The 281,371-nt window shown below is 48.7% G+C and overlaps 15 protein-coding genes across 31 annotated transcripts in view; 6 read left to right on the top strand and 9 right to left on the bottom strand.

Annotated features, from left to right (window-relative positions):
* LOC128421703 (zinc finger protein 665-like) overlaps positions 1-26,063 on the bottom strand; it is a 136,964-nt gene extending 110,901 nt beyond the window's left edge. The window contains exons 1-6 of one of the 2 annotated variants that reach the window (XR_008332366.1): positions 25,966-26,063; positions 23,077-23,581; positions 22,795-22,876; positions 22,467-22,549; positions 21,602-21,728; positions 17,868-20,295 (exon numbers count right to left, since the gene is read on the bottom strand). Coding sequence is in view for 1 of the 2 variants with exons in the window: in XM_053404828.1 (XP_053260803.1) it covers positions 18,143-20,295; positions 21,602-21,728; positions 22,467-22,549; positions 22,795-22,876; positions 23,077-23,490 (2,859 nt within the window). In the remaining variant the exon portion in view is untranslated. Of the gene's footprint in view, positions 1-16,663; positions 20,296-21,601; positions 21,729-22,466; positions 22,550-22,794; positions 22,877-23,076; positions 23,582-25,965 lie in introns of those variants that run through there. The other variant, XM_053404828.1, reaches the window with a different exon arrangement.
* Positions 1-38,695, top strand: part of LOC128421742 (zinc finger protein 665-like) — a 168,821-nt gene extending 130,126 nt beyond the window's left edge. For 5 of the 10 annotated variants that reach the window (XM_053404918.1, XM_053404914.1, XM_053404920.1 and 2 more), the window contains 2 exons: positions 35,539-35,682; positions 36,223-38,695. In XM_053404918.1, coding sequence (XP_053260893.1) covers positions 36,407-37,744 — 1,338 coding nt within the window. In that variant the 5' untranslated portion in view covers positions 35,539-35,682; positions 36,223-36,406 and the 3' untranslated portion in view covers positions 37,745-38,695. Of the gene's footprint in view, positions 1-4,252; positions 4,576-27,504; positions 27,843-28,707; positions 28,886-35,538; positions 35,683-36,222 lie in introns of those variants that run through there. The other 5 variants (XM_053404913.1, XM_053404916.1, XM_053404919.1 and 2 more) reach the window with 5 other exon arrangements.
* Positions 3,708-9,131, top strand: LOC128422901 (gastrula zinc finger protein XlCGF71.1-like; the record flags this gene model as incomplete). Its single annotated transcript, XM_053407521.1, has 2 exons — positions 3,708-3,735; positions 8,554-9,131. Coding segments are annotated over exons 1-2 (606 nt in total), but the record flags the coding sequence as incomplete, so codon positions are not given.
* A 3,315-nt stretch (positions 38,696-42,010) lies between the features above and the next one.
* On the top strand, positions 42,011-47,364 carry LOC128421748 (protein SCO2 homolog, mitochondrial). 2 transcript variants are annotated; one of them, XM_053404932.1, is made up of 2 exons: positions 42,011-42,125; positions 46,223-47,364. In XM_053404932.1, the coding sequence occupies exons 1-2, from the start codon at positions 42,070-42,072 to the stop codon at positions 47,217-47,219; spliced, it is 1,053 nt and encodes a 350-aa protein (XP_053260907.1). In that variant the 5' UTR covers positions 42,011-42,069; the 3' UTR covers positions 47,220-47,364. The 2 variants fall into 2 exon arrangements, with proteins under 2 accessions (XP_053260907.1, XP_053260906.1); XM_053404931.1 differs by lacking the exon at positions 42,011-42,125 and having other exon boundaries at positions 46,177-47,364.
* Positions 47,365-50,587: 3,223 nt separating this feature from the next.
* Positions 50,588-83,217, bottom strand: NCAPH2 (non-SMC condensin II complex subunit H2). Of its 3 annotated transcripts, none has more exons than XM_053404844.1 (21): positions 83,108-83,217; positions 79,338-79,539; positions 78,434-78,535; positions 78,259-78,314; positions 76,907-76,988; positions 75,031-75,102; positions 72,474-72,553; positions 71,750-71,886; positions 71,501-71,593; positions 68,480-68,604; positions 68,325-68,390; positions 67,081-67,147; positions 65,075-65,182; positions 62,491-62,544; positions 60,885-60,958; positions 59,142-59,247; positions 58,788-58,856; positions 57,045-57,100; positions 54,293-54,394; positions 53,263-53,412; positions 50,588-50,863 (listed from the first exon to the last, which is right to left on the bottom strand). In XM_053404844.1, the coding sequence occupies exons 2-21, from the start codon at positions 79,458-79,460 to the stop codon at positions 50,723-50,725; spliced, it is 1,863 nt and encodes a 620-aa protein (XP_053260819.1). In that variant the 5' UTR covers positions 79,461-79,539; positions 83,108-83,217; the 3' UTR covers positions 50,588-50,722. The 3 variants fall into 3 exon arrangements, with proteins under 3 accessions (XP_053260819.1, XP_053260821.1, XP_053260820.1); XM_053404846.1 differs by having other exon boundaries at positions 68,480-68,601; XM_053404845.1 differs by having other exon boundaries at positions 79,338-79,536; positions 83,108-83,212.
* A 148-nt stretch (positions 83,218-83,365) lies between these two features.
* LMF2 (lipase maturation factor 2) lies at positions 83,366-119,180 on the top strand. The gene is made up of 14 exons (XM_053404838.1): positions 83,366-83,537; positions 89,457-89,710; positions 96,649-96,677; positions 99,313-99,509; positions 100,905-101,083; positions 102,403-102,541; positions 104,588-104,722; positions 106,622-106,727; positions 108,027-108,123; positions 110,229-110,411; positions 112,567-112,735; positions 113,972-114,083; positions 116,113-116,221; positions 117,810-119,180. Exons 1-14 carry the CDS (start codon positions 83,438-83,440, stop codon positions 118,170-118,172), a joined length of 2,172 nt encoding a protein of 723 aa, XP_053260813.1. The 5' UTR covers positions 83,366-83,437; the 3' UTR covers positions 118,173-119,180.
* Positions 119,181-120,373: 1,193 nt separating this feature from the next.
* MIOX (myo-inositol oxygenase) lies at positions 120,374-137,685 on the bottom strand. The gene is made up of 10 exons (XM_053404942.1): positions 137,560-137,685; positions 133,202-133,282; positions 131,545-131,625; positions 130,400-130,562; positions 129,707-129,774; positions 128,147-128,256; positions 127,885-127,952; positions 126,586-126,635; positions 122,251-122,363; positions 120,374-120,713 (listed from the first exon to the last, which is right to left on the bottom strand). The coding sequence occupies exons 1-10, from the start codon at positions 137,575-137,577 to the stop codon at positions 120,605-120,607; spliced, it is 861 nt and encodes a 286-aa protein (XP_053260917.1). The 5' UTR covers positions 137,578-137,685; the 3' UTR covers positions 120,374-120,604.
* Positions 137,686-146,447: 8,762 nt separating this feature from the next.
* Positions 146,448-159,827, bottom strand: LOC128421777 (guanylyl cyclase-activating protein 1-like). Its single transcript, XM_053404962.1, has 4 exons — positions 158,763-159,827; positions 154,516-154,665; positions 151,035-151,125; positions 146,448-146,893 (listed from the first exon to the last, which is right to left on the bottom strand). Exons 1-4 carry the CDS (start codon positions 158,958-158,960, stop codon positions 146,763-146,765), a joined length of 570 nt encoding a protein of 189 aa, XP_053260937.1. The 5' UTR covers positions 158,961-159,827; the 3' UTR covers positions 146,448-146,762.
* Positions 159,828-163,845: 4,018 nt separating this feature from the next.
* GOLGB1 (golgin B1) lies at positions 163,846-206,588 on the top strand. Of its 2 annotated transcripts, none has more exons than XM_053404825.1 (23): positions 163,846-164,004; positions 168,521-168,625; positions 170,212-170,364; positions 170,567-170,710; positions 171,571-171,690; positions 173,091-173,213; positions 173,398-173,511; positions 175,505-175,901; positions 177,299-177,396; positions 177,560-177,650; positions 180,629-180,702; positions 183,689-183,782; positions 184,142-184,215; positions 186,527-191,346; positions 192,928-194,836; positions 197,866-198,023; positions 199,235-199,370; positions 200,631-200,780; positions 201,531-201,689; positions 201,962-202,059; positions 202,302-202,436; positions 204,623-204,728; positions 206,022-206,588. In XM_053404825.1, exons 2-23 carry the CDS (start codon positions 168,536-168,538, stop codon positions 206,154-206,156), a joined length of 9,378 nt encoding a protein of 3,125 aa, XP_053260800.1. In that variant the 5' UTR covers positions 163,846-164,004; positions 168,521-168,535; the 3' UTR covers positions 206,157-206,588. The 2 variants fall into 2 exon arrangements, with proteins under 2 accessions (XP_053260800.1, XP_053260799.1); XM_053404824.1 differs by having other exon boundaries at positions 163,910-164,004; positions 183,692-183,782.
* Positions 206,589-209,641: 3,053 nt separating this feature from the next.
* On the top strand, positions 209,642-247,846 carry LOC128421719 (hematopoietic lineage cell-specific protein-like). 3 transcript variants are annotated; one of them, XM_053404854.1, is made up of 16 exons: positions 209,643-209,812; positions 224,915-224,998; positions 226,501-226,574; positions 230,868-230,997; positions 231,863-231,973; positions 232,920-232,974; positions 236,681-236,791; positions 237,891-238,001; positions 238,176-238,231; positions 238,453-238,522; positions 239,899-240,080; positions 240,993-241,118; positions 241,528-241,888; positions 242,496-242,546; positions 244,674-245,712; positions 246,850-247,846. In XM_053404854.1, exons 2-15 carry the CDS (start codon positions 224,915-224,917, stop codon positions 244,808-244,810), a joined length of 1,659 nt encoding a protein of 552 aa, XP_053260829.1. In that variant the 5' UTR covers positions 209,643-209,812; the 3' UTR covers positions 244,811-245,712; positions 246,850-247,846. The 3 variants fall into 3 exon arrangements, with proteins under 3 accessions (XP_053260831.1, XP_053260829.1, XP_053260830.1); XM_053404856.1 differs by lacking the exon at positions 236,681-236,791 and having other exon boundaries at positions 209,642-209,812; XM_053404855.1 differs by lacking the exon at positions 237,891-238,001.
* Positions 247,847-248,740: 894 nt separating this feature from the next.
* On the bottom strand, positions 248,741-249,770 carry LOC128422900 (olfactory receptor 5V1-like). The gene has a single exon (XM_053407520.1). It carries the CDS (start codon positions 249,768-249,770, stop codon positions 248,814-248,816), a length of 957 nt encoding a protein of 318 aa, XP_053263495.1. The 3' UTR covers positions 248,741-248,813.
* A 3,705-nt stretch (positions 249,771-253,475) lies between these two features.
* On the bottom strand, positions 253,476-254,438 carry LOC128422899 (olfactory receptor 1102-like). The gene has a single exon (XM_053407519.1). It carries the CDS (start codon positions 254,436-254,438, stop codon positions 253,476-253,478), a length of 963 nt encoding a protein of 320 aa, XP_053263494.1.
* A 4,735-nt stretch (positions 254,439-259,173) lies between these two features.
* On the bottom strand, positions 259,174-260,127 carry LOC128422898 (olfactory receptor 1086-like). The gene has a single exon (XM_053407518.1). It carries the CDS (start codon positions 260,125-260,127, stop codon positions 259,174-259,176), a length of 954 nt encoding a protein of 317 aa, XP_053263493.1.
* An 8,128-nt stretch (positions 260,128-268,255) lies between these two features.
* LOC128422897 (olfactory receptor 1020-like) lies at positions 268,256-269,218 on the bottom strand. The gene has a single exon (XM_053407517.1). It carries the CDS (start codon positions 269,216-269,218, stop codon positions 268,256-268,258), a length of 963 nt encoding a protein of 320 aa, XP_053263492.1.
* Positions 269,219-276,245: 7,027 nt separating this feature from the next.
* Positions 276,246-277,151, bottom strand: LOC128421758 (olfactory receptor 5V1-like). Its single transcript, XM_053404941.1, has one exon. The coding sequence runs from the start codon at positions 277,149-277,151 to the stop codon at positions 276,246-276,248; it is 906 nt and encodes a 301-aa protein (XP_053260916.1).
* Positions 277,152-281,371: the final 4,220 nt, after the last annotated feature.

Below are 281,371 nucleotides of genomic sequence, written 5' to 3'. Positions count from 1 at the left end.
CATGGCTCAAAAACGTGGTTTTCAAGCACGGATCCTCATGGATCCTCACGCTTTTTGCATTGGGCCAACCCAAACTCACCGTCAAATCACACATCATGTCCAGGGGCACAGCATCCACCACAAAAAACTGAGATCCACGGTTATCTGGCAGTGGCATGGCCCAAAAACGTGGTTTTCAAGCACGGATCCTCATGGATCCTCATGCTTTTTGCATTGGGCCAACCCAAACCCACTGTCAAATCACATATCATAGCCAGGGGCACAGCCTACACCACAAAAAACTCGGATCCACGCCTGCCGGGCCATACCGTGGCTCAAAAACGTGGTTTTGAAGCATGGATCCTCATGGATCCTCATGATTTTTGCACAAGATCAGCCCAAAGCCATCATCAGATCAAACATCATGGCCATGGGCACAGCATCCACCACAAAAATCACGGATCCATGGCTTCCTGGCCATACCGTGGCCCAAAAACGTGGTTTTGAAGCACGGATCCTCATGGATCCTCACGCTTTTTGCATTGGGCCAACCCAAACCCACTGTCAAATCACATATCATAGCCAGGGGCACAGCCTACACCACAAAAAACTCGGATCCACGCCTGCCGGGCCATACCGTGGCTCAAAAATGTGGTTTTGAAGCATGGATCCTCATGGATCCTCATGATTTTTGCACAAGACCAGCCCAAAGTCATCATCAGATCAAACATCATGGCCATGGGCACAGCATCCACCACAAAAATCACGGATCCATGGCTTCCTGGCCATACCATGGCCCAAAAATGTGGTTCTGAACCACGGATCCTCATGGATCCTCATGATTTTTGCACAAGACCAGCCCAAAGTCACCATCAGATCAATCATCATGGCCAGGGGCACAGCATCCACCACAAAAATCACGGATCCATGGCTTCCTGGCCATACCGTGGCCCAAAATCGTGGTTTTGAAGCACGGATCCTCATGGATCCTCACGCTTTTTCCATTGGGCCAACCTAAACCCACTGTCAAATCACATATCATAGCCAGGGGCACAGCCTACACCACAAAAAACTCGGATCCACGCCTGCCTGGCCATACCGTGGCCCAAAAATGTGGTTCCGAAGCATGGACCCTCATGGATCCTCATGATTTTTGCACAAGACCAGCCCAAAGTCACCATCAGATCAAACATCATGGCCGGGGGCACAGCATCCACCACAAGTATCACGGATCCATGGCTTCCTGGCCATACCGTGGCCCAAAAACGTGGTTTTGAAGCATGGATCCTCATGGATCCTCATTATTTTTGCACTAGATCAGCCCAAAGTCACCATCAGATCAAACATCATGGCCAGGGGCACAACATCCACCACAAAAATCACGGATCCACGGCTTCCTGGTCATACCACGGCCCAAAAACGTGGTTTCGAAGCACGGATCCTCACGGATCCTCATGATTTTTGCATTGGGCCAACCCAAACTCACTGTCAAATCACACATCATGGCCATGGGCACAGCCTGCACCACGAAAAACTCGGATCCATGGCTTCCTGGCAACACCAGGGCCCAAAAACATGGTTTTGAAGGACGGATCCTCATGGATCCTAACGCATTTTGCACTGGGCCACCCCAAACTCACCATCAAATCACACATCATGGCCAGGGGTACAGTCTGCACCACAAAAGACTAGGATCCACGGTTATCTGGCAACGCCATGGCCAAAAAACGTGTTTTTGAAGGTCGGATCCTCATGGATCCTCACGCTTTTTTCATTGGGCCAACCAAAACTCAACGGCAAATCACATATCATAGCTAGGGGCACAGCCTACACAACAAAAAACTCGGCTCCACGGTTATCTGGCAACGCCATGGACCAAAAACATGGTTTCGAAGCACGGATTCTCATGGATCCTCTTGATTTTCGCACTAGATCAGCCCAAAGTCACCATCAGATCAAACATCATGGCCAGGGGCACAACATCCACCACAAAAATCACGGATCCACGGCTTCCTGGCCACACCGTGGCCCAAAAACGTGGTTTTGAAGCACGGATGCTCTTGGATCCTCATGCTTTTTGCTTTGGGCCAACCCAAACTCACTGTCAAATCACACATCATGTCAAGGGGCACAGCCTGCACAACAAAAAACTCAGATCCACGGCTTCCTGGCCATATCGTGGACCAAAAAAGGTGGTTTTGAAGCACGGATCCTCATGGATCCTCACGCTTTTTGCACTAGATCAGCCCAAACTCACCATCAAATCACACATCATGGCCAGGGGCACAGCCTGCACCACAAAAATCACGGATCCATGGCTTCCTGGCCACTCCATGGGTCAAAAACATGGTTTTGAAGCACGGATCCTCATGGATCATCACACTTTTTGCATTGGGGAACCCCAAATTCACCCTTTATTCACATATCTTGTACATAACCACAGATCTGACCACAAACATCATGGATCTACTGCTTCATGGCCCTGGCCAGATGCTGGCCAATTTTTAGGTGGGTGTGCTGGGATGGAGGAAACGTAGTCGGCTGAATCTCTATCCTTTAAAGATGGGCGTCCAATGGCTGGGCCAGAATAATTTCAGTTTGGTTTGCCAGCTCCCAGCTCTTCATGGGGCGCAATAGTCACCTGTAGCTGCCATCAGGAGTCCCTGTGTGATCCTGGATGCTTCTGTCTCTATGGAGGCATTGGTCACAAATGTAGCCAAACTGGAATTTTCGAATCTATGTCAGGTTAGGCAATCGGTACCGTACCTGTCCCTTTCCAACCTAGCCATGGTGATCCATGCAGTAGTCACCTGCATACAGTGGTACCTCGCAAGACGAATGCCTCGCAAGACGGAAAACTCGGAAGATGAAAGGGTTTTTGTTTTTTTGAGCTGCTTCGCAAGACAATTTTCCCTATGGGCTTGCTTCACAAGACGGAAACGTCTTGCATGTTTGTTTCCTTTTTCTTAACACCGTTAATACAGTTGCGACTTGACTTCGAGGAGCAACTCGTAGCACGCGGTGTGGTAGCCTTTTTTGAGGTTTTTGAAGACTTTGGTGATTTTTGAAGCTTTTCCAAAACTTTTCCGACACCGTGCTTCGCAAGACGAAAAAAATCGCAAGACAACAAAACTCGCGGAACAAATTAATTTCATCTTGTGAGGCACCACTCTACTAGACTACTTTAACTTGCTGTCGCGGGGGGGGAGGGGGGAGAAAAGGACCCAGAGACCCCTCCAGCTCCCCCAAGCGCCTTCCGTGGGGCCTGGATCCCGGCACGCATGCTGCGAAGAGGCGGAGATGGGGCGCGCATCCACGAGGACTCCCTGGGGCGCGGAGAAGCGGGCCAGGAAAGTGTTAAGGGGTGCAGGAAGCCCCCTGTCCCTCTCCGGCTCGTCTTGGGGGGGCAATAGGGACGGAGAGATGGGGGGCGCACGGCAAGGGGTGAGCCTCTGGGTGCAGAGGAGACTCCAGGAGAGAGGAAAGGGGCCTAGGGTGGGGAGAGGAGGAGACGAGGACCCAGAGACCCCTCCAGCTCCCCCAAGCGCCTTCCGTCGGGCCTGGATCCCGCCACGTGTGCTGCGAAGGGGGCTTTCCTCGCAGGGCGGACCCCTCGCCCGGTTTCCCCTGGCTCCGCACATCCCATGAAAAGCTTAAGGGGCGCGAGAGACGCCTGGATAGAGACCCCCCTGTCCCTCCCTTGCTCCTGTCGGGGAGGGGGCCCTAGGATGGAGAGATGGGGGCGCAGGACGTGGGGTGAGTGGTGCCAAGGAAGCCTCTGGGTGCAGGGGAGACTCCGGGAGAAAGAGAGGGGGTCATGGAAGTGGGCGGAGAAGGGAGGGGGCGTCCCCTAGGCAGGGAAGCGCAGCATTGGCAGGGTGGGTGGGGAGATAGGAAGACCAGTCTTTGGGGAGACATCTCCATCATGACGCCCACGATGAATCTCCGGAGGGGCCGCCTTGGCTTCTCCCTCCCGCCAAGCAATCGACCCCCCCCTTCAAGGCGACCAGAGAGGGATCCCTGGAAAGTGGGGGTCCTGTCCCCCCCCACCCTTCCATCCTGCAGTCTCCATCCTCTTCCCACCCCATAAGCCCCCATAATCCCCTGTCCTGTCTAGACACAGCGCTTCTGCCCAGTCCAACCATTGGTCCCCTGGAGAGGAGAGGAAATCCCGAGAGGAAGAAGGGAGGGGGGAGGCCTTCTCGGAAGCGGCACGTGGTTTCCGCAATCCCACCCAGGAAGCAGCCAGAAACCTTTTCCTCTCTCTCAGGCTTCCATCTTTATTGTCTTTTCCGCTGAGGATGAGGATAATGTACACCTGTCATCAGAAACAGGGGTGCAGAGTCCATGGAATGGCTCTCAGGATCGATACAGAAGTTGCACCTCAAAAGCATTTCTGTTCCTCTTATTCTTTGTAGGCAATGTCAGAGTGACTGACAAGCTGAGATACAATCCTTCAGCATCCGATGACAGTGACTGCATGAATCTTCCCAGTCAAAGGACCCATTTTCATGATAGACAGTGCCTGGGGCTGGAGGCTCTACACACCGGGTGTGCCTGTGCAGGCCAAAGACTGCCAGTATCACCACAGGTGAGGTGTGTGACATCCCCAAATTTATAGACTGTATGTGAATGAGTGTTCCTGGGTGGGATTATCGTTTATGGCAACCCTGTGATTTTCTCCACCCATAACATTTCATGAGCTGATATTGCAGTACGAATTCCAAAATAACTACAAAAAACCACAAGATAATAATAATAGTACAGTGGTACCTCAGGTTAAGAACTGAATTCGTTCTGCAGCTCCGTTCTTAATCTGAAACTGTTCTTAACTTGAAGCACCACTTTACCTAATGGGGCCTCCTGCTGCCGCCGCGCCACCAGTGAAGTGAAGGCCCAAGACAGGTGTTGATAATCATGTGAGCTACGCACAGGTGGGCTGAAGCGAGCTACTGCCATTCCTGTGGAGCCTCCTTTTATTGACACAAATACATTTTTGGGCTGTGACCTTTACACATCTTCCGTCCCAAAATCGTGGGGTGGTACAAAGTTATTTTGGCACCTGTTCCACAGCGTCATTTTCCCCTTGCTCAATGTATGACGAATGGAGACAAACGTCTCATGGAAAAGGGTTACAGACAGGACACCGCAAACTGCTGAGATCGCGAAAGGTCAGGCAGAGGTGGAACGATGTACAGACAGCTGTGGCTTGTCTGGCGGGGGAGTTGCCCTGCACCCCAAGGTCACGCGTGCAGGCTGACCGTGGCTGCCTGCTGGTGGGGAAGTCTGCTCCCTCCAGACCCCACTCCCCACTCCACGATATCCCTACACACCAGAGCAGGATTTCTGTTCTCATCCTGAAGCAAAGTACTTAACAAAAGGTACTATTTCTGGGTTAACAGAGTCTGTAACCTGAAGCGCCTGTAACCCGAGGTACCACTCTAGACGTTATACTATTAGTATCTTCCCCCCAACCACTCTGGGCAGCTTACAGTACATATAGGTAAAGGTAAAGGGACCCCTGACCGGAAGGTCCAGTTGCGGCCAACTCTGGGGTTGCGGCACTCATCTCGCTTTATTGGCCGAGGAAGCCGGTGTACAGCTTCCGGGTCGTGTGGCCAGCATGACTAAGCTGCTTCTGGCGAACCAGAGCAGCGCACGGAAACGCCATTCACCTTCCTGCCGGAGTGGTACCTATTTATCTATTTGCTCTTTGATGTGCTTTCGAACTGCTAGGTTGGCAGGAGCAGGGACCGAGCAATGGGAACTCATCCTGTTGCGGGGATTCGAACCGCCGACCTTCTGATCAGCAAGTCCTAAGCTCTGAGGTGTAACCCACAACACCACCCGCGTCCCTACAGTACATATACAAGACAGTAAAACATCCAAAAATTAAAAACCTCCTGATACAGCTGTCTTCGAAATGTCAGATAGTTGCATGTTTCCTTGCCCTCTGAAGGGAGGGCATTCCATGGGGCAGGAGGCCCTCTGCCTGGTTCCCTGGAACTTCACTTCTAACAGCAAGGGAACCAGCAGAAGACCCTCGGAGGCGGACCTCCCTGTCCGGACTGAACGATGGGGGTGAAGATGCTCCTTCAGGTCCACAGGGCCGAGGCTGATGAGGGCTTTAGGTTGCAGGTCTTGCTCCTCCATAATGATCGATGTATAGTTAGCAGAGTAGGAGAAAACACTCAGAGGCAGGGGGGGGAAATCAGCTGAAAAATTTATTACTGAAAACAGAGAAGCATAACAGGATCCAAAAAAATAGGAAAAATGTAACTCACAGTAAAACCCTGACTTAGCATACCAAAACAGCACTCAAGTAAGAAACAGCCAAGCAGAGTAGAGTAATAGCAGAATATGAAGTGGGAGCAGGCGCATTTCAATACTGTAATTTATATACAATTCAATGTCAGAGTAACCCTGGGACTAGATAACAAGCCTCCAGGTGGACGTGCCCCACCTGCCCTTCACTTTCCTCTTCCGCACGGGCAGAATCTGCCTTCTGGACTGTGGGATTCACAGTTGTTCTCCTCCTCTCCATCCACCAGGGCTTGACTTCAGGTGCAGCAGAATTCCCCAGCCCCCCAAGGATTTGAGACCCATCAGCTTTCCTCACCTGGTTTAGCCGGCCGGGTGAAGCCGTTGCTTGAACCCCTGTTGCATGCTGACAGCTTCTGGAAGCCACAGGTGAGAGCTGAGTGCAGGGTGGGGACCAAGGGTGGAAAAATGACCCCAGGAGGTGCAGGACATGTCCCCCACCAAAGGAACTACTGCTCCCCAACACCCCAGGACATCTAGATTCAGGTAGGTAGCTGTGTTGGTTGGACATATTTGAAATACAAAATTTAAAAATAGTCCCGTAGCACCTTGGAGACCAACTATGATTGTTCTAGATATAAGCTTTGGTCTGCATGCACACTTCTTCAGATACACTGACACAGATGTCACCAGAGCCTTGTATATCGTGGGAGGGTGGGGTGGGGGTTTTTCTCAGAAAGGTACTCCTACTACCATCTCACACTACCCTTCACTATATGAAGAAGTGTGCATGCACACAAAAGCTTATACCTAGAAGTTGATCCCTAAGGTGCTACTGGACTATTTTTTTATTTTTTTACTTCAGCTGTGTCAGACTAATATGGCCACCTACCATTAAGTACAGTTATCTCCTTGCCTTGAATATCCTGCTTTTCAGTGCCAGATTAGGATAGTCCTCTGTCAGAAGACAAGCAGAGGATCAGGCAGCACATCATCATTATAAAGAACCATTGGGGTGGGTGTTTCCGCCTGGGATTCCCATTTGCCATCTGCTTTCCTTCTGCTTCTCCTGCTCTCTCCATGCAATGTGAGGCATGTAGACAGAGGTCCATCTCCAAGAACAGGAGCTTCCCTGAGCACCCATTCAGCTGACCCCAAGCACCAAGCCTTGTCACTAGTTCTCTGACTGACCCAGACCACAGTCCCTGGAAGAGATGAAGGCCTGGGTCTCCCAAAATGGTCCATATGGACCTCCTGAGGTCAGTGGGACTGTGGAAGTGATTCATGAAGATCTAGAGGTGGAAATGGGGGCAGCCACTTGATTTGAAAGGCAGTCTCAGAGGACAACGGTATTACAAGATCATGCTGTGTTATTAAAGATTATTGAGGATTATGAAAGGTTGCTGATGCATTGCTACCATTTGACACCTTACCATTTTCATTTCCTAAAAATTGGGAACATGGGGAGGACATGGGAGAATGTAGGAGATGTTGAAATAAGAGAAGGTGCTAATGGCGGTTGATGTGCCCCTTTTCCCCTGTGTTCTCTTTCCTGAAACCCAAACAGGATTTGCTTTCTGCCCACTCTGAAAAAGGTGATGGAGAAGACAGAATTGCAGGGGACAGGGCACCGTTCATTTCATTAGGAATAGCCATTAAAATGTGTGAAATGTGGAATATGCTTCACTGAATAAGAACATAGTTCACATCAACGAACACAAAAAAGAAAGAACCCATTTAAAGGTATGGAGTGCAGAAAGAGCTTCTTTTTCAATGCAAAACTTAGAACACACCAGCGGACTCACAGAGAGAGAAAACGTTTTAAGTGCAGGGAGTGTGGGAAGAACTTCAGTCAGAGTGGAAACCTTAAATTGCACAAAGGGACTCACACAGGGGTGAAACCATATAAATGTATGGAGTGTGAAAAGAGCTTCAGTCAGAATGCAGACCTTAAAAAACATCAACGGATTCACACAGGGGAGAAACCATTTAAATGCATGGAGTGTGGAAAGAGCTTTAGTGATAGTGGAAGCCTTAGAAGACATCAACGGACTCACACAGGGGAGAAACCATATAAATGTATCGAGTGTGGAAAGAGCTTTAGTGATAATGGAAACTTTAGAAGACATCAGCGGACTCACACAGGGGAGAAACCATTTCAATGTATGGAGTGTGAGAAGAGTTTTAGTAATAGTGGATGCCTTAGGAAACATCAACGGACTCACACAAGGGAGAAACCATTTAAATGCATGGAGTGTGAAAAGAGCTTTAGTTATAGTGGAAGCCTTAGACAACATCAATGGACTCACACAGGTGAGAAACTGTTTCAGTGCACGGAGTGTGAAAAGAGTTTTAGTGGTAGTGGAAGCCTTAGAACACATCAACAGACTCACACAGGGGTGAAACCATATAAATGTATGGAGTGTGAAAAGAGCTTCAGTCAGAATGCAGACCTTAAAAAACATCAACGGACTCACACAGGGGATAAACCATTTAAATGCATGGAGTGTGGAAAGAGCTTTAGTGATAGTGGAAGCCTTAGAAGACATCAACGGACTCACACAGGGGAGAAACCATATAAATGTATCGAGTGTGGAAAGAGCTTTAGTGATAATGGAAACTTTAGAAAACATCAGCAGACTCACACAGGGGAGAAACCATTTCAATGTATGGAGTGTGAGAAGAGTTTTAGTAATAGTGGATACCTTAGGAAACATCAACGGACTCACACAAGGGAGAAACCATTTAAATGCATGGAGTGTGAAAAGAGCTTTAGTTATAGTGGAAGCCTTAGACAACATCAACGGACTCACACAGGTGAGAAACCGTTTCAGTGTACGGAGTGTGAAAAGAGTTTTAGTGGTAGTGGAAGCCTTAGAAGACGTCAACAGACTCACACAGGGGTGATACCATATAAATGTATGGAGTGTGAAAAGAGCTTTAGTTATAGTGGAAGCCTTAGACAACATCAACGGATTCACACAGGGGAGAAACCGTTTAAATGCATGGAGTGTGGAAAGAGCTTTAATGATAGTGGAAGCCTTAGGAAACATCAACGGACTCACACAGGGGAGAAACCATATAAATGTATCGAGTGTGGAAAGAGCTTTAGTGATAATGGAAACTTTAGAAAACATCAGCGGACTCACACAGGGGAGAAACCATTTCAATGTATGGAGTGTGAGAAGAGTTTTAGTAATAGTGGATGCCTTAGGAAACATCAACGGACTCACACAAGGGAGAAACCATTTAAATGTATGGAGTGTGGAAAGAGCTTCAGTCGGAGTGGACAGTTCAATATCCATCAATGGACTCACACAGGGGAGAAACCATTTAAATGTATGGAGTGCGGAAAGACCTTTGGTGATAATGGAAAGCTTAGAACACATCAACGGACACACACAGGGGAGAAACCATTTCAATGTATGGAGTGTGAAAAGAGTTTTAGTAATAGTGGATGTCTTAGGAAACATCAACAGACTCACAGACTCAACAGACTCACACAGGGGAGAAAGCATTTTAATGTATGGAGTACAGTAAATCACTCAGAGTAGAAATCTTAGAAAACATCAGCAGATACACAGGGGAGAAACCATTTAAAGGTATGGACTGTGGAAGGAGCTTCAGTCAGAGTGGAACCCTTGATTTTTGTCAACAAACTCACACAAAAGACAAACCATCTAAATATCAGGAAAGTAGAAAGAGGTTCACTCTTAGTGGAAGTTCAGAATCAACAGACTTATGGACAGGAAGAACTTTAAGAGTTGAAATCCTTCAAACCATCAACAAACTCAGAGAGGAGAAGCAGTTTAAATGAAAAGATTGCAAAAAGTGCTTTATTTATAATAGAGTGATCAAGGAACATCCCAGGACTCTCACATGGGAGAACCCATTTAGATGTATGGAGTGTGGGGCGTCTTCCTCTCAGAGTCCACTCTGAGCAATGAACTCAGCAGGAAATCATTCCTAAAAGCATGAGGTATATGTGAAGTTCTGGTGTTTGCATGTAAAACATTATAATAATGAAATAAGGCAACACCTCACAATTGTGAGTATAATTTTAGATGAAAGTACCTTTGGTTTTTGCACCAAACTCCGGTCCCCCCCCCCCCACCGCATGATCTCCCAGCACTGCTTCTTCACCAGAACTACTTTGCTGCCTCCTACCCTGCACGTTCTGAAGAAACTTGAAATACTGAAATTGAATGGGAGATTTCCCCCCAAGCCTAATTTCAAGAGAGAGAAGGAGGGGTGCAGGTACTAGGGAAGTCTCCTGGGGGCCCCACGTTCACTCATGTACCCCAGGACAATTTACTGCCATCAGCAAACTTTGCCCCTCCCTGCTCCCTCCTAAGTCTAGATCATTTATGAACAAGTTGAAAAGCCACAGGTCCCAATACTGAGCTTGAGGGGACTCCGCTTTCTGCTTCTCTCCATTCAGAGACTGTCCGTTTACTCTCTTGGTGCTTCAGAAGGAGGGCTGCCTCAGACAGAGGGGGCACATTTCTTCTAGGGGCGCATTTCTGGGGTCCCCACGGTGCCCCCCAGCCTGGCTCCACTTGGCCAGGGCAGCTGCATTTTGTTTCGCTGCAAGTGAGGCTGCCCCCTGCAACTTGGGGTCTTAAAGGAACTTCATGGGGGGGGGGGGGAAATCAGCGAGAAGGAGCTTCTGGATCCTGTGCAGCCCCCCCCCCGCCTGCTCCCTTCAGAGTTCCTGAGCCCCTCCCTTTTTCATTTCAAGGATTGGGGGTCCCGCACAGCCCTCAGGGCACCTAAGCATCGGGGGGGGAGCTATTTTGTTTGCTGAGGGCAGGAGTCACAATCCTGGCACACTGCAGGATGTCTGGGTTTTAGGTATGGGGGTGAGGCTCAGGTGGAAAAGAGCTGATAGGGGAAATATCCTGGGATGTGGATTTTTTTTTTTAATCATTTTTATTGATTTTTCAAAAAAACACCTGAGTGCTCACTGGAAGGACAGATCGTGAAGCTGAGGCTCCAAGACTTTGGCCACCTCATGAGAAGAGAAGACTCCCTGGAAAAGACCCTGATGTTGGGAAAGATGGAGGGCACAAGGAGAAGGGGACAACAGAGGACGAGATGGTGGGACAGTGTTCTCGAAGCTACCAGCATGAGTTTGACCAAACTGCGGGAGGCAGTGGAAGACAGGAGTGCCTGGTGTGCTCTGGTCCAGGGGGTCACAAACAGTCAGACACGACTAAACGACTAAACAACAAATATCGAGATGTGGAAAAATGGAAACAAAATGTGGGAAACATGGAAACAACAAGGAGAAGCAGGACTAAGATGTGGAGATCTGCTCCAGAGATCCAGACCGTGGGGAGGCTCAAGAAATTAATAGATACAATTTGGACTATAATTTGATCTTTTTTATTCTGGTTTTTTATTTTTTAATTGAAGTATTATGATTGGGTATTTAATTGGGGTGTGGGTATTTAATTGAGGCGAACCAAAGCGGTGGCGGTGGGGGCAGGCTGCCCCAGTGCCCACGCTTTGCCACCTCGCTCTCGGCTGGAGGAGGCGGGCAGGGAAGAGGACGGGGCGGAACGGAGGCAGGCGAGCCAAGAAGTGAGGGGGCAGAGTTGGCTGCTGGGGGGGTGCACTTGAGCTGCTGCCTCTTGAGTTGCTCTGTCTGTCAGGTTGCCCTCCTGTGCCCCCCCCCTCCCAAGCAGGGCTCCTGTGCCTTGTTTGTCGTAATTGAAAGCAGGAGCTGAAGATTTCGCAAGCGGTAAACGATAAGATAAATTAAGAAACTCCTAGAAGTAACAGATGAGGCTAAGAGATAGAGAAAGATCAATAATAATGATTATTATGGATTACAATTGGAAGTAAGGATAAGAAGTTTGTAATGAAAGAGGATATTGATGCTAAATATGTGTTATGATGGGAACTGCTAAATATGTGTTATGATGAAATTCAGATTGGAAGGTGTTGAGGAAGTCTTCTAGCAATGTAAATATACTAGGGAATAAGAAGGGGGGAAATATTCTTTTATCTTTTGCATTTTTATTGTTGTTCAGTTTTTATGTTGTGTTAAATGTAATCTTCTTTTCTGTGTTTATGTTTATGTATCATAAGAGCCTGGCGTGCTCTGGTCCATGGAGTCACGAAAAGTTGGACACGACTAAACGACTAAACAACAACAAAATTACAAGAGAAAACTAATAAATATTTTTTTGGGGGGGGGGAACCAGCACCTTCTAGCTTCCTCAGGGCAAGCATCTTGTTAGGTGGGCGTGAGCTCCGTCTTCCTTGAGGCAAGTGTGCTTTGTGGCAGCTTTGCTTCATGAGAAGTCAAGCAGCAATTTGGAGCTCAATACGCCAAGGAGCGAACCAAAATTCTTGGCGTCCTTAGTTTAGGGTTAAACTACTGAAGACCCTGCAATAAAACCCTGCATATGTTTGCCCAGAAATATGCCAGATGGACGCTAGTGTAACTTTCCCCCCGCAAGTGTGCTTAGTGAACTCTGCAGTTCTGCAGCCGAATCCCAACGCATAAATAATGTTGCAGTCCTGACCCCTGACTCCACTTCCCTGGGTGTGTTCTGCACAGGACTGAGCAGACGAGGGGAAGATGGCACTCCAAGTGTACCTAGGATTGACCCTTAAACATCTTCCATCCTGTTCTCTGTCATCTTTCTACTTTTCCTTTAAATGCTGACAGTTATCTGGTCTGGATAAAAGAGAACATGTTCCCGACAAGTGTGTGCGCATAAGTGCATGTGTAGGCTGGAATTTGAACTGCTGAGGCTGGGAGGTTTGCAAAAGAAAACAAGGTGCAGGATGTCCAATGCATAGCTGGCCAAGGGGATTGCTTGCAACTGAGACAGGAGGGTGCTTGGGCATGAAGGTATCGCTGGACATGACTTAATAAGGGGATTTGAAATTCTGTGAAGAAGCTTGCTGATACAATTCATGAGAAGAAACCAACTTCGTATGAAACGTGAATAGGGCGCTGTCTTTGCTCTGTAATCTTTTGACTCAGGCATGGTTCCACGCCACTCTCCCCCAAAACAATGATTTCTTTCTGAGGTCTCAGGTGATCCTAACTGGAGATGAGAATGTTGTGTGAGATGCACATGAGGAAGTTTCTCTGGTGATGCTTCAATCTAAGGGGTTTTGTTTTTCAAGCGCAGAATCTTAACTACTGAGCCTTGGAAGAAGTACGCTTGGAAATGATTATTGGGTAGTGAAGGTGTGGGGTGTGAAATTGTATTGCAGTCAAATGCAACATTCCTGCAATGCACATGCTGGGGAATGCTTGTGTCACTCAGGAGAAGACTTGCTAGTTCCTCCTGAGCTGGGACAGACTTCCTCTGCATGGCACTTCATGTAGGTATGGCCTGTTCTTGGACAGAGGAGCACACGGCCTCCATGTTCCGCTCTTCTTCTTCTCCTTTTTGTGTTCCTACAAGTTAGGAAGAAGTGACTGCTCAGTTGCAGTCACTTGAGATTATTTCCCTTATGGGATTCTTCATGTTGATATATAGAGTTATGTAACTTAAGTCTGCCTTCAGGGATCTTATTGTGAACTGGATGATTGTAAGTAAACTAGTTTTATGTTAACTTTAATCAGATAGTCGTGTCTATTCTTTTAGGAGGGATAGAAAAAGGGATCTTACCAGGAATCCTAAATAGTGAGGCTCACACGAGCCTGCAACTAGCTAACTGCTGTGTAATTTGAAAGAGGGATTGTTTAACAACTCTGCTAAGTTATAGAACTTGCCAACGCAAGTTAGGAAGGATGTCATAAAAGAATTTATCCTCTCCTGCCTCCCTAAACATTCCCACAGAAAGAGCCTGGGGTAGGGTGTCACCTCCCCTTGGAGCGAGCGACCAGCAGGGATGCCTCTGAGCTGCCTCCGTGTGTTATGCTCAGCCCACGGTTCCCCATACAGACATCTCTGGCAATGGTTGCTGACGAGGGCTTACTGCCCATGCTGCCTTGTTTTGAATAGGATGGGGGGCAGTCCTCTGACAACTCACAGAGCTGTTTTCAGGATCTGGAGGGCAAGGACTGATGTAGTGTAACAGTCAAAGTGTGAGATGTGAGTCAAACTCCTCTTCCTGCAACCTCAACTCTTCGTATGCATGGGGATTATAACACTGGACAGCCTTGCAGGGCCGTTGTTTAGATTACTGAGATAATATGTGTTATATTTTGTAATGCTTTAAATGTGCTACATAAATGCTAAAGTATTCTTAAGTAAAGCTGAGTATTGGTTGGTACAAAGTGAAAGGGCCGAGAGGCAGAGCCAATAGAAGAAGACGAAATCCAACGAGTAATAAAAGAATCAAAAACCCAGGACAAGGATGGATTTTCGGCAAAATATTATCCAAAAACTAAATCAAACCCTGATTGCACCCTTGAAAGAAGTACTGAACAGCATTTTAAGGAGGGGAGAAGTACCTGGCAGGTCAGACTCAGAGGGAGGAGAGGAGGGGGCCAGGAGACCCAGAGGAGGCCGGCTGCTGAAGCATCCACAGAGACCCCCCCTCCTGCTGTGACCAGCTCCCCCTCCCCTGGTCTCCTAGAGCACACAGGGAAACCCTGTTCAGACCCCATGAGCCTGTACATGATATTAACAGGTGTTGTTTTTTGTCCCAACATGCATCACTTTGATCTCATTGACAACGAACTGTAATTACTGCCCATCCACCCCGTTTGGAGAGCTCTTTTTGGAGCTCTGTTTGAACTGTGGGGTGTGAAACACAGAGCAGTCAAATACAACATTCCTAGAGTGGACATAAAAGGGGATGTCTGGACCAGCCAGTCAGAACTTCCTGTTTCCTCCTGGGCTGGGACAAACTTCCTCTACATGTGACCAGAGGTGGGTGTGACCTCACCTGTGCAGGTAACAACATAGCACAGGGGAGGCAGCCATCTCTCTCTCTCTGACTCCATTCCTCGACGAAGCAACATCTCCTTAGCCTGAGATGCTCTCTTGGCTTCAAGAGAGGACAAAGGAACTATTTCCTTATGGGATAGATTCCAGGTGTATATATTTTGTAACCTAAGTCTGCCTTCTGGGATCCTTCTGTGAACAGAATGGGAGTAAACTATTTTATATACTTTTATTTTTTAAAAAATATTTTTATTAGCAATTCAACAACATATCCAAACATATCATATTATTTAACGCCTTCCTACCCCTCAACCCCCCCTCCCCTCCCCCAAAGACTTCCCTCAGCTCAGCTTCCAATTATCAGCACAGGTTCTAATAAGTGTCCACCCACCGTGAGGCAGAACTTCATTAGTGCTCCACAAGCTTCCTGCGCTTTAAGTTTTGCAGCCTCCAGGTGCCCCTTCCAGAAAAGTGTCTCAGTGAAAGGGACTCCCAGGGATCCGAAGGAGTGTATTGAACCAGGTTATTCATTGCTCCAAACTTTGGACTTCTGTCTGTCCGCTGGGAGAGGCTGGCCTGCCCCTTTTTCAGGGCAACTTCCTTCCCTCTGCTCCAGTATGAGGGCAGCATACATAGCTCACAGCCCCCTCTTAAATCCCGTCAACTATAAAAAAAGCAACCACTATCAAATACTTGACAATCCTAGACAGCATCTTAAAAAGCAGAGACCTCACCTTGCCAACAAAGGCTTGTATAGTTAAAGCTACGGTTTTCCCACTAGTGATGTATGGAAGTGAGATCTGGACCATAAAGAAGGCTGATTGCCAAAGAATGGATGCTTTTGAATTCTGGTGCTGGAGGAGACTCTTGAGAGTCCCATGGACTGCGAGAAGATCAAACGTATCCATTCTGAAGGAAATCAGCCCTGAGTGCTCACTGGAAGGACAGATCGTGAAGCTGAGGCTCCAAGACTTTGGCCACCTCATGAAAAGAGAAGACTCCCTGGAAAAGACCCTGATGTTGGGAAAGATGGAGGGCACAAGGAGAAGGGAATGACAGAGGCAAGATGGTTGGACAGTGTTCTCGAAGCTACCAGCATGAATTTGACCAAACTGTGGGAGGCAGTGGAAGACAGGAGTGCCTGGCGTGCTCTGGTCCAGGGGGTCACGAAGAGTCGGACACAGCTAAACGACTAAACAACAACATCAAGTACTTTAAAAATCAGCACCTAGACTGTTTCAGTAAATGCCTGGGGGCCTAAAACAGATGTGAATGGGCAACGCAAATCAGAGCGCATTGTGTGTGTGCAACTTGCAAGAGGGCAGAGGGACAGAGTCTCTGCTTCACGCCCCTCTCTGCTCTCCTCCTCCTCTCTTTGACTTCCCACATTTATGTGGAAATGCTACAGGTCCACCTCATAGGGAGGTTGTAAAAACAGCAGAGTTGGTTTTTATGAAGCACTTTGAACTCTCCGAGTGCCCTCTAGTTTATCTCCCCACGTTGAGCCCCCACCTCCTTTGCTCAGAGGGGCTCTGGCCCTGCCCCCCATCCCTGGGCCACCTTCCCTTTTCATTCAAGGTGCACGGCTAGGAGATGGATCTTCTGCCAAACTCCCCTTTATTCCTGTTGCCACCACAGAGAACTCTTCAACACTTCACCCCAAACATAACAAAGGAGGAAGTGTGCATCGATTCATTAAACTGATTTATTTAAAAAATAGACATAAACATGTGGTTTCAAATGTTCTCTTTTCTTTTCTTTTCCTTTTGAAACTTTGCTACAGCTGCAACAACGGGGATTATAATGCTGTTTCTCTACTACAGGTCTAACCAACCCTGCTCCACAATTGCCACCACTGTCCCATTCCATTCCACCCTCCAATGGTTGCAGCCAACCATCTTGGCTGCAAGTCCCAGAAGACGGGCTCTCTCCTTAGAGACCTTTTCCACCTAGCCTGGGAGGGCAGAGCCTGGATTGACTCCAGCTGCAAAAGCTGAGGCTGCTGAACAGACTCTTGAATTTGGGGGTTTTTGGGGGGGTTGTTGCTGTTGGTGTTTTGTTTTTATATTTTAGATCTTGTGATTTATGTGGAAATTTTTCAGTTCAATTGCTCAATCCCAGCATTCCAAACTCCAAACTACCCCTATCACCATCTAGCATTTCCTAAAATTTACTCTTCTACTGTAATTACCATTATTATATTAATGTCATTGATACATGCGTATAAAACTTTAACTACAAACACCAAGACATTGCACTGAAACTTTCGGTAAATGTGCATGCATGGACTTTCCAAGAGTCTCATTCGAGAGCCAGTGGGGTGCAGTGCTTAAGAGTTTTGGACTAGGAACTGGGAGACCTGGGTTCCAATCTCCACTCAGTCACTGGGTGATGGCTTCACAGCCCAACCTACCTCACAGGGTTGTTGTCAGGATTAAACGATGAGGGGGAGAATGACTTAAGACCACACTGAGCTTCTTGAAGAAACAGGTGGTATATAAAGGCATCCAATAAATTTCACTAAGCAGAAAGGTAAGATTCTGCTCTTAGGCAAGACGAATCAGGTGCACAAATATAAGATGGGACATACCAGGCTTGTCAGTAGTACATATGGAAAAGACCTGGGGTCTTAGTGGACCACAAGACTAACATGAGTCAACATCAGCGAAATAGGCTGTTATTCTAGGCTGCGTCCAAAGAAGTCAAGTGTCCAGATCAAGAAAAGTAATAGTCCCACTTTCTTCTGCCTTGTTCAGACCACACCTGGAGTCCTGTGTCCAGTTCTGGGTGCCCCAATTTAAGAAGGATTTTGACAAGCTGGAAGGTGTGCAGAGGGGGGTGAGCAAGACAATTAAGCGTTGGGAAACCAAGCCTTCTGAGGAACAGGAAGGACTATCACGTGGAAGATTGAACAAGCTTGTTTTCACCAGCTCTGGAGGCTGGGACCCAAATCAATGGCTTCAAATTAGAGATGCCCTTGGAAGGTTGTGGACTCTCCTGCCTTGGAGGTTTGTAAGGAGAAGTTTGAAGGCAGTATGTCATAGAAGCTTTAGTTGAGAGTCCTGCAGTGGACTAGACGACCCAGAAGTCTCCTGCAGGTCTAAAATTCTATGATTCTCCCCTGTATGAACTCTTTGATGGGCCATGAGCTTGGTCCTCTTACCGAAGCTCTTTCCACATTCCAAGCACTGATATGGTTTCTCACCACTGTGAATTCTTTGGTGGGAAGTGAGGTTGTCCTTCCGGGTGAAGCTCTTCCCACATTCCAAGCACTGATAGGGTTTCTCCCCAGTGTGGATTCTTTGATGGGCCATGAGGTTGGTCCTCTTACTGAAGCTCTTTCCACATTCCAAGCACTGATATGGTTTCTCACCACTGTGAATTCTTTGGTGGGAAGTGAGGTTGGTCCTCTTACTGAAGCTCTTCCCACATTCCAAGCACTGACATGGTTTCTCCCCTGTGTGAATTCTTTGGTGGGAAGTGAGACTTTGCTTCTGGTTGAAGCTCTTCCCACATTCCAAGCAGTGATATGGTTTCTCCCCTGTGTGAATTCTTTCATGGCAAGTTAGATTGGCCCTTTGGCTGAAACTCTTTCCACAATCCAAGCATTGATAGGGTTTCTCACCACTGTGAGTTCGTCCATGGGCCATGAGCTTGGTCCTCTTACCAAAGCCCTTTCCACATTCCAAGCACTGATAAGGTTTCTCACCACTGTGAATTCTTTGATGGGAAGGGAGACTTTGCTTATGACTGAAGCTCTTTCCACATTCCAAGCACTTATAGGGTTTCTCCCCTGTGTGAATTCTTTGGTGGGAAGTGAGGTTGACTTTCTGGTGGAAACTCTTCCCACATTCCAAGCACTGATATGGTTTCTCCCCTGTGTGAATTCTTTGGTGGGAAGTGAGATCGGCTCTCTGGCAGAAACTCTTTCCACAATCCAAGCATCGATAGGGTTTCTCCCCGGTATGAATGCTTTGATGGGAAGGGAGACTTTGCTTATGACTGAAGCTCTTCCCACATTCCAAGCACTGATAGGGTTTCTCCCCTGTGTGAATTCTTTGGTGGGAAGTGAGACTTTGCTTCAGACTGAAGCTCTTCCCACATTCCAAGCACTGATATGGTTTCTCCCCTGTGTGAATTCTTTGGTGAGAAGTGAGATCGGCTCTCTGTAGGAAACTCTTTCCACAATCCAAGCATCGATAGGGTTTCTTCCTGGTATGAATGCTTTGATGGGTAGTGAGATGGGCCCTGAGACTGAAGTTCTTTCCACATTCCCAGCACTGATAGGGTTTTTCACCTGTGTGAATTCTTTGGTGGGAACTGAGATTGGCTCTCTGGGAGAAACTCTTTCCACATTCCGAGCACTGATAGGGTTTCTCACCACTGTGAATTCTTTGGTGGGAAGTGAGACTTTGCTTCCGACTGAAGCTCTTCCCACATTCCATGCATTGATAAGGTTTTTCACCACTGTGAATTCTTTGATGGGAAGTGAGACTTGCCTTTTGGGTGAAGCCCTTTCCACAATTCACACACTGATATGGTTTCTCCCCGGTATGAATTCTTTGGTGGGAAGTGAGATGGGAGCTCACAGTGAAACTCTTCCCACATTCTGAGCACTGATAGGGTTTCTCACCACTGTGAATCCTTTGATGGACCGTGAGAGTCGTCCTGTGATTGAAGCTCCGCCCACATTCCGAGCACTGATAGGGTTTCTCACCTGTATGAATTATTTGATGGGCTGTGAGATGGGTTCTCTGACTGAAGCTCTTTCCACACTCTCGGCATTCAAATGGCTTCTCCCTCCTGTGAATTCTCTGGTGTTTACGGAAGGTTTTGCTTGTATTAAAGCTTTTCCTACATTCCAAGCACTGATAGGGTTTCTTGCCTGTATGAATTATTTGATGCGAAATGAGATGTGCACTCTTACTGAAGCTCTTTCCACATTCCAAGCATTTCAGTGGGTCTTCCCCTGTGGGAATTATTTCTTGTGAAGTGAGGCTTTCATTCCAACAGAAAGTTTTCCCCCATTCAGAGAACTGAGAGGGTTTCTTCCCAATAGCATTTCTTTGGTGGGTAGTCGAATGGGAGCTGTGACTGAAGCTCTCTCCACACTCCAAGAGTGGCAATGGCTTCTCCACTGTGTGCATTCTGTCATGGGCGTCCTCGCTCTCAATTTCCAAATCATCACCACCTGCAATGAAGAAATGGATTAGAGCTGCAGGAAGAAATGGAGTGCCACTGCATTGAATATTGATCACTAACCTTGTGATAGAGGAAGAATTCCATGCATCAACATTGGTGACCACACACTAGAGGTGGTCAGTGTTAGAAACAGAGATAGGACAGCTAGAACATAAAGAGGACCTTAAACCTAGGTTATGGGCTCAAAAATGGAATGTCCATATGCACTCTCTTATGACAAAAATACAAAGCTGAAAAGGAATGAACAGCAGCTAAAATAATATGTTCATTTTTCACATGGTCTAGTCCTTCCCCTGCCCACCCCTCTGAGTTTTTAAGAAGGTCTCTCCTTCAGTCTTCAGAGAGTAGCTGGAACTGGGGAGGCAGAAAAAGGTCCTCCTTTCCTTCCACTCTGCAGTTTTAATCCGAAATCTTAGGTTGTGCGATCAGAGCTCGGAAACTGCTCGTGTCTATGACATTCCCTGTTGCAAAATGCGCCTAGCACCATGCGAGTTTCAGACACTGGAGGTGGTGGATGATTGTGTCTACCTAAGAAACCAACAACCTCTTCATTGATGCTGACCTGGACAAGTATACTGGCGAGGCAGTTCCGGCAACGGCTCACCTCTCCAAAAGAGTACAGTGGTACCTCTGGTTAAGAACTTAATTCGTTCTGGGGGTCTGTTCTTAACCTGAAACTGTTCTTAACCTGAGGTATCACTTTAGCTAATGAGGCCTCCCGTTGACGCCGTGCCGCTGCTGCATGATTTCTGTTCTCATCCTGAAGCAAAGTTCTTAACCCGAGGTACTATTTCTGGGTCAGCGTAGTCTGTAACCTGAAGCGTCTGTAACCTGAAGCGTCTGGAACCCAAGGGACCACTGTATGGGAGAATGGGATGCTAACCATTCAATACCAAGATGAAGGTCTACTAGGACTGCGTGTTGAGCAAGCTGCTTTGTGAAGTGAATTGTGAACAATTACAACCATCAGCAAAACCCCTCAATGCCTTCCACAAGCTCTGTGTCAGGAAGATTTTGGGCAATACAAGGCAGGACAGTGTCAAACAAAGATGTGCTTTCCTAACCTCAAATTCCCAGCATGTTCCCACTCCATTCTCAGCAAGGTCTATGCTGGCTTCATCCAGTCCAAGGTCAAAACAGTCGATAGACCTCCATTTAAAGTGAGTTTAAGGGGTATTATAATCCCAGGTGCTGCAAGTGGCCCTGTAGAGCTCCCTCAAAACCAGGGAGGCTTATCACAGAGAGAGATGCATGGAATTTCCGAAGAGATATTATGATGCACAAGGGAGCCTTACTGAGAGAGGCCACTATCCCACAACTCTCCTTCATGACTTCCTTATGCAGAGCTCTCTGGTCAGGATCCAGCAACGCCCATTCCTCATCTGTGAAATGAACAGTGACATCTTCAAAGCACACTGGACCCTAAGAGAGAAAGGGAAAGATCCTCTTTAGACAGCACTAAGGTTGTCTGCTACACATTGCTCTGTTTCTTTCTGCTCATTAAATGGTGTTTTGTTTCAATGGGATCGTCCTGCTGCACGTTTTAATTGTGGGTGCTGCTTTTAATGACTTAATGGAATTCTTTTCTTGTGTGATTTAGTGATGGACATTAATCTTAGTGTAAATGGGTAGAATCCTACATTGTGTTCTTAAAATCCTTCTGTCTGTGCCAGATGGAAGGATCCCCTCTCTGCTCCCCATGTGATGTTCTTGGGGGGGGGGAGACCCTTCTGATGCCCTAAAAGACAACTTCAAGAAGTGCATGGGGGGAGGAGAAGGGGGGAAAGCCCCATTGTGCAACTGATGTGACAGGATAGGTGAATCCTGGGAACTGTTTTTTAGGCCTGGCGAACTAACTACTTAGAAGCCTATTTTAGCATTCAATGATAACTCTAGAAATAAAATGACAATGACTTATGAATGATCTTATTGACCTTCAGAAGGTGAGTTAAGGCAAGGTGGCTGTTCCTTATTCTCAGCCCATTAAGCTTCTCGAATGGCATTCCCAGCCTCTTGGCTTCTGTCCAGGCTGCCCTTGACAAAGATGCCTTCAGAGAAGCTTGGACAGAAGCCAAGAGGAGGAGAGAGATTCCTTGGGGGCCAGAGGCACCCTGGCTGCCCCCCCTCAGCCCCCTTCCCCACAGGGCTCCCTCCCTCTACCTGAGCTGCTTCCACAGCCGTTGCTTCTCCTTCCCCACCAGGAATAGATGGAAGAAGAGGTCTTACTGGCATCATCTGGTCACCTGCAAGAGACAAAAGTAAGTGGGAAGCCAGGAGTGCAGCTGCTCTCCAAAAAGTCTCACCTTCTGAGTGCATCTGGACATTTGGACCCATTTCATAATTTAGTTGGGTTTAAAAATACATCTCCCTCCTTGGTGCTCCTGGCCCCAAGTGTTTTTCCCCCCTCTAAAAAAAGATGACAAGAACCCATGGATTCGTTTTGATATCCACAGAAAGGGACTAAACGGAGAACAGACTCCTTCCTTACCCAGCAGCCTTTCTCTGGTGTTCAACGGAGTCCTTTTGGTCTCAGAGGAATCTGGGCCCATTTCTGCAAACAGATCCTGTCTCTGAAATAGCAACAAATATTCAAAACAGAAACTATGAAGAAGAGTTAGAAAAGGAATGACAGAGGCAAAAACCTAAGGGCAATCTGATAGCATTCAATGGCTGCTTTCCAAAAAAGGTTGGTATATTAATAGAGACTTTTCAGATATTGTCACTCACGTTCGGAGCCCCTTTGGAGTATCTAGAGGAAAGTCTCTCTCACCTGCTGCTCTGCCTGCTTTCTCTCCTCTGCCTGACTCAGGAGGAAACCTTCGGCCAGCGCCACTGCCTGGGAACTGGTCTCCGCTCCGCATTCCCTCACCCAGATCTCCATCTCCGGTGGAAGGACAGCCAGGAACTGCTCCAAGATCACCAGGTCCAGCATCTCAGCTTTCGTGTGCCTTTCTGGCTTCAGCCATTGATGGTAAAGGTTGTAGAGTCGGCTGCAAACCTCTCGAGGTCCTTGGGCCTCCTGGAAGCAGAACTGCCTGAACTGCTGGCTCTGCGCCTCTGAGCGGAGAGTGTCCTCCTCACCCAGGATCTTCTGCACAGTTTTCTCCCAGAATCCCCCACTGCTCCCAGTTCTGATGGCATGGCCTCTTCCTGCTTCAGGGCCAGCTGAGTTTTTCTCATCCATCTGTGCTCTCAGAAAGCCTCCAAGAGAGATGAAGGAATCCCTTGATCTTCTGCCAAGTTCTGTCTGTCTGAATTAGAGATCCTTGCAAATTCTACAAAGCAAATACATCGTTCTGTTACAAAACTGACATATTGCCTGGAAGAGAAAAATGTTCCCTGAGGAAGCATGTATGAGTCTTGAAAGAGCCAGCTCTGGACTGCGCCACAACCCAGACTCTTGAGGTTTCTTTAGAAAGGAGAAGGAAAACGTATTTTTCCCTCCATAAAATGCACCTGAGCATAAGGCGCACCTAGTTTTTAGAAGGGGATGCAAGAAAAAAATATTCTTTAAAGGGAGCTCTGCGCAGAGCCTGTATGCATCCCAGGCTCTGCTCAGCGCTCCCTTTCACGAGCCGTGTGGAGCGTGTGTGTGGCGCTTGCAGGCTTTTCCCCAGGAGGGAGAAGCCCCCAAGAACCGCACACATTCTCCACGCGGCTAGTGAAAGGGAGTGTGGCTCTTGGGGGCTTTTCTGGGAGGTGGGGGAAGGGACTGAGGGGCTGCCCTCTGTCCCTTCCCCCACCTCCCACAAAAGCCAGCAAGAGCCGCAAGCTCTTTAAACGGTGCACAGCTCCTGTGGGCTTTTCTACGAGGAGGGAGAAGAGACTGACTGGCCACGTCAGTCCCTCCTCCCTCCTCGGGGAAAAGCCTGCAAGAGCCGCGCGGAGTGACCATGCAAAATGTGCAGGGAACTGCTGGTCTTTCTGAGAGATGAATCAGCCTGGTTGCTGCTGCCTTTCAGAGTTTTCAGTCAAGGAATGAAGTCAGAACTGTGATTGACAAGTGACTCATTTGTACTGAGTGTTATCTGAGCATTGGGTTATAGTGGGGGTCCTAACCCAGGGTTCCTCAAGAGTTGTCTCCTGCCCAGCCCCATTCAGAGCACATTTATTCCCTTATCTGGCTAACTCCTGAGGGCCAAATGACATGTGGGTGGGGTCAAAGGACAGCACTCAAAAGCAAATGAAGTGGGACTCGCCTTTCTAAGCGTGTAATGTGTTTTCAACTGTTCTTATTGCAGTTTTTTTTTATTTTGTAATCAGCTCTTGGAAATTCAGCTGATGGGCAGGGAACTAACAGTAATGATGATGATGTTACATTGCTTAACATGCCCCCTCCCCAGTCATGAATACTTGAGGGCACTCCTGGGTCCATCATGGTCGCTTGAGGCCCATGTCCAGCTCAGGCTACTTCCCCACCCCACAGACCTTTTGGAACAGAGAGGACATGGCCCTGGTCCTCCCTGCTCTGCACCAGATGGGATGGTTGCAACGCTCTCTGTGTGGAACTGCCTTGAAGGCGACTCTGGGAACTGGCCCAAAATGAGGCAGCCAGATGATTGGCTGGGCTGCCTCTCTTTATGAAGGGCATTTCTCTCCCACCTCCTTGTCCAAGGAGATCAAGGTGGCATCCAGGGGTCTACCCCTCCCCACTGAGTCCCCCCACAACTAACACATTGGATTCCTGTTTTAAAACAGTTGCACTGGTTGTTTCCTTTCCAGCAGGACCTCTCCTGCTCTAAATGCCTTGGCTTGTGAGACCTCCAGTGGTGCTTTCATAGAACTGTAGAAGTGGATGGCACCCCAAGGATCATCTAGCTCAACCCCAAGCAATCTCAGAGAACACACTTGCATCTGGACACACACTAAGCACTGGAGGAGAAAATGAGCACTGCAGGATCAGGCCATAGGGCTGCCCCATAGAGCAGAGGAACCCCCCCCATCGCCCTCTCCTCCTCCTCCACGGATTGGTCTCCTCCTCTTTTAGCGACACCTTGATTGGTGGCCTCCCTGGCTCTTGTGGGAGGGAGTTCCACAGGTTTTACTCTCCCCTGCAAGAGGAAGCGCTTTCTCTTCTCTGCCTTCCTTCCTTCCTTCTCCTTGCACAGGTGAGGTTTTAGGGACCAGGGTATATTTCATGTCCGAATGTTTCCATCCGCCTGTTGTTTTGTTGTTTAGTCGTGTCCGACTCTTCGTGACCCCATGGACCAGAGCACGCCAGGCACCTCTGTCCTCCACTACCTCCCGCAGTTTGGTCAGACTCATGCTGGTAACCTCGAAAACACTATCCAACCATCTTGTCATCTGTCACCCCCTTCTCCTTGTGCCCTCCATCTTTCCCAACATCAGGGTCTTCTCCAGGGAGTCTTCTCTTCTCATGAGGTGGCCAAAGTACTGGAGCCTCAGCTTCACAATCTGTCCTTCCAGTGAGCACTCAGGCCTCCCTAAAAGGGGACTGATCCATACATCTGAATGAGGTTTCTCTGCATGCATTTCCCCACTCTTGGACCCAAAGGGCCAGCAGCGCATCCATGCAAAGGAAGAGCAGAGCTGCCGCCCCCCTGCGACCCTCCGCGCCCTGACTTGCCCCCCTCTCGCCATGCAGCGCTGGGACCCCCGCTCTCCCCATGGGCCCTATCCTGGGAGAGAGGAGACTCACCGGATCCCATCAGGCGCCCCCAGGCAGCCTCTGCAGAGCCGAACCAACGGGACCCCCACACGCCCGACTTCTTGCAGGAAAGGGAGGGGTTGGGCTTTCGCTCTGGAGGACCTGCCCCCCCCCCCGACTTGCTTTCCTCTCTAGGAATCTAGCTCGTTTCCGTTTAACCCTTGGCAAGCCGAGCGCACCCAACTCACGCCTCTCCCTCTCCCGAGAGCAGGAGCATCGCGCACCAATGGCATCCCGAGAAGGCGGAGGAGGAGAGGTTTATGGATTACTTCCGGCAAGGGATCCCTCAGTTTTGGACAGCAGCTGAACGGCCCCCTAACAGCTGGCCCCTGAAGACGGGTCCTAAGAAATCTTCACTGGCTCCCGGTCCGTTTCCGAGCACCATTCAAAGTGCTGGCGCTGACCTTGAAAGCCCCAAATGGTCTCAGCCCAGTAGAAGGGGAGGAGCGTCTCCACGTCCATCGCTCAGCCCGGACACTGAGGTCCAGCTCCGAGGGTCTTCTGGCAGGTCCCTCATTGCGAGAAGTGAGGTTACAGGGGGCCTTTTCGGTTGTCGTGACTGCCCTGTGGAACGCCCTCCCACCAGATGTCAAGGAGACAAACCTCCATAGACGCCTAAAAGCAGCTCCGTATCGGGAAGCTTTTAATATTTCATGTTGGGTCATGCTTTCTTCTATTCTTTTGGAAGCTGCCCAGAGACAATGTTCTTGTTCTTGTTGTACATGTTGTTGTCGTTGGACATCCAGCTTTTCATAGCCAACAACACAGAGATAAAGGGCTGCTTCGTTCTGTGCTTTTGGACTCCTGTGTGGGCTTATGGTTCTGGTGCTTGTGGATCTCATGGGATTTCATGTCTTGCCATTATAAATGCACGGGGATAAGTGCATTTACACAGACACATTTTCGGAAAAAGACCCAAACTCCGGCATGTAGCCGCAGGTGATACAATAGGAGCCTTTCTGCAAATGGCCTTTGCAACACAACTCACTGGGTGGTAACAAAGTAGACACATTTGCCTCTTTGCAATGTAGCCCCGTTTCCTCAATGAATCCACCCATTTCTTGATGAAATGTAACTTCTGCCAGGAAAACCTGAGCTGAAATAGTAAGGAGAGCAAAACAGCAGCCCTGTCTGACCCCAGTCACGTGGCAGAAGATTCTTCCTGAGCCCCCCCCCCCACGTGAGATGGGTATCACATCATGGATGATCCATTGATGATCCATACGATCCATTGGTGATCCCCATGATGCAAGCAGACTGGGCCAAAGAGCAGATCTCTATGCCTGAATGAAAAGGGTCTGCGGTGATGGATTCTGGAGTCAAGAAATCCGCCCTTTCCAATGATCTCTCAGGCTGGCCAGGAAAAGGCAGGGAGCAGGAATCGCCAGGCATCCCGATGGACAGACTTGTAACGTTGCCAAAACATGGAGTCTGATCTGATTTCCATGCAGAACTCATTTTGTGACTTCGCTGTTGGATTGTCGGGATCAGCGCCTCCTCCGCTCTCCTGATCCCAGAAGGAAGACGGGGGGGGGGGATTTCCTCTCCTCCTTCCCCCCCACCCGCTCAACACTTTCCCTCCCCTCCCGGCACATCCTCCTCTCACCCCGCCCCCGCCATCCCAAATCCCTCCCCCAATACATTGCTCCTCCTCCTCCTCAAATCCAGCTTCTGCTCCAGGAATGTGTGTGGGGGGGTGAGCCCCCTCCCACCCTGCCTGCTTTTCCCGGAAGTGGAGCTTCCACTCCGAATTGCTGCTCTGCCCCGTAGCTCGGGGGGGGGCGCTTTCGGAAAGAGGAGGGAGGAGGCAGGGGACCCCTCCCCCGTGGATGTTGCAGGAAAGGAGAATCGGGAGCGAGGACAAAGAGGTAAAGGGGTCGCGGGGGGGGGGAGAGGGGGAGAAAAGGACCCAGAGACCCCTCCAGCTCCCCCAAGCGCCTTCCGTGGGGCCTGGATCCCGGCACGCGTGCAGCGAAGGGGGCTTTCCTCGCAGGGCGGACCCCTCCCCCCGTTTCCCAGGCTCCGCGCGTCCCATGAAAGGGTTAAGGGGCGCGAGAGACGCCTGGATAGAGACCCCCCAGTCCCTCCCTTGCTCCTGTTCTTGGGGGGGCCCTAGGATGGAGAGATGGGGGCGCAGGGCGAGGTGTCAGTCGCGGTAGAGTGCAGGGGAAACTGCGGGAGAGGGAGGGGGAAGGGAAGAGGAGCACTGGGGGGGGAGATAGGAAGGCCATTTTGGGGGGGGGGCGTCTCAATCGTGGCTTCCTTGGGCAATCTTCGAAGAGGCCGCCTTGGCTTCTCCCTCCCGCCCAGGAATGCCCCCCTTTAAGGCGACCAGAGAGGGATCTCTGGAAAGTGGGGGGTCCAGTTCCCCCACCCCTTCCTTCCTGCAATCTCCATCCTCTTACTGCCCCATAAGCCCCTGCCCTGTCGAGACGCAGCGCTTCTGCCCAGTCCAACCATTGGTCCCCCTGGAGAGGAGAGGAAATCCCCAGAGGAAGAGGGGAGGGGGGAGGCCTTCTCAGAAGCGGCTCTTGGTTTCGCAGTCCCACCCAGGAAGCAGCCAGAAACCTTTTCCTCTCTCTCAGGCTTCCATCTTTAATGTCTTTTCTGCTGAGGATGAGGATAATGTACACCTGTCATCAGAAACAGGGGTGCAGAGTCCATGGAATGGCTCTCAGGATTGATACAGAAGTTGCACCTCAAAAGCATTTCTGTTCCTCTTATTCTTTGTAGGCAATGTCAGAGTGACTGACAAGCTGAGATACAATCCTTCAGCATCTGATGACAGCCATTGGACAAATCTTCCCAGTCAAAGGACCCATTTTCATGATAGACAGTGCTTGGGGCTGGAGGCTCTGCACACCGGGTGTGCCTGTACAGGCCAAAGACTGCCAGTATTAGCACAGGTGAGGTGTGTGACCTCCCCAAATTTATACACTATATGTGAATGAGAGTTTGTGGGTGGGATTATCGTTTACGGCAACCCTGTGATTTTCTCCACCCATAACATTTCATGAGCTGATATTGCAGTACAAATTCCAAAATAACTAGAAAAAATCACAATGTAATAAGAATGATTGTAGTATTTATATCCTGTCCATCTGGTTTGGTTTCCCCAGCTACTCTGGGCAGCTTCCAGTACAGTGGTACCTCAGATTATGTACTTACCGTATTTTTCGCACTATAGGATGCACCGGTTCATAGGACGCACCTAGATTTTTTTTGGGGGGGGGGGAATAAAGGGGAAAAATTTTATTTTTCCCCCCCCCCCAGGCGCGGGGCTGGGGCGGGGGAAGCCCGAGCTTCCCCCTCCCCCAGAACGGGACCCAGAGCCATGCCAAAGCTGCACGCAGCTTTGGCATCGGTCTGGGAGCTTGCGGGGCTGGGGGAGGAGGAAGCCCTCTACCAGCCTCCAAACCATGTCGGGAGACAGCGGGATGGCGCGCTGCGCCTCTCCCGCTGTCCCCCGAATTTGCGGGGCTGGCGACGGGGAGGAGCAGGCTTCTCCCCCGCCGCCAGCCTTCTAACCAAGTCGGGGGACAGTGGGAAAGGCGCGCTGCGCCTCTCCCGCTGTCCCCCGAGTTTGCAGGGCTGGCGACGGGGAGGAGCAGGCTTCTCCCCCCGCCAGCCTTCTAACCAAGTCGGGGGACAGTGGGATGGCGGCGTTCCGCCTCCCCGCTGTCCCCCGAGCTTGTGGGGCTGGCAGTGGGGCTCTCCTGAAGCCTGGAGAGCGAGAGGGATCGGGGCGCACCGACCCCTCTTGCTCTCCAGGCTTCAGCGAAAGCCTGCATTCGCACCATAGGACGCACACACATTTCTCCTTCATTTTTGGAGGGGGAAAAGTGCGTCCTATAGTGCGAAAAATACGGTAATTTGTTCTGGAGGTCCGTACTTAACCTGAAACTGTTCTTAACCTGAAGCACCACTTTAGCTAATGGGGCCTCCTGCTGCTGCTGCTGCTGCACCGCCGGAGCACAATTTCTGTTCTCATCCTGAAGCAAAGTTCTTAACCTGAAGCACTGTTTCTGGTTTAGCGGAGTCTGTAACCTGAAGCGTATGTAATCTGAGGTACCACTGTACACATAAAAGACAGTAAAACATCAAACATTAAAAACCTCCTGACACAGGGCTGCCTTCTGCTGTCTTCTAAATGTCAGATAGTTGTTCATTTCCTTGACCTCTGAAGGGAGGGCATTCCACAGGGTGGGTACCACCACCGAGAAGGCATTCTGCCTGGTTCCCTGTACCCTCACTTCTTGCAGGGAGGGAACCAGCAGAAGACCCTCAGAGGAGTCGCTCCTTCAGGACTACAGCGCCAAGGCTGTTTAGGGCTTTAGGTCACAGATCTTGCTCCTCCATAATGATCTCCAAGACTGACATATAGTTAGCAGAGTAGGAAAAAACACTCAGAGGCAGCAAAAAATTCATTCAGCAGATAAATTAAGTAATGAATCCAAAAAATCACAAAAACGTAACTTACAGTAAAACCCTAACTTAGTATATCAAAACAGCACTCAAGTAAGAAACACACAAGCAGAGTAGAGAATTGCAGAATACGAAGTGCGACCAGGCGCCTTTCAATACTGTAATTTATAAACAATTCAATGTCAGAGGAACCTTGAGACTGAATAACAAGCTTGGCTCACTCCAGTTTAAGCCAGCATCTTCTGGTACCCAAAACAAGGAAGGTTCAGCATAATCTCATTACAACTTATTCCACCACCTGCTCTCAGCAGAAAGGAAACTCCCTTATCAGCTAAAATGTTCCAGCTAGAGAAAACATCAGCTTTGACTCACACAGAGTAAAACCAGCAGAACCTTCTTGAACCAATAGACGAGGAATGATCTCTATACATTAGATCAACAATTTTCTTTTCCTGAAAAATGCAGCCATGACACTTACAGGTCAACACCAACAGTTTGAATTGCGCTTGGAGATGCACTGGGAGCCAGGGAAGATCCTTTAGGACCAGTGATATGTGGTCTAGGCGGCTGCTCCCAGTTACTAGTCCAGCTGTCACATTCTGAATTAGTTGCTGTTTCTGTTTCACCTTCAAAGGTAGCTCCATGTAGAGCGCATTGCAGTAGACCAAGCAGGAGGTAACCAGAGCATTGACCACTCTAGTGAGACAGTCTGCAGGCTGGTAGGATCTGCCTGCCACCTGTTCCCCAGGGACAGTGCTTCTGTCTTGTCAGGATTCAACCTCAATCTGTTAGCCGCCATTTATCCGCAAACCACCAAGGCCACCAACACAGGGCATTCACCACCTTCACTGGTTCCAATTTAAATGAGAAGAAGAGCTGGGTATCACCCACATACTGGTGAACACCCAACCCAAACCCCTGATGATCTCTCCCACCAGCTTCATATAGATATTAAAAAGCATGGGGGAGAGGACGGAGCCCTGAGGCACCCCACAAGTGAGAGCCCAGGGGTCTGAACACCCATGCCCCAACATCAATTTCTGGACATGGCCCAGGAGGAAGGAGCGGAACCACTGCATAACCATTTCCCCAGCTCTCCTCGAGGGTCCAGAAGGACACCATGGCCAAAGGTCTCCAAAGCCACCGAGAGATCTAGCAGAACCAGGAAATAGCTTTCCCCTCAGACTCTAGCGCATCCGAGATTATCAACGAGCACAACCAGGGCAGTTTCTGTTGCATGATGTGGCCTAAATCCCAATTGGAAAGATAATGGTGGCAGAAGCTTTCCTGGTCCTGCACCCCCAAAAGCTCCAGGCACAGGACTTTCATTAGCTTTGAAGGGGCCATCGGTAAAAAGGAAGGAAATTAGTAAAAACTTTGCTAATTTTTTTGGAAAACTATATAAAGAAGGTCCAGAGACTCTAGAAAAAATAATTGATTATTTGGGCAAAAATAAACTACCAGTAATACCTAAGGAAAAAACTGAAATCTTGAACTCACCAATAACAGCTATGGAGGTGCAACAAGCTATACAGAGATCAAAATTAGGAAAGACACTGGGCCCAGATGGTCTTCCAGCTAATTACTATAAAAAGTTAGAACAAGCATTATTTCTTCCCATGAAAGACCTAATGAATAATATTCTGGCAAATGGAAAACTTCCGAAAACCTGGAAGGACAGCTTTATTACCCTTATCCATAAACAGGGAACAGATGCCTCAAACATGGCCAATTACAGACCCATTGCACTGCTAAATAACGATTACAAGATATTCGCAGACATTCTTGCAAATAGATAAAAATGGTGCTGAAAGAGATAATTCATAAAGACCAAACCGGATTTCTTCCCGGACGATTTATGCAATCCAATATTAGATGTGTGATTAATGTATTAGAATATTTGGATATTAAAATTTATAAACCAGCAGCTATTATGTTGGTAGACGCTGAAAAAGCTTTTGATAACGTGTCCTGGAAGTTTATGAAAAAAATTAATGGAAGAAATCGGACTGGGAGAAAATATTTGTAAAGGAATAAATGCCATCTATTCGGAACAATATGCAAAATTGATCATCAATGGAAGAATTACTGAGGAGTGCAAAATAAACAAGGGAACCAGACAGGGCTGCCCACTGTCTCCACTGATATTTATCTTGGTGATGGAAGTCTTGAACAATCAGATAAGACGGGATCAGCTTGTTAAAGGCACCACTCTGGGAAATAAAACATATAAAATTAAAGCTTTCGCGGACGATCTACTTGTTATGACTGAAAACCCTAAGGAAAGCCTGAAAAGAGTGCTGGAACTGATTAAAGAATTTGGAGAAGTGGCAGGCTTTAAGCTGAATATAACAAAAACAAAAATGCTTGTTAAAAATGTATCCACAGAAGAAAAGGACGACTTAGAAAAAATATTGCGCCTGAAAATCTCTTCAAAAGCGAAATACTTGGGTATTTGGATCACCCCCAAGAACATAAACTTATTTCAGGATAATTACACCAAAACTTGGCTAGAGATTAGAAAAAACTTGGTAACCTGGAGTAAACTAAAATTAACATTTCTGGGTAGGATTTCCATTATAAAGTTGAATGTGCTTCCAAAATTAATCTTTTTATTTCAAATGATTCCGATACTGGGTGAAGCAGGTTGTCTCAAGATATGGCAAAGAGAAATTTCTAAATTTCTGTGGGAAGGGAAGAAACCTAGGATTAAACACCTGATCTTAATAGACATAAAAGGGACGCGGGTGGCGCTGTGGGTAAAAGCCTCAGCGCCTAGGGCTTGCCGATCGAAAGGTCGGCGGTTCGAATCCCCGCGGTGGGGTGCGCTCCCGCTGCTCAGTCCCAGCGCCTGCCAACCTAGCAGTTCGAAAGCACTTACAGGTGCAAGTAGATAAATAGGGACCGCTTACTGGCGGGAAGGTAAACAGCGTTTCCGTGTGCTGCGCTGGCTTGCCAGATGCAGCTTTTTCACGCTGGCCACGTGACCCGGAAGTGTCTCTGGACAGCGCTGGCCCCCGGCCTCTAGAGTGAGATGGGCGCACAACCCCAGAGTCTGTCAAGACTGGCCCATACGGGCAGGGGTACCTTTACCTTTACCTTAATAGACATAAAAGAGGGAGGAGGCTTTTCCCTACCCGACTTAAAACTTTACTACAAGGCAGCCTGTTTCACCTGGCTAAAAGATTGGTGCACGTTGCAGGATCCGGACCTCCTGGATCTGGAAGGTTTTGACAACCATTGGGGATGGCACGCCTACCTAATATATGGAAAAGTGAAAATTCATAAAAAATTTACCAACCATATAATAAGAAAGTCACTCTTTGCTGTATGGGAAAAATATAAAGACCTGATGGAGCCTAAAGTCCCGTGGTGGACTTCTCCAGTAGAAGCCATAGCAGTAAAACGGAAAAATATGCAGGAAAGCTGGCCAACATATAAAATACTTCTAAAAAATGAAGATAACCAAATAAAATTTAAAAAATTTGAGGAAATAAGAGAACACATTTCAGACTGGTTCCAATACCATCAGTTATTTGAAAAATTTAAATCTGACAAACAAAAGGGGTTCTCAGTAGAAACTTCCCGATTCGAATCTGATCTTGTAAATTCTAAAAGAAAAACTCTTTCCAAAACTTACCAACTCCTCCTTGACTGGACAGTCAAGGAGGAGGAGGTAACAGTGGCAATGGTGAGGTGGTCCCAGGATTTTGGTCATTCAATAACCATGGCCCAATGGGAAAATTTATGGAAGATCAATTGGAAATTCACAAACTGTTACATGATTAGAGAGAACTTTCAAAAAATGCAACATCGATGGTATTTAACACCATGGAAACTTTCAAAAATGTATAAAAATGTGTCAAGTAATTGTTGGAGATGTGGAGACTCAGGAACATTCTACCATATGTGGTGGACATGTAGGAAAATACAGGTATTCTGGGAGAGTATACATGCAGAACTGCAAAAAATGCTAAAGATCTCTTTCAATAAAAAATCAGAGGCCTACCTCCTGGGAATAACAGATTTGGATATTCCACAAAAGAGGAAGGGTATCTTTTTATATGCGACAGCGGCAGCAAGAGTTTTGATCACAGCAAAATGGAAGAGTAATGAAATCCCCTGTATACAAGATTGGATCCAAAAGCTGACAGAATATGCCGAATTAGATGGTTTATCAGAAAAAATAAAGAATAAATCAAAACAGGAATTTGTTTCTAAATGGGAGGTTTTCAAAGAATATCTGAAAAATAAATATAGTAGTTTAAATTCTGTTGCAGCATTCGAGGAACTTCAGTAATAGTTGCTAGGTAGATAGAAGAAATTAGATTTATTGAGAACAAGTTTAATTATGAAAAAATGTGTATTGGCAATAAGTAATATGAATTTGAAATATGGAATAGACGGGAAGTTGGGTCTTTAGTGTTAAGACCAACAGATGTTTTATTGCTTGCCAAGAAAACTATGTGTTTATGGTTATTTTTGTAATTTGTGTGTAATTTGGTTTTTGTGTTTTTTGTGTTTTTTTTCTTGTTGTATAAATAAATATTTAAAAAAAGAAGAAGGGGCCATCGGATACTTGGTGATCTTTTCTTCAAAAGACAAATATTCTGAATAATTTTTATTTGATGTATGATATAAGCAGCACTTCTATTTTACATATTCCACATTGGAGAGATTTTGATACACAGGTCTGAGTTCATCGCTCCCCCTGAAACTGCTGTGTTAGCAGTCCTGCCAGCCTGGACAGTGTGTTTGGGGGTTCAGGGCTGCCTACACAACAAGACCCCCTTCTCAGCCTGGCTTATATGGTCCCAAGGAAAGCAGAGCAGTATGTTAGGCACCAGCTTGGCTACAGGAGTGAGTGGAAGGAGGTGTGCAGGACACCATCCAACCGCCTTAGAGACTCCACTCTGGATTTGTGTAGGTTTTCCTCCCTAGCTTTTTCTTCTCCTGAAGATAACTCAAGAGGAAGCGAAGGAGTGCACCAAAGTATTACGACTAGAGTTTTCCTTCTTGATGGGCTCCCTTCCCAGGTTGACGAGCCCCATCTGCCCTTCATTTTCCTCTGCAGAGTGGGCAGAATCTGCCTTCTTGACTGTGGGATTCACTGTTGTTCTCATCCTCTCCATCCACCAGGGCCTGCCTTCACCTCAACAGAATTCCCTAATACACCAAGGATTTGAGACCCATCAGCTATCCTCACCTGGTTAAGCCAGCCAGTTGAAGCCGTTCCTGGGATTGTGGCCCCTATTCCATCCTGATAGCTTCTGGAAGAAACAGGTGAGAGCTGAGTGCAGGGTGGGGACCAATGGTGGATAAATTACCCCATAAGGTGCATGACATTTCCCCCACCAAAGGTACTACCGCTCCCCTAACACCCCATGACATCGTATGATTATGATCTTTAAGACAGAACAGGAATAAACTCATGTCCCCAGAAATAACACAACTTCAGGCCATTAGTGAATCAATACTACATTTCCAAGGTACTGCATATTCCACTAAGTACAGTTTATCATTTTGCCTTGAATATCCTGCTTTTCAGTGTCATTTTAGGATAGTCCTGCGTCAAAAGAGAGGCACGAGATCAGACAGCACATCGTTCTTTAAAAAATCAAGCTGCTTTATGAACATTGGTTGAGGATTAGGAAAGGTTGCTGATGCATTACTATCATTTGACATAATTGCATATTCATTTCCTGAAAGTTGGGAACATGGGTAGGAGGTGAGGGAATGTAGGAGACGTTGAAATAGGAGAAGGTGCTAATGGAGCTTGATGTGTTCTCTTTCCCTTTGTTCTCTTCCTTGAAACCAAAACAGGATTCCCTTTCCTCCCACTCTGAAGAAGGAGATGGAGAAGGCAGTCAGAACTCCAGGGGGTGGGTCACCTCCCCCCCCCATTAGGAATAGAAATTAAAATGTGTGAAATGCGGACTATGTTCATTGAATGAGCACACATAGTTCACATCAATGACCTCCAACAGGGGAGAAACCATTTAAAGGTATGGAGTGTGGGAAACGTTTCACTGATATTGGAAAACTTAGAACACATCAACGGACTCACACAGGGGAGAAACCATTTAAATGTATAGAGTGCGGAAAGGGCTTTAGTGATAATGGAAACCTTAGAAGACATCAACGGACTCACACAGGAGAGAAACCATTTAAATGTATAGAGTGCGGAAAGGGCTTCAGTCAGAATGGAAGCCTTAGAACACATCAACGGACTCACACAGGGGAGAAACCATTTAAATGCCTGGAGTGCGGAAAGAGCTTCAGTCAGAATGGAGACCTTAAATTACACCAGCGGATTCACACAGGGGAGAAACCATATAAATGTATAGAGTGCGGAATGAGCTTTAGTGATAATGGACACCTTAGAAGACATCAACGGACTCACACAGGGGAGAAACCATATAAATGTATAGAGTGCGGAAAGGGATTTAGTGATAATGGACACCTTAGAAGACATCAACGGACTCACACAGGAGAGAAACAATTTAAATGTATAGAGTGCGGAAAGGGCTTTAGTGATAATGGAAGCCTTAGAAGACATCAACGGACTCACACAGGAGAGAAACAATTTAAATGCCTGGAGTGCGGAACGTGCTTCAGTCAGAATGGAGACCTTAAATTACACCAGCGGACTCACACAGGGGAGAAACCATATAAATGCATGGAGTGCGGAATGAGCTTTAGTCATAATGGAAGCCTTAGAAGACATCAACGGACTCACACAGGAGAGAAACCATTTAAATGTATAGAGTGTGGAAAGTGCTTCAGTCAGAGTGGACCCCTCAATATACATCTACAGACTCACACAGGAGAAAAACCATATAAATGCATAGAGTGCGGAAAGAGCTTTAGTGATAATGGAAGCCTTAGAAGACATCAACGGACTCACACAGGAGAGAAACAATTTAAATGCCTGGAGTGCGGAAAGTGCTTCAGTCAGAATGCAGACCTTAAATTACACCAGCGGACTCACACAGGGGAGAAACCATATAAATGTATGGAGTGCGGAAAGGGCTTTAGTCATAATGGAAGCCTTAGAAGACATCAACCGACTCACACAGGAGAGAAACCATTTAAATGTATAGAGTGTGGAAAGTGCTTCAGTCAGAGTGGACACCTCAATATACATCTACAGACTCACACAGGAGAAAAACCATATAAATGCATAGAGTGCGGAAAGAGCTTTAGTGATAATGGAAGCCTTAGAAGACATCAACGGACTCACACAGGAGAGAAACCATATAAATGTATGGAGTGCGGAAAGAGCTTCAGTCGGAGTGGACACCTTAGAAAACATTGGCAGACACATGACGGAGAAACTGTTTAAATGTATGGCGTGTGGTAGGAGCTTCAGTCAGAGTGGAACCCTTGATTTATGTCAACAAACTCACACAAAAGACAAACATTATAAATATCAGGAACGTAGATAGAGGTTCAGTCCTAGTGGAAGTTCTAAATCAACAGACTCACGGACAGGAAGAACTTTAGGAGTTGAAACCCTACAAACCATCAACAAACTCAAAGAGGAGAAGCAATTTAAATGAAAAGATTGCAAAAAGTGCTTTATTTACAACGGAGTGTTTAAGGAACATCCAGGGACTCTCACATGGAAGAACCCATTTTGATGTCTGGAGTGCAGGATGTCTTCCTCTCAGAGTCCACTCTTTTCTTCACAGAAATGAACTCAGGAGGAAATCAGTCTTTAACACATGTTGTGTATGTGAAGTTCTGGAATTTATGTGTAAAACTGTATAGTAATGAAATATTGAAGGCAATGTCAAACAATGTGATTATGATCTAAGATATAAAGTACCTTTCGATAGAGAAGGGGTGAGGGTTTATCTGGATTTCTGGTGGTCAGTGAGGATTAGGGCTGGGCGATATATTTTTCCATATTGGTTTCTAGACCACATCATGATAACCTTTCAAAAACAATTGATATGGCAACACACCACAGATCACAGTGTCTGGGATGCTCATTTGCCTGGAAGCAGCCAGCAGAAAGCTTTGCTTCGTGAAGCCCCTGCAGATGCCGAGTTCCTGACTTCCCTCCAAAACCACAGGAAGTGAAACACACCTCCATTGCCCTGTGTCCTTCCAGCCTCTTTCCTCCCTTGCTCCCTTCTGCCGGTTTGTGTGCCTGACTTAGATATCCTGTGTAGTGTATTTCTTTACAGCTGAAACTGGATTTGCTCTCAGAAGCAAAGTTTTGTGTATCACTGGGGCCCAGGGAGAACTGTATGCTTTGAAAACTCAGTTAACTATTACTGAAGAAGTCCTTCATCCTCTGTGTGTGTTTTTGACCTCAGTGTGGGACTTGCTCTACACATGGCCCCTACCCTGCCAATACTTGGCTCAGGCCTTGGAGTTGCTGTACTCAAGCATGCGAGACGGGTGCATCTGTGTGTGACTGGTTTTTGCACCAAACTCTCTCACCCCCCCCCCCACCACATGATCTCCGAATGCTGCTTCTTCACTAGAACTTCTCCCTGCCTCCTACGTGTTCTGAAGAAAACATAATTACTGTAATTTAATGGGAGATTTCCCCCAAGCCTTATTGCAAGAGGGGGAAGGATGGGTTGCAGGTACCAGGGAAGTTTCCTGGGGGGCCCGTCTTCACTCATGAACCCCATGGCGCAACCCCAGAGCTCCTGCTTATTCTGGGGTTTGGGGAAGATAGTATTTTTCCATAGTCCCAGAAGTTATCATTCTTCCTGCCAGAGGACCAGTGTGCATATTATTATCATACTTATTTTACTGATGTTGCTGCTGTTGCTGTCATGGACTGGCTGGGTGAAAGGGGGGGAGGCACCAGCTGGCAGACCCACAAGGGAAGAAGGCTCGGAGTCCGGGTGTTGTATGCCCCCAAAAGGCTATCAAATCTCCTAGGTCTGACCAATAAAAGGTTAATTTGGTGTTGGGGGGGGGGAATCCAGGTGCGAGGCTGCTCAGCCACCCAGCTCATCAGGCAGAGCCCGTGGGTCCCTGCAGAATAAAGGAAGGAGTCCGGCCACCAACCGGAGCAAATAGCTGTAGATCAAAGTTTATTGCGCAACAGGTTGAAAGAGGAATTGAACCCCGAGGATGGGGTGACAAGGACTTTTAAAAGTTTCTATCTTATCCCAGCATACAGTTCGTGGAGCATCATTGCTACATCAGAAAAGGGGAGCATCACGACATCATTGCTACATCATCACAACATCAGAAAAGGGGAGGGTAATACATGATTCATATGCCTGTTGTCTTTGTCCATGGAGTTTTCTTGGCAGGGATACTGGAGTGGCTTGCCGGTACCTCCTCTAGGTGGATCACATTTGGTCAAAACTCTCCACTATGACCTGTCCATCTTGGGTGGCCCTGCACGGCATAGCTCATAGCTTCTCTGAGTTATTCAAGCCCCTTCGCCACGGCAAGGCAGTGATCCATGAAGGGGCAGTGATCCATAAAGCCATGGTTTTCCCAGTAGTAATGTATGGAAGTGAGAGCTGGACCATAAGAAGGCTGATCACCGAAGAATTGATGCTTTTGAATTATTGTGCTGGAGGAGACGCTTGAGAGTCCCATGGACTGTAAGAAGATCAAACGCATCCATTCATAGAATCATAGAGTTGGAATAGACCACAAGGGCCATCGAGTCCAACCCCCTGCCAAGCAGGAATCAGAGCACTCCTGACATATGGTTGTCAAGCCTCTGCTTAAAGACCTCCAAAGAAGGAGACTCCACCACACTCCTTGGCAGCAAATTCCACTGTCAAACAGCTCTTACTGTCAGGAAGTTCTTCCTAATGTTTAGGTGGAATCTTCTTTCTTGTAGTTTGGATCCATTGCTCCGTGTCCGCTTCTCTGGAGCAGCAGAAAACAACCTTTCTCCCTCCTCCATATGACATCCTTTTATATATTTGAACATGGCTATCATATCACCCCTTAACCTCCTCTTCTCCAGGCTAAACATGCCCAGCTCCCTTAGCCATTCCTCATAAGGCATCGTTTCCAGGCCTTTGACCATTTTGGTTGCCCTCCTCTGGACACGTTCCAGTTTGTCAGTGTCCTTCTTGAACTGTGGTGCCCAGAACTGGACACAGTACTCCAGGTGAGGTCTGACCAGAGCAGAATACAGTGGCACTATTACTTCCCTTGATCTAGATGCTATACTCCTATTGATGCAGCCCAGAATTGCATTGGCTTTTTTAGCTGCCGCGTCACACTGTTGGCTGCATGGCATTTAAGGACCAGGGAGTCCACACCTGCCCACCTCCTGTCCCCGAAGAACAGTACTTCTGTCTTGTCAGGATTCAACCTCAAATTGTTAGCCACCATCCATCCTCCAACAGCCTCCAGACACTCACACAGGACCTTCACCGCCTTCATAGGTTCTGATTTGAAAGAGAGGTAGAGCTGGGTATCATCTGCATATTGATGAACACTCAGCCCAAACCCCCTGATGATCTCTCCCAGCAGCTTCATGTAGATGTTAAAAAGCATGGGGGAGAGGACAGAACCCTGAGGCACCCCACAAGTGAGAGCCCAGGGTCTGAACACTCATCCCCCAACACCACTTTCTGAACACGGCCCAGGAGGAAGGAGCGGAACCACCGTATAACAGTGCTCCCAGCTCCCAGCCCCTCTAGACGGTCCAGAAGGCTCTGTGGTTTAACCCACAGCGCCACCAACATCCCTATACCCAGCCAGATAGGCGGGGTATTATTATTATTATTATTATTATTATTATTATTATTATTACCCACTCCCAGACATCACCTGCAAGGTCTCCCATCGCTCCTTTGCAAACCTGTCCACGGGGAAAAGCCTTTTTCCCCTTCGCATTCTGTTTGGCCCAAGGGTTGAATCGACCAGGGCTTGTGCAAAACTAGACAAGGAAGGGGGTTGTTGTTGTTTAGTTTGTGTCCGCCTCTTCGTGACCCCCTGGACAAGAGCACGCCAGGCCCTCCTGTCTTCCACTGCCTCCCGCAGTTTGGTCAAACTCAGGCTGGTAGCTTTGAGAACACTGTCCAGCCATCTCGTCCTCTGTCGTCCCCTTCTCCTTGTGCCCTCCATCTTTCCCAACATCAGGGTCTTTTCCAGGGAGTCTTCTCTTCTCATGAGGTGGCCAAAGTATTGGAGTCTCAGCTTCAGGATCTGTCCTTCCAGTGAGCACTCAGGGCTGATTTCCTTCAGAATGGAGAGGTTTGATCTTCTTGCAGTCCATGGGACTCTCAAGAGTCTCCTCCAGCACCAGAATTCAAAAGCATCCATTCTTTCGCGATCAGCCCAGCCTCCCATAATTAGTTGTTGTTGTTGCAGATTGGCTGTTGTTAAGGAGTTGCTGCACGCTTCCACAGTATTATTTACTTATTGCATTTGCACCGCACCGCCTTTTCTCTCTCAAGGTGAAATTATGCAAGGAAGGGGGAGAAACGGTGCAAGTGCAATAAGTAAATAATACTTTGGAAGCGTGCAACAACTCCTTAACAACAGCCAATCTGCAATAATAACAATAATAAAAACTAATTCTGGGGGGAAAGAAAAAGCCAGCCCATTCCCCCCCGCCTCGTGCGGCGCTGGAGCTCCCTCCGCTGGCCGCTCCGGGGAACAGGCAAGGCAGGGAGAAGGGGAGGGCCGAGGAGGTGGAGCCGGCGGGACACCCAAGCACGCATGCGCAGAATCGGCGAGGTCGAGCCCAAGGTGTCCGCCGGCAGGAGAACCCGGAAGTAAGGAGGAAGCACGTGGCTGGAGGGAGCAGATGCGGGGGAGGGGAGGGGGTGCATTGGGGGAGGGGAGGGGTGCATTGGGGGAGGGGAGGGGTGCATTGGGGGAGGGGAGAGGTGCATTGGGGGAGGGGATGCATTGGGGGAGGGGAGAGGTGCATTGGGGGAGGGGATGCATTGGGGGAGGGCTGCATTGGGAGAGGGGAGGGGGTGCATTGGGGAGGGGGATGCATTGTGTGGGGGAGGGGGACGCATTGCGTGGGGAGAGGGGGTGCATGGGGGAGCGGGATGCATTGGGGGAGGGGATGCATTGGGGGAGGGGAGGGGATGCATTGGGGGAGGGGAGGGGTGCATTAGGGAGGGGGGTGCATTGTGTGGGGGAGGGGATGCATTGCGTGGGGGGGAATTGGGAGCCTGCAGGGGGTCCGAGCCCTGCTTGGTTCAGGGGGGGGGAGGAGATCAGAGGGGAACCCCCCCCCAGGTTTGAGTTGGGAAAAGGAGGGAGTGGATCTGAGGAAAAGGAGAGCAGGGTTCTGGTTACAGGTAGGTAGCCGTGTTGGTCTGCCGTAATCGAAACAAAATAAAATAAATTAAGAAATAAAATAAATTCCTCCCAGTCATACCCATCTGGAGAAGTGTGCATGCACACAGAAGCTCATACCAGTATCTAACTTAGTTGGTCTCTAAGTTGCTACTGGACAGGTGGTGGGGGGGTGGAACTGGGCTAAATTTTCTTTCCCTGGTGCAGAAATGACTTCAAAGCGATCCATGGCGAGGGTCAATCCCCACCTGCTGAATTTCTGCCTGCCAGAAGGTTGACAGGTGGAGAAACCCAGCCGGAAAGGTGAAAGAGAGCAACAACTTCCGCTTCTCTTCCTCGCAGACCTTTGCCTGCCAACATCCTCGCAGGGATCGCATGATCTTTGCCTCTTTCTCCTCAAAGCGTCCCAGGGAAGGGGTTAAATTGGGGGGGGGCATTTTCACATTGCACCCCGTTCCTTCCTCCAGCAGGATCTGCTCCCCCTCCCAGTTCCCGAAAGACCTTTGAGGCTTGCCAGGGTTTTTTGAGTTAGGACCCTGTTTGAAGAGGGGGAGGGGGAGGGTCGCCCCAGAAGGGGGCCTTAGGAAAGCAGAATTATACAAATTTAAATCCTCCTTCTCGCTGGATCAGGCTAATGGCCCACCTGCTCCAGCAGGATCTGAACACGAGTGATTCTCTCCTCCTGCAGTTTCCAGCAACAGGGATCCAGCAGCAGTGCTGCCTCCAACTGCAGTGGACAGAGAACGGCCTCTGTGGAAAGGAAAGGGTGGGTTTGGGGACTGTGCCTTGGTGGTCTTGAAGCCGCCCGGAGTGACTGCCCTGAGCTGCAAAAGTGGAGATAGGAGGCCAAGAAATTAGACTTTCTGAATCCACAGCAGAAGGGAGAAGAGCGCTAGAGTGCTCCTTCTCAGTGGTTTCACATTCCATATTCCCAGATGAATGGTAATCATCATCATCATCATCATCATATAATCATATAAATAATTTATTATTTATACCCTGCCCATAAGCACCCCGGAAACGGCTGCAGGGGTCAGAGGCGAGAATCCCTTGCAGACGACCACAGTGCCTGGAGACAGGCATAATAATAATAATAATAATAATAATAATAATAATAATAATTTATACCCCACCCATCTGGCTGGGTTTCCCCAGCTACTCTGGGCACTGACTGGCAGCTGCTCCCCAGGTAGGGAGTCTCCCACTTGGAGATTAAATCTGGGGCCTTTGGGGTTCAAAATAGGTGCTCTGGATCATCATCATCACCATAATTTATTATCTATACCCAGCCCATCTGGCTGGGTTTCCCCAGTCACTCTGGGCGGCTTCCAACAAAATATTAAAATGCAGTAATGCATCAAACATTCAAAGCTTCCCTAAGGAGGGCTGCCTCCAGATGTCTTCTAAATGTCATATAGTTGTTGTTCTCTTTGACATCTGGTGGGAGGGCATTCCACAGGGCGGGTGCCACTACCGAGAAGGCCCTCTGCTTGGTTCCCGGTAGCTTTGCTTCTCGCAGGGAGGGAACCGCCAGAAGGCCCTCAGAGCTGGACCTCAGTGTCCGGGCAGAACGATGGGGAGGAGACGCTCCTTCAGGTATACAGGACCGAGGCCGTTTAGGGCTTTCAAGGTCAGCACCAACACTTTGAATTGTGCTCGGAAACGTACTGGGATCCAAAGGTAGGATCCTTGTACCCCTACTTCCCTTAACAGAAGGCTTCTTGTTAATTATTGCTATTAATTGTATTTATGGCCCACCATTTTGCGAGGAGGTAGGTTGGCTGAGAGGCAGCGGCTCCCCTGGGGACCTTCCCTGGTAAGGGGAGATTCCATAAAAGCTCCTGTTAGCATTTCCAGTCTAACATCGCTCCACTGCTCAGACGCTCTCCAATTCTTCCTTGCCTTTTTTGGAACTACCTAGCTTGAGGAAGAACCTGGTGTTTCACAAAAGCTTGCACACTGCGCCGGTGTGAGCTCCTGGGGGTTTGCTGGGGGACCGGGGACCAGTTGCTGTGGCTCTGTGCAACCTGAAACATAGGCTGGTTGAGGAGAAAACGTGGGCAGGGGGAAACCTCTGTGTGCCACACAGATAAAGGTAAAGGTAAAGGTACCCCTGCCCGTACGGGCCAGTCGTGTCCGACTCTAGGGTTGCGCGCCCATCTCACTTAAGAGGCCGGGGGCCAGCGCTGTCCGCAGACACTTCCGGGTCACGTGGCCAGCGTGACAAGCTGCATCTGGCGAGCCAGCGCAGCACACGGAAACGCCGTTTACCTTTCCGCTAGAAAGCGGTCCCTATTTATCTACTTGCACCCGGGGGTGCTTTCAAACTGCTAGGTTGGCAGGCGCTGGGACCGAGCAACGGTAGCGCACCCCGCCGCGGGGATTCGAACCGCCGACCTGACGATCGGCAAGTCCTAGGCGCTGAGGTTTTACCCACAGCGCACCCCGCGTCCCTGTGTGCCACACAGATGCAAGGGCATAAATTGAAGTGGATCAAGGCGGGTTGGGACTGCTGATTCTCTTAGATTTGTCAGCAGCCTTTGACATGGTTGATCATGATCTTTTGGACCACCGCCTCGCTGACCTGGGGATACAGGGCATAGCCCCTAAATGGCTGTGCTCTTTTATCTCTGGTCGGGGACAGAGGGTGGCCCTCAGGAGGGAGATATCGTCGCACCACTCCTTGGTGTGTGGAGTGCCGCAGGGCGCAACCTTCTCCCCGATGCTTTTTAACATCTTTATGTGTCCCCTTGCCCAGATTTTCCGGAGCTTTGGGCTGGGCTGTCACCAGTATGCTGATGACACTCAGCTCTATCTACTGATGGATGGCTATCCCGCCCTGATCTGGCCACAGTGATCCATGCGACAGTCACCTCCAGGCTTGATTATTGTAACTCGCTCTATGCGGGGCTGCCCTTGAAGCTGTCCCAGAAACTCCAGCGGGTGCAGAATGCCGTGGCGAGGCTCCTTACGGGGTCCTTGCCGCGGGATCACATTCATTCAGTGCTTTACCAACTGCACTGGCTCCCAGTGGAGTACAGGGTCAGATTTAAGGTGCTGCTTTTGACCTTTCAAGCCCTTCACGGCCTAGGACCCTCGTATCTATGGGACCGCCTCTCCTGGTATGCCCCACGGAGAGCCTCAAGGTCCATAAATAGCAACACCCTAGAGGTCCCGGGCCCTAAGGAAGTTAGATTAGCCTCAACCAGAGCCAGGGCCTTCTCAGCACTGGCCCCGGCCTGGTGGAACGCTCTGTCTCTTGAGACCAGGGCCCTGCGGGATCTGATATCTTTCCGCAGGGCCTGTAAGACAGAGTTGTTCCGCCTGGCCTTTGGCTTAGAATTAGTTTGATTCCCTCCCTCTCTTTCTTTTTCCTTTCTCCTCCTATGAAGAGATTGCACCCTAATGTTTTAATGTTGTATCTTAATCTTTTAAATTGTATTTTAATCAACTTTTTATTATTATTAGTTGTTAGCTGCCCTGAGCCTGGTCTTGGCTGGGGAGGGCAGGGTATAAATAAAAAATTATTATTATTATTATTATTAATTAAGCACATAAGGTTTTCTCCTTCCAGATTTGTCCGGATGCTTCGGTCCTTTGTCAGCCCGAGCCTCTGGCATGTGGTGCCAGGCCAGACCTCCCACCTTTGGGGGAGAAGAAGATGCCCGTTTCTCTGCAAACAAGCCAGGTGCCGCTTCCAGGCAGCCTGGCACAGCCGGCTTCCATCTTTGGTTGGTGGCACAGGTTGGCAGGCATCTCTGCTGAATCCCTTGGAAAAGGGCGCTTCTGACTCCGCAGCCCAGGGCGCTTGTCTGGGAGTGAGAGGGGCTTCGCACCCCAGCAGGACACAGCGGCACACGGCCGGCTGGAGGTCTTTCTCCCAGGGGACCCCGCAGAGCCCCTCGTCCGGCCCCCGCCTCCCGTTCAAGACTCGACTACTCATCACAGTCCTCTTTGGCGGCGGTATCCTGGCCGGCTGGCTGTACCTGCGGAAAGAGAAACTCCGGCAGGAGAAACTGAGGCGCATTGAGGAGCTGCGGAAGCTGGCCCTCGGGCAGGGGGATTTCCGGCTGCTGGACCACACGGGGCGGCCCCGCTCCAAGGCCGACCTGCGGGGCAGCTGGGTCCTGCTCTACTTTGGCTTCACCCACTGCCCGGACATCTGCCCCGAGGAGCTGGAGAAGATGAGCCGCGTGGTGGAACTGCTGGACGGCAAATCTCACCTGCCCAGAGTCCAGCCCGTCTTCATCACGGTCGACCCCGAGAGGGACGACGTGCCGGCGATGGCCAAGTACGTCCGAGATTTCCACCCACGCCTCCTGGGGTTGACGGGCACCCCAGAGCAGGTGCGGGAAGTGGGACGGGCCTTCCGGGTCTACGCCAGCGCCGGCCCCAGAGACGAGGATGGCGACTACATTGTGGACCACACCGTGATCATCTACCTGCTCAGCCCAGACGGGCTCTTCCTGGACTATTACAACCGGAACAAGACGGAGGCGCAGATCGCCAAGAGTGTGCAGGGACACATGGACACCTACCAGAGCCTCTTTGGCTGAGAGGGAGGCCTGGCAGGCGGCTCTCTCAACGCTGCTCTTTTGGGGGGGGGGTTGCTGTTTCAAGTTACAAGCTTCTGTCTTGGCACCTTGTGGTGGTGAGTTCCAGAGGCTATGTCAAGGGAGAAATTACATTGCTACTCACTGATATTCCGTGTGTTCATTTACTGGGTTACCTGGGGGAGAAGAGAGGTTTGCTTTGCTTCCTACAAAATATTTTGGGGTGCTTTTTAACAAACGCAAACATACTTCTTTGTCTGTCCGCTGTGGTTTCCAAGAGCTGCAGCAAAAGCTTTCAAGATTGCTTTCCAAAGAGCTACTGTTTGTGGATGGGCACCCCTGCTGCTCCGATTCTTTCCCTCTGAAGCACAAAGCTCCCAGGTTAAGCGCAGATGCTCCCCACTATAAAATGGGCGTCTCTGCTTGCAGCAGTTTGGTTAATCTGGGGTTCATTCGAGGGGTGAGGACCTGCTGTTCCCTCCCAGGGATGCTGGTTCCTCCCCTCTCCTGCAGTCTGACAGACAGCCACAGCAGCTGCTAATTTTGACCAATCTTGCCTTCCATTAAGTTTTAAAATATCTTTTAAGATCATCCGAGTTGGGGACCATCACATTTTGCAACAGTGAAATCTGGTTTAAATATGCTGTTGTCTGGCCTGAATCTCACCCCCCCCCCCATCTGAGCTGCAGTCTGAGAAAGAGAAACATCTCTGTCCCTTCTCCATACATGCATTTTATATCCTCCCCTTTTCTCTCCCCCCTGCCAAACTGAGAAGTCCCAAACATCTTTGCTCTTGGCACTGCTGCAGCCCTTTGATCAGCGCCAGCGTTTGAAATTCACCTGGGCGCATTTTGCACCTGGTGGGTGGCGCTGTGGGTTAAACCACTGAGCCTAGGACTTGCCGATCAGAAGGTCGGCGGTTCGAATCCCCGCAACGGGGTAAGCTCCTGTTGCTCTGTCCCAGTTCCTGCCAACCTAGCAGTTGGAAAGCACCTCAAAGTGCAAGTAGATAAATAGGTACCACTCCGGCAGGAAGGTAAACGGCGTTTCTGTGCGCTGCTCTGGTTCGCCAGAAGCGGCTTAGTCATGCTGGCCACATGACCCGGAAGCTGTATGCCGGCTCCCTCGGCCAATAAAGCGAGATGAGCGCCGCAACCCCTGAGTCGGCCACGACTGGACCTAAAGGTCAGGGGTCCCTTTACCTGCCACTTGCGGCCAAGTGAAGATGCCCGGGCACCAGGATGCCACCTGATGTCTTGACCACCTGGAGATGTATTTCTGGGGATCCATGGATCTTGACTGTTTTCACACCCTAGCAACGTATTCTGCAGAATTCTAGTGGATATATATGTTACCTCCACACATTTAGAATGAATTTCAGGGACCAAAATGTTCTGTTTTTCAAGCCGCCTGGCCCCCAAATGGCAACGAGGCGTTCTGTTTTGGCGACGGTAGCCCTGGGGTAAGGAGCCATTTGGCGCCTAGCTGATATATCTGAGTTTCTAACACTTGAATGTCTTCCCAGTGTTTCTGGACTTTGACTTGATTTCCCACCAGCCCCAGCCTAGCGGCCAGAGATGATGAGTTGCTGTCCAGCCACGGCCAGAATGTCACAGAGAGCCTACTCTCTGGGCATCATTTCGACTGCCTTCTCTGGTGGCACGCATTGTGGAAGCCTCTCCGCAGTGGTTTGCTGGGTACATGCAGACCTCCTTTTATTTGTATGCCAGCTTTCCACAGCTCAAACTGCGCTCATGGCAGCTTACAACATGGAACTCCCCCCCCCCCCCCACATAACTACAACAAGAGTAGTCAAACAGTAAGCAAAATATAACAGTAATACCTTGGGTTACAGACGCTTCAGGTTGCGTTTTTTCAGGTTACGGACCGCTGAAACCAGAAGTACCGGAACAGGTTACTTCTGGGATTTGGCGGTTGCACATGCACAGAAGCGCTAAATCGTGCTTTGTGCATGTGCATAAGCGCCCAATTAACAACGCACATGTGCGCAGACGCGCTGCTGCGGGTTGCGAACACTGGGTTGCGAACGTGCACCCCGCACAGATAATGTTCGCAACTGGAGCATCCACTGTACAGTGGTACGAACGCTTCAGGTTACGAACTCCGCTAACCTGGAAGCAGGTGCTTCTGGTTGTGAACTTTGCCCCGGGATGTGAATGGAAGTTGCACACCTGAGGCGCGTAGGCAGCGGGAAACCCCATTAGTGAAAGCACGCCTCAAGATAAGAACGGTTTCAGCTTAAGAACGGACCTCCGGAACGAATTAAGTTCGTAAACGAAGATACAAAAAACCAACAGCAGCTCTCCAGCCCAATAGTCTGTTCAGCAACCTCTGCTTTTGCAGCTGGAGTCAGGCCAGGTAAGGAAAGGCCTTCCTGGACTCACAGCCAGGTTGGGGGGCGCCCCTTACCGCTAGTCAGCCTTGCGATTTAGTAGCTTTGGGGTTCTTTTTGTATTTCCTTTTTAATTATTTCTGTAGGCTTCCCTGCCAGTAGTCATACCTCGAGATAAATACACTTCAGGATAAGTATTTTCGGGTTGTGCTCCGTGGCGACCTGGAAGTAACGAAGCATGTTACTTCCGGGTTTCACCGCTCGCGCATGCACAGACGCTCAAAATGATGTCATGCGCATGCGCGGAAGTGGCAAAACACGACCCGCGCACACGTGTCTTACGTTCTGTTCAGGATGCGAACGGGGCTCTGGAACAGATCCTGCTCGCACCCCAAGGTACCACTGTATAATAATAGATTCCTGGTACACCTGGTGTCTTGTGGGAAGCATGTGTAATTCTGTAGCCTCGAGTTTACGGCTGAAATGGTTGTAACTCTGGGAGTGTTGCCTGCTCTTTGCATTTCCAAGAGCAGCACCTATGTGTCTGGCTGGTTGTGGCTTCTGGGAATGCAGAGGCAATCCTGGAGCATGAACCCTCGAAGGGCGGTAGCTTTCCTAGTGACCAAATGCTGCTGCTGCTTCCGTGGCCAGAAGATACTATACAGCAGACAACCTCCTGTGCGGACAAACACTTCGGCTGCACAGAAGCCTTTAATCTCATGTGCAGTAAAGCTTAACCACTGCAGAGCTGTGCTTCCTCAAACTGCGCTGCAGGGAACAAAACCAGCGTCACACAAACTCAATGAGTGCAGCTCCTGTTCCAGCCGGACTCCAGGTTCCAAACAGCCTCTTTGCCGCCAGCAGAGGAAGGTTAGGCCTAAAGGCCGCAGGGACCAGACAGAGCAAGACCCCTCGGCTTCCACCCCATGTTCCCAACGGAAACAAAATCCCGGAAGGGACAGATCCCAAGTTTTGTCCTTGCGGTCGGTGCCCGGCGCTCAGAAAGGAAACCCAGGAATGACTCCAGCGCACGAGTTTATTGTGGCAAAGAGAAGAGGGTCTAAGCGGAGTGGGGAAAGGAGGGTGCAGAAGCTGTACAGAGATATATACACATATATACACACAAACATGCATGTGCGCAGGAGGAGAGGCGTCAGTGCTGGCCGAGCGAGGGAGCCGTGTAGGTGCGGAAACGGTCGTGTGCCTTGTTTTGGGTCAGCAGGCGCAGAGCCATGGTGTCCATACCCTCCTCCAGGCCAGGCTTCTGGGAGATTTCCACTGTGTAGTCGTTGGCCTAGAGGAAGACGTGGAATCAGAGAATTGTAGAGTGGGAAGGGAGCCCCGAAGGTCCCAGGACGTTTCTGAGCACAATTCAAAAGTGTTGGTGCTGACCTTGAAAGGCCTAAACGGCCTCGGCCCTGTAGACCTGAAGGAGCGTCTCCACCCCCATCATTCTGCCTGGACACTGAGGTCCGAGGGCCTTCTGGCGGTTCCCTCCCTGCGAGAAGCCAAGTTACAGGGAACCAGGCAGAGGGCCTTCTCGGTGGTGGCACCCGCCCTGTGGAGCAGCCTCCCATCGGACGTCAAGGAAATTAACCACTACAGTGGTACCTAAGGTTACATACGCTTCAGGTTACAGACTCAGCTAACCCAGAAATAGTGCTTCAGGTTAAGAACTTTGCTTCAGGATGAGAACAGAAATCGTGCGGTGGCAGCGCGGTGGCAGCAGGAGGCCCCATTAGCTAAAGTGGTGCTTCAGGTTAAGAACAGTTTCAGATTAAGAACGGACCTCCAGAATGAATTAAGTACTTAACCCGAGGTACCACTGTATCTGACTTTTAGAAGACATCTGAAGGCAGCCCTGTTTGGGGAAGTTTTTAATGACTGATGTTTTCATGTATTTTTAACCTCCTGTTGGAAGCCACCCAGTGTGGCTGTGGAAACCCAGCCAGATAGGTGGGGTATAAATAATATATTATTATTGTTGTTGTTGTTGTTGTTGTTGTTATTCCCAAGGCAGTTAACAATAAAAAAGTAAGAACCTGTTCACCTTTTCCTATATCCCTACATCACTACAGAGAGATGATCCACAATTCCTGTGGAAATCCCTCCCATCAGATGTCAAGGAAATAAACAACTATCTGACTTTTAGAAGACATCTGAAAGCAGTTCTGCTTAGGGAAGTTTTTAATGCCTGAAGTTTTATTCTGTTTTTAATGTTCTGTTGGGAGCCGCCAAGAGTGGCTGGGGACACCCGGCCAGATGGGTGGGAGATAAGTAATAAATAAATCATCACCATCATCCAGTCCAATCCCCTGCAATGCGGGAATTCATTTGCCCAGCGTGGGGCTCAAACCCGCGACGCTGAGATTTAAGAGTCCCGTGCTCTACCAGCTGAGCTAACCCACAGGCTACAATGTGGAACCAGGGAAGCTGCCTTACACCATGCGAGTCCCTGGGGTCCGCCTAGCTCAGTATTGGCCACACGGGCTGGCAGCAACACTCTTGGGGATCCCAGATGTCTCGCTCCCTGCCCTACCTGGAGATGTCACCGGGGAATGAATCACAGAGTTGGAAGGGGCCCCTAAGGGTCATCCAGCCCAACCCCCGGCATTGCAGGAATCCCAGCGAAGATATCCCTGGCAGGTGGCCATCCAACCTCTGCTTAAAGCCCTTTATGGCTTAGGGCCCTCGTATTTATGGGACCGCCTCTCCTGGTCTGCCCCACAGAGGACCTTAAGGTCCATGAACAACCATAGTTTAGAGGTCCCAGGCCCTAAGGAAGTCAGACTATCCTCCCCCAGGGCCAGGGCCTTCTCAGTGATGGCTCCGACCTGGTGGAATGCTCTGTCCCATGAGACCAGGGCCCTGCAGGATTTAACCTCCTTCCGCAGGGCCTGTAAGACAGAGCTATTCCGCCTGGCTTTCAATTTGAACTTAGCCTGATCTTTTATTCCCTTTCCTTCCCTCCCCCTCCCCTTTTATAAAGATCACCCGCTCTGAGACCCCACAGCTAATTCTCCCCTGGCCTCCTGGCTAGCCCAAGTGGGACTAATTTAGCCAGCTAGCCCTGGTGATAATCTAATGTTTATTGGATGGAGTTTCCACCTAAACTGATTTTTTATTTTATTGTTATTCACATTTTATGCTGCATTTTATGCTGTTTTTGTATCACAATTAAGTGTTTTAAATTTATTGTTAGCCGCCCTGAGCCCGGTTTTCTGAACCGGGAAGGGCGGGGTATAAATAAAAATTTATTACAGTGGTACCTCGGGTTAAGTACTTAATTCGTTCCAGAGGTCTGTACTTAACCTGAAACTGTTCTCAACCTGAGGTAGCACTTTAGCTAATGGGGCCTCCTGCTGCCACCGCGCCGTCACGCGATCTCATCCTGAAGCAAAGTTCTTAACCTGAGGTACTATTTCTGGGTTGGTGAGTCTGTAACCCGAAGCGTCTGTAACCTGAAGCATATGTAACCCGAGGTACCACTATATTATTATTATTAAATACCTCCAATGGTCCTGGGACCTTTGACCTCTACCCACCAAGCTGCAGCCCTTCCCCCCAAGGCTGGAAGACAACCTGGCTACGATAGGAGAAGGGGAAAGGGGTGGGTGGCACGCCCAGGTGGACCCCGTAACCCCCACCCACAAAAGGGCCCCCACCCTCTGGCCTTTGGCACGTCGTACTCACCAGCTGCAGGGAGGCCAGCAAGCAGCGGCAGACTTCAAAAGGCGGCTGCCCCGTCACCAGGCTGGCGAAGGAGTGCCACTCGCCCACGGTGCCCAGTTTGGACACCAGCATGTCCCCATAGCTGTGGATGTCCAAGGCTTCGTGCGATTCCTAGGTGGAGAGGGGGAAGCAGGTTAGGGAAGTAGGATAGTGTGCACCCCGGAAATGATCTCTTTCAGCTTCTGCCTTCTGGAAGAAGGTACAGGGTCATAAAAACTAGGACTAGCCGCCTGAGAAACAGTTTCTATCCAAATGCAATTTTGGTTTTAAACACAGTGTAAGGTAGTCTTAAGCGACAAGGGTGGCGCTGTGGGTTAAACCACTGAGCTTCTTGGGCTTGCCGATCAGGTCGGCGGTTCAAATCCCCACGATGGTTTGAGCTCCCGTTGCTCAACCAGAGCAGCGCACGGAAACGCCGTTTATCTTCCTGCTGGAGCGGTACCTATTTATCTACTTGCACTTTTACGTGCTTTCGAACTGCTAGGTTGGCAGAAGAAGGGACCGAACAACGGGAGCTCACCCCGTCATTGCTGGGATTCGAACCACCGACCTTCCAATCCGCAAGCCCTAGGCTCAGTGGTTTAACCCACAGCGCCACCCGCATTAATAATTGCAGAAGGCAAACACACATACATTAAGTATATAAACCACATGTCTAGAGCAGTGCACGGAAACGCCGTTTACCTTCCCGCCGGAGTGGTACCTATTTATCTACTTGCACTTTGACGTGCTTTCGAACTGCTAGGTTGGCAGAAGAAGGGACCGAACAATGGGAGCTCAACCCGTCACGGGGATTTGAACCGCCGACCTTCTGATCAGCAAGCCCAAGAGGCTCGGTGGTTTAACCCGCAGCGCCACCCGCGTCCCGACTCCTGCCTTACAGCTTCACAAAATCACTTGAGGGTGTTGTTGGCGGGAGATGGCTTAAGGTGTGGGACCTGGGAAATAGGCGGAGTCAGACACAGTTGCTGCCCCCCCAGCTGAGCCTCACCTGCTCCTCCAGCTTTGGGACCACCATCTCCTCCCAGTCCCGAACGCGCCGGGACAGAACAGTCTCTCGGGCGTATTTCTGGGAGTGCGAGATGAACACTTCCTGGGGAGAGAAAAATAATAATAATAATAAATAATAACTTTTATTTATACCCCGCCCTCCCCAGCCAAGACCCGTCTCAAGGCGGCTAACACCAGGTATAAAAACAATGGATTAAAATACAACTTAAAAACAAGATTAAAATGCGGTCTCATTTCAGTAGAAACTCAAATCAAAAAAAATGTTGGGGATGAAAACATCAAATCAAACTTTTTGGGGATGAAAACATCAAATCAAACCAAGTGTCTTGTGCTCAAGATCCGCAGAAGGTGGGGTTCCGATCCTGCTCTGAAGGAACGCTCTGGTCGCAAAGGCCAGAACTGGGGGGCTAGTGCAAAGCAGCCGTTTTTTATCCAACCACTCTGATTTTTTTTTAATCCCAAACTGCTACTGCATAATAAGCCAGCAGAACACAACCTGCTTAGTAAACCCTCTCTTCTTCCTGGAGAGGCAAAGTAAATGGGAGGCAGAAAGTGGGGCTGCATCACCCCCCCAAAAAGAGGCTGTTTCCAGATACTGCTTTCCATACACTTTGTCCTGTCCTCAGGGGTAGACTGCATCTGAACATGGAGGGCTCATTAAACAAAGGTTACCAGAATTTTTTCAATGAATCCGGTGACACTTCAAATAAATAAATACTACATGTTCAGGACGTTGATGCTGCAGCCATGGCGGTGGCAGAGGGGCGGCTGCCACCTTGACCTCAACCACCATGCTTCCCCTTCCTCCAAGGCTTCTATCTCCTTTCTCCCTGAGCCTGGGCAGCCCTGAGTTGTTGGTTCTTTGGTGGTGGGGAAGCGGTGCGTGGTGGGTCAGGCATGGAAGGCCAAGAAGAAGGGCTGAGAGCAACGGCGGCAGCAAGGCTCAGGCAGCGTGATGCCTCCCTTCCCATCGGAGCAGCCCCAATCCCGTTCCCACTTTCGTGCAAGCAGGAGGGGGCAGGGATCGCTCAGGCAGCGCAATGCCTCCCTTCCCATTGGAGCAGCCCCAATCCCATTCCTACTTTTGTGCAAGCAGGAGGGGCTGGGATTCCTCAGCTGGGAAGGGAGGCTTCCCGTTGCCTAACTGAGAGGTTCCTGCCCCCTCCTGCTTGCACACAAGCTCTGATAGGCAGCGTGAAGCCTCCCTTCACAGCTTAGTTGCTGGCGTCAGGGAAGGTGGAGGCAGCCCGGAAGCTGCATCTTGGAGCCCCTGCACCACCATCATATGGGGACTTCTCAGCAGCTCCTGAAGCCAGCCAGAGGCAACTGCTCCAGGCTGCTGAGACTGCCAGTGCTGCGTTTCCCGGGGACATTAGATGAAATCCGGGGATGGAATTTGCCCGCAGGCTTATTCGCAAATCTGGGGACTGTTCCCAGTAAATGGGGACGTTTGGTAACCCTACATTAAACTATCGTGGCCAATGGCCACTGCTAGGCCCTCTCATCCAAGATTATCTTGGGCAATAGCTGGCCCCTGGATGGCTGGGGCTCTGGCTGCCTGTCTCAAGGGGTCCCCAGCGTGGGAGACTGAAATAAGGCTTTCTGCAACACCAGCAGCTAGGATTTTACTAGCCCAGAAATGGAAAGATGAGAAGACACTGACCAAAGAAGAATGGCAAGAAAAACTGATGGAATATGCTGAACTGGCCAAGCTAACAGCGGAACTCAGAGAGACACGGACAACAGAGATGTCAAAAAAGACTGGGAACCTGCTGCTAAGATTATAATAGCTAAAAGTGTGTGTTTGGGGGGGGGGAAGAACATATATCCTACTATTTCTAAATAAACTGAGAAAATCAGGTCCGTAGTAACCATGATTAAGCTAACTCATTACAAAAGAATACATATAAACCAGCCTAACATATTTATGGAAAAACAGGCTTTTTTGTAATGTTTTGGAACAGTACATTTAATTATATTGTTCAACCTTATGCTGCTTTCAACCTGCTGTAACGTTCCGAGTATTTACTCAAATTCTTTATCTTTGCTTTACAGTGGTACCTCAGGTTACATACGCTTTAGGTTGCACGCGCTCCAGGTTACAGACTCCGATAACCCAGAAATAGTGCTTCAGGTTAAGAACTTTGCTTCAGGATGAGAACAGAAATCGTGCTCCGGCGGTGCAGCAGCAGCAGCAGCAGCAGCAGCAGGAGGCCCCATTAGCTAAAGTGGTGCTTAACAGTTTCAGGTTAAGTACGGACCTCCGGAACGAATTAAGTACTTAACCCGAGGTACCACTGTATTTTATTAAGAAGTAAATTTTGAATTAAAAAAAAAACCCCAGGGGAAGCAATAAGACGCGCTAGTGTGGCACGGCTAGAGTCTAGGACTAGGGCCTGACACCGTGGCTCAAATCTCAAGTCAGCTATGAAGTTCACTGGGTGACTTGGGCCAGCCATAATCTCTCACGGCCTGGCCTACCTCACAGGATTGTTGTACAGTTAAAATGGAGAAAGGGAGAACCACGAACAGGAAAAGGTGGGATATAAATTCAGTAACAAGTGGTGGGAGACACAGTGAGGCCGAGCGGCCACAGGGCATGGCTCTGAAATCAGGCAAGACCATCACCTCACTAAGAAAGATAATCAGGTGTGAGTCTGGCCAGTGTTTTGATGGGTGGCTGCCTGGGACCCACCTAAATGCCACATGACCAACACACACATGATACGCACCACATTTCTTTGCACGTATTCCTCGTAGTTGATGGCAGGGGTGATGTCACCAAGATCTGTAAGCAAATGCAGAAATTAAGAGGTTCTCCTAAACGTCTCAGATTAGCTGTGGGCAACTGCCCTGCTTACATCCCACAACACCAAAAGCACCCCAGAAACAGCTGCAGGGGGCAGAGGCAGGAATCCCTTGCAGACGATCACAGTGCCTGGAGACAGGCATAACAATAATAACAATAATAATTTATACCCCACCCATCTGGCTGGGTTTCCCCAGCTACTCTGGGCACTGACTGGCAGCTGCTCCCCAGGTAGGGAGTCTCCCACTTGGAGATTAAATCTGTGACCTTTGAGGTTCAAAATAGGTGCTCTGGATCATCATCATCAGCAGCATAATTTATTATCTATACCCAGCCCATCTGGCTGGGTTTCCCCAGCCACTCTGCGCAGCTTCCAACCAAATATTAAAAACACAATAAAATGTCAGACACCAAAAACGTCCCTAAACAGGGCTGCCTTCAGATGTCTTCTAAAACTCAGATAGTTGTTTATCTCCTTGACATCTGACGGGAGGGTGTTCCACAGGGCGGGTGCCACCACCGAGAAGGCCCTCTGCCTGGTTCCCTGCAACTCTGCTTCTCAGAGGGAGGGAACCGCCAGAAGGCCCTCGGAGCTGGACCTCCGTGTCCAGGCTGAATGATGCAGGTGGAGATGCTCCTTCAAGTATGCTGAAGGCGGACAAGTTGTGCGTTCATAGCCGTGACCAGAGGAGGAATGATGGCTGGGAGGAGCTCAGAGAGAAGAAACAGCATGGTGCATCTGCAGCAGAACAACCGGACGCCTTCACCTGCCCCAGCTGCAACAAAACATGTCTCTCCTGCACCCCCAAGGTGCATTCCTCCATTGCCTCCAGACAACCACAGGTCAGAGCCTTCTCTTGATGGGGCCACTCACTCACTGCACCCCCAACACACTTCGAAGCCTAGGCTTCCCTGGTCACCACTTGGTGCAGGATAAATATTCATTAGGCATCTTTCTCAACCCGCAGCTGTGAGTTTTGCAAAGCAGCCAAATTATTCGGCTATGCCCCACAGGGCTCTTTGGCACAAATAACACAAATAACTCCCCTGCGTGAGTGCCTAAGGGCCCCGCTCCTGCAACTCACCACCTGGCCCAGGGCGGGGCTGGACAGGCCTCAGAAGGATGGTTGCCATTGCTGCTGTTGCTGCCCAGGAGGACTCGGAGCGGCACAGAGTTCTTTTTAAAATGTTCTTTTTTCCCTTTCGATTTTTTGTGGGGGGGTGGGTGGGTGGGATGGATGTTTGGTTGGGTTCGGGGATTTGTTTGATTTTGATGTGTTTGTAATTTTCATAGTTCTTTGTTTGTAGAAAAATAACTACCAAACTTTTAGAAGACATCTGAAGGCAGCCCTGTTTAGGGAAGCTTTTAGTGTTTAAAAGGTTATTGTATTTTAGTGTTTTGTCGGAAGCTGCCCAGAGTGGCTGGGGAAACCCAGGCAGATGGATGGGGTATGTATGTATGTATGTATGTATGTATGTATGTATGTATGAATGAATACATACATACATACATACATAATAATAATAATTATCAGCTGCACAGTGCTAAACCCAAGATTTGCCCCCCCCCATTGCTCCTGGGGTGCAGGCTTAACTGAGCAGCTTCCAGCTATTCTTACAGGCCCAGCCCCCGGCCCAGCTAACAATGCCGCCTGCCAATTGTTACCTATCAGGCCAACTGGTGCCTCCTCTGCGGCTTCCCCCTGGGGGGCATCTTCGTGCTCCAGAAAGTCATCTGTGGACAGAGAAAGGTGGCGGTCGAGGCAAGTGCGATGGGGGGAGCGTTTGGGGAAAGGCTTGAGCACAACGGCTGCGGGCAAATGGGCAGCGAGATTGGATGAACTGGCGTCCAGAAATGTGGCTCTTTTGTCCCGCTGGTTGCTTTAAACCAGGGGTGGGGGATCTGTGTGGAAGGAGCCCCCCATTGCAACGGCCAATTCTGGGCTGTAAATAGAAGCCCTGGTTTTGGGGGAGAGGCCCGAGAGATTCCCAGGGCTCAGCCCAGAAACTGTGGACAGACCTGCCCCTCCGACATCCATATCGCCCATGGCATCATTGACGTCCTGCTCCTCTTCCTCCTCCAGGGCTTCGGGCTCCTCTAACCGATTGGCCAGCTGCGCATCTTGCTTCAGGGGGAAAGATAAAAACAAAAACCAGGCCTGTTTTTGCCTTCCTGTTCTCGCTCAGGGTCAGTCACTTTTCATGAGGTTTTGAGCAAAGCTTGCCTTCCCAGGTGGGAGCAGCCTTATTCTACTCATTCATTTGTTGCAGTTACCGTATTTTTTGCTCTATAAGACACACATTTTATCTCCTAAAAAGTAAGGGGAAATGTGTGTGCGTCTTATGCAGGCTGCGCAGCTATCCAGAAGCCAGAACAGCAAGAGGGATCGCTGCTTTCGCTGCACAGAGATCCCTCTTGCTGTTCTGGCTTCTGGGATTCAGAATATTTTTTTTCTTGTTTTCCTCCTCCAAAAACTAGGTGCGTCTTATGGTCTGGTGCGTCTTATAGAGCGAAAAATACAGTATATCTGATTTTTTTCCTTCAAGGTGGCACAGACAGTTCTCTCCCCCCCCCCCATTTAATCCCCAACAAGAACCCTGTGAGGTAAGTTAGGCTGATAGAGCCAGTGATTAGTCCAAAATCACCTAGTGGGTTTCATGGCTGAGTTGAGTATTTGAACCCAGGTCTCCTGGGTCCTGAGGGACGCGGGTGGCGCTGTGGGTTAAACCAAAGAGCCTAGGGCTTGCCGATCAGAAGGTCGCGGTTCGAATCCCCGCGACGGGGTGAGCTCCCGTTGCTCAGTCCCTGCTCCTGCCAACCTAGCAGTTCGAAAACACATCAAAGTGCAAGTAGATAAATAGGTACCGCTCCGGCAGGAAGGTAAACGGCGTTTCCGTGCGCTGCTCTGGTTCGCCAGAAGCGGCTTAGTCCTGCTGGCCACATGACCCGGAAGCTGTACACTGGCTCCCTTGGCCAGTAAAGGGAGATGAGCGCTGCAACCCCAGCGTCGGCCATGACTGGACCTAATGGTCAGGGGCCCCTTTACCTTACTCTTGGGTCCTAGCCTGACACACTAACCATTCCACCAGCACTGGAAATGAACTGATTGCTCCCAAATGTTAGACAAGGGACAGTAGCTCCTCTTCTCAGCCTGGGCCTTAGAGGGCTCTAGCGAGCCTCACAAGCGTCTCCAAAACCTGGGATGAGGGGCAGGAGGGCACTGGGCAGAGATTCCTTTTGCCAGAGCAAGAGGACTCCTCTTGCAAGAAGAGCACCAAGTTTCTTGCATCAAATTTATGCACTACAGCAGCAGTGGTGTAGTGGTTAGTGTCAGGCTGGGACCTGGGTTCAAATCCCTGTCACTGTCTTCTCTCAGCCTAACCTACCTGACAGGGTTGTTGTGGGGACTGAATATTGTATTATTTATATGATGTTAGCTGCTCTGAGCCTGGCTCTGGCCGGGGTACAAATAAAAATTTATTATTATTAAATGAGGAGGGCAGGAATAATGCGTGTCCCACCTTGAGGAAAAATGCACTAGATGATCATGCAGAGATGCTAGCAAACTGGACCACTTTTATGGGGATCAGAGGGGGCTCCCAAGACAGACAACGCTCCCAGCAGCCACCTTTTTCTCCTTGCAAGTCGTGTGCCTATTAGATTGTGTTTCATCAGATTGCAAACTGCCTTGTCTGCATTGGCAGGAAATCAGGGGCAGCGAAGTTCAGCAAAAGCGAGTGAATGGAAGGTCTCTCTCCTTACCAGCCTCATCCTCTGCAACTTCTTCTGGGCAGCCAAGCGCTCCTTCGCATGATTCAAGTAGAGGACTTCGAGATCTGTCCAGAAATGACAGGATCAGGAACAGGGTCTTCTACAAACCCCCCAGCTACAGCTTCTCTCCCCCTCCCCAAATCCCCTTGTCCTGCTCCCAGGCTCTGGGAAGCAGCTTTGCAAGGAGCAGCAAAAAGCCACTCTCCGCCCAGCCCTTCTTCTACGGAACTTGCATTGCTGCTCCCCAGCTCCCTGCCCCAGATTCTTACGTGGTTGACTCCGAAATCCCTTCTTAAATCCTCCCCAACCCAGCTTGGCCTCAGCTTAGCTCTCTTCTCAACTGTCTATACCAGGGGTCAGCAACCTTTTTCAGCCGTGGGCCGGTCCACTGTCCCTCAGACCTTGTGGGGGGGCCCCGAACTATATTTTAGGGGGGGGAAAGAACAAATTCCTATGCCCCACAAATAACCCAGAGATGCATTTTAAATAAAAGCACACAATCTACTCATGTAAAAGCACCAGGCAGGCCCCACAAAAAACCCAGAGATGCATTTGAAATAAAAACACACATTCTACTCATGTAAAAACACACTGATTCCCAGACTGTCCGCGGGCTGGATTTAGAAGGCAATTGGGCCGGATCCGGCCCCCGGGCCTTAGGTTGCCTACCCCTGGTCTATACCCCCAACACCCAACCATCTCCCACTGCCCTCGACAGAGAAACGGCGATTCCTGTCCAGATGTTGTGGGACTCCAACTCCCAGCAGGCTGTATGGCCAAGGGTCAAGGATGATGAAATCTGTAGTCACATCTATTTTCAAGCTCTCTGGAGAGGGGCTCCATTGCTGCTTCTACATTTTGTGCACATTTTGGTGCCGAAAAGATGCTCAGTGGCTGTGGCAGGGTCCCGACATGTGGGAACATGTGCAGGTTTTATTAGTATGAATGGGCAGTTGGGTGTCCCACAGGCTGCAAGGCAACATCTGGGATCCGACTAACCCTCAGATACCATGTGTGTGCGTGCAAGGAAATTTTGCACCCACCCTAAGGAGAGTTTAATACTGAGGTCGCATGAGAGCTACAGAGGGGAGCACCCAAACCAATGGAGTCACATGACAAGAAACCAATGGAGTCACATGACAAGAAACTTTAGGAAGAATCTTCTGATGGTGAGAGCCATTTGACAGAGGAATGGAAAACCTCTGACAGTGGTGGACTCTCCTTTGTGGGAGGTTTTTAAGCAGAGGTCGGGTGGCCACCTGTCAGGGATCCTTTAGCTGCGATTCCTGCGTTGCAGGGGGGTTGGACTAGATGACCCCTGTGGGTCCCTTCCAACCCTAGGATTGTATGAGAGCAACGCCCAAAGACCGTAAATTGGACTGCCTGAAGGAGAGGAGTCTGGAAGATGCCCAGAGTGGGGCCCAAAGAAATGCAGAGAATGCTTTGGTATTTCTAACTTGCTCCCTGCAGCTTTGCTTGTTTCTTTTTAAACGCAAAGTCAAGCATAAGCAAACTAATGAAGAGGAGAAGGCAAACCGACGAAGGACCCAGGACAGTGACCTTCCCAACCACCCACCCATGAGTTGCACCCACTCACCAGGGAACACTGGACCTTTCTTCCTGCTTCTCTGGTTGCCAGCTCTGTGGTGCTCTGGGGAGAGAAGAAGAACATGCTCAGAGGGAGACGGCAGAGGTTCTCTGGCTCAGTGGCCCTCCCTGCTCCCTCCCTCCTCAAGGTGGCACAGAGGGCCTTCCAAGGCCAGGCAATGCGTCAGGTCAAAGGGAAGACGATGCTATGCAAGAACCTGGCATTTTTCCACCTTCGCCGTGCTAAGCAGCTGGTCCCTTGCCTTTCCCGCCCTGATCTGGCCACAGTGATCCATGCAACGGTCACCTCCAGGTTTGATTATTGTAACTCGCTCTATGCGGGGCTGCCCTTGAAGCTGACCCAGAAACTCCAGCGGGTGCAGAATGCCACGGTGAGACTCCTTACGGGGTCCTTGCCGCGGGATCACATTCATCCAGTGCTTTACCAACTGCACTGGCTCCCGGTGGAGTACAGGGTCAGGTTTAAGGTGCTGGTTTTGACCTTTAAAGCCCTAGGCGGCCTAGGACCCTCGTACCTACGGGACCGCCTCTCCTGGTATGCCCCGTGGAGGACCTTAAGGTCCACAAATGACAACACTTTGGAGGTCCCAAGTTGCAAGGTGGTTAGATTGGTCTCAGCTAGGGCCAGGGCCTTTTCAGTACTGGCCCCGACATGGTGGAACGCTCTCCCACAAAAGACTAGGGCCCTGCGGGACTTGACATCTTTCCGCAGGGCTTGCAAGACAGAGCTGTTCCACCTGGCCTTTGGTTTGGACTCAGTCTGACCCTTATGTTTCCCTCCCCTTGTGGTTTTGATCTATGGGCTACTATTAAAATGAGGTTGCATTTTAAATTGTATTTTAACCCGTATTTTAAATTGGTTTCCGCCCCCCCCCCCGCCCCCCATTATGTTTTTATTGTGATTTTACTGATGTTAGCCGCCCTGAGCCCAGCTCTGGCTGGGGAGGGCAGGGTATAAATAACATTTTGTTAATATTATTATTTAATAGAATCCGTATGTTGCTCAGTTGTGATGAAACTTCCAAGTAGTTACACCAAGTCCAACCCTTGGTCCACCTCTCTTGGTGTTGTTGACACTGGCAGTGGCTCTTTGGGGCTTCAGGAAAGGAGTTCCTCCTAGTCCTACCTGGGAATTGAACCTGAGATGCTGTGCTTGCAAAGCGACGGCCCTTTCCTTATGAGCTGCAAGAGTGAATACTAAGACAGGCGAACTAACACCAGTGTACTGGAAGAAGCAAAGATCACCCGTGTTGAAGAAGAAGAGAAGAAGAGCTTGGATTTGATATCCCGCTTTATCACTACCCTAAGGAGTCTCAAAGCGGCTAACAATCTCCTTTCCCTTCCTCCCCCACAACAAACACTCTGTGAGGTGAGTGGGGCTGAAAGTCTTCAGAGAAGTGTGACTGGCACAAGGTCACTCAGCAGCTGCAGGAGGAGGAGCGGGGAATCGAACCCGGTTCCCCAGATTACGAGTCTATCGCTCTTAACCACTACACCACACTGGCTCTTCAACATCAACCTCGTTGGACTGGTCATGTTGTGTGGATGCCTGATGATTGTCTGCCGAAGCAACTACTCTATTCCGAACTTAAAAATGGAAAGCGTAATGCTGGTGGTCAACAAAAGAGGTTTAAAGACTCTCTCAAGGCAAATCTAAAAAAAAGGAGTATAAATACTGACAACTGGGAAACACTGGCCTGCAAGTGCTCCAGTTGGAGAACAGCCTTGACCAAAGGTGTCATGGGCTTTGAAGACGCTAGAACTCAGGACGCAAGGGAGAAAGGTGCTAAGAGGAAGGCATGCTTGGCAAATCCACACCGTGATCAACTCCCACCTGGGAACCAACGTCCCCACTGTGGAAGGACGTGTGGATCCAGAATTGGCCTCCACAGTCACTTGCGGACTCCCTGTTAAAACCGTGTTTGTGGAAGACAATCTTACTCGGCTGCGAGGGATGGCCAAAGAAGACGACTTAGAAGAGCTAGAACAGGATGTGACTAAATACCCGTTGCTGGAAGCCACGCGAGAGAGCTCTTGTGCTCAGGTTCTGTTTGCAGATTTCCCCCAGGTGCCTGGTTGGCCACTGTGAGAACAAGAAGCTGGGATGATCTAGCAAGCTCCTCTTCGGTTCTTAGGCCTTACCAAAAGCAGCACCTCTGACCTACCATATTTTTTGCTCTATAAGACTCACTTTTTCCCTCCTAAAAAGTAAGGGGAAATGTGCGTGCATCTTATGGAGCGAATGCAGGTTGCGCAGCTATCCCAGAAGACAGAACAGCAAGAGGGATGGCTGCTTTCACTGCGCAGTGATTCCTCTTGCTGTTCTGGCTTCTGAGATTCAGAATCTTTTTTTTCTTAGTTTCCTCCTCCAAAAACTAGGTGCATCTTATGGTCCGATGTGTCTTATTGAGCGAAAAATAAGGTACGTGGTGGGGGGCACAGGGGCAGAACAAGCACATCCACAACAGAGGACAAGCTGCGTTCATGAAACAGAGACTTCTTGGATACAGCAAGCCTGAGGTGGCAAGGTCAAGTCCCACAGCAGCCCCACGCTCGCGCCCCATTGTACTCACCTGTGGCTGAAAACCAGGCCGTGAACTCCTGCAGCTTGCTGGGCAGCCTCCTCTTCCGCTTGGTGCCAGGCAGGTTCTCCAGGGCATGTGGCACCGTGAACGGCTTGCCTAAAGAGAGAGAAGTGGAAGGGGCTTGCCCTCCTACATCGGGTCACGGGGGCAGAAACAGAGGCCCTCCCAGTCCCACCAAAAACCCCCAGCAGTCAACAGCCAAGACTCCCCTCTTACTGTTACGTTTCACACTTTATAGGCTTCTAACACAGGCTTCCTCAACCCCGGCCCTCCAGGTGTTTTTGGACTACAACTCCCATGATCCCTAGCTAGCAGGACCAGTGGTCAGGGATGATGGGAATGGTAGTCTCAAAACATCTGGAGGGCCGAGGTTGAGGAAGCCTGTTCTAACACCTTCCCAGTTTTCCCTCCCTTTCCAGTATCTGCTGCGTCCCACAAAGGGACCAAGATAATGGCCAAAGGCTGTCATGTGCCACCAGCGCTCAAAATTTGCCAGGAACATTTTGCACCCAGCTGTTGGCCTTTGGGACCAAGTGAAGATGCCCGGGGGCCAGGACGGTGCCTGACGTCTCCACCATCTGGAGGTGTGTGCCTGGGGATCCTTGGATCTGGACATTTTCACACACTAATACCACATCCTCTCAAATGCTATCCGTTATATTTTATCTGCACAATCAGTACGAATTTCAGGAACCAAAAAGTCGTGTTGAAAAATGGACTTTTGAGCTGTCTGGCCCCCAAATGGCAACGAGGCATTCTGTTTTGGCGACGGTAACCCTGGTTTAAGGAGCCATTTGGAGCATACAGTGGTACCTTGGTTTGCAAACGCCTTGGGAGTCGAGTGTTTTGGCTCCTGAACGATCAAAAACCGGAAGTGATTGTTCTGGTTTTCAAACATTCTTTGGCACCCAAACATCCGATGCAACTTCTGCAGCTTCTGATTGGCTGCAGGAGCTTCCTGCAGCCAATCGGAAGCCATGCCTTGGTTCCCAAACGTTTTGGAAGTCGAACAGACTTCCGGAACGGATTCCGTTCGACTTCCAAGGTGCCACTGTATATCTGAGTTTCTAACACTTCCTGCCACAAACGGTGGACTCTCCTTCATTGAAGGTTTTTAAGCAGCAGTTAGATGGCCCTCTGTCAGGGATTCTTGAGTTGCAACTCCTGCATTGCAGGGGGTCAGACTAGAAGATCCCTGGGGTTCCTCCCAACTCGGTGATTCTATGGAATAAGTTTTCTTAAGGAAACCTCAGGGGGCAAATCTCTCCTCACAGCCCATACAGGGTCTAACTGATGGTTTTTCGGGAGGTGGGTTACCAGGGAGGGTTCTGCAGCAGCCAGCCGGGGTGGATAAAAATCAACTATTTTAAAATAAAAAAATAATTAAAATTGTAATTTTTTATTTAACTTGTATTTTTAAAATAAAATGCTTTTGGAGGAAAAAGCTTTTAAACAGAAAACTATTTTTAGAGTTACATTATAGTCCAAAGGCTATAATCAGGAAATAATAATTTGTTTTAAGTTTTTCATGTGTGCTAAAACTCAGCCTAAGTTTTATTTAAAAAATTGTTTAACCACATCAGCTAACAAACATGAATGCATATGCTACAATGTTACTGTTTTAGTTAAATAAATTGTTTTAATTGTTATTAAGGGAATGATTATTTTTCTCCTTCCAATGAACTGCAGCAGAAAAGTTGTCCAAATATAAACAATAATTTCATAATTATCTGTCTATGTGTTTCTAATAGTATAACCAAATCAGTAATTTTTGATATAACTGTAAAAACTACTCTGAAAATTTATTGTTCCAAAAACAAATCCTTCATCTGGTTGTCAATATTAAGATGATACCAGCAAGAATGAGACTTTCTGTAAAAATAAATAAATGATTTAAATCAAGTCTTACTGACTAGTGGTTTAAATCGTGATTTAAATCAAATCCACCCTGCAGCCAGCCAACCCACCCAGCACCCCTCCCTCTCTCCAGATACCTTTCCTCAGGGGTTTGTCATCGGAGGAGCTGAAGGGGTCCAGGCTGCGCCAGGGGTCCAGCATCTCCTGGAAGAGAAACAGAGGCACAGAAACTCCAGCGGGTGCAGAATGCCACTGCGATGCTCCTTACGGGGTCCTTGCCACGGGACCACATTCATCCAGTGCTTTACCAACTGCACTGGCTCCCGGTGGAGTACAGGGTCAGGTTTAAGGTGCTGGTTTTGACCTTTAAAGCCCTAGGCGGCCTAGGACCCTCGTACCTACAGGACCGCCTCTCCTGGTATGCCCTGTGGAGGACCTTAAGGTCTACAAATAACATTTTGGAGGTCCCAAGTTGCAAGGTGGTTAGACTGGTCTCAACTAGGGCGAGGGCCTTTTCAGTACTGGCCCCGACTTGGTGGAATGCTGTCCCAAGAGACCAGGGCCCTGCGGGACTTGACATCTTTCCGCAGGGCCTACAAGACAGAGTTGTTCCGCCTGGCCTTTGGGTTTGGACTCGGTCTGACCCTTATGTTTCCCTCCCCTTATGGTCTTGATTTATCAGCTACTTTAAAATGAGGCTGCATTTTAAATTGCATTTTAACCTGTATTTAAAATTGCCCCCCCTCTCTTTCTCCCCTATTATGCTTTTGCTGTGATTTTATTGGTGTTAGCCATCCTGAGCCCGGCTCTGGCCAAAGTGGCGTCAAAGCCCTCGCAATGTTTGTGCAATGCCGGCAAGCACAAAACAATTGTGGCTACGATTTCCTCTGGCACATGCAAGACATTGGACAAATTTTCAACGTACGAGAGAACCCAGCTAAAAAGACATCTGAAGGCAGCCCTCTTTAGGGAAGCTTTTAATGTTTGATGCATTACTATATTTTAATATTTTGTTGGAAGCCACCCAGAGTGCCTGGGGAAGCCCAGCCAGATGGGCGGGGTATAAATAATAAAATAATAATAATAATAATAATTGCTGATGGGTTTGCTGAAAGACAGCCCTCTGCCCAAGTTTGTTTGCTTATATTATTGCATTTCCATCCCCACCGTGTCTCAAGGAGCTCAAGGCAGCACACAGGGTTCTCCCCATTTTATCCTCACAACCACCCTGTGAGGTAGGCTGGCCTGAGAGTCAGCGACCGGCCCAAGGTCACCCACACGGGGACTAGAACTCTGGTCTCCCAGGCCGTAGGCGAACGCTGTAGCCACAACCCCACAGTGGCTCTCATGACGCGAGGCTGGGGCATTTTGTTCCCCTGACCTTGACGCAGGCATCCGGGGCAGGGCTTCTCTCTCGCAGCATGTAGCCTTTCCTCTGAGGGATGCTCTAGAAGGCAGAGGAACAAGACTGTTAAGGGTTTGTCACTACGCCTAGGCAGCCTCCTGCTCTCCTCCTCCCCTCGTCCTGCCAAATACCATCTGATGTTCAACATGGACCTCCTCCTCCCCAGCTGGGGAGCCATCCAGGACGTCTTCGGGAAGCGCTGGCAGGAAGTTGTCGCAGTCGTCGTTATCGTCACAGATGGGCGCTGCTGCACCTGCTTCAGGGAGAAAGGAAGAGGAGGGAGGTGATCTTCCGGCCCTGCAAAACAGCAGCGGCCGTGGAATGGGCTGCACTCTCGCCGCGAAGCTCCCTATACCGACTGCTTTCCTTGGGAAAGGAAGTTAAACGGTGGAACTCCTTCCCCCATGACAGCCAATAACCTGGATGGTTTCAAAAGAGGACTGGAGAAATTCATGGAGGGGGAGAGGGCTATGCATGGCATAGGGCCCTCGTATTTACGGACCGCCTCTCCTGGTCTGCCCCGCAGAGGACCTTAAGGTCCATGGATAATCATAGGTTAGAGGTCCCGGGCCCTAAGGAAATCAGATTATCTTCCACCAGGGCCAGGGCCTTCTCAGTAGTGGCTCCGACCTGGTGGAATGCTCTGTCCCATGAGACCAGAGCCCTGCAGGATTTCACTTCCTTCTGCAGGGCCTGTAAGACAGAGCTATTCTGTCTGGCTTTCAATTTGAACTTAGCCTGATCTTTTATTCCCCTTCCTTCCCTCCCTCTCCCCTTTTTATGAAGATTCCCCGCTCTGGGATCCCACAGCTAATTCTCCCCTGGTCTCCTTGCTGGCCCAAGTAGGACTAATTTAGCCAGCTAGCCCTGGTGATCACCCAATGTTTACTGGATGGATTTCCCCCCTAAATTGATTTTTTATTTTATTGTTATTCACATTTTATACTCTATTTTATGCTGTTTTTTGTTGCATCAATTAAGTGTTTTAAATTTGTTGTTAGCTGCCTGAGACTGGTTTTTTGAACCGGGAAGGGCAGGGTATACCGTATTTTTCCCTCTATAACACGCAGATTTTTTCTCCTAAAAAGGAAGGGGAAATGTCTGTGTGTGTTATTGAGCGAATGTGTGGTCCCTGGAGCCGAAAAATCAGGCAAAAATCAAATCGCGCTTCACGGAGAAGGGAAACCTGAAAAGAGGAAGCGGCTGCTTTCCTGCATTCTGCCTCAGGGTCTTACTGCCCACCCTGTTCTGTTTCGTTGCTGTGTTTGCTGAAACGGAACAAAGAGCAGGCAAAGCCCCTCCCCTCCAGGCAAGCAGAGGGGAAAGCAGAGTGTCGTTCCTTCTAATTCCTCTCTGTGCTCCGGTGCTGCTGGGTGAGAGGGAGAGAGAGAGGGGGAGTGAGAGATGGCTGGCTTGGGTGGGGGGAAACTTTTGCCTTTCTTTCCTCCCTCCCGTGAAATCCCTCTCCTGCATTCTTAGCCAGCTGCTTCTCTGCACACCCCTCTCATGTCCCTTCTTTGTTTTTCCTTCGCTCCCCACTTAAAATGTGGTTACAAAGCATAGATCCACATGGATCCTCAGGATCTTTGCATTGGGTCACCCCAAATTCACCATCAGATCACATAGCATGTCCATGGCTACAGCCTGCACCAGAAAAATCACGCACCCACTGTTGCCTGGGGCTGCAATGGTGCAAAAACGTGGTTACAAAGCATGGATCCACAGGAATTCTCAGGATTTTTGCATTGGGTCACCCCAAATTCACCATCAGATCACATGTCTGTGGCCACAGCATGAAGCACAAAAATGATACATCCAGTTTCATTCAGAATGTTTTTTCCCTTGTTTTCCTCCTCTAAAAACGATGTGCGTGTTATGGTCAGGTGCGTGTTATAGAGCGAAAAATACGGTAAATAAATTATTATTATTATTATTATTATTATTAGCCATTTATGGCTATGCTCTGCCCTCACAACCAGAGGCAGCGATGCTTCTGAATTCCAGTTGGTGGAAGGCACAGGAGGGGAGAGGACTCTTGCGCTTGGGTCTCCTTGCAGGTTTTCCTTGGGGGCACCCGGTTTGCCACTGTGAGAACAGGATGCTGAATGAGGTCATTGGCCTGACCAGCAGGTGCTGGAGAAAATAATAATTTCATAAAATTGCATTTTGATTGTTCCGTTTTGAGTCTATGGCCTAGCTAAACTGAAAAGGCCTGTAGCTGCTTTTAGGTACCTATGAAAGAGTAAACTGTAAGAATCCATCGTGGCCATTGTATATGCATGAAAAGAGAATCAGCTAGGCATGGCAATTGCAATCGATTTTCAATTGTTTTGTAGACAGATGAAAGGGGACATTGGAAGACTTAACGAACAGAAAAGTCAGTCAAAGTCTTAATAAGGAAAGACAGCAGAAAATGGTTATACGTAATGACATGATATTATGATGAGGGCTGATCTGAAAAGCCAAACAGTTTAGATTGGTTCAGGATGATGACTTTGGGTTGCAACTAATAAGATTGCTGTGATTCTTTGATTGGGGAAAGGAAATGACGTCTGTAATCTGGAAGTGTACAAAAAACATGGCTTTGGATGCGGAACCCTGCAGCCTCCTCCTCATTTCTGAGGCTGTCCCTTTGAGCATTTATTTTTCAATGAAGGCCTCTCACTTGGAGACTGCGTCCTTTTCTTTTGGGTTTCTGGGAGGGATAGCTCCAGTCTGGGAACCTCTTTTTAAGTGTCTCCAATACGGGCTCTTATTTTTCAGATGCCCTCAGTCGTCTCCAGAAAGCCAGCCGCAACTCCACCCCCCCCCCCGCCCCATTCTTTATAATCACACTTTCATTCAGGCACTTCAAATAACTTACAAAAAAACCACTCAGTCGCAAGTCTAACAATAACCTGCATCAAAATCATCCTCCTATTAGTTATGCCTAACAGTATATACTTTTGTCCCTACTCATTTATCCTAACTTTCCCCCCTTCCTCCCTCCCCTTTGAACCCTTCCCCCCCCCAAATTGTTTTCTCTTCTAACCATGTGCACAGATTATTCAAATTTGGATGCTTGGGTTGGCTTCCCCCCATGCTATCCAATTCCTGTAACTTGTCCATTTATTCAAAATCTTTTGACATCTGTCTTGCCAGGCGCAACTCACCGCTTTCTTCGGAGAAGTTCAGCGCAGCGACAGGCGTCCGGAACCCGCAGACGTCCATGGGCGTGGAGCCTGCTGGAAGAAGGCCCTGCACACCTATAGGGAAGGAGAGGGGACTGAGAGGGCCACCCTAGAGCATGGCAGCAACATCCCCCTAACGACCCCAAAGCATGTGGCCCCTTCTTACGCACTTAACATCCCCCCTCCAGTGGAGCAAGAGGGGAGAGAGAAGCACCATGCGCTGGCCCCTACCTATAGAGCCGATCCCCCGGTCCCAGTTCCTGTCCTGTATCGGCGAGAGCCCCACCAGCTCCAGCCTGCCGGTGATTTGAGGAGTGCAGATGTTCATGTGAAAATCCTTCCGGCTCGCCAACTTTTCCCCCTTCTGGCTGCAAGGAAACACAGTGACCTCTTCAGTCTGTAGGCCAGCCCTTTTAGAATCCCTGCTCCACGTTTGCAGTCATGGGATTGTTGTCTTTCACATGACGGTGTATGTTTTGACTCCACAGAGTGGGATGTGATGGAGACAGAGTGTTTGTGTTACTGTGTTCCATGAAGTGGGACTATTGTCCTTTGTTCTTTTTCTCTTCGCTGTCCGATGCTAGAGAGAGAGGGAGCCATGTTGCAGTGCTCCGTGTGTGTTTATATGTAAATAAAGCCGATTAGCCAAAATGCTGAGTTGCTGAGCTCTGTTACACAACTTACACAAACTCTGTGGATCCCTAAGTGTGCCGATGTCTGTGGGCATCAGTCGCTGTGATGTTCAGGCTGAAGAAAGATTGTGAAGCTCCCGAACGATTGACCAGGAGGGAGGGAACATGCCAGCCGGGCAGGTGTCTCTACCAGGATCCTACTTGTGTGTAGGCTGAACTCCTGACAAGCCCTAGAGAGCTGGGCAGCATGAGAAGGCACGCCTCCCCCAGAGCGCATTTCCCTCTGACTAGGAAAATTAAAGGTTGGGGCAGGGGATCCTTACCTGAAGAGGGGATTGTCCGTCTTTTCTGCGTCATCTGGTGGAACCAGGGCCATTGGAGTCAAGGGGACAATGTCGTTCGCCTGGAAAGATAAGGAAGCGAGTTCCAACGTGTCTAGGGAGAGGGGCGGTGGGGGTCGTCATCTGGGGCAGGAGGGGTGCTGAGCACCTATGGCCTCCTGGAGACTCAGCCATCTCAGGCTAGAGAGCGGATGAGCTTCCCTTCAGCCGAGTGCTCTTCTTCAGCTGCTGGCAGTGCCCTATTTTTCTAGCTGGGAGTTGTGGCAAAGGGATCACAGGAAGCAGCCTTGCGTTGTGCTAGATCATTGGGGCCCATCTAGTGCAGTTTTGCTCACACTGGCTGGAAGCAGCAATACAGTGGGTACCTTGGTTCTCAAACGGCTTAGTACTCAAACAGCGAAAACACAGAAGTAAGTGTTCCGGTTTTCGAACGCTTTTCGGAAGCCCAACTTCTGATGCGGCTGCCGGCTATTGTTTCCGGGGCACCTGCACCAATCAGAAGCTGCGCCTTGGTTTTTGAACATTTCGGAAGTCAAACGGAGTTCCGGAACAGATTAAGTTTGGCGCTTCTGTTTTTGCTATTTCTTTTGCATTTTTGTTTTTGAGGCTTTTCCGGTTAATTTATTTTTGTGACAGTGTGGAGCCCAGTTCAGCTACTGATTGATAGATTGTGTGACTGCGGAAATGGATAAAAGCCCCCCATCCAAACAACGTTCATCATCAGTGCAGGTAAGAAAAAAATAATTTCAATTTTTATCATCTAGAATACTGTCTTATTTATTTTATAGTAGAAAACATTGATTATTGCTTTCATTTTATGGATCAATGGTCTTGTTAGTAAAATTCATGTTAAACTGCTGTTTTAGGGGTCGTTTTAAAAATCTGAAACGGATTAAAATGTTTTGCATTACTTTCTATGGGAAAGTGTATCTTGGTTTTGGAACGCTTTGGTTTTGGAACGGACTTCTGGAATGGATTGAGAACTAAGGTACCACTGTACAGAGTTTCAGTCTTACCCCGCCCTACTAGCAAAATAGATGCTCTGCTGTTTTTTTAAATAACCCTTTCCATTAAAAGTTTTCAACATAGAGTACAATAAAAGCAAAACAGAGCGAGAAGATAGAAATAGAAGAGCATAAAAAAAGGAATAAAATGAAGAAAGTATAAAACCCTCTATCTCTAAGTTATATCTTTACCCTTAATCCACATAAAAGAGATGTTCTGCTATTGAGCCACAGCCCTTCTCATGCAGTGGAAGGTGGGAGAAGAAGATGCAGCCCTGCTGGAGACCTTCCAGGAAAGGGGAAATTGGATGGGTCTGCTTGCCGATTAAAGGAGGCATAAACAAGCAGGGCCTTCTGGCTTAGGGGAACAGGAGTGTGACAGAAAGATGACAAAGCTGGACTCGGAAGGTCGAAAGCACAAGAACGTAGGAAGAATGCTGTTTCCGGCTGACCTGATGTCTTGTGCCAGCCACGAAGCAACAGTTCTCAGTCTGGAACTCACAGCAATGTGATATTTCAATGGCCACAAACATCTATGAGCAAGGGACTTGGGAGGGAAGGCTGTAGGCCATGCCTTGCATGCAACAGCTCCTCCAAGCAATCTACAGCATCTCCAAGCAAGGCCGGGAATGTTCCTGGTCTGAACCCTGGAGGATCACTATCTGTCAGCGTAGACAAAATCTCCCTTAAATGCACCCAAGGCCTGACTCAGTATAAGCTAGCTTCCCATTGCTTCAGTTTCATCACCTTGGCTGGGAGCCCTGGAAGATCTGCTCCCTGCCCTGCAAGCTTCCTCCCATCTGGCCTGGGAGGGTGGGGCCCGGACTGACTCCAGCTACAATAAGTCAATGCTGCTGAAGAGGCCAGAGACCATCTTGGCTGCCTCTTGGAGAAGACTCAGGTCATTGAATCTGAGCTTCCACAGCTGCCCCTGGCCATGAACCACCATTGGCAGAACTGGCGGCGACAGCAGCAGTTATGCTCTATGCTTATAATATTTTATCCTCTTGATAATTATGCCATTTGAAATGTGCACTTAGTATTTGACCTTTTTTTAGTATTTTTTTTTTTGAAATATTCAAGGCAATTATTTTTTTAACTTTGCTGCGCTCAAAGTGCATTCTGTAGCTCACCTTCTTTGCAACACTTTACTTTGAAACCTTTTAAGATAATATTATAATTTCCTGTTAATTACTTTGCTTTGGATATCTACATCTAACTTTCTTCAGTAATGTTTTGTTCTGGATTGTTTTATTTGATGTTTGAACGTGTGGTAAATAGCTTTGAGATTTTTTTCTCAAAGCTGGCTTTAAGAGGGGATGTTGCAATACCCAAATCACAGTTCTCCATGTTAAACTTAGATGTGTTATGACACACACCGCGCTACTTGTGGCCGAATTCACAATTTCAGCAGTGGGGCAGAGGAGGGGGGGGTCAAACTTGTATGAAGCTCAACATACCCCCCTTGAATTCCTGACCCCTCCCATTCCATTCATCTTCAGACATCAAAAATGGGAACAGCAGAGGCTACTCACACTGTGTTTCTGGTTTCCCCTCATGTCATTGCTTGCTCTGCTGGTATCGCGGATGTCGTCCAAAGAGAGGAACTACAGAGAAACAGAGAAACTCCATCAATGGTGCACATCGCCTAGGCAAGCAGGGAGTGGGAGGGCAGAAGAAGAAAAGGGAGCCTGCCCAAAGCTACATACTAAATTGCTTTTAATGGGAGGTACCATGGCTGCCATTTAAAAATAAAGATAAAAATCTAGCCTGCCCCATCCCTAGTCCTCAAGGCAGGCTACAATTTTGAAGTGACATTAAGTGTATCTAGGCAACATAAAAAGATACATGCACCTGACAAAGTAGACTTTCATCTATATAACCTTATAATTAATAATAATAATAATAATAATAATAATAATAATAACCCGCCCTTCCTGGTTCAAAAACCGGGCTCAGGAAAGCTAACAACAAATTTAAAACACTTAATTGTAAAAGCAGCATAAAATACAGTATAAAAACATGAATAACAATGAAATTCAAAATTCAGAAATCAGTTTAGGGGAAATAAGCATTAGATAATCACCAGGGCTAGCTGGCTGAATTGGTCCTACTTGGGCAGGCGAGGAGGCCAGGGGAGAATTAGCTGTGGGGTCTCAGAGCGGGTGATCTTCATAAAAGGGGAGGGAGAGGGAAGGAAGGGGAATAAAAGATCAGGCTAAGTTCAAATTAAAGCCAGGCAGAATAGCTCTGTCTTACAGGCCCGACGGAAGGAGGTTAAATCCTGCAGGGCCCTAGTCTCATGGGACAGAGCATTCCACCCGGTCGGAGCCATCACTGAAAAGGCCCTGGCCCTGGTGGAGGATAGTCTGACTTCCTTAGGGCCCGGGACCTCTAAACTAGGGTTATTCATGGTCCTCTGTGGGGCATACCAGGAGAGGCGGTTGCGTAAATGAGGGCCCTAAGCTGCTTTATGTCATAAAGCATTCATTAGGTCAGCAGTGCTTGAAACTCAATCTCAAGGTCAAGAATCCTGCATTGCAGGGGGTTGGACTACATGATCCTTGTGGTCCCTTCCAACTCTAAAAATTATTATTATTATATTATTATTATTATTATTTCTCCCCCACCCATCTGGCTGGGTTTTCCCAGCCCCTCTGGGCGGCTTCCAACAAAAGATTAAAAATACATTAAACCATCAGTCATTAAAAACTTCGCTAAACAGGGCTGACTTCAGGTGTCTTCTAAATGTCATATAGTTGTTTATTTCTTTGACATCTGAAGAGAGGGTGTTCCACAGGGCGGGTGCCACTACCGAGAAGGCCCTCTGCCTGGTTCCCTGCAACCTCACTTCTCGCAGGGAGGGAATCGCCAGAAGGCCCTCGGCACTGGACCTCATTGTCCGTGCTGAACAATTGGGGTGGAGACGCTCCTTCAGGTATACCGGACCGAAACCGAATCTACAATTCTATGATGTTTGAAGGAGCTGCAGGACTCCAATGTTGCTTCTGCTAGAGCAGGCAAGCCCAGCCACCCCTCTGGAATTTATACAAAGAGATTGCTGGCAGCATTTTCCTGTACGTTTCTGCAACTAGAAGAAGCCTACAGTCATCGCCAAGAGCAAAAATTAAAGCTTTTGCCAACCTGGTGCCCCCCAGTTAAACTAGGACATCCTCTCAGCTGATGGGAGGCTGTAGCCCAGCATCTGAAGGCTGGCAGGTTGGCAAAGGCTGTTCTACAGATGGATGAAGCAGAACGGCCACAGGCAAGAGCTGCTTTGGCGCTGCTCAGACAGAATCCATCTGCAGCCAGTTTCTGTTGCTGCCTTTGGCCCCGTCAAAAGAACAGCTTTGCCTGCAGAGGGAGAGAGAATATGGACACATTCTCTTGCACAATGGCAATGGGCCTCACCTTTTCCTCTTCTGCTGCTGGTCCATTGCTGACATCTCTGTCAACTCCATCTTCTCCTACTGATGCAGCCTGCTTCTCACGCCTAATTGGTGGGAGTTGAAAGAGTGACGAGAAAAGGAAAATCAGAGCAAATTGTTGTTTTTTAAATTTTAATCCCTCTCTTTTTCAAGCCAATGAAAGTCCCCCCGAAGGGTGCAGAATCCAGGTTACCAGGCAATACTACAGTCAAGGTTCAGGATGAAGGCGCCAGGCAAACTTTCCTGGGGAGAGCATTCTACAGAGCGGGAGCCACTGCAGAAAAGGCCCTGTTCTTGTTGCCACCGTCCGGACCTCTCAAGGAGGAGGCACACGAAGGAGGGCCTCAGATGATCTCCGGGACCCGGAAGGTTCATATGGGAAGAGGCGGTCCTTGAGGTATTGCGGTCCCGAGTCTTTGGTACCACAGAACTTTCTGCCTACTTACAGCTATAGGAATGACTGGTTGGATGCAGTCAGAAAAATAAGCCAGTGTAAAATTCTTTGCACTGATCATTTCTATCTACAAATGGTGGGGGTGGTTTCAAAGTACTGTACATAGACAAATGTGGTTTTATGTCAAAACAACAACACGTCTCCTTGCTAGCAAGGAAGCTAGCACGTCAGCGGAGCTGTGTTTCTGGAATTGTTCTTATAATAAAACACATGGAGAGGAATGGTGGAAACACCTAGCCCCACGGTCATAACACGAGGCAGCAGGAAACGAGCAAGTGAAAGACATGCCAACTTAAGACAAATGAAGCAAACATTTGGAAGCAGAAAACAAAATTGCTCCTTCACGATATGAGGACATAAACCTAGAGCACTCTCAATGCCAGAAAACTTCCAGAAAAGGAAGCTATTCAGCTCCACTAACCAAATTTTTGCTGTCAATATTAGAAAAAAGTACACCTGACAACTTAAAAGATTTGTGTAAAGTAAAAAAAACAATGGAGAGAGACAAAGCTATCTTGGCAATACAATCAAATCTTGGATCGCGAACATCTCCGTTTTGGAACGTTTCGGCTCCCGAACGTCAAAAACCTGGAAGTAAATGTTCCGGTTTTCGAACGTTTTTCAGAAGCCGAATGTCTGATGCAGCTTCCGCATGAGTGCAGGAAGCTCCTGCAACCAATCAGAAGCTGCGCCTCGGTTGTCAAACGTTTTGGAAGCCGAACAGGCTTCTGGAACGGATTACAACCGAGGTTTGACTGTAACTAAGTCAAAGGCAGCACAATGGGCAGAGGAAGGTGAGGGATTCAAGGACAAAAATATGAAGAGCTCTAGCCACTCCGGAAGTGAAAATCTTCCCTCCCCTCAAAAAAAGTTCAACTAACTTCTTATTGGAAATGAAATCAAGTGCCTGGAAGACCAGTGAGTAGAGAGATTCCACCTGAAAAAAGAGAAAAAAGGCAACAGGTTTAGAGGCAAGAATGGAGGTTTGCTAAGCCAATCAATTTTGTTGCAGTTCCATGGTCCATCTAGTTTGAGCATTCTTGATAGCCACCTCACCTTCTTACTGTAGATGCAGGCAGAACCTTGGATGAGCATTGCTGCTTCTGTAAAGTTCATGGTGGTTCTGCCATTATCAAATGAAATGCAGATCTGCGCCAGCTGCAGGATCAAATAAATAAATAAATACATGAGGTGACAAGAGAATACAGGAATAATATTCTGTTTCGGCAAACTAATTCTAATAGACAGCAAGAGCTTTGTTTGATTTTGTTCTTCAATCATATCAGCATCGAAAAGCAACTAAGGGTAGTGCTTATATCCCAATTTAACAGGGAACAAACGGAGACATGTTGGATCTCCCATAGCTTGCTTCCCTGAAACTTTGCTTCTCGCAGTGAGGGAACTGTCAGAAGGCCCTCGGTGCTGGACCTCAGTGTCGGGTAGAACGAAGGGGGTGGAGACGCTCCTTCAGGTATACTGGACCAAGGCCGCTTAGGGCTTTAAAGGTCAGCACCAACACTTTGAATTGTGCTCGGAAACGTACTGGGAGCCAATGTAGGTCTTTCAGGACTGGTGTTATGTGGTCTTGGCGGCCACTCCCAGTCCCCAGTCTAGCTGCCACATTCTGGATTAGTTGCAGTTTCTGGGTCACCTTCAAAGGGAGCCCCACGTAGAGCGCGTTGCAGTAGTCCAAGCGGGAGATAACCAGAGCATGCACCACTCTGGCGAGACAGTTCTGTGGGCAGGGAGGGTCTCAGCCTGCGTACCAGATGGAGCTGGCAGACAGCTGCCCTGGACACAGAAGACAGGTGCTACTCCTCCTTTAAAGCCCCGCCCGCAGCTAGAAGGAGACTTTCACTCTGCAGGGGCAGAGACACCATCGGTAGAATGAGATTCCCGTGCCAAAGCAGCTCCCTGCCCACACGCTTCCCTCAAAGCAGGAGCAAATGGAGGCACTTACCTCCTCCAGGTACTCTCCCAGCTGAGCTGCCACGTCCACAGCCCAGTTCGCAGTGAGGTCCCTTATCGGCTTGAGGAAGTGCACGAAACGAGACTCCACGTCCTCCATGGCAGCAAATCCCATCCAGAACAGACCCACACTCCAGGGGTTTAATGCATTTTAGGCATGAAGGTTCAGGTTCCGCCCGCTGTTCAAAGACCTGCTGTTCAGATAACAAATAACCAAAATAAAGAAGAGAGTGACTTGCATAATCCCACCCATTAAGAACTGGAGCCAGTGTGGTACAGTGGTTAGAGCAGAGCTTTCCAAACATCCCACGTTGGCGACATGCTTTTTAGATATGCGTCATTTCACAACAAAGTACAGTGGTGCCCCGCAAGACGAAATTAATCCGTTCTGCGGGTGTCTTCGTCTTGCAGGGATTTTCGTCTTGCGGAGCACCACTATCAGCGGATCAGCTGATAAGCGGTAATTGACAGATAAGCGGCTTAGCGGCTTTTAGCGGCTTAGCGGCAATTTGCAGATAAGCGGCTTAGCGGCTTTCAGAAAAGGGGGAAAAAACGGAAGATCCCGAAAAAATTTTCGTTTTGCAAGACAACCCCATAGAAAAATTCATCTTGCGAAGTGGAAAAAATATCGGAAAGCCCTTTCGTCTTGCGCGTTTTTCATTTAGCGGGGCATTCGTCTAGCGGGGTACCACTGTAATTCGGTTTTACTAGTGAACCAGAGTTTGAGCTAACCCCTTTCCAGTTACGGAAGGAGTGGCAGGGAGTGTTTGAGCAACACACCTGCACACTAACACACAGTTTGGAAAGCTCTGGGTTAGAGTGTAGGGACTCTGACCTCCTGGAAGACCAGGGTTCAAACCCACCCTCAGCTATGAAACCCACTGGGTACCCTTGGGCCAGTCACTGCCTAACCTACCCCACAGTGAGGACTGAATGAGGGAGAGAACCAGTTCTGCCACCTTGAGCTCCTTGGAGAAAAAGGCGGTGTTTAAATGCAATAAATAGACCACCAATTCTCCAATATAGGAGGGTGTAACACAGCCTACCTTCTCCCTCTCCACCGTGATGTTGCCTAGACAGGGGGTTGGTGCAAAAGGTCTGGGTCCCAACTCAGGAGACTTAGCAGATTTTGAGTCAGAGATACCATAAGATTATTAAATCCAGCATCTCAATTGAGCTAAATGCATTAGTGGGTATGTCGGCAATCTGCCCCTGCAAGACACCCACTAAATTTGCAGATCTCAGAGGGCAAAGAGGTGTGGGGGGGGGGAGTCAGGGCTCCACACCTTGGCAAAACCAAGCAGCCTGGCTTCAGAACCTTCGGTCTTGTTTTCTACCCCATGCCAAAGACTCCCTCTTTACCCATTTATCATCAATTTACATATCAACTTTTACATGTGTCCCAAGGCGATTTGCAAACATGCTACATAAACACCTGAAATAATGTTTTAAAAAAATATTTCTGTCCTAGAATGGGAACACACTACTTAAAAAGACAAGAAAATGAATTGGACTCCTTGGCAGGTTTTGAATAAACATACACAAATTTCTTGATTGTTAACATAGTAGATAGATAATATAAGGATTTATACAATTTTACAGTATGCAGGGAACAATATGAGTTGAGAAATCAGAGAGGAGCTGAGGGAAGTCTCTGGGGAGGAGGGAGGGTTTGATGGGGAGGTGGGGGGGGAAATGGGGGGGGAATAATGAATATGCGATGTTTTGATATTTTGTTATGTTGAAATTGTTAATAATTTTTTTTAAAAAAAATCTTTCTGTCCTGCTGGACAAGCTTGCAGAATCTACTATCACTTATCAATTCATGCACCACACTTGACAACCATATGTCAGGAGTGCTCTGATGGTGTTTCCTGCTTGGCAGGGGGTTGGACTCGATGGTCCTTGTGGTCTCTTCCAACTCTATAATTCTATAATTCTATGATTCTATGTGTCTCAAGGCAATTTCCAAACACACCACAGGAAAAGCATGTATTTTAAGGGCACGCCCCTTTCTTCCAGTCGTAAACCATTTCTGTTCTCTCCCCCCCAAACATCTTTATTGACAGTTAAAAAGTACATAATTATATGTGCACTAAACATGGTGAGACGTAAATAAGAGAAATAGAAAAAGAGAAACAGCCCCCGTGTAGAAGGGGGAAGGGGAGGAGAAAAAACATACCAAACTTTTACAGAGTTGCTATCCTGTTCTTTGCATGCGCTTCACGTGGGCCTCTTAGAAATTCTGATTATCAGGCAGTACATAAATGCCTGAAATAAAGCAACTGTTTTCACTCCAGTCTCCACCCCGTATTTTTACACTGATGCCAAATGCATCCTACTGTTATTATGGTTATTGTTAATTATCTGCTTTTCCTCTGGGCAGGTGGCCACAATTAAAACACGGTATATTAAAAGTACAGCTTCAATTAGAGTCACGGGAATAAGGCGGGCTGGGAGGGGAGCAGTTAGGGAGTCCTAACAGCTCCTCTGAAGAGCATGTGCACTAGAGGCGCCAAATGAAGGGAATCAATCAACCAATCAATTAAAGGAACAAATCTTTTGGAGTTGGGAGGGTCATTTCCTTTTGGTTTTAATGCTATATCTAGGTGGTTTTGGGGGGTGTTGCTTTAGGTTGCCCTGGGCAAAATAAAAGCAGGTCACAAATTCAACGAATGAATAATTCATTGGTGGATTGGTGGACTGAACGACCGAATGCATGAAGGGAAGTGACAATCGAACGAATTAGTAAAGGGAATGAAAACGCCGAGTAATTTTATGGGTTTTTTCCCTAATACCGAGAACCACCCCATGATCCTAGGATGAAGGGGCGGTGTCAGTGCCGGATTTATGTATAAGCTAAACAAGCTTAGGGCCCCACTCTCTTGGGGGCCCCCAAAAAAATTAAAGGGGAAAAAACCCTGGATGTACATTTCCAAAATATAAGATAAAAAAACAAATAAAATAAAACCTACATACAACAACAGTATTCTGTGTTTTGCAGGCTCCTATGATGTAAGTCATGGGCCCCGCCTGCTCCCTAAAATATCACTGGTTTGCTCATTTCTATATAGAGGGTGCCTACATTCTGCATGGACTGAGTGCATGGCCACATGTGCAAATGGCTTGAGATACCTATGAGGTCCATCAATGACCATATAGCATATATTCCACACAAAAAACAGTGGCAATTTGTTGTTGACAAAGGACAGCTGGACATATCAAGGGCCACATTACCTTCAGCAGCTGAGGGCCTCATCAAACCTAAGCTCTGGGCGGTGTGAAAATTTAACACCTCCTACAACAACGACTGAATGAATGAACAAATTAATTTCATTCTGAACCGCCATTAATTTGATTCTGAATTGATTTTCGAATGTATTTCAATTGACTGTGATTTTATGTAAATGGTGCTGTTTTTACTCTTGCTAGCCGCTCTGAGCCCGGCTTTGGCTGGGGAGGGCGGGATATAAAAAATATTTAATTATTATTATTATTATTGTTCGATAACTAAGTAAAAAAAGCTAATAAACACACCTATGAATAAAGGAAGGGAATAAATGAAGAAACAAATGAGACCCGCGAATAAATAAACGAAGGGGGTAAACGGAGAAAAAGTGAGCGGCGGCGTCTCCTGAGCATGTGCAGAGTGCAATTGGCCTCAGCGCCGCCCCCCGCCCTGGGAGGGGGTGTTCCTACCTGCGCGGTTGCTATGGAGACCGGGGGACGACCCCCGACCCCCCTTCCCTCCCCCGGACTCACCCGTCGCTCCCTCGCGCGCCGCTCCCAACGCTCCGCGAATTCGTCTTTCCCGCCCGTCGCGGCGCAGTGACGCCCTCGAAGCCGCGCCGCTGTGACGCGATCCCTCCGCGCCGCCTTCTCCTTCTTAAGCGCAGGCCCCGCCCTCCTCCTCCTCCTCCTCCTCCCCCCCCCCGCGCCCCGCCTGGGCGCTGGCGTTCTAACCGCGCCCCCTCGCGGCGCCTGAGCCAATCAGCTCGGCGGCCCGGGCGTTCTGAGCCCGCCCCCTGGCGAAGTTGGCTACATTGTAGCGAGCCGCGAGCGCAGGCTGCTTCTTTCGCCGCCGCCGCCGCCATGGGAGCCGAGCCGCCCCGCCTGGCCCGCCAGCTGTTCCTGCGGGGCTTGGCCGCCGTCTACGTCGCCGCCTTCGCCTCGCTCTACGTCCAGGTCCCCGGTGAGCGCGGCGCCGAGAAGGGTCTCCCTTCCCCGGGACTCGGGCCCTTTCTGCTGCCGCTGCTGCGCAAGGCTCGTCTCCGTCCCGGGGGCCGGTGAGGGCCCCGCGGGCCGGGGAGAGGGAGGAGGCCGCCGGGGAAGGGGTGGGAAGAGGGCCAGGGTTTGTGCTAAGGGCCGCGAGGGAGAAGCGGGAAGCGTTGAGCCGAGCCATTGCACTCTGCAGGCGCTCAGGTGCCCTCTTGCTCTCCTGCACGGGAAGCGGCGTTTTGAGGCTCCTTGCGGGGGGGGGGAGTTTCGCTGGGTCTGCACGAAATGTGGGTAGCAGCTCTCGGGGGGCGAGCGCGTGGCGTGTGGGTTCGGGTGTCCTCGGAAACCTGGCCTCGCTGCATTGCAGCGGGTCGGACTGGATGACCTTTGGAGGTCCCTTTGGACTCTTAGCATTTTGTGATGCTGGGGATTCTAGGCATTGCAAGCTGGGGGCTGCAGGTGAGGCCGGAGGGAAGCATGCACGGAACGCCGCGTGTGTGAGAGAGAGGGAGACGTGGCTGTCGGCTTGGGCCTGGAAGGACCGGGACAGATGCTGGCAACTTCGGAGGAGCGGGCCCGGGCAGCGGAGTCGGGTCTGTGCAGGGCGCCCTTCTGGCTCGGCAGGTGGAGCCAGGATGAAACCGCCAGCTCCGCTTCCCTGGGAGCAGCTTGGTACAAAGCAGGGGTCTCCAACCTGGTGCCCTCCAGATGTTGAAGACTGCAGTTTCCCCCATACCTGACTCTTAACTGTATTGACAGGGGTGAACTTTGGTGATGTGGTAAAACAGCTGGAATTGTAGTCCAAAACAGCTGGAAGGCACTGGGTGAACCCATTATTCATGTTTGTCCTGTTATTCCTCCTGTAGGAGCACAATGTGATTATGCAATACCGTGGAAATATACCCTGACATTGCTAACAGCTTTATTCAGGGCAGGGGTGGGAAACTTTGGACTCTCCAGATGTTGCTGATGGGAGCTGGAGGAGAACAACATCTGGAGTGCCACAGGTTCCCCATCCCTGGCCTAGAATTCTGGTCTTGATCCAAGGTGTTTGGCCCCTGTGCAAGTACGTGGTGACAGATTAAGGGGTCCCCAAATCCGTATTTGGGTAAAAAGGGGGTCTTGAGTCTGCAAAGGTGGGAGGCGGCTGATCTGAGTCCTCTTCAGCTAAAGGGGTCCATGGCCCGGCCCCCTTCCCCCTGTTGCTGGAAACCATGCCAGAGGAGAGGGTCAAATCCTGCTTGCGGGTTTCCTGTCGGGGAACCTGGGCTCGGTGGGCCAATGGCCTGATCCAGCAGCCAGACTCCTCTGATGGAACCTCCAGGGCCAGCGGCAGTCTATCTAGCTTCCTAGGCTCCGTGGGGCATTTGGCCGCTATGGGATGCCGGGGTAGACGGACTGTCGGCCTAATCCTGCAGGCCTCCTCTCACGGTCCCATCCGCCCTAAAGAGCCCACCCCTTACTTTCTCCCCCACCCAAATCCTGCCTCTTCTTAGGAAGTCTCGGCTGTGGAACGGAGCCCACTGCCCTCAAACACCCCCTTTCTCCAGGGCCGGATATCCTATGGAACTTTCCCCTCCCTCCCCTTTCCACATAACACGTGGCATCCACATTGCAATAGTGCAAACTGGGTGCAGGATTTTTTTTTTGGGGGGGTGAAGTTGTCAGTGCATGCGGCTTGCAGTCACTCTTGCACGCCTTTTATTTTTGCCGGGCAATGCCTCCCGCCTCGCCCAGACTGTCCTGCCTGCAGCTACTGTCGGAGCTGAACCCCCCCCCCTCCTGGTTTCTCTTCCCCTTTTCTGCAAGTTTCCTGCCAGCCTTTCCTTCCCCTCTGGCTTCTGGGCCCTGCGCCAAGGGCCTCTCGTGCTTCCAAAATCCAGCTCTTAATCTCCTTATGGCTGGAGGCTGTGCCGAAAATCAAGCCCAGGGCCCTGTTCAGCTGGGGGAAGTTTCCCCCGCGCAGCCCAAAGCTGTCCTTTTGCTTTCCTTGCCCCCTTGCAAACTCAGGAAAATCTCCCAGTTGTCTCTGGGGCCCACTGGTGAGTTGGGGTCTTCTCTGCAGGTGGTGGGTTGAGTGGATGAGACCCAGAATGGGTCCACGGTCAAGAAGGCAGTTTTTGCAGAAGGAAGTGAGGGGCAGGTGGGGCTCAAGCACCTGGGGTGGGAGCCCATTGAGGAGAAGGAGAATTCAGATCCTAAGCCTCTGTTGCCTTGCAGGACATTGTTAGGAGAAAATAATAATGATAATAATAAATAATAATATTTTTTATTTATACCTCGCCCCTCCTGCTTCAAAAACCGGGCTCAGGGCAGCTAACAACAAATTTAAAACAGTGGTGCCTCGCAAGACGAACGCCTCGCAAAAAGAAAAACTCGCAAGACGAAAGAGTTTTCCGTTTTTGAGTCGTTCCACAAGACGAATTTCCCTATGGGCTTGCTTCGCAAGAAGAAAGCCCATAGGGAAATCTCCGGGGACCTCTTTTAAATGCTGGCGGTGGGGAGCAAAGCCTTTTGCCCCCCTCCGGCCTTCAGAAGAGGTCCAGGAAGGCCGGTGGGGGCCAAAAGGCTTTGCTCCCCACCGCCAGCATTTTAAAAGCGGTCCGGGATAGCAGGGAAGCGCGCTGCGCTTTCCCGCTATCCCGGACCGCTTTTAAAAAGCTGGTCATCGGGAGCAAAGACTTTCGCCCACCGCCGGCCTTCAGAAGAGGTCCTGGACCTCTTCTGAAGGCCGGCGGGGGGCAAAAGTCTTTGCTCCCCCCCCCATCTGCCTTCCCGGGATAGCGTAGAAGCGCAGCGCGTTTCTCCGCTATCCCGACAGCTTTTGAAGGCAGGCGGGGGGGAGCAAAGAGTTTGGCCCCCCGACGGCCTTCAGAAGAGGTCCTGGACCTCTTCTGAAGGCCGGCGGGGGGCAAAAGTCTTTGCTCCCCCCCGCCTGCCTTCCCGGGACAGCGGAGACTTCTCCGCTGTCCCGGGGCGATCTTAAAATGCTTCGCTGCCGCCCGCCAGCATTTTAAAATCTCCCCGGGACAGCGGAGAAGTCTCCGCTGTCCTGGGGGCTTTTAAAATGCTGGTGGTCGGGAGGAAAGCCCTCCTGTCCCCGGAGCTTGCGGGGTGGGAGGTGGGGAGAAGGGCTTTTCTTCCCACCGCCAGCCTTCAGAACAGCCTTCTGAAGGCTGGTGGTGGGAAGAAAAGCCCTTGTCCCCCCCCCAGCCTTCAGAAGAGGTCGGGGGACAGACTGTCCCCAGACCTGGTCTGAAGGCGGTTTCCATAGGAACGCATTGATTGATTTTCAATGCATTCCTATGGGAAACCGTGCTTCGCAAGACGAAAAACTCGCAAGAAGAAAAAACTTGCGGAACGAATTAATTTCGTCTTGCGAGGCACCACTGTAATTGTAAAAGCAGCATAAAATACAATAGAAAAACAAGGATAACAATGAAATTCAAAAACCAATTAGAAAAGGGTCATGCGCAAAGCCTACACAAATTCGGAGTCCCTGAGACTGTTGGATGGTGCCTTGTACACCTCCTTACAGCATCTTCTGCGGCCAAGCTGGAGCCAGACCTATCACTCTCCTTTCCTTTGGACCCCGTCAGCCAGGTCCAGGGGGGGCTTCTTTTCCTTTGGGCAGCCCCAGACCTCCAGGCACACAGCCCAGGCTTGCGTCCAGGGAGGTGGGTCACTTTGGTGCTTCTAACACAACAGTTTGGCTCCACCCTCGGAGGTGCACTCCATTGTCTTTTGAGACGACAACAACTGTCCTTCACAGGGAGGTGGGCTCCTCCACACATACTTTTTGGGGCATGGGACCATTGCAGCAGGGGAAGGGTTGTAGCTCAGGGGGTGGGACAGTTGCTTCAGATCCTGTATCCCTGAAGGGGCGTCTCCACCCCTCATTGTTCAGCCTGGACACTGAGGTCCAGTGCCGAGGGCCTTCTGGTAGTTCCCTCCCTGCGAGAAGCAAGGTTGCAGGGAACCAGGCAGAGGGCCTTCTCGGTGGTGGCGCCCGCCCTGTGGAACGCCCTCCCATCAAATTCCAAGGAAATAAACAACTACAGTGGTGCCCCGCAAGACGAACGCCTCGCAAGATGAAAAACCCGCTAGACGAAAGGGTTTTCCGTTTTGGAGGCGCTTCGCAAAACGAATTTCCCTATGGGCTTCATTCGCAAGACGAAAGCCCATAGGGAAATCTCCGGGGAAGCGCAGCGCGTCTTCCCCACTGTCCTCAGACCTCCTCCGAAGGCTGGCGGTGAGGCGGAGAGACCTTCTCCCCGCGCCAGCCTTCGGATGGCTGTCCTGAAGACTTGCGGTGGGAGGAGGGTTTTCCTTCCCACCGCCAACATTCAGAATGCTGTTCTGAATGTTGGCGGTGGGGAGGAAAAACCCTCCTCCCACCGCAAGCCCCGGAAACAGAGGAGAAGCGCTGCGCGCCTTCCCCTCTGTTCCCGTACCTGTCCTGAAGGCTTGCGGTGGGGAGAAAAGCCCTTCTCCGCACCGCCAGCCTGGCAAGCGGTCTCCATAGGAACGCATTAATTGATTTTCAATGCATTCCTATGGGAAACCGTGCTTCGCAAGACGAAAAACTCGCAAGATGAAAAAACTTGCGGAACGAATTAATTTCGTCTTGCGAGGCACCACTGTATCTGACTTTTAGAAGACATCTGACGGGAGCCCTGCTTAGGGCAGTTTATGTTTGATGTTTTTCATCTCCACCAAGCTAAGCAGCTGGTCCCTTACCTCTCTCGCCCTGATCTAGCCACAGTGATCCATGCGATGGTCACCTCCAGACTGGATTATTGTAACTCGCTCTATGCGGGGCTGCCCTTGAGACTGACCCAGAAACTCCAGTGGGTGCAGAATTCCGCGGTGAGACTCCTTACAGGGTCCTTGCTGTGAGATCACATTCACCCAGTGCTATACCAGCTGCACTGGCTCCCGGTGGGGTACAGGGTCAGGTTCAAGGTGCTGGTTTAAACTTTTAATGCCCTATACGGCCTAGGACCCTCGTACCTACGGGACCGCCTCTCCTGGTATGTCCCACGGAGGACCTTACGGTCTGCAAACAAAAACATCTTGGAGATCCCGGGCCACAGGGAGGTTACACTGGCCTCAACCAGAGCCAGGGCTTTTTCGGCCGTGGCCCCGATCTGGTGGAACGCTCTGTCCCAAGAGACTAGGGCCCTGTGGGAATTGACATCTTTCCGCAGGGCCTGCAAGACAGAGCTGTTCCACCAGGCCTTTGGCCAGGGCACAGTCTGACCCCCCCTTCAGTAAAACTCACAGAACTCTAACCCAATGGTTGCCATTGATTTGATTCTGCATTGATTTTAGAATGAATTGATTTAGAATGCATTTCAATTCGTTGATTGTGATTTTATGTAAACTGTGTTGCTTTTATTGTTGTTGGCTGATTTGAGCCCGGCTTCGGCTGGGGAGGGCGGAATATAAATAAAATTGTATTATTATTATTATTATTATTATTATTATTATTATTATTATTATTATTAATTGTCCTGTGGCTGTGGCAACCCAGTCAGATGGGCGGCATGTATATAATAAATTATTATTTGCCGAAACACCTGGGTTCAGTCCCTAATGGCTTCTTCAGCTGGGAGAGCCCCCCGCCTCTGAACCCGCAGAGTGTTGCTGCCAGTCCGTGCCAGCAACTCTGAGTTAAATGGACCAATGATGTTAGGCCTGACAGGCTAGTTAGTGTTTTGCAGGGATGGGCATCGTAGTTCAAAGCTTCATGAGGGCGCCGAATTGGGGAAGGCTGGAGCGGGGGGAGCTATGGGGTCGGAGGTGCCGTGCCACCCATAAAGGGGTGGGCGGGACGAGGTCTTGCCTGTGACCGCTGCCGCCAACTCCTCCTGCTTCGACCTCCTTGCAGGCCTCTACGGAAAGGATGGCATCCTGCCCGCCCGGAAGGTGCTTCGCTTCAGCGGCAAGGGCTTCTGGGAGCAGCTGCGCGACTCGCCCACCCTGCTGTGGCTGGGGCCACGCCTGGGACTGGACACGGAGCAGGGCCTGGAACTGCTCTGCCTGCTGGGGACGCTGCTCTCCTTTGGGGCCCTGATCCTGGAGCCTCTGCGAGACAGCCTGGTCTTCCTGGCCCTATGGGCGTTCTACCTCTCCGTTTATCAGGTATGATGGGGCGGCAAGCGGCGCGTGGCCTTGGGGTGTGTGTGGCGGCAGTAGGGGGCAGTCGGTGCCTCCTTGCTGGTGCTTTGCGGGGGGGGGTGTCCTTGGAAGCCCAAATATAAACCGTAAAAGAGCCAAGGTGACTTGGATACCTTTCAGAGGCAGTTTTATTCACTCACCAGCTCTTTAAAAACCCACCAGCCTCTTGTCAGCCAAGCTGCGTTAATGCGCCCCCCCCCCCAGCAGCGGAGCCTTTTCTTCCATGACTCCTCATGTGCAAACCCTCGCCCCGGGAGCTCAGAGGGGCCACTGCATACTTTGGGGGTAATTAGGCCCTCGAAGAGCAAATCTCTTCCTTGCTGGGGGTGTCTTTGTATTGGAAATAAATGCCTCTGTATTCTTAATTGCTGCGCATCATTTCGCTCGGCTCATGCCTATATTTTCTGCCCAAGAACTCAAGGCAGTTGGCAGTGTGCAGCACTGAAAAAAACTAAAAGGGCCAAGGCGAAACCCGTTGCCTGCCGTTCTGTGCTGTTGGCAAATGCAATTTAGGCTGACTGGACAGAGCCCACTTGAGTGTAAAATCTTGATTCTCAGCAGCCTTTAGGGTCTCTTGGGTGGGAAGATGGGGTGTTAAATGGTTTAAGCCAGCAGCTGTCAAAAATCCCCGTGTTGCATAAACTCTGCCCCAGTGCCCCCCTCCCCTAAGAAAAGCATTATTCAGGATAGCAGGTCGCAGGGCCCACATGATAGCCCAGTAAAATTTCATTCCTATCAGGGGAAGGTGAGGTATTAATACACATAACAGTAATCAGTAAAATTCAAAACAATTGCACATTTATTCAAAATCCATTTAAAATTATGTAGCTTAAATCAATGCAATGGGTGAAGTTGATCCAGTGATATAAGCTTTTCAAAGCCAGATAGCCATTTACACCTCCACTGCCCCCTTCTCGCCCCCTAGCACTTAGCCCCCCACCCCCGGACAGGTAATCTCACTGCCCCCCCCCCCCGTGGGTTGTACCACCCACAATGGGTACCACCGCTTTAAGTAAGCAGAATAACACAGTTAAGGGAGCCCCCGCAATATTTTGTGTGGGGTTTGAATTGTTCCAACTTGGCTGTGTCGTGAAATGTGCTCCCTTTGCCTTCTGTGTCGTGTGTCCCCGTCCCCCCGCAACTAGGTCATCTGGCAAACCTTTTGCCAGCTGACACAGAAGAAAAAAACAGAGCGAGAATTTCTTAGTGCATTGTTCCAAGATTGGGGTGACTTGGAACGAAGGAGGGAGGCCGACAGAGACCCTCAAACAGAAGGGTCGGGGCTTCAGATGAGGAGCAAGCCCTGAGTCACCGTTCATCCAGAGTTTTGGGTACCACTTCAGATGTTCCTGCGTTCTTCCCTAAGGTCAGGGGAGTCACAGCGTGGAGAGGGATTCCCTTGCTTTTAGAGCATCTCAGAGTGACATTCCAGTCTCCTCCGCCAGGCTCTCTTCTCCCTCCTTCCTTTTAAGGCTGTGTTTGAGCGCAGAGGATTCCAGCGGACAGACAAAACTCTGAGCTAGATCTGGGGAGGGGTGGGTCGTTTCAGGAATCCTCCCGCGACCAGAATTGGCGCTTGTCGTCGCATCTCCCTCTGGGCACAGACTCTCCGTTCTGTGCTGTGCCCTGTTGATCCAGCCCCCCGCCCCAGATGTGTTCCACGTCCCGGTTGATGGGAGAATCTCTGCCAGGGGGGTGGGAGAGCTTTGGAGAGGTTGAGAATTTAGAAGGTTTGGAAAAGGGCCGTCAGAATTATCAAAGGGATGAGGCAGTTTGGGGGGGGGGTTATCTTTTTTTTTAAAAAAAATTATATTTATTGAGGTTTTAACAATAAACTCAACAATAACAACAACAAAAACCACTACACACTACACAAATACAAAAAAGAAAAAATACGGGACAAGAAAGAAAGATGAACAATCAAACACGTAAAAGAAAAAAAAAACAGCACATAAAATTAAACTTTCCAAAATGTCCTTTCATTAACTTGCTCCTTTGAATTCCTCTCGCCTCGCTTTTTGCATTCTGTTTTAATTTGTTATTTTAGCAAATCCTTCTGATTTAACATTACCTGCTTTTTCATAATAATATATTACACACAATCTTAAAAACCACTTTTGCAAAAATCAAATTGTTTAATACCAGTCTCTTTCTAACTTCTTTAATTTTGCCGTATTTCTGTAAATAGTCTTTAAATTTCTTCCAATCTTCTTCCACCTTCTCTTCTCCCTGGTCTCGAATTCTGCTGATCATTTCTGCCATTTCCATGTAGTCGATCATCTTCATCTGCCAATCTTCCCGGGTGGGTAGATCTTGTGTCTTCCAATGTTTTGCAATAAGTATTCTTGCTGCTGTCGTAGCATACATAAAGAAAGTTCTATCCTTCTTTGGCACCAATTGGCCGACCATGCCCAGGAGAAAGGCCTCTGGTTTTTTCAGAAAGGTATACTTAAATACCCTTTTAATTTCATTATAGATCATTTCCCAAAAGGCCTTGATCTTTGGGCATGTCCACCAAAGGTGAAAGAATGTACCTTCAGCCTCTTTACATTTCCAACATTTATTATCAGACAAGTGGTAAATTTTTGCCAGCTTGACTGGTGTCATGTACCATCTGTAAACCATTTTCATAATGTTCTCTCTTAAGGCATTGCATGCCGTAAATTTAATACCAGTGGTCCATAACTGTTCCCAGTCAGCCGCCATAATATTATGTCCAACATCCTGAGCCCACTTAATCATAGCTGATTTCACCGTCTCATCTTGAGTATTCCATTTCAACAGCAAGTTATACATTTTTGACAAATTTTTACTTTTGGAATCTAATAGCTGTGTTTCCAATTTTGATTTTTCCATCTGAAAACCAATTTTTTTATCCAAATTATAAACCTCCATTATTTGATAATAATGGAGCCAATCACGCACCTTACTCTTTAACTTTTCAAAACTCTGCAATTTCAACTTATCTCCTTCCTGTTCTAAAATTTCCCAATACTTCGGCCAATTGGCCTCCATATTGAGTTTTTTCAAAGCTTTTGCTTCCATTGGAGACAGCCACCTTGGGGTTTTGTTTTCCAATAAGTCCTTATATCTTATCCAGATTGAAAAGGGATTTTCTAACAATATGATTCTTGAATGCTCTGTGTACTTTGACCTTATCTTAAAGGCGATGGGATAGAAAGCTTATAAAATTATTCTGGGGGTGGAGAAAGTGGATAGACAAAGGCTTTTTCTCATCCATAACACTGGAACTCATGAATATCCAAAAAAGTGGAAGATCCAGGTCAGACAAAAGAAAGTTCCTCTTAGTTACACTGTGGAACTCCCTGCCACAAGAGGCATCAACGGCCATCAACGCGGATGGCTTTAAAAGAGATTGAGACATATTCATGGAGGAGGAGACGGCTGTCAGTGGCTGATAGACAGGATGGCCCATGCTCTGGTCTCCGCAGTCGGAGGCAGCAGTGCTCCCGAATGCCATTTCTTGGGAAACACAGGAGAGGAGTGTGGTTTCATGCTTGAATCCTGCTTCTGGGTTTCCCCGCAGGAACCTGGCCGGCCAGTGTGAGCAGTGCCGGATTTACATATAAGCTAAGCAAGCTATAGCTTAGGGCCCCTCTCTCTTGGGGGCCCCAAAAAAAATTAAAAGGAAAAAACAACTGGATGTACATTTCCAAAATATAAGATAAAAAAAACCCCAATAAAACAAAACCTACCTGCAGCAACCGTGTTTTGTGTTGTCAGCTCCTAAGATGTAAGTCATGGGCCCCGCCTGCTAGCCTGCTCCCTAAAATATCCCTGGTTTGCTCCTTTCTATATATAGGGTGCCTACATTTTGCTCTTTATCACTATTAGTAGTGCAAGTAGATAAATATATCAGTGCCAGATTTATGTATAAGCTAAACAAGCTACAGCTTAGGGCCCCTCTCTCTTGGGGGCCCCCAAAAAAATTTAAAGGAAAAAAAACCTGGATGTACATTTCCAAAATATAAGATAAACAAATAAAATAAAAGCTACATACAGCAACCGTGTTTTGTGTTGTGTAGGCTCCTATGGCGTAAGTCATGGGCCCTGCCTGCTAGCCTGCTCCCTCAAATATCCCTGGTTTGCTCCTTTCTTTATATAGGGTGTCTACGTTCTGTATGGACTGGTTGCATGGCCACATGTGCAAATGGCTTGAGATACCTATGAGGTCCATCAATGACCATATAGCATCTATTCAACACAAAAAGCAGCAACCATTTGTTGTTGACAAAGGAGAGCTGGACGTATCAAGGGCCCCATGACCTTCAGTAGCTGAGTGTGAGAGCAGGATTCTGGGCTAGATGGGCCATTGGCCTGATCCTGCAGGTTCTCCTCCTGCTTCCATTGCTATTCCCCAAATTGCAAATCCTTGGCCCAAAGGTGGCAGCTGCTGGGTTGATACCGAGAGCTTGACGTCCTCTGAAAAAGGGGCCAGGCCTGCGCTCTCCCTCCTTCCTCCCGGGTTCCTCTTCCCACGCCATTGTGCTGTCACGAGTTGACAGCCCCCAGGACCTCCTGGCGGGTTCGGGAGGCAGGCGGTGGAGCGGCTCTGGAGCCGAGCCCCATGGCAAGGGAGCTGGGTTCAGCGCCAGCAATCTGCAGCCGGCCCTCATCCTTCTCCTCCGTCTTGGCTCCCTCCCTGCGTGGGGGCGGGCGAGGCGCAGGTCCAGTTGGCGGGCCGTGCAGCCCTCTGCGGGAAGATCTTGGTGGAGATTTCACCGGTGGGGGGGGGGAGTTGCATGCAGCATCGGGGGAAACCCAAACCTGCACTGTTCCGCAGGGAGCGGGCATGCGCAACGCGCTTGCCACTTGAATCCCTTTTATTATTATTATTATTAATTCTCAGTTGGATCTATTGCCCACCCTTCACCCTAAGGTCTCAGGGAGGGTCAAAACAATCTATTGCAGTGGTTTCCAAAGTGGGAATTGGTGCCCCCAAGAGGGGGCAATGGGATTATTGGGGGGGGTGCTAGGGGGCAGCAGAGGAGCTCAGGAGTATTATTTATGAAATTTGTATACTCCCCTAAATTAAATTAAATTTGTATGCTGCCCTAATTTTTGTATGCTGTATCCTAAATTTGTATGCTGCTAAAATCAAAATAGGGACGCGGGTGGCGCGGTGGGTTAAACCACAGAGCCTAGGGCTTGCTGATCAGAAGGTCGGCGGTTCAAATCCCTGCAACGGGGTGAGCTCCCGTTGCTCGGTCCCTGCTCCTGCCAACCTAGCAGTTCGAAAGCACGTCAAAGTGCAAGTAGATAAATAGGTACCGCTCTGGTGGGAAGGTAAACGGCGTTTCCGTGCGCTGCTCTGGTTCGCCAGAAGCGGCTTAGTCATGCTGGCCACATGACCCGGAAGCTGTACGCCGGCTCCCTAGGCCAGTAAAGCGAGATGAGCTCCGCAACCCCAGAGTTGTCCGCGACTGGACCTAATGGTCAGGGGTCCCCTTACCTTTACCTTTAAAATCACAATACACAAAGTACATAATAAAAACGGCAACCCAATAATACCCCTCCCCACCATATTTTTAAAGGGCGTTGGGAGTAAAGGACTGTTAGACTTTGAAAAGCAGGAATCGCCAGATTGAATGCGTCAGATTGGCTGAATTAATTAAACCAGACCGTTTTTAGCTGGGTTTCGAAGAAAGGTGCAACTCGCTGTTCCTGCTTTGAATTTCATGGTGCTATTTTTTGAAGCTGAAACGGACGACAGAACCACGAGGCTGGTGTAAAATACGCAAACAAAAGTTTCATTACCACTATAGAAAACTACAAACGCAAAGCGTGTGGGTGTTCTCTTTCTGCAGGCAAATTTGAACTGCAACTTCTTCTTCCTTTATACATATTAACATCTGTGCCTAATCAGCCTAGAAAACCACACCCAGAACTCACAGAAAAAGTTCTTTGCACCCTTTTACTGTTTCTTAACGAATGATACCTAACACTATTACCATCCTAGGTGGGTCGTGCAAATCGCTCTTCTGAATGATGCCTTTTAAAAAAAAAATTAAAAATAGGGCAGGGGGATCTGGGGATGAGTTTAGGGAACCAAGGGGTCAGTAGCCCCAAATGGGTTTGGGAAACACCAATTTAAAATAGAACCAGTATAACAGATTGCAGTCTCAAGAATAGGAATATTCAGAAGTACCATATTTTTCGCTCTATAAGACGCACCACACCAGAAGACGCACCTAGTTTTTGGAGGAGGAAAACAAGGGGAAAAAATATTTTGAATCTCAGAAGCCAGAACAGCAAGAGGGATCGCTGCGCAGTGAAAGCAGCAACCCCTCTTGCTGTTCTGGCTTCTGAGATAGCTGCACAGCCTGCATTCGCTCCATAAGACGCACACACACATTTCCCCTTACTTTTTAGGAGGGAAAAAGTGAGTCTTATAGAGCAAAAAATACGGTATTCAACTCGGGTTGTCTACGGGCAGGGTAAACTGGCGCATCTTTGGCAGTTGTTGAAAAGTGCTTAGTGACAGTTCTTCTGTGGGGAGGGAGTCCCACCGCAGAGGCACCCTCTGGGCTGCCTCCACCCAAACCTCTGCGGACGGGAGGTGGGGGGGGGGTCCACCAAGAGGGTCCCCTTTGCCGATTTCGCCACTGACAAGGGTCTGCAGGGAAGCAGGCGAAGCTTCAGATATTTGGAGCGTCCCGTGCCTCTTAGGGGCATTGCGCTAGTGGGGGAGCCAGAGGCAAGCTGGCCACCAAAATCTGCAAGCGGCTGTATCTGAAAACCGTGAGATTTGCCAGGGTGGTTTTTTGCCAGCGGTGCTACAGCCGGGAGGTGGGTGCAAAGAAAATAATTAGTCGAAATGGAGTGGACGGTGTGGGTCTGAACCCCGTTTGATGTGTGCTCTCCTCTTTCTCTCCCTGCAGGTCGGACAGGTCTTCCTGTATTTCCAGTGGTAAGTGGCACATTACATAATAATAATAAAGGTAAAGGGTAAAGGGACCCCTGACCATTAGGTCCAGTCGCGGCCGACGCTGGGGTTGCGGCGCTCATCTCGCTTTATTGGCCGAGGGAGCCGGCATACAGCTTCCGGGTCATGTGGCCAGCAGGACTAAGCCGCTTCTGGAGAACCAGAGCAGCGCACGGAAACGCTGTTTACCTTCCCGCCGGAGCGGTACCTATTGATCTACTTGCACTTCAACGTAATTTCGAACTGCTAGGTTGGCAGGAGCAGGGACCGAGCAACAGGAGCTCACCCTGTTGCAGTGAATCAAACCGCCGACCTTCTGATCAGCAAGCCCTAGGCTCTGTGGTTTAACCCACAGCGCCACCCGCATCCCTTGAATAATTATTATTATTATTATTATTATTATTATTATTATTATTATTATACCCTGACCATCTGGCTGCATTTCCACTCTGGGCAGCTCACAACAGAATATTAAAAACACAATAAAACATTAAACATCCAGGCTTGGGTGTGGCGCTTCCTTCTTTCTCTGACCTACTGGGGACGGCAGGCTGCAAATGACATCCAGGCTGTGGCGTGTGTGTGTGGCATGTCCTCTGCTCTTAGCCTTCCGTTAAAAAAAAGAGGGGATTAAAGAGAACAGAGAATTCATGCAGTGCCCCTTAACTTCAGGCACAATTGTTGACTGCCTAAACTGGGGGACGGAACGTGCACATCCAATCCTTGAGACAAAGAATGGCTAAAATCTGGGACGGGGTGCTGGTTAAGCTTTCCTACATGTTGAGGAGCAAAGAGGGCAGGCAGCTTTGCAAAGTGGGCCGTGGCGTTGCTGTGCGTCAGGAGCTGAGCGGCAGGATGTAGCCCCTGGGCTCTGCGCCTCCCTGCTTCATCCTGCAAGCTTGCCGTCATTTGTTTGGAAGCAGAATCTGGCACTTTGGTGGTGAGGAGGACAGAATTTATATTTTTTTAATTTTTCTGTTGTGAACCGCCCTGAGATCGACAGTTATAGGGTTTATAGGGTACAGGTTTAATAAGTACAGCAGTACCTTGGAAGTCAAACGGAATCTGTTCTGAAAGTAAGTTCGACTTTCCAAAATGTTTGGGAACCAAGGCGTGCCGTCCGATCCGCTGCAGGAAGTTCCTGCAGCGGATCGGAAGCCACGTCGGATGTTCGGGTTCCCAAGAACGTTCAGGAACCGGAACAGTCACCTCTGGTTTTTGATTGGGAGCTGAAATGTTCGACTCCCAAGGCATTTGAAAACCAAGGTACGACCGTCATATTATAATAATAGATTAAATATTTTTAATTAAGTTTTACAATTTGATATTGAACACAATCATTATTGTCACAAAAATAATCTATAAATCCCTATCTCCCTCCCCTCTCATGTGACTTCCCTCAACTTCCTCTTCTGGTTCTTTGGATATTTGTTTTTCCTGCCTTTTTTATTCTCCCTTAATTTTGCAATCTTTTAGTTAAATATTATTGTAATCTTACCATTTTTGTGCCGTATTTTTTCGTATTACGTCTTACCCTTTATTGTTTCCCCATTATTACCTCTTAACTTTTATGCTTATTTTCTTAATTGTAAGTGTTTACTCAAATGCTGCTAGTGAGTCCACATCTTTACAATGTTTCTGTAAGTACAACATAAACGGTTCCCAGTCCTTTTTGAAGTCTCTGCGGTCCTTGTCTCTTAGTTTTCCAGTTAGTTTTGCCATTTCAGCAGGGCTGTCTTTAGCAGATGCAGCACCGGGGTGCAAATATCCGCCCAGCACCCCCAAATTACCACGGCTAGTGTTGGGCTGCCCTTAGCTGCTCACTGCCAGCCATGGGGGTGGGGTGGGCGCAACTCTCCCCCATGCCGCTATGGGAGAGCGATTCTCGCAGAGGCTTGGGAGGGAAGCTGCGTGCCCGCCAGCCTTATGGTTGGCGAGGCGCAGCTGGTGTGCGTGCAGGGAAAGGGGAGCCCCCCGGCAAAGCCGCACAGCTCCTCCACTCACTAGGACACCCCTGAGAGGCCAGCACCCTGGCGCGACGCACCACTAAGCCCTATGGGAAAGACAGCTCTGCATTTCCGCCTACTCCATCAGTTTTTCTTGCCCATTCTTCTTTGGTTGGTACAGTGGACGCTCGGGTTGCCAATGTGATCCGTGCGGGATGCACGTCCGCAACCCGCAGTGGCGCGTCTGCGCATGCACAGGTTGCGATTCGGCGCTTCCGTGCATGCAAAAGCACAATTTAGCGCTTCTGTGCATGTGCCGGAACCCGAAAGTAACCCGTTTCGGCTCATCCATAACTTGAAAAAACGCAACCTGAAACGTCTGTAACCCGAGGTATGACTGTATCTTGTCGTCTTTCCATCTTTGGGCTAGTAACATCCTAGCCGCTGTTGTGGCATACATAAATAGTCTATTCCATTCTTTTGGCAAGACTTGACCTGTAATGCCTAGCAAAAAGGCTTCTGGTCTTTTAACAAAAGTTGTCTTAAACATTCTGTAATAAAATAATGAGACCCAGGCCTTGACCCTGTGTGTCTGTGTGAAGGGCGGCATCCCAGAGCGGGTGGCCTCTCCCGATTTCTTCTCCAACCTCCCCATATCTTTCTCCCTTTCCCAGGGACAGCCTCTTGCTGGAGACGGGCTTTCTGGCAGTGCTGGTGGCCCCGCTTCACCTGCTCAAGTGGCGCACAACGGCCTGGCGGCCGCACGACGGAGTGACCTTTTGGCTGTTGCGCTGGCTGCTCTTCCGCCTCATGTTCGCCTCGGGGGTGGTGAAGCTAACCAGCCGCTGCCCCACCTGGTGGGGGCTCACAGGTCAGTGGGGAACTCACGGAAAAAGGGGTCGCCAAACGAAGAGGCAAGGCCATGATTGGAAAGCCGTAGGGCTATAAAGTCAGGGAGGGGCAGTGAACCTTGAACGGCTCTTGTTTGTGGGAATTTTGAGGATAGTTGGAAAGGATATATTGAATAAGTATTAGCCTTCCTTCACTCACGCGAGTGAAATGATGTAGCAGAGCAAATTCCCCTCGATATAGCTAGTTTGCAGATTCGTTTGAATCTCCTAGTTAAGATTATTTCCTGGTGTCCCCTTTAATTCCTCTTAGAAGAATAAAGACACGAGGGTCTTTCTGATTAAGGTAACAAAAGGTTTACTCACATTTCAGTTCACGATTTGATCCCTGAAAGGCAGGCTTTACTTAGTAGTTACAGAAAGAAACTGAGCTTCTCATGTGGAGACTGGACTCGTGTGCTGCTGGCTGAGAGCCGGCAGACAGCAAAATCACATTTTGATAAGAAAATGGTGTCAGGAGAGCAGCAGGCAGCAAAAGAACAGCTTAGTTTCAATCATTGAGCAGAAGTCAGTTATGGATCAGAAACCCTGTTTTGATGTATTCACCTCCATCAGCTAATTTTTAAACGGTCGTGTAAGTTTGAGGACTTTTGGATAAATGTATCCTGTTATTTTCTACGTTTCTCAGAGATGACAACTACGTGTGCGTAGATCAACATGTATCTTGAGCTTTTCTGTGCGTTTTCCATGAACTTACTGGTTTCTGATTCATAACTGACTTCTGACTTGCTCAGTGATTGAAACTAAGACCTTCACGTTGAATCTATGGACTAACCTGAACTTGTCTCTGCTCATAAACTCTTATCTCTAATTCTGTAACGAATTATTGTGTTATACGTATCTTCATGAGTTTGAGTTTGTAATCTCTGTTAGAGTTTGTAATCCTTGTCAGAATACATACTTCTGAATGGATCAGTTTTTGTTAAAATTGACTTTTGATTAGTGAGTAGGGACCACTCCACCACTCCCACTATTGAAACTTACATTGGCCTGAGTTCCTGGTGTGCTTTTTTCTTGGTATATTTAATAACAAGAACTCCAACTTATTTAATGTTAGCGAAAGAACAGCAACAAGATAGAGAGAAAAACTAAAAATTGAGACTGAGAAATTGGATGCGTGACTTGACTCTTTTATGGAGTCAGCCAGATCCATGTCCATCTCCCAGGTCACATGCCGTGAAACAGGATGTCCCCCTAATTGTGCCCATTCTAGGGAAAGAAGGAATGTTGCATTTGACTGGTCCAATGGATTACATCCCACATTGTGGCCAGAACGTTTGGTCAGAATCTCCTTTCCTGCCATCCGAATCCCTCAGTCCAGATCCTTTTATGCATCCCAAAACCACTTGTCTCCCCAGCTTTAACCTACCACTACGAGACCCAGTGCATCCCCACGCCGGCCTCGTGGTTCGCCCACCAGCTGCCTGTCTGGTTCCAGAAGTTCAGCGTGGTGGCCACTTACGTCATCGAGATAGCCATCCCGGCGCTCTTCTTCGCTCCTCTGCGACGCCTCCGCCTCTTTGCCTTCTACAGCCAGGTATCCACAGGCAACCTTATTCGTTCGTTCATTCATTCATTCATTGAATTTATATATTGCCCTATACCTGGAGGTCTTGGGGTGCTTCACAGAAAAGATCACAATATATAAAATCAAAATAAGAACAATAACCCGATAACAACCCCCCAAAACGAGCCACTTTTTAACAACAACAACAACAACAACAACAACAACAACAACAACAACAATTTATTATTTATTCCCCGCCCATCTGGCTCAGTTTCCCCAGCCACTCTGGGCGGCTCCCAATCAAGTGTTAAAAACAGTGCAGCGTTAAATATTAAAAACTTCCCTAAACAGGGCTGCCTTCAGATGTCTTTTAAAGATAGGATAGCTGCTTATTTACTTCACATCTGAAAGGAGGGCGTACCACAGGGCGGGCGCCACCACCGAGAAGGCCCTCTGCCTGGTTCCCTGTAACCTCACTTCTTGCAATGAGGGAACCGCCAGAAGGCCCTCGGCGCTGGATCTCGGTGTCCGGGCTGAACGATGGGGGTGGAGACGCTCCTTCAAGTATACAGGACATAGGATGTCAATCAGGTTTGGTTAAAAAGGAAGGTTTTTCCTGGCTCCCAAAGGAGTACAGTGGATGCTCGGGTTGCGAACGTGATCCGTGCAGGATGCACGTTCACAACCTGTAGCGGTACGTCTGTGCACACGCAGGTTGCGATTCGGCACTTCTGCGCATGCGCAAAGCACGATTTAGCACTTCTGTGTATGCGCGACCGCCGAAACCCAGAAGTAACCCATTTCGGTACTTCCGGGTTTTGGCGGGTCCGTAACCCAAAAAAACGCAACCTGCAGCATCTGTAACCCGAGGTATGACTGTATAACGAAGGCGCCAGGCAAACTTCCCTGGGGAGAGCATTCCACAGACGGGGAGCCACTGCAGAGAAGGCCCCGTTCTCATGTTGCCACCCTCTGGACCTCTCAAGGAGGAAGCCTCAGAAGATGATATCAGGGTCCAGGTAGCTTTATATGGAAAGAGGCAGTCGTTGAGGTATTACAGTCCTGAACTGTTTAAGGCTTCATAGGTCAAAACCAGCATTTTGAATTGGGCCTGGAAACTAATCGGGAGCCAGTGCAGTCGGACCAGAATCAGTGTAATACGCTCAAACTTTCAGCTGGGCTGTGGAGATTCTCTTGCAAATACATCTATTCTCGGCCCTGATAAACAAGCTTCTTTATATAGACCCTTTCCCTGTCTGTTTGCATCTGATCCAGTCGTGGGGTGGGTGGGTTGTCTTTTAAAACCTAGGTTTAAGATCATAACGGCAGGTTTCCGAAACCCTTTCCAGGTCCTCCTGCAGCTTCTCATCATCGCCACGGGGAACTACAACTTCTTCAACCTTCTCACCATCGTGCTAAGCTTCTCCCTGCTGGATGACGAACACTTGGGGATGTGGCTGGGCCACGGCCGGAAGAAAACGGCAGCCGGTAAGTGGCTTTGGTCTCCGTGGCTCTGTAAAATGGGTACAGTGCTAGCGGCAGGTCTGCATCATCTGATCCCCAAGTGGGTGGTCGTGCCTTCTGGGAGGTTGCCAAGAGGCAAGGGGGCACAGAAAATTCTTAGAGTTCAAGTATCTGGCATCACCAGATCAAGTCGTCGTCCCCCTCCCTCCAGTGTTGAATTAAGCCAAATAGTTTTCATCGGGTTTTGAATCAATGTGCATTTCATGGTTGCTCTTTCGAATGTTGTGTTACTATCTTTCTTGGTGGGTTTTGGGTTCCTTCACTGCGAGAAGTGAGGTTACAGGGTACAGAAGTGAGGTTATAGGGAACCGGGCAGAGGGCCTTCTCAGTAGCAGCACCCACCCAACAGATGTCAAGGAGATGAGTAACTGTACAACCTTTAGAAGACGTCTGAAGGCAGCCCTGTGTCAGGAAGCTTTTTCCCAACAGAATATTAAAAACACAATACAGCATTAAACATTAAAAACCTCCATAACCGGGCTGCCTTCAGATGACTTCTAAAAGTCAGGTAGTTGTTTATTTCCTTGACATCTGGTGGGAGGGTGTTCCACAGGGCGGGCATCACCACCGAGAAGGCCCTCTGCATGGTTCCCTGTAACCTCGCTTCTTGCAGGGAGGGAACCGCCAGAAGGCCCTCGGAGCTGGACCTCTGTGTCTGGACTGAACGATGGGAGTGGAGACGCTCCTACAGATCTACTGGGCTGAGGCCGTTTAAGGCTTTCAAGGTCAGCACCAACGCTTTGAATTGTGCTCAGAAACGTACTGGGAGCCAGTGTAGGTCTCCTGCCGCATTCTGTTTTTTTATATATTGGAAGCCGCCCAGAGTGACTGGGGCAGCTCAGTCAGATAGGCGGGTTACCAATAATAGAATCAATAGAATTATTACAATGTTCTGAGTAATGCTTTTTGTAGGGTAGGAGGCGCAGGGAATGAGTTTATTGAGTCAAGAGGGGCGGGCACCAAAAAATATTTGGGAAGCTTTTCAAAGTCTGATTCTTGCTTCCATCGCCCCCTCCCTCCCCAGGACCTCTCAGCACCCCTTTAGGCGATGCCACTGGGGAGCAGCAATACAATACAGTACAATACAATACAATACAATACAATACAATACAATAACCTATTAAACATTAAAAGCCTCCCTTCAAATGTCTTCTGAATGTCAGGTAAATGTTTATGTCTTTGACATCTGATGAGAGGACGTTCCACAGGGCGGGTGCCACCACCGAGAAGGCCCTCTGCCTGGTTCCCTGTAACCTCACTTCTCGCTATGAGGGAACCGCCAGAAGGCCCTTGGCACTGGACCTCAGTGTCCGGGCAGAACGATGGGGGTGGAGACGCTCCTTCATGTCTACTGGGCCGTTTAGGGCTTTCAAGGTCAGCACCAACACTATGAATTGTGCTCAGAAACGACCTGGGAGCCAATGAATGTCTTTCAAGACCGGTGTTATATGGTCTTGGTGGCCGTCACCGGTCTAGCTGCCGCATTCTGGATTAGTTGTAGTTTCTGGGTCATCTTCAAAGGTAGCCCCATGTAGAGCGCATTGCAGGAGATAACGAGAGATAACTAGAGCATGCACCACTCTGGCAGACAGTTTTGTGGGCAGGGAGGATCTCAGCCTGCGTACCAGATGGAGCTGATAAACAGCTGCCCTGGACACAGAATTGACCTGCGCCTCCATGGACAGCTGTGAGTCCAAAATGACCCCCAGGCTGCGCACCTGGTCCTTCAGGGGCACAGTTACCCCATTCAGGACCAGGGAGTCCTCCACACCTGCCCGCCTCCTGTCCCCCAAACTTCTAGGAAGATAGATATTTTGAGTTCCCCCACTGGGAGGTTGGGGCCGCTGTATCAGCCTTGAAACTCTCTCCCCTCCAAGCGGGTGAGGATTTTGAGTCGCTCTCTCCGCCCTCTCTGCCCAGTGACCCATCTAGGGGTGTGTGGCCACGACCCCTCCACGCCCACCCCACCCCTCCATCTTTGCATTGCTCCGTGTCGTCTCTTGTCCACAGCTTGGCCACCCAGCTTGGCGTCCGTCATGTCCCTTCTGTCCGAACTGGGCGCTTATGGCTTGCTGGTCTACTGGACAGCTCTTTACTTCGACCTGAAGGTCAACTGGGAGAAGAAGCTGATTGAGTCCAAGGCAGGTATGGAAACATCAGAATACTCAGAACTTGCAAGGATGACGGGGAGAATAAGGGGAAATTCTAAGCAGAAATTTAGTAAAGATTGGACAATGTTCAAAGAATATCTTAAAAAGTACTGTAGTAACACAAATCTCCTGACAGATTTGGATTGAATCTTGAAGTTTGAGGAATTTATAAAGTAATTTTTTTCCTGATAATTAACCAAAATGAATAATAAAAAATGAATTGCATATAGACTAGTAAGGTATAAAAAGCACAATGAGGTGAATCGGAAGTTAAAGGGTATACAATGTCAAATGAGGTGTTGTTAGTCTGTTTATGTTGTTTCTCGTTATGTACATTATTTTGTAATAAAGATTTTTTAAAAAGAAAAGTCAGGGAGCAAGATGCTGCCATAATCGTGGCAGGATGAAAATAGAATATGCCAGTGTCGGATTTATGTATAAGCTAAACAAGCTATAGCTTAGGGCCCCTCTCTCTTGGGGACCCCAAAAAAAATTAAGGGAAGAAAACCTGGATGTACATTTCCAAAATATAAGATAAAAAACAAAAGGAAACTACCTACAGCAACAGTGTTTTGTGTTGTGCAGGCTCCTAGGATGTAAGTCATGGGCCTCGCCTGCTCCCTCAAATATCCCTGGTTTGCGCCTTTCTATATATAGGGTGCCTACATTCTGCATGGACTGGGTGCATGGCAAAATGCGCAAATGGCTTGAAATGCCTATTAGGTCCATAAATCACCATATAGCATTTACTCAACACTAAAAGCATCAACAATTTGTTGTTGACAAAGGACAGCTGGACATATCAAGGGCCCCATGACCTTCAGTAGCTGAGGGCCTCATCAAACCTAAATCCGGCCCTGAGAATATCCATATAAATAGTCGAGGGCTTTGCACTGCTTTTTTCCTATGGAAAGAATGTGTGGCTTTTGCCATCGATGACAATGAATAGTAACTTCAACAGAAGTCCAGATCAAAGGGAGTAATGGTCCTACTCCGTTCTGCCTTGGTCAGACCACAGCTGGAATCCTGTGTCCAGTTCTGGGCACCCCAATTTAAGAAGGATGTTGACAAGCTGCAAGGTGGGCAGAAGCGGGCGACCAAGATGACCAAGGGTCTGGAAATCAAGCCTGATGATCTAAGGCACCAGGAAAATTGAATACCATAAAGGAAATTGTTCAATTCGTGGGAACATTCTCTCTTTCATAAAATGTGTACACTGCTTGATTGTATTTTTTTAATAATAAAAAACCCCTCAACATGGTTTACAAAAATAAGATAAAGCAATAAAATTACCACTGAGAAAAAAGAGCAACAATAATTGATGCATTCCTGAAGTTAAAATGATGATAGGCCAAAAGCAGAGCTTGCACCAACTCTGTAAACATCTGCAGACGCTTGTCTGAACGAAAATGTTTTTAGGAGGCGCCGAAAAAAGTGTAGTGCCGGTGCCGGCGTGCTATCAATAGGCAGGGAGTTCCGCAGTGTAGATGCTGCCACATTCAAAAACTGAGTTCTTTTGAATGCGGAACATGGGGATCTGCCTTGCATCGAGGAAAACGCCTGGTCCATCCAGCTCAGTACTACCGACACAGACTGGCAGCAGCTCAGCAAGGTTTCAGGCGGGGCCTGTGCTAGTCCTGCCTGGAGAGACCCTCAGGGTCTGAACCTGGCACATTCTGCATGCCAAGCAGATGCCCTAACATTGAGCCAGGAATCTTTCCGAAAGGATGCATCTGTGATTCTGTTTTGGGCCCCCATCTGTCTCGGGAGACACCATAGGGGTGCCTACTGTTCTCTGATTCTTAGTTTAAAGTTCACTGATTTGGGCTGGGGGCTTGTCACCCCTGCTCCCGGCTTTTTCACGTACGTGGACAACTTGTCTGTCTCTCTCCAGCTTTCACCTACCACGAGTTCATGCTGTGGTTGCGGATGGTGACCCTCCCTCTGGCGGCCATCGGACTTGCCTCTCTGGTCTGGGAGATCCTTCAGGCTGGGTACAGGTGAGTGCCTCACAGGTGAAGGGGGAAGTGGTGTCTTTTGGGGCCTCGGCAGTGTCCCTGCTGCTTTCTGTTTTTCCTTTTTTTAAAAATAATTTTTATTACTTTTCCATTTAAACGTATATAATCACATCATTTTTGTCCATTTCTTTGGCTCCTTAGAGCCTGTCAACTTCCTTCCCTCCCACCTCTTGGCTTTCAAAACTAACCTTTATATTATAGCATTTTATATATTTTTCAGTTCTAATGTACAGTGGTACCTCTGGTTGCGAACAGGATCCGTTCCGGAGGCCCGTTTGCAACATGAAAAGCACGCAACCTGAAGTGCCGTTTCTGCACAGGTGCACAGCGCGATTTGGCACTTGTGCGCATGCGTGAGTGGTGAAACCCAGAAGTAACCCTTTCCAGTACTTCCGGTACTTCCGGGACGCAGCCTGAAAAAACGTATCCTGAAGCGAACGTAACATGAGGTATGACTGTAACTCTTTACTAAATACCTCAAAATTTAAAAACAACCCCCAGAACAGCAATTTAACATGAATTTTACTATCTAACGAGACCACTGATCCATAAAATGAAAGCAATAATCAATGTACACAATCAATCAATAGCTGAACTGGGTTCTACACAGTCACAAAAACCAAAAAAGAGCCACAAGAATGCAAAATAAATAGCAAAAACAGACACACCTCATCAAAACGGAAGCGTAATGCTCAAAACAGCATGTTCGGCTTCTGGAAAAAGTTCGAAAACCGGAACACTTACTTCTGGGTTTGCAGTGTTTGGGTTCCAAGTTGTTTGAGAACCAAGGCGTTTGAAAACCAAGGCACCACTGTGTATAGAATTAGCAAACATTACAAAAAAGGTCAGGGACCGGTCGATCCAAAAGTTTAACAAAGAATGGGACATCTGTAGACGATATTTTAAAAAACATTGTCCCCACATCAAATCCTTAATACGCTTTGATTAACTCTTCTAATAACACAAGTTTAAAAAGAATACAAACAACATTTAATATTGGTTAAGTTTACTAAAAAAAAAATGCACTTAACAAGGAAATAAAGGAGGCAGAGGAAGTCATCAGGTGGAGAAGAAAGCTTTCCTTTTTTCAGTTATATATTGTCCTTTTTTGTATTGGTGGCGGTTTGTTTGTAACGCTTTTGTGTTTTGGTGTTTCAAGGTGATCAATGTATTGTTTATAAACCAATAAAGACTGAACTGTAAAATAAAATAAAAAGAGAAGTTAATATGCAGCCCTCTCTATTTGCCTTCTTTCTCTCTCTCTCTCTCCCTCCCCCCAAGGAGTGCTTGCACCCGTGGCTTTTTCTGGAAGCTCTGGAGCGCCACCCAGTGGGCCATCTTCGCCACTGCGGCTCTCGGAATGTTTACCATCAGCCTAGTGAGTAAATCAGGCGACAGCTTGGGGAAAGGGATGACGTCTTGCGTGGGCCTCAAAAGCTGCCAAGTGTGCCAACTCAGAAAAAAGAAAAGAAAAATGGCACCTTTGAGCGATGGCAGGGGAAGTGGGAGGGAGGGGTGCTTTTTGTAGAAATATGAATCTTGCATCTCACTGTGGAATGAATATATTGTCCTGTTGTTTCGTTTTAAAGCAAATTGGGGGGAAACAAAGCCCCCCAACAGTTACTCTCACTTGCAAAGGGATCCCTAGTGCTGGGGAGTCCTGGTGTTATAGGAATTCTAAGGTCTTACATATATGAAAGGGGACGTGGGTGGCGCTGTGGGTTAAACCCCTGAGCCTAAGACTTGCCAATCAGAAGATTGGCAGTTCGAATCCCTGCGACGGGGTGAGCTCCCGTTGCTCGGTCCCTGCTCCTGCCAACCTAGCAGTTCAAAAGGAAAGCAAGTCAAAGTGCAAGTAGATAAATAGGTACCGCTCCGGCGGGAAGGTAAACGGCATTTCTGTGCGCTGCTCTGGTTCGCCAGAAGCGGCTTAGTCATGCTGGCCACATGACCCGGAAGCTGTACGCCGGCTCCCTCGGCCAATAAAGCGAGATGAGTGCCGCAACCCCAGAGTCGGTCACGACTGGACCTAATGGTCAGGGGTACCTTTACCTAATGGACCTAATGGTCAGGGGACGCGGGTGGCGCTGTGGGTAAAAGCCTCAGCGCCTAGGACTTGCCGATCGCATGGTAGGCGGTTCGAATCCCCGCAGCGGGGTGCACTCCCGTTGCTCGGTCCCAGCGCCTGCCAACCTAACAGTTCGAAAGCACCCCCGGGTGCAAGTAGATAAATAGGGACCGCTTACTAGCGGGAAGGTAAATGGCGTTTCCGTGTGCGGCTCTGGCTCACCAGAGCAGCGATGTCACGCTGGCCACGTGACCCGGAAGTGTCTCCGGACAGCGCTGGCCCCCGGCCTCTAGAGTGAGATGAGCGCACAACCCTAGAGTCTGTCAAGGCTGGCCCGTATGGGCAGGGGTACCTTTACCTTTTTACCTTTACCTTTACATATATGAAATAAACGTTCATGGCAAACATGTACGTAAGTATATAAACCACGTCTCTGAAATAGTACAGGAAAACAATCCTGAAGCCATTTTTGACTCTCCCAGATTGACCTCAAATATTTCTCTGCAAGGAGGAAGGAGATGGGAAAAGCTTCCCAATTGTCTTTGGACTGTAGGGGGTGCTTACACCTCCCTGCAAATACAGTCTGGCAGGTATCTGTTAAGCTGAGCACACTCTCAATATGTGTAAGAGATTCAGGAACTAAGTACTTACCATCTCCGAGGACTGGGCAGGCTACCCAGAAAAGGCAATCAGATAATAATAAGGCATTATCAGGTATCCTGGCAGGCAGGAGAGAAGCAACACACTCAAATTTCTGCTGGGGACCACCTCTTTCTGTGATGCATGTATGATTTTTTTGGGGGTGGTCTTGAGTTACAGGAGAGGTAATTTCAAAAGTCCATATAAGAGCTTGCACACGCAATGTTCAGGGTCCCTCCTCCCTCCTGTGTGGGGTAAGTGGGGGGGGACCCTGTTGCAACAGTTTAATAAAGATTATTATTATTAAATTTTATTTATATCCCGCTCTCCCCAGCCAAGACCGGGTTCAGGGCGGCTAACACCGGTATAAAAACAATTGATTGAAATACAACTTAAATACAACATTAAAATGCATCCTCTTTTCAGTAGAAACTCAAATCAAAAAAACTTTTTGGGGGATGAAAACGTCACGTCTTGCTAGCCGCTTTGCTTCTCAATATTCTCTGGTTGGCCTCTATTATTTTCTGCTACCGATAGGGAACCCACTTAAGGACTCTATATGGGCTCTTGGGTACACCATAAGGGAAAAGGAGCAATTTTTTCATATAACACGGGGCTTCATTCATTCAGAGACGGGGTTCCACATACCCGGTGCATGTTTTTTGGACAGCTAAGTTCTTGCCGTTCCTGTTGTTGCAACGCTGTCTCCAGGAGAGGCTGACCCCCCCCAAAAACCCTCCCCTCCTTGCTCTCTCTCTCTCTCTCTCTCGCCCCAGGTCCCCTTCACCTACATTGAGTACGAGTCGAACGGGAAGCTCTGGCCCAGCGTCCACCAGCTCTTCAGCGCTGTCGACCGCTACCAACTCGCCAACTCCTACGGTCTCTTCCGGCGGATGACGGGGGTCGGCGGGCGTCCCGAGGTGGTCTTGGAAGGCAGCTATGACAAGGAAACGTGGACGGTAATTCATGGAGATAGATAGATAAACTTTATTCGCATTAGCCAACAGCCATGGCAACATAAAACAAGCCATATACCGTATTTTTCGCTCTATAAGACGCACTTTCCCCCCTCCTAAAAAGTAAGGGGAAATGTGTGTGTGCGTCTTATGGAGTGAATACAGGTGGAAGGCTCTGCTCAACGCTCCCTTTAAAGAGCCGTGCGGAGCGTGTGTGCGGCTCTTGGGGGCTTTTCTCCGAGGAGGGAGAAGGGCACACTCCACGCACTCTTTAAAGGGAGCGCGGCTCTTAGGGGAGCCTTAGCCGCGCGCAGCCTCTCCTGGGCAGGGGATAATAATAATAATAATAATAATAATAATAATAATTTTTATTTATACCCCGCCCTCCCCAGCCAAGGCCGGGCTCAGGGCGGCTAACAAGCAATAATAAAAACAATTTGAATGAATACAACTTAAAAACAAGATTAAAATACAACAATATTGAAATATGAAGGCTCCCCTTGCCCAGGAGAGGCTGTGCGCGGCTATCCCATAAGCCAGGACAGCAAGCAAGATCGCTGTGCTGCGATCCCGCTGGCTGCCCTGGCTTCTGGGATTCAGAATCCCCCCCCCTTGTTTTCCTCTTCCAAAAACTAGGTGAGTCTTATAGAGCGAAAAATACGGTATGCAGTTAAAAAGACAATGGGTAAAAAGGGCAATCAAATGACCAAGATTATTGTCTGATCCTTTTGATCTGATAACAGAAAGAACAATGTGGCCTCAGATGGGTGGCCTGGGATGGTAAGTAAGAGTGGGGTGATGATCTCAGTCCTCAGATCTTTGTAAAGGGGACAGGACAGGAGAACATGACCCACTGTTTCCAGATTGCCCTCTCCACAGGGGCAGAGTCGTTTCTCAGTTGGAATCTTTTGGTATCTGCCCTCAAGTACGGCAGAGGGCATCACATCCCATGTGGCCAGTATGAAGGCACGTCTGTATTTTGGGATAGTTAATTTATACAGATATGGTGCCAGGGAATCAAACTGAGAAGGGGTGGGGAAAGGCATACCAAGGACAGAGTTTCTTTATAACGGCCAGATTGTTCTGTTGTTCTAAGTCCTTCAGACGCTGTCCAGTTAGCCTTTTTGCTTTAATAAAGCCCGTCATGAGAAGCTGATGTGGGTGAAGTCCGCAGGAGAGGAGTTTTTGGTGCACAATTTTGAACCACGCACTTTTATGGGAGTCTTGTGTCACTAAGGGCAGTGGACCGGGTGGATTTAGATTTAGATTTAGACGGAGCCAATAATTAAGAGTTCTTTGCCAGGACTGAGCTTCTACAGAGGGAAGACTTGCCTCCAGTCATATTGCTGCATTTGGGACACAAGGTGTTACAGGAAAAATCTGCTTTAAAAATTTGGATTGGACAGTTTTAAGAATGCTACAATGATTACCCGTGGCAAAACAATGCTTGCATAAGGTGCTAGACCTCATGGAGGACGGGCACAAGCCAGGGCGGACTAATGAGTCATTTGCACGACTTGGGAGGCAGCTGATGGTGGAAGCACAGCATCCTGGGGGTTTGGGTGGTTTCATTTATATATATCATATATATATATATTCATTTATGTACAGTCGTACCTTGGTTCTCAAACGCCTTGGTACTTGTATGTTTTGGTTCCCGAACGCTGAAAACCCAGACATGAGTGTTCCAGTTTTTGAACGTTTTTCGGAAGCCGAACATCTGACACAGCTTCTGCTTGAGCGCAGGAAGCTCCTGCAGCCAATTGGAAGCTGCAGCTTGGTTTTTGAACTGTTTTGGGAGTCGAACGGACTCCCGGAACGGATTATGTTCTATGTTCGAGAACCAAGGTTCCACTGTATATCATTTGTAAAGATATTTGTGCATCCCTGTGTCATAGAAATACATAGCAAAGTGGTTTGCTATGTTCTTAATTGCTTGCATAAGCCTGGAGGAATAGAGAAGTTTTCAGCAGGCATTTAAAAGTTTGCTTGGGAGTCACCTGCTGGGTGTCAAGTGGCAGGGAGTCCCACAGGACTGGGCCGATGACACCAAAAGGATCACTTTCCCGTGGTCGTCCAATGAACCTCACTGAGCTGGGATATAATGCTTCAGGTGATGTGTGTGTGATTAGTGCCTCTCTCTCCCTCTTGCCCGCAGGAGATTGAGTTCATGTACAAGCCGGGCAACGTCAGCGCTGCCCCCCCTGTGGTGACCCCGCACCAGCCGCGCCTCGACTGGCAGATGTGGTTTGCCGCCCTGGCTCCCCAAGCGCACAGCCCCTGGTTCACAGGCTTCGTCTACCGCCTCCTACAGGGCAAGAAAGAAGGTGAGAGGAGGGAAAGAGTCAGAGAACGGCCATTTCCCACATTTTACAGAATTCTGATATTGGGGAAGACTTACTACAGCTTCTCCTAATCAAGCTGTTTGTCTAATTCTGCCTTCTGTTATTATTGCTGTTGGTTCATTTGTTGCATTTTTTAAAAAAAAAAGAATACTTTTTTTATTTTCAATGCAAAATTACAACAGAAACTACAACATTAAATCCAAAATAAAGCAATACAAACAAGAAAAAGAAACAACCAAAAAAACCACATCTACAAATAAAACCTTATCATCATTATAATCATTACATACATATACACATATTGACTTCCTTCCTTTGTTCTGAGACCTCAAAATTTTTACTCTTTCTAAATTATTGTGTCTAATGTAGATTGGGACGCGGGTGGCGCTGTGGGTAAAAGCCTCAGCGCCTAGGCCTTGCCGATCGTCAGGTCGGCGGTTCGAATCCCCGCGGCGGGGTGTGCTCCCGTTGTTCGGTCCCAGCGCCTGCCAACCTAGCAGTTCGAAAGCACCCCTAAGTGCAAGTAGATAAATAGGGACCGCTTACTAGCGGGAAGGTAAACGGCGTTTCCGTGTGCTGCGCTGGCTCGCCAGATGCAGCTTTGTCACACTGGCCACGTGACCCGGAAGTGTCTGCGGACAGCGCTGGCCCCCGGCCTATAGAGTGAGATGAGCGCACAACCCTAGAGTCTGGCAAGACTGGCCCGTACGGGCAGGGGTACCTTTACCTTTACCTTTAATGTAGATTACCTCTATATACCTTTTGCACTATTTTTCACTTTCTTTAACCCTGCAAAGCTTCATTCGTTACATACCAATATACTTACTCCAGAACAATATTTTTTCATATACTCTTTAGCACAATCCCATTCTTTTACTAATTTTTGGTCCAATTGTCCCCTTATGAATGCTATGAGTCTTGCCAGACGTATATATTCACAAAATTTAATTTGCCACTTTTTTATTGATGGAATTTTTCTCCCTTTCAAATTTTTTGCTATGAGCATCCTGGCAGCTGTTGTCGCATAGAGGAATACTTTCCTAATTATCAGGAATGTCGTTTGTGATTGCATTTGTATATCCCACCTTGTTTTCCAAAGGAGCTCACCTCAGGGGGCAGACACAGTTCTTATCCTAAACCCACAAAAGCCCCGTGGGTCTAAGCGGGTGGGGCGTCTGGACCCGTTTGACCTGAAGGAACTTCCTTTCCATCCCACAGTGATCCATCTTGTGCAGGTGGACGACTCCAAATACCCCTTCAGCTCCAAACCCCCAACCTACATCCGGGCTCAGTTGTACAAATACTGGTTCACGGACGCCGGCCAGGATTGGTGAGTGACACGCAGCGCTTTCTGGGAGAGGGTGGGGAATCCTTCGGGGCTGTTTCGTCCTCTCCTCGACCATCTTCTCGTGGGAATGTTGAGGGAGGCAGGAGAGGATATATTGTTTATTAATATATTGTTTATTAATATCCTTCCTAACTTGCGCTAAGGACGCGGGTGGCACTGTGGGTTAAGCCACAGAGCCTAGGCCTCGCTGATCAGAAGGTTGGCGGTTCAAAACCCCGCGACAGGATGAGCCCCCATTGCTCTGTCCCACCTCCTGCCAATCTAGCAGTTCGAAAGCACATCAAAGTGCAAGTAGATAAATAGGTACCACTCCGGCGGGAAGGTAAACGGCGTTTCCGTGCGCTGCTCTGGTTCGCCAGAAGTGGCTTAGTCATGCTGGCCACATGACCCGGAAGCTGTCTACGGACAAACGCCGGCTCCCTTGGCCTATAGAGTGAAATGAGAGTCGTCTGCGATGACCTAACGGTTAGGGGTACCTTTACCCTTTTAACTTGCGCTAGCAAGTTCCTTTATGTAGCAGAGTTATATTCCCCTTTTTACATGCACAGCAGATACCTGGTTGCAGGCTCTTGTGAGCCTCTCACTGTTATACAATTCAGTCTGTCTCAGATTGAATTGTAAGTTCCTGGTAAGTTCCCTTGAATCCCTCTTAAAAGAATAAAGATGCCACAATCTTATTCAAAGTCTATAAAAGAAGTTTACTCACATCAGTTCAGAGTTGGATTCCTGAAGGCAGAGTTAGTTACAAATAGGTACATGTGGACCTGCCCCATATGGGGGAATAGTCCCAGTGCTTCTGCTAGCTGAGAGCTAGCAGAGCAGTCCTAGCTGAAAGCTGGTCAAACGAAGGAAGTCAAAAAAGAGAGGGAAGGGTGCTGCGTGACTTGTCCTTTTGTTACCTGGACAGGTTAGGTCACGCCCACCCAGTAGTCATATGCAAAAGGAAGGATGCTCCAGGCCAGGAGGAACAGGAAGTTTTGACTGTCTGGACCAACATCCCCTTGCATGTCCATTCTAGGCAAACAAGGAATGTTGTATTTGACTGCTCCCACACTTCTGCCACTCCCTCACTCCACCATTCCCCTCATCCAACCACAGTCCTTTGAAACACTTGCTCAGCCCGTTTTTGTTTGTACTCTACTCGCAGAACCCTCCTTGTGCCGTTTCCCCCTCTAGCAGCCAGCATTAGGCTTCCCCTCTGCCTGGTTCCTGCTAGTTCTTTACTCAGACTGCGTATCCTCGCGTACGTGAAGCCGATAACAGATTTTGCAGAATTTTGCCTCCTGCCCCCAGGATACGGGTGCAGGATGGGTGGGGTTGTGGACCACGAACGCATCTGAACAATAACAATATGATAATCTTTATTGTCATTGTCCCATGCAGAACAACGAAATTGAAAATCTACATCATACATTCAGAAACCAACAAGCCTGCTATCTCAGCTATCCCAGCCTGGTTAGATCCCTAAAAACTCTGATACCCCATAATTAAATACAATATAATTAAATACAATATAAATACAATTAAATACAGTACAACATAGACACTACCTTAAAGGTAAAGGGACCCCTGACCATTAGGTCCAGTCGCAGACGACTCTGGGGTTGCGGCGCTCATCTCGCTTTATTGGCCAAGGGAGCCGGCGTACAGCTTCCGGGTCATGCGGCCAGCATGACTAAGCCGCTTCTGGCGAACCAGAGCAGCGCACGGAAACGCCGTTTACCTTCCCTCCAGAGCGGTACCTATTTATCTACTTGCACTTGAACGTGCTACCTTACACTGCGTTTAAAACCAAAATCGCATTTGGGTAGAAACTGTTTCTCAGGCGCCTAGTCCTAGTCTTTATAACCCTGGACCTTCTTCCAGAAGCAGAAGCTGAAAGAGATCATTTCCGGGGTGCGCACTATCCTGCGCTATCTCTGCAGCTTTCTTATGGCACCTGGAAGTGTAGATTTGATCCAAGGTGGGAAGAGGGCACCCAATCATTCTCCCGCTTCCTGCCCCACTGCAGGTCCCTCCCTCAGCGGTGGTGGAGGCGGCAGTGGCAGGAGGAATTCTACCCGGCCGTCTTCCTCGGCGACCCCGTCCTGGACAACCTCTTGGTCCAACATGGGCTTAAGGTGAGTCGAGGGGCAGGGAGCATCTGTGCCCTTTAAAGAGGGTAAGGAGGGGTGCATGAGCACAGGAGGAACGGGGAAGCATCGGGCGTGCTTGGATAGTTCCATTGGTTAGAGCGTGGTGCTGATGATGCCAAGGTTGCAGGTTTGATCCCTGTCTGGGGGAACTGCCTGTTCCCTTTATCCTGCTGTTCAGCACCCACCCTCTCCCCACCCAGCACTAATCCTGCCATTGTTCCGCATGCAGATTTATCTAGGGTGGCAACTTCTGCCAACAATGGAGGCAGTGCCGGATTTACGTATAAGCTCAACAGGCTCTAGCTTAGGGGCCCACTCTCTTGGGGGTCCCCAAAAAATTAAAGGAAAAAAACCACTGGATGTACATTTCCAAAATATAAGATAAAAAAGCAAATAAAATAAAGCCTACATACAGCAACAGTGTTTGGTGTTGTGTAGGCTCCTGTGATGCAAGTCATCACAGCCTGCTTCCTAAAATATCACTGCTTTGCTCATTTCTATACAGAGGGTGCCTACATTCTGCTATTTATAATTATTTGCATCATATAATTACAGCTATTATTATTTCATGTTACAGCAAGTTTCTAGAGTCTAGATTACGAGTCTTTGTAAACTGTGTTTCTAACGGAACTTTTGTTATTGCCCAATGCCAATGTGTTTGCATTATTCAGTTTGTTATGAATAAAAAATCATTTTAAGATAGAGCTTAATAATTATTTCACTATTAATAGACTTCTTAATTGTATTTCAGTTCAGCGGTTACTTTGATAAAATACATGTTTTGTTATATGGCTTTAGATACCTATTAGGTCCATAAATTACCATATAGGATATTCAACACAAAAAAACCAGCGACAATTTGTTGTTGGCAAAGGACAGCTGGACATATCAAGGGCCCCATTACCTTCAGTAGCTTAGGGCCTCATCAAACCTCAATCCAGCCTCAGGGTCTATTCCAACAGGGGCCATCCAGATGTCCCAAAGTGAAACTTGCAAGCAGGATTCGAACACAGGACCCCTGATTCCCCGCTGCCTTCCCTGGCTCTGGTTCCTCCCTCCCCCGCTTTCTACTTCCGGGTTTCACCGCTCGCGCATGCACAGTCGCTAAAAAATGACGTCATACGCAGAAACGGCAAATCGCGACATGCACAGACGCAGGTTGCGTTCTACTCATGTTGTGAACGGGGCTCCGGAACGGATCCCATTCGCAACCAGAGGTACCACTGTATCTGAGTTTTAGAAGACATCTGAAGGCAGCCCTGTTTAGGGAAGCTTTTAATGTTTGATGTCTTATTGTGTTTCTCATATTCTGTTGGGAGCCGCCCAGAGTAGCTGGGGAAACCCAGCCAGATGGGCGGGGTATAAACAACAACAACAAGTGGGACAGACTCCCAGGAGAGGTAGTAGACTCCCTCCCTCCTTGGAGATTTCTAAGCAGAGCCACCTGCCAGGGGTGCTTTAGGTGAGATTCCTGCACTGCAGTGGGTTGTACTGGATGACCTTTGGGGGTCCCAATTCTGTGATTCTCGAGCTATGGCCTTGCCTTGCCAACACTTTCATCCCTCCCTCGTAGGACAAGGCCTCCCCGAAGAGGGCCTCGGCTGCCCCGCTATCGACGGCCCTGCAGCAAGTTCGAGAGTACCTCCACCCGTACAGCGGCCCGGCCGTCATCTGGTCCCTGTACCTCACGGGGGCTGCCATTTGCCTCCTGAGAGCGGCGGGGGGCTGGCTGCTGGCGGGGGGCGCCCCCAGCGGGCCTGGGAAGCCCAAGGGCACCAAGCGGGCAGAAGTGGACACCGGGGCCGGAGGAGACCAGGCGGCCGCCAGCGAAAAGAACGGGCAAGTGAGGAGGAAGGAGGCGGCAGCAGCGGAGAAGTCCAGGGGCCTGGCCGAGCCCCCCACAGACGGACCCCGCAACGTCAAGAAGAAGAAATAATAATAGGTGCTGTTCCTGGAGGGGTGCCCCATTCTGTGCCCCCAATCCCACCTTCCAGGGGCTGACGGTTGCTCCCACAGGGCCCTGCCGCTTTCGGCCAGAAACGCCCGCAGATTTTTGGGGTGCGGGTCTCTTTGGGGATCTCTCTTGACCCTCGCTCCCCGCTCCTCCTCCTGCTTGGGGGGCTCTGCTTCACCTGCACAGGGCTTTCGGGTCTGGGGGCCTGTTGAACCTTTTCCTTTCCCTGCACCCCAAAGCTTTTCCCAGATGCCGCCCATGGAGTGGCACAGGCCCCCCAAAGCCCTTCCCAAGGCGAAGGACGAGGCTGTTCTAGGCTAAACAAAAGGCCTCTTTGGCCTCTTAAGACACCTCTGCACCCCCCCCCAAAAAACCCCTCTTTTATTTGATGCTGCTTATTGAACGCGGTTTCATTTTTTGGGATCTTCCTGCTCCTCACGAGGAGCTGGATGCCTGAAAACCAGGTGCGGGGAGAGTATGTATCCCCCCCCCCAAAAAAATCTTCATTTTTAGATAAAAAAAATCTCTGGATTTTTGGCTCTGCTGCTGGAGCTGGCATTGGGGGCGAAAGTCTGCTGGTCTTGGTGTGGGGGATTTACAAGGGAGCTCCCCCCCAGGGGAAAACCCTTTCTCTCTTGCTGAGCGCTGTTGTGGGGTGGTGGGTGCCCCCCCCCAAAAAAGAGGGGCAGCAGAAGTGGCCGCCTTGCCTCGACTCGCAAACTTCTTTCTGGGCCAGCCCCTCCCCCTATTTTCCTGGCCCTTGCCTTGACCTCAATTGTGCCTCCCTTCCCCCCTCCACCTGGGGGGCAGGTGAGATTGGCTTTGCCGCCCCCGCCCCTGTGCTGCCCTCTAGTGGGAGGGCCCTGAACAGCAACCTCGGTGGGCCTGTTGCCTCTAGCAGATGCCCCCCACCCCGAAGGAAGGAGGTGCGCTCCCGGCGCCCAGAGACAGAGTGATCTATAATTTTCTAAATAAAGCCTTTACATTCCAGCTTCCTTTCTCCTGTGTGTGTGTTTGGGGTTTGGGAGTGGGTCGCCTTGTATTTCTGGGCCCCAGGAGCGGGAATGTGAGGAGTCTGGCGCCCCCAGAGGATTCAAACCCGCGCCAGGTTTTCTGACCCTCTGCTTGAGTTTTGTGGTGCTCTACCAGTTGGACTCCCGCCACAGTAAGCCGGATCTCATACTGGTGCAGCCAGAACATGCTGTCAACATAAGAGCCTGCAGGATCAGGCCAGCGCCCATTCTGTTCTCACAGGGGGCAACCGGATGCCCAGATTGGGGGGTGGGGACCAGCAAGCAAGATGGCCACCTGCTTTAGCTGAGATACCTGCTAGATGGGTTGGACTAGATGACCATTGGGACCCTTTCCAACTCTGATTTTGTGATAGGATTTGAGCCCAAAGGCAATGGTCTCCCCCCCCCTGCAGGTTCCAGCAACCTGGTGCTCCGCTTTCCTGCCTCCAGCCGTGGAGGAAGAGCAGAGAGCACAACCTGCCGATTTTGAAATTAAAAAAATTAAGGTCTTATGTATAATAAATGTTCATAAATGCACCAATCAAGCACGTACATCGATATATAAGCCACACGTCTGGAACCCCCCCCCCAGAAAGTCCTGAAACCATTTTGTCCCTCCCAAATTGACCTCAAACATTTCTCTGCAAGGTCAAAGGAAAAAGCCTCCCCATTGTCTCCTCCTTCACAAATCCTGTCTTAAGGGTATGTCTGTGTAGGAATAGGGTGAGCCTGTGACCTGGCTCAGGAACTAAGTATTTGTCATTACAAAAGACTGGCCAGGCTCCCCACCCCAGGGTATCCAGTCAAGTAAGCATGAACAGGTAACCTGCCAGACAGGAGATAAACAACGCACTCAGATTTCTGCTGTAGACCGCCATTTCTGTGATGTAGGTATGATGTATCTGGGGGTGGTCTTGGACTCCAGGGCGGGCAATTTAAAATGTCTATATAAGGGCTGGCACACCTGGGTTCTGGGTCCTCCTCCTTTCCTGTGTGTGAAGGGGGCACCCTGTCGCAACAGTTCAGTAAAGATCAGCATTACTAGCTGCTTTGCTTCTCAATATTCTCTGGTTGGCCTCTGTTATTTTCTCCGACTGATGGAGAACCTACAAAGGACTCTATAAGGGCTCTTGTGTCCCCCATAAGAGAATGAGGGCAGATTTCTGTTCATTACAATTTGAATAGCGTTTTATTGGTTTTTGACAGAGGGATCTTGTGCCGTTTCGAATGGATTTCGCCGTTTTTCGGAAAACATGCTGAAACGGCCTGAAGTGTGTTGCCCTCCCACGTGTTTCCTCGCACCCTGTTCCTTGCAGTTACGAAGTCATCGAGAGATTGGCACACGTCCATCCTGCAGCAGCGGCCGGGTCGGCGACAAGGAAGCAGAGCCCGTTTTGAGCATCACCAGGAAAGCTCACCTGGGCAGTACTTGTCGATCAGGCTCTGGTAGTATGGCTTCAGCTCTGACGGATTGGGCAACTCCCCACACTTGGTGTACAGGTCGAACTTGCTGCAAGGGGGTGGAATAAGGAAGGTGGGGTTGCTCCCTGGTACCCACAGAGTGCCGGCTGTTGTCGGACTACAACTCCCATCATCCCTAGCTAGCAGAACCCAGGGGTCAGGGATGATGGGACTTGTAGTCTGACAATAACTGGGGACCCAAGATTAAGGAACACTTGCCTGGCTTGGGGGTCCAAGGTGGGAGAGGAGAGGGCAGGTCGTGATCCAGATTTTGAACCCCAAGGGTCCCAGATTTCATCTCCAGTGGCATCTCCAAGGAGGAGACTCCCTACCCGGGGAGCAGCTGCCAGTCAGTGCTCACTGCACTGAGTTAGATGGGCCCTCTGTTACTGATGGGTTTATATTAGTAACAGTGCAGATTGAGGTTGAATCCTGCCAAGACAGAAGTACTCTTTTTGGGGGTCAGGGGGTGGGTGGGTGTGGAGGACAATGGGATAATTGTGCCCCTGAAGGACCAGGTGTGCAGCCTGGGATTCATTTTTGGACTCACAGGTGTCCATGGAGGTGCAGGGTCCATTCTGTGTCCAGGGTAGCTGTCTACCAGCTCCATCTGAGACCCTATCCGCCCACACACTGTCTCGCCAGAGTGGTGCATGCTCTGGTTATCTCCTGCTTGGACAACTGCCATGCGCTCTACGTAGGGCTACCTTTGAAGGTGACCCTGAAACTACAATTAATCCAGAATGTGGCAGCTAGACTGGTGACTGAGACCAGCAGCTGGGACCACATAGCTCCAGTCTTGAAAGACCTACATTGGCTCTGAGCACAATTCAAAGTGTTGGTGCTGACCTTGAAAGCCCTAAATGGCCTCGGTCCAGTATACCTGAAGGAGCGTCTCCACCTCCATCATTCTGCCCGGACACTGATGTCCAGCTCCGAGGGTCTTCTGCCGGTTCCCTCATTGCGAGAAGTGAGGTTGCAGGGAACCAGACAGAGGGCCTTCTCGGTGGTGGCTCCCTCCCTGTGGAATGCCCTCCCATCAGATGTCAAGGAAATAAACAACTATCTTGACTTTTAGAAGGCATCTGAAGGCAGCCCTGTTTAGGGGATTTTTTGATGTCTGACATTTTATTGTGTTTTTAATACTTTGTTGGAAGCTGCCCAGAGTGGTTGGAGAAACCCAGCCAGATGGGCTGGGTATAAATAATAAATTATGGTGATGATGATGATCCAGAGCACCTATTTTGAACCTCAAAGGCCACAGATTTAATCTCCACGTGGGAGACTTCCTACCCTGGGGAGCAGCTGCCAGTCAGTGCTGACAGCACTGAGTTAGATGGGCCCTCTGTTACTGATGTTTTTATATACCCATCTTTTCCTCCGAGCTCGAGGTGGCATCTTGGTCTTTGCTTCATCCCCACAACTCCTGCAAGGTAGGCCAGGCTGAGAATTGGCAACTGGGGACTGGGACCCTTGTCTCTCGGGTCCCGGTCTAGCACTCTAACCACTGCACCACGCTGCTTCCTGAGAAGAGACCCCAGCGCCTCCATCCCTGCCTCTCCCTCCGTAGGCTTGCAGCCACGTACTTGAATTCTTTCACCCAGGGCAGCATCCAGAGGTCATCCTCTTTGCACAGGTGCATGTAGTCTCCTCCTGTGTGCCAGGGATAGAAGGAGTGGAAGCGGACCATGTAGAAAGCCTGCAGAGAGGGGGGAGGAAAGCAAAAGTGCATCGGCCTCCACTGCTTGAGAGCACAGAGGGGTGTGCAAAGAGAAAGCCATGCAGCCCTGAAGCTTTGGGGAAACCCCACTACTGCCCCCCCCAAGGCAAGCAGGGTGACTTTTGGACACACCCAAGGCAAGGCGGGATCTCTGGGGTTGTTGTTTAGTGGTGTCCGACTCTTCGTGACCCCATGGATTAGAGCACGCCAGGCACTCCTGTCTTCCACTGCCTCCCGCAGTTTGGTCAGACTCATGTTTGTAGCTTCAAGAACACCGTCCAACCATCTCGTCCTCTGTCGCCCCCTTCTCCTTGTGCCCTCCATCTTTCCCAACATCAGGGTTTTTTCCAGGGAGTCTTCTCTTCTCATGAGGTGGCCAAAATATTGTAGCCTCAGCTTCACGATCTTTCCTTCCAGTGAGCACTCAGGGCTGATTTCCTTCAGAATGGATCAGTTTGATCTTCTTGCAGTCCATGGGACTCTCAAGAGTCTCCTCCAGCACCATAATTCAAAAGCACCCATTCTTCGGCGATCAGCCTTCTTGATGGTCCAGCTCTCACTTCCATACATCACTACCGGGAAAACCATGGCTTTAACTATACGGACCTTTGTCGGCAAGGTGATGTCTCTGCTTTTTAAGATGCTGTCTAGGTTTGTCATTGCTTTTCTCCCAAGAAGCAGGTCTCTTTTAATTTCGTGACCCTAAGTCAAAGCAGGGGAGACTGTGTTGCACTGCCAACACAGATGCCATCAGAATTTAAGAACTCTGGAAATGTTTCGTCCGCAAAAAAGCAAAAGGAAACTTATCAGTAGTTTGTGGGAGAGCTGTTGATGGAAATAAACCTGCTTATCTCACATGGACTTTGTTCCTTCTGCACCGCCTCTCCCTCCAGCAAACAACATGCTAATTAATTGCTGATAAGGAATTCGGTCTTAAGATTTTTCTTGCCAAAAGGCAGATTGGAAAATAAAAACAAATCTGCCCTTTGACCCATCTTGGATGCCTCACTTTCCCCCTTTAATTTCTACCCAAAATGGATTAACTTGGAATAGCTACCGGCTCTGCATTGGATTGAATAGCTAACGGCTCTGTGAGGGACGTGGGTGGCGCTGTGGGTTAAACCACAGAGCCTAGGACTTGCCGATCAGAAGGTCGGCGGTTTGAATCCCCACGACGGAGTGAGCTCCCGTTGCTCGGTCCCAGCTCCTGTCAACCTAGCAGTTTGAAAGCACATTAAAGTGCAAGTAGATAAATACGTACAGCTCTGGCGGGAATGTAAACGGCGTTTCCGTGCGCTGCTCTGGTTCGCCAGAAGCGGCTTAGTCATGCTGGCCACATGACCCGGAAGCTGTACGCCGGCTCCCTCGGCCAGTAAAGCGAGATGAGCGCCACAACCCCAGAGTTGGCCACGACTGGACCTAATTGTCAGGGGTCCCTTTACCTTTACCTGCATTGGTAGTACAGCAGGATCATATATTACGTGAGGGTTATGATCTGGCGACGGCTCATGCATGCAAAAATGAGTATCCTTGAACTGCCCCTGTCATGACCACCACCCATCTGCAGCCGGCGTACCAGGCAGGTCTTGCCCCCCAAGCAAGGGGCAGAGAGCTTTTAATAAGGTCTCTGCCTTCGCAAGTCCCACTCAGCATGCAGGTTCTGGGATGCTCTCGCGAGATCTCTCCAGGCCGTCCAAGCTCCCATGACATCTCATGTCTGTGTGCCTTGCAAAGTTCTGGGGTAACCAGGAGAAATTGCTGGCATTGTTTTGAGGAAGAAAGTAGGGGTGTTTCCGTTCTCCACCAACCCTCAGGGCAACTACTGCTGCCTGAGCCCATGTCCCTCGCAGCTGCTGCTGGCTCAGGGCTGCCACATGTTCTGTGCATTTATGCAGGAGCTGAGCCTTTCCTGCCCTGCGGTGCGGTGCAACTACTCTAACAATGGAAGAGAAATCACCAAAGGAACGTTTGAAAGAATATTGGAAGCTAGATATTCAGGAACAGATTTTAGATGAAAATTGGGAAAGAATCTTTCGGCAACCACCCTTTGTTGCGACCTCTAGGATAATCCAGGAACAAGGGTTGAAGTTTGTACAAAAATGGTATTACACACCTGTAAGGTTATATCATATTACAAAATCTGGCAGTAAGAATTGTTGGAGGAAATGTAGAGTGATGGGAACATACAGTCATATGTGGTGGGATTGTCCATTAGTTAATGAATTTTGGAAACAGATTGGTATAGAAATATTGGGAATTGTGGGTAGGAAGGTGGAAATATCTAAATTAATGGTTCTTATTAGCCAGAGTAGCACCGACTTAGAAACAAAAGATGAATGCAAATGGGTAAAATTGATGGTAATTGCAGCCAGACAGGTTATAGCGAGTAATTGGAAAAATGCAGAAGAGCTAGGGGTGAACCAATGGAGGGAAAAACTGAAAAATATTATAATCTTAGAATATCTAACTGTGAAGATACATAAAATGAAAGGATTTAAGGTCAGTGAGAAGGAGGAGGATTGGTTTAAGAAGATACTGAATTATTTGGGTAGGTTTGAACAATTTGGGCAATTGAAATGTTAAAAGTTAAATAAACCTTGTGGAGGGAGGAGTGTTAAGGTATATAGAATTGTACACAGGGTTGATTTGAATATGTTATTATTGATTATGTATACCCAATGTATCAGCCGCCTGGTGGGTTTCACTGTTTGTGTTTTGGTTGTTGGTAAAAAATATTTTAAAAAACAAAAAAAAAGTAAGATGAACCCTGCAGAATCAGGCCCATGGCCCTGAGCATCCTCATCTCAGAGTGGCCAACTAGGTGCCTCTTCTGCTGGGAAACCTGCATGCAAGAGCCTCCTCTCCGCCTGTGGTTTTCAGCAGCATTGGTGCCTCAGCTGTGGAGGCAGAACAGAGCCATTCTGGCTCAGAGCCACCAATAGCCCTCCATAGTTTAACTACACATTGCATGAAGTACATCTTGAATTTTTCAGCATCACCAGGAGTGCCAGCATTGCTCCCAGTGGTTCTCAACCTGTGGGTCCCCAATTGTTGTTGGACTACAATTCCCATCATCCCTGAGCTCTGGCCTTGCTAGCTAGGGGTGATGGGAGTTGTAGTTCAACAACATCTGGGGACCCACAGGTTGAGAAAGGCTGCTCTAATCAGTGGAACCAGCTGCACCAGGAAACACTTTTCTTCTTTCTTCTTTGGCGATCCCTCGTAGCCGAGTAGGATTGTCTTCCACAAACACGGTTTTAACAGTGAGTCCTTAAGTGACTGTGGAGGCCAATTCTGGATCCACACGTCCTTCCACAGTGGGGACATTGGCTTCCGGGTGGGAGCTGATCATGGTGAGGGTTTGCCAAGCGTGCCTTCCTCTTGGCACGTTTCTCCCTTGCTTCCTGAGTTCGAGTGACACCTTTGGTCAAGGCTTTTCTCCAACTGGAGCGCTTGCAGGCCAGTGTTTCCCAATCATTGGTATTCATACTACATTTTTAAAAGATTTGCCTTGAGAGAGTCTTTGAACCTCTTTTGTTGACCACCAGCATTATGCTTTCCATTTTTATGTTCGGAGTAGAGTAGTTGCTTTGGAAGACGATAATCAGGTATCTGCACAATATGACCAGTCCAACAAAGTTGATGTTGAAGAATCATTGCTTCAACACTGGGGATCTTTGCTTCTTCCAGGACACTGGTGTTAGTTCGCCTGTCTTCCCAAGTGATGTGTAATTTTTTTTGGAGACGCTGTTGATGGACAGCTTAAAGAAAAACGCAGAGAGCAAAACCAACCCCTGTATAAGGAAACACTTTGCACAGACCTCAGACAGGTGTTAGCAAACTCGATTCTCCCTCTTTGCTTCCAATAGAGTTTACTTAGCCTCACATTAGGTGCTGATGGTGCTTGCATCCTTACCAACTTCCAAAAGGCAAAACAGAGAGAGTGTTGTTATCAGTGCTTTTTTTTTCTTTTTTAAAAAATGTTTAGGGGTACTCTCATTTTGACTCAAGAAAATCACCATTTTATAGTTCAAATCAGGGAAAATAAATACAGTCAATGGACAAAAGTACAAAGATTCACAAAATGTTTAGGGGTATGTGTGTCCCCCCCCCCGAAAAAAAGCACTGGCTGTTATTATTTTACCAGGAACAAACAAGTAGGAATGCATTTGGGGCATAGATGGTGAGATCTCCAGCTTACCTCCTGAGGGAGAGCAAATTTGTTGTGCTTCATCACTTTGTACATGTACTCTGGAGTGGAGAGAAGAAGAGAAACAGAAGACAAAAGGGGCCTTTGTCTCCTCTTCTGGGTACTTCTACACTGCTCGTTGTTTTTGCTATTTGAAAGGCACAATGTACTACAGACTTTGTTTAACAATCAAAAGTTTGGCGGTCTTGAGATATTTGCTGATGCGAGTTTTGGAAGTGACACTACAGACAGGAAAAGCACATCTGGAGTTTGCTACATGTACAACCAGGGTCTATTTGATTGGTCGTGCAAGAGGCAAACAACAGTAAGCTTAAGTTCTTGTGAAGCTGAACTGAATGCACTGTCTTATTTGCTTGTGGATTGTGAATGGTTGTTACAATTGTGTAAAGACATGGGAATTAATGTAAAGTGTCCAATCCAGGTTTATCAGGACAACAAAGCATGTTTAGCTTTGCTGACTTCTGAAGGTTGTAAGCAAAGCACGAAGCACCTGCAATTGAAGCTGCAACATGCTAGGGAATGTGTTCAGAAAGGACTCGTAACGGTGTCCTACATGCCAGGAAATGAAATTCCTGCTGATTTGTTGTCCAAGGTTGTTCTGAGGGATCTACAGTGTACCTATGTACAGAAACTGGGTTTGTACTGAGATTGTACTGATACACTGCCCAGTGGTGTTCACAGAAAGGGGGAGGAAGTTAGGTTTCTGTTCGTGCCACTGTGCAGTGCTTGGAGTCACAAGACTCTGTTTACATTCCAGAGATTCCAGACTGTTGGAAGTCTCACGGGAGACAGGAGACGGATGTTGATTTTACTGGTTTCCTGTTTCTTTGTACCAATTGCCCCTCTGCTTTCACAGAGAAAGGATGCATATTATTTTCTGTCTGCATAGTTAGAAATAAAACTCTTAGCAATGTAGCTCATATATCTCGTCCTGCTGCTGCTGCTTGGTTACACTGCATAATGGGAACGTGCCTGGAGCCTCATCAAAGGCTTAGGTCGTTAGTCACCGTCAGAGGACTCAACCGGAGGAGTAGCTCGGTCGAACACAAGTCCGACAGGCAGCAGATTCAGGCTCCACAGCACAGAACAGACTTTTGCAGAAAGGAAAGTTAATGAAGAAATACATTTGATAGCAAGGGAGATCATTTGCTTGATCCAGTGCTATAGAAGCTCTCCACTGCTTCATAAGCAGTGGATGTCATAAAACCTCTCCACAAGCTTAGTAGAAACTAACTTTTTAATTTAGTGTTCCATAGCCTCCTGCCTCAGATGCAAAGCTGGAGCTCTTACCGTCGTGGCCCCAGGACATCAGGACATTCTCCAAGCCACAATGAGGCTGGTAGATCCCATACTTTGTGCTGAGGAGGAGAGAAAGAGAAGACAAATCTCAAGGCTTGCTCCCCAACGTACCTCAGGCTCCTTCTTACGAATGGTCCAGGGGTTATCACAAGAGATGAGGTCTAGATGGGCTTCTTAGGTTTTTGTCCCTCCAAATGAAGGGCTCTCTTTCTCCTGCTCACGGAACAAAACAGGGATGCGAGCAAATGCTTACTTGTACAAGGGGTTCGTCATGTCGGGGTTGTTGTGGAAAGTGGAGTCCCGAAAGACAACAGAGTCCTGGACCTTGCAGCCCACTGGAAAAGTGTCGCCCACCACGGCCCACTGGAAGAAATGGAGGGGAAGGAAGGGCAGGTCAGTGAGGGTCCCCCCCCCCATTCCTCTTGGCCGTCCAGAGTGCCTGCAAACCGGTTTGTTCTTTGGCCTGTTTTGCTGAGCCTCCATCCCAGCCTTGTGTTCATTTTCAATAATAAACCCGGCAAGGACTGGGTGTGTCACCTTTCTCAAGGAGAGGAGCTGAACTAGGCTCCCCGGAGAACCACAATATTGTCAATCCCCCAAACTCATCCCGTTTGCGCAAGGACTTCTGATGGTGCATTGCAGCTTCCCGCTCCTCTCCCTGAACGCCCCCCTGCACCACCCCCAAATCTGCCTCAAAGGCCTGGAGAGGGACCCCCAGAATAGATCTTCAAGGGCAGGGGAAGTTGTGTTATGTAAGTGGAGATTCTTCCGTGAACAGATCACTTCATTACCCGTATACCCGTATTTTTCACTCCATGACACACTTTTCCCCTCCTAAAAAGTAAGGGGAAATGTTTGTGCGTCTTATGGAGCGAATGCAGGTGGGAGGCTCTGCTCAGCGCTCCCTTTAAAGAGCCACTTGGAGCGTGTGTGTGGCACTTGGGGGCTTTTCTGGGAGGTGTGGGAAGGCACAGAGGGGCAGCCCGTCAGTCCCTTCCCACACCTCCCGGAAAAGCCAGCAAGAGCCGCTGCCAGGCTCTGCTGAGCGCTCCCTTGTAAGAGCTCCCTTTTGTCCCTCATCCCGCTTTGCTGGGAAGCCAGCAGAAGAAGAGGCGCTGCGCAGCTATCGCTCTTGCTCTGCTGGCTTCTCAGCGAAGTGGGAGGAGGGACGGAAGGGTTTAAAGCAAGAAAAGCGAGAGCCTCTTACATGCTCTGCGCAGAATATTTTTTTTCTTGCTTTCCCCCTCTAAAAACTAGGTGCATCTTATGGAGTGAAAAATATGGTAATCTAGCAGCTGCAAGAACATATTTTAATCATCATTGGCATTCGTTTGGGATGGGGGTTCGGTCTGGATGATGTGGCCCAAGAGGCTGCGTGGTTTAGACCACAGCGCCACCCACGTCCCCCATATCCCTAATAAACCAGTGTCTCCACTGGCTTTCATTCCAAGGAAACCAAACCCTGGACTCCCCAGAGTGTCTCTCTGCTCAGAGTTGAGTGGTGTGTAAAAGTAGCATGATTGCCCCTTCAGACTGGCACTTCTATGTAGCGTATAATAAGTTCGTTGACTAAAATACAACATTACAGATGTCAAATGCAGGTGAGGAAGGAGGGGTCAGGTGAAATTTTGCCCCGTTCGGGGTTCCCAGGCACCCATGCTAAATTCCCTGATAGGGGAAGATAGGGGGGGGCATGCTCTCTCCTGCCCAGTGACCCAGGAGCTGAGCATTAGGCAAGGGAGCCTCACAGGGGGCAACTTGCTTAACGGGGATCACGAGGGAGACTGGGCAAGTATGTAACCTTTCTGCTTACCTGTGGCTCCCCAACGAGTGCCAAGATCTTTCCAATGTCATGAAGTAGCCCGACCAGGTGAAACCAATCTGCGGCAAGAAAAGATGTCATACGTTGAAAGAAAATTGTATGAAAAGGATGTGCCAATGGTGTTTAGCTCCTAGCAAATCAGCAAAAAGGTATAAAACAGGCTCAAATGTATCCTGGAAATGTAAGGAAAAAGAAGGCAGCTTTTATCATATGTGGTGGAATTGTAAGGTAGTAAAAGGATTTTGGGAAATGATATATAATGAGTTGAAAAAAATGTTTAAAATAACCTTTTTAAAAAAAAAAAAAAAACACCTGAAGCCTTCCTTTTAGGAATTGCAGGTGCTGAAATCCCAAGGGAGCAGAAAAGACTATCTATGTGACCATGGCTGCACGGATGTTATTGGCCCAGAGATGAAAAGAAAATAAAGTCCCTACCAGAGAAGAATGGCAGATCAAGTTGATGGACTATGCCAAAATGGCTAAAATGACCGGAGGAGTCAGAAATCAGGAAGGCCAAAATTTTAATAAGGAATGGGGAAAATGTATACCTTATTTTAAAGACCACTGTAAAGAGTTAAAATTGTGTGTGTGTGTGTGTGTGTGTGTGTGTGTGTGTGTGTGTGTATCACTACTAAAAAAGACAAAAAGAGATCTATCCCCCAGGTGGAGTCGCCAGCCACTCACCTTTGTCGGGGTGTGCCCTTCGGATCCCCTCCGCCGTCTGATAGGCGTGATAGGAATTGGGGAAGTCGACGTCGGGGTCCGATTCATCAACCACGTTGTCCAGCAGGTCCAAGGCCTCCATGATGGTCATCCGACGGAGACAGCAGCCTCCATACTCCTCGTTCTAGGGAGAGGGGACTGTGAGGACACTGTTATTGCTCCATGGGTTGGGGGAGCTCAGCCAGAAGGTGTAGATCGGTGGCTCCAAATAATTGTGCATTCAATTGCTCCTGTTTTGTGTTGTTGTTTTTCTTAGTGGGCCATGCAAACCACTGTCCTGAATAATGCTTTTCTTATCTACAGTGGTACCTTGGTTCTCAAGCGCCTTGGTTCCCAATCGCCAAAAACCTGGAAGTAAGGGTTCTGATTTTCGAACATTTTTAGGAAGCCAAATGTCCAATGCGGCTATTGTTTCCGGGGCACCTGCCCCAATCAGAAGCTGCGCCTTGGTTTTCGAACATTTTGAAAGTCGAATGGACTTCCGGAACGGATTTAAGTTCGGCGCTTTTGTTCTTGCTATTTATTTTGTGTTTTTCTTTTTGAGGCTTTTTTGGTTAATTTGTTTTTGTGACTGTGTGGGATCCAGTTCAGCTACTGATTGATTGTGTGACTGCAGTACATTGATTATTGCTTTTGTTTTATAGATCGGTGGTCTCGTTCGATAGTAAAATTCATGTTAAATTGCTGTTTTAGGGATTGGTTTTAGAAGTCTGGAACGGATTAATCCATTTTGCATTACTTTCTATGGGAAAGCGCGTCTTGGTTTTGGAACGCTTTGGTTTTGGAACGGATTTCTGGAACGGATTAAGTTTGAGAACCAAGGGACCACTCTATAGAGTAGGGGGCACCGGGGATGAGTTGATGAAGCCAAGGGAGAAGGGGCCCAAAAACATTTGGTGTAGATTTTGGGAAAGGTTCACAACGTTTCAGGGGTCGGAGAGTGGCCTGTCGTATGCAGAGAGATTCACTTACCTTTGATGTGCATCTTTCGGAACCCTTTTGAGAACTGATACCTGAGCTGCAGAGGAGGACCCTCCATCACTTGTAAAAGTTGGGCGTGGTGAGCCTTCCTTACCACTGGAGACCCCCCCCCCCAGCAAACCCACCTTCCTCTGTACAAAATCCACCGTCTGGTTGGTGTGCATCTGCAAGTAAGTGTTATACACTCGGTCCATCAGGGGCCCATCCTGAAAAAGACAGGATTGAGAGAGACCTTTGGCTGATCCATCAGCTCTTTTGGGGCAGGGAGTGGTTCTTTTTAAAAAAATAAATAAATTTGTATAATAAATGTCTCTTTCTTTTTGAAGGCGACCCAGAAACTACAACTAATCCAGAATGCGGCAGCTAGACTGGTGACTGGGAGTGGCTGCTGAGACCATATAACACCGGTCTTGAGAGACCTGCATTGGCTCCCAGTACATTTCTGAGCACAATTCAAAGTGTTGGTGCTGACCTTGAAAGCCCTAAACGGCCTCAGCCCAGTATACCTGAAGGAGCGTCTCCACCCCCATCGTCCAGCCCGGACACTGAGGTCCAATACCGAGGGCCTTCTGGCGGTTCTCTCCCTGCAAGAAGCGAGGTTACAGGGAACCAGGCAGAGGGCCTTCTTAGTAGTGGCACCCGCCCTGTGGAACGCCCTCCCTTCAGATGTCAAGGAAATAAACCACTATCTGACTTTTAGAAGGCAGTCCTGTTTAGGGAAGTTTTCAACGTTTGATGTTTTATCATGTTTTTAATATTCTGTTGGGAGCCGCCCAGAGCGGCTGGGGAAACCAAGGCAGATGGACGGAGTATAAATAATAAAAAATTATTATTATTATTATTATTATTATTATTATTATTATTATTATTATTATTTTGTTTGTTTGAGCTGCCTGGGTGGTGTTAATATATTCATTTGCTAGATTTATATCTCAAATTTTTCTCCAAGGAGCTCATGGCGGCGTGCTGACCCCTCCTCATTTCATCTCCACGACAACCTTGTGAGGTGGGTTAGACCAAGAGGCAGCAACTGGCTCCCAGGCTCACCTGGTGAGCTTTGTGGGTGAGTATGGATTTGAACCCTGCTCTCCCAGATCCTAGTCCAATACTCTAACCACTAAGCCACATGTCAAGACAAAAATTTTTTTTCCCTTCCAGTAGCACCTTAAAGACCAACTAAGTTAGTTCTTGGTATGAGCTTTCGTGTGCATGCACACTTCTTCAGATACACTGAAACAGAAGTTGCCAGATCCTTCTATATAGTGAGAAGGTGGGGAGGGGTATTCCTCAGAAGGGTGGTGGGAATGGGTGATTGGCAGATAGCTGTGATCACAGCTATCTACACAGCTATCACAGCTATCTGCCAGTCACCCATTCCCACCACCCTTCTGAGTAATACCCCTCCCCACCTTCTCACTATATAGAAGGATCTGGCAACTTCTGTTTCAGTGTATCTGAAGAAGTGTGCATGCACATGAAAGCTCATACCAAGAACTAACTTAGTTGGTCTTTAAGGTGCTACTGGAAGGAAAAAAATTTTTTTGTCTTGACTATGGCAGACCAACACGGCTACCTATCTGTAACTGGCACTATGCCACGTGGGCTCTCTTGTTAATGTCTCTATTAAACAATTATTGTGCTTTCTTGATCTCGAGGTGGAGCCTGTTTCTTCTTAACTGCTCTGGCAGTTACATTTTGTGGGTGTCATCACCCGTCCCTCTCCCGGGTCTTCGTGAGATTGCTTGGAAAATATCTCCCTTTCCGTGGCAGATCTGCACTCACCTTGAAATTCCTGTAGTCCCCCTTGGACTTCCCATTCTCCGCATCGCTCTCTGGCCTGTACACCTCTGAAGGGTCGCAGCCCTGAAGAAAAAGGCTCTGTGAGAGGTGGGACTTTTTTTTAAAAAAAATTAAATAATACATTTTATTAGTATTTTCCATATAACAACAACAACACGAAAAGTATCAAAAAATAACAATACACAAAACACAAAAACCAGCATACTAAAAAAATCCATATCTTACAAGTTAATAATATAAACCCTAAAAAGAAAAACAAACATTGACTTCCACCAGTCCCACAGCACCTCCTTTATCTCTCATTGTGTCTTCCTGTTTTCCTGATCATCTCTATCCTAGCATCTAGATATAAATCCCTCTTTCTTATCCTTTCAATTCACAAGGTTATTCCAGACTCAGCCAGATTTCTGTCCTCGAAGCTTGACTTTTGAGGTATTCATTTAGGCACTCCCATTCCTTTTTCACTTCACTTTTTTGTTTTTGTCTTATTATATCTGTCAATTTGGATAATTCTAAATATTCTGAAAGCTTACATAACATAACCATTCTCCCCTAGTGGGTAACTGATTCCCTTTCCAATACTTAGCCACCAGGATTCTTGCTGCAGACGTCGCGTATAAGAAAATTTTAGTTTTGTCTTTTGGAATAGCATCATTTAAAATTCCTGAAAGGAATGCCTCTGGCCTTTTACTATATGATATTCTTAGTATTTTCTTTATTTCTTTGTGGATCATGCTCCAAAATTTCCCAATTTCAGGGCATGTCCACCACATATGGTAGAAGGTTCCTTTTTGTTTATTACATCTCCTGCACTTATTATTATGTTTTATTCGTTTTTGCCAGCGTTTCTGGCACCAGCTACCACCTGTGATGCTGTGATGGCCTGGGATTCGGACTCGGAGGCTGAACCTGAGGAATCCCAGCCTGCACAGGATTCCCCGCCTCCAGAACCAGCTGAGCCGGGGCTGGGGAATGAGCCTGAAGGGTCCTCACCTGTGCTGGGTCCTCAGGTGCAGGCATCAGCTGAGTCTGCTCTGGCTCCTGAGGTGATGGAGGACCCATTGCCTGCAGGTGCTCCACTCTCAGCCCCGTCAGAGGAAGCGGAGGTTGCTTCTGGGTCTGGTAACCCTCCAGCCTCTCCTGAGCTGCAGAGGCTCAGGGCAGAGAGGCGGAGGGAACTAAGTTCCCGCAGGAAGAGTGCTCGCCTCCAGGCCAGGAGAGGCAAGTCACCAGAGGATCGGGGCCGCCCTATGCCTCGGGGCAGATAAAAGCCAGCCAGCCCTAGTCCCAGCTTGCGGGAGCAACATTGTTGGTAGCCTGCTCTTCTGCCAGAGATCCTGACCTCACCCATTACCCTGCCTTGGACCCAGCTTCAGCTTTGACGGACAGCCTCCATACCGCACCCTCCACCTCGGACTGGACTCGGACCTTGCCGCACCGTTAACCCTCGGGACCAGCACAGATGCATTTTCATATACCGTATTTTTCGCCCCATAGGACGCACTGGCCCATAGAACGCATCAAGTTTTTTGGGGGGGAAATAAAGAAAAAAAATTTTATTCCCCCCCCCCAGGTGCTTGTGGGGCCGGCAGCGGGGAGAAGCGCTCTTCTCCCCGCAGCCCGCCTTCAGACCAGGTCCGGGGACAGCGGGAAGACGCGCTGCGTCTCCCAGCTGTCCCCGGAGCTTGCGGTGCAGGCAGTGGGGAGAAGCACTCTTCTCTCCGCAGCCCGCCTTGAGATCAGGTCCGGGGACAGCAGGAAGACGCGCTGCGTCTCCCCGCTGTCCCCGGAGCTTGTGGGGCAGGCAGCGGGGAGAAGCGCTCTTCTCCCCGCCACCCGCCTTCAGATCAGGTCCGGGGACAGCGGGAAGACGCGCTGTGCCTCCCCACTGTCCCCGGAGCTTGCGGGGCTGGCGGCGGGGTCTCCCCGCCATCAGCCTCCAAACCACTTCGGGAGACAGCGGGATGGCGGCGTTCCGCCTCCCTCTGTCCCCCGACCTTGTGGGGCTAGCGCTGGGGCTCTCCTGAAGCCTGGAGAGCAAGAGGGATCGGTGCGCACCGACCCCTCTCGCTCTCCAGGCTTCAGCAAAAGCCTGCATTCGCCCCATAGGACGCACACACATTTCCCCTTCATTTTTGGAGGGGGAAAAGTGCGTCCTATAGGGCGAAAAATACGGTAGTTCTCTTTATTAGGTAACATGCTGTGAAATTTATGTGAGAGCTGGGACTTGGAAGGCGCAGAAGGAGACCTGAATAGCAGTCCAGCTCAGCACCGCCTCCTTATACTTCTATCCAGAGCAGGGGTGTAGGAAGGGGGGCGATGAGGGCGGACCGCCCTGGGTGCCCTCACTGAGGGGGGTGACATTCAGCACACCATCTGCCCGCCTGCAACTCCCATGCCTACCCCGAGCCGTTGGGGTAAGAGGGGGAGCTACGCCGCTTTGCCGGTGGCATTCCCTCTTTCGCCCTTCATTTTGACAGCTTGCGGGAGGCTTGGGAGTCGTGGGTGGGCATGGGTGGCTTGTTCTGCCCCTGGCTGCAGGGCACGTGCGCCACTCTGGGCAGCCGAGCAGCTATCCTGTGCTGCTGCGCTCCTCCAGTCCCCTCAGGAGCACACCCGCCCTGGGCAACGCGGACATATGCTCTGCCACTGATCCAGAGAAGAATGAAGATTACCGTTGGGGTTTTTGCGGAGGGGTCAGTCTGGATGATGGCCTGGGTTCCTTCCAATCCCTGGGGTCCTGCACCCAGGGAGGGTTAGAATCCGAGAGAGAGGAGGTTGCTGAACTGGTCAGACACGTTGCTTTGCAAAACAACGGTCCTAGCTGGCCTCATGCAGTTAAGTGTCACCCACAGCATCCCAAAAGAATGGGCCAGGTTGCGAGAGCTGCAACTGTGAGGGGGCACTCCAAGCTAATGGGTGGGTCTTTCCTCCACCCCATCACCTGACCTCCACGTAGCCAGAGTTTTGGGATGTGAGCTGAGCTGGAAGCGGGCTGGAAGGCACAGAGACCTGCTTGCTCTGTGCTGTATCCATGGCTGAGATGAATGGAGAAGCAAGATTAGTTGGGGTTTTAATGCTGTGAGCCCCTCCATGTGATGCTCAGGATAGCACAGTCAGTAGACCATGAGAATCTTGCTCTCAGGGTTGTGGGTTCAAAGGATTCCTTCATTGCAGGAGGTTGCAGGCACGTCCAACTCCCAAGGGACTGTGATCTACTCACAGTATAAAAAAAACTGGCCGTGATCTACCCATTGTCATTGGAGGACGGACCAGAGTTGTTCAGCTTTTTTTTTTAGTGAGCCAGAGTTTTTTAGGGAGCCAGAGTTGTTGAGCTATTTTTTATATGTGTAAATAGAGACAAACATCCTAAAACACCACAGTCTCCTCTGACCTTCACTCAAAGGAAGCAGAACCTGAGTATAAGCATCTGGAACCCCTGGAATCTCTCACTGCTAAGGGTGGCACCTAACATTATGATCCAGGGATGGGGGTGGGATTTTTCTCTCTTTCTTGCCCCTCCAGTTCAGATTTGCTACCAAGACAAGTCCAAGATGCTGCTATTAGTATACAAAGCCCTTAACAACTTGAGTCCAACTGACCTACGAGATCGCCTCACCCATATCCATGCAATTGGCTGCTGCAATTCGCGGAACTGGCCCCGCTCCAAGCGCCACATAATATCCCTTCCACATTTGTAAGAACTTGGCCTTTTAGTGGAACTTTGGAACTCCCTGCCTATTGACCCTAGGCAGGCTCCTTCACTGTACTTTTTTCCGACACCTGAGAAAAACCCATGTACCCAGAGGCTTAGAAAGGTGATGCAAGTTTTAATCTGCATTCGTTTTATTGCTTTATCTCTTTTGTAAATAACTTTGAGTTTTGGTTTTTTTTAGAAAAAACAACCAAGTGGTATATAAAGTTCAGGAAATAAATAAAAATGAAGAATTGCATTCACCGAAGAGCTAGGGAGATGTTTTTGGATCTAATCCTCAAAGGAGGAGGCCAGCGCAATACGGGGTTTACCTTCCCTGTATTCCCAGCCTTTGCTCTCTATCCTGGGGTGCCTGTCTCTGAATGGAAGCTGCTTCTACCAAGTCAGCATCTAACTCCACACTGTCTGCACTGATTGGCAGCTGCGCTCCAGGGTTTCTGCCAAGGAGCCTTTTCCAGCTGCACCCAGAGATCCCAGAGAAGTCTGAACCTGGGACTTTCTGCATGCGAGGCCAATGCTCTACTGCTGAGCTCCAGCCCTCCTCCAGCACCCCTTTCCCATTCGGCCTCCTGCCTTCTCCCAATGGAGGAGCTTTGCTGGGAAAGAGGGGTTTCTTCTCACTCACCACGTCCACCACCTTCATCCTTGCAGCTGTGGGGAGGGAGATCTCTGGGGAGTCAGCAGCCCCTGCCAGGCTGTTTATAGCCTCTGGTCTTATGTAAGGAGGCGAGGCTGAGCTAACAGGAGCCGGAACCGGGGGCAATAAGTCACCTGTTAACCTGCCAGGGGCCGAACTCCTTTCTGAGCAGGGCATCCGAGCAAACAATTAATGTTTTGAAGTTTGCAGTGTTGTAAATAAAATGTGCCCTTTTCCCTTATGGGGTATCCAAGAACCCATATAGAGTCCTTACATAGGTTCCCTATTGGTAGGAGAAAATAACAGAGGCCAACCAGAGAATATTGAGAAGCAAAGCAGCTAGTAAGCCTGATCTTTATTGATCTGTTGCAACAGGGTCCTCACTCACCACACGCAGGAGGGAGGAGGAACCCAGAACAATGGTGCGCAAGGCCTTATAAAGACTTTTGAAATTCCCATCCTCTAGATCCAGACCACCCCCAGAAACATTATGCATTCATCACAGAAGGGGTGTAACCTAAGAGCACCCCTCAGATAAGGCGGTCTAAAACAGAACATTTGCATGTTGTTTTCTCCTGTCGCTTTGTTTATTTCCTGTCTGGCAGGTTACTTGATTGGATTTCTTGGGGAGCCTGGGCAGTCTTTTGTAACGATAAGGCTCACACCCTTATTCAAACACAGATTAAGACAGGATTTGTGAAGGAAGAGACAATGGGGAGGCTTTTCCATTTTGACCATGCAGAGAAACATTTGCTCAGTTTAGGAATCAAAATGGTTCCAGGTTGGCTTTCCTGTGCTGATCTATGTACGTGTGGTTATGAACGTTGCCATATATCTAAGACCATAAAATTCCTATCACAGCAGCATCCTGCGAGGAGGAGGAGGAGGAGGAGAGGAGGAGGAGGAGGAGAGGACTCTGTAGCATCCTATGAGGGGGACAGACGCAACTCCTCCCTCTGACAGGGAAGATTCTGGAGCAGATCATTAAGCAAACAGTCTGTGAGCACCTAGAAAGGAATGCTGTGATCACCAATAGTGACTGAAAAATAAGTCATGTCAGACTAACCTGATCTCGTTTTTTGACAGAATTACAAGCCTGGTAGATGAAGGGAACGCAGTGGATGTAGCCTACCTTGATTTCAGCAAGGCATTTGACAAGGTGCCCCATGATATTCTTGTAAAGAAGCTGGTAAAATGCGGTCTTGACTATGCTACCATTCAGTGGATTTGTAACTGGCTGACTGACCGAACCCAAAGGGTGCTCATCAATGGTTCCTCTTCATCCTGGAGAAGAGTGACTAGTGGGGTGCCACAGGGTTCTGTCTTGGGCATGGTCTTATTCAACATCTTTATCAACGACTTGGATGATGGACTCAAGGGCATCCTGATCAAATTTGCAGATGACACCAAACTGGGAGGGGTGGCTAACACTCCAGAGGACAGGATCACACTTCAAAATGACCTTGACAGATTAGAGAACTGGGCCAAAACAAACAAGATTAATTTTAACAGGGAAAAATGTAAAGTATTGCACTTGGGCAAAAAAAATGAGAGGCAGAAATACAAGATGGGTGACACCTGGCTTGAGAGCAGTACATGTGAAAAGGATCTAGGAGTCTTGGTTGACCACAAACTTGACATGAGCCAACAGTGTGACGCGGCAGCTAAAAAAGCCAATGCAATTCTGGGCTGCATCAATAGGAGTATAGCATCTAGATCAAGGGAAGTAATAGTGCCACTGTATTCTGCTCTGGTCAGACCTCACCTGGAGTACTGTGTCCAGTTCTGGGCACCACAGTTCAAGAAGGACACTGAGAAACTGGAACGTGTCCAGAGGAGGGCAACCAAAATGGTCAAAGGTCTGGAAATGATGCCTTATGAGGAACGGCTAAGGGAGCTGGGCATGTTTAGCCTGGAGAAGAGGAGGTTAAGGGGTGATATGATAGCCATGTTCAAATATATAAAAGGATGTCACATAGAGGAGGGAGAAAGGTTGTTTTCTGCTGCTCCAGAGAAGCGGACACGGAGCAATGGATCCAAACTACAAGAAAGAAGATTCCACCTAAACATTAGGAAGAACTTCCTGACAGTAAGAGCTGTTTGACAGTGGAATTTGCTGCCAAGGAGTGTGGTGGAGTCTCCTTCTTTGGAGGTCTTTAAGCAGAGGCTTGACAACCATATGTCAGGAGTGCTCTGATGGTGTTTCCTGCTTGGCAGGGGGTTGGACTCGATGGCCCTTGTGGTCTCTTCCAACTCTATGATTCTATGATTCTATGACTTTGCGCACAAACAAGCCCTGGGCGCCCCCAGATCAGAGCAGAGGTTGATATTGGTCAGTTTCCTCGGTGTTTGTGCCTTAGGTCTATGGGGAATGGCCAAGCACCCTGGCAGCAAAGCGAGACCCTGCACCCTGTTCCTTCATTGTCTGGGTGAATGTGATAGGAATTTTGAGGTCTGAGATATATGTTAAATGTTCATAAGTGTACCAACCAAGGACGTACATAGATAGCACAGGAAGACTGACCTGAAACCATTTTTGATTCCCAAACTGACAAAATGTTTTCTCTGCAAGGTCAAAGGAAGATGGAAAAGTCTCCCCATTGTCTTTTCCTTCACAAATCCTGTCTTAAGGGTATGTCTGTGTTTCCATAGGGTGAGTCTGTGACCTGACTCAGGAACTAAGTATTTATCATTACTATTTATCATTACAAAAGACTGGCCAGGCTCCGCAGGCAATCCAATCAAGTAAGCAGGCAATCCAATCAAGTGACCATTAAATAGGTAACCTGTCAGACGAGATAAAGAAGTCACTCAGATTTCTGTTGTAGACCACCTTTTCTGTGATGTAGTTATGATGTATCTGGGGGGTGGTCTTGGGTTCCACCCCTTCTGTGGTGCATGTATGATGTATGGAGGAATAGTCTTGAGCTCCAGGGCAGGGAATTTAAATTGTCTATATAAGGCCTTGCGCGCCATTGTTCTGGGTTCCTCCTCCTTTCCTGCGGGTGAGATCAGGGTTACAAGCTGCTTTGCTTCTCAATATTCTCTGCTTGGCCTCTGTTATTTTCTCCTACCAGTAGGGAACCTACGTAAGGACTCTATATAGGCTCTTGGATACCCCGTAAGGGAAAAAGGGCAGATTTTGTTTACAACAATAAGAACATAAGCAGAGTGCTGCTGGTTCAGACCAATGGCCCATCTAGTCCAAGCGGGGAGGCAGAGCACAGCCAACATGGCTAGTAGCCATCGATATCTCTCTCCATGTTGCAGGAATTTATGTATAGGTTGGGGGGGTTGCCCCTCCAGCAGATATCATGCACATGCAGCCCACTACCAAAATCAGCACCATCACTTTTGTGACTTTTGTGATTTGTCCCCACAAAACACTTCATTACAGTTTCTTCCTATCTATTCAAAGGGCCTTTGCTGCACGATACCAAATGTAAGAATTCACTGATAAATGTCTTTATGTACTGACTCACTGGGAAAACTTCAGAAATTCCTATAGACATGTGAGCTCAGCTCCTCAGCAGCCCCTCTGCCTGAGTGATAATTCCTGGCATCCTGATACCTGAGTGCCAGACAGGTAGCCCTTCCAGAAATAACAAACCCAGATGAAGACAAAAGGGTGTGATGAACTTGGCTGGGAAACAGGGAAATATAAATATCTTTTTTGTTTCACTTGATGGGTGTTTGGTGGAGGGCAAGGAGAACCATGGGACAGGGTCCAGGATGCTCAGATTACTGCCGCCAGATCTCCCCTTTCATGATGTACCCATGATGTATGAGTGATGTAGTTTGGGGGGGGTATAACATGGGGATTAGCAGCTAATAAAAGTTTGGCGGCTCTTTTGTTTGGGGCTTCCATTTTGGGAGTCCTGTCGTGACAGTCTTCAATCAAGACCAAGCCTACTGGCTGCTGCTTTGCTCTGGTATTCCTGGCTGGTATCCTTGTTTTTTGTCCGGGGGGGGGGGCCCTCAGATTTCTCTGTTAACATCCTCCTCCACGAATTTCTCCAATCTCAGTTGCGATTGTGGGATGTGATACATAAGTAGCAGTCAAATACAACATTCCTTGTTTTCCTAGAGAGGACATGCAAAGGGATGTATGGTCCAGCCAGCTGAAAACTTCCTGGCTGGGCACAAGACATTGGTCATGACATTATGTTTGCTGACTAGGAACAGTTATGGACCACCGGTATAAAGTTTACGGCATGTAATGCCTTAAGAGAGAATATTATGAAAATGATTTATAGGTGGTACATGACCCCAGTCAAGCTTGCAAAAATCTATCATTTGCCCAATAATAAATGCTGGAAATGCAATGAAACTGAAGGTACTTTCTACCACCTTTGGTGGACGTGCCCAAGGATTAAGGTCTTCTGGGAAATGATCTATAATGAAATTAAGAAGGTTCTTAAGTGCACCTTTCATAAGAAACCAGAAGCCTTTCTCCTGGGCATGGTAGGCCAATTGGTGTCAAGGAAAGATAGGATGTTCTTTATGTATGCTACAACAGCAGCAAGAGTTCTTTTAGCAAAGTATTGGAAGACACAAGAACTACCCACGCTGGAAGAGTGGCAGACGAAGGTGATAGACTATATGGGACTGGCTGAGATGACTGGCAGAATCCGTGACCAAGGAAAAGAGACGGTGGAAGAAGATTGGAAGAAATACAAAGTTTACCTTAAGAACTGTTATAAAATTAATGAGTGCTAAAATGTCAAGGGTAATGTAAAAAAAACAGAATTACAGCTGAAAATGACTGGGTAAGAGAAGAAGGATTAAAGAAAGTGAGTTATAAGTTAACTGAAGTGAGGGGTTGCTGAAGAAAATTTTAAAATAGGGATGCAGAAAAGGGAGGCATGGGGAAGTCGGTGAAATAAGGTTTATGAAAAAGAGGTTATGAAATTATACGTGTTTATATGTTTGTTTGTCTATGTATTGTGAATTGTAATGTGTTTAATTTATGTTGGAAAACCAATAAAAATTTTTTTTTAAAAAGAAAACTTCCTGGCTGGGGCATACTTCCTTTTGCATGTGACTAGAGGTGGGCATGACCTTACCTGTCCAGGTAACAAAAGGGCAAGTCATACAGCACACCTCTTCTCTCTTTGACTTCCTCCGTCGTTGGAGCAGCTTTTTAGCGAGAAATGCTCTGTTGGCTTCCAGCCAACAGAGGACACTGGGATTATCCCCATATGGGATAGATCCACACATATATACTTTGTAACCAAGTCTGCCTTCAGGGATCCAACTGTGAAGTGACAATGTGAGTAAACTTCTTTTATATACTTTACACAAGATTGTGGTGTGTTTATTCTTTTAAGAGGGGACTTATCAGGCATCTAATATTGAGAGGCTTAAACAAGCCTGCAACCGGTTATCTGCTGTGCGTTTGAAAGGAGAATGTAAAACTCTGCTAAATTATAGAACTTGCTAGCACAAGTTAGGAAGGATATTAATAAACAATATATCCTCTCCTGCCTCCCTGAACATTCCCATTGCGATGTCTGCAACCTTTTAGTTTAGAGAAAAGGCGAGGGAGAGTCAACATGATAGACATTTATAAAATAATGCATGGAGAAAGTGGATGGATTCAAGAAAGGCTTTCCTTCCTCTAGTACTCGTTAGCATCCAACGAAGCTGAATTTTGGAAGACTCAGGAAAAGGAAGTCCATCTCCACGCAGCACATAGTTAAACGATGGAAGTCACAGGCGGCAATGAGAGTGTCAAAGCCAACTTGGACGGCTTTGAAATAATATGCAGATTCATAGGTTGATGTAATGGCATTGCGATGTGAGGTTTGGTTGTGCCGGCCCTGCATCTTTTACCAGTGGAAAATCACTGGGATGCTTTGCTAGAGCACTAACATTCCTTTGCCAAGTAGCATCAGGGGCAAAGGGGTCGTGGGGTGGCAGAGAGGGGGGGGGCTCCTGCTCAGCCTCTTTACCCAGTTGCTTTACCAACTGCACTGGCTCCCGGTGGAATACAAGGTCAGGTTTAAGCTGCTGGTTTTGACCTTTAAAGCCCTTCATGGCCTAGGACCCAAGGCTGCTACCAATGGAGAAGGAAGATCGGGGGAGGGGATTTAATGCTATGAGCCCCTCCATCTTATCTGCAGATGTGTAAATGTGTAAATAAAACCATACATCCTAAAGACACCACAGTCTCCACTGACCTCCATTCCTAGGAAACCAAACCTGGGTAAGTGCCTGGAACCCCGGGGGTCTCTCCCTGCTCACAGATTGGTGTGACACATAATAATATTTATCCAAGGCCCGCCAGACTGAAGACAGCCAGCTGAATCAAGGGTCGGCATTGCAGGTTGCCAATTATACAGGGAAGTATGGGGAGAAGCTGAGCTTACCCAGCCAGAGAGAAAAGTCTGGCGAACACTGTTTTGATGCTGTGTTTGCCATCCATCTTAAGGTAAAGGTAAAGGGACCCCTGACCATTAGGTCCAGTCGCGGACGACTCTGGGGTTGTGTAGTGATCAGGTGGGACTGCTATGAGGAATTATAACAAATATAGAGTAAGCCATCTGTGCCAGCAATGAAAGCATTGCGTTGACTGGGTTTAAACTATTTTGATATGATTCTTGATCAATCTAAACCTCTGCATCCCTGTTCCATTTCTCTCTCTTCACAAGTCACGTACACAGCCCAGTTGCTTAGACAGGCAGGCATTCTGGGTCATCAAACACAGTGGACAGTTTCTTTTGATGTAGCTTTTCTGATATGTTAATCTTAGGATGTTAATCTTAGGGCCAGAAAACAGATCTCACATGAAGGTGATAATGATCGCTGTCCTCCTGGCCACCCTCCTTATCATGTATATTGCTTGTTTATCACCTCCAGGGTTGCCAAATGTACTCCTTTGTAGTTCTGTTCTTTGTTTACCCCGTGCTTAATTAGTTTTAGTAGTTTAACTTTGTCCCCACGTGGGTTTGTTGAAATGCTCAGAAGAAATCTGATTGGTTCTTACGAACACTCTGTAAAAAGCTCTTTTGTGAATAAAACGACCTGGGCCAGGGGCTGGAGGCGGAGATTTATACGCACCCTTCCCAGTGTCTTGCTGGTTCAAGCCTCTGTGTGTATTCTTATTAATCAGAGTTCAATCCTTCCTTTACTTTGTGAAAGCCTCAGGGTTGCGGCGCTCATTTCACTTTATTGGCCAAGGGAGCCGGCGTACAGCTTCCTGGTCACGTGGCCAGCATGACTAAGCTGCTTCCAGCAAACCAGAGCAGCACACGGAAATGCCGTTTACCTTCCCGCCGAAGCGGTACCTATTTATCTACTTGCACTTTGACGTGCTTTCGAACTGCTAGGTTGGGACGTGGGTGACGCTGCGGGATAAACCACAGAGCCTAGGGCTTGCTGATCAGCAGGTTGGCAGTTCAAATCCCCGCGACGGGGTGAGCTCCTGTTGCTCGGTCCCTGCTCCTGCCGTCAATCTTAGATCTCCTCTAAAGGATTCAGCTGGGGAAAGATAACCGGTCTTTCCTCTCTCTTCCCTCTCCTGCTTCCTAATGTCCCCCAGCAACCTCCGTGTCCCTTGTTGTTTTGCCAACGGCCAGTCGGTTAAGAAGACACCATTCCAACGAGCCATTTGCTGACGGGAATAAAAAACAAGCAACCCTCGGATTTCTCTCCTTTTAATTGCAAACTGTACAAAGAAAGAGCGCCAAATATTGCAAGAGCCTGGCCTCCTATTTACAATGTTCTCCTTCCCCCTTTCCTTGGAAAGGCTTTGGGGAGCACCTTTGGGCTCCAGCGCTGGAGCCAGCCAGCACTCCAAGCTTCTGGCGCAAAAGAAAGGGAACCAAGGAGTCAGGCGGGGCGGCAGCCCCTCACCTTTTGTGGGAAGAATCTCCTGTCCCTCTTGTGGATGCAGGGCCAGGCTGGGGCCCCAATCCAAATCGGCAGCCACTCCCCTGTTGTTGTTTAGTCATTTAGTCGTGTCCGACTCTTGGTGACCCCCTGGACCAGAGCACGCCAAGCACTCCTGTCTTCCACTGCCTCCCGCAGTTTGGTCAGACTCATGCTGGTAGCTTCAAGAACACTGTCCCACCATCTCGTCCTCTGTCGTCCCCTTCTCCTTGTGCCCTCCATCTTTCCCAACATCAGGGTCTTTTCCAGGGAGTCTTCTCTTCTCATGAGGTGGCCAAAGTCTTGGAGCCTCAGCTTCACGGTCTGTCCTTCCAGTGAGCACTCAAGGCTGATTTCCTTCAGAATGGATCGGTTGGATCTTCTTGCAGTCCATGGGACTCTCAAGAGTCTCCTCCAGCACCAGAATTCAAAAGCATCCATTCTTCGGCGATCAGCCTTCTTTATGGTCCAGCTCTCACTTCCATACATCACTACTGGGAAAACCATGGCTTTAACTATACGGACCTTTGTTGGCAAGGTGATGTCTCTGCTTTTTAAGATGCTGTCTAGGTTTGTCATTGCTTTTCTCCCACTCCCACTAAGAGGGCCCAATTCATTCTGGACTCCTGGGCATCTCCCAGGCTTGTGCCAGGGGACTCCTGGACTAGGCCCATGGCTCAACTTGGCACCCTGAATGGCACCCCCATATTCACTGCTTGAGGCAGCCTTATCTCCTTTCTGGGGGGCTCATCCTCCTGGAAAGGAGCCCGCAGGCACCGCAAAGGTGATCCTTCGCAGCCAGCGGCCAAGGGAGGTGGACATGCGCAGACAGGTGTGTTTGTGCTGGCAGAGGTGGCTTCGCTCACTGTGCGTCAAGAGCCCCATCGAGACCTGCCCCAGCAACTAACCTTCTAACTGCGAGAGTCTTGAGAAAAGGAGAAGCGTGGCTGCCTAGAAACCTCCTACTGCTTCCATGAAGATATCTAAAAGCTACTCTTCCCTAGCAGTGCATACAGAGTGTGCTGTGTTCATAAAACTAGGAGGCCCCACGCCCAGCCTGTGGTTCTGAGGACAGACTGGCTTAACCTCCCACGTCTAGGCAGTCGGGAGAGCAGATGAACGGGGAGAAAATGGCCTGTGGACCACTTATCCATTCAGGTCATGCTCTTTTGCTTGTTCTGCAAATGCACCTTGCTCCCCTTCCACCAAACGCATCTACCCTCCGGGATTCCTCCTCCTCCTCCTCCTCCTCCAGGTATTCTCTGCTGCTTCCAACACCTGAGGAAGCTCACTTCCTCCCCTGTATCCCTGCCCAGCCGCTAGACACTGTTTCGCCGCCGGCTGTTGATCATGGACACAATGTGATCCAAGTCCAGGCTCTTCATCATCACTTCCATGAACTCCTCGTCTTTCCTCGCGCCTTCGATGAACTCCTCCAGAGATAGCTCACCTGAGGGGCAGAGAAACAGGAGACAGTGAGAGAAGGAGAAAACGGGCTTCCCCCTCCAGTCCATTTTCATTTTTTCTTGAAGGAGAGTTAAAACTGTAGCAGGAGCCCCCCCCACCCCCATCATTCAGTTTGTACAAACTTCACACACACTCACACTCACACACTACATACGCTACGCTTCTGTTATAAATTCATAGAAAATCAACCATACATCGGATTTGCACTGTTCCACTTTTATTTTACTCCATGAAGGAAGGACTACAAAATGGGGAAGGTTTGATACAGGCCAGCCATAATCCCTTCACCATCCCAGCACATCCACAGGAGCCCTGCCCAGTTGCTATGCCAACCCTGATGATCCCAGACAGAAGACAATCAAGATCACAAAGAACTTGCATATGGGAGTGGATTCAGCATGGACTGGAACAAAGGACAATGATCAGCTCTTCCCTCTGGGGGCAGGAAACTGCGACTACCTTTTGTCATCAGAAAATGACTCATGGGGAGGGGGAAAGCGGGAACCAGCCAGGTGACAGGACACTCAGGTTACCACCAACTCCTCCCTCAACCCCTCCTTTCTGTAATGTATGCATGATGTTTCTGGGGGTGGGCTTGACCTAGAGGATGGGAATTTCAAAAGGTTTTATAAGGTCTTGCACACCATTTTTCTGGGTCTTTCCTTTCTCTTGCAAATGAGGGGAACACCCTGTTGCAACAGTTCAATAAAGGCCAAGCCTACAGGCTGCTGATTTGCTCCAATTTACTCTGGTTGGTGTCTTTACTTTTTGTCCAAGGGAGCCCTCGAATTATTCCGGTAACAAAACTATGGAACTTGCTCCCACAACAGTCAGGGATGGCCACCAATCTACATGGATTTAAAAGAGGATGAGATAAATCTGTGGAGGAGAGGGCTATTGATGGCTAGGCTCTGCCTCTAAAATGCTTCTGAATACAGTGGGGCCTTGGTTCTCAAACGCCTTGGTACTCAAACGCCGAAAATCCGGAAGTAAGTGTTCCAGTTTTTGAATGTTTTTCGGAAGCCGAACATCCAATTCAGCTGTCAGCTATTGTTTCCGGGCTGCCTGCACCAATCAGAAGCTGCGCCTTGGTTTTCAAACATTTTGGAAGTCAAACGGACTTCTGGAATGGATTAAGTTTGACGCTTTTGTTTTTGCTATTTAATTTGCGTTTTTGTTTTTGAGGCTTTTTGATTAATTTGTTTTTGTTTCTGTGACTGTGTGGAACCCAGTTCAGCTACTGATTGATTGATTGTGTGACTGCAGAAATGGATAAAAGCCCTCCATCCAAACAATGACTATCATCAGTGCAGGCAAGAAATTTTTATTATTTTTTATCATCTACAATACTGTCTTATTTATTTTATAGTACAATACATTGAGCAGTTCGAAAGCACCTCAAAGTGCAAGTAGATAAATAGGTCCCGCTCCGGCGGGAAGGTAAACGGCGTTTCCATGCGCTGCTCTGGTTCGCCAGAAGCGGCTTAGTCCTGCTGGCCACATGACCCGGAAGCTGTACGCCGGCTCCCTGGCCAGTAAAGCGAGATGAGTGCCACAACCCCAGAGTCGTTCGCGACTGGACCTAATGGTCAGGGGTCCCTTTACCTTTACAATCCATTGATTACTGCTTTCATTTTATGGATCAGTGGTCTCATAATTGTTAGATAGTAATATTCATGTTAAATTCATGTTTTAGGGGTTGTTTTTAGAAGCCTGGAATGGATTAATCCATTTTGCATTACTTTCTATGGGAAAGCACGCCTTGGTTTTGGAATGCTTTGGTTTTGGAACGGACTTCCAGAACGGATTAAGTTTGAGAACCAAGGGACCGCTGTACCAGTTGCTGGAAATCCCAGGAAGGGAGAGGGCTCTTGTGCTCCAATCCTGCTTCCTGGTTCCCCACTTAGGCACCTTGGCCACTGTGAGAACAGGATGCTGGAGTAGGTGGGCCATTGGCCTCATCCAGTAGGGTCTTCTTATGTTTTCAAGTATCTGGGACCTTCTACATGCAAAGCGAGTGCTCTACTCGCTGAGCCACAGCCCTTCCAGATCTGGTTGCAGCAAACTCAGTAAAGTAACTATGCGTCATTCTTCCTTAGTTCCAGTTACAGAAAGGTAGCCGTGTTGGTCTGCCATAGTCAAAACAAAATTTTTTTCCCCTTCTAGTAGCACCTTAAAGACCAACTAAGTTAGTTCTTGGTATGAGCTTTCGTGTGCATGCACACTTCTTCAGATACCAAGAACTAACTTAGTTGGTCTTTAAGGTGCTACTGGAAGGGGAAAAAAAATTTGTCATTCTTCCTTGCAACTCTTCTCTGCAGAGCTCTGGATCAGGGAAGGTTATCTTTGTTTTGCTGCATGACCTTTTCAGGGATGCTCCTGCGAGCTCCGGATTTGCAAGGCTGGTGGAGGAGCCTTCTTGCAAAGTCTTCACTTTGGCCTAGCAAACTATACTTTGAGTCAGATCCCCTGAACTCCCAGCCAGGGGTTGTTTAGGTGGTACTGCCTTGTCACTCTGTCCTGTCAACTGAACTTTAGCCAGAACTCAAATGAGAAAACGTGGGTTACTGGTTAAAATATGGTTTAGCATTTTCAAAACTCAGTAGAGCAAGAAACTAGTTCGCTGTGATCTGAGCCTCACAGCAAAACAAAAACCTAGAGAAGGTGAATTCCCCAACCTGGTGCCCTCAAGATGTTTTGGACCAATTTAGTGGTTTCCAAACTGGATAGTACAGTCCCCTGGGAGGCAGTGGGTGCTGCACTTGTAAATGACTATCAGACTTTGAACAGCTGGTATCTCTAGCTCAAGTTCATCCATTCTGTTGAAAATTAAACTAAATAGTTTTTATTGGATTTTGAGTAAATGTACAATTAATTGTTACGGTTTTGCATTTTATTGTGTTATTTACTTTCCACGGTGGGTTGTGCAAACCTCTATTCTGAATAATGTTGTTTTTTTAATAGGGTAAGAGGCATTGGGGATGAGTTTATTAAACCTTCCACTAACCCTGATTGGCATGATCTATGGTCTGGGATTATGTGGGTTGCAGGACACCAGCTGATTTAGACTCTTATCCTCTAACAAGTGCATGTAACAAAACCTTTTAAAAAAAAGAAGTACTGAGCAGAGAAGTTGTGATTCCTGCACTTCAGGGGGTTGGGCTAGATGACCCTTGGTGCCTCTTCCAACTATGACTCTATGAAAACAGGTTCTTCCTCCTTTTCTTCCTGCCTCTTGTCCTCAGTGCTAACCATAGAATCATAGAATCATAGAGTTGGAAGAGACCACAAGGGCCATCGAGTCCAACCCCCTGCCAAGCAGGAAACACCATCAGAGCACTCCTGACATATGATTGTCAAGCCTCTGCTTAAAGACCTCCAAAGAAGGAGACTCCACCACACTCCTTGGCAGCAAATTCCACTGTTGAACAGCTCTTACTGTCAGGAAGTTCTTCCTAATGTTTAGGTGGAATCTTCTTTCCTGCAGTTTGGATCCATTGCTCCGTGTCCGCTTCTCTGGAGCAGCAGAAAACAACCTTTCTCCCTCCTCTATGTGACATCCTTTTATATATTTGAACATGGCTATCATATCACACCTTAACCTCCTCTTCTCCAGGCTAAACATGCCCAACTCCCTTAGCCGTTCCTCATAAGGCATCGTTTCCAGGCCTTTGACCATTTTGGTTGCCCTCCTCTGGACACGTTCCAGTTTGTCAGTGTCCTTCTTGAACTGTGGTGCCCAGAACTGGACACAGTACTCCAGGTGAGGTCTGACCTCTCTCTTCCAAAAAGAGTTTCCCTCTCCACAGAGCCCCAGATGTTCTCAGGGCCCAGTTATGGGCATTTGTGTATAATGTGTAGTTCGCCCATCGCTGCCAGCTGGATGTGGGATAGGTGAGAGGGTTGCCTTCTATTCTGAGGCCCATGTGGTGAAGGGAGGAGGGCCCTGTTCAGGGTTGGGGAGGGTGTCTGTGCAATGGGTTCAAGCTCTGCTCTTTTTGGCCCAGAGTTTGGAACCTGCAGAGTTCTAGGCAGCGAAGTTTGCAACGGACTGCGGGACCAGGGTGGGCCTGGGGAAGGGCTTCAGAGCCAGCGGGGAGGGTCTCGGGGGAGGGGGGTCTCACCGTCGCCGTTGACATCAATCCTGTTGAAGACACGGTTGGTGAATTCCTCTGCGCTCGTCTCGTGGTCGCAGCCATTGATGGCACGGATTGCCTGAAATGGAAGAGTTTGGCGCTTATTTGGTTCAATTCATAAACAACTGCTGCATAAAAATCATTGTTTACAATTGCTGTTTAATATCAGCAATTGCAACAGCTAATGTACAGAAACCCAGAATGAGTTGAGAATGTCCCCTGCCCTAGCAAAATGTCTCGTTAGTTAATTGCAACAGCAGCTGCAAACCTTGAGTTGCTCTGATGCGTGTTTTAGGAACAATGCTATTTTGTGGGTTTTATATATTGCCTTAGTTTTGTTTTGCCTTCTTGGAATCCTACCTGTGTCTTGTGCAAAGGTTAGAATAAAGGAAAAGGTAAAGGAACCCCTGACCATTAGGTCCAGTCGTGGCCGACTCTGGGGTTGCGGCGCTCATCTCGCTTTATTGGCCGAGGGAGCCGGCGTACAGCTTCCAGGTCATGTGGCCAGCAGGACTAAGCCGCTTCTGGAGAACCAGAGCAGCGCATGGAAACGCTATTTACCTTCCTGCCAGAGTGGGACCTATTTATCTACTTGCACTTTCATGTGCTTTTGAACTGCTAGGTTGGCAGGAGCAGGGACCGAGCAACGGGAGCTCATCCCATCGCGGGGATTCGAATTGCCGACCTTCTGATCGGCAAGTCCTAGGCTCAGTGGTTTAACCCACAGCGCCACCCACATCCCTAAGGTTAGGATAGAAATCACCTAAATAAAACCATGGCTGTCGCCTTTGCTCATTACACCAGAACTTGTGGGCATTCAACGGAGCTGAATGTTGGAAAATTCAGGACTGATAGAAAATTCATGCCATGCATAGTTAAACTATGGAACTCGCTGCCTCAGGAGGCCCTGATGGCCACCAACTTGGATGAACGGGGAAGGGTTGGGCCAGAGCAAGGCACACAGACCCAACATACCTGCCTGAAGGAATCTGCGAAGATGTGGAGAAGCTCAACCCTCGCTTACAAGGTAAAATATACCAATAAGATATTAACAGGTTGGGGAAGAAAACAAGAGTCAGGAGAGCTTTTAAAGGCCATCCCTCACAGCAATGTGGGATCAAAAGAAAACATTTGTTTCCAAACTAAGCATAGGTTCCATATGAACCTACCCGGACCCTGATATCATCTTCTGAGGCCCTTTCTCGCGTCACTCCTCCACGAGAGATCCGGAGGGTGGCAACACGAGAACGGGGCCTTCTCTGCAGTGGCTCCCTGTTTGTGGAATGCTCTCTCCAGGGAGGTTTGCCTGGTGCCTTCATTATACACCTTTAGACGACAGGCAAAAATGTTCCTCTTTAACCAGGCCTTTGGCTGATTGACACCCAACGCCCTTTTAAAATGTGTTGTGGGAATAACACTTGTAGTTTAATGGTGAATTTTGGATATAATGTAAAAGATTTGCATTATTATAAAAGATGTAGGAGAAAATGATTAAATAACAGGAGCCACAAAGGGGAGGATGGAAGTTCTCTGGAACCTTGTCTTTATGTTGTGTGTTGTATGTTTGTGATTGTAAAATTTTAACTTGAAAAACAAATAAATAAATTTATTAAAATAAAATGAGTTGTGGGAGGGGGGGTTATTGGGTTGTTCCCATTTTGATTATGTATTTTGGGTTTGTTTATTTTATTTTGCGGGTATAGGGCAGTGTGCAAATTTAATAAATAAAAATAGGGGGAAAATGAAAAATCAGGACATGGCTGTGAAGGGGAACCCTGGGTGGAGTTGGAAAAGGTTTGGAAAATGGCCAGCAAAATGAACAAGATGATGGGGCAACCAGAGGTGCAGCAGGGGGCCTGGGGAAAGAAGCAGCCCACAAGCGAGGATTGAAGGCCACTTACAGTGGAGCCAGCCTCAAAGTTCTTGTATGAATTTACAATGCCTTGGACAACTTAGAGAGTTCTGGGGTCGCTTGAACCACCATATCCCAGCTCAGTTGCCAAGATAATTTGCAGGAGTGTCGCTGGAACATTCTCCAAGCTGTCAAGGCTCATTTGACAACAATGTAAGAACATAAGAAACACCCGTTAGATGAGGCCACGGGTCCATATTGCCCAGCTTCCTGTTCTCACAGGGGCCAACCAGTTGCCCTAATGGGAAACACGTAATCAGGATTCGAACCCAAGAGCACTTTCTCCCCCTCCTGCAGTTTCCAGCCAATGACATTATAAAGCACCGCTGCCTCCAGCTGTGAAGGTGAAGCAGAGCCATCACGGGCAGAACTCACCCCAGTGCTCTCCAAGAAACCAAGGGCTCACCCAACGTTTCCTGTTGCCCCGCTGCTTTCCCCTGGGGAAAACCACTCTTTAGTGCTCAATGGGACCAAACGGCACTTTGGGTTTTCTTTGGACTGACGTTTGCCCTGATTTAGCACCAAAGAGCAGGTTTTCCCTGAGAAAATGGGTCGAGTGGAAAACTGCTTGGACCTGTGATTTCTAGACACGGGACAACCGGAGGTATGGATGAGGCCCCAATTTTTAGTTTCACCATTCCGGTCCTGTGGAACTCTCTGTCGCCGGAGATGCAGCAGGCGCCTTCTTTGCCAACTTTCAAGCGCCTACTGAAAACTTTTCTATTCTGCCCGAACCCTATGCAGACAGTAAAGGACCAATCTATACTCGTGAGTTATAACATTATAACTGCGATATAAAAAGGTGACACCAGGCAGCGCTGTACAGCAGTCAATGTAAACTTGCATTGAGAGCTAGCTATATAATGTATTTTTTCTTAGCTTTTTAAAATAGATTAGCGTAGACTCAGCCCCAGACACCATCCTTCCACAATGGTTAACCAATGTATGTTTTTAGCTCTTTTGTGGTTTTTATTGTATAGCTTTGTTTGCCTTGCTGTAAACCGCTTTGATATACAGTGGTACCTCAGGTTACATACGCTTCAGGTTACATACGCTTCAGGTTACAGACTCCGCTAAGCCAGAAATAGTACCTTGGGTTAAGAACTTTGCTTCAGGATGAGAACAGAAATCGTGCTCCGGCGGCATGGCGGTAGCAGGAGGCCCCATTAGCTAAAGTGGTGCTTCAGGTTAAGAACAGTTTCAGGTTAAGTACGGACCTCCGGAACGAATTAAGTACTTAACCTGAGGTACCACTGTATTTTCTTATGGCACATTTTTATAAATAAATTACAAATTAAGAGCCCTCTCCTGTTGCTGCTCACCAGCAACTACTATGGTTGGGATCAACCGCCTCTCTTTGGGGATGTGAGTTTTTAGCCTTTGAGCACGTGAAGGGGCAGTGAGAAGAGTGTGTCTCTGAGACTGTGCAGAGCGGCATTCTCCTTTGCCGCTCCAACGTCTGGGATGAGGAAGTGGCTAACCTGCAGACACATTCTAAACTCCCTCTCTAGAAATCAGCACTGGCGCCCTTTGCAAGAAAACAGAGTTCTCTGTTACCTGGATGATATTGAGCAGCTCACTGCGGTCAATGCAGCCGTTTCCATCCACATCGTAGAGCTTGAAGTACCAGCGCAGCTTCTGCTCCATCTTTCCTCGCAGGATAAGGCTGAGGGCAGCCACGTACTCCATGAAGTCAATATGGCCATCCTGGGGAGGGGGAGCAGGAGAAAAGCAGAGGAGGTATGGAGGGCAGAATTAAGAAAACTAGGCAGGGAGAGCAGAGGCTGGTGCAAATTGTGACCTGGCTGGTTGGCGTTGAAGACTGTTCAGATGTCAAGGAGATAAACAACTATCTGACTTTTAGAAGACACCTGAAGGCAGCCCTGTTTCGGGAAGCTTTTCATAGAATCATAGAATCATAGAGTTGGAAGAGACCACAAGGGCCATCGAGTCCAACCCCCTGCCAAGCAGGAAACACCATCAGAGCACTCCTGACATATGGTTGTCAAGCCTCTGCTTAAAGACCTCCAAAGAAGGAGACTCCACCACACTCCTTGGCAGCAAATTCCACTGTCAAACAGCTCTTACTGTCAGGAAGTTCTTCCTAATGTTTAGGTGGAATCTTCTTTCCTGCAGTTTGGATCCATTGCTCCATGTCCGCTTCTCTGGAGCAGCAGAAAACAACCTTTCTCCCTCCTCTATGTGACATCCTTTTATATATTTGAACATGGCTATCATATCACCCCTTAACCTCCTCTTCTCCAGGCTAAACATGCCCAGCTCCCTTAGCCGTTCCTCATAAGGCATCGTTTCCAGGCCTTTGACCATTTTGGTTGCCCTCCTCTGGACACGTTCCAGTTTGTCAGTGTCCTTCTTGAACTGTGGTGCCCAGAACTGGACACAGTACTCCAGGTGAGGTCTGACCAGAGCAGAATACAGTGGCACTCTGACTTCCCTTGATCTAGATGCTATACTCCTATTGATGCAGCCCAGAATTGCATTGGCTTTTTTAGCTGCCGCGTCACACTGTTGGCTCATGTCAAGTTTTAATGTTTGATGTTTTATTGTGTTTTTAATATTCTGTTGGGAGTTGCCCAGAGTGGCTGGGGAAACCCAGCCAGATGGGTGGGGTATAAATAACAAATAATAATAATAAATTATTATTATTATTTATTATTAATATACAGGAAAGTGGCAAGCATAGCATACACGCTACTGAACTCCTTGGAGAAAGGGTGGGATAGAAATGAAGCAAAGGCAGTCTTGCTTTTTTAACCACCTGAGTTGGAACATTGGAGAGGTCAGGGTTGCTGCCTTCCCCAGCCACAAACACAAAGAATTGAAGATGCACCACCAGACTGTTTGAGCATGTGCTCTAGGTGCGGGACGGAGCTGATTCAGGTCTACTTCAGAGACCCCCTCTTTCCAGTAGCTTCATCTAGTAGCTACTAGATTACGCAGAGATGACAAGACTGACGTGGAAAATCAGAAAGACCGAAACTTCAGTAGAGATTGGGATAAATATACATAGATATTTACAAGAACACTGTAAACACTTGAACTCTTTGGTAGCCTTTAAATAACTCCTGCAATGTTACAAAGACTTTGGAAACGATGGAGAACAGAAATTTGGATCAACTAAAATATGCAGATTATAAGAAGGACAGATCGTGAAGCTGAGGCTCCAAGACTTTGGCCGCCTCACGAGAAGAGAAGACTCCCTGGAAAAGACCCTGATGTTGGGAAAGATGGAGGGCGCAAGGAGAAGGGGACGGCAGAGGACGAGATGGTGGGACAGTGTTCTCGAAGCTGCCAGCATGAGTTTGACCAAACTGCGGGAGGCAGTGGAAGACAGGAGTGCCTGGCGTGCTCTGGTCCAGGGGGTCACGAAGGATCTGACACGACTAAATGACTCAACAACAACAACATAATATGCAGTTGATATAGATATTTAAAGAATCAGTGGAGGGGAGGAATTCCTAAGATTCTGTATTGGAAATGACGCGGTGGGGCTCCTGCAGGCCAATCAGGTCCCTGATTGGGTGGCTCCTGCGGACTGATCAGACTGCTGCATTCTGGATCCTATTGTTCTAGGATTCAGCTCAGTACACAACACTGTATAAACTGTAACTCTGGGATATTGTGGGAAGTTTTAAAAGCTGATGTCACCCCATGCTTGGGGTTCTTGCTCCTGTGGGGACCTGTTGCGCAACAATAAAGATTGTGGTCTACTGACCACTGTTTTGCTCCAAATTACTTGGCTGGAACTTCCTTCTTTTACTGACCGCATGGACCCACGGGGAACTTGCACCCTGACAAGCTGGGCTGTTGAGTAGTCTCTCAACCTAGAATTTTCCTTATCAATTCAAAAGAATCTTGTTTTATTTGCAATGTTTTTCAAGAATGTTAATTGTGTGATCGGTTTGTAAAACCATTAAAAGTCATTTTAAAAGAAAAAGAAAAAAAGAGAGAGACCCTCTCTTTCCACTGAGACGATGGAGATCATTGCAACCTGTTGTGCCCATCCCTCGTCTAGCGGAAGGCACTCCAGCCTCCTGCTGTCTTCTCATCTCTTGTCTCCCCCACCCCTCCGGTCTAATCCTCTTTGTTCTTGGGTGAACACATCCAGTTCCTTCAGCCTGCCTTTGTAGGACAGCTTTACACAGCTGAGGTTGGGTGGGTGGTTCGCACGCAGGGAAGATTTCCAGAAGCCAAAGCAAGCACCTGTGACCTGTGAGCCGAGCTCAGAGAGCTTTAAGCCGTTGCGAGGGGCCAGCAAGAGCTGTAGTCCAAAAGGTCTGGGGGGCACCAGTTGGAGAAGGCTGGGTTAGGCATTACGGATTGTGCTACCCAGAGATCTGGAGTCCTCATTCTTGCACTGTGCATTTTAACCAAATCAGTGGACCACAGGGGTGTGTTAGAGAGCTGGGCAGGAACAGACCAGGGTCTTCCTGGCTTGCCTTTTATCCTTCTCTTCCTTTCAGGAAGCTCAAGGAAATTTGCACAAGTCTCCCAATGGATGAAAAGCCATGGTTTTCCCAGTAGTGATGTATGGAAGTGAGAGCTGGACCATAAAGAAGGCTGATCGCCGAAGAATTGATGCTTTTGAATTCTGGTGCTGGAGGAGACTCTTGAGAGTCCCATGGACTGCAAGAAGATCAAACCTCTCCATTCTCAAGGAAATCAGCCCTGAGTGCTCACTGGAAGGACAGATCCTGAAGCTGAGGCTCCAATACTTTGGCCACCTCATGAGAAGAGAAGACTCCCTGGAAAAGACCCTGATGTTGGGAAAGATGGAGGGCACAAGGAGAAGGGGACGACAGAGGATGAGATGGTTGGATGGTGTTCTTGAAGCTACCAGCATGAGTTTGATCAAACTGCGGGAGGCAGTGGAGGACAGAAGTGCCTGGCGTGCTCTGGTCCAGGGGGTCACGAAGAGTCGGACACAACTAAACGACTAAACAACAACAACCCAATGGATGTCCCATCCAGGCAGAGATGAGATTCACACCTCCTTGTTACTTTCTCCTAAGATTCTCATGCTGTTCCGCCCAGACCTAATTTTTCTACAGAGGAGGGATTTGGGGTGACAACACCCCAAGTTCCTTTCTGCTGCATTTTGCTTTTAAAGCACTTAAAAACAAAACAAGAAACCAAAGCAGCTAAATTATGTTCATGAGCTTGGTACTAATTTTTGATCGCTCACAGACGGGTTTTCTTTTTCACCCATAGCGCGAGATGGAATTTGCAACTTGTGTTACAGGTAACGCACACAGAAATTCAACCGGAGGATCAGCACGTAGAAGATGAGTTATCTATATCTACTTGCCATTGTACCTCTATCTGTTATACTCGTGTAATGAAATATCTATAGCCACATTTCGTTAAAAGTATGAAAAGGTGGTATACAGCACACAAAATTACAATAGGAAAAATAAAAAAGCAATTAAAAACATTCAATGGCACCTACACCTCATCGCTCATGTGATGCTGACCAAATTCACCAATGTTTAAAAAAATCAGAGACAAAACTGCTGTAGCGAATGCAAGGAAGTATTGGTGATGTTACGGGAGCTAGCCAATCGGCGCCTGCTACATTCTTTTCACCATTCCGAAAGTTGTTTCCAAAGTATGCTCTGGGGGGGGGGATGAAGAACCGCTTGCACAGTTCTGGGGGTGTCCTTGAGCTGCTTCTGCTACTCTTAAAATGTCACCGCTACCTCCAGAGTTGCTTTGGTGGCCACCACAGCTAGTTCATTGGCTTTGGAAAACTGGTGCAGCTGAGCCCAGCAGCCTTGGCCTACCTTGTTCATATCAAAGGTGTGGAACATCTGCTCAATGTATTGGTTGGCCTCTGGGTCCAGGCCTCGGAGTCCAAAGAAATGTTTGAATTCATGCTCCGTCAGCTGCCCAGAGGGACACTCCGTCATGAACTTCTTGTACCAGTGGTGAATCTCCAAGGTCTGCAGGTCATCCAGTGTCCTGCTGCCATTGCTTCCCATTCTGTGTGGAGGTGGACCACGGGGAGACCCTCAGCAGCAGCAGCAGCCGCCCTCTCCCACTGGTGGTTGCTACAGGACCGGCTCCTGGCTCCCTTCTGTTTTCACAATAGACATCCAAATCATGTTAAGCAGCACTGGGGGAGATCTTTCCAAGCCAATTATAGCCTTCTAATCTGATCTCAGACCCATTTAGAAGCCTTTAAAGCTTCAATGATACAAAGAGGGAATGGAAAGAACGGGGAAGAATAATCCAGGAAAAGGTTGCTATTACGGGAGCTTAATCAGAAAAGGTGAAGGGGTTAATCAGATATTTGTACCAAAAATTGACCAGAGGCTGACCTCTTCTTTCTTTCTTGCATTGCTTCTTTTTACACACCATCTGAATTTTCAGACATTGGAGATCCACCCTTTCTACAAGTTGTTCATGATTGTGTCTTACTAATGGAGCATAAACTCAAGCATTTCTTTGGACCTGGCAGTCATGCAAGCAATGCTTTATTTCTGTTTGAATCCCAAGGCTGTGGCTATGGGAGAAACAAGACACTTCTGGGGTGTTAATGCTCCCTTGTAGGCTCAGGTTGTGTATATGTGTAAATGAACCATACATCATAAAGACACCAGTCTCTGCTGTGCCTCATTCCAAAAGAAAACACAAACCCTAGGGGAAAGCGCCTGGAACACTTGGAATGCCACATTGCTAAGAGATTGGGGTGGCGTGCAACACTGGCGTCAGAAGTGGAATTCAAGTTTCCCAGAGGAGGACCTATGATCGAAGTGTTCCTGAGCAGGGTATATATACAGCCAGAGGATCAGCCCTTAGCTATAACCTGCCTACCATGCAGAATATGAGCTATCTCATATTCTCGTACCTCTATCTGTTATTACTTGTACGCTGAAATATTTCTGTATAAAAAGGCGGCATACAACACACAAAATGAGAATAAGATAAATAAAAAGCAATTTAAAACATTTGTGGGCATTTACACCTCATCCACCATCCTATGCTCACCAAATTCACCTTTTAAAAATCAATGACAAAACTGCTCTAGTGAATGCAAGGAAGTATTGGTGATGTTACGGGAGCTAGCCAATCGGCACCTGGTACATTCTTTTCACCATTCCGAAAGGTGTTTCCAAAGTATGCTCCTGGGGGGCAGGGGGGAAGGAAGAACCGCCTACACAGTTCTGGGGTGTCCTTGAACTGCTTCTGCTACTCTTAAAATGTCACTGCTACTTTGGTGGCCACCACAGCTAGTTCATTGGCTTTGGAAAACTGGTGCAGCTGAGCCCAGCAGCCTTGGCCTACCTTGTTCATATCGAAGGTGTGGAACATCTGCTCAATGTATTGGTTGGCCTCTGGGTCCAGGCCTCGGAGTCCAAAGAAATGCTTGAATTCATGCTCCGTCAGCTGCCCAGAGGGACACTCCGTCATGAACTTCTTGTACCAGTGGTGAATCTCCAACGTCTGCAGGTCATCCAGTGTCCTGCTGCCATTGCTTCCCATTCTGTGTGGAGGTGGACCACGGGGAGACCCTCAGCAGCAGCAGCAGCCGCCCTCTCCCACTGGTGGTTGCTACAGGACCGGCTCCTGGCTCCCTTCTGTTTTCACAATAGACATCCAAATCATGTTAAGCAGCACTGGGGGAGATCTTTCCAAGCCAATTATAGCCTTCTAATCTGATCTCAGACCCATTTAGAGGCCTTTAAAGCTTCAACGATATGCACGGAACGGAAAGAAAAGAAGAGGGAAGAATAATCCAAGAAAGCGCTGCTATTATGGGAGCTAAAGGTGAGGGGGTTAATCAGATATTTGCACCAAACGATGAACAGAGGCTGACCTCTTCTTCCTTTCTTTTTACACGCCATTGCAATTCTCGGGACATATTTTGGGGAGACATATGTTGGATGAAACGACTAACCTCCAGGGTCCTCCAATTATGATGAACATGCCAGCAAGATCATTGATGTCTTATAGTAACACGGAGTCTTCATATGGGAGCAAAGCATTTCAAGATCTATGCCCCAGACTCTGCGTACAATTTCTGGAAGTTTTTGGTCGAGGACACCCCCTAATAATAATGGGGGGGAAATGGTTTTGATAAAACAAAAGTTGTTGTAGGCCTGTGGGTCGACCACCCTGTCCTTAAAAGGTATTGCAGGAAATAATAATAATTAAAACTTTTTTTATTTATACCCCACCCTCCCCAGCCAAGGCCGGGCTCAGGGCAGCTAACAACCAATAATAAAAACAAGTTGAATGAATACAACTTAAAAACAAGATTAAAACACAACATTAAAATGCAGTCTCATCACAGGAGGAGAAAGGAAAAAGGAAAGAGAGGGAGGGAATCAAATTGACTCCAAGCCAAAGGCCAGGCGGAACAACTCTGTCTTACAGGCCCTGCGGAAAGAAATCACATCCTGCAATCAGATCTGAAACATATTACAGTATTATTATTATTATTATTATTTGTGGGTGGGGTGGTGGTGAGGGTATCATGGACTGGTTGGACGCATGGGAGGAACCTGCTGGGGAGCCCCCAAGGGAAGGAGGCTCAGATCCCAGGAAGAGGTGGTGGGAAAAGGATGAGGGGCCAGAGAGAGAGGACTAGGGGGAGAAGGAAGTGTTGGAATGTGAAGAGGCTACAGGGCTTAGTGAGCAGGGAGAGTTGGTGGCAGAGAGAAGTCCAGAATAATAAGCAGAAGCGAAAGCAGGAGAGGAGAGGGGCCAAGAGGCAGACAGGAATCAGTCTGGTGAAGAGTCACAATTGCCTCCTTCTCCTGCTGCTCCTGTGACAAGCTCCCTTCCTGCTTCGTCTTCCAGAACCAGGGGAGGCATGAAGAGGGAGGAGGAGAGGTGGGCTCTCAGGAAGGCACAGCCTCCGATTCCTTGGGGGAAATTGTCCTGGAAAGGAAGAGACTTGGGCGGCTGTGGGTAGACAGGGCTCTTCAGTGTTGCAGGAATTTATGTATAGGTGGTGGGGGGGTTGTCCCTCCAGCAGATATCATGCTCATGCAGCCCACTACCAAAATCAGCACCATCACTTTTGTGATTTGTCCCCACAAAACACTTCATCATAGTTTCTTCCTATCTATTCAAAGGGGCTTTGCTGCACAATACCAAATGTCACAATTCACTGATAAATGTATCTGTGTACTGGCTCACTGGGGTAACTTCAGAAATGCATATAGACATGTGAGCTCAGCTACTCAGCAGCCCCTCTGCCTGAGGGATAATTCCTGGCATCCTGATACCTGAGTGCCAGACAGGTAGCCATTCCAGGAATAAGGGTATGGTTAACTTGGCTGGAAACAGGGAAATGTAGAGATCTTTTTTGTTTCACTTCATGGGTGTTTGGTGGAGGGCAAGGGGAACCATGGGGCAGGGTCCAGGATGCTCAGATTACTGCCACCAGACCTCCCCTTTCATGATGTACCCATGATGTATGAGTGATGTAGTTTGGGGGGGTGTAACATGGGGATTGGGACGCGGGTGGCGCTGTGGGTAAAACCTCAGCTCCTAGGACTTGCCGATCGCATGGTCGGCGGTTCGAATCCCCGCGGCGGGGTGCGCTCCCGTTGCTCGGTCCCAGCGCCTGCCAACCTAGCAGTTCGAAAGCACCCCTGGGTGCAAGTAGATAAATAGGGACCGCTTACTAGCGGGAAGGTAAACGGCGTTTCTGTGTGCGGCTCTGCCTCGCCAGGGTAGCTTCGTCACTCTGGCCACGTGATCCGGAAGTGTCTGCGGACAGCGCTGGCTCCCGGCCTATAGAGTGAGATGAGCGCACAACCCCAGAGTCTGTCAAGACTGGCCCGTACGGGCAGGGGTACCTTTACCTTTACCTTTTAACATGGGGATTAGCAGCTAATAAAAGTTTGGATTCTCCTTTGTTTGGGGCTTCCATCTTGTTCCTCGTGGTGGCAGGTGGGAGTCCTGTCGCGACAGTCTTCAATAAAGACCAAGCCTACTGGCTGCTCTTTTGCTCTGGTATTCCTGGCTGGTGTCCTCGTTTTTTGCCCAAGGGATCCCCCAGATTTCTCCGTTAACATCAGCCTCAGCAACTGACAACAGAGCAGGGAGAGCGGGCAGCTGGGGAAAAAAACCCAAACACATGTCAATTCCTATTTGTTAATTTCACCCTCCACCACCAATAAAGAAACCTTTACTAAAAAACAACAACAACAAAATCCTTCCCCATCAATAAGCCCCAAAAGCTGTGTAATTTATTAGTTAATTGCTGTTAATAATTAACTGCCCTGGGATCCTATGGGATGAAAGGTGATTTGAAGGTGAAGGTAATAAAAACAAAAGAATAATAATAAATCAACAGCAACAATAATTTTGATATGACAATAAGAAAATATTATTATTATTATTATTATTATTGGTTAATTAATGGAATTTGAGTATAAATTTCACTTCAGAAATTGGCTCCTCCTCGCAATTTCTTTTTAATTCTACCTTATTAATATTAAGCGCATAACAGTTAAACTGCAGGCCCTGACATATTAACATAAATTACCATATGCAAAACCATTTCCCCGCCCCTCGGAGGGGGCGTGGCTTCCTCGCGGGAAGTTTCCGGAGTGAAGCGGCGCCTGGAAAGACAGCCGCCGTCGCCCGCCTACCCTGATTGGCCTACAACTTCAGACCCGCCTCCGCAGCGCGGCCGCTGATTGGTTCCCTGCGCCGGTGGAAGGGGGAGACCTCGCTTCCTGATTGGCTCCTTGCGTTTTGTTTTCGTGCGGCTCGCTTTGTGGGAAAGAGAGGGAGGAGGAGAGAGAATCCCGCCCTGCTGATTGGCGGACGCGTAGGTGGCGCGACGCGGCTGCGCCGGCCGGGCCGTCACCCCGGCAACGGCCCAAGCCCTGCGCTGCGGTTGGAGGGGCGATCCGTCCGTCTAGGAGCTACCCGGGTTCTGATTGGACGAGAGGCGGGTGCTTGAAGGGAGAAACCCGGAAGCGCCGAGGGGGCAGAGACCAGGGCACTTCCGGTGCTGATGTGGCCGGAACCCGGAGAGGACGCGGGCTGAGGAGAAGAGCGGTGAGTCTGCTGCCGGGCCCGGCCAGGCAAGGCTGCCCCTCTCCGCCCGCCCGGAGGGAGCTCGGCGAGCCCTTAGGCTGCTCCTCCGTTGGGGGGGAGGGGAGGGAGGGAGGCGCGCAGGCAGAAGTTCCACCGGTGTAGCTCAGCGGCCGTTGAACTTCGGCCTGCTGTGCGGCTGCTAAAACCGCAGGGTGCGGCGGCAGTAGCTCTTCCTCCTCCTCTGTTGGAGGGAGGAAGGCAGAAGTCCAACAGGGGCAGCCTCAGGCCGGCCCAGGCATGGCTCAGCCGGTAGAGCTCAATCTCGGTGCGTGGCTCAAAAAAACGGGGTTGGACTAGATGGCCCTAGTGGTCCCTTCCAGCGCTACAGTTCTGTAGACCTGCGGCATCTTCAGGCCAGCGTGGCTGCACCTGTTGAACCTCGGCCTGCTGAAGCTGGGAACGGAGGGGCAGCGGTGGGAAGCCACTCTCTGTGACCCCCCGCCCCGAAGCTGCCTTCTCAAAAGTGCCCATGCAACTGTCCAGCCTGGCATGTCCCTCGCAGCAGATCCAGGCCAGGTTGCCATGAGCTCTGCATCTGTCTGCTCCTGTGTCTTTAACGGCGGCTTGGTCACCCTTCTCTCTGCTCCGCTTGCAGGTGTCTGCCCATCAAGGCACAGGAAAGGCCTTCCTGTTTGGGAGCTCCATTTGGGTCTCTGTTGCCTTGCACCTAAGCTGGAAACTGTTGGTACCCTCTGCTTGTCTTGCAGCAAGATTTACGTATAATAATAATAATAATAATAATAATAATAATAATAATAGTATATTATTTACACCCCTCCCATCTGGCTGGGTTTCCCCAGCCACTCTAGGCGGCTTCCAACAAAATATTAAAATACAGTATGCCATCAAACATTAAAAACTTCCCTAAACAGGCCTGCCTTCAGATGTCTTCTAAAAGTCTGGTGGTAGTTCTAAGCAAGCTTAAAGCTTAGGGCCCCACTCTCTTGGGGGCCCCCCAAAAGTTAAAGAAAGACAGCACCTGGATGTACATTTCCAAAATATAAGACAAATAACAAATAAAATAAAACCTACCTACAGCAACAGTGTTTTGTGTTGTGTAGGCTCCTAGGATGTAAGTCATGGGCCCCGCCTGCTAGCCTGCTCCCTCAAATATCACTGGTTTGCTCCTTTCTGTAGAGTGGGTGCCCACATTCTGCATGCCCTGGTTGCAGGGCAACCTGTGCAAATGGCTTGAGATACCTATTAGGTCCATAAATTACCATATACCATATATTCAACACAAAAAACAGCCACAATTTGTTGTTGACAAAGGACAGCTGGACATATGAAGGGCCTCATTACCTTGAGTAGCTTAGGGCCTCATCAAACCGAAATCTGGCTCTGCCGCCACTCCTGCAGGTGCTCTTTAAAGGCAGCCTCCTCTTCTCAGTCTCTGCCCCTTGGACTTCCCATAAGCTAGAAATTGTTGGTACCGCCGCTTGTCTTGCTGGTTCCAGCGCACCAGTTCTACAGCTCTCATGTGACTTGGGGTTGCTTTCACACTGCACGGCATTAGCCTGCCTTGCAAGTAATGCACAAAGAGCAAATGTGCCAGTTCCCCGAGAGAAGGTTGCAGCATCCCTCCCTCACCTGGGGCTAAGCCAGGAGTGAAACTAGCCATGAGCTGTAACTGGGGTTTGCTCTTGGATTACCACCCATGGTTCGTCTTAAGTCAAACCACAAAGCTGGGTTCACACATCATGCAGACCCAAACCACGGCTTAGCATCTGATAGCGTTGCAGCAACAGTACCATGACCATCACTCCAGGAACCCGCACATTTGCTTGCCTGCTCAAAGCCATGGCTTGGGTGAGCGTTACATGCAAACTGGGCAGCTGTGTTTGAAACCAGGAAGTGGATAAAATGTTCCTTACGTTTGTAATCTTCCATTCTGTGCCCAGAGAGTGGGCTGTGGCCTCGGTTACTTTGACAAGCTGGAATTAAGCAAGGAGTGTTTTGTTTTATTTACTTATAAAAATATAGAGCACTATTTCATTAAGAAAAAACTAAAAGCAGTTCACAACAAAAATAGATAAAACATGCAGTAAAACGTTCTAAAGGGTTAAAAACAGGCATCAGTTAACCAGCATGGAAAGGTGTACTCTTATGCCCTTTTTAAAAGGTGGGTTTTTGGGGGGAGGGTGAGTGTTATTGCGTTGTTTTTTTGATTATGTATATTGTGGTTTTATATTTTGATTTAATTCTGTGAACTGCCCTGAGAACTCCGAGTATAGGGCAGCATGTAAATTCAGTAAATAATAATAATAATACTTGCCTGCTGAATCTCTGTTGACAGAGTATTCCGCAATACTGGGCGGGTGACACTAAAAGGCATGATTTCTCATTATCAAGTGATCTTTTCTTGATAACAAGGCATAAACATTCTGGAAGAGCAGAAGCAGGTGCCTCAGGCTTATTACCTTAATTAACCTTCTGCAGAGGAGTTGCCCCAAGGAATCTGTTTGGGTTGCCACTCACCTGGCCTGATGAATCACCCTCGCTGCTTACTTGACTGAAGGGCTGCTTTGCACAAGGCTCTTTGTTGGAAAACCACAGGTGTGCTGCCATGTGAGACAAAGATGTATCTGATTCACCATCTCTAAGTGTAGCTTTCCTAGAGTGAAGTGCTGTAAAATGCAACATTTCCCAAGCGTGCATTTGTTATAATTCATACAACAGCCCAGTAATATAATAATAATAATAATAATAATAATAATAATAATAATAATAATAATAATAATTATTATTTATACCCCGCCCATCTGGCTGGGTTTCCCAGTAAGATCAGTCAGTATTATTATCCCCTTAATACAGGTAGTTGGGCAGTTATGTTGGGCATAAAAGAAATCCCAGTGCTTTCTTTTTCTGTGGAAAATTTGCCAGTTCATAAGTTCATTAGTAACAATCAATGAATGCTAATTTCAAATAAACGTTTCAAGCAGTTTCAAGGTTTTGTAGTAAAACTTATGTGCTAAGTTAGACCGCTCTCTAGGGCTTCAGAACATTTTCTGGTGCAAATTTTACCCTTTGCAAATTACCGTATTTTGCATAGGCAATTCTCTCCCCGCTTCCCGAAAACCCACATCAGGTTAGGCTAAAGCTGAGAGGTCCTGGGTTGCCCAAGGCTTCACTTGGTGAGTCTTGGCAGACTTGGACCAGGGATCCGCTGATTCACAGCACAGTTTCTTGGCCACACTCATGCCAGTGAAGTCAAACAGAATTAACAGCTTCTGAGAAAGTACTTGTTGCTCCCATGTTCAGCAGCCCCACCCAAAGCGCCCAAGGGAGTTGAGCAGGAAACGCTTATCGTCAATGTCCGTGTAGCCTTTGCTGACATTCTGGCTGGTGTTTCAGGAGCAGGCAGTGTCCCCTCTGCTTCCACAACAAGTCAGTTGTGCGTTTGTGACCTGGGCAAGAACACCATTTGTTGGAAAGTCAGGAAACTGTTTTTATAAATAAAGGGTGAAACAGCAGGAACACCTGCCACCATTTAAAGGTACCTTCAAGCGGCGGTGGCAGGGTGTGTGTGTGTGTGTGTGTGTGTGTGTAGCTGGAGCCTTCCAATGCTGTTGGATTGCTGCTTGCATGACCCCTGACCTTTCACAGTGGGTCTGATGGGAGTTAGATTCAGACAACGAAGGTTGTAAAGCCTGTCAGGATATTTGGTTATGATTCTGCAGCACTTGAAATGTCCATGTTTTGACTACTGTAGGGAAGCGGTGTGGGTGTTGAGAATGCAGGTGATGAGATGTGGGAATCTGTTCGCTCAAGGCCACTGCCTCTGCCCATCCTCCCTCTGCCTTGAGCAGTTTGGAGTTGCTGCGGGGGTGCTCTGCCTTTCAGGGTTTCTTGGTTCTGGTGCAGCAAGTTCAGGCTTGAAAGTCCGTCCTTGGAACATCCCAAGCGTAGTGTGCATTCCTCACTCACACATTTCTGTTTTTAAAATAATTTGTGGCCCATGGTTGACCTGAAAGGATAAATAAAAGGATTCGATTCCTTTTGAGCTTCTGCAAGCTTCCTAGCCTACTTGCTTGGAGGTAATTCTGTAGGCTGCCAGGCAAGGGCCCATTTAGAAACCTGAGTGAAGAAGGGATCTGAGAAAATGTCCTTTACCCCATCTTCAGCTGTGAGGCACATTCCTGATTTCTGTAACCCAGTGAAGCGAATTTCCGGCTTCTGACCAGGGCAAACACTTGGCCTGAAGTGTGTGTGTCATTCTGTTTCCACGGGGATGTTTCATCCTGGACAGCAGCAGATGGGGCAGTCCCTTATTCCATGCATGCTTGAGATGTCCGGATGCTCGATTCTGTGCGTGGCCTTGGGCAATGAGCAAGTTCTTCCTTGCCTCTTTTGGCTTTTGCTATGACAGCATGGCAGAAGCACGTTCCCAGCGCGGCATCTGAACCTAGCCCCAAACCTTTCCCCTTTGTGTTTGTGCTGACATCCACTTTCTCCTCCTTCTTCTCTGTCCTGCAAGAGCTGGAGGCTCAAGATGCTGAGCCGCTTGTCGGGACTGGCCAACACTGTCCTGCAAGAGCTGTCAGGGGAAGGAGAGGCTGCGGAGGCTGCAGATCTGCCTGATGTAAGTAGCTTTTCCCCAGCCGAGGCCTGCTGCACAGTGGGTGTGGGGAAGGAAGGGTCTGCAGCATGCATGTGCTTCTCCTGAGTTGCCAGCTTGGCTAGGAGGTCCTAGCTGCACACAGGCAGCCGAAAACAAGGAGGGCATTTGTGCTCAAAGCCTGTGCCTTAAATTGTCTTGGAAACAGGCAGAAGACAGCATAAATACTGGTGATGAGATGCCTGCATTGTGGGGGATTGGACCAGATGACCCTTAAAGTCCCTTTCCATGCTACAGTTCTGTGATTCTATGATGACCTCCGCCATACACACGAGTTCTTTGAGGAGATGAGCTGCCACCGTCTGCACTGGCTCCTGGCTGCTCCATAGTGGCCGTGGGGCATTCATTAGTAATTAAGCCTCAGCTCCAAAGCCACCAGTCCGGAGGATCCCCTCCCAGCTGTGTTTTCAGTTATGTAGTCCAAGCAGAATCACACCATTTAGAGCTGCTTCACACATGCACGTTCACTGCCTGCTTTCACACCCATTGTGTCCTTTAATGAACGATGGTCCACAGCTGAACACAGTGGTACCTCTGGATACAAACGGGATCTGTTCCGGAGCCCTGTTCGCATCCTGAAGTAAACGTAACACGCGCCTGTGCATGTGTGGGTTGCGTTTTGCCACTTCCGCGCATGCACGTGATGTCATTTTGAGCATCTGCACATGCGTGAGTGGCAAAACCTGGAAGTAACGCGCTCCGTTACTTCTGGGTCGCCGCGGAGTGCAACCCGAAAATACTTAACCTGAAGCTACTTCAACCCAAGGTATGAGTGAATGTGAATGGCGTCCTCTCAGAAGTGTGCCAATTGCAGCAGCCCTCAAGTTCTGTCTGTAGTGCTTGATTTGGAATGGCTCATTCATAGAGGCAAAGCCAATCACCTGGCGACCGCTGCATGAAGTGGACATCTTTGTGTGAAGCAGCCCTTGATTTCTCTAAGCTATTTCTGATTACTGCCCTCCAGGACTCTCAGGGCAAATCCACACCATACATTTAAAACACGTCCAATGCACATTTAAGCCCATGACTACCTCCCCTCCCCACTGCCCCAAAATCCCAAGAACTGTAGTTTGTTAAGGGTGCTGGGCATCACAGCTTGGTGAGGGGGAACTATAATTCCCAGAGTTGTTTGGGGAAGTCATGTGAGATGCCTATGGCAACATGAGAACAGGCCTTATCTGTGGTGGCTTCCCGTTTGTGGAACGCTCTCTCCAGGAAGGCTTGCCTAGCATCTTCATTACATATCTTTAGGTGCCAGGTGAAAACATTTCTCTTCAACCAGGCCTTTGGCTGATTAAAGAGTGGATGGCTTTTTTAAAAGAAATGTGTTTGGGGTGGGGTTTCTTGTTACTATGTTATGTGTTTGGTGCTTTTATTCTGTAAACTGCCTTGTGATCTTTGGAGGGAGGGCAGTATGTACATTTTATAAATAAAAATAATAATATGGTGCGGATCTTCCGCCGCCAGATGTTTAGCCCTAGGGATGAAGCCAGATGTTGGGTCCTTTGGCCATGGCGTTGTTACACAGAGTTCTTCTTGTTACCCCGCAGGGGCCGGTCCTGGAGCCCAGCCAGCAGAATGGGCAGGAGACGCCAGAGGACGTTCTGGAACGGCTGGGCCACATGGAGAGGCTGGTGGCGCAGCTGAAGGACCTGGTGCGTGAGAAGGATGCTCAGCTACGGCAGAAGGATATCCTGCTACAGGTACTGTTCCTCTGTGGGAGGCATCACTGCTCAACTCTTCCCTAACTGGGAACCTTTCGTCTGCTGCGACGCTTAAAATCGCAAAACCGAGATGGGGGTCAGGAGGCCATTGAGCCCAGCCTCTTGCCCCACTGCAGGGCCTTGGCTCACGTCAGCCTTTGAACATGCTGTCATTCCTGTATGTAAAAATTCCTTCCTCTAGGAAGAAAAGCAGGCTGCGGAAGCCAAGCTGCGGAAGCTGAAACTGCAGGCCAAAGCTAAGCTGGCATCTCAGAGCAAGCGCCTCGAGCAACTTTCAGAACAGGGAGCAGCATCTCCCACAACGGACCCTCTTTCTTCCACAAAGGTGAGACTAGCCAGCCTCCTGGTCCAGAATGCTTACTCTACTTTCCATATGGCACACCTTTTTATTTTTGGACCTCACCTGCCCTCTGTGCTCTCAGAAGCCGTTCTTTGCCCTGGGAAGTAGCTCAGCCACACAGCCGGTTGCTGAAACACTTTTGTCCCTGTTCGCTGCTTGTGTGTCTTGTCTGCTAAGCTGCGGCGGATGCTAGTGAGCTGCGTGGACCTGAGCTCCTTCCACATCGCCAGAAAGTCCTTGCTTAGATCCCCTCTGGCTTCTGATGTGCTTCCCCAGGAACCTCTCAGCGAACTCCTCTCCCCAGCAGTGAAGACTGGCAGCTTGCCTCTTTTCACATCTAGGAAGCTTAAGCTCCAAGATTAAATTAAGAAGAGCCAAGGGAAAACCCATGTTAGTGTCCTTTAAAAAAAAATCATTTTTATTAATTTTACCATAAAAAACATCCAGTTAACATATCCAATCATAATCCAATTAAAACAAAAAACCAAAATAAAAAAAAGACCAAGTTATAATCCAAATTGTATCTGTTGATTTTTCGGGGCTCCCCATAGTCTGGACGTCTGAAGCATATCTCCAAATCTCAGTCCTGTCTCTCCTCGTTGTTTCCATGTTTTCCACATCCCGATTTTAATGCTTTAAAGTTCTCCGTCCCTGGCTCTACGATTCTCAACCATGTCAGAAATCATATATCTTTTCAAAGCCATGTTTGTGTTCTATTGAAGCTAATGCGTTAAAAAATACTCAGAAGTGTTTGGCCAGTGGGTTGACCAAAGCTCTTCTTTCCCAGTCAGAAGTATGCTGTTCACAGATCACTCCCTTTCAGTAACTCGCTGCCTCCTTTTCAGAGTGACCAAGGGACGCGGGATGAGCGGGAAGAGGAGACCGAGCTTCTGCAAAGGCGGTGTCAGGAGCTTCAGGAAGAGCTGGAGGCAAAAACAAGAAGCCTGGAGGAAGCACAGGCCCAGGTAGGGAGGAAACAACAACAACAGTTATTTATACCCTGCCCACCTGGCTGGGTTTCCCCAGCCACTTTGGGTGGCTCCCAACAGAATATTAAAAACCACGATAAGACATCAAACACCAGGAGGAGATTGTGAAGGCTTTTTGTAGTATAGTGGTACCTCAGGTTAAGAACTTAATTAGTTCCTGAGGTCCATTCTTAACCTGAAACTGTTCTTAACCTGAGGTACCACCTTAGCTAATGGGGCCTCCCACTGCTGCCGCGCGATTTCTGTTCTCATCCTGAAGCAAAGTTATTAAGCAAAGGTACTATTTCTGGGTTAGCAGAGTCTGTAACCTGAAGCGTCTGTAACCTGAGGTACCACTGTATCTTAGTCACTTCTTTTGGCATTCTGGGACTCGTGTGAGCAAGGGCAGAATTTGGAATTGCGGCATAGAGGTTAGAGAATTGGGCTAGGACCTAAGAGACCAGGGTTCAAATCCCATGAAGCTCACTGCGTCGCCTTGGGAGTCAGTCACTTCCTCTCAGCCTAATGTACCTCACAGGGTTGTTGTGGGGGTTAAATGAGGAGGGAGAGAACCATGTACGCCACCTTGAGCTCCTTGCAGAAAAAGATGAGATGTAAATGCAATAAATAAATAAATGGAACTCTCTGTACGTCGAGTTGGGTCGTGGCCACCTCCTGCCACTGGCTTCTCAGCAGTTTATTCTGAGATTCATTCAAAGGTAATGCCTCAGTGCATTGAACGGCACAGACGAAAGGAGATACTTCTTCAAATGGCACATAGTTAAACTATGGAACTCCCATCTGCAGGAGGCAATGGTGGTCATCAACTTGGATGACTGTCGGAGAGGATTCGGCAGTTTGAATCCCCATGACGGGGTGAGCTCCCATTGCTTGGTCCCTGCTCCTGCCAACCTAGCAGTTCGAAAGCACACCAGTGCAAGTAGATAAATAGGTACTGCTCTGGTGGGAAGGTAAACAGCATTTCCGTTCACTGCTCTGGTTTGCCAGAAGTGGCTTAGTCATGCTGGCCACATGACCTGGAATCTGTATGCCGGCTCCCTCGGCCAATAAAGCGAGATGAGCGCTGCAACCCCAGAGTTGGCCACAACTAGACCTAACAGTCAGGAGTCCCTTTATCTTTACTAGCCACAAAGGCTATGTTCACCGTTGGAGGGAGTTTGCCTCTGAATGCCATTTTCCGAGGGTTCACAAGCGGGGAGAATAATTTTGTTGCCTGATAATTTTCAGGTCCTGTCTGTGGGCTTCCCATAGACAGGTTGCTGGACTCGATTTAAAATACTAATATGAGTTTCTTCGCTCCTTGAAAAAGCTTTTTGACTCCCAAGGCACAGGGCATTCCTGCTAGCAGCTTTTTAACTAGTGTATTCTGTTGGCAGCTCAGCGCTCTGCAAGAGGAGGTTCAGAAGAAGGACTCTCTCCTCAGGGAACAGGCCCACCAGCACCAGGCCGAATTGCACCAGCTAGCCGCCCGTTCGGATCTGGAAGCGGAAATGCAGCAGGTGCGTTGGCAGAGGTTTGGGAGTGAGGGGTGAGATACGCGCTCCAGTCTGGGCCAGTAAAAGGGGTTGGAGGGCTCAGGCGAGGAGAACCAGAGACAAAGAAGCCCCCAAGTGAAAGGTCCATGCTGTGATCTCTGGATTTGTGCCTCTGAGCCTGGCAAAACTGGTGTTATCTCTGTCTCAGAACCTGCGGCTGTTGCAACGGAAGCTGGAGGAGCAGGAGGCAGCCTTGCTGGGGCGGACGCAGGTGGTGGAATTGTTGCAGCAGGAGCTGAACATTACTGAGGAACAGAAGCAGGTACTTGCATTCAGGACGATAAGAGCTGGAAGGGGTCAGAGGCTTCCACTCCCTCTGCTGCAAAGCGGGACTGTCGACCCATCAACCCTCTCCATCCTTTGCCCGTTGGCGGATGGTACCACTAAACCTGGAGCCCAGGGTGTGACAAGCTGTGATGCAGCACATTCTGGCCCAGGGGTCAGCAAACTTTTTCAGCCGTGGGCCGGTCCACTGTCCCTCAGACCATATGGGCTGGACTATATTTTGAAAAAGAAAAAAAATATGAATGAATTCCTATGCCACACAAATAGTAATAGTAATAATAATAATTTATTTGTACCCTGCCCATTTGGCTGGGTTTCCCCAGCCACTCTGGGCGGCTTCCAACAAAGACAAAAAATACACTAAAATGTCACACATTAAAAACTTCCCTAAACAGGGCTGCCTTCAGATGTCTTCTAAATGTCAGGTAGTTGTTTATCTCTTTGACATCTGGTGGGAGGGCGTTCCACAGGGAGGGTGCCACCACCGGGAAGGCCTCTGCCTGGTTCCCTGTAGCTTTGCTCCTTGCAGTGAGGGAACCGCCAGAAGGCCCTCGGAGCTGGACCTCAGTGTCCAGGCAGAACGATGGGGGTGGAGACACTTCTTCAGGTATACTGGGCCAAGATAATAAAATAACCCAGAGATGCATTTTAAATAAAAGCACACATTCTATTTATGTAAAAACACCAGGCAGGCCCCACAAATAACCCAGAGATGCATTTTAAATAAAAGGGCACGTTCTACTCATGTAAAAACACTCTAATTCCCGGACCGTCCACGGGCTGGATTGAGAAGGCGATTGGGCTGGATCTGACCCCCAGTTCTTATTTTGTCTACCCATGTTCTAGCCAATTGCCCACTGAGCAAATACCATATTTTCCTGTGTATTTTTTGGGAGGGGGGGGGACTGAGCAGCCCGCATGCACACTAGACGCAACCACAGCTGATTGCACACACACCTCGCCACTACCGTAAATAGACCGCACAAGTGCCGCAGCCACAGCCAATCATCAGCAGGCCTTGCCACAGCAACCAGTCACACGCCCAATCGGCGCTGCCAATCTCCTCCTGGCTGCTGCCACCAATCGCACGTCCTCCCTCTGCTATCCATGTATAAGACGACCCACAATTTTTGCCTGTTATTTCTAAGGAAACATTGTCTTATACACGGAAAAATACAGTAGTCCTAGCAGATCAGCATTTCAGGGAAGTCACATACATCAGCGTAAAGCAAGAGAATTCCCCCCTCCAAGACTCCAGGGGGAGAATTCTCTATAGACTGTTGACAATGTCTCTGTGACACTCAGTTCTGCAGTGCAATACAATCGCATCTTACTACAGTGGTACCTCGGTTCTCGAACGTCTCCATTGATGAATGTTTCGAACCCAAATGCCGAAATCATAGTAGTTAATGCTTCCGTTTTCGAACGGCTTCTGCTGAGTGTTTTTCAGTTTTCTCAGGTTAATTCACCGGCTGCCCTTTGTGCCTCGGTTTTCGAACATGTCGGAAGTTGAAGGGTCTTCTGAAACGGATAATGTTGGAGAACCGAGGTACCACTGTATTATTATTAAATTTGTATGCCACCCGCCATCCATAGGTCTCAGGGCAGTTCATAGCATAAAAATACAAGATGAAAGACAAAATGCACAACAACAAATCCACAAACCAATAACTCCCCTTCCACAAACACATTGGAAAGGATATAGGATGTCAAACAGCCAAAGGCCTGATTAAAGAGGAACTTTTTTGCCTGGAGCCTAAAGGTGCATAATGAAGGCAACAGGTGAACATCTTAGGGGAGAGCATTCCACAAATGGGGAGCCATTGCAGAAAAGGCCCCGTTCTTGTGTTACCACCCTCCAGACCTCTTGAGGGGCAGGCACATGGAAAAGGTCTTCCCAGGGTTCTGTGGATGCACAAAAATCGCTTTGCACCCCTGAACGGCGTGTGTTCTCCTCTTTTCTTCCCAAGGTCCTCTCAGAGAGACTTCAGAAGGTGGAGGAGGAGCTGGATTCCCTGCACAACGCCTCTGCTTCCGAGAGGCAGGAGTCCCAGAGCCTGGTGGAGAGGCTGGAGCTGGAACTGGCAGAGCAGAAGCTGGCTTCCCACTGCTCACAGGAGGAGCTGCAGCGGCTCTCTCAGGAGCTCGCCCAAACGAGGGCGGACTGCGAGCGCCAGAGCCGAGATGCGGAGGAGAGACACGTGCGGGAAATGGCAGAGAAGAGCCAAGAGATTGCTGCGCTCCAAAGAGCAGAGCAGGATTTGCGCTCCAGCTACGAGGCTCTGCAGTCGGAGAGCGGCCACCTGCGGCAGAACGCAGAGCGGCCACCGGAGCACTCCTCTGAGGATGGCTCTTTGGCACAGCAAGGTCAGGAAGCAGGCCTTCGTCTGCAGAGATCTCGGGGGTTAATGGAAATAGGCCTGAATTCTTGAAAGGACAAACTCTGGAACCTTGGGAGGAGGGAGCAGTTTTTCAAGCTTTGCTTCTGTTCACTGTGTTGGAACAATCGGTCCTAGTTATTTGTTCTTCTGTTTTTTAAAAAATGGTTTATAAACCACTTTTTCCTCTAAGGCGCTCAAGGTGGTGTACAGTGGTACCTCGGGTTAAGTACTTAATTCTTTCCAGAGGTCCGTTCTTAACCTGAAACTGTTCTTAACCTGAAGCACTACTTTAGCTAAAGGGGCCTCCTCCTGCTGCTCCGCCGCCAGAGCACAATTTCTGTTCTCATCCTGAAGCAAAGTTCTTAACCCGAGGTACTATTTCTGGATTAGTGGAGTCTGTAACCTGAAGCGTATGTAACCTGAAGCGTATGCAACCTGAGGTACCTCTGTACGTGGTGCTAGGACTGTCCTACTCTTGTGTAGGACCCTGGCAGAGACACATGCCCGACTGGCATGTTCTCTCCCTCCTGGTCGATCGTTCGGGAGCTTCAAAAGCTTTCTTCAGCCCAAACATCACAGCGACTGATACCAAGAGGCATCGGCACACTTACGATCCTGCAGATTATTTGCAGTTTGCGTAACAGAACTTGGTAGCACAGCATTTTGGCTAATCTACATTTATTTACATATAACACCCTTGGAGCATTCTGACTTAGCTCCTTCCTCTTTCTCGTCAGGCAGCAAAGAGAGAAAGAATAAAGGACAATAGTCCCACTTCACGGAACAAAGTAACACAAAACATCCTGTCTCCATCACTTCCCACTCTGTGGAGTCAAAACATAAACCGTCATGTGATAATAATCTCATGACTGCAAACACGGAGCAAGAATCCTAACACATGGTTCACCTTCCCCCCTCCATTTTATCCTCACAGCAACCCAGTGAGGTGGGCCAGGTGGCTGGCCCAAGGTCGCCAAGCAAATTTCATGGCCGAATGAGGATTCGAACCCTGGTCTCCCGGGACCTTGTCTGACACTAGTTATGGCGTTCGAGGCTTGAGTCTGGCAGCATTTGGGGGGTTTGCTTGTGGCGATGGTGGTGCATTGGTTTGAGGAACAGGTCAGCTTGCAGACCCGCCATCCTGATTGCTGCGCCTTTTGGCAGCCTTTGTCTGCAGGCTTTTGAAAGTGGGCCCGAGGGCAGCTTGTCCTTCTTTTACAGAGTGAAAGCTGAGTCCTGGTGACACCCACTCATTGACAGAAAAGCAAATTCCGCAAGTGTAAGGTGCAGGATGACACAGCCCTTTGTTGGCGCTGGGGCCGAAGAGGTGGCGCTGGCTCCAGATGTGGCTGGGAAACTAACCTTCCGCGTTTGTTTCCCCAGGGGAGCTCCCAGAAAGGCCCAAGGAGTCTGACCATTCACAGGCCGAACCCAAATCACTTACAGCTCAGGAAGGAAAGCAGCTCTCTACGCCGAGCGAGGTAACTGCTTCCCCGAAGGCCCCAGCGAACCAGGGAGGGGCAGACCAGCCTGTTTCTGGCCCCCGCCAGCTGTGCATGTGTCCCTTCATCAGTCCATTCCATCTATTTCCCACATCAATCTGCAAAAGTTAATTTTTGTTCTGTGTGTCTTTCTGCTCTCCAGCTGGTCACTGGAGAGGACGCAGCAGCTTTTGCAAGAAATGCCTCGCAAGATGAGCAGCGCAAGCCTCTGGAAGCTCTGCAAGCCGAAAACGGTACCTTTCTTCTTCTTTCACCACTTTCCACCTTCTGAAACCTGTTTGTGATCTGCTTTCTCCAGCCAGGGCTGTGTGGCTTCCACCCAGGAATCCCATATAAATAGATTAAGATGAAGAGCAACTGCTATTGGTTTCAGGGAAAGGGTGAAGAGCTATGGGTTCAATGGGCTGGAGGATGATGATACTGATAAATATTCCACCCTTAATCCAAAGATCCCAGGGCGGTGTACAACATTAAGAACATAGCTTACGCAGCATAATAGTAAAAACATAGTATAGAGTATAACAATACACAGCATATTAATAAAATAATAATCGAAACAGCTCCCTCCACCTATTCACAAGATAGATAGATAGATAGATAGATAAACTTTATTCACATTAGCCAACAGATATACAGTGGTACCTCGCAAGACGAATGCCTCGCAAGACGGAAAACTCGCAAAACAAAAGGGTTTTTGGTTTTTTGAGTTGCTTCGCAAGACGAATTTCCCTATGGGCTTGCTTCGCAAGACGGAAACGTCTTGCAAGTTTGTTTCCTTTTTCTTAAAACCGTTAATACAGTTGCGACTTGACTTCGAGGAGCAACTCATGGCACGTGGTGTGGTAGCCTTTTTTGAAGACTGGTGATTTTTGAAACTTTTCCAAAACTTTTCCGAAACCGTGCCTCGCAAGACGAAAAAATCGCAAGACGAAAAAACTCGCGGAACGAATTAATTTCGTCTTGCGAGGCACCACTGTAGCAACATAAAACAAGCAATATATATACAGTTAAAGACAACAGTGGGTAAAAAGGGCAATCAAATGACCAAGATTATCGTTCAGATAGTGGCCCTTAATCTCACTGCACCCTCGATAAACCTAGCAACCTTTGCTCTTGTCTGATCCTTTTGATCTGATAACAGAAAGAACAATGTGGCCGCAGAAGGGAGGCCTGGGATGGTAAGTAAGAGTGGGGTGATGATCTCATGCCTCAGATCTTTGTAAAGGGGACAGGACAGGAGAGCATGAGCCACTGTTTCCAGATTGCCCTCTCCACAGGGGCAGAGTCGTTTCTCAGTTGGAATCTTTTGGTATCTGCCCTCAAGTACGGCAGAGGGCATCACATCCAATCTGGCCAGTGTGAAGTAGTCACGTCTGTATTTTGGGATAGTTAATTTATACAAATATGGTGCCAGGGAATCAAACTGGGGGGGGGGGAGGGCATACCAAGGACAGAGTTTCTTTATAATCTCTCTCCACCTTTAATAGGCAACAAGGTTATTTAAGGCCTGGGCAAAGAGGAATGTTTTTGCCTGGCACCTAAAGACATGCAGTGATGGTGCCAGGCGAGCCTCTTTGGGGAGAGCATTCCACAACTGGGGAGCCACCACAGAAAAAGGCCCCGTTCCTGTGTAACCCTCTCTTGGGAAGGGGAAAAATAGAGATGGGCCTCGTATGATAAGACTATGAGTTTTTGTCTAGCTTTCCAGCCCCTCTCCTTTGCAAGGGCCCAGGGTTGTGGGTAGATGGCACCCTTAAAAAGAAAATAACCCCCAACAGTGTCTTCAGTGGAACACTCACTGAACCCAGTTAAAATTCCTGCCTGCTGGCTTGCGTGTGGCCAACCAAAAGCCGACCCAGTTCTTGGATCAGGGCCTTCCAAGGTCTCTATGCACACACACATCGCTTGTGTGTGCTGATCTTGTACAGGGTTCGCACACAGCCGGGATAATTCAGAGTGTTCTTGGCAGAGATCTTGACACAGCCAGACTTCTGAGAGATTACGATAATCATGTTTGTTGCAGCGCAAGTGGGTGTTTGCGCTTGGAGGGGGCGGTACTGTTCTATTGTTAAGCTGGATGGGTTTTTAAGATTTCACATGCAGATGTGTGTTTTTTAAGGCAACAGATAAATAGACCCTTAACAAGCTTGCAAGGGAGAGGCCCCCTGTTCTCCTGTGATCCGCCTCTTCAAAGCATGTGGATTCTGCAAGTTGAGAATCCAGGAAGGCTGGTTCAGCATCAGGCAGAGCACGCCCCCCCAATTTGAGACTTTTTTAATCTTTGGGGCCAAAGAGCAGATCATTTCATAGAGGTTTATGGAGTGATGTGTGGCATAGAGAGTACTAGGACTCAGGGACATCCTAGGAAGCTGAATTGGGACGCGGGTGGCGCTGTGGGTTAAACCACAGAGCCTAGGACTTGCCGATCAGAAGGTCGGCAGTTCGAATCCCCGCGACGGGGTGAGCTCCTGTTGCTCGGTCCTAGCTCCTGCCAACCTAGCAGTTCGAAAGCACGTCAAAGTGCAAGTAGATAAATAGGTACCGCTCCGGCGGGAAGGTAAACGGCGTTTCCGTGCGCTGCTCTGGTTCGCCAGAAGCAGCTTAGTTATGCTGGCCACATGACCCGGAAGCTGTACGCCGGCTCCCTCGGCCAAAAAAGTGAGATGAGCGCCGCAACCCCAGAGTCGGCCACGACTGGACCTAACGGTCAGGGGCCCCTTTACCTTTACCTTTAGGAAGCTGAATCTTTGAAGATTTGGGGCAGATAAAAGGAAGCCCGTCTTCATAGTTAAACTATGGAACTTGTTCCAAAGGTGAAAGGGGATGGCCTCAACCTGGATGGCTTTAAACGCAATGCAGACAAATTCATGAAGGCGATTATGCTAACAACCCAAGTCCCCTGTAGGGAAAATTGCACCATTTCCCTGAACTGCTCCCCTTCCAGTCTTCTCAATCCTGTTGAGCTTTTACTTTCCCTTGAGAAATCGTCGCTCTTGAGAAGCGTGTCCCGGTGCCATCACCTCTTCCAGGACATCTTGTAACCCTCCTTTCTCTAGAGAGGATATGAGCTCATGGCCTGGCCTGGCCTGTCCTGGCCTGACACCACTCCATTTACAGCTCTGACCCCAAACTCCGGCCTCCTTCCAGATCCCGCTTCCTCCTTGGCTGCTGCTTCTGATTAACACCTCTCCTCCCTCGTCTCCCTTTTCAGAGACCCTCCGCTCCAAAGTTGCTGTGCTGGAAAAGAGGCTCGAATTCCCTGTGGTTTCGGCAGAGTCAAACCAGGTAACCTCCGAGCACAAGTAGAATGGACGAAGAAGCCCTTCCAGTAGGCTAAGCTCTTGGCCTGAGAACTGCTCCTACTAAGCTGCCCTCTTGGCTGCACCCAGCAATCCTCTTTGCTGGGTTATTATTAGGAGGCTTAATGTGGGACACACAGAGAGAGAACTCTTAGGACTTTCACCTGGAGTTTTGCCCACCCTCTTAACTGGGCTTTCAGAGCCCTGCTGTTGCGTCCTCAGAGGTGACCCTTCTCCCCTTGTCTTTCCCCTACATTTTATAATAATAATAAATAATATTTTTTTATTTATACCCTGCCCTTCCTGGGCTCAGGGCTGCTAACAACAAATTTAAAACAATTGATGCAACAAAAAACAGCATAAAATACAGTATAAAACATGAATAACAATAAATTCAGAATTCAGAAAACAATTTAGGGGGGAAATCCATCCAATAAACATTAGATGATCACCAGGGCATTAGTCCTCTTTGGGCCAGCGAGGAGACCAGGGGAAAATGAGCTGTGGGATCCCAGAGTGGGTAATCTTCATAAAAAGGGGAGGGGGAGGGAAGGAAGGGGAATAAAAGATCAGGCTAAGTTAAAATTGAAAGCCAGGCAGAATAGCTCCATCTTACAGACCGTGCGGAAGGAAGTGAAATCCTGCAGGGCCCTGGTCTCATGGGACAGAGCATTCCACCAGGTTGGAGCCATCACTGAGAAGGCCCTGGGGGAGGATAATCTGACTTCCTTAGGGCCCGGGACCTTTAAACTATGGTTATTCATGGACCTTAAGGTCCTCTGCAGGGCATACCAGGCATACATTTTGCATGTGCAGAGTATCTTTCATTCTCTCGGCTTTCTCTCTTGGCAAGCCGCTGCTGTTCCCTGGCCCCTCTGCAGCCAGACAGTTCTTTGAGAGAGCCAAAATGCACAGCTGCCTCTTATTTCCACTGGCAAAAAACAGCTCTCCTTTTCACCTGTCCTGAATGAGAAACTCCTGTTGTATTCGCATTAACGACTTCTCATTTTTTTCTTGTAGCTCAGACATCATTCATATATGTGTGTTTGTATATGTGTATATATACACACACATATACCCTATTTTCCCATGTATATGACTAGGTTCTTTCCCTAATAAATAATGTCAAAAATTAGTGGGAGTCTTTTACTCTGGGCCATCTCCCCCCATTTTCTTAAATCTGAGTCCCCCAAAATAGGGGGTGTCTTATACATGGGGGGGGGGGGTCTTATAGACAGAAAAATACGGTATATGTATCATTGGCATCTGAAGGAACGCTAATCAAAATGACATCTTGGTGGTCTTTTTAGGAGCAAGTATGAGACCAGTAGATTAAAGCGAACCATAAAATTTATATTCCGCCTGATTGTAAAAAACTCAAAGTGGTTTCCAAACAGACAGTAGCCTCAAATCTATGAAAGGAGTTCTGTAGAAATGACTGAGAGAGACGCAAAGATGTCTGAAAGTTACGCCAAGTGTGGCTTGCTGTGCAGCAGTTGGCTCCCCTGAACCCTGAATTCTGGCATCACAAACTTGCCACTGCTGTCGGAGGAAGCCCAGTTCATGAGGGTTACTTGCCTTGTGGAGGGGTCTGCTGAAGTTTCCCCCCAGCCTGGAGGGAAAATCAGTAGCCCTCTGCCCTTGGGATTTTATTCCATTCATCTTTCCCTTCCTTCAAAGGCTTCAGGCTCAGCAGAGCAAAATATCTTCCTATCTGCAGGCAGGGAAGCCATGAAATTTGGTTAGTGATGAGTCACAACAGTCAGGAAGGGCAGTACAAAGGCTTCTTGCGAGGAGCTTTGAGGGTGTGGCAAATGGTTGCTGCTGGAGGGGAATGAATCCACTAGGAAAAACAAAGCTGTGTTAAAAAGGGAGCACCAAGCTGAGGTTATGAGAATTCTTCATATACAGTCCGCTTGTCCGCTTGATGTGGGTTTTCTGCAAAGGAGACAGTTTCTGTCTAGTGCTGCAGCCAGTCTGGTGGCTGGTAAAACTTGAGACCAGTTTACCTATGAGATCAGCTTACCCCACACATGCCAATAATAATAATAATAATAATAATAATAATAATAATAATAATTTATTATTTATACCCCGCCCATCTGGCTGGGCCTCCCCAGCCACTCTGGGCGGCTTCCAAAAGAATATTAAAATACTATAATATATCAAACATTAAAAGCTTCCTGAAACAGGGCTGCCTTCAGATGTCTTCTAAAAGCCTGGTGGTTGTTGTTCTCTTTGACATCTGGTGGGAGGGTGTTCCACAGGGAAGGCGCCACTACCGAGAAGGCCCTCTGCCAGCTTCCGGGTCATGTGGCCAGCATTTCTAAGCCGCTTCTGGCGAACCAGAGCAATGCTTTTAGCAGTCGCCAAAAAGAGTTTGGTGACAGCACTACCGGCTATCAATTGGCAGGGAGTTCCAAAGTGTCTTCCGCCTAGTCTTCCGCTTCAATCGGCAGAGCTGGCACTGTTACAAGTGCGACAAAAAACTCGATATTTTAGTAAGGCAGCCCCTACACTTTGGAACTCCCTGCCAATTGATAGTCAGTAGTGCTGTCACCAAACTCTTTTTGGCGACTGCTAAAAGCATTGCTCTGGTTTGCCAGAAGCGGCTTAGTCATGCTGGCCACATGACCCGGAAGCTGTACGCCGGCTCCCTCGGCCAGTAAAGCGAGATGAGCGCCGCAACCCCAGAGTTGGCCACGACTGGACCTAATGGTCAGGGGTCCCTTTACCTTTACCTAAAAGCATTGTTGTTTAGACAAGCCTTCTCAGATCTTTAGAATTTTAATCTGCTTTTAGTCCATGGTTATTGTGAAAGTTTAAATTTATCGTTCTTAATTTATTATTTCATTCTTTTTGTATACGCTGCTTTGAGGTGGTTGGTAGTTTTTTTTACAAGCATTCAGTATACAAATTTTATAAAATAAATAATAATAAAACACTTCCCTTTCTTTTCTCTTTTCTCCCAGAAGGTCAGCTGTGCTGAAACAGGCATTGAAATGCCATCTCAGGGGGCTTTGGGGCTGCCGTCTGGAGTTGATGACCCCTCCCCTGGGCCTGGCAGTAAGCATCTCGGAGCTGTGCATTGCAGGCATTGAGGGGGGAGGCACTTAGGGGACGGGTGGAGGGGCCTCGGGTGGCCTGCTTTCACCTTTCCACAAGTGGGGAGCCACCACAGAAAAGGCCTCGGGACCTCTCACGGAGGGAGCACACGAAGAAGGGCATCAGAGGATGATGGCAGGGACTGAGTCAGTTCATATGGAGAGAGGGGATCCTTGACATATTGCGGTCCTGAGCCGTTTTAAGGCTTTGTAGGTCAAAACTGTCACTTTGAAAAATCAATAGCAATAATTTATAACTTTCAAATAGTTAAAAGTGCAGGCTTTTTCTGCAGCTGACTCTCTCCTGTGTTCTTTGGCTAGGAGTGCCTGACGGTCTGGGAAGCAACAGCGTTGAAGGCCTCTGCTCACCAGATGATCCTGTTGCCTTAGCTCAGGTAGGAACACCCCCCCCCCCCGCTTCCATCTCCTGGATTTGCTTTCTTGATTATCTCTGTTGAGTTTTTTTAACAAAAGCCCTGCAATACTTTTCCTCTTCCCTCCCTGTCCCTTTCCCCTTGTGTGTCGTGTTTGGCTAGTAAACCTGCAGGAAGGGACTGTCTTGTCTTGATTGTACGTAAGCCACCGTGGAAGCGTTTCATTATTTTTTTAAAAAGATATTTATTGGGTTTTTCCACCTTTATACATTAAAAAATCAAAAACAAAAAACAAAAAAGTTAAAAACACATAAAGTTTACAATCCTTATTTTCAATAACATATTTCCCTGACTTCCCCACACCTCCCCTTCTTATATTCCAATTCAAATTGTTAATTCAACAAGTTCTTGTCCCCAATTTTTGACCTTTTTATATTTAATTCATTTTAAAAAAAACAATTTTAACTTTTAAACATCAGTGCTCATTCTTAAAACTTTTTTCTAAAGTCGATCCAAATTCCCTTCCACGAATTCCCCAATTTTCATACTAATAACAAAACAAAATAAAAAAACAGATTATAATTATGTACCCTTTGGATTCCCAAACTCCACCCCCCCCTTTCCCGGTTTCAGTCCCCAACAAATGTCCATCAGTCTTAGTCTACTATCAGCCTGGAGACCTCACGTCCGAGGCTCTTAATTCTCTCTCAATTCCTCTCTGCCGGTTTTTTTGGTAGTCCTTAATATTAAACACCAGATCTCGGAGAAGCTCTGTCCCGATAGGGTCCATATTTCTTCCAGCCAGACCTCCATACTTAAAAGTGGAGCCCAAATCTTGTTTCTTACTCCTTTTAAGTCCAAATGTCCCAAAAGCTCCAACTTTCACCTTAATCAAATTTGTAATCCATAGGTCTTCAGATCTCCACATAAGGAGATCTCTCCATTCTTCAATCTTCAATTCAAAACAGATTTTCATCATCCAGTACTTATTTTCCTTTGTAGCCATCATGTCAGGCCTCTGGCTCTCCTTTGTCATCTGCAACATTACATCTCCTCCTTCCTTTTCCTCAGAAACAACATATATCTCTTTCTCCACACTCTCAAATCTTTCAAGTTTCTCTTCTTCATGAGTCAAGTCCTTATCAAATTCAATGAATTTGTTTACTGTTAAGTCCAGAGTTGCAACATTTGTAGCCAAAACATCAATTTGGCCTTGTAACTTTCCCAAGAGAAGAAAAACTCTGTCCAATTTAGCTTGAATTTTTCCTCCTTCAGCCATTCTTGTAATGTCTCAAAATCCCCTCTAGAGGGATTTTGGTTACTTTATCTTCCTTCCAGTTCAAATCCAAAAATCAAGTTAGTTTGTATCAGTTCTTCCTTGTTTTCAACAAAATATAACCAAATTGTAGCAAATATATCCAGCAGAGACAGCAGAAACAAAGTTCTCTTTTTCCTTCTTGACAGCTAATTTGACAGCTGTCAAACTCTTCTATATCTCCTCAACAGGCTCTCTAGCGGATCACTCCCGGGTCCAGGGGTGCGGCACTTCAGCTCTCAAAATTAGCTCTTATCCTCCAGTGAAATTACTTATACTGCCAAATCGTGAAATTAATGTCTTTTACCCAATAAAGAAGAAGAAATTCTCTCAACCTTAGTTAGCTAGTCCTTGCTTTAGATTATTTATAAGACGGGGAGACGGACTTCCTGTTTGCGCCTTCCCCGATTGTGCCTAATTAAAAAAAATAAATTTTTTTTTCTTTACAAATCCAATTTCCGTATTACTCACGGGTTGTTGCTTTTAGAGTCCAATTGTTCACGAGAAGAAGTCAGCGCTCTCCGACCATGGCATGCGGCTTCACTCCGCAGGAGAAGCAGTCGACTCTCAGCACCGCGCCGCTCACCCCGTCCCCCATTCCGAAGCCTTTAAAAAGGCTCCTTCGCAGGTCGGGGGGCGCAAATGGTGCCCGCCGAGTCACCAGGTTCACAGGCTTCAGCGCCTGTGATTTCTGAGGGTCCCCGCGTCGCCGCAGCGGCAAGACCCAATCCTGTGGAGCCGATTCCCTCCGGAGCTCGGAGGGAATCCGCCATTAGCCGATGGCGCTAACCCGGAAGCCCGTGGAAGCATTTCAGTCAATGAGCAGGGTACAAATTCTCAATAATAATAATAATAATAATAATAATAATAATAATAATAAAATAGGCCCCCTGTCATCCCCGTGCTACAGTCATGGGGGGGGGCTGGCAGAGATGGGAGCTCTGATTCCCTCTGCTGTGCTCATTCCTCAAACTTTGCCTTGCTGGAGAACTAAACTCCCCCTTTTCCTCATTTCAGCCCAGCCCAGAGGCCACAGACAACATGCTCCCTGGTGTCCTGGACTACCTCTCTGCAAAGAAACACAAAGATCTGTCCGTCTTGATGCTGGAGATGCAGGAGGCGCAGGAAGAGATCGCGTTCCTGAAGAGGCAGCTTCAGGACCCTGCCGGAGTTGAGCCTCCGCCGCCAGGGGAGTCACAAGCCAGCGGCGGAGAAGAAGACGGGGTGGTCCTCATCCAGAGTGATTCGAGCAGCAGCTCACTGGTCACCGTAGAAATTCAGGAGGAGTCCTCTCCCCTTCCGGAGACTCTCTTGGGGAAAGACGACCTCTCCATGGAGGACAGAGAAGCAGCTAAGGAGCCTTCTCCAGCAAAGCAAGAACTGGCAAGGTTGCATCTCGAAATTGCCGGGCTGCGGGAAGCAGAGGAGCTCCACAAGGGGGTCTTGGAAGAGAGGGACACAGAAATCAGGCTGCTCCAGCAGCTGGCAGAGGGTTCCTCTGGGGCCGTGGACACTCTCCGTGCCGAGAGGGATCAGCTCCTGTCCCAGCAGAAGGAGCTGGAGGAGCAGGTGAGGCGGCTGGAAGGGGACCTGGCCGACTCGGAGAAGCGGCGTCTCTCCGGCCACGAGAGCGGGGCGTCCCAGCTGGCCCTGCTGCAGGAGCAGCTCCAGAGCTTGCAGAACGAGGCCAAGTCCAAGGAGGTGAAGATTGCCGCTCTGCAGAAGGACCTGGATGAGACGCAGCGCCGCCTGGCGGAGCAGGACCTGCAGGGGAGGAGCCTGAGAGGCTCTCTGGAGGAGGGGGAGCAGGAAAGGCAGGCGCTGTCAGGACGGCTGCAGGAGGCCTCCGCCAAGGCCGAGGAGCTCTCCCAGAGCCTCGCGTCAAAGGAGTCGGAGTCTGCCCGGCTGCAGGGGCTCCTCTCGGAGAGCGCCGCCGAGGTGGAGAGGCTGCGGCTGGACGTGGCGGAGCGGGAGCAGCGGATGGAAGAAGTCCACATGGGCATGTCCAGCCGGATGGTGCAGCTGAACGAGGAGAAGTTCTTGCTGGGGAAGGAGCTGGCGAGCCTGACGGAACAGCTGAGTCTGGTGGCAGAAAGGAAGGAGACGAGAGAACAGGGCGTGGGGACGGAGGAGAAGAAGGTGCCTGAGCAGCCGGCGGAGAGATCTTCGCCCACCAGCGAGGAGGTGGAAGCGTTGCGGAAGGAAAACGAGCTCATCCGGAAGAAGCTGCAGGCGGCTCTTGTCAGCAGGAAGGAGCTCCTGAGTAAGGTCCACAAACTGGAGAAGGCACTGGAAGCAGGGAGCGGGGAGCCTGCAGGGCCTGGGGCCAGAGTCCCAGAGGCCCATAAGGATGGAGAGGAAGAGGAACCCCCTGAGAGCAGCGTACGTGCAGATGGCAACGGGCGCCCTGCAAGGCGAGGCAGGGCCGCTTCTCTGGGCCAGCTGGTTCCGGAAAAGGAGGCCGAGCTGCAGCGCATCTTGGGGGGAAAGGAGTCCGCTGTGCTTGCGCTGCAGGCTGTGGTCGGGGAGCTTCGGCAGAGTGTGCAGGAGAAGGACCTCCTCATCGGTGCCCTGCGAGCTGAACTTGAGGGCCACAGCTCAGCCCCTGAGAAACAGGCACCAGCCAGAGAGAGCACTGAGGTCTCCGCCATTCCTTCTGCTCTTCCTCCGCCAGACAGCACTGCTGAACCCAGCCTGGAAGGAGAGCCGAGGGGTGCTCTGGAGGAGAGGATCTGTGCTCTGGAGCAGGAGAGGGAGCAGCTGCAGAAGAAGCTCCAGGAAGCCCTGGCCTCCCGCAAAGACACCATCAAGAAGGCCCAGGAGAAGAACCGCCATCACCGCGAGCAGCTGAAGCAGCAGAAGGACGACTACGGTCTCCTGCAGGAGCAGTTTGAGCAGCAGAGCCGAGAGAAGGAGAAGCTGCAGGGTCAGCTCCAGGATCTGAGCCAGGCCCTGGAGAAGGCCTCTCTCCCTCCCGAAGATCCGGCCCCTGGAAGCTCCATGGCGGCTGAAGATTTTGCAGCTGTGGAAGCACTCAAGGCAGACCTTGAGAAGCTCAAGGCTGAGAAAGGGGAGCTGGAAGCCCAGGTCAGGCACCTGGAAGGGGAGCTCAGGAGCAAGTCTGAGGCAGCTCTGCAGCTCCAGGAGCAGGTCGGGCAGTTGGTTGCTGAGCTGGAAGCAGTGAAGGAAGCCTGCCACCAGGCCGAAACCCGTGCAGCAAGCCTTGGGCGAGAGCTGGAGGAGAGCCAGGCCGAGGCTGCCAGGCAAGAGGGTCTGAGGCTTCACCAAGCAGCTTTAGAAGAGCAGAAGCAGCTGGCCAGCAAGGAAGAAATTGAACACCTCAATGCTCAGCTAGTGGACAAAAGCGAGTCTTTGCGTGGCCTGCAGGCGGTGCTGCAGGAGAGAGAGGAGGCCTTCAAGGCCCTGCAAGGACAGCTGGAGGAGGCCCAGAGCAAGGAGCGGTCCCAGCGCCTGGAGGCTGAAGCCCAGCAGAAGTCAGAAGCGGCGGCCGCCGAGGAGCAGTCGAAGAGCCAGCTGCAAAGGAAACTGCAGGCTGCACTCATCTCCAGGAAGGAGGTGCTGAAGGAGAGCAAGGCCCTGAAGGAGGAGCTGGCCGGCACCAAGGCTGCTCTGGAGAAGACCTCCCGCCTCCTCTCGGAGGCAGAGAGCCGAGCTTCCGAGCTGGGGAAGGAGAAGGAGGCCCTTGGGGAGAGGCTGGTGGCTCTTGGAGAGGAGCGGGAGAAGCTCATTACGGAAGTGGACAGAGTCCTGGTGGAGAACCAGAATGTCTCCAGCTCCTGCGAGAGCCTGAAGCTGGCCCTGGAGGGCCTGACCCAGGAGAAGGCCCGGCTGGAGGAGGAGGCGGATGCCTTGCAGCGCTCCCAAGCCCAGGAGCTCTCCGAGTGGCAGCGGAAGCACGCGGAGCTGCAGGCGGAATACGAGACCCTCCTGCAGTCGTACGAGAACGTCAGCGACGAGGCGGAGAGGATGCAGCGGGTGGTGGAGGGCGTCCGGCAGGAGAAGCAGGAGCTCTTCCTGAAGCTGAAGGGCATGGAGGCGGAGAAGAGGGAGGCAGATGCCCGCCTGCAGGGGGCTGAGCAGGAGATGGAGGGGATGCGGGAGAAGATGCGGAAGTTTGCCAAGTCCAAGCAGCAGAAGATCCTGGAGCTGGAGGAGGAGAACGAGCGGTTGAGGGCAGAGATCCATCCTGCGGACGGTTGCCCAGAAGGAGCAGAAGGGACAGGCGCCGACCTCCGAGAAGAGCTGGAGAGCTCCAGGCAGGACTGCAAATCCCTTTCCAGCCAGCTGGAGGTTCTCAAGGCTGAGAAGGACGCCCTGAACCAGCAGATCCAGGACTTGAGGCAGGCGCTGCAAAGCAAAGCACATGTGAAAGAGGAGGAGGTGGTGGCGGCAACGAAAAGTGAGGAAGTCACTTCCAGCTCCTTGATGGAGCCCCTAGAGGCTCAGGTGGATTCAGGGACACGTTGGCAACCTCCAGAAGCCGCTCCCGTGGGCCTTGACACCCAGGAAGACGAAATCTGCAAAGCCAGCCCTCCTCGTGACGAAACAAACGGGTCCCTGCAGCAATTCACTGAGCAAGTTGCAGACCTGGAGGAGAAGAGGCAGGTGGCGGAAGAGGAGCTGAGCAGGGTCCGGAGGGATGTGGAGACCCTGAGCGAGGAGAAGAAAGTGCTGGAGGGACTGTTGGCTGCCAAAGGCCGGGAAGTGTTAGCTCTTCAGGAGAAGGTCCTTGAGATGGAGCGAGCCGGCCAGCAAACGGAGGAGCAGCTTGCCGGAGCCCTGAGGCTGAAGGAGGCCTTGGAGGCCGAGAAGGACGATCTGGAGGAGAGGCTCATGAACCAGCTGGCGGAGCTGAACGGGAGCATCGGGAACTACCAGCAGGACATGGCGGACTTGCAGAGCAACAACCAGCAGCTCCTGAGTGAGGTGGAGAGCCTTCGAGGGGCCCTGGACCGCTTGGAGGATGAGAAACGGCATCTCCTGCAGGAGAAGGCAGATGCAGAGAGGAAGAAAGAGCACGTGGAGAAGCTGAAAGGTGCCTGGAAGGGCGACAACGGCCGGGCACAGGTGAAGGAGCTCCAGGAGCTGCTGAGGGCAAAGCAGCAGGAGGTGAAGGAGCTGCAGAAAGGCTGCATTAAAAGCCAGGAGAAAAGCAGCAGCTTAGAGAAGACCATCAAGGCCCTGGAGTTCGTCCAGAGCGAGTTCCAGAAGGAGCTGGATGCCGCCAGGAAGAGCTTGGCCAAGGCCGAAGAGGACACCCAGAAGGCCCAAGGAGAGCTGGCAGCCTGCAGAGTCTCGCTGGATGATACTCAGAGCGAGGCGGCCAGAGTCTTGGCCGAGAGCCTGAAGGCCAGAGAGGAGCTCCAAGCGAGCAAAGCAGAGGTCCAAGCGCAGCTGAGGGCGAAGGAGAAGGCCCTCGAGAGGCGGCTGGAGCGGGAGAAGGACAAGCACTCGAAGGAGGCGAGGAACATGGAGGAGAGGCTGCAGGCCCTGCAGAGGGAGCAGGCCCGCTCGGAGGCGGCGGCACAGGACCTGCGGGAATCCCTGCGCCAGAAGGACCAGGAGGCCAAGCAGCTGCAAGGCAACCTCAACCACACCTTGGCCCAGCTGGCTGCCTTCACCCGGAGCATGTCCTCCCTGCAGGACGACAGGGACCGCGTGATCGACGAGTCCCGGCAGTGGGAGAAGAAGTTCAGCGAGGCCATCGAGAAGAAGGAGCAGGAGGTGCGCGCCCGGGAGCAGGCCTGTGCCACCTTGGAAGAGCAGGTGAAGCAGATGGCAGCCCAGGTGGAGGACCTGCAGAGCCGCATCGCCAGGTAAAGAAGGGTGGCGCTGGGAGGAAGGGGGTGGCTGCCCCCTCCCCAAAAGACCCTGAGCGTACAGGGAAGGGTTGTGGTCCAGTGATTAGAGCTGTTCTTGGACCACAGCTCCCATCGTCCATAGCTAGCAGCACCACTGGTCAGAGGTGATGGGAGTTGTAGTCCAACCACAGCTGTTACATTCATTCCCCCCATGTTGGCTTTATTCTAGGTCAGGGGTAGGCAACCTAAGGCCCAGGGGCCGGATGCGGCCTAATCGCCTTCTCAATCCGGCCAGCGGACGGTCCGGGAATCAGCGTGTTTTTACATGAGCGGAATGTGTCCTTTTATTTAAAATGCATCTCTGGGTTATTTCTGGGGCATAGGAATTTGTTCATTTCCTCCCAAAATATAGTCCTGCCCCACACAATGTCTGAGGGACGGTGGATCGGCCCCCTGCTGAAAAAGGTTGCTGACCCCTGCTCTAGTTTCATCCGGAGTTCATAGAACAATAGCTGTAGAATTGGAAAGGACCCACAAGGGTAATCTAATTCCCTGCAATGCAGGAATATCAACTGAAGAATCCCTGACAAAAGGCCGTCCAACCTCTTTTTGAAAACCTCCAGGGAAGGAGAGCCCACCACTTTTTGAGGGGGGGGGGTGTTTAGCTGGAATCTCCTTTCTTGTCACCTGAATCCATGGGTTCAGGTTCTACCTTCCGGGGCAGCAGGAAACTAGCTTCCTCAAGCTTCCATTGAAAGCCCCTCTCTGTCTTCTCTTCTCCAGCCTAAACACCCCCAACTCCCTCAACCGTTCCTCATCAGGCTCAGTTTCTAGACCCTTCCATCTTCTGCACACCTTCCAGCTTGGCCCCATGGGATTCGTTGGCTAGATTATGAATCTTCCGTTAGCCGTGGGATCCTGCCTGCTTTTGATGGGGAGTGAGGACAAAACAACAACAAACCTCTGGTTACGTGAAACATATTCAATAAACATGCAAGATGTAACCGGCTGTATGTTTGAAAAAATGATATATACTATTTATTGTATTGAATTGTAGATTTCAACAGAAGTAGCTCATAAAGGTCAACGAAAAACATAGAAGACCCAGTGGATCAGTTCATTCTCTAATCAGTTTATGCATAAGGTCCCTATATGTGAAAGTGTCTATTCCACCTGTCTGTTCATAGAGTCCAACAATCCACACGAAAAGTTGTTGCAGTTCCACAGAATCCTTTCACAGAGTCTAAGACAAGGATTTTCGGAATATTAGCCTTAAATCGCCGTCCTGGGCTTCATCAGTAGTACAAACTCTAGGTAATGCAAATAAATACAATATCGTAATCTCACACATTTTTACAGCAAAAATAATATAAAAACCGTCAGCAACCGTACACACCATATATGATATCACAGGACAGTGGATCTTATAGCATAGTAGCAGCTGCTGTTGTTGAAATCTACAATACAATGAATAGTATATATCATTTTTTCAAACATACAGCTAGTTACGTCTTGTGTGTTTATTGATTAGGGAGTGAGGACAGGCAGAGGACTTTCCTGCTTTGTGTCTGATCCTGCCTTTCTCTGCATTCGCAGCCTGGAACGCAGCAAATCGGCACAGGACTCCAGAGCCCAGAAGGAGCACCAGCGTCTCCTGGAGGAAGCCGAGTCGCTCCAGGAGGAGAAAAAGGGGCTGGTGATGCAGCTGGAGGAAGTCCAGCGGCTGCTCCGAGACTCCCAGGACCAGATCCAGAAACAGGAAGCGCAGCTCCAGAGCCAGAGCGAGAAGCTGGCCGGCCTGCAGGACTCCTTCACGAAGTGCCTGGAGGAAGTGGACAGGCTGGTGGCCACGGCGAAAAGCCAAGAGGCCGACCTGCGAGAGAGCCAGCTGAGTCGGGAGCAGCTGGAGGCCGACCTGCGGGCATCCAAGGACCTGACGGACAGGCTCCACGCGGAGATGAGCGTCACGGACCAGAAGATCATCAGCCTGGTGGCCGCCAAGGAAGAGGCCGTTTCCTCCGCCGTGTCGGAGCTGCAGCGGCAGCACCAGGAGGAGCTGAAGGAGCTGGAGGCCAGGATCAGCCAGGCGGGAGAGGAGAGGGCAGCCTCGGAGGCTGAGAAGGTGAAAGCCCTGGAGAAGGTGGAGCAGCTAGGCAGGAAGCTCCAGAGCACCCAGGAGGAGAGCAAGCGCCACAAGGCCCAGCTGGACTCCTTCACCAAGTCCATGTCCTCCCTGCAGGATGACCGGGAGCGGGTCCTGGGTGACTACCGCCAGCTGGAGCAGCGGCACCTGGCGGCCATCCTGGAGAAGGACCAGCTGATCCAAGAGGCAGCGGCCGAGAACAACCGGCTGAAGGGGGAGCTGCGGAGCCTCCACAGCCGCGTGGACGACCTGCACGCCGAGAACGCCAAACTGGACGCCGAGCTGGTGCGCTACCGCCAGGACCTGAACCAGCTGCTCTCCATCAAGGACAGCCAGCAGAAGCAACTGCTGAAGACCCAGCTGGAGCGCATCCGGGCGCTGGAGGAACAGCTGCGGGAGTCTGAGCGCGTGGTGGAGGCCCTGCGGCTGGAGAAGCGCAGCCTGGGGGAGCAGGCGGAGTTGCTTGCGGCCTCCCTCTCCCGGGCGCAGAGCGAGGTGGCGGCCCTGCGCGAGGACGGGCCCCTGCTGGAGCTGCAGGCGCAGCTGCTGGGCAAGGGGGAGGAAGCGGAGGAGCTGAGCGGGCAGCTCTCGCTCGCCCGGAGGCAGGCGGCGGAGCTGGAGGAGGAGCTGGCCCTGCTCCGGCAGAGCACCAGCCGCAAGATGCAGGAGGCGGAAGCCCAGATGAAGGCAGAGCTGAAGAGTTTGCACCACAACGCCGGGCTGATGCGGAACGAGACGGAGACGGCGGAGGAGCGGGTGGCCGAGCTGGCCAAAGACCTCCTTGAGATGGAGCAGAGCCTCCTGGCTGTCACAGAGGAGAACCAGGACCTGAAGGCCCAAGTCCAGTCCTTTGGGAAGGCCATGAGCTCGCTCCAGGACAGCTGGGACGAGTGCAACGAAGAGCTCCGCACCATGGAGAAGAAGTACACGGCGGACTTGGAAGAGCAGCGCTTGCTGGTTCAGAGCCTCCAGGAGGAGAAGGCTCGGTTCCAGGAGGAGCAGAAGAGCCTCACGGAGCAGCGAGACGCCTTGGCCTTTGAACTGGCGGCCCTCCAGAAGTCGACGGAAGAGAAGGGCCTCCTGGCACGACTGGAGAAGCTCGGCCACCAGCTCAAGGTCAAAGACGCCGAGGTGGTTCGCCTGGCCTCCGAGCTGGAGGGGGCCTCTGGCCAGGTCAAGTCCTTTTCCAAGGCCATGGCTAGCCTGCAGGGCGAGCGAGACCGACTGCTGGGCGAGCTGGAGAAGGCCCGCAAAGTGGAGGAGGCCAAGCTGCAGTCGGCGACCGGCGGTTCCGGCAGCCTCGCCGAAGTGCCCAGCCTCAAGAAGGCCTTGTCTGCTCTGCAGGATGACCGGGACAGGCTGGTGAGTCCTTGGTTTTTGCCGCATGTTGCTCATTTCACCTTTCTCAAGGGTCTTCCTTGAAGCTGGGGATTCTCAGCACATCCTGCTGTCTAGAGTAGAGGTAAAGGGACCCCTGACCATTAGGTCCAGTCGTGGCCGACTCTGGGGTTGCAGCGCTCATCTCGCTCTATAGGCCGAGGGAGCTGACGTTTGTCCACAGACAGTTTTTCCGGGTCATGTGGCCAGCATGACTAAGCCGCTTCTGGCGAACCAGAGCAGCGCATGGAAACGCTGTTTACCTTCCCGCCAGAGTGGTACCTATTTATCTACTTGCACTTTGACGTGCTTTTGAACTGCTAGGTTGGCAGGAGCAGGGACCGAGCAACGGGAGCTCACCCCATTGTGGGGATGCGAACTGTCTAGAGTAGTGGATCCTAAAGTTTCTCATGCCCCTGCTCCCTTGCTTCCAAAAACTCATCCCTACTGCCACCCCCCACCGTACCCTATAAAATGCCTTATTCCAAATACAGTGGTATCTCAGATTAAGTACGTGATTTGTTCTGAAGGTCCGTTCTTAACCTGAAACTGTTCTTAACCTGAAGCACCACTTTAGCTAATGGGGCCTCCCGCTGCCGCACGATTTCTGTTTTCATCCTGAAGCAAAGTTCTTAACCTGAAGCACTATTTCTGGGTTAGCGGAGTCTGTAACCTGAAGCGTCTGTAACCTGAGGTACCACTGTAGTGGTTTGCACCACCCACTAAGCAAAACAGCACAATAGAATTCAGAACAGTAACAATTAATTGCACATTTCTTAAGAATCCAATCTAGAGCCGTAGAAAAAGTAAGTTAATAGGCATGAGTGTGACATTCACGCACACAAAATAAATATGTCCTCTGATCTAATCCTGAAGTTCTGGTTCTACGGGAATTTAATTCTGCCTCCCTGTTGCCTCGCCTGTTCCCTAATAATACACATGCACCCCTTGCAGAGGGTGCAGACAGACTTGCCTCTGGGGGAGAAAATTCCCTTTGGGGGTTCAGTACAGTGGCTCAAAGCAGATTCCCAGCTAGTCAGCCTTTCCCCCCCAATAATGCATAACTGGACAGCGTCCAAAAGAGTCTGTAAGAGCATATCCATGAACACACACCCTGTATGGGGAAAAATGTTTTGTCTTGGAGGTATATTCTCCAGCCTGCCACCTTCTGCAAGCTCAGCACCTCTTCCACCACAGTCCTTAGAAACTCTTCCCCAACCCGTGTTGCTGGCTGTATGGTCAGAGCCCTCCTTGCATCTGATCTGGAGTGGTTCTGCACCCTAAACTGGTTCTCCCTCTTACGTATCTGGCACTGGGGTTTGGCAGAATTCCTGCTCCACCTCTCAGGTTTCTTTTCATAGAGCTGAAGCATATTATTGAGTGATTGTTGGTAAATGCAGTTTTTGTGTGTGCTGCTTAGGGTAATTGTTATTATTTATTGAATTTATATACTGCCCGATACCCGCAAGTCTCGGGGCTGTTTACAGAATAAAATCAAACTATAAAACCACAAAATCCATAATCAAAATAAAAACAACACCCCCCCAAACCCTCACATTTAAAAAGGCCATGGGATGATTAAACGGTTTCTACATAGTAGGGAAATAGAGATTCTTCGTAGCCTAACACTTATTTTATTTTTTTAATCAGACTCGGGGAGAACAATCAAGGGCAACTGGGGGAAATGTATACAAAGCTTTTGCGGGGGGGGGGATTTTAATGAGATCCACAGAGTCTCTCGTATTCTGGGTTAATTTTGCTTGAAGTTCTGTGCCTGAAACCAAGAGATGGGCAGATGTGGGGAACTTCTGGCTCTCCAGATGTTGATGAACTACAACTCCCATCAGCCCCGGCAAGCATGGCCTGTGGCCAGGGATAATGGGAGTTGTAGTTCAGCAACCTTCGGAAGGCTAAGGGTTCCCGGTACTTGAGGTGGTGAGTTTTCCCCAAGGGCGTCACGTAGGGATGGTCTGCAGACATCGACCCTTGGAGCCTTCCAAGTGGCAGACTTCACCCGGCTCTTCTCTTTCCTTCTCTCATACACCTTATTTCAATGAACTGACTTTTGTACAACTTTGGAAAGCTTTTGCAGAGTTACGATTAAATACAATAAACTCTGCTTATAGAGTTGGGAGACGCAGAGGCGTACCAACAAACGAACGTGTTTGCATTAGGGGATGTCCTGAAGTAGAGGACCTTACGCCTTATATCTTGCGCTGCCCCGTATATAATGAAGCAAGAGAACGATTTTTAGCACCTATAAGGACAAGGTCCCCTGGCCAGAACCCCTCTGACATGATTTTATATCTCCTCGCAGACACAGTTAAGTATGTGACCTGGCGTGTAGCACTCTTTGCAACCGCCGCTAGGAAAATTGGAGCAAATTATATAGCCAAGATAGCCACCAACTGTAAAGGAGATCAATTTATTTGACCCTATCTGCATCAAGCTATATTCTATATCACCAAACTCCAAGTATAATTGCATATTGTATTAATTAACGTTATTTTTAATATATTAGTGGCCATGTGGAGATTTTAGCCTATAAATTTTATTGTTTAATGTCTTAACCTGTATATTAAGATACTTTTGTAGTTCTGTTTAGAGTAGGAAATATCTTGATAATATAAATGTTTTAAATTTTTTGTATTAATCCAGCATATAGTGGTACCTCTGGATGCGAACGGGATCTGTTCCGGAGCCCCGTTCGCATCCTGAAGCGAACATAAGACGCGGCTGCGCATGCGCGGGTCACGTTTCGCCGCCTCTGCACATGCACCTGACGTCATTTTGAACGTCTGCGCATGCGCGAGCAGCGAAACCTGGAAGTAACGCACTCCTTTACTTCCGGGTCGCCGCGGAGCGCAACCTGAAAATATTTAAGCTGAAGCGTATTCATCCCGAGGTATGACTGTATTTTCTTTTAATAGTTGAATGATATTGTGTACATTGGGGCAGCCTTTGGCTATGTGCAATAAAACTAACTGACTGACTTTCCTTCTCTTCTGCCCAAGCTGGTGGAGCTGAAGAACCTCCAGCAGCAGTACCTGCAGGTTGGGGTGGACACAGCGGAGATTGTGCGCCTGAAGGCCCAGGTGGAAGAGCAGAAGCAAGAGGTGGAGCGCCTGAGGCAGGACGGGGCCTCTTGGCAGATGGAGCTCCACCAGCTCAGGTGAGTCCCTCCCTGTCACAGAGGCAGGGGGGGGGGAAGCTTAACGCTGGAAGTTTCACCACAGAGCAAAGAAACGCCGCCTCCAAGCAGTGCATACTTAAACTACGGAACTCCCTGCCAATGGAGGCAGGGACGGCCACCAACCTGGTGTTGGGATGCGTCTGGGGAGACGGGGGCATTTGGCAGGACCCCCAGCTGGCTCCAGCCGCTGGCCGGCAGCCGGGCGAACTCCGGAACAGCATCAATCAGCGGCTTGAGCCTCCAATACATTCAGAAGCTGAGTACACTCATCAGAGTGAATAAATCATCACAACGGAAGTGGCGGACAGAGACATGTGTAAGCATTATTTACAGGCGTTTATTCAGCATAGTCCTGGAACAAAGGAAAACATGTCTGCTTCCCTTCGTGTCCAACAAAAGAGCAATATAGCAAAAGCAATATACAATGGAAGTTCCCAGCAGACTGTGCTGGAAGTAAACAGGCATGTGACACACAACAGTCATGCCTGTTCCTTTTAAGGTGGAATGGAACTATATCCCAACATCCTCCCCCTTTCCATGTAACCTGTAGTACCTGTGGTTCAACCCAATTGCAACCTCTGTACATAAACCTTAAGTTGTTCTCTGTTAACAACCTTAGACAACAGATCTGCAGGAATTTCATTTCCTGGCATGGAGGACACCTGAAGGAGTCCTTTCTGAATACACTCTCTTGCACGATGTAACGAGGTATAAAGCTTGGGTGCTGCCACGTTAAATGCCAATTTCTTACAGAATGGGTGTTATGTGGCCCTTTTCCTTTTTATTTGTTCTGACTTTTGTCAAAATTGCACCCCGTGCTTCTCTCAGGTTGGTGCAGCAGGGGTTGCCATTATCCTCACAGCTGCCTTTGACTCGCGATCAAGCAGCGAGTTTCGCGGCTGGGCGGGGATTTGAAGTCGGGCCTCTTCAGATCCAACCCCAGCCTTCCACACCAGCTCCTGCACACACTCATTTCTCTAGCAAAACTCCTCTGTCTGGAGCCTGGCCTTGGGACGCCCTCCTTGATGGTGCCCCAGAGCTCTCTTGGCTTTGGTGCAACAACCGCTGTGCCCAAACTCATCACGGCCTCATCAGGAAGCACCGTGTGAGCTTTGGCGAGCTGGTCGCCTCCTCGCCCCCCGCCCCACCATGCACCGCCTCTGCAGTTCCTCTCTTGTGATGTCTTGCAGGGAGGAGAAGGCATCTTGGAAGCTGGAGGCCCCATCGGCCACGGGGCAGGAGCCGAGTTCCTTGCGGAGAGCAGTGCAGGAGGGAGAGAGACCTGGTGCACGAACCGTGGTGGAAGAGGAGCAGCGCCAGAGACAGGTGAGGCCGGGGGTGGTGTGGTGGGTGGGACTGACGTTGCAACGGGGCCCTTTGCCCAAGCCTTTTCCCAAACTGAGGTTACAAGAACATCAGGAAAAGCTTTCTTGAGAGTCGTTAGACAATCCTTCCTTGGAGGTTTATAAGCAGAGGTCAAATGACCACCTGTCATGTATGATCTAGTGGAGATTCCTGCATTTCAGGGGGTTGGACTTGGGTCTCTTCCAAAATGACAATTTAATAATAATAATAATAATAATAATAATAATAATTATTATTTTTATACCCTGCCTATCTGGCTGGGTTTCCCCAGCCACTCCGGGCAGCTCCCAATAGAATATTAAAAACACGATCAAACATTAAAAACTTCCCTAAACAGGGCTGCCTTCAGATGTCTTCTAGAAGTCAGATAGTGGTTCCTTGACATCTGGTGTGAGGGCGTTCCTCAGGGTGGGCGCCACCACCGAGAAGGCCCTCTGCCTGGTTTTTTGCTTCCATGCCATCCTGTTTCTTTCTTTTTAAGACGATTTTATTGAAGTAAATCAAACAAACATGCAATAACCATGCAGGGGTTACATTTGAGGGGTCCACATGCAAAGGCAAAATTGGGAAGACCCTCAAATGCTCCCCAACTGCTGCTTGATTGTTCCTGCCTGTCCGGAGTGGGCTTTGCCTACTGGCCCTATAGGGAGGTTGTGGGAGTCCTGGGGCCCTCGTAAGACCTTCCCGGAGCCTGGTAAGCCCTTCGGGTCCCTCCCAACACTCCACTTCCGTCATTTCTATACATATAGGTCTTGGCCTAGGGACGTGGGTGGTGCTGTGGGTTAAACCACTGAGCCTAGTACTTGCCGATCAGAAGGTCGGCAGTTCGAATCCCCACAACGGGGTGAGCTCCTGTTGCTCAGTCCCTGCTCCTGCCAACCTAGCAGTTCAAAAGCACGTCAAAGTGCAAGTAGATAAATAGGTACCGCTCCGGTGAGAAGGTAAACGGTGTTTCCGTGCGCTGCTCTGGTTCGCCAGAAGCGGCTTAGTCATGCTGGCCACATGACCCGGAAGCTGGACGCTGGCTTCCTCAGCCAATAAAGCAAGATGAGCGCCGCAACTCCAGAGTTGGCCACGACTGGATCCAATGGTCAGGGGTCCCTTTACCTTTACCTAGGTCTTGGTCGGGCTCTTGGGAGGCCATGGCCCTTGGCTGTGCAGTTCCCCCAGGCCCAGCTGAGTGGCTGTGCACTGAGGGCTCAGGTATTTGTCTCCCTGCAGGCTGCCCCAGGAGTCACCGTTTCCAGCAAGACTTTGCAGGGAGCTGTGTCTGGTCAAGAGGCTGAAACCGACAGCCTCCAGGCCCAGCTGAGCAGCACTTTGAAGGAGCTGCACCAAAAAGAATTGCGGGTCCAGCAGCTGAACAGCAAGGTAGGAGGCGCCCTGGGGGAGGGCAAGGGTCGGTGGGTGGGCTCCTCAGACTGTGCATATTATGCATCAGTCATGGTGAGGGAATTGTCTGTCGTTCAAAGTGGATCATCTCCAGTTCTTGTGCTTCCCTCTCCTCGCAGTGACCGCTTCTGCTCTCCCTGTGTCAAATGTGCTTCTTCCTCAGAGAGGATTAAAGCCCTCCAGGTTGTTTCCACAGACAGGACGGCCAGAAACTGACATTAGAATAGAATAGAATAGAATAGAATAGAAAATAGAATAGAAAATAGAATAGAAAATAGAATAGAAAATAGAATAGAAAATAGAATAGAATAGACCCCGCCTATCTGGCTGGGTTTCCCCAACCACTCTGGGCGGCTCCTAATGTCACACATTAAAAACTTCCCTAAACAGGGCTGCCTTCAGATGTCTTCTAAAAGTCAGATAGTTGTTTATTTCCTTGACATCTGATGGAAGGGCATTCCCCAGGGTGGGTGCCACCACTGAGAAGGCCCTCTGCCTGGTTCCCTGTAACTTGGCTTTTCGCAGCGAGGAAACCACCAGAAGGCCCTCGGAGCTGGACCTCAGCGTCCGGGCAGAGCGATGGGGGTGGAGACGCTCCTTCAGGTCTACTGGACTAAGGCTGTTTAGGGCTTTAAAGCACCAGCACTTTGAATTGTGCTCGGAAAGGTCCTGGGGGACATGTGATGGTCAGCTGAGGAAGACATCTCAGCCCCTCTCTCCTCTCTCCAGCTCTCTCAGGTCTTTGAGGAGAAGAACTCTCTCTCCCTCCAGCTGCGGGGGAGCAGCCGCAACCTACGCGAGAGCCACCAGCGCTACAACGAGGTCCTTGCCCGCTGCGAGGCCCTGGAGAATCAGCTGCGGGAGCTCCAGACCCCAGTGAAGGTCTCGGTAAGGCTGAGACTTGCTGAGCTGCAGAGGCCAACCAAAACCGTGCCGTTCTCAGCCTACGCGCAAATTCTGGTCCACTCTCTCGGTTACAGCTCCAGCTTTCCCAGGCCCTATCAGAGCACATGTGTTTGCTTCAGGCCTGTAAGCCTGGCTGCCTCTGTCATGCAAGAATTGACTGAAACCTGGCCATGGTGGGGCGGCACTCTTGTGCGGGACCTGTGGCCTGTTCCCATCTGGCCCATGCCTTAATGTGTGCTTTCTGCCCTGCCCAGGGCTCCCTCCCGACAGACGCTGCTCCCGGAGCCCCCCAGGAGAGAAGTGAGCACCCCAGGGAGAGCTACACACCTGAGCTGCAGGAACTGCAGATGAGGTGAGTGCCAGTTTTGGAGCCGGGAGGTGGTGGTTGCTCACAACAACCCTGTGAGGTAGGTTAGGCTGAGAGCGGCAACGACTGCCCCCCCGACACCCAAGGAGCTTCGTGGTGGAGCAGGGATTCAAACCCTGGTCTCTATCGGGCCCTAGTACAGCTCTAACCACTGTGCCGCCTGGCATAGGCCGTGCAGCTGCGATCAGGGAGAGCCTTGCTCCTCACCGCCCTTCTCTCTGCTGCAGGCTCTCGGAGGCCAGGCAGCAGCAGAGCAGTGCCAGGCAGGGCCTCTTGCACCTGGAGGAGCTGCTGCAGGAGGAGCGGGACCAGCGCCTGGCGGCCGAGGAGGCCTTTGCTGCAGCCCAGGATCACATCCGCAGGTGAGTCACGGGCCTGGCCCCAGCTTCAATAACCAGGTTGTGTGTGTGTGTATAGATATAGATAGATATAGATAACGTACGCATACAGTGGACGCTGGGGTTGTGAACATGTTCCGTGTGGGATGCCCATTCGCAACCCGCAGCGGCATCTCGGCACATGTGTGGGTTGCGGTTCGGCGCTTCTGCGCATGCGCAAAGCACGATTTAGCACTTATGCGCATGTGCAACTGCCAAAACCTGGAGATAACCCGTTCCAGTGCTTCCGGGTTTTGGCGGGTCCGTAACCCAAAAAAACGCAACCTTTAGCGTCTGTAACCCAAGGTATGACTGTGTGTTTGTGTGTATGTGTGTGTGTGTGTGAGTGTGTTTGTGTATACATATACATATACATATACATATACATATACATATACATATACATATACATATACATACATACTGTATTTTTCTGTGTATAAGATGCCCCCATGTATTAGACGGCTCCTATTCTGGGGGACTAAATTTAAAGAAAATGAGGGGAGATGCCCCAAAGTTGTTGCCCTTTTTTAAGGGGGAATTGCACCCCAGCAGGACCATTGCTGGGGACTGGCAAAGTGGGCAGCTGCTCCCCCCACGTGGGAAGCTCCCTAGAGCGTGAGCCGCTAACCAGCTGGCTGGCGGCACGCAGCTTCCTCCCCATGCCACTGTCCGTGTATAGGACGACCCCAGTGTTTTGACATGGTTTTTGAGTCTAATACGCAGAAAAAAACGGTAATCTCTGACACTCTCATGTTCGGGTATCCCAGCGGGCACTGAGCTGCATTGGGCAAAAGATTCCTGCATTTGAAGGGGTTTCATTCCATGGCCCTCCTGGTCCCTTCCAAAGCTGGATCAGGCCAGCAGCCCATCCTGTCCTCACACTGGCCAGCCAGATGCAATTGGGATCCGAGTACAAGAGCAGCTTCCCCTACTGAGGTTTCCAGCAAGCAGGATCCAGGAGCGTTGCTGCTTCCAGCGTGACTTGGAAGAGGCCAGTCGAAGCGGCCTTCCAGAAGGGCTTCCACAACCCATGATAGGGGCCAGGGCTGGCTGATCCACAGTTGGCTGATCCCTCCCCGCTAAACCATAGCAGTCAACGTTTCCCTTTTTTAAAGGGAAATTCCCTTATTCCGAATAGGATTCCTTGCAAGAAAAGGGAAAAGTTGACAACTATGCTAAACTGATGAATCAAGGAAGTACAGTGGTACTACAGACGCTTCAGGTTACCGTCTCTGCTAACCCAGAAATAGTACCTCGGGTTAAGAACTTTGCTTCAGGATGAGAACAGAAATCGTGCTCTGGTGGCGCGGCGGCAGCAGGAGGCCCCATTAGCTAAAGTGGTACCTCAGGTTAAGAACAGTTCAAGGTTAAGAACGGACCTCCAGAACGAATTAAGTTCTTAACCCGAGGTACCACTGTAGATGCAGCTCTGAGGTGCACAGAGCCCCAGTGGCAATGCAGATTTTGTTACAAAAAAGGAGCAATGCAGCAGAGTGCTCCAGGTGGCTGGAAAGCCAAACAGGATGTTGATGTTTTGGGACTGTACCGTGGGAACAAAGGACAGTCTATTCAGTGTACTGAGCACCGGATGTTAGCTCAGAGTGTCACATGATCTGTACTGGAAGTACATGGGAGGAGTTTTCTCTCTCTGCTGTTGGTGTTAAGAGAGTGCAGACACGTTTTCTCTGTACTGCTGGAAAGACAGGAATAAAGGCATGTAAATACATTTCTGTCTTTCTCTCTCCCCTCCCTGGGGATGGTAGGGAAGAGGGGAGGAGTGGTGTGTTCTTCTCACGTTGAGGAGGATCGCCGATTGAGATCTCGCCTTATCTTGCCGGGAGTCGCAGACAGGGAGGTCAACAAGGATTCAAGCCGGGCACCTGGAGGGTGGCCAACTCCTCTGACTTTTGGCTTGAATTCGACAGATTTCCCTCACCCCAGAGCTGAGCTCCACCGATGTCCTGAGTTGGGGGGGGGCTGTGTACAATTTTGGAGGCCATGTTTGCCGCTGACATAGCCCCAAGGAGTTGGCTCCTTTGAACTGAAAGAATAGCCACCCTTGGTCTGAGGGGTATAGCTGCTTGTTCAAGCATCTTGGCTAACCATGGGCTGGCCTGCTGCCCGTGAACCATGGGGCACTAATCCACGTCTCTCTCTCTCCCCTGCAGGTTAGAATCGAGTGAGTGGGCCCACTCTTTGGACACCAGCATTGAAATACCCACCAGCCCTGAGCACGCCCTGCTTGTAGGTCCCACAGACACCTCTTACAGCAAGGTAAGCCTCTTCCCAGCAGGCGAGGGCCCACCTCTCCTACAAGATAGCCTCAGCTCCACTCTCTCCCTCCACCCCAGCCAGAGTGGGCAAGCCAAGCTGGAATGATCTGCCATCAGTGGGCATCTTTAAGGCCAAGCCTGGCCACAGTCCACTTGGGTCATTTGAACCTGACTGCCTTTCCAGTTACAAACAGCACCTTCTGCACCAGACATCGCGTTACTGTTCATTTATATGCCGCCTTTCAGCCGAAAAGCCTTCCGTCAAGAAATAAATCCATGCAAATACAGAGTAATGCACACAGTACAAGTTCAGCAGTGGTAAAACACGCCTGTGTACCTACCAAAAGATGGTGACGAATGTTCCCTACAAAAATGTTAAGACAAGAAGCGGCATCTTCGCTTTGCAAGGGTCCCAGGCATCGGGGATAAGGCAAGGCAGGTGGGAAAACATTCCCCTGATGGCTCCAGCAGACTCTCCCCTGTAGCAATATACAGTGGTACCTTGGCAGTTGAACGGAATCCGTTCCTGAAGTCCGTTCGACATTTGGAAACCAAAGTGCGGCTTCCGATTGGCTGCAGGAAGCCCCATCGGACGTTCGGATTCCGAAAACAGGTCGCAAACCAGAACACTCACTTCCGGGTTTGCAGCATTCAGGAGCCAAAGCGTTCGAGAACCAAGCTGTTCGAAAACCAGGGTACAACTGTATAACCTCCTGCAAAAGTCAATGCGCTTCACTTCTGCAACCCATAGAATAGGAAGTAGGAAATTTATACCCCGCCCATCGGGCTGGGTTTCCCCAGCCACTCTTGGCAGCTTCCAACAGAGTATTAAAATACAGTGGTCTATTAAACATTAAAAACTTCCCTAAAGAGGGCTTCCTTCAGATGTCTTCTAAAAGTTTGGTAGTTATTTTTCTCTTTGACATCTGGTGGAAGGGTGTTCCACAGGGTGGGTGCCACCACCGAGAAGGCCCTCGCCTGGTTCCCTGTAACTTGGCTTCTCAAAGTGAGGGAACCGCCAGAAGGCCCTCGGCGCTGGACCTCAGTGTCCAGGCAGAAGGATGAGGGTGGAGACGCTCCTTCAGGTATACTGGATCGAGGCCGTTTAGGGCTTTAAAGGTCAGCACCAACACTTTGAATTGTGCCTAGAAACGTACTGGTGAAACCCTAGATGGGCCCATGTTGCTGTCCTAGGCACCTGCCTCTCCTGTGGCCCTTTGCGACGGGAGTTGCCTTGAGTTGAAGCCACCCTGTGGTAGACTTGCCTCGTAACCGCTCCTTGCTTTCTCCCCAGACTCGAGGGGGCGTGGGGCTGCGGCGCATCCTCCACTCGCTCTTCTGTTCCCGCCGGCGCCTGCCCCTCCTGGCAACTCTCTACCTCCTCACGGTCCACGTGCTCCTCCTCCTCTGCTTCACGGGCCACTTGTGAGAACAGCCCCCCGGAGTGGGGTGGGGCACGTGAGTTGTCCGGGCTGCTGCTGAGCCCCCGTCCCTGGAGAACCGTGCCGTGCTGCCGACGGATGAGAAGGCTGTCTTGGGAGACTCTGGCACCTTGGGGAGGCTGGCTGGAGGCCGCAGGGAGTGTTGCAGAGAGCTCAGGGTGGCCCCCAGCCCGCGGAAGGGCGGGGCCAGCGGCCCTTGACTGGGCCACGCGTTGTTTTTGTTCATGTTCTTCGAGGGAAGCGTTGGGGGGTGGCGGCGTTTACACGGTTCACTTTTGCACACTGAATTCGGGGTGAAGTCGCTTCGCAGTCAACCTGCCGCCTTCCAGATCTGTTTTAGGCTATGATTCTCACCAGCCCTCACCAACGGAGGGGCTGAGACTTTGAAACATCTGGGGGCACCAGGTTCCAAAGTTCATTTGGGACAGGAATACAGGTGGAGGTTGTGCATAGGGTTCCCCCCCCCCCCATTTTTAACAGTGCTGCGTTGGCTGTAATCTACAGGTGAAGGGAAGTCAGTCTGTGGGATCGCAGCACACTGAGGGCCAGACCTGCTTTCTGTGCTGATTCCGCAGGTATTGGCAGATCCTGATTCTGGGGAAGGGACCAAGGGGAACTCAATCAACTTCCAGCTTGCCTTTTCTCTCTCTTATTTCTTCGTGCTCTGTGATTTTGGCACCGGGGGGGCTGGAAGGGTGGCATCGAAAGGGACAGAAGCCCCAGGCGTACATCTCTTATTGGCGGCTCCCCACCCGACAGAGGCAGAGAGAAGGGGCTGGAATGGCTTCATGCTCACCAGTGAAGATAAATCAACTTGTCTGTGGCCGCCGAGCCCCTTTCCTACACATTGCAGAGGAGAGGAAATCAGGGTAGATGTGGGGGGAGCAGAGTTATGAAACCCACCCCACAGCTTCCCGTTGGAGTGGGGCAGGATGTCTTAGCCCTGCTTGGTGGGGTGTTTTAACTGTTTCCATCGTGCACAGACATTTTGGGATAGCTCTTCGCTTGCAGTTCAGGAGGCTGCTGGAAGCATCCTCTGTGGACCTCGAACTGAGGCCCTGCCAGCCGTTTTTTTGGGGTGCTCCCGGCATGTGGTGTGTAGACTTCCCTTGTCCCTCTTCCTTTCAAATCCAGTCTTCTGATCCTCTTGGAATCCCATCTTTGTGCAATAAAGATTATTTTTTTGAGCGAGTTGTGTGAACACTGTGATTTGGTCGGACTCTGCCCCCTGTGGTTCTCGCACTCGACTCTGACACCCCTTTATTATAACTTTTTGACAGCATGGTTGGATGCACTCCGGAATTTGGCAGCTCAAGGGTAACAAAAGATAAATCAGAAGTAATTTCATTGTGCAATACTTATGTGAAATATACAGACAGCTGTTGGCTCTAAATGCAAACATGGAAGTACATAGAAATTTTCGGGTGCGGTAATATTGGTCAGAGAAAATGGGAATGTCAGGAAGAGCTGTTTTAGCTGAGCTTTCTAAGAATTTCAGGAGAACCCTGCTGTCCGAAAAGGGTAGCAGAAGGCGAAACTAGGCACATCTCTAATGCGTTTGCTCTGTTTTATGAAAACATGCATATCTGATAACCTTGACCCTGAGAACATCGACAAATACTTGATTTAAGACTCAGGATCACAGAGCAGTATTAAAAGAACCCATTTTATCTATTGAAATAGAAGATGCTATTTTTTAAAAAAAAACAAACCACAAAATTGGTGGGAGGAACCCCTGGAATGTATGGATTTGGGGATGAATTTTGTAAGTTCTTAAAAGAGCAACTTCTACCACAACTGCATAAACTGTTCAACTTGGAGGGACGGTAATGCTGTTGAAGCCATACAAGGACCGTGCTCATTTGGGATCCTACCATCCCATAGTTCTCATTAACACTGAAGATTCGGGGCAGACAAATGAAAATCCTTCACAAAGCACGTAACCTGTGGAACTCACTCCCACAGGAGACAGTGGTAACCACCAACCTAGATGGCTTTAGAAGAGAATTGGAGAAATTCAACGGCCTCTTGCCACGATGGCTGTGCTCTGCTTCCCCACTTGGAGGAAATCTAGTTGCTGGGAACCCCAGGAGAGGAGAGGGCTCTTGTGTTCGAATCCTGCTTGCGGGCTTCCCACAATGCATACCCTCCAACAGGCCCTAGAAGAAAACCAGGATGTGCATCTTTTGGGGCCGCGATCTCTCAGGAGCCAGGGGACTTGCGAGAGAGCCCCCCCCCCAAAAAAACCAGGATGCCCCACTTAAATTGGGACAGCTGAGGGGTACAATAATGGGCATCCGGTAGACCACTGCGAGAACAAGATGCTGGAATAGATGGCTAATTAGCCTGATTCATCAGACTCTTGCGTTCCTGTTTATAATCCTAACAGTTGAGGGGGTCTGAAGATGATCTTTCTGGTGTTGAGGGCATTTCAGGTATTCTGCATTGTGTGAGGAACTGTTCTCTTGGGTCTAGTGCCAGTCAGTTTCGCTGAACTTTAACATGCGAAGAGGATGGGGAAAACAACAACAACAACAACATATTATAGTTATTGTTATTGTTATTAATACTCCGCCTATCTGGCTGGGTTTCCCCAGCCACTCTGGGTGGCTTCCAACAGAATATGAAAAACACAATACAGTATTAAACATTAAAAACTTTCCTTAAGCAGGGCTGCCTTCAGATGTCTTCTAAAAGTAAAATAGTTCTTTCCTTGACATCTGATGGGAGGGTGTAATAATAATAATAATTTATTATTATATAATTATATCCCACTCATCTGGCTGGGTTTCCCCAGCCACCCTTGGCAGCTCCTAACAAAATATTAAAAACACGATAAATACATCAAACATTGAAAACTTCCCTAAACAGGGCTGCCTACAGATGTCTTCAAAAAGTCAGATAGTGGTTTATTTCCTTGACATCTGATGGGAGGGCATTCCACAGGGCGGGCGCCACCACCGAGAAGTCCCTCTGTCTGTTTCCCTGTAACTTCACTTCTCACAGGGAGGGAACCGCCAGAAGGCCCTCGGAGCTGGACCTCAGTGTCCGGGTAGAATGATGGGGGTGGAGACGCTCCTTCAGGTATATAGGACTGAGGCCGTTTAGGGCTTTCAAGGTCAGCACCAACACTTTGAATTGTGCTCGGAAACGTACTGGGAGCCAATGTAGGTCTTTCAAGACCGTGTTACGTGGTCTTGGCCGCCGCTCCCAGTCACCACAGGGCAGGCGCCACCACCGAGAAGGCCCTCTGCCTGGTTCCCTGTAACCTCACTTCTCTCAGCAAAGGAACCACCAGAAGGCCCTCAGAGCTGGACCTCAGTGTCTGGGCTGAATGATGGAGGGGAATCACACCCTCTCCGCTCTGCGTGATCTAAAAGCCTTGCATTCAGAAGCCTTTCCTCCTATGGAAAGCAATGAGGCGCTTCCTCTCTGCACCCAGGGCTTGTGTGCGTGCGATGCAGCCCTGCTGGGGGTGGTTCTGCTGCGAAGCTTCTTCCTCCTGGCTCACAGGAAATGGAACAAGTTTTGTGCAGTTAAAACAGGAACTTGGGTGAGCTCAGCTTTGCAGCCGAAACCGAGATCGAAGTCAGCGCAGAGGAGCAATCACGAAGGGCTTCGGAAGTCACCTTTCTGAACCAAGGTACTGCTTTGGGGTGGGGGGAATTGTCAGCAAAGTTGCAATAGGCGTGGGGGGCTTCGGGAGGGAAGTGTCTGGCCCTGTTCTGGTCCCCCACTCCTCAATTCACACTGTGCATAGTTAGACTATGGAACTCCCTGACACAGGAAGCAGCAGTGGCCACCAGCCCAGATGGCTTTGAAAGCGAATTTGACAAATTCATGGAGGGAGGGGAGGAGTAGCGACGGCTACTGCCCATAATGGCTGTGCTCTGGAAACCGCAAGAGGGGGGATCTGTTCTTGTGCACTGATCCTGCTTGCGAAGTTCCCCCTGGGGATTCTGTTCAGCCACTGCGAGAACAGACGCTGGACCAAATAGGCCACTGGCCTGATCCAGCAGGATCTTCTTGGTATCTATTTCTCCACTCCCCAGTGTGATAAGAAAAAACAACTGCTCCTTTCCCTTATGGGGTACCCAAGAGCCCGTATAGGGTCCTTATGTAGGCTCTCTATCGGTAGGAGAAAATAACAGGCCAAACAGAGAATAGTAAGCCTGATCTTTATTAATCTGTTGTGACAGTTGCCCCCGCTCACCCCACGTAGGAGGGAGGAGAGGAACCCAGAACACTGCGTGTGCAAGCCCTTATATAGACTTTTGAAATTGCTTCCCCTGTAACTCAAGACCACCCCCCCAAAAATCATACATGCATCACAGAAAGAGGTGGTCCCCAGCAGAAATTTGAGTGTGTTGCTTCTCTCCTGCCTGCCAGGATACCTGATAATGCCTTATTATTATCTGATTGCCTTTTCTGGGTAGCCTGCCCAGTCCTCGGAGATGGTAAGTACTTAGTTCCCGAATCTCTTACACATATTGAGAGTGTGCTCAGCTTAACAGATACTTGCCAGACTGTATCTACAGGGAGGTGTAAGCACCCCCTACAGTCCAAAGACAATTGGGAAGCTTTTCCCATCTCCTTCCTCCTTGCAGAGAAATATTTGAGGTCAATTTGGGAGAGTCAAAAATGGCTTCAGGATTGTTCTCCTGTACTATTTCAGAGACGTGGTTTATATACTTATGTATGTGTTTTCCTTGTACATTTATGAAGATTTATTATACAGTGGTGCCTCGCAAGACGAAAAGAATCCGTTCCGCGATTCTCTTCGTCTAGCGGTTTTTTCGTCTTGCGAAGCAACCCCATTAGTGGCTAAGCGGATTAGCGCTATTAGCGATTTAGCGGCTTAGCGGCTATTAAAGGCTTAGCGGCTAAGCTGTTAAAAGGCTATTAGCGGCTTAGCGGCTTTGAAAAAGGGGGGGAAAGCGGGGGGGAAATGGCGAGACTCGCAAGACGTTTCCGTCTTGCGAAGCAAGCCCATAGGGAAATTCGTTTTGCGAAGCACCTCCGCAACGGAAAACCCTTTCGTCTTGCAGGTTTTCCGTCTTGCGAGGCATTCGTCTTGCGGGGCACCACTGTGTATTAGAATTCCTGTAACACCAGATAGGGAGCTGCTGCCCACGTTTGTAGCACCCAAGTGGGCAGGATGAAGAAGCAACATTATTTGCTCAGCTGGGTGTATTGGGAAGGGAATGTGCTACACATTCTGGTGTGGCCAGAGATGAGGGACAGCCAAGCATTTTTGGCGCATTCCATTTTCTTTTCATTTCACTTTTAATTTGTGTTCTGCCTCCTTTCCACATGACTATGCACAAGGCCGTTGACAAGCCGAAGGAACAACAGCGGCCACACGCCTTGCAGCAACCTGATCTAATGCAATAATAATAATAATAATAATAATAATAATAATAATAATAATAATAATAATATTTATATCCCTCCCATTGGCTGGGCTTCCCTAGTCACTCTGGGCGGCTTCCAACAAAATTAAAATACCGTAATCCATCAAACATTAAAAGCTTCCCTAAACAGGGCTGCCTTCAGCCCTGACAAAATAAAAGTCATAATATCATGTCATAATAAAAGCATAACTTTAAACAACTTCCATCGAATAAAGTAATAATAATCCTTTAGAATATGAAAGCACACAATAAAATTAAATACCAGCAAATAATAATTAAACAGAAATTCACTCTTAACGATCACAATAAACAATTTCTAAACTATGTTACCGGAATTTATGCAAAGGTTGGGGGTGGTTTGCCCCTCCAGTGGACATCACACACACACACACACACACACACACACACTCTCAACACAATCACTCCTGCTGCATCTGTCCCCACAGAACACTTCATCACACAGGATGCCCTCCCCCAATCTCTTATTATTATTATTTATTTAAATCATTTTTATTAAGTTTTCCATTTTAACAATCCAATCAAATCACATTACAGTGGTGCCCCGCAAGACGAATGCCTCGCAAGACGGAAAACCCGCTAGACGAAAGGGTTTTCCGTTTTTGAGTTGCTTTGCAAGACGATTTTCCCTATGGGCTTGCTTCGCAAGACGAAACGTCTTGCTAGTCTTGCGATTTCCCCCCCACACTTCCCCCCCCTTTTTCAAAGCCGCTAAGCCGCTAATACCCTTTAGCAGCTTAGCCGCTAATCCTTTAATAGTCGCTAAGCCGCTAAACCGCTAATAGCGCTAATCCGCTTAGCCGCTAATAGGGTTGCTTCGCAAGACGAAAAAACCGCTAGACGAAGAGAATCGCGGAACGGATTCTTTTTGTCTTGCGAGGCACCACTGTAAATATTCCAAATTATACACATACATATCAAATAATCCAAATATTCTGCCGAATTATACTTTTTTTATTGGGACTTCCCATGCTTCAAGTTCGGGGGGTGGGGCTCTGATCATCTCATGTATTTGCTGCTTTTGATAGTCATTTCTAATAGTTCCTTTAAATCTTCCTGTTGTTTTCCTTCTTTCACGGCCTCTGAGTTGTTTCCACAAGCGAGCTGAAGTAAAATAATGTGTTTCTGTGTGAATTTTATGTGAATCTCTATTCAAAGGGCCTCCGTTGCACATTACCAAATGTGACGATTCACTGAGAGATGTATATGTGTACTGGCTCAGTAGGAAAACTTTCAGATTGGTGCCATTCCAACTATGTTCTGCTCAGGGGAACGATGGCTACCCAAGGGGAGCTTGGGACACGAGTAAAGGCAGCCCTGATCCCCAAATCCTGAGAACACGTCCTCAGCAGCCTCTTGCACAAGAGATAATCACTGATCTCAACTAATTTGGAGTCCTACTTGGTAGCCACGGCCATGAACTACACTCTTGTTTCAGACCGTGTGGTTTAAGGCTCACGTGTCTCTTGAATGAAAACGAGAGAAACCTCTCTTCCCCTATTTTGCTTTTTCAGTTCTTCCCCATCCTCTTCTCCACTCCCCCAGCCAGGTGTTCTGGATTTAAATTTATCTTTTTAAGCACCCCCTCCCTCTCCTTGCAACCCCCCCCAAAGAAAACTGTTATGTACTGAAGTTCTCACCCTGGGCCAGCAGGGGGATACTGTAGTTTTCAGTCAGGTCCACATATGCAAATAAGGGATTGGAAGTGACGTTCAGTGATTGGATAGTTACAGAAAATGGTTACTGTTGCGTTGTAGTGGCGCTCTATATAAGCAGGCTGGCTGAGCCCTTCAGTTCAGTTCTGTTCTGGCCTGTGAATAAACAAGAGCTGTTTGAAGAATCGCTGTGTCGTCTGATATGTTCACCCACAACTTAACAAAAACATCTCTCCCTAGTTGATTCTCCTCTCCTGGATTTGCAGCAGCCTCCTTGTTTTTGCGGCTGTGATCAAAATGGGAGGGGGCACTCCTCCTGCAAGCGGGGAGACACATGACCCCTTTTGGGGGTGTCGCTTCTCCATTACAGATAACCGCTGCCCTAGGTTGACGGGAAGAGCATGGCCCCACAGATTCCTGGGCAACATACATGCATGGGAGTACCTTAAGATCAGGGGTACCCAAACTAAGGGCCGCTGGCCAGATAAGGCCCGAGAGACCCGTTTATCTGGCCCGCGGCACCGCCTGCCGCCTGCCGCCTGCTGCTGCCACCCGCTCTTACCGGCACTGCACAGTTGCCCACTTCTGGGTCAGAGGAGCACCGGAAATACCTTATTTTTCGCTCTATAGGGTGCACTTTTCCCCCTCCAAAAATGAAGGGGAAATGTGTGTGCGTCCTATGGAGCGAATGCAGGCTGTCGCTGAAGCCTGGAGAGTGAGAGGGGTCGGTGCGCACCGACCCCTCTCGCTCTCCAGGCTTCGGGAAGCTCTCCGCAAGCCTTTGGAGCGCGGCGGGAGTGCCCGCCGGGCTCCCAAGGCTTGCGGATAGCAGCCTGCAGCCCGAAGCCAGGGGTGTGCTCCGCAGCGCAACCCAGGCTTCAGGCAGATGTCCGCAAGCCTTGGGAGCCGGGCGAGAGTTCCTGCTGGGCTCTAAGGCTTGTGGACAGCAGCCTGCAGCCCGAAACCCGAAACCCGGGGAGCGCACCCTGGGTTTCGGGCAGCTATCCGCAAGCCTTGGGAGTCTGGCAGGAGTTCCCGTGGGGCTCCCAAGGCTTGCGGATAGCAGCCTGCAGCCCGAAGCCCGGGGAGCGAAGAGCTGGGCTCTCCGGGCTTCGGGCAACTATCCGCAAGCCTGAGTGTGGCGGGAGTTCCCGCCGGGCTCCCAAGGCTTGCGGGTGGCAGCCTGTTCTGGGGGCTGGGGTCAGGGGAATTTTTTTTCTTTATTTCCCCCCAAAAAAACTAGGTGCGCCCTATAGGGCAAAAAATAGGTAGCTTATTTGCACATGCACAAGTGTTATTTCTGGTGTACATCCGGGTCGGAGGAGGCCTGTACCCATGCGCACAAGCTGTTTCCAGTGTTCCTCCGACCCGGAAGTGCGCCGGAAATAGTATGCGCGCATGCATATGGGCACGCGCTCCCCCGCCCTCCAGCCCGCCACACAATCGGCGCTGGAGACATTGGCCCGAGGTGCAGTAAGTTTGCTGACCCCTGCTTAAGATGGTCCTGCAAAAACTGCTTTTCTTTTCTTGCATTTCTCTGGCTACGTGCATTGTCTCTGGTGCTCCCTCAAGTCCTCTGCTTGCTTAATACAGTGCCACAGTGGCTTATATGGGGGTTCAGTTCCAATGAATTCCACACTGTTACAGAAAAAAACCTCCTCCTTTTCCCCTATGGGTTATCCAAGAGCCCGTATAGAGTCCTTAAGTGGGTTCCCTAGCGGTAGGGGAAAATAATAGAGGCCACCCAGAGAATATTGAGAAGCAAAGCAGCAAGTAAGCCTGATCTTTATTCAAGGAACTGTTGCAACAGGGTCTCCACTCACCACACGCAGGAGGGAGGAGAACCCAGAACAATGATGCACAAGCCCTTATATATTGTTGTTAGAATCATAGAATCATAGAGTTGGAAGAGACCACAAGGGCCATCGAGTCCAACCCCCTGCCAAGCAGGAAACACCATCAGAGCACTCCTGACATATGGTTGTCAAGCCTCTGCTTAAAGACCTCCAAAGAAGGAGACTCCACCACACTCCTTGGCAGCAAAGTCCACTGTCGAACAGCTCTTACTGTCAGGAAGTTCTTCCTAATGTTTAGGTGGAATCTTCTTTCTTGTAGTTTGGATCCATTGCTCCGTGTCCGCTTCTCTGGAGCAGCAGAAAACAACCTTTCTCCCTCCTCTATGTGACATCCTTTTATATATTTGAACATGGCTATCATATCACCCCTTAACCTCCTCTTCTCCAGGCTAAACATGCCCAGCTCCCTTAGCCGTTCCTCATAAGGCATCGTTTCCAGGCCTTTGACCATTTTGGTTGCCCTCCTCTGGACACGTTCCAGTTTGTCAATGTCCTTCTTGAACTGTGGTGCCCAGAACTGGACACAGTACTCCAGGTGAGGTCTGACCAGAGCAGAATACAGTGGCACTATTACTTCCCTTGATCTAGATGCTATACTCCTATTGATGCAGCCCAGAATTGCATTGGCTTTTTTAGCTGCCGCGTCACACTGTTGGCTCATGTCAAGTTTGTGGTCAACCAAGACTCCTAGATCCTTTTCACATGTAGTGCTCTCAAGCCAGGTGTCACCCATCTTGTATTTGTGCCTCTCATTTTTTTTGCCCAAGTGCAATACTTTACATTTCTCCCTGTTAAAATTCATCTTGTTTGTTTTGGCCCAGTTCTCTAATCTGTCAAGGTCGTTTTGAAGTGTGATCCTGTCCTCTGGGGTGTTAGCCACCCCTCCCAGTTTGGTGTCATCTGCAAATTTGATCAGGATGCCCTTGAGTCCATCATCCAAGTCGTTGATAAAGATGTTGAATAAGACCGGGCCCAAGACAGAACCCTGTGGCACCCCACTAGTCACTCTTCTCCAGGATGAAGAGGAACCATTGATGAGCACCCTTTGGGTTCGGTCAGTCAGCCAGTTACAAATCCACTGAGTGGTAGCATAGTCAAGACCGCATTTTACCAGCTTCTTTACAAGAATATCATGGGGCACCTTGTCAAATGCCTTGCTGAAATCAAGGTAGGCTACATCCACTGCGTTCCCTTCATCTACCAGGCTTGTAATTCTGTCAAAAAACGAGATCAGGTTAGTCTGACATGACTTATTTTTCAGAAATCCATGCTGACTATTGGTGATCACAGCATTCCTTTCTAGGTGCTCACAGACTGTTTGCTTAATGATCTGCTCCAGAATCTTCCCTGGTATTGATGTCAGACTGACTGGGCGGTAATTATTTGGGTCCTCTCTTTTCCCCTTTTTGAAAATAGGGACAACATTTGCCCTCCTCCAGTCTGCCGGGACTTCGCCTGTTCTCCAGGAATTCTCAAAGATGACTGCCAGTGGTTCTGAAATCACATCTGCCAGTTCTTTTAATACTCTTGGATGCAGTTCATCTGGCCCTGGAGACTTGAATACATCTAAACTAGCCAAGTATTCTTGTACTATCTCCTTAGTTATTCTGGGCTGTGTTTCCTCTGCTGAATCATTTGCTCCAAATTCTTCAGGTCGGGCATTGTTTTCTTTATCGGAGAAGACTGAGGCAAAGAAGGCATTGAGGAGTTCAGCCCTTTCTGTGTCCCCTGTTTGCATTTCACCATCTTCTCCTCTGAGTGACCCCACTGTTTCTTTGTTCTTCCTTTTGCTACGAACATACCCATAAAAGCCTTTTTTGTTGCTTTTAACCTCTCTAGCAAGCCTGAGTTCATTCTGTGCTTTAGCTTTTCTGACTTTGTGTCTACACGTGCTGGCTATTTGTTTGAATTCCTCTTTGGTGGTTTCCCCCCTTTTCCATTTTTTGTACACATCCTTTTTTAATCTTAACTCAGTTAAAAGTTCTTTAGATAGCCACCCTGGCTTCTTTAGGCACCTTCCATGTTTCCGTCTCATTGGTATTGCCTGAAGTTGTGCTTTTACTATCTCCCTCTTAACAAACTCCCAGCCATCATGAACTCCCTTTCCTTTTAGTATTACTGTCCATGGGATCTCACCCAGCACTTCCCTAAGTTTTATGAAGTCGGCTTTCTTAAAGTCGAGAAATTGAGTCCTAGTATGCTTGGCTGCTCCTTTCCGCTGTATAGTAAACTTCAGAAGAGCATGATCGCTCGCGCCTAATGATCCTTCCACTTCTACCCCACTAACCAGGTCATCATCATTGGTTAGGACCAGATCTAAAATGGCTGTTCCTCTTGTTGCTTCTCCCACTTTCTGGACAATGAAGTTGTCTGCAAGGCCAGTGAGGAATCTGTTTGACCTTATGCTCTTGGCTGAGTTTGACATCCAACAAATATCCGGGTAATTGAAGTCCCCCATTACTACTATCTCCCTTCCTTTTGCATGCTTGGCCATCTGTTCCAGGAAGGCATCATCTATGTCCTCCGTTTGGCTTGGGGATCTATAGTAAACTCCCACAATGAGGTCACTGTTATTCTTCTCTCCCTTAATTTTGACCCAAATGCTCTCACTTTGGCTTTGAGGTTCTAAATCTTGGATCTCTTCACAGGTATACACATCCCTGACATATAACGCCACTCCTCCTCCTTTCTTGTCTGGTCTGTTTCTCTGAAATAGATTGTATCCCTCCATTATTACATTCCAATCGTGGGACTTATCCCACCAGGTTTCAGTGATTCCTATTATGTCATATTTAGTTTGCTGTACCAAGAGCTCAAGCTCATCTTGTTTATTTCCCATACTTTGTGCATTAGTGTACAGACATTGAAGACTGTTGTTCAGTCTTGTCCGACTCTTCGTGGCCCCCTGGACCAGAGCACGCCAGGCACTCCTGTCTTCCACTGCCTCCCGCAGTTTGGTCAGACTCATGTTGGTAGCTTCGAGAACACCGTCCAACCATCTCATCCTCCGTCCTCCCCTTCTCCTTGCGCCCTCCATCTTTCCCAACATCAGGGTCTTTTCCAGGGAGTCTTCTCTTCCCATGAGGTGGCCAAAGTCTTGGAGCCTCAGCTTCAGGATCTGTCCTTCCAGTGAGCACTCAGGGCTGATTTCCTTCAGAATGGAGAGGTTGGATCTTCTTGCAGTCCATGGGACTCTCAAGAGTCTCCTCCAGCACCATAATTCAAAAGCATCCATTCTTTGGCGATCAGCCTTCTTTATGGTCCATACAGACTTATCGACTTTTGAAATTGCCCACCCTGTAGCCCAAGACCACCCCCCAAAACATCGTGCATAGATCACAAAAGCTCTACAGCAGAAATCTTGTGTGCCAGGATACCTGATAATGGTCACTGATTGCTTTACTTGGGCAGCCTGGCCATTTTTTTGTGGTGCTAAATACTTTAGTTCCTGAATCCAGGTCACAGGCTCACCTCATTCATAGACAAATGCGGTCTTAAGACAGGATATGCAAGCAAAAAGACAAAGGGAACGCTTTCCCCATTTCCTCCCTCCTTGCAGAGAAATATATTGAGGTCAATTTGGGAGAGTCCAAAAGGCTTCAGGATTGCTCTCCTGTACTATTTCAGACACGTGGTTTATATACTTATGTACATGTTTGCCTTGTATGTTCATGACCATTTATTTTATATATTAGACCTTATAATTCTTATCACAACATAGATGTAGAACTGGGACTCCAAGGCAGAATAGAGCGATACTATGACTTCGATAAGGCAGAACTATTTTTTTAATACTTTCAAATAAAATTTTATTTTTCAAAATGAAACAAAATATACAGTAAGATGGAAAATAATGTTCATTTCCATGCATTTGTATTTGAAAACCTTTTTCTTGGTTTTTGTAATGGGTATGAGTTACTCGTGCGTAAACTGCCGCCTCTCTAGGCTAAATTGCCTTGTTAAACCGTTCTGACTGCACAGCCCTTCCAATCGTGGCTGCCTCAGTCGCTAGCAGAATCTGTCTGTGGGCGTTTCTTAAACCTCTTCCAGCATAGAAGCTGTTTGACTCCCAGTCTCCTCCTCCTGTCCTCTCCTCACTGATGTCCAGTGGAGGACCTGTGCTCTCCTCACTGATGTCCAGTGAAGAGTCCTGGAGCTCTCTCTCCGATTCCCCCATCTGCCCCCTTTATCCCTGGTGTTGCGCTGATTTCCTCCCCCCTCTACCGAGCTGCTTCTCCTCCTGGTGCTGGGTCCTTCGCCAGCATCATCTGGGAGCCTCCCCTTCGCCTCTCGCTCTGATGTCAGTTCCCTGACATCCACCTCCCCCCCAGGACCCCCTCCACCCCCGGCCTGACCTGTGGAACCAATTTCGTCCCCTTCTTCGGCCGACGAGGCAGGGAACCCCCGGAAGGAACTGTCACCCTCTTCAGTGGATTCGAAACCCGCTTCCCACCCGCTCTGATTCCTGCCAATGGAGTGGCCCTCCCAGTCTGATTCTTCTTCCTCCAAAGCCTCTCCTCCCTCCCCCTCGGAGTCAGAAAACCCCTCAAAACCCTCTTCGTCGCCTGTGGTTCCAAATTGCTCCTCCCAGAATCTCTCTAGGGATTTGGGCTTGTCCGGGAACTGGCGGTGGAATACCTCCACCAGATATCTGTCATCGATGGCTTCCACGGGAACCCATGTGTTTTCTGACCCGGGTTCCCCTTCCCAAGCCACCAAGTACTCCACCTGGCGCCCTCGCCACCTTGAATCGAGTATTTCCATGGCCAAGTGATGGTGTTCCCTTTCTTCTACCTGCGGGTGTGTGGTGACTTCTCCCTCTCGCCCCGGGAATTCCCGCCCCTCCCTGTGTGGTGAGAGTAGGGACCTGTGGAACACTGGGTGTATTTTCATGCTGTCGGGCAACTTGAGCTTAAATGCCACAGGATTTACCTGCTGTGTTACCTCAAATGGCCCCAGCCGTCTGGGCTGCAACTTCTTGCACCCCCCTTTGAAGGGTAACCCTTGGGTGGACAACCACACCCGGTCCCCCACCCGTATGGTCTCCCCTTCCCTGCGGTGCTTGTCTGCCTGCCTCTTGTAAATTTCCTTGGCCCGCTCCAAGTTCATCTTAAGTTGCTGATGCAGGGCCTCCATTTCTTCCACAAACTGCTCCGCCGCGGGTACGCTCCAGTTTTCCTCCCCACTCCCCGGGAAGGCCCTGGGATGACACCCATAATTGGCCATGAACGGGCTCATTCCCGTGGACACGTGGTCAGCGTTATTGTACGCAAATTCAGCCAGCGCTAGTTTCTCTACCCAATTGTTCTGCCTCTCGCTGACGTAGCAGCGTAGGTATTGCTGGAGTATACTGTTCGCTCTTTCCGCTTGCCCGTTGGTCTCTGGGTGCCTCGCCGTCGAGAAGCCCACCTCGACTTGCAGCAAGCTCATGAGCTTCCTCCAGAACCGGGAAGTAAATTGTTTCCTGCGGTCAGAGATAACCCTCAAGGGGGCGCCATGCAACCTGAAAATGTGCTCCACAAACAACCGGGCTGTCTCCTCCGACGTCACCGCATGTGAGCAAGCTATAAAATGGCACATTTTCGTCAGTAAGTCGACCGCTACCATGACCGCTGTCTTTCCCTGGGACTTGGGCAAATCGGTCATAAAATCAATGGACACCACCTCCCAGGGTTTTCCTGGTGTGGGTAAGGGTTCCAGTAATCCTGCAGGGGCAGCCCGTTCCCCCTTCGCCCTTTGGCAGCGGTCGCACCCCCGTACATATTCCCGTACATCCTCCCTCACCCTGGGCCACCAGAACTGCCTGGTGACCAGCATCATGGTTTTGTGCTGTCCAAAGTGCCCAGCTGTGGGGTTGTCGTGAAGTTGTTTGAGTACCTTTCCCCTCAGGGTCTCCCCCGGTACATACAGCACCCCTTTATAGTACAGCACCCCTTCCTTCTCCTCAAACCCTTCTTGGGCCCCTCTTCCGTTTCGGAGTTCCCGGATTTTAGTTTGTGCGAACACATCGCTTCTGGTAAGCCCGGCCAGTTCTCGTTTCCCCACCAAGGTTCCCCCCCACACCCATCGGTCCTCGGGGATCACGTGTCGTGTCTCCGGCGGCCCCTCTCCTTCCAAGTACTCCGGCTTCCGGGAGAGAGCGTCTGCTCTTACGTTTTCCTCTCCTGGCACAAACTGGATTTCGAAAGAAAACTTGGAGAACTCCTGTGCCCATCGAATCTGTCTCCGGTTGAGTACTCGTGCAGTCCTCCAGTACTCTAAGTTCTTGTGATCTGTGCAAACCTGGATTTGGTGTTGCGCTCCTATCAGTAGATGACGCCAACGACGAAAGGCCGCGTAGATCGCGAGCAGTTCTCGGTCATACACGGTATAGTTTTGCTCCGACTTGCTCAGCTTCCTCGAGAAAAAGGCACACGGTTTCCATTCCTGCTTGCTCCTCCCTGGCTGCAAGAGGACCGCCCCGATGGCCCTGTCAGACGCGTCGGTCTCTAGCCTCATGGGTTTCTCCAAATCTACGTGCAGGAGTTGCTCTTCCGACGCGAACGCCTTCTTCAGTTTTTCAAAGGATTGCTGGGCTTCCTCTGTCCACACGAACTTTCTTTTGCTACTGAGACAATCCGTGATGGGTGCTGTCAAGTGGGCAAAGTTCTTGATGAACTTCCTGTAGAAGTTGCTGAACCCTAGGAACCTTTGCACGTCCTTCCGTGTTTTGGGAGCCTTCCACTCCAACACTGCTTGCACCTTGCTTGGGTCCATCGCTAGGCCTTTGTCAGATAACTTGTAGCCCAGAAACTCGACTTCTCTGGCGTGAAACTGACATTTTTCTAGCTTGACCCACAACTGGTGCTTCTGCAATCGTTGTAACACTTCCCTGACGCCTCTGACATGTTGCTCCTCGTTGTCCGAATAAATTAAGACGTCGTCCAAGAAGGCTACGCAGTTCTTGTAAAGCAGAGACCCCAACACGTGATGCATGAAAGCTTGAAAACAGGCGGAGCCTGACTGTAATCCAAAAGGCATAACTAAGTACTCAAATGCCCCTAGGGGTGTGAACATTGTGGTCTTCCATTCATCCCCCTCCCTCATCCTGATCAAGTTGTATGCTCCCCTGAGGTCCAGCTTGGTAAAAATTTTTCCTTTCCTCACTCTCGTCAAAATGTCGTAGATCCTGGGCATTGGGAAGGTCACGGGCTCCGACACCAAATTGACGGCCCTAAAGTCCACAACGAGCCTGGGTTTATTTGTGTCTTTTTTGTCCACAAAGAACACTGGACTGCCTCCCACTGCCTTTGATTCTCTTATGAAGCCTCTTTTTAGGTTCTTGTCAATAAACTCCCGCAACTCCTTCATCTCCCTGTCCGACATGGCATACAGCTTACCCACCGGCAGCTGCGCCCCCGGGAGCAAGTTGATTTGACATTCAAAGGGCCTATGGGGTGGTAGTCTATCTGCCTCCTTCTTGCTGAAGACTTTCCGCAGATCAGCATATTGCGGTGGCACCTCCCCCTTCCGCTCCACTGCCATCCCAGCCACCCTGGCAACGCTCATCCTTGGGGTTTCCCCTCCTAGACAGTGTTCCAGGCAGTAGGCTGACCCAAAGGTGACTGTCCTCTGATGCCACGCTACCACTGGATCATGTTGTGCTAGCCAGCTCATCCCTAATATTATTGGAGGCCCTGCTAGTGAGGCGACGTGAAAGGCGATGGTCTCCGAGTGCCTGGACACCCTCATTCTCATTGGTGGGGTCCGGTGTGTCACTTCCCCTCCTAGAAGCTCCCTGCCATCAATGGTGGTTACTTGCAAGGGGAAATCCAAAGGCAATAAGTGGAGCTGGTGCTCTAATGCAAAGTCTTTGCTGAAGAAATTACAGGAGCTTCCTGAATCCAGCATCCCTTTCACCTTGACTGGGTGCCCATTCGGGAGTTCTAGCACCACTTCGATGGCTATAGCCGCCCTGGGGGGGGGTCTGGTTGGGGCACTTCTACTGGTTGCTGGCCTGGCTGCTGTGCCCACTGAGTGGCAGCCAAGCGTTCCCATTTCCCCGTTCCTGTGCCTTTTCCACCTCCTCCTCACCCCCTGCGGCTCCCACCATTCCTTGCCAGGCCTTTCTTTGACGGCAGGCCCTGGCAAAATGTCCTGGCCGCTGGCAAAGGAAACACTTCTTGGTGGTTTTCCAATCCTTTCCCTCCTTTTTGCGACCTTCGCTGGAACTTGAAACTTCCCGCATGCGCGCCCCATCTATTTCCATTGGCTCCGCCTGCGGGGAAGACTGCCTTGGTATTTCAGGAATGCGGTAGTCATGGCAACGCTGCTCTCTCCCTTCCCGGCTCTCCTGGGCCCGCGCTTCCTGCCTTATGCCAATCGAAAGCACAGCCTTGGTCAGCTGATCCATGGACTGTGGGCAGGGTGTGCGCGAAAGCTCATCCTTGACCGTTGGGGACAACCCCTCCTCAAATAACATTTGTATGGGTTCAGAGTCCAGTTGCCACCCCAGACGGTGAACTATCATGGCAAAGCGTGACCAGTAGTCTCTAACTGACTGGTTTCCCTGTTTACAGTTCATCAGTTCCCGTTTTGTCACACTTTGTTGTACATCACTGGAAAACATTGCGTCCATTGCCTGGAAGAATTTCCTCAGGTCCTGCATGGCGGCATTCTGCGTCGCCATAAGGGGCCTGATCCACTCTCTGGCCCCATCCTGCAGGTGACCCACAATGTAGGCAACCCTCGCCCCATCGTCTGCAAAATCATCGTGCTGCAGTTCCAACGCGTATTCTATTTCCATTCGGAACACACTATAGTCCTGAGGCCTCCCTCCAAATTTGTGCACCGGTCCCGGTACCTTCCTTGCTATGGGGGTGGGCCTGACCTGTGCATCTTGAGACCCCCTTTCGTCCAGCCGCGCCGTCAGAAGGGCCACATGCTGTTCCAACTCTCGGTTCCTCTCCACCAGAGATTGCCCTCCAGCTGCCCCTTCTGTGGCTTTCGCTTCTCCTGTCTTGCTCATGATGCTGCCTGTCTGCTGCTGCACACGAGCAACTTTCAGGGACAGACAGATTGCTGTAATGGGTATGAGTTACTCGTGCGTAAACTGCTGCCTCTCTAGGCTAAATTGCCTTGTTAAACCGTTCTGACTGCACAGCCCCTCTCCTCGTGGCTGCCTCAGTCGCTAGCAGAATCCGTCAGTGGGCATTTCTTAAACCTCTTCCAACATAAAAGCTGTTTGACTCCCAGTCTCCTCCTCCTCTCACTGCGCGGGAGTCTTCTGCGCAGGGAGGGCGTGGGTAGTGGAGGACCTGTGCTCTCCTCACTGATGTCCAGTGAAGAGTCCTGGAGCCCTCTCTCCGATTCCCCCATCTGCCCCTCTTTATCCCTGGTGTTGCGCTGATTTCCTTCCCCCTCTACCGAACTGCTTCTCCCCCTAGTGCTGGGTCCTTCGCCAGCATCATCTGGGAGCCTCCCCTTCGCCTCTCGCTCCAATGTCAGTTCCCTGACAGTTTTGAATAGATGTTATTAGGATTTAAACAGGGAGATGCAAAACTTAATATCATATCTCTGGGGTTTTTGGTCCAAATCAAAATATTGATTTGGATTCAATAAAACTCACAGAGAAAAAGAGAGAAAAAGAAATGCAGGAAATATAGAAAGGCAGAGAGGGAGATAAAGAAGAAATAGACAAGAGGTTTAAAAGGAGGAAGAAAAATAAAGAACTTCCGATTCTTCATCTGACCACTGTATATAAGCAATATTCACTTGATAGGGCAGAACTATTACTTATAATATTTCTCCCTCTCTCCTGGAGATGTGGAAGGCCGCGGTGGGACACAATGTGTCCGTGAAGGTGGAGTCCCAAGGAGACGACTGGGACACAGACCCGGATTTTGTGGTGAGTTTCCTCCATTCCCCTGGGATCGCTGCTTTTGGGGATTTCTTGGGCTCTGTCATTTCTGCGTCTTCCGAAAAGACCAGGCAGGAACCTGCAGAGCCTTGTGGGAGGGAGAGAAGCTCATCTCTCAGGAACTGACAGAGCATCAGGGCTCGGAGGAAAGAGAAAAAATGGAAGGAACTGAGAAGGGGATCTCAGCTGCACCCCCCCAGGGTTGGCAGACCTATATCCATGTTAGGGGTGGGGAGAACCTCAGGATTGGGGGACGAATGCACCTGATAGATCTCTCTTTCTGCCCCCCAGGACTTTCCTCCAGGTGACACCCCTTGCCAGTCCTGCTTAACCTGTTTGGAAAAGCATTCTTCAACTCTGATTGTGCTTCTTTCTTGCCTGGATAGAGGCTATTTTATTTATTTATTAAAAAAAATATTTATGTTGTTTAGTCATTTAGTCATGTCGGACTCTTTGTGACCCCCTGGACCAGAGCACGCCAGGCCCTCCTGTCTTCCACTGCCTCCCGCAGTTTGGTCAAACTCAGGCTGGTAGCTTCAAGAACACTGTCCCACCATCTCGTCCTCTGTCGTCCCCTTCTCCTTGTGCCCTCCATCTTTTTGCTGACTGTATAAAGCTTCTCCCCCCTTCATGGATCACTGCATGGATACTGGAATGGCTTGCCGGTTCCAGCACCAGGTGGATCATGTTTGGTCAAAACTCTCCACTATGACCTGTCCATCTTGGGTGGCCCTGCACGGCATAGTTCATAGCTTCTCTGGGTTATTCAAGCCCCTTCGCCACGGCAAGGCAGTGATCCATGAAGGATCCACCTTTCTGACAAAGGTCTGTATAGTTAAAGCTATGGTTTTCCCAGTAGTGATGTATAGAAGTGAGAGCTGGACCATCAAGAAGGCTGATCGCCGAAGAATTGATCCCATGGACTGCAAGAAGATCCAACCTCTCCATTCTGAAGGAAATCAGCCCTAAGTGCTCACTGGAAGGACAAATCGTGAAGCTGAGGCTCCAAGACTTTGGCCACCTCATGAGAAGAGAAGACTCCCTTGGAAAAGACCCTGATGTTGGGAAAGATGGAGGGCACAAGGAGAAGGGGGACGACAGAGGGCGAGGTGGTTGGACAGTGTTCTCGAAGCTACCAGCATGAGTTTGACCAAACTGTGGGAGGGCAGTGGAAGACAGGAGGGCCTGGCGTGCTCTGGTCCAGGGGGTCACGAAGAGTCGGACACCACTACACGACTAAACAACAACAACAACAACAAATCCCATCTGATCACTACACTCTTTCCAGTCTTCTCTCTCTTTTCCCTCTTACTTGTCCCACTCCCCGGCTCTGAGCCTTCTTCCCTCGAGGGTTCACTGGCTGTTTCCTCCCCACATCCCTCTGCTTCCAACCAGTCTTATGACACAGGATAACGCAGAAGGCCGTGGCAATAATGTCGATGGCAATTTAGATCCCTGAACAATTGTGTGTGTGTGTGTGTCTCTTGCAGAACGACATCTCAGAGAAAGAGCAGAGGTGGGGGGCGAAAACCATCGAGGGCTCCGGCCGCGCAGAGCACATCGAGTGAGTTATTGTTTCCTCTCCTCCTGCTGGTTCAGACCTTGAGTAATGGCCCAGGTGGCTTGTTAAAGCCATGTGTGCACCAGAGAGAGCAGACGCCGCACTTTGCTGCGGTGGGGGTGGCAAGCCTTGGAAGGAATGAAGGGAAGCAGCAAAGGCCTCAGGGGAAAAATTCCAGCAATTATTTCTCTCCTAGTTCTGTGCATTGTTAAAAATGGGTGTTGAGGACATGACATTGTGACATTTGTTTTTGTTTTTTTAAAAAAATTAAATTAGTTTTACACAAAGTTATACACAATAGCTGTAACCATTCCAAAACATAAAAATAAAACAGGTTCTTTCGAACCTTCAGACCTCCTTCCCTCCCTCCATGAGTTCCAATTCTATTTTAAAAAAATATTTTTCTTTTTCTCCTGCATCTTTTACCTTTATCCGTCTATTACAGGGGTCAGCAATTTTTTTCGGCTGGGGGCCAGTCCACTGTCCTTCAGACCTTGTGGGGGGCTGGACTATATTTTGAAAAAAAATAATGAATGAATTCCCATGCCCCACAAATAACCCAGAGATGCATTTTAAATAAAATTACACATTCTACTCATGTAAAAACACGCTGATTCCTGGACCGTCCGCAGGCCAGATTTAGAAGGCGATTGGGTCGGATCCTGCCCCTGGGGCTTAGTTTGCCTACCCATCATCTGTTATATAATCATCGTAACCAAAGTTCATTTCACTCTACAACTGTCATTGTATCCCTGCCAATGATTTTAACTGTCTACAGTGGTCCTTTAAGTATATTATGAAGTTATTACAATCTTTTAAAAACACTTGGCCCTCCTGTTTTCCGGTCTTACTCGTCAGTCTTGCCATTTCTGCGTCTTCCATCAGCTTGACATTTTGACATTTGAACAGGATGGCATCACACCCCTCCTCCAAAAAGAGACGACCAAAAGAGGGGCATTGCCTTGCTTCGAACTGTATAATGCTGTGATTCTTAGGACACAGGTGGGCATAGAATTTGCAGATATCTATAAACCACAGAGCCTAGGGCTTGCCAATCGGAAGGTCAGTGGTTCAAATCCCCGCGACAGGGTGAGCTCCCGTTGCTCGGTCCCTGCTCCTGCCAACCTAGCAGTTCGAAAGCATACCAGTGCAAGTAGATAAATAGGTACCGCTCCGGCGGGAAGGTAAATGGCATTTCCATGTGCTGCTCTGGTTTGCCAGAAGTGGTTTAGTCATGCTGGCCACATGACCCAGATAAACTGTCGCGGATGACTGGGGTTGTGGCGCTCATCTCGCTTTATTGGCTGAGGGAGCCGGCGTACAGCTTCTGGGTCATGAGGCCAGCATGACTAAGCCGCTTCTGGCGAACCAGAGCAGTGCATGGAAACGCTATTTACCTTCCTGCTGGAGTGGTACCTATTTATCTACTTGCACTTTGACGTGCTTTCGACCTGCTAGGTTGGCAGGAGCAGGGACCGAGCAATGGGAGCTCACCCCGTCGCAGGGATTCGAACTGCCGACCCTCTGATCGGCAAATCCTAGGCTCTGTGGTTTAACCCACAGCGCCACATGCGCCCCTTCCCTTTCCCTTTCCCTATATAGCAAATATAAAATTAGATGCCAATTAAAAAATTATTACTATTAACAGAACTACCATGCACTTCACCATAGTGAGGATTAGACTCACGGCCGAATGATGTGTCTTCCTGGCTCACGCTGCAAATTGGTGATGGGCAACTTCCAGGCCCCTGAAGCAGCAGCAGCACCAAGAGCAGCTCTGGCTTTTGAGGGTTCTTCATCTTTTAAATGGACATAGGCAAAACAGACAGCTGGGATTCCTGCATTGCAGGGGGTTGGACTAGATGACCCCTGTGGGTCCCTTCCAACTCTACGATTCTATGATTCCATGACCTCCAGGCAGAGTTCTCCTTCAGACGGAGGACTGTCCCCTGTCAAGACTAAGCATACATCTCTCCTCTGCAAAGTGGGTCCCAGGGACCCAGGACCACCCTGGGCTGTGATTTGAAGCGGTGCAGGAAGCGGGCCCCTTCTGCTCAGGGCCAGTGGCAGGAGCTGGGCTGAGGTTCCTGCCCTGCGTCACGTCATCTTCAGGGGTTGCCATGGCTGCGCCTGCTTCTTGCAGGAAAAGGAAGTGGTGTGCGTTCAGCAAGCAGCTTGCCAAATAAGGGCTTTTGCAGGTCAGCCACAAACAGAAGAGTCTCCCGGAGAGGAAGGGGACGCTAATAGGTGCATTGGTGTTTTTGGGGTCCACCTGGCTGAAGAGAGATCATTGACTTACGTTGCACCCAACATCCATGTGCCAGTTTGGGGCAGTTTCTGCAGCCATGTAGGAATGACATCTAACTCCTTGTGATTTGCAGTGACTGGTTCCTTGTTCTGCCCTCAGAAATCTGAGAGAGCAGATGGTTTCCTTCCTCTTTCTCAAAGATCTCTGTATTCTTAGTATTTACAGTGGACCCTCTGGATACGAACGTAATTCGTCCCGGGGGTCCGTACTTACCCCGAAAAGTCTGTATTTGGAGGAGCTGCTTCTGCACATGCGCACGGCGTGATAGAGCATATCCGCACGACCGCAAAGCACACAGAGCGCTTCTGCTCATGCATGCACAGCAAAACCCAGAAGTATACTCTTCTGGGATTGCCGCATTCGTAACTCGAAATTACGACAACAAAGCTAATGTAAATCTGTATATTTATATACAGTAGTACCTCTGGATGCAAACAGGATCCGTTCCAGAGCCCTGTTCACATCCTGAAGCGAACGCAACCTGCGTCCATGCGTCTGCGTGGGTCGCGATTCGCCGCTTCTGCGCATGCGCGTGATGTCATTTTGAGCATCTGCGCATGCGCGAGCGGCGAAACCCAGAAGTAACGCGCTCCATTACTTCCGGGTCGCCGTAGAGCGCAACCCGAATAGGCTTAACCTGAAGCGACTTCAACCCGAGGTATGACTGTATATATAATATCTATGAGTTGCTTCTCTATTTGGACCCATGTTAGGGCAAAACCTTTATTGGGCCAACCGAAATGTCACAAAATAGCATGCAAGCTTTTGTACTCTCTGGAAAGAGAGAGGGAGAGGGAAATCCAGCTCATTGACAAGAATTGCAGCCACACAAGAATGCAACAGATTGCTCAGGTTAGGTCTCAGTTGCCACAAAGCTAATTCAGCTGTTTCTTTGGGGTTCAGTGGATCTGCTGCATGCTCAAAATTCTAGTGCCATTGCATGGAAGCAAGACGCTAGACCTTCCTTCAGTAGCATATATGGGGAACCTGCTGGACCAGGCCAGTGGCCCATTTGTTCAGCATCCTGTTCTCACAGTGGCTGACCAGGTGCCCCAAAGCAATGCTCACAAGCAGGATCCGAGCCCAAGAGCCCTCTGGTATTCAGAAGCATTGCTGCCTTCAAACATGGAGACAGAATAAAGCCATACCAGCTAGGAGCCATGGATAGTCCTCTCCTCCTCCTCTTTTATTTATTTATTTTGTATTTATTATTGATAACAATTTATTGATTCTCCAAAAATAACAATACACAAAAAGGGGGGGGGGAAAGAGTTCAGAACCAAATTAAAGCATACATTTTGGTCGACTTCCCTCCACTCCCCCTCTTGGTTCCAATATAATATACCGGTACTTGTTTATGCACGTCCATAAAACCTTATATACTTAACAATCCAATTTTAATACCTTCTTCATCTTATTACAAATGACTTTTAAAAGTTATACTAATGTGAAAATCTGTACACAATGCTTTAAAGATATGCTTTAAACTATTGCCCTTTTTGTAATAATTTGTCCTGCATAGTTCAATATTTTTTCCGGTTTTGCCGCTTGCGCATGCGCAGAAGTGCTCTATTGCGCTGTGCATGTGTGCAAAAGTGGCACCTCTGGATACAGATTTTTCAGGTTGCGCACGGATCCCCAGAATGAATTAAATTTGTAACCAGAGGGTTCACTGTACTTTCTGTACCAAGACATGAAAACTGACACAGGGTCCTTTCAGACACTACAAATCTATGATTTTATAAATGCTTGTTAAATAGCCAACATCATTTAATCTCCCTGCTAACCTGTCAGGGTGAAAGCTAGAATAATGGGCTACACAGAAGTGACCTCAGTTCTGCCTGCAGATGGCTGCCCATTGAACCCAGTATTTCTAGAGATGGAGGGGGGAGTAGAGAAGGGAGCTGCCTTGAAATAGTCGCTGGGTTGGGGGCCATTCAGCCCTGCCTCCTTTTTCAAACTCCCCACTTTGTGCTTTGCCTCTCCAGCATCCACAAGCTCAGGAGCAAAGTGTCCGAGGAACATGAAGTTCTCAAGAAGAAGGAGTTGGAAGCAGCGCCCAAGGCGTCCTACGGTTACGGGGGCAAGTTTGGCACGGAGAAGGACCGCATGGACAAGGTGCAAAAGGGGGAGGGTGCTGTTCTCTGGATGCTGCTAAGGTTTCGGGTTTGTTTGTGTATTGTGTGTGTGTGTGGGTATCCAAGAAGCAAGGGCCCATTTTTCATGATAGTAAGCTGGACCCTCACCTCTGTTTGGTGTTTAAAATATTTATTTCTTAATTTGGGGCTCAAAAAAATAGGGGTCGTCTTATACATAGGTAAAGGTAAAGGGACCCCTGACCATTAGGTCCAGTCGTGACCGATTCTGGGGTTGTGGCGCTCATCTCGCTTTATTGGCCGAGGGAGCTGGCATACAGCTTCCGGGTCATGTGGCCAGCATGACTAAGCCGCTCCTGGCGAACCAGAGCAGCGCACGGAAACGACGTTTACCTTCCCGCTGAAGTGGTACCTATTTATCTACATGCACTTTGACGTGCTTTCAAACTGCTAGGTTGGCAGGAGCAGGGACCGAGCAACGGGAGCTCACCCCGTCATGGGGATTCGAACCACCGACCTTCTGATCGGCAAATCCTAGGCTCTGTGGTTTAACCCATAGTGCCACCCGCATCCCGTTCGTCTTATACATAGGGGCATCTTATACACGGAAAAATACGGTACCTCCTCTTTGCGAGACAGATTTGTCACGTCTGCAAGTGGGCAGTGTGGGGCTCGTGGACTGATGCTGACAACACCCCCCTTGGAGTTGTCATCATCATGACATCATCATGACGCCAGGTGATTAACATCGGGGGCCTCCGTCACCTGTCAAAGTGGTTTGCAGAGAGGGGTGGGCAGCTGACCAACCAAACAACCAGGCCACCCTCGGAATTATCTGCCCAGAATTATCTGGCAGGATTTGACACTACTCTGTCTTGATTTCCCAGAGTGCTCTGGGCCATGAGTATGTTGCAGAAGTGGGAATGCACTCGTCTCAGACAGATGCGGCCAAAGGCTTCGGAGGGAAGTACGGGGTGCAGAGGGACCGAGCAGACAAGGTGAGTGTTGAAGTCCCGTTGTGTTTACCTTTGATATCTGGTGCGAGGGTGTTCCACAGGGGGGGGGGCGCCACCACTGAGAAGGCCCTCTGCCTGGTTCCCTGTAACTTGGCTTCTCGCAGGGAGGGAACCAGTAGAAGACCCTTGGAGCTGGACCTCAGTGTCCAGGCAGAATGATGGGGGTGGAGACACTCCTTCAGGGATACAGGACCAAGGCCACTTAGGGTTTTAAAGGTCAGCACCAGCACTTTGAATTGTGCCCAGAAATGTACTGGGAGCCAATGTAGGTCTTTCAGGACCGGTGTTATGTGGTCTCAGCGGCCGCTCCCAGTCACCAGTCTGGCTGCCGCATTCTGGATTAGTTGTAGTTTCCGGGTCACCTTCAAAGGTAGCCCCACGTAGAGCGTGTTGCAGTAGTCCAACCGGGAGATAACCAGAGCGTGCACCACTCTGGCGAGACAGTCTGCGGGCAGGGAGGGTCTCAGTCGGCATACCAGATGGAGCTGGCAGACAGCTGCCCTGGACACAGAATTGATCTGCGCCTCCATGGACAGCTGTGAGTCCAGAATCACTCCCAGGCTGCGCACCTGGTCCTTCAGGGGCACAGTTGCCCCATTCAGGACCAGGGAGTCCTCCCCACCTGCCCAACCCTTGTCCCCCAACAACAACCTCAATCTATTAACCGAAATGCATCCTCTAACTGCGTCCAGACACTCTCCAGACATTTTATGAGTCTTTAAACCTCATTCTGTGTCCCTGAAACCTGTCTCCAGGTTACTGCAAGGCTGAGGGATCATGACACTGGCCTGCCCCACTCACAGCACGTTGATTGCAAGCTCTTGGGGGCAGAGAGCTGTCCTTTTTATTTCCTTGTGTTGTTCTCTGTGGGTCTTTATATGTACCTATAAGAACAACACCAACTTTTCTCACCTTCTGTTCCCCACAGTCGGCTCTCGGTTTTGAGTACAAGGGCGAAGTCGAGATGCACACCTCCCAGAAAGGTAAGATTGGAGAGATTCCTGCTGCTTCGTCTTATTCCCCCTTCCCCCCTTCATTTTTTTGTTTTTCAGAAAACATTGGAGAGCTGCCTCACAAAATTTGGAGAAGTGTGATTTTCAAAGGGCATTTGTGTTTTGGTTTGCGTCTCGGTTCAGGAAATCCGAACAGCCAAACAGATTCCTATCCCCGGTGTCTGACTGCAGCCATCCCTCTGCCTCTCTCTCCATGTGCTCCAAGGCCTCTGGAGAGGGAAGGGGCATTTTGAGCATATGGAGAAGCACAGGAGACCACATTTGTCCATGGCTGTAGGGCAGGCTGGAGCATGACGATAGATGCATACAGAGCTATGCGCCAGAAGGCAGTGCAAAAGAACGTTGTCTCCTACTGGAGTTCAGCCCACCATGATACGCAGAGAGTCTTCTCTGTTTTAAGCATTTGGTGCTCCACACTTCAGCCATAAGGACTTCCAGAACGTCTTACAGACTGTCAGAACAAGACAGTCCCTACCTACAGGCTCATAGTCTAAAAAAAACATGACACACGAGGGGAAATGGGCAGGAAGGGAAGAGGAAAACAAAAACCCAGTTTCTTTTTTTTTCATTTTAAAGTTTTATTACAAATTTAAACACAGTAATTTTAACAAAATACATCCTCCACATTGTTCCCCCCTCCATTTCCCCCCTCCCCCTCCCCCCTGAACAGACCCCCCCCCGACTTCCCTCAGCTCCTTTCTCTGGTTTCTCAACACATCTTTCTATCTGCATGTTATAAAATTGCAAAGATCCTCAAATTATCTATCTATGTAATATAATACAAAGTTTGTGAATGTTTATTCAAAACCTGCCAAAGAGTCCAGTTTATTTTGTTGCTTCTTCAAATATTTCGTAAAAGGTTCCCATTCATCTTTGAAGTCACAGTTATCCTTATCACGTAGTTTGTGTGTCAATTTTGCCAATTTTGCATAGTCCATCAGTTTTTCTTGCCAAAGTTCTTTCGTTGGGATTTCCTCATTCTTCCATCCTTGTGCTGTTAAGACTCTTGCCGCCGTTGTCGCATACATACAGTGGTGCCCCGCAAGATGAACGCCTCGCAAAACGAAAAACTCGCAAGACGAAAGAGTTTTCCGTTTTGGAGGTGCTTCGCAAAACGAATTTCCCTATGGGCTTGCTTCGCAAGACGAAAGCCCATAGGGAAATCTCCGCCGGCCTTCAGAAGAGGTCCTGGACCTCTTCTGAAGGTCGGCGGGGGGCAAAAGTCTTTGCTCCCCCCCGCCTGCCTTCCCGGGATAGCGGAGAAGCGCAGCGCATTTCTCCGCTATCCCGATGGCTTTTGAAGGCAGGCGGGGGGGAGCAAAGACTTTGGCCCACCACCGGCCTTCAGAAGAGGTCCTGGACCTCTTCTGAAGGCCGGCGGGGGGCAAAAGTCTTTGCTCCCCCCGCCTGCCTTCCCGGGACAGCGGAGACTTCCCCGCCCGCCAGCATTTTAAAAGCCCCCGGACAGCGGAGACTTCTCTGCTGTCCCCGGGCGATCTGAAAATGCTGGCCGGCGGCAGCGAATGCCGCCCGCCAGCATTTTCAGATCGCCCCGGGACAGCGGAGAAGTCCTTGCCCCCCCCCAGCCTTCAGAAGAGGTCGGGGGACAGACTGTCCCCGGACCTGGTCTGAAGGCGGTTTCCCTAGGAACGCATTGATTGATTTTCAATGCATTCCTATGGGAAACCGTGCTTCGCAAGACGAAAAACTCGCAAGAAGAAAAAACTTGCGGAACGAATTAATTTCGTCTTGCGAGGCACCACTGTAAAAATGTTTTTTAGTTTTTTTGGCAGGTCTTTTCCCACAATCCCCAATAAAAAAGCTTCAGGCTTTTTCACAAATGTTAAATGAAACATTTAACTCATTATATATCATTTCCCAAAACATTTTAATTTTGCTACAATCCCACCACATATGGTAAAAAGTCCCTTCTTTTTCCTTACATTTCCAACACACATTTGAGCCAGTTTTATACATTTCCCCTAATTTTACTGGTGACCAGTCACCAGTTTCTAAACAGCTGTTCCTATAGGACAGCTGGAAGGTGCCTTATATCCTTCCTTCCAGCAACTCCTGTAGCCAAGCTGGTGCCGAACGTATCACTCTGTTTTTCTTTCGACCACATCAACATGGAGGAGAGGAGGGTCTTGTCATCTGGGGAGCCCAGGACTTCCCAACACAGTGCCCAGGCTTGCACCCCGGGGAAGTGACTTTGGTCCTGCTAATGCAGCAGTTTGGCTTCACTCCCAGAGGTGCACTCCATTGCCTCTGGAGAGCTGAGCCTCCAGCAAAGGTGATGAAATGCGCTTTCTGCTTCCCATCTCTCTTCTTCTGAGGCATCCTGAGAGCCCCACGGTGGCCGCAGAGGGGAGAGGAGGCCTGATGGGGCTGGCCTGTTTCAGCAGAGCTGATGGAGGGAGCTCTGCTTCCCAGCTCTATCTCCCTCATGCTGTTTCTCCTGAGATGGCCCAGCTCTTGTGGGTTGGAGCTGTTTCTGTTGGATCAACCCATCACCATCTGATGGATGATTTAGAAGGATTGGATCTGGCACCGCTTTAGCTGTGCATGTGTGCCAGTATCCACACTCAGCAGAGTTACATCTCAACACAGCTCCTTCCTTGGAAGCATCTTCTGGGTTGAAGACACACAGTAGGCAATTGTGCTGGGCCCAGGGGTTAACCCAAGCAACGCGGCCCAGGTCTGGTCCCGAATCCAAGGATTCCACGAGGAGTCAATCTGACCGGGCCAAGGCAGGAAACCAGGATAGGTCAGGCACAGGGTAACAGGCAGGTAGCAGCAATGTTGCTCCCGCAACCTGGGGTGGGGTCCGACAGCCATTTATCTCTGTTGGGGTAATGGCCGGTCCAGATCCCCCGGCGACTCACCTCCCTGTTTCGCCCAAAGGCAAGCACTCCTCCTGCGAGTACTCAGGTCTCTCCTTCTCTCAGACCTCAGTCTCTGCAGCTCGGAAGACGTCGGTGGGTTACTAGACCCAGAGGCCGCCTCAGCCTCCCCTGACCAAACCAGTAGTGGAGCAGCTGTAAGCGATGGCCCAGCTGAAGGCAACGAGGTCATCCCCGCATCTGGAGCCAGGGCAGGTTTAGGCCCCTGACTCGGCCCAGCTGGTGTTTGCTGCAGGGGAACCTGTGCAGACTGGGACTCTTCAGGATCAAGCCCCAGACTGGGTTCAGATGCCGCCTGAGGCAAAGGATCCGGTGCAGACTGAGACTCCTCTGGCTCCAAGTCTGAGCCCAAGTCCCAGGCCATCACAGCAACTCATGGATGCCATAAAGATTCAGTCAAGTGTAGAAGTTTACTTGACAGGCAAATATTGGTAGCAAATATATATAGCCATTCACCACTGCTGTGGTCAAGGAATGCTTAGAGTCCAACAAGAGTCCAAGATTCTCTCTCTGCTTCTTTCACTGCAAGGAGCAAGCAAGACACGCACAACAACTTACGGCAAGTTACACAGAGCAGTTGTTACCCTCTGCACATGTTCAAAGAACAGTTCCCACAGAAAACGTCCTGGCATAGACAGAACAATCTCAGCCTTCTACTACTTCTTAAAACTTCTTCTCTGTTTCTGGAACAAATGATTCGCCCACACACACAGAGAGAATATCCAACAGTCTCTGCAACTCTCTGAAATTCACTAGGTTTCACCTCCTTGCAGATTATGCCGTTGGCTTTGGGGGCAAGTATGGTGTGCAAAAGGACCGCCAAGACAAATCTGCCCTGAGCTGGTCACACAAAGAGGAATTGAAACCCCACGAATCCCAGACAGGTGAGTGTTGAATGCCTCCCGGTTCAGAGAACGATGTGGGTGGAGCTCTTGGAAAGAGACAAGCAAGCCTTCATCGTGTTGTTTAGCCCAGCCTTCCCCAACTTGGTGAAGTCCAGGGATTGCTAAACTCCATCATCCCTGGCTCTTGGCCAGGCAGGCTATGGGGAGTTGGGGTGCAATTACATCTGGAGGACACCTGGTTGGGGAAGGCTGGAGTCCTGTGTTTGAGAAGGATATTGGCAAGCTGGAAGATGTGCAGAGGAGGGCGACCAGGATGATTGAGGGTCTGGAAACCCAGCCTGATGAGGAACGGTTGAGGGAGCTGGGTATGTTTAGCCTGGAAAAGAGGAGGCTGAGAGATGGGAGTCAAAGATCTGAAGGGTTGTCCCATGGAAGATGGAGCAAGCTTGTTTTCTGCTGCTCCAGAGGACTCCCAAACCAATGCTTTCAAATGACAAGAAATGAGATTCTGTGGAACATTAGGAAGAACTTTTTGACAGTAAGAGATTTTTGACAGTTGGACGGACTCTCCCTCAAAAGGTGGTGGATCATCCTACCTTGGAGGTTTTTAAACAGAGGTTGGATAGGTATCTGTCAGGACCACCTTAGCTGTGATTCCTGCATTGCAGGGGGTTGGAGATGACCCTTGAGTCTAATAATAATAATAATGATGATAATAATAATAATAAAATTATTATTTATACCCCACTCATATGGCTGGGTTTCCCCAGCCACTCTGGGCGGCTTCCAACTGAATATTAAAAACAATACAGCAATTAAAAACAATTTTATGATTCTCTGTTAACTATCCATAGCTCAGTTGTTGGGGAACAGAGGTTGCTAACCTCCAAACCACAGGCATGAAGTGCCCCCCCATGCACATTTCCTTCCCATCCCACTATTTTGGGCACCCCTTGAATCCCAGGTGAGGGAAACTGATGCTGTTGTGCCTTGGTGCTGCTTGTGAGCTTCCCAACTGGGCCGCCTGATTGGCCACCATGAGAACAATGGATCCAGCAGCCAAGATCTTCTGATGTGGTCCAGAGCAAAATGGGGCCAGCTCTTTCATCTTTCTGAAATTCACTCATCCCCCTTGCAGATTACGCCGTTGGCTTTGGGGGCAAGTACGGTGTGCAAAAAGACCGCCAAGACAAATCTGCCCTGAGCTGGTCACACAGGGAGGAATTGAAACCCCATGAGTCCCAGATAGGTGGGTGTTGAATGTGGGGTGGGGTGGGGTGGGGAGGGGGTTAAGCCCCTGGAAGAGGCTGTCAAATGTATAGAGCCCATCATGGAGATGGGCTTGCCTTTGTGGAAAGGCTCCTATGGCTTGGTTTCTGGAGGACAATTCATTTCCTCCCTTTCCCCCCTTCCCACATTGCAGATCATGCCAAGGGATTTGGGGGCCGCTATGGGGTGCAGAAGGACCGGGTGGACAAGGTAAGCAGAGCTCGCCCCTCCACCCTCCACCAAAGGCCCTCTATAGGGCAAATAATCCATGCTGATAAGATCCTGTGAGCACCCACGATTGACTTAACAGAGTCTGGTTCTGGGAGAGAATGATGCGCAGCCTCTTGTGGCAAGACTGCCTGCATAGAGGCGAGGAACCTGTGGCATCTCTGTCCTGGCCAGCTGGGTGTACTGTGGACCTCTCTTTGCAGAGCGCTGCTGGTTTCAACGAGATGGAAGCTCCAACTTCCTCATACGAGAAGACAACGCCTGTGGAGGCCGGTAAGTCTTTTCCCAGGCCAACCTGCCTATTTGCACCAGAGCCTTAGCAAGCCGTCCATAGAGGGTAGGTCCATAGAGGCTAGGTGGCTCTAAGTGCCTCCTGCACTACGGGCTCTAGCCTGAGCCAGGGGGCTGGAGAAGGTGCCCCCCGCAAGTCCCCCCAACTCCACGGTCCACTATAAAGTCAAGTGGCATCATGCATGCATTTTGCTTCAGAGAATTCCGCCATACACGCTTGGCTGCAGCTCCATTCTAGATCCATTCCAGCCTTTTTCTTCTGCCTTCGCCTCTCTGCCTGCCTGTATCCTCATCCTCCCGTTGACAGGTTGCTCACATGTGGAAGAGTGAGGGGAGGCAGTGGAGACGTTGTGGGGGGAGTTCCCCACGGGGCTTACACCCCCCACTTGCCAGCCAAGGTAAAGATAATTTTGGCTATGCTCGTGACCCTCAGAACCAACCCTCTGCATATGACGCAACTTGACTGCATATTTTGGAACGTTGTCGGTTGGTTCACTGTGCATTTATGGCCCCCCCCAAGATAAAAAGGTAAAGGGGCCCCTGACCATTAGGTCCACTTGTGACCGACTCTGGGGTTGCAGCACTCATCTCGCTTTATTGGCCCAGGGAGCCGGCGTACAGCTTCCGGGTCATGTGGCCAGCATGACTAAGCCGCTTCTGGCGAACCAGAGCAGCGCACGGAAACGCCGTTTACCTTCCTGCCGGAGCGGTACCTATTTATCTACTTGCACTTTGACATGCTTTCGTACTGCTAGGTTGGCAGGAGCAGGGACCAAGCAACGGGAGCTCACCCTGTTGCGGGGATTCGAACCGCCAGCCTTCTGATCGGCAAGTCCTAGGCTCTGTGGTTTAACCCACAGCGCCATCCACGTCCCTGGTACAACTGTATAGCCTCCTACAAAAGACAATGCGCTTCGCTTTTGGAACCCCTAGATGGGCCCATGTTGCAGTCCTAGGCACCTGCCTCTCCTGTGGCCCTTCGCAACAGAAGTTGCCTTGAGTTGAAGCCACCCACAGCGCCACCCGCGTCCCTAGATATTGCGCCCCCCAAGATATCGTAACCCAATTTTGCATGACGGTTCTTGAGATTAAGGAGCAGGATTCCACCTTCTTTTGGATAAAACTGAGTCCCATTCTGAATCAAGATGGCGGACTGAACCTTTCGAAACTAATTTTAACCACTGATCTTGAAGCTGCACTGACTTCAAAACTGCACTGATTTCTTGTGTCTCTTCGAATTCCTGTGCTGCGTTGGGTACGGGGCTGTTCATTTTATAACAAACTGTGTTATTCAGTGGGTGGGTGGAGGGAAGCCCCCACTGCCAAGTCTTCACCTTGCCCCTTGTCATTGTCACCAGCTTCTGCTGGAGCAGGTAACCTGAGGCAGCGGTTCGAGAGCATGGCCAAGTCAGCCGAGGAAGATAACCGGAAGAGGGCAGAGGAAGAGCGAGCGCGTCGCCAGGCCCGGGAGAAGCAGGAGCGCCAGGCAGCCCAAAAGCAGCTGCAGGAGCAGGAGGAACAACGGGAACAGGAGCAGGAGGTGAGGCCGGAATTGGATAGATCTAAAGGATCTAAAGGATCTGGGACGCGGGTGGCACTGTGGGTTAAACCACAGAGCCTAGGACTTGCCAATCAGAAGGTCGGCGGTTCGAATCCCCGCGATGGGGTGAGCTCCCGTTGCTCGGTCCCTGCTCCTGCCAACCTAGCAGTTCAAAAGCACATCAGAGTGCAAGTAGATAAATAGGTACCACTCCAGCGGGAAGGTAAACGGCGTTTCCATGCGCTGCTCTGGTTCGCCAGAAGTGGCTTAGTCCTGCTGGCCACATGACCCGGAAGCTGTACGCCGGCTCCCTCGGCCAATAAAGTGAGATGAGCGCCGCAACCCGAGTCGGTCACGATCCTTTACCTTTAAAGGATCTAATGATTCTTTTTTAAGAGCGGGCGCACCACTGCCTCCTTCAGTTCCCCTGGGAATGTCCCGGTGCCAAGGGACAAATTGATGATATCCCCTGGGGGGCCCGCACCTCATCTGGACACGCTCTAATCAGCCAGGATGGGCACGGGTCAAGAGGACAGGTGGTGGGCTTTCCTGCTCGGAGGAGTCTGTCCACATCAGCTGGGGATATCCGGTCAAAGTGGTCCAATACTGGACCCGAGGACATTCAAACTATATCCTTGTTCTTCCTGTGTATGGCAATTATTCTGTCCGTGTTGTTTCTTCTTGTTCTTGTAAAATATTATGTCTATCTTTTCCCAGTTGTTGCTGTTCTCCATCATGCCTTGGGCGGAGCTGTTATCCCATTATAAACTCCTGCCTTTTATATGTTTCCAGCTTTTTGTATATTACCTGATCTATCTTGAGTCTACTCTCTGGGAAAAAGGCAGAATATACAATATAATAATAATAATAATAATAATAATAATAATAATAATAATAATTTTATCCTTTCAGGAAACCCAGAGAAGTGAGGAGCCAAGGAGCAAGGCTCCAGCTCCCAGACTCTCGCCAGGGCCCATGAAAGTGGGCAGAGAGGACATGGGCTTGCCCCCTGTGCCAACGCCAGCCCCTCAGCACCAGGTAAGGGCTCACTTGTGCCCAAGATGGCGATACTTTGGGGAACACCAATGGAGAGGTGCCACCCAAGAGGTGTAGAGTGGCCAAGGGGGCTGGACAGTTCCTCTCAGTTTGTGGACTGACCTCCTTGTCAGGCGCTCATCCTACACTCGAGTAGGACCCTGGCAGAGACACATGCCCGACCGGCGTGTTCTCTCCCTCCTGGTCGATCGTTTGGGAGCTTCAAAAGCTTTCTTCAGCCCAAACATCACAGCGACTGATGCCAACAGACACCGGCACACTCAGTGATCTGCAGAGTTTGCGCACCTTGCATGACAGACCTCAGCAACTCAGCATTTTGGCTATTCTACTTAGGTGAATCAGTTTGAGCTGGCAGGGCTCTCATTTTCCTCCCCATATTCCCCATGCCCAGGCAGCGCCAGCGGAGGAAGAGGAAGAGGAACCCCCTCCAGCTCTTCCTCCACGGAGCCTGCTCTGGGGTGAGGGCGTTGCAGAGCCACCCAAGTCATCTTACGTGCCGCCGCCACCACCACCTGCAGACACGGAAAGCCAGGACTACGGCGGTGACTATGAGGAAGTTGGGGGTCCCTTGGACCGCCAGGAGCCTCCTAGCTTGGATGAGGATTACGCCGACGGTGGGGACTACGAGGAGATGCCAGGTGGCCTTGATGGGGATGAAACCATCTACGACAGTGCTCTGGACGCAGACCAGGAGGACTACGAGGAGATCCCGGATCAGGTTCTCAGCAACCGTGGGGGAGCGCCCTTGGCAGGTGAGAGAAAGGAAGGCATTCGTAGCCCTACCTGGGTGTGTCGCCATTGGGGATACTACTACTACTACTACTACTAATACAGTGGTACCTCTACTTACAAGGGACGCGGGTGGCGCTGTGGGTTAAACCCCAGAGCCTAGGACTTGCCGATCAGAAGGTTGGCAGTTCTAATCCCCGCGACGGGGTGAGCTCCCGTTGCTCGGTCCCTGCTCCTGTCAACCTAGCAGTTTGAAAGCACGTCCAAGTGCAAGTAGATAAATAGGTACTGATCCAGCGGGAAGGTAAACGGCGTTTCCATGCGCTGCTCTGGTTCGCCAGAAGCGGCTTAGTCCTGCTGGCCACATGACCCGGAAGCTGTATGCTGGCTCCCTTGGCCAATAAAGCGAGATGAGTGCTGCAACCCCAGAGTCGGCCACGACTGGACCTAATGGTCGGGGGTCCCTTTATCTTTACCTTTAATACATGTTGTAATAATCCAACCTGGAGGATATCAGTGAAGCTGAGGCGGGGGGCAAATGGAGGGCTGCCTTTTAATGCACCTGGCCATGGTAAGTGCCTGGGATGTTCTTTCACGCTTGTTAACTTACCCCACCTTCTTCCCTTGCAGGAGCAAGCCAGGCAGGGCTGTGTGCTCGAGCCCTCTACGATTACCAGGGAGGTCAGTCAAATGTTTTGCATCCGTTTGGGGCTTGGGATGTGAGGGTGGTGGGGGTGGAGTTCTGGATAGATCACCCACAGCAGACCCCATAGAATCACAGGATGGTAGAGTTGGAGGGGACCCCAAGGGCGTACCTAGTCCAACCCCCTTTAATACAATATTGTCATGGAGAGGTTGTTGAGAAGAGGAGATAAGTGGCTATATTATATTTGGGGGAGGGTTCCCTGGTGTTCAGAAAGGCAGGGGCAGGAGGAGTTGGGTCTTTTTTTAATTTCATAAAATGTACACCCCACTTGATTGTCAGAAAACCTCAGAGCGGTTTGCAAAAAAGGGTACTAAACTTATCAGTCGACAGCAATAATCCCAGACATTCGAGATAACCGTAGACTAAAAACAGGTTAAAGCTCACACCAACTTTCTAAGCAAAGGGGTAGGCTTGTCTAAACAGTTTTTAGCAGGCATACTGCCTGAGATCAATAGTCAGGGAGTTCCAAAGATATATAAATGGGTGTCATGCGATACCAGTAGCAGTGCCAGTTCTGCCAATCCACACAAGTGGGCATATGTGGGGCAAGGTGATCTCGCAGGTGAACTGGTCCCAAGTTGTTATGGGCTTTATATATTAATAGTAACACCTTGAACCTGTCCTGATAGCAAGTGGGTGCAGGTGTTATATGCTAACAAGGCCTCATGCCCATCAGCAATCGTGCTGCAGCATCCTGGATCAAGCACAAAGGAAGCCCCGTGTGAAGCGCATTGCAGTAATCCAGCCTTGAAGTAAGCAAGGCACAAACTGCTGCAGCCAGACTTTCCTGATGCAGGAATGGTTGCAGCTGTCAAGTAATGCATCACAGCCGTATATTATGGGTTGGCACCTGCAGGTCCTTGGCCACAAAAGAGCAAGCTTGGTGCACGTCCAGAAGCAAAACTACATGGGTGGGCTTTGTATTTGGAAAGACGAGGGCAGGGGGGCGCTGGACCGATACAACGGAGAGACAATTGGTACAACCAAGACTCCCCTTCTGTCTTCTTCTTTGGCGATCCCTCGTAGCCGAGTAAGATTGTCTTCCATAAACACGGTTTGCACAATGAGTCCATAAGTGACTGTGGAGGCCAATTCTGGATCCACACATCCTTCCACAGTGTGACATTGGTTTCCAGGCAGGAGCTGATCACGGTGAGGGTTTGCCAAGTGGGCCTTCCTCTTAGCACGTTTCTCCCTTGCGTCCTGAGTTTGAGTGTCTTCAAACCTCATGACACCTTTGGTAAAGGCTGTTTAATAATAATAATAATAACAATAATAATAATAATAATAATAATAATAATAATAATAATAATAATAATAATAATTTATTATTTATACTCCGCCCATCTGGCTGGGCTTCCCCAGCCACTCTGGGCGACTTCCAACAAAATATTAAAATACCGCAATACATCAAACATTAAAAGCCTCCCAAAAGAGGGCTGCCTTCAGATGTCTTCTAAAAGTCTGGTAGTTGTTCTTCTTTTTGACATCTGCTGGGAGGGCATTCCACAGGGTGGGTGCCACTACCGAGAAGGCCCTCTGCCTGGTTCCCTGTAACTTGGCTTCTCGTAGCAAGGGAACCGCCAGAAGGCCCTCGGTGCTGGACCTCAGTGTCTGGGCAGAACGATGGGGGTGGAGACGCTCCTTCAGGGATACAGGACCGAGGCCGTTTAGGGCTTTAAAGGTCAGCACCAACACTTTGAATTGTGCTCGGAAACGTATTGGGAGCCAGTGAAGATCCTTTAGGACCGGTGTTATGTGGTATCATCGTCTGCTCCCAGTCACCAGCACTCGCAGGCCCCTGTTTCCCAATTGTTGGTATTTATATTACATTTTTAAAGATTTGCCTTGAGAGAGTCTTTAAACCTATTTTGTTGACCACCAGCATTACGCTTTCCATTTTTAAGTTCAGAATAGAGTAGTTGCTTTGGAAGATGATCATCAGGCATCTGCACAACATGACCAGTCCAATGAAGTTGATGATGAAGAATCATTGCTTTGACACTTCTGTAACCCTGCTGTGGTACTCACACCGCTGCTTGGGAGAGGAGGGAATCCCAGCTGACTGACCCACCCTCTTTTCCCCTCCCCCTTTTTGTCAGATGGGGACGATGAGATTTCCTTCGATCCTGGAGACACCATCACGGACATCGAGCAAGTCGACGAGGGCTGGTGGCGTGGATCCTGCCAAGGCAGGCATGGCCTGTTCCCAGCCAATTACGTGGAGCTGCTGCCTTGAAGCTCTCTGTTGTGATTTGGAAACGCCGCGTGCCCCAGCCCCACTGTGCCCCCACCCCAGCGTCCTTCTGTTTCACACCAGTAGGCTCCAATCCAGCCCCGGAGTGGAGAAGAGCATGCCTTTCCCCTTGCAAGAATCTCCCAAGTCACTGAAATATATACGTGCTTTTCCTTCCAAGTGCAGTTTCCGAATTTGCTCAGGCTGCCTCCGGGCTTGATGCTTCCTTCCTGTTCTTTCTTTCTGGGGGAACCGCAGCTGCCTAATTCAGTTCTCCACCAAATCACAGGAGTGTAGAGTTGGAAGGGACCCTGCGGGTCATCTAGTCCAACCCCCTGCAGTGCAAGAATCACGGCTAAATAACCTCTGCTTGGAAACCTCCAGCAAAGGAAACCCCACCGCTAGATCGCTCGAAGCAATGCAATGATGCACACATGAAAAAACACAGCCGGAAGTTTGAAAATTCTGGGAAGGAGCCAGCGAAGTTCAAGGGCTGGAGAGGGTGTGCAAAACACAAGCTCAGCTGCCTTCCTCTGGGCAACCTCAGATGCTGCATCGCCAGATATTGTGTTAAAAAATTAAAAAATTGTCCAGTAGCACCTTAGAGACCAACTAAGTTTGTTCTGGGTATAAGCTTTTGTGCGCAGGGACCCTTCTTCAGATACAATTGTCATGGAGAGGTTGTTGAGAAGAGGAGGTAAGTGGCTATATTATATTTGGGGGAGGGTTCCCCAGGGTTCAGAAAGGCAGCGGCAGGATGAGTGGGGTCTTTTTTAAAATTTTATAAAATGTACACACCACTTGATTGTCAGAAAACCTCAGAGCGGTTTGCAAAAAAGGATACTAAACTTATCAGTCGACAGCAATAATCCCAGACATTCGAGATAACCATAGACTAAAAACAGGTTAAAGCTCAGGGGGCCACTAGGTGGCGCATCGGAAGATGGCTGACAATAACATCTCTCCGACCCACACGAGGTAATTTGGAGGCTATGATGGGGGTAATTAGCCTCCTTAACCCCCCCAGGATTGTGGGGGGGGGACGGCCCTTGCCTGCTGTGCCCTATACCACCCCCGAATTTGTGGGGGTGGGGGCACTAGGCACAAAGCCCTCCTGTGGGATTCCGGCACTCCTGGACGCCGTCCCTGATTCACGCCGCTAGTTGCAAGGAACTTCAAAATAAACAATTTGGACGAGATAAATTGCACATGCTTCAAGGAAAAAGGGGAGTAAAGACTGCTGACAGAAGAGATCTCTGATAACAAGACAAGAATAAAATATGAGAAGATACGTCAAGATACGGTACGACAAATGACTGAGGGGGGAGGGGGGGGAAAACCTGCCTTCCTTTTTTTTCTATGTGATTTAACAAGAATCCCCTCCCCTAATGAGTCAGAAACTAAGGACTTAAGCTGTGGATTTAAGGCTGTGTGGAGATAAACTTTCAAACCAAAGCAATGTTTCAAGATGAAGCTGGAAAGCTAAGAGTTTTGGAATGACGCAGTTAAAAATGCCGTCGCCATTTTGGGAGGCATTGTTGGAGCTCTTGGGTCTGGGAGGAGAAAGAGAGAAGAGTTGTTTACATATCGTGGATCAACTTCTCGGTGGGACTTAAGAGCGACAGATGCCAAATTTATGATGGAAAGAGCGATGCTATCTACGAAGGAGATATATGGAAACCATCTGGACTTAGTGGAGGAACGGCAAATCCACACAGGATTATTATTCTGCTTATCGGCTTAAGGAGACAGAAGAGATCGTAAAGGAAAAATAGAAATTATATGAACAAGATATGATGTGGAAACACCAAGATAAGACTGGATAGAATTATGAACTTTGTCTGGACTGATTGGGACTGATTTGGACATTAACGCAGTAATAAGAAGATGATCTGAATCCCCCTTTGAATCTTGAAGTATGGGTTCCCCCAACAAAATTTAAAAATTTGGCTTTGTAATTTGGAATTTATGTGATGTGATTTAATTTGATGTGATTGGCCAGTTAATAAAAATTATTTAAAAAAAATAAAAAATAAAAACAGGTTAAAGCTCACACCAACTTTCTAAGCAAAGGGGTAGGCTTGTCTAAACAGTTTTTAGCAGGCATACAGTGAAGGCACCTGCCTGAGATCAATAGGCAGGGAGTTCCAAAGATATATAAATGGGTATCATGTGATACCAGTAGCAGTGCCAGTTCTGCCAATCTAACCTTCAGGTACCTGAAGAAGTCTGTATGCACACGAAAGCTTATACCCAGAACAAACTTAGTTGGTCTCTAAGGTGCTACTGGACAATTTTTTCAATTTTTTATATCGACTGCATCAGACCAACACGGCTACCTACCTGCATCCGGATATTGTGTGTGTGCGATCGCACAGACACACACGCTTTGTAACGTAGGTGGAGGGGAAGCCCTTCTTATCTTTTTGTGTTGCTCATCTTGCAATGCTCTACCAGGGGAAAAACTTGCATAACACATCATATGCAATGTGCATAAAAGGTTAAAAAATAGAATAAAGTCATTTATATTAACTCAAAGCTCTTGCATGTGGTGGGTAGAATATGTCAGCCTTCCACAGCTCTGCAGTCATTTCGGACTACAGTTCCATCAGCCCCATGCGGCTGTGATAGTTGGCGCTAATGGGAGTTGCAGTTCAGAGCATCTGGAGGGCACGAGGTTGGGGGAGGGGGTGCTCTGAGTTGGCGCCTCTCCATTTCGGCGGGTACAGGCTTCAGAATTTGCCACAAAGCAGAATTAAGTGCGTGCTTTCAAAAGAGTCCTCAGGGTTCCTAAGAATACCCACATTGATTCCTCAGCTATTAAAAACAAAGAGTCACTTGTGAAGCTTCCATCACGCTCATTTCCGAAGGTATCACGATCCCTACCTGGCTGTGGGCAGATGCACATTTTGCTTTTGGGTGGCCCTAAAACCTCCTTTAATTCTAGGGCATTGTTCATGTGCGACAGGCTTCCAGGAAGACCTGTTAGCCTGTAGGAAGGCAACTTTTCTGATTCCATTAAACACACAAACACACACACACACATTGTTCACCATGCCTCCCACTGGGGTCTCAGAGCCAGAAAGGAGATCTGGGGCAACCCAGTCAGATGGGCAGGGAATAAATAATGATCATCATCACCACCACCTCATCATAAAAGCCAAGCCAAAGAATCAAATCAAAGTTTACAGACACACCATATGTTTAAAGTGCATGGTTTGTCTCAAGGAATCCTGTCGTTTTTTAAGCTTGCTGGGGTGAGGGTCTGATATGTACAGTAAAAAACAACAATGATGGGTTGAGAAAGTTGTATTTCATGGGCTGTGGCTGGATGAGAGATGGCTAAGTGCCAGGGTGGTAGAGAGCAGTTGGGTAGAGACTAAACAACAAAGATGGCATGCATTTGGCTATATAATGTATGGAAATGCTCTTGCAAACTCTTTGAAATAATTTTCATTTGATTTTACAAGTGTAGAGTTATAACAATACCCAATACATATCCACATTTAGAGATTTCTATGAATCTCCAGACTTCCCACCATCCACTCCATGGTTCCTATTGCCAAAATTTTCAACTGCATACTTTTTCATCATCCTTATTTTATACCTCTCAATATTGTCCATAATATTAGTTGCATTACAAGTGTTACTAGAATCCTGCTAATGTTTTCATCTGCTTACAGTGCTCTCCTAAATAAATTATAATTTCCCCCCATTCTTTCTTGAAGTTTTTATCTTCTTGGTTCTTGAGCTTTCCGGTGAGTTCTGCCATTTCTGCGTACTCCAACATCTTAGTTTGCCTTTCTACTCTGGTAGGGACTAATAGCATCTGTGCGGCAGTCGTTGCATACATGAAAAGTCTTTTCTGCTCCTTTGGGATTTTGGTACAGACTCTGTCCAGTGATGCACTGCTAAGTAAAGTCGGATCGTTTGTGGTGTGAGCCTCCATACTTGAACTCGCAAAGGGGAATTTCCCCAGGGGTGCTAGGCCCATGAGGATTCCCTGTTAGTGAGGGAAACCAAAGCCCTTCTTGAAGCCCCCCAGAACCTTTCTCAGGGCTTCCTTCACCTCCTTGTTGCGGAGGCTGTAGATGACAGGATTCAACATGGGGATGATGATACAATAGAGAGTGGAGATCAGGGTGTCCACTTCCAAGGAGTAGCCTGCACTTGGGCGGTTGTAGTTCACATCGGCCATCCCAAAATAGATGATGACCACAACTAGGTGGGCTGCACAAGTGGAGAAGGCCTTGTGCCTGCCGGTGTTAGAGCGGATCCGAAGGATGGCTGACAAAATGAAGATATAGGAGATGACCACCAGGAGGAAAGGGGCCATGCCCATAAAAACATTCGCTATGTGAAGAGCCATCTCGTTGACATAGGTATCACTGCAGGCGATTTGCAGAAGAGGAGGGACATCGCAGAAGATGTGGTGGATCTGGTTGGCCCCACAGAAGGCCAGGTTGGTGGAGAGCGCGGTGTGAATGGCAGAGTCCAAGAGGCCCCAGATCCAAGTAGCCGTGGCAAGAGGGAAACACACTCTTCTGCTCATCAGTTGAGCATAGCGCAAGGGTTGACAAATGGCGGCATAGCGGTCGTAGGCCATGACGGCCAGCAGGGCACACTCGGACCCCGCAAAGGTCATCAGGAAGAACATCTGGGCCATGCACTGGTTGTAAGAAATGGTGTGCCTCTGGCGCAAAAAGTTTACCAGGATCTTGGGGACAGTGACGGACGAGTAGCAGACGTCCAAGCAGGATAAATGGCTGAGGAAAAAGTACATGGGGCTGTGGAGACGCGAATCCAGCTGGATTAGAGTGAAAATCATGGAGTTTCCCACCAGGGTGATGAGGTAGATGGTCAGAAAGAGGAGGAAGAAGAAGACCTGACCTTTTTGGACCCCAGAGAAACCCAGGAAGATGAATTCAGCCACAAGTAGCGTCTGATTGCCGCTTCTCTCCATCTGAGAGGAGAACCAAGAAGGAAGTGAGATGAATGGGGGCAAAACCAGGATTCATGAATACATGCAGGTGGAATCTTTCCTTCTTTGTGGAGCAGCCAAGACCAAGAGCCCTAGCCTAGCTCTTAGGTTCTGGGCTTCCCAGCCAGAAAGGGCAGCTCCCAAGATGGTTGGGCAACTCTGCTCCCCACTCCCTCCCTGCATTCTAGATTCTATCAACTAACCTTGGCACTAAGAGCAATTGGGTAACCTGGGAGGAGGTTTGGTCCTTGGGCAGGGGGTGGGGGATAACAGTTCTCTTAAGCCATTGGTTTACCATTTTTGCCATAAGCCCTCTGGGCAATGATGACCTCCCTCTGTACAGCATTGGGTGGGCACCAAATCCTTTTTGCTATTTGAACCTCCTGGCTGAGGCAATGCAGGGCTCAGGCGTCCTGTGTTTACCTACAAAAGTTCCCCCTTTCTGCTACCATTTTTGGATCTGTTAGCATTTCTGTAGCAATCACTGAGCAGTCCGATAGGCTATGATTCTCATAATTAAAGTACTGTGGATGCTTGGGTTGTGAATGTGATCCGTGCAGGATGCACGCTCGCAACCCGCAGCACTCGCAACCCACAGCGTCATGTCTGCGCACGCTCGGGTTGCGATTTGGCACTTCTGCGCATGGGCAAAGCGCGATTTAGCGCGTCTGTGCATGCATGATTGCCGAAACCTGGAAGTAACCCATTCTGGTGCTTCTGGGTTTCGGTGGTCCATAACTTCAAAACAAGGCAACCTGAAGCGTCTGTAACCCGAGGTATGACTGTACATAACATAAAACACAACACACAACACAACAACACAACACATCTCTGCTGCCCACTTGCCTCTTAGTGCCCCCCTTGGGAATCACTGACCATGATGGGAGGATGACCAAGAGAACCCTCTCACACCCCCTTCCTTGTCCAAGTGCAACACAACAGCCCTGCAGTGCTGTCAGTGGGCCAGACTCTTCAGTAGCTGCTGTTGCCACAGTCCCACTTACTCTGGCAGTACTTTTTTGTGGTGGGGGAGTGGGGGTGTCTGTTGTAAATCTGCAGCCGATGAATAAGGCTGATGCATAAAACCACTCCGGACTGGGGATGGGCACTGTGTGAGTCTCGGATTGCATTGAAAGGCAAACCTCCCGAGAAACAGACACACTGCGAAATTCACTCTTCTCTGAATTTTGCAACCCAGTTCCCCAGTCAAGAATTATATCTACTGGGTCTGAGTGCACATACAAATACATACCTTAGTTCAGATAGCAAACCAACAGGCATTATGTTAGAGGAAATGGCTTCGCAAAAATGTGTATCTTGGGCAAAATCGCTATCAAATTTGTATATTAGGAGAACATTGCACTAAAATGCTGGTGGATTCTCAAGATGGCATTTAAAAAAAAATGTATATAAATAAATAAAAATTCCCAAACTGATGTGGAAATGTGTAGACCTGAATTTTGCAGTGGAAAAATGAGAAATGGAGAGAAACCTGAAACCGACCCAGTGCTTAACACTGGGGGGAGGGGATGTCACCAGTTTGCTCTCCTGAATGTCAGCTGTACACCAGGCATCTTATCTTATTTCTTCATTTTTCAAGTTGTTTTAAACATCAGGAACAGTATTACACAGCAGCAGATAAGGAGTTTGCCTGGATTTAAACAAACTGGTGCAGACAGACGAGTGATTCCTCCCCAATCACCCCAATGGCAAATAAAGAATTTCCTAAGTTTGGAGGTTACTTTGTGGGTCCCTTCATTTCTCTGCTCCTCACCTGGCATCTTCCTGCCGAATGAATTTGGGTGGCGGCTATGACAGCTGCTGCTCTGGGACAGGTGAGGAGACAGTTTCGGATGCTGATTCTCCTTCCAGGTGAGCTGGTGAGGAGAGCCAGGCAGGAGGTAGTAGGTCAGAGAAAGTGAGGGGAATGAAGAGGATGGGTGGGTTGCAAGTTCCCTACCTTTCCTCCTGTCAGAACGAGAGACACACCTGGCTGTCACTCATTTTCTGCCCAAAGAAAGGTCTCCATTTCCTGCTGACCCAACGCACCGTCCTTCATGCATCCCCACATACCTTAAAACTGACCCAGTGTCCTGCCTGTATCCTGTGGGCCCCAGTCTGGGAGGTAATATGGCTTTTATTGTTTGAGGAGCCCCTGGAGAACATGCATTTGCATCACAAGGAATGAAGGTCAAGGAGTCCAGGGGAAAAAAACAATCTCCCCTCTTGCCCTGGGCTTCCATTTTCCTGGCAGAAAACACTGGCATCAAGGGTATGGGGTGGAGCCCGAGGGGGTTGCAAACAGCAATGTTCAAATGAGCCCCTTAGGGACAATTCAGTTTGCAATTAAGGTGAACCTATCTAATTCACACTTTCTGGAACACAGGCTTTGAAATTTGCACTTGTCCAGATTTTGCAACAACAACAACAACAACAACAACAACAACAACAACAACAACAACAATAATATGCCACCCACCTAACTGAGTTGCCCAAGCCACTCTGGACAGCTCACAACAAAATATGAAAAACACAGTAAATGCAGTCAATGTGTATAAAAATGCATGAATTAGGGCAAAGTAAGAGAAAAGGTCTAGACAGAAAACCTAGACAGCATCTTAAAAAGCAGAGACATCACCTTGCCAACAAAGATCCTTATAGTTAAAGCTATGGTTTTCCCAGTAGTGATGTATGGAAGTGAGAGCCGGACCATCAAGAAGGCTGATCGCCGAAGAATTGATGCTTTTGAATTCTGGTGCTGGAGGAGACTCTTGAGAGTCCCATGGACTGCAAGAAGATCAAACGTATCCATTCTTAAGGAAATCAGCCCTGAGTGCTCACTGGAAGGACAGATCCTGAAGCTGAGGCTCCAAGACTTTGGCCACCTCATGAGAAGAGAAGACTCCCTGGAAAAGACCCTGATGTTGGGAAAGATGGAGGGCACAAGGACGACGGAGGACGAGATGGTTGGCAGTGTTCTCGAAGCTACCAGCATGAGTTTGACCAAACTGTGGGAGGCAGTAGAAGACAGGAGTGCCTGGCGTGCTCTGGTCCATAGGGTCACAAAGAGTCGGACACGACTAAACGATTGCACAGGAGAAAAGGTGTATTTATTGTTGCTGCTGCTGCTGCTGCTGTTGAATTTATATACTGCCATATACCTGAAGGTCTGAGGACAGTTCACAGAACATTTTAGGAAGAATCGTGTTGGGAAACTGTATATGAAACAAAATCACATTCAAAATTGACTTTGCACTAAGATACTAGTGATTTTTCAAGAAGATTGAAAAACAACAACTACACAAACTAACGTGGAAACAAGAAGATCTGAAGTTAATAGCGAAAAATTGAAATATTTCCCATATTGTTCTCAAGGGGCTAAACAGAAACAGGAGGACACAACAAGAACAACCATTAAAGGATTTGAGGACAGTCTGAGCTTTGAGGCTGGCTCCCCTTGTGACAGTGTGCCATGTTGAATTTGGCAGCTAAGCAGCTCTTCAGACTGGGAGACAATGCAGTTGCTGAACTGGGTGTTGGACACAAGACCCAGTGCAGAACCATGACCTAATTCTTTGGAATCTGTCCAGTAATGTATTGCTGAATTAAGTCTAACCAATGGGAATATGGTGTTAGCCACTGTACTTCGATCCCCAAGGGAAATTTCTCCAAAGGCAGGAGACCCTGTTAGTGAGGGAGATCAGAGCCCTTCTTCAAGCCCCCCAGAACCTTCCTCAGGGCTTCCTTCACCTCCTTGTTGCGGAGGCTGTAGATGACAGGATTCAACATGGGGATGATGATACAATAGAGAGTAGAGATCAGGGTGTCCACTTCCAAGGAGTAGCCTGCGCTGGGACGGTTGTAGTTGACGTTGGCCATCCCAAAATAGATGATGACCACAACTATGTGGGCGGCGCAAGTGGAGAAAGCTTTTCGCCTGCCGGTGTTAGAGCGGATCCGAAGGATGGCCGACAGAATGAAGATATAGGAGATGACCACCAGGAGGAAAGTCCCCAGACTGACAAACACACTTGCTACATGAAGGGCCATCTCGTTGACGTAGGTGTCGCTGCAGGCGATTTGCAGAAGAGGAGGGGCATCGCAGAAGATGTGGTGGATCTGGTTGGCCCCACAGAAGGCCAGGTTGGTGGAGAGCGCAGTGTGAATGGTGGAGGCCAGGAGGCCACAGGTCCAAGAAGCAGTAGCCAGAGGGAAACACACTCTTCTGCTCATCAGTTGAGCATAGCGCAAGGGTTGACAAATGGCGGCATAGCGGTCATAGGCCATGACAGCCAGCAGGGCGCACTCGGTTGCAGAAAATATCATCAGGAAGAACATCTGGGCCATGCACTGGTTGTAGGAAATGGTGTGTCTCTGGTGCAAGAAGTTCACCAGGATCTTGGGGATGGTGACCGACGAGTAGCAGATATCTATGAAAGCTAAATGGCTGAGGAAAAAGTACATGGGGCTGTGGAGGCGTGAATCCAGCTGGATCAGAATGAAGATCACCCCATTTCCCACCAGGGTGAAGAGGTAGATGGCCAGGAAGAGCAGGAAGAGGAAGGACTGACCCCTGTGGACCCCAGAGAAACCCAAGAAGATGAATTCGGTCACCACCAGCGTCCGATTGCTGCCTTCCATGGACTGCATCAAGGTCAACTCTGAGAAGAGAACCAGGAAGGAAGAGAGAGTGGGCAAAAGCTGTGTTGGTGATGTGGAATCTTTCCTGCTTTATGAAACAATCAAGACAAAAAGCCCCACACCAGTTCTTAGGGGCAGGGCTTTCCAATCAGAAGGTGCAGTTGCCCAAGTGGTTAGGTTACTCTGCACAGACACACACACACAGAGAGCTCTCCCCTTTAGATGCTAACTACTATCCTTTGCAGTAGGAGCAATTGTTGATCCAGACATCACTGGAGAAGATTTGGTCTTAGGGGGCAGAAATAATGCTGTACTGGGGAAACACTGAATGGAATACCCTGAACCGACCCCTTAAGCTATTCTTGTTGTAAGATAGTGGTGGCTAAACTTGGCCCTCCAGCTGTTTTGGGACTACAATTCCTATCATCCCTGACCACTGGTCCTGTTAGCTAGGGTTGATGGGAGTTGTAGTCCCAAAACTGCTGGAAGGTCAAGTTTGGCCACCACTGTTGTAAGACCTCTGAGCAGTTGTGACCACACTCTGTAGAACACAAGGGGGGCACCAAATACCTGTTTGCTGATTTGAACAAAGAATTTGCATCTCTCTCTCTCTCTCTCTCTCTCTCTCTCTCTCTCTCACACACACACACACACACACACACAGAGAGAGAGAGAGAGAGAGAGAGATAGTCACAAAACTGAGATTTAAAGGGCTTCATTCAGTGAAGCTGAGCTGTGCTGGTGCTATCTTCCAGGCTGAGGTGTGGTGCTCATGTATCTTTGCAGCGTTCATGCATCCAGCATGTGCATTTTGCTTCCAGAGTTGGATCTCTTAGCATCTCTGTAGCAATTATTGATCAGTCTGATAGGCTGATGTTCTCAGAATTAAAGTGCTTAGCTCAACTTGCTGCTGTTGTTGTATTTGGGAGATTCGGAAGATTTACTTCAGTAACACTTTCATATATAACGAAATCAACTGGACTGCAAAAATGACTCTACAACAGCCATTGATTTTCTGGATATATACATTAGACCCAGGAACAGCACATTGCCTGAACCTAGATCCATGTTTCCCAAAATTATTTGTGTCCCTGCTCCCTTGGTTCCATAACCACATCCCTGTTGTTCTTGTTTAGTCGTTTAGTCATGTCCGACTCTTTGTGACCCCCTGGACCAGAGCACTCCTGTCTTCCACTGCCTCCCGCAGTTTGGTCAAACTCATTCTGATCCCCTAATAAAAAGCCTTATTCATAATAGCAGTCTGCATGAACTGCTAACCATGAAATTTGAACCAGTAACATTAGGATCGCGTGTCTAAATGTTCCATTGCACATTGTAGCACCACTTTTCTTTCTCAAACATTTATTCAAAATGCAATAAAAACTTTTCAGTTTGTTTAATTCAGTTTATGAACTTGATCCGTCAATGCCAGATTTTCAATGTCTTCTTGTCGTTTACACCTACAGCGCCTTGCTGCTGGCTCTTGGCCTCTTAGCGCCCCCAGGGGAAATTCCCACCAGCCCTCTTGGAGAAGCACTCACCTGGAGGGCACTGCGGCCTCAAAGATTCTAAGAGCCTCAATTTGGCATCCAGACAGACATTCCAGTTGTCACATTAGGATAATTTATTAAAGAATAAAAAGTAGGGGGGGGGGAAGCAGGCAGAAGGTGAAAACAGAATGCAAAATAAACCTGTAGAAATAAAACCGGATGACTCCTAGCCTATCCACCACACTGGAGTCATTCTGATTTACTCACAAGTAAGCAGCAAGGATGGGCAGCTCCCCTGGCCATGGGGAGGGAGGAAAGCTGCAGGGGCGTCTCAGCTTTTTAAAGTCTCCCCACACCCACACCCCGGGCCAGATTAGGTTTGATGAGGCCCTAAGCGACTGAAGGTAATGGGGCCCTTGATATGTCCAGCTGTCCTTTGTCAACAACAAATTGTCGCTGTTTTTTGTGTTGAATATATGCTATTTGGTAATTGATGGACCTAATAGGTATCTCAAGCCAATTGCACATAACAAAATTGAACTGAAATACAATTAAGAAGAAGTATATTAATAGTGAAAGAAGAAGTATACTAATAGTGAAATAATTATTAAGCTCTAACTTAAAATGATTGGGGGCCCATGACTTACATCCTAGGAGCCTACACAACACAAAACACTGTTGCTGTCTGTAGGTTTTATTTTATTTGTTTTTTTATCTTCTATTTTTGGAAATGTACATCCAGTTTTTCCCCCTCTAAATTTTTTTTTGGGACCCCCAAGGGAGTGGGGTCCTAAGCCATAGCTTGTTTAGCTTATACATAAATCCAGCACTGTGGGATGCCAGAGCCAGTTGCTCAACATCCTCGTGTTGCTCAGTTAAGAATCTTAACTTTCCCTTTTGCATTTGAAAAGAAAGATGGAAAGATATGGGGGAGTTTGACTTAAAAGATGGGGGGAGGCTTTCTTTGCGCAGGTGACCTCTGGCTAAAGTTCAGCTACCCTGGCTAATAGCCACTGATAGACTTCCCCTCCTCCTTTAATTTGTCTAAGCCCTATTAAAAGCTGATTAGGGCAAGGCTACCATGATATGTTGAGGCAGCTAAACCCTTCAATGTTTTCTGCACTGTGAGACACACTACTTTTTGGTGGCCGGGGGAAATGTCTGTCCTGAATCTACAGCCCATGAGTAAGACTGATGCATAAAACCGCTTTTGACTAGGGAGGGGGGAGGGCATCAAATTCAGTTTACATTTAAAAACAGACTTAACTAATCTGCACTTTCTGAAACACTGGGGGGGGGACCCTTCAAAATTTGCACTTCCACGAATTTTGCAATACAGGTCCCCCCACTGAGGAAATGGCTGCCAGGATGCACCTACAGTGGCTGAATGTGTGCGCAAATAGATACATTACTCAAACGCATGCATTATTTTAAGGGAAACTGATATGCAAATATCTGTATATTGCCTAAAATGGCAATCTGCTGGGTACTAAAATGCTGGTGAATTTTTTGTGAGTACTTGGGAAAATAAAATAAAATCCCCAAGCTGATATGGAGAACTAAACTTAAGAGTGGAAAAAGGAGAAATCAAAACTGACACATCACCCAATCCTTACACTGGACAGAATGAAGTCAAGTGAAGCAGACTGCTTGCCACTTTGAGCATGTCAAAGCTCTGTCATCTTGTATGGAACATCGAACAGCTTTGCGCCCAGCTGTCAATCAGCCAGCCCAGATGATTCCTTGATTTCCCCGCATGTTTTAACCACCGTAAACAATATTGCACAGTGGCGGATGTGACATTTGCCTGGTTTTAAATGAACTGGTGTGTGCAGGTGAGCCATGCCTCCCTATCACCATTGCAAATCCAGCCTTTCCTGGGTTTGGAAGTGACTTTCCAGGTCCTTTTATTTCTCTGCTCCTCACCTGGCAATTTCTGGCCTGTGGAACTCAGCTGGTTGCTGCTGGGCTTGGAAGGATGTAGAGATATTTGGTTTCAGACGCTGGTGTTTCTTCCATGTCCCCCATTTGAGGAGAACCAGGCAGGAGGACCTGGAGGCCAGAGAAGGGTGGGTGGGTAGCAGAGTCTCCACCTTTCTTCCTGTCAGAACAAGGGATGGACCAGGCTGGGGCTCATCTTCAGCCCAAGGAATGGTTCCAGTTTCTGGCTGACCGTCCTTGTCCTTCAGGCATCACCATACGCCCTATAATTGGACATAGTTCTGCCTGCATCTTGTGGCCCAAACTCCAGCAGGAAAGAGAGCTTTTATTGCGTGTTTGAACAGCCCCTAAAGAGGGAAGGAATATCAGGGAGTGCCGGAAAAGACATCTTTTTCCCTTGGGTTTTTTCCCTGATAGAAAATGCTGGTGCCAAGGGTACAGATTAGATCTCAAGGGGATCAGGGAATAGCAGTGTTCAAATGAGGCTCTCAGGGAGGGGGGCGGAGGAAATGAATTCAATCTGCATTTGATTCACACTTTCCAAAAAACAGTACGAAGATCAAAACACAGCCAGCATTTCAAATTTGTACTTCTCCAGATCATATAGGGCAGATATCCAGCACAAGTCATATTTGCAGAACTATACGGGCGAACGTAAAATATGGAGAAAAGGTTTCATTTAAAGGGGAAATGGTGTTTCAAAGAATGACTATATCAAGCAAGGCTGCATACAAGAATGTGTGTGTCAGGAGAACTTTGCACTAAGATGCTGATGAATTTTGGGGAAGACTTAACAGAAAAAGACGTGGAAATGTGGATCCATGAAATTAAAAGAACTTAACTGTGGAAGAATGGGAATTTTTTGTTCTCAGAGAACTAAACTGAAAAAATAGGAAACAACAAGAACAACTGTTTCTAATGTTTGGTGCTTTATTGTGTTTTATATGTTCTGTAAGCGGCCCGAGTGGCTGGGGCAACCCAGCCAGATGGGCGGGGTATAAATATTATTATTATTATTATTATTATTATTATTATTATTATTATTATTATTGGATTTAGGTCTGAGGTTCAAGACAAATCCCCTTGTGACAGTGTGCCATGTTGAATTTGTCAGCTAAGCAGCTCTTCAGACTGGGAGACAATGCAGTTGCTGAACTGGGTGTTGGACACAAGACCCAGTGCAGAACCATGACCTAATTCTTTGGAATCTGTCCAGTAATGTATTGCTGAATTAAGTCTAACCAATGGGAATATGGTGTTAGCCACTGTACTTTGACCCCCAAGAAAATTTTCACCAAAGGCAGGAGACTCTTTTAGTGAGGAAGATCAGAGCCCTTCTTCAAGCCCCCCAGAACCTTCCTCAGGGCTTCCTTCACCTCCTTGTTGCGGAGACTGTAGATGACAGGATTCAACATGGGGATGATGATACAATAGAGAGTAGAGATCAGGGTGTCCACTTCCAAGGAGTAGCCTGCGCTGGGACGGTTGTAGTTGACGTTGGCCATCCCAAAATAGATGATGACCACAACTATGTGGGCGGCGCAAGTGGAGAAGGCTTTTCGCCTGCCGGTGTTAGAGCGGATCCGAAGGATGGCCGACAGAATGAAGATATAGGAGATGACCACCAGGAGGAAAGTCCCCAGACTGACAAACACACTTGCTACATGAAGGGCCATCTCGTTGACGTAGGTGTTGCTGCAGGCGATTTGCAGAAGAGGAGGGACATCGCAGAAGATGTGGTGGATCTGGTTGGCCCCACAGAAGGCCAGGTTGGTGGAGAGCACAGTGTGAATAACAGAGTCCAAGAGGCCCCAGATCCAAGAAGTGGTAGCCAGAGGGACACACACTCTTCTGCTCATCAGGTGAGCATAGCGCAAGGGTTGACAAATGGCAGCATAGCGGTCGTAGGCCATGACAGCCAGCAGGGCGCATTCAGTCCCTGCAAATGTCATCAGGAGGAACATCTGGACCATGCACTGGTTGTAGGAAATTGTGTGTCTCTGGTGCCAGAAGTTTGCCAGAATCTTGGGGATGGTGACGGATGAGTAGCAGACATCCAGGCAGGATAAATGGCTGAGGAAAAAGTACATGGGGCTGTGGAGGCGCGAATCCAGTTGGATCAAGGTGAAGATCACACCGTTTCCCACCAGGGTGAAGAGGTAGATGGCCAGGAAGAGCAGGAAGAGGAAGGACTGTCCCTCGTGGACCCCAGAGAAACCCAGGAAGATGAATTCGGTCACTGGTAGCGTCTGATTCCTGCTTTCCATGGCTCTGTTGAGGTCAGTTCTGAGTGGAGAACAAGAAAGAAAGAAAGAAAGAAAGAAAGAAAGAAAGAAAGAAAGAAAGAAAGAAAGAAAGATGTGGGCAGGGAATGCAGATATGTGCATGGGCCAGAGCTGGGTTGCTGGTATTTTTGTCCGTAAAGATTTCTCTGCTTTCATCATTTTCATAGTCTCAACAAGAACACATTTATAAATTCATTTTATAATTTATGCGCACAAAAAACAACAACAGAGGATGTGTTACTGCCCCAGGTGGGGGCATATTCAACTTTTGGGGGTCTGCAACTGATGTAACGCCAAAGCATTTTCTCATAAGTTAAGTCAGCACAAAGAATCTGGTGCTGATAGAATTTAAGATACAGAAATAGGCAGCTGAGCCTGAACCTTGCTTTCAATTCCCTGCTTGGAGAGGGGGTCCCATTGATCTGGAAGACACATCGGTTTCTCTAGGAAGGAGGTCTTCTGCTTAACCTTTAGACCCATAAACTCATCAAACAGTTGAGTTGGAAGGGATTCTCAGGGTCATTTAGTTCAATGCAGAGAACTCGACTAAAGCATCCATAACAGACTGCTCTCTTCTATATTAGTTCATATTCTTTCTTAACAATAAAATTATATTCTTTTGATCTCTTCCTGGTGGGTTTTTTTTTTTGGGGGGGGGTTGTTTTTATAGCTGGGATACCCTCCCACAAACTTATCTCTGTGAAGTAGAAAAGGACTTCTTCAGAGAGAGGATTAAATCAGGAGCAGAGCGGTGAGAAAGATTGGGAACATCTACATTTATTTTCCTTCCATCAAACCACACCTGGAATACTTTGAGACCTTTCTACTTACCAAACCTTTAAAAATAAGAGATCGGGTTGCAATTCTATAAAAGCAACTTAAGGGATTTCTGGAACTAGAGCAAGCATGGGAGGTAGGGATTGAAGCAGCGCAGTGTATCAACTCAGCACATGCCGTTCAAAGGAAAATATCACAAGGCATGCAGGTAAAATTTCTAAGATTAAAAGGAAAAAATGTCATATGGGGGGGAAAGCTGATCAGGTATTCCATTTAAGATCAGAGTGAATAAAGCCAAATTCTTCTAGACTTACCTCCTGGTACAGTGATATCTTGGTTCTCAAACTTAATCCATTCCATTTTTTTTCCAAATGATATTTATTAAGATTTCAAAAAAAGTTACAGAAGTAATAAGAAAATGAAAAAAGAAAACAAAAAATACAAAATACAGAAAAGAAAAAAAGGACAATTAAAAATAAATTCATCTTTCCATGTCTTGCCTTTCATTTACTTGTTTCCTGACCTCCTCACACCTCCCTTTTTTTGTATTCCATTTTGAATGGTTAATTCAGCAAATCCTTTCCCTCTTTGTTTTTATCTTAATTCTTTATCTTAACATATTATAACTTTATATTTTCATCTATTGACAACCCCTTTTTGCATATTCCTTTTTAACTTTGTTGCTAAAACCACTTCATTTCATTCCGACATCATTTTAACATTCATTAATTTTACAATGTTTCTGTAAATAATCTTTAAATTTCTTCCAGTCTTCTTCCACCGACTCTTCTCCCTGGTCTCGGATTCTGCCAGTCATTTCTGCCAGTTCCATGTAGTCTATCACTTTCATCTGCCATTCTTCCAGGGTGGGTAGATCTTGTGTCTTCCAATATTTTGCAATGAGTATTCTTGCTGCTGTAGTAGCATACATAAAGAAAGTTCTGTCCCTCTTTGGCACCAATTGGCCGACCATGCCCAGGAGAAAGGCCTCTGGTTTCTTCAGGAAGGTATATTTAAATACCTTTTTCATTTCATTATATATCATCTCCCAGAAAGCCTTGATCCTTGGGCACGTCCACCAAAGGTGAAAGAATGTGCCTTCATTATCTTTACATTTCCAACATTTATTATCGGGCAAATGGTAGATTTTTGCAAGCTTGACTGGTGTCATGTACCACCTGTATATCATTTTCATAATATTCTCTCTTAAGGCATTACATGCCGTGAATTTCATACCTGTGGTCCACAACTGTTCCCAGTCAGCAAACATAATGTTATGTCCAACATCTTGTGCTCATTTAATCATAGCAGATTTAACCGTTTCATCCTGCGTATTCCATTTCAACAGCAAGTTATACATTCTTGATAGTATCTTAGTTTTGGAGTCTAACAGTTCTGTTTCCAATTTTGATTTTTCCACCTGGAAGCCAATTTTTTTGTCCAAATTGTAGGCCTCCCTTATTTGATAATAATGAAGCCAGTCTCACACTTTATCTTTTAGTTTCTCAAAACTGCAATTTCAATTTATCTCCTTCTTGTTCCAGAATTTCCCAATATTTCGGCCATTTGGCCTCCATATTGAGCTTTTTCTGGGCCTTCGCTTCCATCGGTGACAACCACCTTGGGGTTTTATTTTCAAGTAGGTCCTTATATCTTATCCAGACATTAAACAATGCTTTCCTGACAATATGGTTTTTAAATGCTTTGTGTGCTTTAACCTTGTCATACCACAAATATGCATGCCACCCAAAAACGTTATTAAAACCTTCTAAATCCAAAATGTCTGTGTTCTCAAGAAGCAGCCATTCTTTCAACCAGTAGAATGCTGCTGATTCATAATAGAGTTTAAGGTCTGGCAGGGCAAATCCACCTCTTTCCCAAACTTAATCCATTCCAGAAGTCCATTCAAAGTGTTTCAAAACCAAGGCAGGCTTTCCCATACAAAGTAATGCAAAATGGATCAATCTGTTCCAGACTTTTAAAAACAACCCCTAAAACAGCAATTTAACATGATTTTTACTATCTAATGACACCATTGATCCATAAAATGGAAGCAATAAACAATGTACTGCAGTCATGCGATCCATCAGTAGCTGAACTAGGTTCCACATAGTCACAAAAACAAAACAAAAAAGAGCCACAAGAACACAAAATAAATAGCAAAAACAGACAGACCTCAGCGTAACACTCAAAACGGAGCAAGTTCAGCTTCCAAAAAAAGTTCACAAACTGGAACGCTTACTTCCGGGTTTGCAGTGTTTGGGTTCCAAGTTGTTTGACTACCGAGGTGTTTGAGAACCAAGGTGTTAGAATTTCTGCTCCATGATTGCAGTCATGGGATTGTTGTCTTTCACATGACGGTGTATGTTTTGAATCCACAGAGTGGGAAGTGACGGAGACAGGATGTTTGTGTTCCTGTGTTCCGTGAAGTGGGACTATTGTCCTTTGTTCTTTCTCTTTGCTGTCTGATGCTAGAGAGAGAGGGAGCCATCTTGCAGTGCTCCGTGTGTGTTTATATGTAAATACAGTAGATTAGCCAAAATGCTGAGTTGCTGAGGTCTGTTACGCAAGGTGCAAAGACTCTGCTGATCCCTAAGTGTGCCGATGTCTGTTGCCATTGGTCGCTGTGATGTTTGGGCAGAAGAAAGCTTTTAAAACTCCTGAATGACCAGGAGGGAGGGAACATGCCAGTCAGGCATGTGTCCCTGCCAGGGTCCTACTTGAGTGTAGGACGAGCTCCTACCACTGTATTTTGAAAAAGGAAGCTCTGGAAAAGACCCTAGCGGCAGCTAGACTGGTGACTGGGAGCGGCTGCCAAGACCACATAACACCGGTCCTGAAAGATCTTCATTGGCTCCCAGTATGTTTCCGAGCACAATTCAAAGTGGGGGGGGGCTGACCTTTAAAACCCTAAACGGCTTTGGTCCTGTATACCTGAAGGAGCGTCTTCAACCCCATCATCCAGCCTGGACACTGAGGTCCAGCGCCGAGGGCCTTCTGGTGGTTCCCTCCCTGCGAAAAGTGGGGTTACAGGGAACCAGGCAGAGGGCCTTCTCGGTAGTGGTGCCTGCCCTGTGGAACGCCCTCCCAGCAGATGTCAAGGCAATAAACAACTATTTTACTTTTAAAAGACAACTGAAGGCGGCACTGTTTAGGGAAGTTTTTAATGTTTGATGCTGTACTGTTTTTAATATTCATGTGGAAGCAGCCCAGAGTGGCTGGGGAAACCCAGCCAGATGGGCGGGGTATAAATAAATAAATAAATTATTATTATTATTATTATTATTATTATTATTAGAAAGTTGGAGGGCACAAGGAGAAGGGGACGACAGAGGACGAGATGGTTGGACAGTGTTCTCGAAGCTACCAGCATGAGTTAGACCAAACTGCGGGAGGCAGTGGAAGACAGGAGTGCCTGGCGTGCTCTGGTCCAGGGGGTCATGAAGAGTTGGACACGACTAAATGACTAAACAACAACAACAACTATATGGGATGTTTCAAAGGCAGTAATGAGAGGTCAAATCATTTTAAAAGACTCATACTTGAAAAAATAAAACAAAGGGAGAAGGCATGCAACAATTAGAAAGAAATGAAACACATAGCTATGTTCTCTACAAACAATATTAGAGAAGAGCAGAAGCAGAGAGAAAACAATATGATCTCATAAACTGCACTCAAACAGAAAAAAGCTGATTTGATAGACAGTGTGTCTTCAATAAAGGAAACAAAGCTGGCAGATCGTGACCATATTTGTTTAAAAATAAACAGTAGAATAATTGGGTCCAACAACTAAAGACCAACGAGGATAAACTGATAATAGGATCTGATAACGTCACAAATAATTTTTTAAAATTGTATGAGAAATTGCATGCATCTGATTGTCCCCAAAATGATGCTATTGAAGCATTTAATGATGTCTAGCCCAATTTGATTCTGATAAGCACCAGCCTCCTATAATGATCTCTGAGCTCCACAGTATGGTCAGTGAGATATTTTTTTAAAAAAAATAGCCCCTGGACCAGAAGGCTTCACAGCTGATTATTGTAATAAATTTGAACAAGTCTTCTGCCCATGAAGTTGTAATGTGTTCACTGTGTACATCAAGAAGTTCTCCCTTTTGCTAACATTGTTCTGAGAACCACAGCTGGTCAGACTACAGAGATGCCAAGAGATTCAGCAAGAGTAGCAAAAAGGGAGAACTTCTGGATGTGCCTGAGGGACATGGTGTCAACTTGAAGGGCCGTGGGAGCATTTCTTGCTTCCGTGAATGAAGCCCTTCTGAGCATGGCAGCCTCAAAGCCCTGCAATGGTCACAACTAAGAAAGGTGGAACCAAAATGTTTAGCTATAAAACAAATTAAATTCTGTATCGTTAGACACTGTAATCAATATATGGTTTATATTTGCATCTTATCCTAAGAGCACCCAGTACAAATTTGTGTGAGTGCTGTTTGAGGCTCTCATGACCCTCTCTCTGACCAGCCCTGCCGGATGAGACGAAAGGTCTGTCTAGTTCAGAATCCTTCTCTTAGGGATGCCTAAAGAAGTCAGTCTTGGCCCATTGTTCCAAGAAATGGCCTGATGTGTTATGTACGTAGTTAAATATGTATTACGAGGGGTTTTTTTCTCTTTAAAGTTGCAGATTTCTGCAGAATGGAAGAGAATTATCAGTAGAAAATATGTGCAATCTACAAACTGCAAACCTCCTCCTTTCACAAAGTGATTCTGCCAGAGAAGTTGACCATCAGAACACTTGAGCAATAGCCCTCCAAAACAGATACTCCTCAGGGCCACGTGACCTCTGGCTAAAGTCTAGCTACCGTGGCTAATAGCCATTGATAGACTTTCCCTCCTCCCCATATCTGCCCAAGCCCACTTTAAAGCTTTTTAATGTAGGGGAATTACAGCATCTCCAAGCAGCCAAACCCAAAAATTTCTTATACACTGTGAGAAGCAGTTATTTTGGAGGGGTGAAGAGTGGCGAGCGACTGTCCTGAATCCACGGGCAATAAATAAGGCTGATGCATAAAATCACTCTGGGCTTGGGATAGGGAGTGCATTAGATTTGCATTCAATGGCAAACACACCTCATTTGCACTGTTTCCAAGGTTCTGAAACAGGCACCCTATGAAACCTGAATTTTGCAATACAGTTCTCCGGTCAAGTAACACATGCAAAAATGCATTATACAGTGGTACCTCGGGTTAAGAACTTAATTCCTTCCGGAGGTCCGTTCTTAACCTGAAACCATTCTTAAGCTGAGGTACCACTTTAGCTAATGGGCCCTCCGGCTGCCACTGCACCACCATCGCACGATTTCTATTCTCATCCTGAAGAAAAGTTCATAACCTGAGGTACTATTTCTGGGTTAGCGGAGTCTGTAACCTGAAGCGTCTGTAACCTGAAGCGTCTGTAACCCGAGGTACCACCGTACAAGGAGAAATTGCTTTGCAAAATTGCAACAAACGAACACGAGTGTATACACGAGTGTATTAGGAGAGCTTTGCACTAAAATGCTGATGAATTTTCGTGAGGACTTAGCAAAGATTCCAAACTGCTGTTAAAATGTAGGAAAATGAACTTAAGAGTGGCGAAATGGGAAATGGAGCAAAACTGAAATTTGGAGATTTGCTCATTTCTACTCTGGACAGAGCAAATCCAGCACTGTGAACATTTCACAGCTTTCCTGACCTGCACGGAAAAATGAATCATTTCGTGCTCAGTTTTAAACCAGCCAGCCTGGATTATTCCCCCATTTCCCAGCATGATTTCTGGTTTAAACTTCTGGAATGATGTTAGACACCATCCAGTTAAAAAAATTCCCTGCTTTCAATCAAAGTGGTGCATGCAGATGAGCAATTCCTATCCCACCCCCATCACAAAGGAAACCTTTCCTGGGTCTGAGGGCTACTTCATGGACACCTTCATTTCCCTTCGCTTCTCACCTGGCACCTTCCTGCTGCATGGATAATGGTGGGGCACCTGTTGCCTTTGGAAAGATGTGGAGAAAGTCAGTTTTAGATGCTGATGCTTCTTCCAGGTAACCCAGTGAGGAGAGTCAGGCAGGAGTTCTTCCCAAAAAAAGGTCCCCAGCTCTTCAAGCATCAATCACAGGCCCTAAAACTAAGCTGCACCCTTCTTGTATTGTGTGGTTCCAACTCTGGCAGGAAATAAGGTTTATACTGAGTGCTTGAGCTGGCCCTGAAGAAGACACGTTTGCATCAGCAGAAAGAAAAATCAAGGAGTCCAGAAAAATATTTCTCTTCTCTCTCCCCCCCCCCTCGGGTTTTTCTTTTAATTGGCAGAGAAGTTTGGAGTCGTGAGCGAAGGGTGGGGTCCCAGGGGGTTGGGGAATACCAGTGTTCAAGCCAGGCTCTTGGTTAGGAAAGGTGGAAGAAAATCTATTCAATCTCCATTTAATTCACACTTTCTGAAGCAATACGGGAATCAAAGCACAGCCCGCCTTTTCAATTTGCACATCCCCGAGATCTTGCAATGCAAATCTCCAGCCAAGTAACGTGCAGAAAAAATGTCTGAACTAGGGTAAAGCGTGGCTAAAAAGGCATAAGTTGCTGAAAATAACATACAAAAACTGAGGAACGTTTTAGGGGAAATTGTGTGTGTGTTTTTAATAATGTTTTTAAAAGATACAGAGTATCAAAATAACTGTACAGGATAGCTTACAAAATACTAAAGGCACTTAATTTTAAAAAATAATACAATATAATACAGAATGATGCTATAAACAAACAAAAGGTCTGGATGGGGATGGGAAGGGTAGTGATTAGGAGCTTAATTATACACACCTCAACAGTAAACAGAAAATCAAGAGTCTTGTCTTGAGCTTATACATTGGTGTACAATGCAGAACATATAGTCAAATCTCCTTCACTTAATGGTTAAAGTGTACACGTAACTAAGTATAAATAAATAAATGAATAAATAATTTTTTATTTATACCCCGCCGTTCCCTGTTCAGAAAAACGGGCTCAGGGTGGCTAACAACAAATTTAAAACACTTAACTGATGCAACAAAAAACAGCATAAAATACAGGATAAAACATGAATAACAATAAATTCAGAACTCAAAAATCAATTTGGGGAGGGGAATCCATCCAATAAACATTATATGATCACCAGCGCTAGCTGGCTAAATAAGTCCTATAAGGATGAAGGGAGCATGCTACTTGTGTGTCAATATTTTTGCACTTTGTACAATGCTCAGAGCACCTTTGGAACAGATGAGCAAAGAGACCCGCCTGATAGAATACGGAACGGTGCTGCTAATGTACATTTCAAATGATTATCTAGTGCTCTGACTTCCACACCACTTGTTAGTGAGGGGAATTATATCCCTTCTTCTGACCCCCCAAAACCTTCCTCAGGGCTTCCTTCACCTCCTTGTTGCGGAGGCTGTAGATGAGGGGGTTCAGCATGGGGGTGATGATGCAGTAGAGTGTGGAGACCAGGGTGTCCACTTCCAAGGAGTAGCCTGCGCTTGGGCGGTTGTAGTTGACGTTGGCCATCCCAAAATAGATGATGACCACAACTATGTGGGCTGCGCAAGTGGAGAAGGCCTTGTGCCTGCCGGTGTTAGAGCGGATCCGAAGGATGGCCAACAGAATGAAGATATACGAGATGACCACCAGGAGGAAAGGGCTGATCCCCACAAAAATGCTTGCTGCATGAAGGGCCATCTCGTTGACATAGGTGTCACTGCAGGCGATCTTCAGCAGTGGTGGGACATCGCAGAAGATGTGGTGGATCTGGTTGGCCCCACAGAAGGTCAAGTTGGTAGCCAATGCAGTGTGAATGGCAGAGTCCAGGAAGCCCCAGATCCAAGAAGTGGTAGCCAGAGGGACACACACTCGTCTGCTCATCAGGTGAGCATAGCGCAAGGGTTGACAAATGGCGGCATAGCGGTCGTAGGCCATGACGGCCAGCAGGGCACACTCAGTCCCTGCAAAGGTCATCAGGAAGAACATCTGGGCCATGCACTGGTTGTAGGAAATGGTGTGTCTCTGGTGCAAGAAGTTTACCAGGATCTTGGGGATTGTGACGGACGAGTAGCAGACGTCCAAGCAGGATAAATGGCTGAGGAAAAAGTACATGGGGCTGTGGAGGCGTGAATCCAGCTGGATCAGGGTGAAGATCATGGAGTTTCCCACCAGGGTGAAGAGGTAGATGGTCAGAAAGAGCAGGAAGAAGAAGGACTGACCTTTTTGGACCCCAGAGAAACCCAGGAAGATGAATTCGGTTACCACCAGCGTCCGATTGCTGCCTTCCATGGACTGCATCAAGGTCAACTCTGAGAAGAGAGCGGCAAGGAAGAGAGATCAATGTGGGCAGAAGAACGTTCTTGAACACACATGTGGAATCATGGGCAGAGGTGGGCTTGTTTGTTTTTTAAAAGATTTTTGGCAGAAGGTAACTGAAACCATCAACATAACTGTATGCAACAACCTTACACTTGCAGAGCAAAACATCCTCTTGAATTATATACCCAGCACATGGAACCTTAGAAAAGGACAATTTGGGTGGACTCTGTGCCCTTACCACAGCAAAAATAATAAATTGCTGATGAATTGGAAAAATAAAAATGTGGTTCCCTTCTACGACTGGATTGAAGACTTGTACAAACTTGGAACATATGAACAACTTGCATATAAACACAGATTAAAGGGCTGAATGCCAGTACAGTGGTACCTCGCAAGATGAATGCCTCGTAAGACGGAAAACTCGCAAGACGAAAGAGTTTTTCGTTTTTTGAGTTGCTTCGCAAGACGAATTTCCCTATGGGCTTGCTTTGCAAGACGAAAATGTCTTGCGAGTTTGTTTCCTTTTTCTTAAAACCGTTAATACCCAGGGAATCCGTGCTTCGCAAGACGAAAAATTCGCAAGACGAAAAAACTCGCAGAACGAATTAATTTCGTCTTGCGAGGTACCACTGTATTTACATTGTGAGGGGACAAGGAAAGAGCAACCAAGTGGGGACCTCTTGAATCCACACGTCTCCATCTTGACGTGCAGCTCATATTTGCCTAGATAACGAAGATGCATTTGGAAACTGCTTTGATAGGTCTGTAGATGGGGGACCCTGCTTCCAACTACTTAGCTGGGATTTACTATGTAGGTTTCTTCTATGAAAAAAGAAGAACATTAAATGCAGGTTTGTTGAAAATCTCGTCTGAGACCACAATGGGGGAAACTTGGGGGAAAGCTGTAAGGGTCATCATTTTAACTGAGGCCAAAAGAGATGGGTTTAGTAACTGCCTGAATTTGAAGTCTGATTTGAATTGGGAAAGAGCTAGTATTTAGGGTCCTCTATTCCAACCACCATTCCATTCCAAACAGTGAAAGCTGGACCTTAAAGAAGGCTAATCGCCGAAGAATGGATGCTTTTGAATTCTGGTGCTGGAGAAGACACTTGAGAGTCCCATGGACTGAAAGAAGATCCAACCTCTCCATTCTGAAGGAAATCAGCCCTGAGTGCTCACTGGAAGGACAGATCCTGAAGCTGAGGCTCCAAGACTTTGGCCACCTCATGAGAAGAGAAGACTCCCTGGAAAAGACCCTGATGTTGGGAAAGATGGAGGGCACAAGGAGAAGGGGACGACAGAGGACGAGATGGCTGGACAGTGTTCTCGAAGCTACCAGCATGAGTTTGACCAAACTGCGGGAGGTAGTGGAGGACAGGGGTGCCTGGCGTGCTCTGGTCCAGGGGGTCACAAAGAGTTGGACACGACTAAATGACTAAACAACAACAAATTCCAACCACATGGAATTCAAGAATCTCAGCTAAAGCATCCCTGATCCATCCCTGAGGCCATCCAGCCTCTGTTTAAAAGCCTCCAAAGTTGGAGAGTCCACTACCTTCTGAGAGAGTCCGTTCCACTGTCAAACATCTCTTGTCCTCAGAGAGTTCTTCCTAATGTTAAGTCTGAATCTCCTTTCTTGCCATTTGTCCTATCAAAAAATATTACTGAAATATGTAGTTGGAGGGGGGATTTGTTTAAATAAAAAGCAGATTACTGCAGAGCAGAACAGAAATATCGGCAAAAAATATAGGAAATTAACAGATGGGCTCATCCCAAAGTAGCTAACTGGATGATACCAAATAAGTTGACCATCAGGACACTAAGGCAGTAGTTCTCCCCAGCAGATGTTTTTCTGTGATATGTTACGTTTCTCTAACTTTTAACTACCCTGGCTAATAGTCTTTGATATACTTTCCCTGCTTCTTTAATTGCATCTAAGCTCCTTTTGCAGTTGTTTAAGGTAACGCCATTGTGGCCTTTTCAGGCAGCAAAGGCCATAAATTGCTTATGCACTGTGAGAAGCCGCCCTGAACGCGTCTGTCCTGAACCTACAGCTGATGAATAAGGCTGAACCATAAAACCACTCTGGGCTAGGGTTGCGGGAGATACTAAGATTCAGTTCCCCTCCCCCTCTTTCCTTTTCCTTCTGTGATGGAACCCCTATTTGGGGACTTCCCTGGCTTTTTTCTGGCCCACGTAGGACCTGTCTGGATAGTTGGCCTTGGTGAAGATTTGACGTTTTCTCTCCCCAAACAGTTTTTGATCTGGGCTTCCACTGAAATGAGGCTGCATTTTAAGTTGTATTTTATTCCTGTTTTTAAGTTGTATTTTAATCAATAGTTTTTATACCTGATGTTAGCTGCCCTGAGCCCAGTCTTGGCTGGGGAGGGCGGAGTATAAATAATTTATTATTATTATTATTATTATTATTATTATTATTATTATTAAAAGGCAAGCCTACTGAATCTGCTCCTTCTGAAACAGCATGCAAACTGAAATCCAGCCACCCTTCACACTTCAGTGCTGTTCCCCTGTCAAGTAATGTGTACAAAAATGTGTATACTGGGTCTGTGGACATGGACACACACACACACTGCAGATAACATGCAAACATGTGTTATACAGTGGTACCTTGGGTTACAGACGCTTCAGGTTACAGACTCCGCTAACCCAGAAATCGTGCTTCAGGTTAAGAACTTTGCTTCAGGATGAGAACAGAAATTGTGCAGCAGTGGTGCGGTGGCTGTGGGAGGCCCCAATAGCTAAAGTAGTACCTCAGATTAAGAACAGTTTCAGGTTAAGAATGGACCTCCAAAATGAATTAAGTTCTTAACCAGAGGTACCACTGTATTGGGGGAAATTGCTTTGCAAAAAGGTGTACATTTGGAAAAACAAAAAAGAACACCCCCCAAAAAAAACACACACTAACTTTGCACTAGAATTGTTGTGCTTGTTGTTAGAAATAGAATTTGTATACCCCCCCCCCCAGATCTCAGGGTGGTTCACTACATAAAAGATTTGCCCATCTCTATTCTGGACACAGCGAATCCGACTCAAGCAGGTCGCTGAACACTCTGAACACTTTGAAGCTTTCCTCTTCTGCACAGAACATGGAATCGCTTTGTAGCCAGCTGTAAATCAGGCAGCCTGGATTATTTCCCCTTTCCCATATTGATTCAAACATCCTGCACAGACAATGCCCAGTTTGCATGCTTTTCAACAAACCAGTGCACACAGACAAGCAATTCCTCCTCCGGACCCCATTGCAGATGGAACCTGCGCAGGTTCCCTTATGTTTCTGCTCCTCACCTGCCATCTTCCTGCTGCATGAACTCAGGTGATTGCTGCAGAGTCAGACAAATGGTGGGGAGAAAGTCAGATTCAGATGCTGCTTCCAGGTGACCCAGGGACGAGAGCCAGACAGGAGGGACAGTCCCAGGGACAGAGAAGGTGAGAGGCGATAGAGGGGGTTTGTGGATTTCAGGGTCCCCACCTTCCACAGTGCCAGGACTGGAGGCAAACCAGGCTCATGTTCTGCCGAAGAAAAGGTCTCAGTTTCTGACTGTGTTTCAGGCACCACCTCATCTCCTAACACCTGGCTGTGTCTTGCCCATGGACCCAGCTCTGGCAAGAAAGAAGGTTTTTATTGTTTGAGCAGCCCCTGAAGAACATGCATTTGCAACGAAAGGAAGAGAGATCAAGAAGCCCAGGAAAAGACACCCCTCCCTCTGGGCTTTATTTTTCGCCTGGCAGAAAATGCTGATGACAAGGGTATTGGGCGGCACCCAAGGGAGTCAGGGAATTGCAATGTTCAAATCAAAAAGGACTGGCTCTTATTTAAAAATGGGGAAGAAAGTCAGTTTAGTTTTCATTTAATTTCACACTTTTCCATTTTTTTGGGGGGGGGTCAGATGGCAAAGGTGGTTGCTCACGAGTAACCAGACTGGACTCCGATCTGTCTCTTATATGTTTTATTTAGGTGCAAAACTATTTACAGTGCAGAACCCCAAAGTTCATGTCTGCCTCAATCGCTAGCAGAATCCGGGAGTGCTTGTTTCCTGGACCTCCCCCAACATAAAAGTCTTGTTACGCCCAGCCTTTTCCTTCCCTCTTTGCGCTTTAGACCTCTGTGCAGGGTGGGCGATGGAAGGGGCGTGCTTCCCTCCTGGCTGGCTTGGCCAGGAGCGGTGCTGAGGCTCCCACCAGCACCCTCTGGTCCTTTCACCTCTTCCTCACTGGAGGTGGGGCTTTCCTTATCACTGGAAGAGGAACTGCTTTGCGAGATTTTCAGAGACTCCCAGTAACACAACTGCCCCTCTGTTTCCTGCCCCTGTTCTAATGGCAGTTCCATGCAGCTGTCCAGTCAGGGAATGCATACAAATACGCGTGGATAAGTAGGCATATGTTTCCAGAAAAGAGATGGAAAAAGCATTTCTTTAGTGAGAAGGAGAGCATAGGAGAAATTTGCATTAACATACTGGTGAATTTTCATGAAGTCTTTAACAAAACAACCACCAACCACAATCTAATGTGGAAATGTGAAAAACTGAATTTAAGATTGAAAACTGAGAAACAGAGAGAAATCAAGAGTTTCTCTTGGGGAAGAACTTTGTAGAGACTCCATCCAATGGCAGCGAAGGTCGTCTGTGCAGCAGCCAATCAGGGACCACGTGAGAAAAACCACTAGTCTTAATCTATTTATTTAAGAATTTTCCTACTGTGGTAGACTTTCAAAGCAGATTCTTACTCTATGAATCCCATTCAAGCAGAGAAGACCTTGGCAAGGAGATGTTGGCTGCCCAGAGGATCAGCCCAGGTAGGGCATGGACAGGCAGGTGGGCTCCTAGCAAGAGGGGAGAGGCACAATTTTTGTGCTCCCCTGGGCCAGGGCCTTTGGCAGAGACCAACCTGGCCAACCCTCAGGTACGCCCCTACATTCAAGCATGGTACCCAAAACAGAAATAACCTGGCCTTCATCCAGTGACGCTGGAGAGAGTTGCTTTCTTACGATCTATCATAGGTGTTAGAATAAGTCAACAAATGGAAGAGTGCAGGGGCCACTTGTGCCTCCTCTCCTGTTGACCCACTGTTGATTGATTGATTGATTGATCCCATCTTTTTCTCCAAGGAGCTCAAGGCGGCCTACATGGGTGTCAGGCTTCAGGGAACTGGCTTCCTCCCCCGTGGCAGTAGATAAGCAGAACAAAGGAAAAGGAGTCTTCCTACCAGTTGGAAACTTTAATAACCACAGCGAGAGAACAAAGGAATGTTCTCCTAGGAATGGAGAATCTCCATCTCCTAGGAATGGTGGTGCTCCCAATTAATGATCCCACCTCCATACGTCCCTATTAATCTACGTCACGTCTACGTCTTGTAATCTGAGTTTGTACCCTCTGTACTTTCTGTGCTTTCTGTTCTGACCCTTTCTGAGCTCTTCTTGACCTTGGGGAGAGTGGAGGAATGCTGTCCAGAGACAGTGAATCTGTTAACCCTCTCCCTCCCAGTGTTTTCTTCTCCTAGCTGTTCCCCATCCAGTATTTCCCAGCTTCTGCCTTCTGAACTATGCCACTTAATCTGCACATGCACCCCTGAAACGAGACACAACATGAAATGCAGATCCATACATTGAAATTTGCACCTCTACAAATGTTGCAATGGAGTTCTCCAGCCAATGAATGTGTGAAAAATGGATATACTAGAGTAAAATGTTCATAAAAATTCATGTACCAGTGAAAATAACACAGAAAGCATTAAATTAGGGAAATCGCATAAATGTGCATATTAGGCAATGACATAGTGTATATCTGCAAAGATTTGCACTAAATTCCTGATGAATTTTCAAGAAAACTTTTCACAAACTTGCAAAACGATGTGGAAATGTTGAGAGCTGAAATCAAGATTGTCAAAGAAATGGAAACTCGGAGAAATCAAAATTGATCAAATTACTGCATAACAACTCTTTTAAGTTCTCAGCAAGACAGGTTAAGGGCACTAGCGGCATGGTTAAATTCCAATAACATGGAATACCCAGTTACCATCCAAGGCTATTAGCCATCAAGGGTTTGACTATACATGAAACCCCACATATATTCACACATGACTAAACCAAAAAATAAATAAATAGCACTGTGGGTCTCAGTACTGGACTGGACTTATTTGTTAGTGATGCTGAGCACTGACATTTTTGAAAACGTGAGTGTTTTAGACATGAGACATGCAACAATAAAAATGTATAGAGAGAACTCGGAGGTGACTGAAAACGAAAATGAGTAACGACAAAGAGTTGAGAAGATGGGACTGAAAACATCATTGTAAACATGAAAGCAGCAGAAATATAGATGATTGGGCTCCGGCTGATCGCGAAGCATGGGTACCCCCCACAAAAAAATTATAATTTGGAAAACATTTGGACTTTATTATGTGTATTGATGTAATTTGGACTAATTGGTATGATAAGTTTAATTTGGTAAATGGAAACTTAATAAAAATTATTTTTTTAAAAAACCACACACAATAAAAATGTATAAACTATGGCAACTACGTGGGGAAAATGAGCTCTTGTCAATCGATGGGCAAGAGATATTGGTGATTTGTGCACCATATCAGGATTCCAAAGTTCCATTAAAAAATATATATACATAAACATTTCTGTGCCAGAGTTTAGATTGTTGTTTCTTTATTCATTCATTCATTCATTCATTCGTTCATTCACTTACAAACAGTTCCACTCCCGCTGTTCCACCCAAAAGACAAGATGGGGGAATTGTTCAACACTTGTGCCATGAAGGTAGCAGGGCTGCCCTCTGTGGTGGCCATTGTGGCCAGGCAAATGCCAGGGGTATGCCTTGGCTCTGGCAGGGCTACCCTGGCACCAGCTGTGGTGGATGGGTCTGCCTTGATCTCCATCCCACAGCTTGCTACCATCCAAGCATGCCTGCAAGTCTTAAGCAGCCAGGGAACACTGAGAGTCTCATTTCTGACATCACTATCTGCTTGAAGAAGTGTGTCATTTCTTCTGGCTTTCCAGGAGCTTCCTCAGGGCTCCCTTGACCTCCTTGTTGCGGAGACTGTAGATCAGGGGGTTCAACGCAGGGGGGACAATGCAGTACATCGTGGAGATCAGAGTGCCTGTCTCCAAGGAGTAGCCCTGTCCAAATTGGTTGTAGTTAACCAGTCCATTCCCAAAGTAAAGGGTGACCACGATCACGTGAGAGGCGCAAGTGGAAAGGGCTTTCTGTCTGCCAGCATTGGACGGGATCCGCAAGACAGAGGAGAGGATGTAGAAGTATGAGAGGCCAATGGCCAGGAAGGGGAATAGTCCTATGAAAATGCTGGCTACCTGAGTCGCCATGAAATTCATGTACAGGTCTCCACAGGCAATTTTCAACAACTGGGGGACGTCACAGAAAATGTGCCCGATCTGGTTGTGCCCACAGAAGTGCAAGTTGGAGCTCAGAGCGGTGTGAAAAGCGGAATGGAGGAAGCCCCAAACCCATGCGGTAGTGGCCAGCTGGGAGCAAGCCTTGGCGTTCATGAGGCCTGAGTAGTACAACGGCCTGCAGATGGCGACGTAGCGATCATAAGCCATGGCAGCCAGCAGCACAGCTTCTGCCCCCGTGAAGGACATCAGGAAGAACATCTGGGCCATGCACTGATTGTAGGAGATGGTGTGTTGCTGGTATAAAAGATTCACCAGGATTTTGGGGACCGTGACAGACGAGAGGCAAACATCTAAGCAGGACAGGTGGCTGAGGAAGAAGTACATGGGGCTGTGGAGATGGGAATCCAGCTGGATCAGGGTGAAGATCATGACATTACCTGTGATGGTCACCAAGTAGATGGTGAAATATGCCAAGAAGAGGTATCTCTGGCCATCTAGCATGCCGGAGAAACCCAGGAGGACAAATTCCATTACCTGTGTGGTCTGGTTGTTGGCTTCCATCAAGGATATGGAATTCACCTGCAAGGAAAGGAACCTGTACAAGAAATACATTTTGCCTATCCCTGGATTCAGCCTCAATAATGAGGAACACCAACTATCTTTTGCTGGTGCATTTCTGGGGATGGAGGTAAATCTGATTCTGATTGCATTTAAAAGCTTGTCGCTTTCCAGAACAACACACAGACTGAAACACAGTCATTCTTTGCTCAAAATTCAACAGCACTGCTCTCCAGCCAAGTAACGTGCACAAAAATGGACAAATTCAGCATACAAATGCATATATTGGTGAAAACAGCATACAAAGGCAGGCTAAATGAAGGGAATTTGCATTGCAAAAGGTGTGCATTAGGCATAATGGCATACAAAAATATGTTAGGATAAATTCATTGTAAAATGTTGATAAATTCTCACAAGGACAATTTACAAACTGATGTGGGGAACTCAACTTAAGACTGGGAAGATGAGAAACCGAGAGACCCTGAATGTGACAGCATCACCCATCCCTTTGCTGGTCCTTCAGGGGGAGCCTGCATGCAGAGAGAGAGGGGCAGGTCAGTTGAAAGGCCACCGTCTTGCTTGTGAATGTCTTTTCACATCTCAAATCAGCGGCACTTGCTATTGACTTCTGTTCTGTCAATAGGTTAAAACACACACACACACACAGAGAGAACATGTAGAGGTTTGGCTTAATAAACTCTGAGAAAATGCATGAACCTCCTGATTTGATTTCAGTGCTCAAATATTTGAATTACTTAATGAATTGTCTAAAGGCAAGAAAATAAAGCAGAGTCGGGGAGAAAGAAACCATGAGATCCAACACACCTAAGTGTCAGAGACAATAACACAGTCTTGATGTCTGCCTGAATTCTAACCAGCTTAGCATGCTGGATGTTCATGTTTCCCCATCATCTGCAACTGAAAAAGCTGCAGATAAGGAAATATGGTAACACCTCTATCCTGTGTTCCACCACAGTTAGAGCTTTTAGCATGCCATTCATCCCTCCCTCAGTGAGGTCCAGCCACCCCACAGTATTCCTTAGGTTCAAACAAGTATTTCACAACCCATTCCCATCCCCTTTGCAAAGCTTCACCTCCTCACCAGGCCCCACTGAGAGACATCTTATTTCTTGCCTTTTTGTTCCTTCCTTGAACCCAAGTCCTGTTGCTCCCCGTTAGGAAGAGCTAATGATGCCGAGACCAGTGGAGTGAAGACTTCTGACACTCACTTTCAGTGCAGAACATCTTCATTTTAGGTTGTTCAAGAACCTGCAGAGCTGCTCTGCCCTGGAGAAGACCAGCGGTCTGACTCTGTAGAAGGTCGCTCTCAGCTCCAAACTTCCCCTACAGATCTTGCATCTTGCGCCTTCTCATCATCTGCCTCGATGCCCACAGAACCTTCAGTAGTTCAGCATCGTTGTCAGTCCATCTCAGGGCTTATTCCCAAGACTACCTGACGAGGAGTTAACTACGGGACATTAGAAACGCCAGCTTTCCACCTAGCCCAGGTGAGCTGGTTGGGCACCTGCCACCACAAGCATCACCCCCATTTTCCGGAAGAAGGCTGCCAATGTTTCCTTTGGAGAGCCTGCAGCGGCTCCAAAGTTTCTGCAGTTGTGTGGGGACAGAAGTGTCTCGGCAGGTGAGGATATGTTGCGAGGCAGGGGCCCTGGGGATGCCCCTGCAGAGGAAATCTGCAGGGAGTGAGGCAGGAGAGGAAAACGCAAAGAAAACAGGTGCTACTCTGAGGCTGTCTAGGAGGTGGGATGGAGCTGCAGAGAATGACATCAGAGCCAGAGAATGACATCATTCCCTCTATTTTCAAAGTCCAGTGCTCAGCTGCCCTGATTGTGTGGCCTAAATGACACCATCCACACGAGGGAGGGATCAACACAGACTTCGAGGAACTCAAGGTGTGCAGAAGTGGAATCTCCTGAAAATCTCAAGCTTACCCACACTGCTTTTATTATTATATATATTACGATACACATAAAACACTCCAGGTTTCCAGTACATACAGCAATGCATATAATATTATGCATATAACATTTATGTATAACATACATAAAATTATGCAGCAGAAATATTGCATCACATGTTCTTGTTTAGTCATTTAGCCGTGTCCGACTCTTCATAACCCCCTGGACCAGAGCACGCCAGGCACTCCTGTCTTCCAGTGCCTCCTGCAGTTTGGTCAAACTCATGCTGGTAGCTTTGAGAACACTGTCCCACCATCTCTCCCTCTGTCGTCCCCTTCTCCTTGGGCCCTCCATCTTTCCCAACATCAGGGTCTTCTCCAGGGAGTCTTCTCTTCTCATGAGGTGGCCAAAGCCTTGGAGCCTCAGCTTCAGGATCTGTCCTTCCAGTGAGCACTCAGGGCTGATTTCCTTCAGAATGGAGAGGTTTGATCTTCTTGCAGTCCATGGGACTCTCAAGAGTCTCCTCCAGCACCAGAATTCAAAACCATCAATTCTTCGGCAATCCGCCTTCTATTCCATCACATAGGATACTAAAATTCAGAGTTGGAGCGGACATTAATGACCATCTAGTCCAACCTCCTACAATGCAGAAAGCATGGGGTTTACGGAACTCCTTTATACACATTTTACGTATATCCAGGGGTTGCTCCCCACTCACTCCCTGCTCACCAATCGAAACCCTTGCCCTTGCCCCACTTCTGCCCAACACCCTAGTGCAGGGATTTCCAACAGGTCAATCCCCAGGAGGTTTTGGTAGATCGCTGCCGATCGCTGGGTCTTTTTCCTTTGCGTTGGTAAAATCGAATCCAGCCCTGCCCCCTCACTCCACCCTCCATCGTTGCACGATCTGCAGAACAGAAGACAGAGTTTACGCAGTGAGGCTGCTTGTTTTCCCAGCGACTTGTTAGCGAGTGGGTTTTCCTCCTCCCTAAGAAAAGAAGCTCAACATTTTTTTAAAAAATATTTTTTTATTAACAATTTCAGCAAAGCAAAATTTCATAACATATCATATTCATTATTCCCCCCTTTCCCCCATCAAACCCTCCCCACTCAGCTCCTCTCTCTGATTTCTCAGCACATATTATTCTCTGCATGTTATGCACTTGTACATATCCTTACATTATCTATCTATCATGTTATCAACCAATAAATTTGTGTATGTTTATTCAAACCCTGCCAGTCTTGATAGCACAAGGATGGAAGAATGAGGAAGTCCCAACGAAAGAACAGCGGCAAGAAAAATTGATGACTTATGCAGAACTGGCTAAATTGACATACAAACTGCGAGGCCAGGACAACTGTGACTTTAAGGAAAAAGGGGAGCTTTTTACAAATTATCTAAAAAGACAACAAAATGAACTGGACTCATTGGTAGAAAAAGCTCAACAACTTTGACCAGAACCTCTCTTGGGAGTTGGCCACCTCTGCCCTAGTGGACCCCCTCACAGCTTAGAGAGTCCTCTGAATAAAAGTTTGTAAAAGAAAATGACTCCTCATTGTCAATACCTGTTGTTGGACCCAGAAATATTACAGGTACTGATCCTAAAATATTTGGGAACCACTGACATAGAAGTTTGGCATTCTCTCCTCAAGAATGCAGTGAGTGCTCTGGCATCTGTTAGGATATTTCCGTTCCACCTTAAAAGGGAGCAGGATGTTTGTGTCACAGCCTGCGTATTTCCTGTCTCACAGGATGTTTCTGTTGTCTGTTCCTTTCGTTTTCTGCTTGTTGCCTGAGCAGCCGGAGCAGGCGGTCATGTCTTCCTTTGTTCTGACCAACGCTGAATAAACTGTAAATATTCTCTCCTGCTGTGCATCTTTTGCTGTGTGAATTCTGCTGATAGAGTGTGCACAAGTCCAAGAATGTGGCAATCTAAATTCTTGAGGCTTCGTGTCGCTGATTGCTGATACTGCGTGACTACGGGAGATCGATGGATCGTCTGGCACGGAGCTTGGGGGCTCAGATGGACTTTGTCTCCCTGGCAGTATCCCAACACCTTCCATCTCTTGCTCAGCCTCTCTCCATATGCACAAAGCTGTAGAGAAAATGCATCCTGCCATATAGTGGAAGCAGAAAGTCCAGGGAAACCCTACTGTCTGAACCCAGCATGCCACACTCATTTGCATGTTGGAGAGAGTTGGGCTTTTACGGGCTTTTACTTTAGTAGACAGCATCTTAAAAAGCAGAGACATCACCTTGCCAACAAAGGTCCG

This window comes from Podarcis raffonei, chromosome 10 (assembly GCF_027172205.1).
Source record: "Podarcis raffonei isolate rPodRaf1 chromosome 10, rPodRaf1.pri, whole genome shotgun sequence".
Taxonomy (NCBI): Eukaryota; Metazoa; Chordata; class Lepidosauria; order Squamata; family Lacertidae; genus Podarcis; species Podarcis raffonei.
The sequence above is the reverse complement of the archived record's forward strand: the minus strand, read 5'-3'. Positions and strand labels throughout refer to the sequence as shown.

Bases quoted from the DNA above. Each gene is read 5' to 3' on its own strand.
- LOC128421748 (XM_053404932.1), top strand. From the start codon at position 42,070: ATGCGCAGAATCGGCGAGGTCGAGCCCAAGGTGTCCGCCGGCAGGAGA. The intron at 42,126-46,222 runs GTAAGGAGGAAG...TAAGCACATAAG, and splicing joins GCCGGCAGGAGAACCCGGAA to GTTTTCTCCTTCCAGATTTG.
- NCAPH2 (XM_053404844.1), bottom strand. From the start codon at position 79,460: ATGGGATTTGCTGCCATGGAGGACGTGGAGTCTCGTTTCGTGCACTTC. The intron at 71,594-71,749 runs GTAGGGGCCAGC...CCTTCCCTATAG, and splicing joins CCGGGGGATCGGCTCTATAG to GTGTGCAGGGCCTTCTTCCA. The intron at 59,248-60,884 runs GTAAGGAGAGAG...TTCCCCCTGAAG, and splicing joins AGTTGCAGAGGATGAGGCTG to CAAGATGCGCAGCTGGCCAA.
- LMF2 (XM_053404838.1), top strand. From the start codon at position 83,438: ATGGGAGCCGAGCCGCCCCGCCTGGCCCGCCAGCTGTTCCTGCGGGGC. The intron at 101,084-102,402 runs GTATCCACAGGC...AACCCTTTCCAG, and splicing joins TCTTTGCCTTCTACAGCCAG to GTCCTCCTGCAGCTTCTCAT. The intron at 106,728-108,026 runs GTGAGTGCCTCA...CCTCCCCCCAAG, and splicing joins ATCCTTCAGGCTGGGTACAG to GAGTGCTTGCACCCGTGGCT.
- MIOX (XM_053404942.1), bottom strand. The intron at 130,563-131,544 runs GTGGGTTTGCTG...CCCTCTCCCTAG, and splicing joins TGGATTTTGTACAGAGGAAG to AACGAGGAGTATGGAGGCTG. The intron at 122,364-126,585 runs GTAAGCTGGAGA...CCCTCTCTGCAG, and splicing joins AATTTGCTCTCCCTCAGGAG to GCTTTCTACATGGTCCGCTT.
- LOC128421777 (XM_053404962.1), bottom strand. From the start codon at position 158,960: ATGGGAAGCAATGGCAGCAGGACACTGGATGACCTGCAGACCTTGGAG. The intron at 151,126-154,515 runs GTAACAGAGAAC...CTTCCATTTCAG, and splicing joins AGCTGCTCAATATCATCCAG to GCAATCCGTGCCATCAATGG. The intron at 146,894-151,034 runs GTGAGACCCCCC...TCTGCCCCTCAG, and splicing joins GATTGATGTCAACGGCGACG to GTGAGCTATCTCTGGAGGAG.
- GOLGB1 (XM_053404825.1), top strand. From the start codon at position 168,536: ATGCTGAGCCGCTTGTCGGGACTGGCCAACACTGTCCTGCAAGAGCTG. The intron at 183,783-184,141 runs GTAAGCATCTCG...TTCTTTGGCTAG, and splicing joins CCCCTCCCCTGGGCCTGGCA to GAGTGCCTGACGGTCTGGGA. The intron at 204,729-206,021 runs GTAAGCCTCTTC...CTTTCTCCCCAG, and splicing joins CAGACACCTCTTACAGCAAG to ACTCGAGGGGGCGTGGGGCT.
- LOC128421719 (XM_053404854.1), top strand. From the start codon at position 224,915: ATGTGGAAGGCCGCGGTGGGACACAATGTGTCCGTGAAGGTGGAGTCC. The intron at 232,975-236,680 runs GTAAGATTGGAG...ACCTCCTTGCAG, and splicing joins GATGCACACCTCCCAGAAAG to ATTATGCCGTTGGCTTTGGG. The intron at 238,232-238,452 runs GTAAGCAGAGCT...CTCTCTTTGCAG, and splicing joins AGAAGGACCGGGTGGACAAG to AGCGCTGCTGGTTTCAACGA.
- LOC128422900 (XM_053407520.1), bottom strand. From the start codon at position 249,770: ATGGAGAGAAGCGGCAATCAGACGCTACTTGTGGCTGAATTCATCTTC.
- LOC128422899 (XM_053407519.1), bottom strand. From the start codon at position 254,438: ATGCAGTCCATGGAAGGCAGCAATCGGACGCTGGTGGTGACCGAATTC.
- LOC128422898 (XM_053407518.1), bottom strand. From the start codon at position 260,127: ATGGAAAGCAGGAATCAGACGCTACCAGTGACCGAATTCATCTTCCTG.
- LOC128422897 (XM_053407517.1), bottom strand. From the start codon at position 269,218: ATGCAGTCCATGGAAGGCAGCAATCGGACGCTGGTGGTAACCGAATTC.
- LOC128421758 (XM_053404941.1), bottom strand. From the start codon at position 277,151: ATGGAATTTGTCCTCCTGGGTTTCTCCGGCATGCTAGATGGCCAGAGA.